Source organism: Microtus pennsylvanicus, chromosome 4 (assembly GCF_037038515.1).
Source record: "Microtus pennsylvanicus isolate mMicPen1 chromosome 4, mMicPen1.hap1, whole genome shotgun sequence".
NCBI classification, from domain to species: domain Eukaryota; kingdom Metazoa; phylum Chordata; class Mammalia; order Rodentia; family Cricetidae; genus Microtus; species Microtus pennsylvanicus.
In genome coordinates, this window is record NC_134582.1 from 81,875,077 (window position 1) to 82,162,263 (window position 287,187).

The window sequence follows — 287,187 nt, forward strand, 5'->3', positions numbered from 1 at the left end:
AGTTATCCTCAGTGCTCCCACTCACTCATCCATCCTCTCCCAAGTCTTTCTGGTTATTTCCAAAAAAAATGTTGCCCCAAGAGCTGCTGATGGAGGAACGGGCTTTGTCCGCAACCTATGACTAAGATAATTTTTTTCAAAAGAAATGAAATCTTTAAGCAAGGTTAAACCTCAGCAGTAGCAGCATCCTGGCATTTAAAGGGTCCATCAGCCTGTCCCATTCCTGCCCCACGCTGGGAGTCACAATCCACCCCCTCCCCGGGGTGAAATGCAGATCTACAGGTGGGAGCATTTCACCAGACAGCTGAGACAGGAAACAGGAAGCAGAGAGGGAAGCCCTTACACAGCTAGCCGGACATCCGTGATGAGAGCTTTCTGGAAGGCACAATTATTCTTCGCAGCGCACTTGCAGAGCAAGGGGGTGACAGGAGCCAGGCAGAGCCTTGGCTGTCACACGAGGTTTGCAAATCAGTCCTGAATTCCTACTTCCCTCTCAATAGTAGGAAAGGCTTGAGGGCAGCAGTCAGCCACAGTCCTAAGCAGGACAGCAGAACAGTGCACCCTAGCTGAAACACCCTGACCCCAAGCCTTCCCATCTAGACCAAGTGCCGGAACCTGTGAACCCCAGGCTCCCCATCTCAGAACTGAACTTCCCATGGTGCGCGCCTCACACTTCTGTCCTTGTGCACCCAGGGGGATTTTCTTTTGCTTTCTTTTTCTTTTTTTTGGGGGGGGGGAGGTGGTGGGGGTGGGGGTGGGAGTGAGGGATTGTTTCTGTTGTTAAATTTGATTTGGGGAGAAAAAAAAAACCATGAGAGGCAAGCTAGAAATCCTGGCAGCTGCAAGGAAGAGGGAGGTGGAGAAGGGGGTGGGGAGGACAAAGGTGGAAAGGAGGGAGGTGAAGAGGAGGAAGAGAGCTATTCTTCTTCTATTAGAGACCAGGAAAGAAGACAGGCTCAGCTGCTGTGAAAAAGCCGGAGCAGCTGCATAGGGCAGGAGAGAGACAGAGACAGAGAGACAGACAAAGAGACAGACAGAGAGACAGAGACAGAGAGACAGAATATGCCTGGAGCTCGAGTGTGGTGCAAGCCTGAAGTTTGGAGCTTGTGTCCGGCAAAACAAGGGGAAGGAAGCAGTCAGCCTTTACACAGAAAAGCTCTGCTCCTGGGGGTCTTCGAAGGTGGCTCCGGGAACCCCGTGCAGCCTGGAACCAAGTTTATTTCACAATCGGCGGGCATCCAGCACTCACTGCTCACACCGTCAGCTGACTCGCTGGGAGGTGTGGGGAGAATGGGTGGCGGGCATCTCTGTGCCTTACTAGTCACACTATACATGCCACGTCAGGCCTGAAGGCACATGTCACCCCGCCAGACCTCATGGACATTTGAGTTCTGGCTAAGCAGCAGCAGGTGTGCCGGCACACGGTGACTGCCGCTCTGGAAACTAACGCGTTGCACGCACGTAAAGGTGACAGGGCCTCAGCGAGCCCCAGACTGCGAGCCTGCCTTCTGCTCTGGAAGATACGCTAATAAAACCATGTGAGCCCTCCCGTCACACCAGCAAAACCTGAGGGTTCAGGGGCTGCAAAGATAGCCCGGTGAGCAAAGTGCTCACTGCACAAGCTCCAGGACTAGAGTTCAAGCCCCGGAAGCCATGCAGAAAAAGTGGGCAGTGGCAGCCAGTGCTTTTAATCCCAGCAGTGGCGGGAGGGGAGAGGCACTCCCTGGCCAGCCGGCCCTGCTTTATTGCTGAGTTCTAGACCAGTGAAAGACTGTCTCAGTAAACAAGGTGGATGAGCTTCTAAGGAATGACTCCTGACACTGATCTTTGCTTGCACATGCAAACACATGCTCTGCACACTCAAAACACACACACACATGCATATACACATACACAGACAACCAAGGCCCAAAACTGTGTTCGGTACTATTCACTCTGACATTGCGTGAAAACCGAGTGCCTGGTTTTGGAGTTTGGGGCTAAGCTTATTTTTCTGTTTTGTTCATTGCCGTGCTATGAATTCACCAAAGGTCTCTTGCATGCTAGGTGAGCACTCCACTACTGAGCTACACCCCAGGCTGGGGCCTGACTGAGAGTGTTCTTGTTTGTCGACCTACTAAGTCCACTTTCTTGAAGCTCTCCCAGAGGAGGGCTTTCGGAAAATGTGCCTGGCAATAAAATGCAGAGACCAAAAGAGGTACTAGAGGAAGCTCAGGGCTTAGAGTAGCCATGCCGGTGCTTCCAGGGCATTCCACGGCCTGATCCCACCTCACAACGTGCTACTAAAGCAGCTGTGGGATTCTGATTTTGTAAAATCTTGAATGCGTGTGGTTGCTACTGCACAAACTGTAAAAATAGGAACAGTAACCGTTTCCCAGGGTGAGATGATTCACCCGGCTTGTTTTCCTTGGCTCCGCTGCAGCTGAGCACCCTGCAGCTCGATTCCCTGTTATCCAAAGAGAAGCCTGATAACCTCAGGACCAGACGTCAGCCTCCCCCCCATTCAGGCCATTGTGCCTGGTGATGATGGTCCATATGGAAACAGATCAAGAAGCCAGACATCTGTGGGGTTTGGCTTCTAGGGAGGACACTGAGGAGTGGGACCCCTGCTTCCTATACTGTGTGATGGCCATTTGGCACTACTGTATGTCCCCTGGCTGAGGGAAGTCTGTCCTACACAATGGAAGATTGACTTGAGAGGCTCCTCTGAGCTCACAAATGTGCAGGGCCCGCAGCCAAGAGCCGAGACCCTGGGATATATCTTGCTGTCAGAACAGAAGTTCAACAGGACTTCAGGCAAAATACTGCACACCACAGCCAAGGGCGGAGGACAGAAATGTAATGAAAACTTTACAGACATCAAGAGGACTGTCTGAAAACCTGGTGAGGTGGTGCACACCTGGGATTTCAGGACTTGGGAGGCAGAGGCAGGCGTTCAAGGCCATCCTACATAGCTAGATCTAAACCCAAAGGGGCTACGTGACACCACCTCTCAAACAAACAGAAACTCGGTTCCTGGTTCCTACTGTCTGCATAATAAGCAGGCGGATTCTAAGACTGTACGACCTAAATATAGTCAACCTATTTTTGAGATTTATGAGCGCCTCTTAATTGTTGGATTTTTATTTGTTTGGCACAAAAATCGATAGCTTTTGAGCAAATTATTATCACTATTACTATTTTATTTCGTAGACTTTCATAGGGCTCTCTGCGCACCAGACACTAGTGTAAGCATCATTTAAACCTCATCATGACCCCGAGGTGTCAGTACTGACGTCGGCATTCTGCAGATGAGTAAACAGACACGGAGTGGTTAGTCAACGCCACAGTGCTCAGCCAGCCATGGGTTAACAAGCCATGTTCTGAATGCCCCTCCTCTGCCTGTGTTTCCACTCATTATTCATAAGGAAGAGATGGAATTCTCCGTAAAGCATTTCCAAAGACCCTTTAGGTTTAGAACAAACTGTTTGATTCACCAAGGACAAGATCATCATGTACCTGAAATTTTTGAAAATATCATCATCTCTCCTTAATTGCCTCGTATCTAGGGTGCTTGTCCAGGATGTAGCTACAGGGTGACCTCTTGTGGTCAATATGGGTATTACATCCATAGAGTGCAGCCCCTCTGAAATTTCCTGTGCACAGCTCCTGACCTTCAGTGACTAATAGGACCTGCCATTTTCTGCTGTAACCAGTGACCCTGAGAGGGTAGGGAGATGGCTCTGTGGGTAGAAGCTCTTGCCATGTATGCATGAGGACCTGAGCTTAAATCCCTATCCAGGCATGGCTGTCTGTGCCAGTAACTACAGCACGAAGGTGGCAGATTCTGGAAGTACACCGAGCAGCCACTCCAGCTGAAACAACAAGCTTCAGGTTCAGTGAGAGGCCTTGTCTCAAGGGGATAAAGTAGAGAGTGAAGGAACAGGACCCTAAACTCTCTCTGGCCTCTTCAAGCACAGGTATAAACAGGCACACGTGTGCACAGGCAAACATCACAAACACAAACATTTTATTTTTAAGGTCAAACATACTGGGCCTGAAGGATGCTTTTTCAGGATTCTATGCAACAGAGGAGTGCCCAAGGCCGTACAGCTAAGGATGGAGATGGGATTCTAGCTGCTTGCCCTTAGGCTACCCCGGGCACAGTGCCTACAGCTACCCCGGGCACAGTGCCTACAGCTACCCCGGGCACAGTGCCTACAGCTACCCTGGGCACAGTGCACACAGCTACCCTGGGCACAGTACATATAGCCAGCCTGGGCACAGTGCACACAGCCACCCTGGGCACAGTGCACACAGCTACCCTGGGCACAGTGCACACAGCCACCCTGGGCACAGTGCACACAGCCACCCTGGGCACAGTGCACACAGCCACCCTGGGCACAGTGCACACAGCCACCCTGGGCACAGTGCACACAGCCACCCTGGGCACAGTGCACACAGCCACCCTGGGCACAGTGCACACAGCCACCCTGGGCACAGTGCACACAGCCACCCTGGGCACAGTGCACACAGCCACCCTGGGCACAGTGCACACAGCCACCCTGGGCACAGTGCACACAGCCACCCTGGGCACAGTACATATAGCCAGCCTGGGCACAGTGCACACAGCCACCCTGGGCACAGTACATATAGCCAGCCTGGGCACAGTGCACACAGCCACCCTGGGCACAGTGCACACAGCCACCCTGGGCACAGTACATATAGCCAGCCTGGGCACAGTGCACACAGCCACCCTGGGCACAGTACATATAGCCAGCCTGGGCACAGTGCACACAGCCACCCTGGGCACAGTACATATAGCCAGCCTGGGCACAGTGCACACAGCCACCCTGGGCACAGTACATATAGCCAGCCTGGGCACAGTGCACACAGCCACCCTGGGCACAGTGCACACAGCCACCCTGGGCACAGTGCACACAGCCACCCTGGGCACAGTGCACACAGCCACCCTGGGCACAGTGCACACAGCCACCCTGGGCACAGTGCACACAGCAGTCCTGGGCACAGTGCACACAGCCACCCTGGGCACAGTGCACACAGCAGTCCTGGGCACAGTGCACACAGCCACCCTGGGCACAGTACATACAGCCACCCTGGATACAGTTCACACAGCAGTCCTGCTAGAGAACCCAGATGGTCTGTACATTCTGTTCTCCTGACAAGACTAGCAAAGCTCTGGGCCTCCAGTGGACTTTAGCTGACACTCATTACCTACAAATTCCCAGAAAATTCACACAGGACATTCCTACAAGGCATTGTCCTCAGAAACAATCCCAGTCTGCAACCTTGGAGAACCTCCCATACATAGCCTGGCCTAGGAGGTGTCCAGCTGGAACAGGACATCCATCCTGGTGGAGCTGATAGGTTGATGTGTCCCTGCTCACCCAACCCCACCCCTCCTCCTCCCACCTCTCCCGTGGGTCCCTCTCCCCCACATAGTCTTCCTTCTGTCATCGTTCATGGTGGTAAGAGCTCTTTAGCTATGATGATCTTTACCTACAAAGGACTTCTCCCGCTATAGTGATGCCTGTGAACCTCTGCTGCTAGTGCGACCCAGAGTTCAGTAACCTCAGTTTCCCTTTGGAGCTCAGTGGAAAGGCAGAAGGACCTCAGCCCTGTTCACCCTGTGGAATCAACATCTACACTTTTGAAAAAAATAGTTTATTTTAGTTTTACAGAATAATAGGTTTCATTGTAATATTTTCTTTTTAAATTATGTGTGTACATGCTATGACATGTGTGTGAGCACATATGTATTATGAGTACAGGCATCGTGTGCCATCGTGGATAAGCAGAGGTCGGGAGACAACCTTGGGCCGCTATCCTTGCCTTCTGCTTTGACAGGGTCTCTTGCTTGCCACTGCATACACCAGGCTAGCAGGCCTCCCAGTCTCTGGAGATTCTCTTGTTTCTGTCCTCTATCTCACTGTGAGTCCTGGGGCTAGACACACACACACACACACAAAACCAAGACCAGCTTTGTGGATTCTGGGGTCCAAACTCAGGTTCTTACACTTACGTGGCTAGAATTTACCCACTGAACAGTCTCTTTAGTCCTCACTGTGACTGTGACATTCTCACACATGTGTGCGAACACAGTCTCTCCCTAACATCCTGACATTCCCATATATGTGCAACCACCATCCCCCCAACATCCTGCCTTGTCTTCCTACCTCTCCTCTCGGGGGTCCCTCCCCCATATAATCTTCCTTAAATTAGCATACAAAGTACTGGGTTTTCTTTTGACATTTTCTTTTTTAAAGATTTATTTATTTATTATTTATTTATTTATTTATTATATAAACAGTGTTCTGCCTTCACACCAGAAGAGGGCACCAGATCTCATTATAGAGGGTTTGTGAGTCACCATGTGGTGGCTGGGAATTGAACTTAGGACCTCTGGAAGAGCAGCCAGTGCTCTTAACCTCTGAGTCATCTCTCCAGCCCTTCTTATGAAATTTTCAAACATAATCTGTTTTTATTGATCCTCCCCAAACTTCTCCCTTGCCTCAGATAACAAAATGGTGGCACATATAGATAATGAAATTTTATCAAGCCATAAAGAAAAAGAAAATTTTCAGGAAAGGAGTAAGATCTGGAAATTATTATATTAATAAGGGTTGAGCCAACCTTGCCTCGCTGTCATGGAGTAGCCATCAGCGAAGATTCGGGTTTAAGCCAGTAGAAGCTCTGCTGGATTAGCCAGCTGAAGACTACACTGGATGTTCTGGACCTGAGCGCAGTCCCCCGTCTTTCTCAGGTTGGGCTTTTATGAACCAAAATCACATCCTGGGTTAGACATACTTCATTCAACAAAAACAGTTAGCCAAAACTTGACTACAGAAGCAAAAAAAAAAAAAGCATGTAAGGACTTTCCCAAAACTACGGACTCCGACGGATTAGTTCTTTGTTCTGGTTTTGGCAGGTGGTGCTGCCTACACGTTGGGTTTTAAGGCCTGAATGGTTCTTCCATCACGGCATCAGCTCTGCTAAGGTCTGGGGTGGGGGGATGTTATACACCAAGCAGAAATATCTCCATAAGGCATGTGAATACAAAGGCAGATGTGAGAATAGAGAAAGGACCTACGGCTGAGTGTGAAGCCCCAGCTGGTCTGACTGGGTAACACAAGTCACAGGTGGCAGGCACAAGGTGACATGAGGAGCTGTGTTAGTATGTAGCAGGTTTAGGATGCTGCGAGGCACTCAGGGAATGTCACCACTGGGCATTAACGCCATGGCCACCTCTGAATTCAAGAAGACACAAGGGGGCAGACTGCTAGCAAGCCCTTCGGTGTGCCTGCCCTGTCTGACCCATGGTGACAACAGGGTTTGGGGTCGTTTAGATTTGGAGGTGCTGGGGGTCAAATGCAGGGCCTCACGCGAGCTGGCCACACACTCTATGCCTGAACTGCACCTCCAGACTGAATTAACACCTGAACTCACTTGGCCCTGACCTCCATGAGGATACAACATTCATAGTCTCTAATGGGACTAACAATGGCTGCAGAACACAGACCGTGTCTCAGGACACTGGACAGTGAAGTGTGAGACCCAGCAACACCTCAAACACACATCACACACCAGGCAGTTTCCATGTATGGCCCGCCACCATGTCACCCAGGGAAGGAGGGGGTCCCACAGGACTGTGAGCAGTAAGATGGTCCTCGGACCCTCATCCAGATTCCCCTGTTTTATGGTTGTTTTATCCTGGACCACATCTTCAAATATAGATACCTTTTTGCTGTCTACCTATCCAAAAAATGTAGCCATGACTTCTGCTTCTCAATCACAGGGCATCCTGTGAAGTCTACACGCCATCATGAAATGAGCACACTCGGGAAATTCCCATCAGAATGCGCTTGTGCCCAGTCTTATTTGATTGCCACACATTGGAGATGCTGTGAACATCTCAAGGACTCCCAGGTTCAGAGCCACAGGGCACACTCAGGAACTGCGCATTTTTTTCCTCCTCAAATCTGAAATCATTCTTGGGGGTCCTCTGGGAACACTGCCATTTTTTTGAAATCGATATCTTTGCCAGGGTCCAGGACCTACTGTGCAGCAGAGTATATCTCTGCGGGGCCTTTGATGCCCTCCAAAGGCTCACAGTTGAAGACTTTACCACAAGCTTGGTGTGTTTTCTGGAAATAGTAGACTGTGGGATGTAGGACCTGGTGGGAGGAAGTCAGGTCATTGCACATGCCCTGGGAGGGACTAATGGGACCCCTACACCTCTCCTGTCTGTCCTTTTGCTTCCCAACTTCCAGCCCTTAAGTGGCTCTGTTCCACCAGCTGCTACAGCCATCAAGTCCTGCCTCGCCATAGAGTAGAGCTGAAACCTGAGCCCAGAGGCTGAAATGAGGCTTTCCGGCCTTGCAGTGGATTTTTTTCCAGGAATCTTGTCACTGACAGAAAGCTGAGTAATAACTTTGTCCCTCTAGGGGACGTCCTGTACCCCTCCCGTTTGACTCGGGCACACATTGGGTGTGGGTGTTTCTGCCCCCCCCCCACATAAACTCAGCAGCCAGATCAGCTGGGACCGCCACACTATGATGTCTTTGGTGCCTCCCATCTCTCAGACACTCCCTCCAACTGAAAAGCTCTGGTCCAGGTGGTCTGCCAGGGCTCTCTGATGTCAAGCTGCTCTCTGCCCTTTGTGGTGCAAGGCGTTTTGCCCGGCAGAGGACGGGTGCAGCTCTTCACCCAGACAGGAGCTAGCTAGAGGTCTCCTCTCACAGATTCACTTACGCTTATACTACAACAGAATCTAGCTAGAATCTGCAGGGAGAGTTCGGTGTGCCGCCGCAATGAACCTGCCTCCCTGTGAGCCTTGGCTACAGATCCTAGGTCCTGATCCCTGTGCGGACTTGAGTTTTTGGGGGAGCGGTGACACAGCCATGTTCTCCAGCACTCTGCCCTCTTTCCCCTTCTCACCCAGTGAGATTATTGCTGTTCACTGCCAGCTCAACTCTGCCCTGGCTAGGGAAGCTTCTGTCCATGATGCCCCTCCTCACTTTCTGGCACTCTTTGCAGGAACCTAACATCACCCTCAGCTGGCACTGGCTGCATCTCTGATAGAGCAGGGTGAAGTCCTCAGTCCCTGACTCCGGGCACATCAAGAAGCCCCCACGTGCAGCTGAGCCATCAGCAGAGAGGCTGTTTCTACTTTCCAGTCTTCTGCCTGGGCCCATGTGTGCATAGTTGCCAAGGGCAGGGGTGAGAGCCCAGAGGGGTATGATGCTCCCTCCAAGGGAGAAACCCGGAGACACGCTAAAAGAGATGTACTGGAGGGAAGGGGAGTGTGTAAGGAACTTCAAGTTCAAGGGGCTGGGGAAGGTGACCCAGCTGGGCACTGGCCTTCCAAGCATGAAGTCCTGGTCTCCAAATCCCCAGAACGTATGTAAAAGCTGGGCACAATGGCGGCCACTTACAATCCCAATTCTGCAGGCACCAGAACCAGAAGGATCCCTGGGAGGAGGAAGAGGAAGCACAGCACACCTGAGGGACATACACTAAATTTTCCCTCTAGTTTCCAGAGGCACGCATGCACCCATGCACACACACATGCACCCATACGCACAGAAACACACACACACAGAATGCAAGCTTAGAGCATGCTGCCCATGTCATAAGCTGAGTCCTTACCTAACACTGGAGGGAACAGACATGCATAGTTGGGAGGTGGCAGATTACTTCTGAGACAAAGACACAAGGTCACTCACTCAGGGGCAAGTACCATGACTACCTTATGGAACATTCTCTCACAACCACATAAAGCAGACAGGATTTCAGAAGTGACTGCCTGCGTTCTGACCCAACCAGATTCAGGTGGGTACCCAAGGAGGGTCACAGACAAGCTTGTGTGGCGAGTAACTGTATGTCTCCTATGCTGGGCTCTTTTCTGCTTCCTTCTTCCCTTGTGCCTGTCTGTCACCCTCAGGAGGGCCCCACACACAGTGTGAGGCATACAAGGACTGTGTTGGGGTCAGGGTCACAAAATCAGTATGAGCAGATGGGCCCCGGCCAGCCAGGCAGGCAGCCAGCACACAGCAGGGCCTGAATGGAAGTGAGGCACAGGCTTGTGTGGGGCCAGGGGGAGGAGCAAGCCTGCAGGGCACGCAGATGGCCCCAGCCACACGCCCTTCCTAGGACGCATGCTCTCAGGGAACTTTTCTTTCTGGAAGTGGGTTGAACTATGCAAAATCAATGTGATGACCCCTGGCCAGCTGCTTTTGTGGCAGCCACTGGGGTCACACAGAGGCAACAATCTAAGGCTGAGGCCAGCTGGCGGCTCCACAGTTGCCTAAACTCACCCTGGGGCTGACTGAGGAACACCCCAACCCCGCCCTGCCCAGATCTACTTGTTGGGGGTGGGTATCACAGGAACCACACGTGTTAAAGACAAAGGCCCTCTTGTATATCCTTGGTAGTTTCTTAAATCTACAAGGTTTCTTTAATCTACACGGTTTCGATAAGAGGAAGGGGTTCCTGCCCCTTAGAAGCAGATGGCCCCTTTTGGAGATGTGGGATTTGGGGGTCCTCCGTGAGCTTGGTCTGAAAGGGGTGATACCAGCTGCATGGGACTGGCCCAACTGCTGGGGAGTGGCACACACTCCCAGTGTGCCACACCATATTCTGTTCCTCTAGTGGCTAAAGAGCCATGCCTGCACCCCTTCAGACAAAGTCCAGACAAAGCTGGAGGAGGGATATCAGGGGTACATCTCTGCAGCTGGGGTGAGCGCACTTAATTCTCTGGTTATGTGGCACCTCTACTGATTCCATTTTTGACTCACGGAGAAACAAAGTCTCACACAGTTAGGAACTGGTCAGTAGATCCTAACGATCTGACCGTAGAGTCTAGCAGAATCCCATGGGTGTATTGCCGACCCTTCCCATCCCCAAGTTAGAGAAACTGTAGAGCTGGGGAGGTGGCCCAGTGGGTGAATTGCTTGTCACCAAAACATGAGGTCAGGGCTTGTCCTCAAAACCCATGCGAAAGGTCAGGCATGGTGGCGTGTGTTGGGGAAGACACAGAAGGCTCCTGGCCAGCTAACTTAGCTAAAGCAGCAAGCACCAGTTCCGTGAGAGAAGATTGCTTCTCTGGCCTCTGCTTTCGTGCATGGATGAGCACTGCAGGAGGAAGTGGAGAAGAGGAGGGAAGAGAAGAGAGGAGGGAGGAAGATGGGGTTCCAGAGAGACAGAGAAGAGGGGTGACATAACAGGTGTGATGTGACAGTACCTAGACTTCAGTGACTCTTTCGTATCAAATTGTCAAAAACTTTTTTCCTTCAAACCAAATGAAGAAAACAAAATTTTAGACGTATTCCTAGGTTAGGGCTACTCACTGACAGTTTGAATGGGGGAAAAACACTTTGGATTTGAAGGGGGAAGCCTGCTTAATGCTGTCAAAATGGAACAACTGTGGGGTCACAGTACCCTCTAGTGGTCGCATTAAGCAATTACAGCTTTATTTTAGCTCACCACAGCCAAGCAAGACTCACTCAAAGGTCGCCCAAGCTTCCTAACTATGTAAAAATGTTAAAGGTGTACCTTAACATAAACCGGTTCAATAAACTTGCACCAAAATTTCAAGCTTGGTGTGATTACCCTTGCGATCCCAGTACTCTGCATGCTGACACAGGAGAATTGATACAAGTCTGAAGCCAGCCTGGGCTGTTGAGAAACCCTACACACACACACACACACACACACACACACACACACACACACACACAAAATCACCTGAGGCTCCAAAGTAACTTTGTAACATTTACTATCTATTGTTCTATTGTTAATAAAAAGCCGGGACAGCAAGGAGAGCATTGTCTGCCTCTGAGCAACATCCATATTTAAAGATATCCTCCTAAGTTATTTAGTGTACATGTGAGCATGTGTGTTGACACGGGGTGTGGGTGTGCGCATGCGCAGGCACATGCAGGTGTTCACAGAGCACAGAGGAGAATTCTCAGGGGTCAGTTCTTTCCTGTTGTCTTGCTGGTTCCAGGAATGAAACTCAGGTGGTCAGGCCTACATACAAGTGTTCTACCAGCTCAACCGTCTCACGGTGCCATATCCTCATCTTAATTAAGTAAAAATAAAGAATATAGTGGTGTGATATGTTTTTAAAAGTACTGAAGAGGAGGATGGAGAGATGGCTCAGAAGTTAAGAGCACTGGCTGCTCTTCCAGAGGACCCAGGTTCAATTTCCAGCACCCACATGGCAGCTCACAATTGTCTGTAACTCCAGTTCCAGGGGATCAGACACCCTCACACAGACATACAAGCAGGCAAAACACCAATATACATAAAATTTTAAAAATAGTAATATTTCTTAAGGGTACTGAAGAATCGCCTTAAAATTCTTCTAATAGGGCTGGTGAGATGGTTCAGTGGGTAAAGGCACCTGCTGTTGAGGCTGACAGGGCAAGTTCTGTCCCTGAAACCCACGTGATGAAAAAAGAGAAGTGACTCCAGCCAACTGTCCTCTGACTTCAGCATGGCACAGGTGCTCCCATACAGAGGCTAATAAATAAAATGCAATGTTTTTGAAAACATTGAAATGTGATAGGAAAAATTCTACTCCGAACAGCAGCAACAAGAACGCACTCAAACTCAAGCCCTACCTAAAAGCAGGAGGAAAATCATCAAAAGGTTCTGAGTGAGGTCCAGAAGAAAGTATGGGGAGAGGCAAAGCGGAGCGGCTCCCAGGCACTGCGCTTCTGCAGCTGGTCTTACGTGGTTAGCCCAGTCACAACCACTCAGGGTTGCCTTTGGAATTCCCTACGGCCGTGTTCCTGCGCATCACCACGGCGCCCCACGGTGCTGTGTGGTTCACTGCGCTCTGCACCTTACAGAGCACATTGCTTTGCTACTCGCTTTCTCGTGCACAAAATTTCCATTCTGAGGCACAATCATGTGACTGTGTGTGGGATTCTGCAGTGATTATTCAGCCTGGTTTATTCATTTGATCCCCGGGATGCGTGTGGAACCCAGACGTGGCAGCGCACCCTAATAATACTAAGGAGATGGAGAGGAGGGTCCTGGTGCTCCGTGGTCAGCCAGTCTAGCTCAATGAGTGAGCCTCAGATCCTATAAGAGACACTGTCTCAAAAACTAAGGTTTGTTTTTCTCAAGACAAGGTCTCATTCTGTGGCCCAGGCTGGTCTCAAACTCATAGGGATCCTCCTGCCTTAGCCTTCCAAGTGCTGGGATTGCAGGGGTGTGCCATCATGGCAGAGGAGTGGCAGTGGGACCGTGAAGATGGGGTCCACCTTAGGACCCTGGTCAGGAAGCAGAGAGAAGACAGGAACTGGGACCAGGCTAGAAAACCTCAAGCCAGCCCCCAGTGACCCATTTCCTCCAGCAAGGCTCCAACCCTCTAAAGCAGGGTTTCTCAAACTGTGAGTCTCAACCCCTTTCCCAGGGGTCGCCTAAGGCATCCGCATATCACATATTTACATCACAATTCATAACAGAAGCAAAATTACAGCTATGAAGTGTCAACAAAATAATTTGATGTTTGGGGTCACCACAGCATGAGGAACTGTGTTAAAGGGTCACAACACGAGGAAGGGGGAGAACCACAACCTTCCAAAATAGCACCATCAGCTCAGGGCAGAGTAAGTGATAAACACACAAGCGGGGGGGGGGGGGTCACCTTCAAACCACAAGTTTATTTTGTTTTGTTTTGAGGAAAAAAAAAAGGAGAGGTTCTACTTAATTAATGAAATTCTTCCTTCAGATCCCATCCGCACCCACAGGAGGGCCCAGAAGAAAGCATCCCTCTCTCAGCTGGCCCACTGCACCGCGCCAAGTCAATGGGATGCCTGTTGTCAACAGCCCATATGCCTGTCTGTCTGGGTCTGCAGGATCATCAGCCAGCACACCTCCTTTGCTGAATCACGGGCCTTGTGACTGCCCCTCCCACAGTCTGCAGCCTACAGTGAGACTGGAATGTCGTGAGGAGTAATGACCAGAGACCGTACAGAGCTAAAACTCCAAGGACACTCGCCTGACCCGGGGAGCTCCAGAGCCTCGCATCAGAGTCTTGCAATCAGGTGGAGAATCATCTGGGACAGAGGAACAACATAGGAGCAGAATGAAAAATTCCATTCCTCACTGAGGCAAAAGCCTGTGTTTCAAGGACACTGAGAACAAAGGAGCCTAAGGGCTCTGGGCAGAAGGGGAAGGGTTGGCTGGTGCACCTTCAGACACTGTGCCTCTGCATCTAGAGCTGCCTCCGGGACAGACAGATGCCCCACCGACCAACTCCAGCCCCCAATTAACTCTGAAGCTAAGGTCGTGGTCACAGAGCAAAGCACTGACAGAAAATGCCTTGAGTGGCTGACAGGGAGAGGCCTGGTTCGGCTCACGTCCAGTAGGTTAGCTGATGTTGAAAAACGCAGCTTCTTTCATTCTACAAACTAATTTAAAATGTTTTTCATGTATGCATGAGGGGTCTATGTTCATGTAAGTGTACATCCACATGTGTGTTTTACATCCATGTGTTTATTTACATCTGGAGCCCGTGGAGGCCAGAAAACGGTGTTGGAGTTGCAGGAGTTTGTGAGCCACCTGATATGGGAGCTGGGATCCGAACTCAGGTCTCAGTGACTGAGCAGCCAGCTCTCATAACTACAGAACCACCTCTCCAGACCAGGTTCTTTCACTGTGCTCTTAATTACTAACATGAACTCCCAGATCACACGTTACAATCACACCATAAATACATTTATATGTGCATATGTATCTATATGCATATGTGTGGTCTAGAAAGGCTTCAAAGGGGCTAAAGAGGCCCCAACAGAGCTTAAGGATTTCAAAGAAGCCTAGCTGGAGGCTGAGGCCAAGAGTTGATTGCCTGCCAAGTTAGGTAATGGGTAATGGAGAGTAGCTAGAGGCACAGCTTGGCTGTAGAGTTGAGGGTCTGATGGGATCCAGCCTCAAATGGCGCTGCAGATGTGGGTAGTGGGACCGTGGAGGCCGTGGAGGCCATCTGCAGGACCATAGGATCACAAAGGCGAGGTGTGGGAGCAGGTCTAGGTGAATAAATGGATGGACAGGATTTGAAAATACCGTACCGCAAGTACAGACCATGCTCTGCTAAAAGCCCAAAGACAGTCGGGAGGGGCGGGGGGGTTACCCCTGCAGTGTTAGGGGTCCTCCTCTATTTGGAATCCCAGTGAGGGTTTTGTATTTAGTAGGGCTGGTGTGTGTGATACATTCCTAGGGTTATCTAGGTTATATGGGCTTGTGGCGTGTGTGTGTGTGTGTGTGTGTGTGTGTGTGTGTGTGTGTGTGTGTGTGTGAGTGATAAATTCCTAGGGTTATCTAGGTTATATGGACTTGTGGCATGTGTGTGTGATACATCCCTAGGGTTATCTAGGTTATATGGGCTTGTAGCGTGTGTGTGTGTGTGTGTGTGTGTGTGTGTGTAGTGGGGGAGGGGCGGTGGGATATGTGCATGTCCAGAAAAGGGCATCTGATCTCCTGAGCTGGAGTTCCAGGCAAGCATGAGCCTCCTAGCCCTAAGAATGCCCTGCTTTTGCTCAGGCATCAGTACCTCCGGCAGCCCTTCCCCCTCACAGACCTCCACAGGGACCCTGCTAAAAACATTGAGTCTCTAACTGACAGACCTCTAAGTATCAGGGTCTCACTCCTGGGAGACATCAAAGCGGGTGTTTGTGGCCTGCTCCCCACCCATCCCTGCCTTCTGCCTGGGAATCAAAGAGTCTGGGTGCAGGCTTGTGCTGCGGAACCGCCCCCACCCTCAGAAGGCTGGAAGACCATCCCCCACCTCTGCCATGCGGGCCTTGAGTCCTCCCTTCAGACCCTCCGCCATGCTGTGTGCTTCTGAGGTGGGACTTGAACTCTCCTCGAGCCACCCACCCTATGCTGCTGTCTGGCCACAGCGCTAATGGTTCTTGGAATACACTTTCCTCCTCCAGAACAATAGAAGCAAAGGTCAAAGGTCATAGTGGCCAAAGGAGAACCAAGTGTTTCCTGGGAAAAGCTTCCCCAAATGAGTGTTTCCCTGAGGTCCCCTTGCTTTGCGCACTGAGAGTAATGTTTTTATTGGGAACTTTATCTAATAGTTGTTTCTCTGAACAGCTCATATCTCCCCAGGAAATAACAGTTCCCAAACTGAACTTTCCTCAGAATTTTTCCATCTTTGCCTTGCCCTGTTTCCAACTCCTAACTCAGGGGGGAAGCCAGAAAGGTACACTTCTCCCAGAGTGGGGAGGGGCGTGTAAACTTCCTCCCAGCTGAAAATCCCCTCAAGGGTGAAGCAGGGAGCTCTTGAGATCCAGAAAGTAAACAGATTTCAGACATCTGCTCCGCGCCACCCCAGAGTCAGAAGAGCCCTTCATCCCAGTCATAGAAGCAGTAAGCAGTTGGCTGGGGATTGGGGGAGGGCTGGAGACTCTGCCTGGGCTCAGAGACGCAGTCCTTCCTGTTCCTGTAAGCAACCCCTGACACACACTGCTCTTATTAACCCCAGTGAGGCTAACTGCTTCACCAACTTGGATGTTGGTCTGTCCTGGGTTCCCTTTTTGGATGAGTAAATGTGTGTGTCATGTCTCCCTAGGGAAGTGTCACGTGGGGTGTCATTCTTGCTGGTCTGGAACCTACAGAAGACTCTACTCTCTAAGGATGCCCTCTTTTCCAGCTGGTGGACTGAAAATGCTCCAGGTGCAATAGGATTTCCCTAAAGTCCCAAATGCCCCTAAACATCTCATTAAAATCATAAAACAAAGCTGTCAGCTCCTCGGTTTTAAGCACCTTAAGCAGCAGGTGAGCTGCCACCCCCCAGACGGCTTTCACCAGACCACAGCGGCTTCCCCATGTGCCAAGCAAATGTTTACTCATGCAGTGATGCTGGATCTTAATTGGTTTTTCTGGATCTCTACCCCAATTCTGATTTCTGTTTTAATCCGTTTTGTTTTCCTTTCCTCCCCTACCCAGAGAAACTGATGCAGTTTCTGAGACCAAAAGAGACAGAGGTTGCAATTAATGCCGGGAGCTCGGTAACTCTAAAAGACAGGCGACCCTGCTTACCTGTGCCTTCCCAGACGAAGATCCATGAGGTATGCTGTCCAGATAGACAACTCTGTGTGCACACGCGTGTATGTGTTTGTTCATGTGTATGTTTCTATGCATTTTGTGTGTATGAATATACGCATGTGTTTATGTATGTGCATGCGTGCGCACCCACATACATATGTATATGCACAGGTTTTTGGTATATGTGTGCATATGTATGTGTGAGTAGACATGTGTTTGTATGAGTGCATGGAGCATATATATGGTTGCCAGTGTGGGCACATAAGAAGACCAAAGATCTTCATCAGGTGTCTTCTATCAATCTTATTTTTTAATTCATTTTAGTTATGTATATAGATGCTTTGTGTGCATATATGTCTGGGTACCACTGGTGTACAGTGCCCACAGAGGCCAGGAGAGGGTGTCAGATACCTGAAACTAGAGTTACTGATGAGCCATGTGGGTGCTGGCAATCAAACCGAGGTTGTCTAGAAGAGCAATCAGCTTATTTAACTGATCTCCCAGTCTCTCTGCCTTGTCTTTTTTGAGACAAGGTCTCTCACTGAACCTAGATCTCATCAATTCTCTAGACTTCCAGCCCCTTGAATTCTCCTGCCTCTACCTTCCCATTTCTGGGGTTATACACGAGTGCCACTCTGCCAGGCTTTTATAGGGGTGCTGGAGATCCAACCTCAGGTCCTCATACATGCCTGAAAAGCATTTTGCCAGGTGAACTATCTCACCAGTGCCCCCACCAGTTGAATTTCATGTATTGCAGCAGAATTTATTCTGATCATGAACTGAGAAATCTAAGGGTGGAGCATTCAATGATGGGTTTATACCTACTGTCCTGTCTGCATCTGATTCTACCGGGTATTGGAGCCAGCACGTACCAGTGATCCAATTATCAAACAATTAGAAATTTCACATGATTAGTACCAAAAATCAAATTGTGTAAACTTAGAATGAAATAAATCATAGGTAAACAAATGTGAGTTAGGGCTAGAGAAATAGCTTAGCAGTTAAAAGCACTTGCTGCTCTTTCAGAGGGCCCAGGTTCAATACCCAGAACCCACATGGCAGCTCAGATGATAATCATCTGTAACTTCAGCTCCAATACCCTCTCTCGTCTCCTGGGGCACGAGGCACACAAGTAGCTCATGGACATGCATTCAGGCAAAACACTCATACACATAAAATAAATTAATTTTAAAAAGAGAACAAATGTGGGGGCTACAGAGATGGCTCAGTGGGTAAAGGTGCTTGCTGACAAAACTGAGAACCTGAGTTTGATCCCAGGGACCCACAGTGTAGAAGAAGAGAATCTGCTCCTACGAATTGTCATTGACTTCCACACATGTGCTGTGGCATGTGTGCACTACCCTACATATACAAATTAATAAATATATATAATAAAAATTAAAGAACAAAGGTAATAGACAGGTATGGTAGCACACCAAGGTTTCTTCCTACATATTACTTAACAGCACTCATCTTCAAAAGGGAAGAGGACCCCTTCCTCAGTGCCCCAAGGGAATCGAGGAATATGTCAATTATAAGACGCTATTAAAGCAGCCCTCAGCTGTCTAACATCTGATGTTAGTGAGACTTTACAGAAATGAAAGAGAAGATGCCCAGATGCCAAAAGAAACTCTGATGAAGCAGGAAGTGCCCGTTAGCAGGCAGCAGAATCATACAGGCATCCCAGAAATCAGACTTGTGACGTCAGGCAGGAAAGGGGTGAAAATAGCCAGGTGACTGTCTGTCTGTCTGTGGGTGAGGGACCTGACCTAGGATCCCCGCAAATGCTCTGGAACTTGTCTGGCCCCTGATGGTAAGGAATATTCTCTGCTGAGACTAAAAAGAAGACAATGTGAGAAAGGAAAGGGGAGGGAGGGAGGGAGGGAGGGAGGGAGGGAGGGAGGGAGGGAGGGAGGGAGGGAGGAGAAGGAAGGAGAAAAGACCAGGGAGAGAGAGAAGGAGGAAGAGAGGAAGAAAGGGAGAGGGGAAGGAGGGAGGAAAAATGAACCGAGGGATGGAGGGAGAAGGGAGGGGGAAGAGAACCAGGAAAGAGGGAAAGAATCAGGAAAGAGAGAGGGAGGGAAGTGATGTGGGATGTCCTTCTCTGTATGTGTTGCTTTTACTCGACAATGAGTAAAGCTGTTTAGGCCAGTGGCTTATCAGAGCAGAGCCAGGCAAGAAATCCAGAGATATATAGAGAGTAGGCAGAGTCAAGGAGATGCCATGTAGCTGCCGAGGAGAAAGATACCCATAACCTTTACCAGTACTCTCTGGTTACAGGGAAGGAGGGAGGGAAAGACAGGAGGAAGAGGAAAAGAAAGAGAGAAAATGGAGAGGGGGAGAAGAGGAGGAAAAGGAAGGAAGAGAGAGGAGGGAAGGGCAGAGAAGAAGGGAAGGGAAGGGAGAAAAGGAGAGGATAGGAGGGAAGGTAAGGAAGAAAGGAAGGAGAGGTGAGTTTGAATGTAATTGGCCCCCATAAGCTCATAGGGAGTGACACTATTAGGAACTGTGGCCTTGGTGGAGGAAGTGTGTTACTGTGGGGGTGGACTTTGAGGTCTCATATATGCTCAAGACCACTGTCTCAGTCCACTTTCTGTTGCCTCTGATCGAGATATAGCTAGTACTATGTCTGCCTGCACGCTGCTGTGCTCCCCGCCATGGTGATAATAGACCGAACCTCTGAAAGTGTAAGCAAGCCAGCACACTTAAATGTTTTCTTTATAAGAGTTGTGGTCCTGGTGTCTCTTTATGCAACAGAAATCCTAACTAAGAAGGAGGGAAAGCAGACCAAAGAAAACAGGAAGAAAAAGAAAGGGAGGAGAAAAACAAGACAAAGTAAAGGAAAAGTCTCACACAGTAATCAAAGAGCAAGTAGAAAATGATAAATAAGCCCTCTACTGACCTTTGTAAGTTCGAGGCCAACCTGGTCTACATAGCAAGTTCCAGGACAACTAGGACCACCCAGAGAGACCCTGTCTAAAAAAACAAAAAACAAAAACAAAAGCAACCAAAAACCACACCCAATCCCTGCAAAAATCACAAACAAACAGCCCTCTACCAAAGCCACCTAAAGGTGAGCAGGCTAATGGAGCCCGCCATGGAGCTTCCTGCAGGTCATGCATCCCGGCGAACTGCTAGCTTGCAGTGCAAATCACAGGCCTGGAACTCGGAACACCTCACAGGGACAGGAAGGGGCTGCACCTGTGGAGGAGTTACTTGACTCCTTGGGGTGGACCTTGCAGGGTCCTTGGTTATAATATCCTCATTCAGGGGGTCGTTAGAACCCTAGAAGATCAGTAGTTGTCAAGACTTCCCAGGCCCACTGGGCTCTGACCATTTTCTGACCTTGGCCATGTGAGTCTTCATCTGTCAGCTTTATGATGTTCTTGATAATTATATTTTTAATTTTTAAGCTCTGCCAATTTTTCTGTCCAGACAGGTGTCATATCAGTACCCTACCCTCCACCATTAGAATCAGAGCCTTTTATTTTTTGAGACAAGGTTAGCTTCATACTAGCTATGTAGTAGCCAAGTATGACCTTAGACTTCTGATCCTTCTGCATCCATTATGCCCAGTTTCTATAGTGCTGGGGATCAAACCCAGGGGTTGTGCATGCTAGGAGAGCACTCTACCACCAGCCCCAGAAGCTATTTGTTTTAAATATAGTACAAATAATAAACAATGAGTCATTCCCTCAAGCTTATACTTTGTCTAAGCAATGGCTGTGGTGCAGGCTTTCAGAGCCTGGCTGGCTGCACACACAAGCCTGGTACTTTATGCTTCAGCAGCAACTCCTCCACACCGCGAGAGGCCTGAGCTCCCTACGACTCCCTGTTAGAGCTCATCATGTCCCCGAGGGCTGAAGACTGCCAGCTTCCTGCTGAAGTGTGCTGTGTGCTTCCCGGTCCCCAGTCCCTGTGGGTCATGTCCCCCACCCCCGTGTCCACTCCTCCTCTAGGGCTTGAACCTGTATCTAGGATCAGTTATTGCCTGCTGTAGAGAAGAGAGACAGTCTGATCCACACTACAGTCAACGGTCCCCTTCCCATGAGAGTCTGGAAGGCAGGCAGACATACTGCATTTGTAGGACTGAGGGCAATGGGGAGTGGACTGATGGCTCCCAGCCTCCGTGCTCGCCTGAACCAGGCGGAGGCATTCTTCAGGAATAAGAGCTTTACAGACCATCTGGACACAAGCAAGAGCTGCTTCTCTGGACACAGCCTTCTATGGCCTCTGCTGTTAGCCTCTTGCCTGTCCCCATTTTGATCCATCTAGACTGCTGCCTCAGAGGCTGGCAGAAAGTTCACTGCTGCCCAGAAAGTTCCCATCTGGGCAATGTGGCCAACCATCATCTGGCTCAACAGTTGTCACGTGGATCTCGGGGCTTGGTGGGCACAGTGTTGCAGCTACTGCCTGTGAGGCCTACACTAGCAGTAGAGAGGGTAATGCAGGGATTCCTGGGGAGGAGTCCCTCCTCCTCATGGAACAAAAAGGAGCTCATCCATCCTTCTGGCCCAGCCACATCTTCTGCCTGATCTCAGCTTTAGGGAGCCTCTTGGATGAATTGTTTCTATTGTATACAATGGTGTGTACATGCCTACAGGTCCTACAGACACTGGGGCAGCAATGGCCATACAGAGAAATAATCTGAAGGAAGGGTACCAGAACTCACATCTGGGGTGTTCTCCATATGGCCTCATGGTCAAGTAAACACTGCACAGGTGATTTTTGCTAACGACTTAATTCCTTTCAAAGGAAACAGGTTCTGTGTTCAGAAAATGGTACCAAATGGGGCTGGAGAGACCACTCAGTCAGTCAGTAAAGTACTTGCCTTGCAAATGTGAGGACCTGAGTTCAGGGCCAGAAGCTACGGGGGGGGGGGGGGGGGGCTGGAGCTGCTTGCTAGACTACCCTAATCTAATCAGAAATCTGTCTCACTGAATGAAGTAGATGGCTCCCGAGATGTTCTCCAACACATACAGAGACACACACCAGTATATAGTCTCAAAGTTGGAAAGGAGAAGAAAGGAGAGAAGAGAAAAGAGGAGGGGAGGGGAGGAGAGGAGAGGGGAGGAGAGGAGAGGAGAGGAGAGGAGAGGAGAGGAGAGGAGAGGAGAGGAGAGGAGAGGAGGACAAATGGTCCCATAAAATGGGACGGGGAGGCCTGAGACCCTGCTGCTGTGGATTGTCAAGTCCAGAGTTGCTGAGCCCTGAGACGACAGCACATGCAGCATCTTGCAGTCCATGGCTTTCTGAAGACAGAGTCCAGTGAGGCAAGTGGCTGTTCCTGTCAAGTCCCTGTGGCTGTCTGTGAGAGGCCCTGTGCTCACACTGGGCTGAAATTCACCAAGCAAGCCCCATGGTGTTCCCAAAATTACTCCCATGGTTTCCATAGCCAGAGTATTCTGAGGCTTTCCTGTCAATCAAGGACCTTGAAGTTCAAGTGCAAAAATAGGCAGCCTACAGCATGCTCTTAGCAGTTGGCTTGAGAGCCTGTTTTCATCTCACGCTTGGCTTGCTGCTACTTCAAGGACCAGGTAGGAATGTGCGCCGGAATTAACTTTCCTCTAGTCGTGTAAATGACATCATGCACAGAAACTTGTGTTCTTTTAGAAAGAGCAGGAATTGTATGCCCACCCCCTCAGCATGATGAATGCCATCTTGGGGAACTCTAGCCCAGAGCGGCCATCTGGAAAGACTTATTATTATGCATGGCCCAAGCGCATGCATGCTTTCCTGGGTGTGAGCACACATGGTGTGTGTTTATGGCAGGAGCCCCTGCCCTGCACACCTGCCCTGAAGACAAGAGACAAAAGACTGGATCTGAATCCCAGCTCTGTCCCACTGTGTGCAGAGCAGGATCTCCCAACAGCATGTCCCTAGCGGTGGTGTCACAAATCACAGTCTCCAAACATGTTGCACAGAGCCCAGTAAGACCATGAGGTGGCCCTCTCTGCTGTGTAAGATGGCTGTCCCCACCAGGCCTGCGCTGCCTCCTGACCAGCAACCTGTCTGTGATGGTTGGCATCTCTTCAGACATCTGAGCCCTTCCTTGATGCCTGTAGGCTCAGGCTCAGAACCGCCAGTGGACCTAAGATGACTTTTCCTTGACCTATTCTTCTGGAAGCATGTTTCCAAAAAGACCTATCCGTTAGCCCCTGGGATTCCTTGACTCCTTGCCTCGAGTTCTACATCTGGGTACCATCCTCCTACCACTGCCATATCAGGCATCTCTTGACATAGGACTGAGAACCTCCTCCCGTCCCATGAGAACAGGAGGCAATGTTGTGTCAGGGTCTCCCATTCAAGCTGGATGGGGCTCCTGAGGGGCTGCGATCATTTTCTGGAAGTTTATTTTCTAGCTGATGGAAGACAAGCATCTACTGAGAATAAGGCAAGGAAAGGAACTAGAAGGCTGGGAATTATTAAATAACGGAGCTAAAACCAAAACAGATACAACTGTAAGACCAAAAAGAAAAAAACAGAAATTGAAGACAGTGAGTATGTACCCTGTAGTCCCAGCTACCTTGGAGGCTGAGGCAGGAGGAGCTCTTGAGCCAGGGTGTTTAAGACTAGCCTCAGCAACACAATAATGTCAACTCAAAATAATAATAATAATGAAAAGAAAGAGGCTGGGGAGACCGTGCAGCAGTCAAGGCACTTGCTTGCTCTTCCAGAGGACCTGAGGTCAGTCCCAGCATCTATGTGGGGTGGCCCACAGTCTCCTGTAACACAAGCTCCAGGATTTAAATGCCCTTCTGTCAGCTGCAGGCACCTGCACACAAGTGGTACACACACACAAACACACACATACACACACATATCTATCTATCTATCTATCTATCTATATACAATAAGTCTCTTTTAAAAGAAGTACATTAAAAGAGAGGCTAGGGAGATGGTTCATTTGTTAAAGAGCTTGCTACTTAAGTGTGAATATCAGGGTTCAGATGTCCAGAATTCTCATAAATGTCAAACGGGCGTGGTAACCCACCTTCAATTCTAACCTCAACAAGTGGAGACAGGAGACCCCAGAATTACCTGGCCATTAAGACAAGCCACATACCGGTGAGCTTGAACAGGAAACCCTGCCCCAAAGAATTAGATGAAAAGAGTGATGGATAATTGCTGACCTCACCTTGCTCCTCCATACCTGTGCACACAGAAAGAATGCCAGGAGGAAGCCCAGATCCAGTCGGCTTAGAGGCTGCATATTATATAGGTAGATCCAAAATGATAAAGCAAGGGTGGGTGCAGGAAGCTGTTAGGATCCTCCCGCTGAGTCATTTCCAAGGCCAGCTCTGCCCTCTGAGGCAATTTCTCAATTTCCTCTCCTTCGTAGGCTGCAAGGATTTCTCATTAAGTCAGGCTGCCTTTCACGTATGGTGTATTACAAGCCCTGATAACACCAGCTCCATCTCTCACCTAGCAACCTGCCTCATGGCAGTCTCGTCGTCAGCTGGCTGACACCACTCCAGTGCAGGGGGCACTGAGACCCTTTCCCATCCCCAGGGTAAGATCCAGCAGTCTTTCATCACTATGACCAAACACACCTGAGAAAAATTTCATTTAAAGATGCATCTGAGCCCATAGTTTTGGATGATCTATTCTAGGATCGGCAGACACTACTGCTTTGGGCCTGAGGTAGGCAACAGGTCACAGTGATAGACCTGTGATACAGAAAAGCTACCCACCTCACCGTCTGGAAGCAATAAGGAAGCGAAAGACTGAACCCCTCAGTCCTTCGTAAGGGAATACTTCCAAAGGCCCGAAGACTTCCCACTAAGCCTCTCCTCGTAAATGTTCTACCATGGGGGAATTTCTGCCACCCTGAAATGCAAGCCTTTAACACGTGAGCCTTTGAGAGACACCCAAATAATAGCAATGGCCTTCTCAAATCCACGCTCTGAGAATTATGCCACAACCACAAACACACCAATTAGAAAGAAACCAGCCGGGGGCTTGCCCTGCCTTGGACAGCATCCTGTCATTACTGTTTTGACAACTGTCATGGCAACTGGGAAATTAAAGTGTATTTCCACGTTCAGAGCAGCAGCAACGCTTCCTACCAACCTGTCAGGCTGGGTTGTTGGGGACAGACTCCAGGATGCTGATGAGAGGCTCTTCGGCCTTTGCCATGAGAGAAAGGGCAGAGTTGTCTGGCTCTGTGGGGGTCCTGGAAACGAAGGTCAGCTGATGTCCCCTAAGTAATGAGCGAGGATGGTGCTCGGGACACGCAAGGATGACTCTGGCAAGTGTCTGTGCTGCGCTGGTAGAATACTAGCCACGAAGGGACAATTAGCCCAACACAGTGTAACTCCGTTCTACCCACGTGCACACGATGAGAGACAGTCACCTCCTATGGATGATAAAGCCTCTCTGGCCTGACCAGACCACTGACTAAGTGGCACTCTCAGGAGGTGGGGGGACATGGCCTGGAGGTGAACTGGGTTAAACTTGGCTCTGCATAGTCATCCTTTGTATCCCTGGTGGTGGGAGGGGCTTCCCTCTGCACATGCTCAAGTTCCTTAAATAAAATAGCATGAAGTTTGCACAGAACTTACACATGCCCTCCTGTGTACTTTAAAGCATCTCTCTGCTACTTATAATACCAATGAGCATTGCTATGTGCATAGTTCTTTAACTGCATTAATTAGGGAGCGAGGGGAAGGGTCTGGACGTGTTCAGTGTAAACCCCTAGAAACTGTATAGACAGACCACGTAAACAAAGCTATTTAGTTGTTGAATCTGGAAGAGGCCACCTGTCCATCCACAGTGACCTTTCTCGCTCTGGCAGTAGAAGCAGCCTGGATTCCCGGGGTGAAGATGACTCCCAGCTATGGTCTGAGATGGCAAGGAGCTCCCAGTACTATTCTTTGTCCCAGAGACTCCTGGCTCAATTCTGTTCTCTGCAGAAGAAATTTGTTGAGAGTCATTTGCCACGAGGCAATTCTTTTGTTGTTGCTTGGCTTTTTGAGATAGACTCCTACTGTTTAGCTTTGTCTGGCTCAGAACTCACTGTGTAAATCAGACTAGACTGAAATTTGAGGAGATCCTCTTGTCTTGGCTACAGGCATACGTCATTGTGCCCACCTTACAGGAAGTATTGTTTGGTTGGTTTGATTTTTTTTTCATATGTGAATATGTCCTAGTTAGCTTTAACTGTCAACTTGACACAGCCTAGAGCTGTCTGAGAAAGCTGTCTCAATTGAGGGCTTGAACAAGTCAGATTGACCTGTAGGCATGTCTGGGGGAATTACCTTGATTGCTAATTGATACAGGAGATTCAGCCCACTGTGGATCTCCTTCTTTAGGAATGTGGTATCATTCTTTTGGCAGATAATACTGAACTTGTAAGAAAGCTAACTGAGTATAACTCAATCAAAGAGCCAGCAAGTAAGAGCCAGTTCTGTAGGGCTGTGTTCCTTGGCCATGATGTGAGTTCCTGGTCAGAGATCGTGCTATGAAGAATAGAAAGCTAGCCTGCCTTCAAGTTCCTGTTTGAGTTCCTTCAATGCTTGACAATGGGCTGGAACTGTAAGCCAATTAAAACCTTTCTTCCTCCATGATGCTTTTGGGCAGTGTTTTACCATAGCAACAGAAGAAAAGTTATAAATATGTGTGTGTAGCAGGGTGGTGGAGGCACACGCCTTTAATCCCAGCACTCAGGAGGCAGAGGCAGGCAGATCTCTGTGAGTTTGAGGCCAGCCTGGTCTAGAAGAGCTAGTTCCAGGACAGGAACCAAAAAGCTATGGAGAAACGCTGTCTCGAAAATCAAAAAAAAAAAAAAAGAAAAGAAATGTGTGTGTGTATGTGTGTGTGAAATCCACAGCCCTGCCTCCCTCCCTCTTTTCCTATCCCTCCTGTTGATTGCCCCTTTTCCCCCTAGACAATTTGACTATGTTTCTTGACAGTGAAGGACTTCCATCCCATGGGGAACCCAACCAAAAAGATGAACAACCCAGCCAAGCTCTCTCGGTCAACCTCTACAGCAAAGCAGGCTCCCAGGTCCCCCTCATAGCCTCATTGGCTATATTTCAAGATCTATGGTGCCCCAGCTGCCCTTAACCTGCGATCTGGAGGTAGCCACTAAGGGACTTGCTTCTGAGGAGTAATAGGAAGCTACACAATGACCCACCTGGTTGCTTAGAAACGGAATAATTGCCCCAGTGGGGCAGCTTGCTTTCTAGACATGCCATTATGAAAAGCTTTCAAAGTCCATACATTTGCATGAATATATTTACATATTCTCCTTCACTCCCCATGGTTGTGCCCTAGTAAACTCAGTGCACAAAAGCCTTATATGTTGGAAATAAAGTTTCTACCCCGGCCCTACTGGGTATCACTGCCTTCTTTCTTCTCTTTTTTTGTTTTATTTTTCGGGGGGTGGGGGTAATTTTGTTTTATTTTATTTACTTGTTGAGACAGGGTTTTTCCGTGTATCCTTGGCTGTCCTGGAACTCACTCTGTAGACCAAGGCTGGCTTTGAACTCACTGCATCTGCCTCCTGAGGGCTGGGACTAAAGGCATATACCACCACATCCAGCTTCTTTCTTTAATGTGGTGCTGTAGATTAAGAACCTTAAGCATGCCGGTGTGAAAGAACACTCCTGGGAAGAACAGTATCTTCTACTGAGTCTTCCACAAGGATGAGTAGCAGATGGGAACACCAGTGATTGTGGAGAGTTTGGAATGTGACAAGCCCAAGCCAAATTATCTGGAGCCATGTTTAGCTCCCTTGATAGCCGTGTATTGCCCTGCTCTGTATGAGTTAGCATCTTTGTGACCATCGGTATGACAGGTGAAATAGACGGCTGGCTTTTACATGAACATGTGCCTATGCACACATACTTCCGCATATGTGAACATGTACCTATGCACATATACTTCCGCATACATGAACATGCACACCCATACATACACATCATCATCATCACCAACAATCATCAGGCATCAATGCCTGTTCTGTCACTATAAGAAAATACCTGGGGCTGGAAAGAGCTCAGAGGTTAAGAGCATTGGCTGCTCTTGCAAAGAACCCCACCCAGTTCAGTTCTCAGTACCCACATGGAAACTCTGGTCCCCGGGGAATTCAGGCCCCTCTTCTGGGCCCTACAGGTACCAGGTACACTTGCAGTACACTTACACATATGCAGGCAAAATACTCATCCACATATAATGTAGATTAATAAATCTAAAAAAGAAAGTGCCAAGGCTAGGTTGCGCATAAAGAAAGAAGTTTACTTAGTCCCCGACTTTGCACTTTTGGCTGTGAGCCCAGCATCTAATGGCTGGGCCATCTCTCCAGTCACTTCGCCCCTGATTTTGAATGCTCAGAGTCTGATATTAGCAGTCCCAGCTGCTCAGCCTCTGCTGCGAATCTTCTAGCTTCAGCACGCTGTGGTGGATGGTGGGGTGGAGTGATGAGGCCACAGACTTGCTGCTTATGTAACTACTGATTCTCAGGGGAACTATCTGGGGTCCCAAGAGATTAACAAAGATCTCCAGGTGAGCGGCCTGGTGAGACCCAGTGACCAGCCAGGCTCCACCTCTTAAGGTACAGCTGCTTCTTAAATTACCACGGAGGACCAAATTTCCAACACGTGAACTCTTGGGAAACAAAGCAGAGCCTCTTTCTCCTGAGGACTGAGGACTGCTCCTGCCCTCTGTTCTCTGGCGGGAGGTGGGGGTGGGGGAGGGGTGCAGCGTACCTGTCCTTTCTTTGGTGACATGAACAAAGTGCCTACCCTCTCACACTAGTCCTTCCTTTCCCGGGCTTCCCTCCTGGCTCCTTCCCATAGGCAGTAAGGCTGATGGTCTTTTGTGGACCTCAGCAAGTCTTCGACATCTTGAGCAGTGCCTGTCACCATGGTGATAGGTCTGCACTGTGAGGGATACACAGATGCTCTTGTATGTGTAGGAAGAAAATACTGGCTAAAAGAGTCGAAAATAAGGACCCAAGAAAAAAAAGGCATGCGTGCAAGCAGGGCCTTCAGGGAGGTGCAGTTCCTCCCAAGGCCTCAAGGAGTCAGCATTTTAGGTACTCAGGGCCCTGAAAGGTCTTTGAGGACAAAAACCCAAACCATAGCAGGGTCCTTCATTCGCTCAGTTATTTTATGAACATCTCAGTCTGTTCCCTTGGTGGTCCCTAAGGGGTCAGAGACAGGAAGAAGAAAAGAACACAGCCTTCCACAGACTGACAACAGTCCCACACCCAAGAAAAGCAAGAAGAAGGAAATGGAAATGCAGGCAACAGAGTAAAAAAATGAAACTGCGACACACCTGAGTTAGCCCCCAAACAGGGCCAGCGAGATGGCTCAGGGACCAAAGCTGCCTGCTGCCTGCTGCCAATGCCGACGACCTGAGTTCAAGCCCCAGGCCTCACAGGGTGGAGTCCCACACCCCCAAGTTCTAAGTTACACGTGTGTGCTGTGGCATGCATGTGAGAGCATGCATGTGTACACACACATACTAAACAAATAAATAAATGTAACCTAAACATTGAAGAAACAAACATGATGCTTCACAATCTACTGCTGAAAGTTAAAACATTAAAGTTACAGTGCACTTGTGAGGAGGACCTGTACCCCTGTACCCCATGCAATAGCATCAAAGAGACCCTCCGGGCCTTGAGGACAGGAGCCAACATAAGGGCATGGCACGTGGATGGGACTCCCAGATGGGGCAGTAAGTAACTTAGCCCATGATGAAGGCCCGCTCTGTCTTTCCTGGGAAATACTTTTAAGCAAGGGCCCCTGTCCTCCTTCCCATATGGCTTCCTTCCAGTGCAGCTTTTTGCTGCCTTCTATATTTGGTGGATGGAGCTATATCTGTAAAAACAAAAACAAAAACAGTTTAGGCCGAGCATGGTGGCTCACACTTGCAATCTAAGCACTCAGGAGGCTCAGCAGGAGAATTGAGCTGGAGGCCTGCTCAGACAGTAGAGCAAGACCCTGTCTCAAAAAGCCCTCTGGCCCTCCATAGATATATTACAAGGTAGGGTCACTATCATCAAGGATGAATTTAATATTTCTAAACAGAAGAGAATTTTAAAATACTTATTGTATTTCTTTACTCGTGTGTGTGTGTGTGTGTGTGTGTGTGTGTGTGTGCCCTAGGAGGGCAAAGGTGTCAGATCTCCAAAGCCAAATTTTCCAGCAGTTGTGAGCCACATGGCCACACAATGAAAATGTTGGGAACTAAACTAGAAATATCCACAAGGGCAGTGTATGCTCTTAACTCCTGAGACATTTTCCATCCCTCGAAACAGAAGATATTTTAATGTTTCTGTCACAAAGAAATAATAAATGCGTAAGGTAATAAATATGCTGTAGACCCTGGTTTGATTATTGTGCAATGTATGTCATGAATCAATATATCACATAATACCCTGTAATTAGGCACAATTGTACGTCAATCACTCCTCCACCAAACCAAACAAACAAACCAAGATAGCTAATACCATATTATATTACATTACATTAACGTTTTGGGGCTGGGGAGATAGCTCAGCCAGTGAAGGGCTCACCTGAAGGGCTCACCTCACAGACATGAGTACCTGAGTTTGGTGGCCAGATCCCTTATAGAAAGTTAGTGGTCATGGCACACACTTGTAATATCGGCACTAGGCAGGTAGAGATAGACTTCCTGGGCTTTGCTTAGCAGCCTAGCCAAACAGACAAGCTCCAGGGCAATGAGAAAAACACTGTCTCAAAAAAACAGGTGCACAGCACCTGAGGTTGATCAAGTGTGTGGCATGCGCACGCACGCGCGCGCGCGCACACACACACACACACACTTGAAGTTTTACCAGGGTCGCTTACCCACTGACTCTGCTTCAGTCTCCTGGTTATGTGCCAAGGAGCTGCCTGCGTGGCAGCCGCTCAGCCCCAATGCCATTAGCACCTGGCTGCGGGGCTCTTCATCCTCTTTCTTTAATGAAGAAGGAACACAGCTTTCTGCACTTAGGAAGGGCTCCTAATGGGAGCCACTCTGCCCACATCAAATGCCTTCGAGAACAGAGCCTTTTCCTTCCACTGCTGGCGAGTGGCGTGTGCAGCCCTTCAATCTGAGCTAAGAGTATTTGCGGTTGAAAAGAAAGGGCTGGGGCTGGAGGGCCTTTATTAAATATTGCTGTGCTGTGGAAAAAACGTTTTGAGGGTGTCAGAATTTAGTGCCCACTCCCCACACCCCATGTCTCACCATTCTTTCTGTGTAACCAAGCACGGGCGCTGGAGAAAAACAAACATTTTTCTTCTGAATTCATTATTATATAAGAAGATTCCCCTACAGAATCCTGCAGAGCAAAAGCCTGGCCACACTGAGCGTGGCTACAGCACTTTCATCCTCTCTTTAGATGAGACAATTTCCTCCGAGCTCTTTCAAGTGATGGATTGAACAGATTGTGGCAACAGATGGGGAAAAATAACCATCTGATTGTGACACAATGCCAAGAAATAGACCCGATGAACAATAATTAGAAGAAGCCATACTCAGCCAGAGCAGACAATACCAAAGCAGCAAGCCTGGGGGCCGGGCTCAGTGTAGAGCTTGCTATGTAAGCATGAGGATAAGAGCTCAGGTTCCCAGCGCCCATGCAAAAAGTGATTCTTAGAGTAATTCCAGCACTGGGGGCAGGGGATGCCAAGGCAGGAGGATCCCTGGAGCTTGGTGAGCAGCCAGTCAGCTAAATCACCGAGTTCCAAGTCCAGTGTGAGGGTCCATGAAAAAAAAAATAGCTAGGTTTGAGAGATGGGTAAGGTGCTTGATGGACAAGCATGAGGCCTGAGTGTAGATTGCCAGCACCTATGTAAAAGGGCACGTGGTGGCACGTGCCCTGGGAGGTCAGAGGCAGAAACAGGGGGAACCTGGAGGCTTGCTGACTAGCCTCAAAAAATAAGGGGAGAAAGACACTCAACGTTGACCTCTGACCTCTACATGTGCCTACATGGGTACTGGCTTGGAGTTTCTATTGCTGTGATGATACACCATGACCAAAAGCAAGCTGGGGAGAAAAGGATTTATTTGGCTTACTCTTCCACGTCATAGTCCGTCACTGAAGGAAGGCAGGACAAGAACTCAAACAGGGCAGGAACCTGAAGGCAGGAGCTGACACAGAGGCTGTGGACGGGTGCTGCTTACTGGCTTGCTCATCATGGCTTGTTCAGCCTGCTTTCTTGTAGAACCAGGATCATTAGCCCAGGAATGGCACCACCCACAATGGGCTGGGCCCTCCCCCATTAATTACTAATTAAGAAAATGCCCCATTGGCTTGCCTACAGCCCTATCCTATAGAGGTTTCTCCCTTAATTGAGGTTCCCTCCTCTCAGATGACTTTAGCTTGTGTCAAACTGACATAAAACTATCCAGCACAAGTGCCCACATAGAGAAAACACAGACACACACACACAGTCACAGAGACAGAAATGAGCAGATGAGAAATGCCTGGCTTTGCTGCCATGATGGGGGTCAGGCAGCAGCAGGGGCACCAGAGGAGTCTGTCTGTGCTGGAAACCTCTGTCCCTCAGAGGTTGTTTGCTCTATTTCCTGTCCAGTCAGTGTGGTGACCTTTAAGTCACGAAATAACAGTATTTAACCTGCATAGCCCCTGGTAGGGGCTCACGTGGGAAACAATATCCGTGGTCACCATGAGGAGGATGAAGTGAGGTGACTGTCCTGGTGGCCTGTGAATGACTCCTTATAGTTTGGGTTTTAACTGTTCCCTGAAAGGCTGGGTTTTGAAGACTTGGCTCCTATGATACTCCTGGTGATGGTGGGATCCTTAGGAGAGGGGGTCTAGTGAGAGGGAGTTAGGTTCTTAGGTGTGGTGGTTTGAATTAGGATGGACTCTAGAGGCTCAGACAGTTTCCTACCTGGTCCTCAGATGGTGGAGTTGTTTGGGAAGGATTAGGAGGTGTAGCCTTATAGGAAGGGGTGTGTCGGTGTGTCACTGGGGGTGGGCTTTGAGGTTTCAAAAAGCCCACACCATTCCTAGTTAGTGCTCTCTCTCTCTCCCTCCCTCCCTTCCTCCCTCTCCTCTCTCTTTCTCTCTGCCCCTACTTACAAGCTCCCAAGCTCTCAGTTACTGCTCCAGTACCATGTCTATCTGCTTGCTGCCGTGCTTCCCCACCATAATAATGGACGTGGATTCATTCTCTGAACTGTAAACCCCAAAGAAACTCCTTCTTTTATAAGTTGCCTTGGTCATGTTGTCTCATCACAGCAGCAATAGAAAAGTCATGAAGACACATAGGGGGTGTGGCCTGAAAACCACTTCCTGCCTCTCTCTGCATCTGGCTTCTGTGACGAGCAGGCCTCCTGCACCTCGCGCTGCCACTGTGAGGTACTCTGCTACCCCAGCGCTGAACGACTGTGAACTAAGATCTCTGAAACCATGAACCAACAGCGAAACCTTCCATCCTTAGAGACTGACTATCTCGAGTGTCTCATTGCAGCAACGGAATGCTGACGAACACCTTCTAAGCTCTCAAAGATGAGCAGGAAAGTCTTTGGTTGAAGTTCGTGTGGCCCTAAGAGTGAGCTGGGGAGGAGGGAGTGGCTGAGATCACCCACTCAGGGCTGTGACATGGGAACACAAGGGACAGACAGAGGGTGCCTTTCTTGGCTTGTCCAAGCTTGGAGCCTGAGACACAGCTTGCTACAGTATGATTGAGGTTTACAATCAAATAAACAGACCTCCAGTTTCACCTGGCAGGTACACACCTTGAGTCATTAAGTAATATTAGGAGTGTTTAATTAATATAATTATAAACACGGGAACAAGGTCATCTATGTCATGTCTAAGGAACACACAGAAACCAAGCAAACAAACTAAGGAATTCTTATTTTAAAATCTCTGAACTCGGAGAGATACTTGCAGTGCACGCATGAGGACCTGACTTCAGTCCCCAGAAACCATGTGGAAAAAAATCTGGGGACAGCAGTGCACTTCAGTTCCCAGAACAGTGGAGGAAGGCAGATCCCCAGGGCTCGCTAGCCAGTCATACTCGGCTACTTGGTGAGCTCCAGGCCACTGGGAGACCCTGATTCAAAAAACGAAGGTGCCTGAGAATCAAGGCCCTAGGTTGACCTCTTGTCTTCAGACACATGCAGACACCCCCTCCATTCATTCTTAGCTTTGAAGCTTCCTGTAGGCCCAGCTGTTCCAGTTGGTTCCATCAGAACCCAGAATCATCCCCATTCTTTTGAGACACGGTCTCTCGCTGACCCTATATTGACAGACTAGATGTGTCCCAGGGAGCTGCCTGTCTCTGATATCCCAGGACTGAGATTATAAGCTCATGGGATGGCTATGATTATTGTCAACTTGACTACATCTGGAATTAACTAAAGCCTGTGCGGGATTTTCTTAATGAGCTCATTTGAAGTGGGAAGACCCACCTTTAATCAGGATCTTTTGAAGTGGGGAGGGCCACCTTTAATCTGGGCCACAACTTCTTGTGAAGCCTCTATAAAGGACACGGAGGAAAGAAGCTTTTGCTCCTTTCCTGCTTGTCCTTGTTGGCAAACCCATCCCTTCCCCGGCATTAGAGCCTACTTCTTTGGGATTCTGGTGTATACTGAAGACCAGATAAGACATCCAGACTCATTCACTGAACAATTACTGGGTTCTTGGACTTTCTGTTGGTAGACAGCCATTGTTAGACTAGCTAGACCATAGCCTTTAAGTCATTCTAGTAAATTCTGTCTGTCCATCCATACATACATATATACGTACACACATATATTCGTTCCATCAGTCCTGTTTTGTTCCTCTAATACACTGTGCATCACCACTCTTGGGTTTTATGTAGATTCTGAGACTTGAACTTGGGCCCTTATGCTTGCAAGGCATACTGACTGAACCATCTCCCCAGCCTGGTAAGTGGGGTTTTCATTGGAAACATACCATTTTCTATACTGTACCAAGGAAGATAAAACCTGGTCTTGCTCAAATGCCTCTGGTCACATGCGTGAAAGGTCTTGATTGAAGAGAGGCTGGCTCAGAGACCCTCCAGCACAGAGGGCAGAAAGAGCTTGCGAATCCTGGCACGACAGATTACCAGGCCCCCTTGTGAGTCTCAGCTAGAAGAGAAACCATAGGATGTTATTTGTCTTCTTTAAAAGGTACTGAAACCACGGGATTCAGAATCACAGCACACACACACGCACGCACGCACGCACGCACGCACGCACGTGCGCATACACACACACCCTTCCAAAGGCTGCTGAATCCATCCACTGAAATCAGCCTGTGCTCCTAGAGAGGGACTTAGCACATAACTACTCAGCCTCATTGGTTGCATTTGCCCAGAGCTTCCAAAGCAAATATACCACACTGGTGGGTACTGCCCGCTGCATGCTGGGAATTTAGAAAAATATCAACATGCTTGTTGAAAGCCTGTATAGAAGCTCAAACAGTTAGGTCCAAACCCTTTCTCGAAGTAGCCAGGCAGTGCAGGAGAAGATTAACTGTCATAGGCCCCCTTCTTAAAAAAAAAAAATGAGGGCAGCGCAATCGTGCACGTGGTGTTTCTCCTGGACAACTGCAACCTTTGTGTTGCTGGGGGCAGAGGTCAGCCTGGGGGCAGCATCTTCCCACCAGAAACGGGTGTGTGTGTGTGTGTGTGTGTGTGTGTGTGTGTGTGTGTGTGTGTGTGTGTATGTACACATAGCCTGTGCAGGCCAGGAGGACAACTTTTGGTTTCATTCATCAGGTACCAGCTGCCTCATTTTTTAAGACAGGGTCTCTTACAGGCCTGGAACTTTCCAAGTAGACTAGGTTGACCGGATCAAAGCCTCAAACACCTTTATTGCCCTAGGATTACAAGCCTATTTTCTTTTTCTTTTTTTTTTTAACATGGGTTTTGAGGGATTGAACTCCCACTTTCCTGACTGAACTATCACCCAACTCTCAGCAGGATATTTTTTCAAAGATTTATTTCATTATTTTACTGTGTGGGAGTGGGGGAGGCTGCGCATGTTCTTGGAGTTGGAGTTCAGAAGAGGGTGTCCTATCTCTGGAGCTGAAGCTACAGAGGGTGGTGACCACTGGACATGGGTGCTGGGGACTGAACTGGGGTCCTCTGAAGAGCAGGGAGGACTCTCAACTGTCAAGACGTCTCTCCCCCTCTGCAGATTTTTGTTATTTTCTATAATAATCAAAATCTGAAGTAAGGGACAGGTACTTCAGATACTGAGGGTCATACATGCTGTCCCTGCTACTTTATTTCAGATGTTTTGTTAAGTCTGCTTTCCTGTGCCCTCTTCACCGCAACTTTTCTGGTTATGTTAGACGGCAGATTGCAGCAAACCCTAGACACATGACTGCCGGCTTCCCAGAGTGCTTGCTCTGTTTCCCACTCACGTGAAGATGGGTCTCGGCTGCTCCACGTCCTTGCCGATGCTGGGGGTTTAAATTTTAATTTAATATAGTTTTTGAGGCTTAGTCTCAATCTGTAGCCCAGGCCAGCCTTGAACTTGTGGTTCTTCTCCTCCCTCAGGCTCCCAAGTGCTGGGATTACAGGCATGAGCTGCTAAGTTTCAGATATTCTGATCTGTGAGAATACTTCTGCTTCTTCTGTAACAGCAAGGGTGATGCTACAGTGTAGTTAGAAGTTTTCTGATCATTTACTGACATCTATTTTCCCATCCTCAATAGAAATGACTTTTATCTGCTCACATACTCACTCAGCAAGTGATAGAGTCGCCAGAGTTTGCTCACACCCAGAGTCTTGCAACACAGAGAGAGCCTGAGTGGTCAACGCTTTGGGTCTTGAGCAGGGCAGAATGGAAGATAGGTCTGAACAGAACCGGAGCCAATTAGAGGAAGAGGGGACAGAGTCAACAAGTAGGGAAGAGTCCCTAACTGTGTGACCTGACAGAACCTGGGGAACCGTTGGGTGTCAGTGAACCAGTAGACTGGGCACTGTGACCATTGCCTATGGCCAGGATTCCTGCTTGAGGGAAAAGTCACACAAGTATTATGTGTGACTTTAGCAAAAAGTAACAAGGAGTTGGGTATGGCTCTGTGTCTGCACTTTGTCTAGAGTGCATACGGCCCTTGGGTCCTCCCCCAACAGGGTCCACCCCCAGAAAGCCAATGTCATCCTTGATCAGATCATCTTGGCAGGATTCATCTACAATGGATGGTTGCGTGGGAAAGTTATAGAAAGCAAATACCTTCCCCCAAAGCTGAGGAACTTGGCAGGAGAGGGTGCCGAAAGAACGTTAAAGATGGAGGATAGGGAAGATGTTCCCTGGCCATGACATGGCCATTGCACAATGACATCATTGTAGCCATGGTTGTCTGCACGTGACCTGCACAAACTAAGCTACCAAGGTCAGTCAACATTCTGGCTGGTAGCACCAACTGGACTCGGTGGGTTTTAAAAAAGAGAGAGAGAAAGAGCCAGAGGTGGCATATGTCTTTAATCCCAGCACTCAGGAGGCAAAGACAGGCAGATCTCTGTGAACTTGAGGCCAGCCTGGTCTACAAGGTGAGTTCCAGGACAGCTGGGGCTACACAGAGAAACCCTGTCTCAAACACACACACACACACACACACACACACACACACACACACAGAAAGAGAGAGAGAGAGAGAGAGAGAGAGAGAGAGAGGATAGGAAGATGGGAGCTATCTAGGAGCAGTGGGAGGCAGAAGGAGGTAGTGGTGTATGATTAAGATTGTATATGAAATTGCCAAAGAATAAACACATATTTTGTAAGTTGAATATCGTCTCTCTACCTTTTAACTGAGAGGAAGGGTTTCTTTCTAGGAGCCCGTGCAGACACAAAATCATGGAGTCACATCTGTCATATGGTTAATGTTTAATGTTAACCAGTGCAAATCACAGTAGTTTCCATACATCAGTTGCCACCAGGCACAGAATAGTGGGTAGTTTATTGTGACCTCAGAACAGTGACTTTCTGGTCCCATTGCTTCTGAGGAAGTGAAGAGACCACACTTTGCAACATTTGGATAACTGGTTTCCCATGAGCCTTGAGATGTCTGTAGGTTTTACCAGACTAGAGATCGCCAAATATAGCTCAGAGAAGAAAGAAAAACTCCCAGAAACCATTTTAGTCGAAGCCGACATAAACTCCAACTTGTGGTGAGAGACGCTGGAGTGACATTCTAGCTGCTGGGTAGAGTGGGGAACACTTAATTCTGCTGGGATGTGTTGGAAGTGACATCAGACAATAGGCAAATGCAAAAAACAAACAACGAAAAAAACAAAGGTGCCCGGAGGTCCGGGGCCCCATGGCTCTGGCAGCTAGTAGGTTGCCCTGAAGGTCAAAAGAGGTGATGGTAAGGATGAGGTGGTCTCCTGTCTTGCGTCCCCCCCCCCCCCCGCCTTCGCAGCCACTCACTAAGTTCTCCTGCTTTAGGACTGGAGCAAAGCACAGCCCCTTTGGAAGATGACAAAGGACAGCTTTGTAACTGTGCTGTGTGCGCAGGGAGGTGGGAAGTACTGCAGAGAGTGCTGAGGGCTAGATTACAGCCCTGGAGCCCATTTAGTTAGTGCTTGGCCTGACGGCTGAGATGCAGGGAGCAGAAAAGAGCAGCACTAGCAGCAGCAGCTCAGCAGGTCCCCATTTATACCCTGCTGCAGGGTTGGCTCTAAGATTCCCAGCACACACTTTAGGGAAAGCATCCTTCATGGCTTGGGGGAGGGGAGAGGAGAGGCACCGGAAAGCACTAGGGGCATCTGGAGGCCTCAGAGGCTCCCCAGGGGTGATGGATACTTTGTTTGGAGAGGCTGTCCTGGAAAGGCTGATTCTGGGGGTGTATGGGGAAAGAGGCAGGGACAGGATGGGGGTGGCAGTCACCTTGGAGGTAAAATAATTGAGGTGCCGTCCCATATTGCTGATCACATTCAAAAGACCTCTCTTCAGGCACTGGGGAGACACAATGCTTGCCTTAGGAGAAGAGAAATTGGGGCTCCATCCCCAGAACCCATGCTAAAACTAATAATAAATCTAGTGTGGTTGTATGCGCTCATAATCCCATGCTGGGGAAGCAGAGATAAATGGATCCCTTGGGGCTCTTTGGGACTCATCAGCCAGCCAGCCAGCCTGGACAACTCTGAAAGCTGCAAGCCTGTAAGAGACCCGTCTCAAACAACAACAAAATAAACAAGGATGGTGTCTGAAGAATGACACTCAAGATTGTCCTGTCCTCCATATACAGGCATGCTCACATGCTCCCACATCCATGTGACCCTTCCTACCCCGCACGCACACCTATAAGGAGATGTCCTTATATTTCCCGAGGATGTCAACCACTGTGTGCAGAGGGTGGGGTGCGGGGGTGGGGAAGCATTTCTCTGTTCAGTGTGAGAACCTTGATAACCGTGCTGACCTGCTCTCCTGGGGTGGAAATCCCCCACTTGGATGGCTGGACAAAGCCTCCAGCCAGCCTTGGGTACCTCCTGCTTCCTACTGTGAGGCAGAAGCCTGGAAGCCCAGGGCTCTGCCCAGCTGCCCTGAGAATGGTCCGAGCAAGTCTGTGTGCGCCACTGAAGCTACCGCACTTGAGAGTCTTTCTCGTGTGAGGTTTGAATCTTATCCCTGGGGTTAGCTTTCTCCTCTGGATATAGAGGATATCAATATTCTCACAGAAAGATGCAGAAAAATATTTTGTAACCCAGGTATGTGTCTAAGTGCTCAATGTTTCTGGACAATCTGCTTGAAGTCAGTTAGAGGGAGGGGAAGCTGGCTAGAGCAGATGCAGGCTGGGGTTAGTTTTCTGATTGCATATATATATTCAAATGATGCAAAGATAACATGTTTGGTTGGAGAGTTCACTCAGCAGAGATCACTTGCTGGTCTTGCGCAGGGTTTGGTTCTCAGCACCCATGTGGGGCAGTTCACAAGCACCTGTCACTCTAGCTTCAGGAAGTCTGATAGTGTTTTAGGGTCTCTGCAGATACTGCATGAATGTGATGGATATAAATACATGCAGGCAAAACACGCATACCCATCATAACATAAAAGCAAACCTTAAAAAACCAAAATGCTAACAGCAATAAAAGAAAGACAGACTAGAATGAGGGGCGGGGTCCTAGGCCATCAAATGGACCAGAGAATGCAATTCTAACTGCAGGCTGGGCTTGCTGGAGAGCAATTAGAGGTTTTTTTTTTTCTTACCCATTTCCACTGGACTTGCTAAGAAATAACTGGAAGTTCCATGAGGCTAGAGCTGTGGACTCCAGGACAGCTACAGCATGGTCTGTGCTGAGCTCCACGCTGCCCTCTCTCCTCCAGCTGCAGTGCCCTCTAGCAGGTCCCCTCCTGTCCAGACAGTGTGTCTGAGGGCAGGTTCCCATGGGGGCAGTCAACTCAGAGATCCCTCAGAACCTCTCTCAGGGGTCACGAAGCCACTGTCTCATGTAATTTGCACCCCGGTATCCAGATCTTCTGTTTGTGATCCTGCAGGGTCCTCCTTCTCTAGGCAATTTACAGCTCTGTGGATCCCACTGATTGGGCTGCACACAGTAATTTTCCAAGCTGGAGGTTTCTAGTGTGTCGCCTGCCCTCACCTCTACCCCTAAGATGCTGCTGGCTACCCAAGCAAGGGAGCCACATTCTAGCTGCGCATCTGTAAAGAACAAAGGAGAGTCCCTTCCATCTCTGTAGCACTTGCATTTACGTATCCATTGACATTCTATGAGCATCTTCCTTCCTGGGATACAGGATGCTGTTAAATAGGCCTTGGACTAACCTGTTCCTGCTGTGCTGTGATTCAGTCAGAACAAAGACAGGGGTGCACCAACACTCAGAACAGGAAGCAACTGGAGAAGCCTCCTCCTTCCTTCTTCCATGTCATAGTCACATGAACTCTATAAGCCTTGTCCACTGTTCTCTGGCCATGTTCCTGCAGCATCCCCCAAGGCTGCTTGCCTGTTTCTCTCAAGGAGCAGCAGAGAATGGGGGCCCAAGGTCAACTTGGAAGCAAAGGAACCAAGAATCAAATTGAGTTTTGCCGGATTCCAGGCCCAATGCAAGTCATGACCCCTACAGCAAAGACAACCCACACTGCCCTGGTTGTTTCTACTGACTTCACCTTTAGTGGGTCTATTCTGCTCTAGTTAGTCAGGCACAGACAGGTAGAATGATCCCAGAGGAGCTTCCTGACCCTCACTCAGACCTAACCTTAGGGGTGTTGAGTTTGATTGTTGTCAGCTCCCACCATCCCAACAGTCCCAATCCCAAGTTGTAATTCAGGAAGCCATGACCCTGAGGTGGAGACTGGTCCTGACTCCTTTCTGGAGTACCTAGGACGGGTTCATTTAGGAACTGGGTATCCTTTTGTGGGGACTGTGTCTCTGAACAGGACTTTCCCACCTTGGCCTGTTACTGTTTGAACAACTTTCACAGGTAGAAAAGGACATAGCCTGTGTATATAGTGTGTGTGTGTGTGTGCACGTGTGTACGCGCCGGTGTCATGGGATCAAAACTTGCTGTTGCTCCTCAGGTGTTGTCCACTTTGTTTAGGGGACAGGATCTCTTACTGGAATCTGGGACAGGCTGAAGTAGGTGAGACAGGCACTCTGGGCAGCAAGCTCCATCCAGAGGTCCCCCAGTGTTCTCTGCCTCAGCACTGGGATCACAAGAAAGCACCACTGTTTGGAGCTTCTTAATGTAGGTTCTGGAGTATCAATCTCAGCAAACAGGTTAAGGATCTAGTTATGTCCCTAGCCTCTGTACCAACTACAGGAGGCCCAGAATTAGTGAGAAATGCATCTCACTGGGAGCTACATACAGGAACCCTTTCATCCACAGGAAGCTGAGAAACCTTTAGCGAAGTCAATGTACCACAGGAGGAATGGTACCTTGTACTGAGAACCCCAAAGGGTCTGCCATAGATCACAGAGTCAAGAGCCCAGGATCTCTGGGCCAACCCTGGTGGACCAGAGTCTGAGGTGCAGGAGACTGTGGGGACCTAGAGGGACAAACTGGATCATTAAGAGACTGAAAGGAAGGAAAAGTCTCCTTTGCTGGGAATCTCTTTTTTTTTTTTTTTTTCAAGAGACCGGGCTAAGGTAGGAAAAAGCCTCTGGGCCAGGACCTCCAGGACTGGGAGTGGGGCGAGGTGAGGGGGTGGAAGGAAAAGAGATAGAGAGGAAAAGGAGGAAGAGGGTGTTGGGGGGAAAGAAGAGGTGGTGGAAGGTGGATGGGAAAGGAAAGGAAGGGAGGGAGGGAAGGGAGAAGAGGGGGGGCAGGAGAGAGAGTGGGGAAGGTGAAAACAGGGGCGGAGCGCGAGAGGGCAAGGAGGAAGGGAGAGAGGTTAAGGAGGAAGGGAGAGAGGTTGGGGGTGAGAGGAGGGAGGAGGAGGAAGGGGGAGGGGCGAGGGGAGGGAAGAGACGGGAGGGGGAGGGGAGGAGGCGGGAAGGGAGGGAGAGGGGGTGGGGCCTAAGCGCTCGCCCCGCGCCCTCGGTCCCCACGCTGGCTTCCGCGCCCTCGCGTGCCGCAGCATCTCCGCGCTGCCCGGCCTTCCCGCCGCAACCTCCCCTTGCCGTTTGCCTCTGTCGTTGCTGCCGCCATTCTTGGCGCGGAGCTGGCCCGGCCGAGCCCCGCCGAGAGCCGCCGCGGGTCGGACGCGCGCTTCAGGTAAACCACTGGGCCGGCGCGGGAGGAGCGCGCACGGGGCTGGGCAGGTGCGCGGGGCGCTGGGAGCCCCTCTCGAGAAACCGAGGGAACCCAGTTAGAACCCCTCCTGCGTTCTCGCTGGGCCCCCAGGAACCCTCCGAGCTTCCTCCCCAGAGCCTCCCACACCGCACAGACCCGGTCTGCATTCCCACCTGGATGCCTCCAGACTCCCTCTGCATTCGCACCCGGATCCTCCGGTTCCCCTCTGTTTCCCACCCGGATCCCTCAGAGCCCCTCTCCATTTCCGCCGCGTCCCCCAGACCCTCTCTGCAGTCTCATCCCAGCCCGGATCCCTCCCCGGCCTTCTCTCCCTGGCTCCCGCCGGGCCCTGGCAGGCAGGTGGCTGCTCTGGAGCAGGGACGCTGGACGCGCGCAGCCAATCGCGACTTGGCCTGGCCAGGCCCTGCGCGCTGGGACCCCTGGGTGCTTACCCCTTTGGGCCGAGCCTGCCAGCCAGGTCAGGCCCGGTACCCCTAGCCGGGCTGCCAGCCCCGGCCTAACCGGCTTCTATTTCGGTCTCCCAGGCCTTGGCTTGGGTGCACCGGATGTGGCGCGGTGCGCTCAGACAGGTGCGGCTCACAGGGCTGCCGCTGTAGGGTCGCCACCACCGGGCAGTGGGCGCTACAAGGCTCTGGCTTCCTGGAAGATTCGGGCTGCGTTATTCTAGAACCGCCCGGCACCACAAGCTTTAGCTTGGGCTGCACCTGTTGCTGGCGCCCGGTGATTCGCAGGGGGCTGGTTCTGTTGGGGCTTTGCCAGTCATGGCGTGAAAAACAGAGCCGAGCACGTAGCTGTCCTTTTTATTTATTCGGTTTCGTCTCTCTGTGGGCGAACTGGGAGTCTTGCTTCAAATGAAGCATGTGGTGGAAAGGCCTGTCCCTACGTTCTGGGGCGTTTGCCACATGAACTTGCGCTGCTTTTGTTTTGAAAACCTCACTGTTTTGAGCACAGCCCAGGCCCGTGGGTGGCCAGCCTCTCACTGGACCAGGGCCTGTAGCCAGCCATCTGACCCTGCTGTAGGTCTACCAGGCGCTACCCAACGGAAGTTTCTTTCCCAGGGGGGTGAAGTGACACCAGCGGCCTGTCACATCATCTGTGCCCCTGGCGTCCAACTTGTCTCCTGGCTGCCTAGGCAGGGTTATTTGGGAATGTTTACAATGTCCCAGAAGCAGGCAGCCTTGGGCAGTGGTGGGGGAAGATCCCCGTAGTGACTATAATGGCCTGATTGTCACTTTGACCGTTGCTGTCTGTGCACATCATGTCAGAACGATTATCCGTAGAGAAGTAGGAAGTATAGAATGATGAACGATGCTTGTATGGGTAAGGACTGTCCTTCCAGACCTTAAGACTTAGGTGTCTGGCTGGTCGACACAGCAAGTAAAACAAAGAAACAAAAGCATGCTGCCTGTACCAATTGCAACTCTGCCCAAGATCCCTTTCTTGCATGATGTTGTGAGACCCGGATCCAGGGCAAGAGTCAGAGGCTGTCTTCCTGTAATGGGCTTGCTTCAGTCTGTCTATCCTCTGAAATGGAGCCACGGCGTCCCTCTGTCTATGGACTCCAGAGACTCCTGACTGTCACATAGCCTGCCTTACAAACTCCTCCCTGGTGGCTGGAGTCAAGTGATAGCCTGTCCTGGACTGCGGGTGGAGGTGCATGGTACATGGACCATGCTGCCTCCGGGGTCCGGTGGGTCTGGGACCAGGGCAGTGTTTCGGGTGACATCATCCACTTGTAGACAGTTGCTCCTCTATAGGTTGCTCTTTATGGATGGTGTCCAAAGAGGCCTACCGCACCCCAGGCATGGTTGGTGTGTGGCACAGGTCAGTGCTGTGGGAATGTGTGCTAATGGACGGCCCAATCAATAATGCATCTCAGAGATCAATGGTTTTCTCAAGCCATTTGAGGTGCTTCTGGAAGGAGCCTGCCCTGGGAGGGCCGGGGACCCGGTTTCTTTTATCTTGATTCTTTTGTTATACGGGGTGAACCTGGAGCCAGTGCTCTTGGCCTGGGACCTTCGTTACCTACTCCAGGGCATCCCCGTTATACCTGAGTTAACTGTGCAGTGTCTTAGAAGGGAATTTGCAATTTGCTTCTTGATTATTGTCCTTTAAAACAAACTGCTCCCATGTGTTTAGAATTTGCTGGGTTCAGAGGACTTGGAAAAGATGCCCCCTCTGCTTCCTTCAGGCTCCCTGTCCCCTTGTCTCCCAGCTCCTAGAAAGCCTTAGCATGAACATGCTGATTGCCCAAGGTGGTCTTGGGGAAAAGCAGCTGTTAGCGGTTGCCGGCAGGGGGCAGTTCCCCCTCCCTTGCTTCCTCCCTTCCTGCCTCCCTCCTACTTAGGGTCTCACTGTGTATCCTAGGTTGGTCTATGACCTGGACTCCCTTTTCAGCCTCCTGAGTGCTGGGGTTACAGGTGTGGGCCACCACACCGTCTATTTCTCTCCGATGGTGACAGTTCCAGAAGGACCACTAGATGGTGGACGTACTGGTGAGATTGGCTGAAGCTGAGACTGAGGGGAGGGTCCCTTTTGTTCCCTTGGCTAAGAGCCATCCTGAGCTTTGCAGCTGCAGTCTGGGCAGCCTGTCTCTGCCATCCTAGCTGAAGACGTGGCTGTCCCTGGGTGACTCAGGGTGTGGCCCAAAGCTAGGCAGGTCAGGCAAGGGAGAGAGGTTTGCTAGACCTCAGTGTAACTCTTGCCCGGAGGAGATGTAGAAAGAAGTGGCAGTCTGTTAGGAGATAACCTGGTCTGTTATGGGGTGAGCTGCTGGTTCTCCAGAGCAGACACCAAGGACGGAGCTTTTTGGGAAGAGCCCATGGCTGTTTTGCTCTTGGGAGCTTGCTTTGCAGCCGTGCCCCTCCCTGAGTCACTTTGCACTTACCTGTGCTACACCATTGCACATCTGTTGCTGACCCTGGCTTGGTCAGCAGCCCCACCCTATTTTAGGTTCCTGTCATTTGGGCTAAACTCTCATATACTGCCCATGTGAACCCTGATCGCACTTCTCCTCTGAACGGCTTCTAGGGGGCACTTGGAGATTTCAGGCCCCCCAAAGCCTCTCACAGGAGTCCCTGTCAGAGCTAGGCGGTGAGACAGACATTTTCTGAGTGACAGTGGTATGGGGGCCGTCTTTATGACCACAGTGTAGTTATTACCATGAGAGCACAGGACACTAAAGGGTGCTTGGGATCTGCCGCAGGGCAGGGGAGGAGTTAGGGTGTCTGCTGGGGACAGTTAGGGTCTGGGTGAGGGTCCTGGGCTCCCTACCCTATTCTGGCCTCCATAATTAGACGTTAATAGTCGCCGAGGGCCGTGTTGATTGCTTGTGTGAAGAAGCTGCTCAAGGGTTTACTTGAAACTTCAGCCTTCAGTGCAGTGCATCGAACGATCCTGTTTACACAAGCAGGCACTTCGCACGGAAGTTTTCTCCTATGTGTATACAAACAGCACATGTGTGTCTGTGAGGATGCTTCCCATATGTCGCATCTGTAATGGTGCAGCATCTCATGGACCGCTGCCCTCAACTAGGGGACACAGTCCTAAGTGCAGGCGGGAAGCTGTGGATAGAGGGAGTGTGAGGGTAGGGCCTGCCCGCATGCACGAATGTACCAATGTGCGAGTGAGTGGCAGAGTCAGCGTGGAAGTCTGTGGTATGTGTGTAAGGATAGCAGGTTGATAGGGTAAAAGTGGAAGCCTGTGAAGGGTGTGTGTGGAGGGTATGTGAAATGTGAGGGTGTAAGAGTATGCGTGCGGGTGTGTGCAGTGGAAGGGTGAGCATGTGTGCAAACTCGTAGTGCAACCGTGAATGAACACTTGTCAGGTGGAAGCTTCTTCCATCTTTTCTGTGGACCCTTTGCATTGCCAGCGTCATTGCTCTGCCTCTTGGGGCCATTTTTTTTTAACTGAAGTGAGGGGGAGCTGAGCAGGCCTGTGGTGTGGAGTCGATCTGGTAACTGATGCTGTTAAGTATCCAGGAGGCAAGGAGGAAACGCCGTGTGGATGCTCTGGAGAAAAGGAAGGCAGACTGCACCAGTGGGGTGGAATTGGTAGTGACAGTTCTTTGGGATGCTTAGAATTGTAATTTAAGCCTTATGAATTATTTATTTCTGGAACTTTCCATTCAGTATTTTTGGACTGTGATTGACTGGATAACCGAGCCTTCAGAAAGAAAAAGGTGCAGGAAGAGCTGCCCTGTTGTACTCGATGTGTCTCTGCTTTAACTCTGCACTGTGGCTCTGAGATCCATGCGTGATTCTTGCTGAAGAGCACTTCACTGGCCAGTTGTCCTGTGGTTGGTCTGCTCATCTCTTGGTGGATGTTTGGCTTGTTTCCTATTGAAAAGTTAGGGGCTAAGACTTCACAGTGGAAGGGCTGATAACCAGCAAAGCACAAGCATTGCTTGATCCCATTCACAGATGGCAGAAGCACATGGAAAGACACCTGGCGTCATTAGTCAGAGGAAGATACAAGCTAAGACCACAGTCCACCTCATACTGCCCTGGGGTGGCTTTGATCAAAGGGGTTAGCAGATAGCAACTGTTGGTAAGGACGCGGAAAAAGTGAGACCCTGGGACATGGTTGGTCGTGGGTAAGATGGTGCTGCTGTCTGAGAAAGCAGTGCGGAGGTCTTTGGAAAGTTAAACACAGAACCAAACTCCCTGTGATCCAGCAATTCCACTTGGATCACAATTGGAAATAGGGACTAAGCAAAAACTGCGCACAGTTTATAGCATTGTTCCCAAGATGCCAGAGGTGGAAACAGCCCACCTGTCCCTCTGTGGATGAAGTGGGTAAGCCAGATGTGGTGTGTGCACACATGGAGAGATTGGACCACCTCTGTGTGTTGTAATTGAGTTGAACCTTGAAGCACTCTAAGTGAAAGTAGGCATAGTTAAGGCAGTGTGAGTCACGATTCTTGTTTATAAAATGTCAGTACAGGCCGAGTCATAGGATCAGAAACACAGCATCAGTCCCCCAGGCTGGGGAGTGGAAGTAACTGCCTGATGTTTCGGGCTTCTAGTTTTCTTTTGTATTTTTAAGTGCTGTGGATTGACTCCCCTCCACTTCCCTTTTCATGCTAGGCAAGCACTTTGACTACATCCCGTCTGAAGCTTTCCTTTGGAGGTAATAAACACATAATAGTTGATGATAGTTGTGTGATATTGTGAATGTATTTCAAGATCCTTTTAAGCCTGGAGGTGGTGCATGCCTTAATCCCAGCACCCAAGAGGCAGAGTCAGGCAGATCTCTGTGAGTTCTAGGCCAGCCTCATCTACAGAGTGAGTTCTAGGACGGGACAAGTAGGACTATCTCAAAAAACAAAAACAAAACAAAACCAAAGAAAGACACGGAGGCAGGGAGATTGCTGTGAGCTTTGACACACCGCTGCTGCTGAGGTCCATTCCTGAATGAGATCACTGGGAACTGGAATAGTTGATTGACAGCTCAGGCAACTACAAAGTGTCTATAAGGAGGGTAGTGTATACAGTGTGGATACACTGGACAAAGGGATATGCCCCTGCCCTGATCAGCCAGAACAGCATACAGTATAACCTTGATGAGTCATTTGTTCTGGAATTTCCCATTTAGTATTTATAGACTCTGGTTGAAGGTGGGTAACTGAAATTGTGGTAAGCCACAGTTAAAGAGAGAGTTCTATATTGCTTGGTTTAGGATTTGTAGCACTCTTCATGGGGCAAATGTTTTTGTGGACTACAATATCAATTTTTTCTTCAAAGTTTAGATTTATTAGTGAGGCCATCAGAGCCTGAGGTTTTCTTCTTGGTGAGGCTTTTAATTATGAAATTGATTTCTTACTAAGACTTTTAAGATTGTCTGTTTCTGCTAGGTTGGGTTCTGATAGTTTGAATGACTTATTATGGTAAACACAGTACAGTACAGTCCACCCCGTAAAATGTTCCATCCTGGAAATTTCCATAAATGCTTCTGTGTGGTTGGAAAGAAAATGGCCCCCAAAGGGAGTGGCACTATTAGAAGGTTGGAGGAAATGTGTCACTGTGGAAGCGGACTTGAGGTTTCCTTTGCTCAAGCTACACTGAGTGTGGCATACAGTTCACTTCCTGTTGCCCATGGATCAAGATGTAGGACTCTAGCCCCTCCAGCACCATGTCTGTCTGCACGCTGCCGTGTCCCACCATGATGAGAACAGACTAAACTTCTGAAACTGTAAGCCACCCCAATTGAATGTTTTTCTTCATAAAGAACTATGTGGTCATGGTGTCTCTTCACGGCAGTAGAAACCCTAACCAAAATAGCCTGTCATGGAGTCATTGCCTGAGTTCCAGAATTCCATAAGCTGTCTTGGGCATCTTTGAAGTCAGATCACACGAGTGTTGGCAGCCAGGGTTTGTTTTCCAGGGTGTCAGGTGAGCATAACTGACAGTTGGTGGTGTGCAATCTGTCTTTCGTCACTCCTGCACTGACCTTAGCACTGACTAGGCCTATCAGTAAAAAGGACCAGCGGGATGGCTCACTGAGTAAAAGCACTCGCCAAGCAAGCTCAATGACCTGAGTTCCATCCCTGGGACCCAAGGGGGAAGGAGAATTGACTCCTGCTCTTCCTTGACCTCCACATGTTCACCATAGCACGTGCACACAGACACAAACACACACAGACACATACACTCATAGATATACAGATAACACACAGACACACACAGAGATATACAGATAAACACAGACATACACAGACACAATACACACACAGACATAGACATACATACACATGCAGACACATACACATACACACAGAGATATACAGATACACAGACACATACACACAGAGATATACAGATATACACAGACATACGCAGACACACATACACACACAGACATAGACATATATACACACGCAGACACACACACATATACAGATACACACAGACATACACACACACACAGATATACAGATACACACAGACATACACACACACACAGATATACAGATACACACAGACATACACATACACAGAGATATACAGATACACACAGACACATACACACAGATATAAAGACACACGCAGACACACACAAATACACAGAAATAAATAAATAGGGTTTTTTTGTGTGTTTCCTAGCATTGACTTGTAAAGGTGGGATCAATGCAAGAATAATTCATGGTGGCTTTTGTGAGTAACGCATCCTGTGCTTTTTTGGCCCATTATATGGGGTCCCCAACTCACCTCTAGCACCCTTTACAGCTGAAGGCATTGGAAACAGACACCATAGGAAACTTACTCTTGGGGGGGTCTCTCAGCCAGGAAGTAGAGAAACTGAGATTTTGGCTGGGACGTGTGACTTGAGGCCCTGTGTGCAAACATCCATGTGTAGTTGCCATACACCTTTGTTTTGAGACAGGGTTTCTCGCTGACCACGGGCCATGCCAATTTAGACCAGGTTGACGGCCAGCAAGCCTGAGGGGTCCATCTGGTTCCACCTCCCCAGGGCTGGGTTTATAAGCACTTGCCATGCCCAGCTTTTTACATGGATTCTGGGGGCTGAACTCCGGTGTTTGTGTTCACAAGGTAAACACTTTCCCAACCATCTCCCCAGCCCTCTCCGTTACATTTTATTAAAAAAAAAAATGAAAAACACTGCCTTCATGTGACTTGTGGGCAGGTTCTGTATAGAGTCAGCATGCACACTCTGGGTACACTGCTCTCAGCACGCGTACACTGGGTACAGTTCTCTGATTTCTCCAGTGACCATGACCAATCAAGCTCCTTCATCCTCGTTTTCTCCATGTCTGCCTCATCTTTGGGCTCTCAGGTGCCTCAGACACCCGGAGCCTCCAGCAGTGTCTGAGCTTTGCAGACTTGGGCTTGGACCGCACTCCAGAAACTGGGTCACAGCAAAGCAGGCGGAATCAGATCTCTGCTTGTGTTTGAAAACCCAGGGCAGCCAGCGGCTTGGGTTTCAAGTGCGGAATCTGGAGAAATCACCAACTCCCTCCTGCTGCCCCATGAGCCCCTAGCTTTGTCTGTCGTGTCTGGCAAGGAAAAGATCATCCATCCCCAGGGTGCTGTGAGGCTGGCTTGCTTTCCCCCAGCTGGGCCCAACCAGGGAGGTGGTCAGAGCCAATCTTTAAAGTAGATACCCATCTCGGAAGAGCCAGTGGGGAGCCACAGATTCCCATTTATATACAAGCAACCACTCGTGACTCCGTGAGCTGGCGGGCATGGATTGGATTTCAGCCGGAAGAAACTGTCGTGTAAGATGAGCAGAGTCATTTCTGCCCAGAGCTTGGGAGGCGCGGCACAGACTTCGCACTGTGAAAATGATAGGGACTCAGGCTGGGGAGATAGCTCAGTTAGCAGAAAGACTTGAGTTTGATCCCCGGAACCTACGTTAAAAAAAAGAAATTCCCTGGAGGAGGTGTGGGTGCAGGTGGCCCTGGGGCTTGCTAGCCAGCCAGCTTAGCCTGATAGAAAAGTCCCTGATCCCAGGGAGATGCTTTGTTTCAAGAAACAGTCTGAACAGTCTGGTCGTTGAGACAGCTCAGCAGGTAAAGTACTTACTACCAAGTCCCGAATTCCATCCCTAGGATCCACATGATGGAAGGAGAGAACCAACTTCCAAAAGATATCCTCTCACTTCTATACGGTGAAACATAAATAAGTTGTAGTATAAATTTATCATTAAAAGATGGATAGAGACTGAGGAATGACACCCAAGGTTGACCTTTAAACCCCTTCTCTGCCCCAGCGCATGCACATGCGCATGCGCGTGCACACACACACTCACACACACATACACACACACACACACATGAAAATGTTGGGGCACAGAGGACTTGGGTGTATGCGCTCCCTTGTTTCAGGGGGAGCCAACAGAAATTCTCTTTCCTTCTCCAGAGTAAATGCTGATATCACCAGGTTATTTCTGCCTCGGTCTTGTGTCTGGAAGACTCTTCTGAAGCATTTTGTCACACTTACGTTATAGCTGCTAAAGCTGGAGAGAGGTTCTCCGTTCTCCAGCCTGGGGGCTGTGCTCCCTGGTGTCACCCTCACTCCTGCAGTGGGCCAAGGACTTCTCTGTTGCTCCAGGACACAGGGCATGACTGCTGCCATACAAGGCATTTCGTAGTGGCTTTTACCGTGGGTCCTGAGTGGAGGGGGAACCGCGTCACAGGTGAGCAGCGATACTGGGGATCAGGTCTTCCAGGGGCAGAGGGGTGACAGGCATTTGCTCTTGCATCTGGTTTTTCACATGGCTTCTGGGAGCTGAACTAGGTCCTCAGGCTTAGGTTTCAAGCCCTTTACCAAACGAGCCGTCTCTCCAGCCCCTTTGCGGTTTGCCACATAAAAGAAACTGCTTGTTCAGAGCTGCCGTGGGGGGCAAATTTCATGGTCAAGACCTTGGCCCTATGGTTGTCCTCTGCCTGCAGAGTCACTGGGTGTGGCCGGTCCTCAGTTCTCCTTTGTATACTTGTCCCAGGGGAACAGCAAGCACCAGGCACATATCGCCTGCAAGCAGTGATGCTTGCTGATCACTGTGACTGTCAAACTCATGGGAGATGTGGTCCCTGACCTGGGAGGGGTCACGTGATTCTTGCTGATTCCTCAAGCATGATGAAGCTGCCACTGAACCTTTAGGTTCTTGTAGCTTTACGAGCCCCTAAATCTGTATCAGAGTGATGCCTGTCCTACTCCCTGTCCCATCTCCCCAAGCAAGAGAGAGCCCCTTGCTGCTCTTGCCAAGGACCAGAGTCCTGTTCCTTACACCCCCACACTGGGTGGCTCACACCCACCTGTAACTCCAGCTTGTAACTCTAACTCCTTGGAAGACACCCACACTCGATGTGCACGTACCCACACAATACACATAATTAATTAAAAACTAAAAATAAAATCTTAGGGAAAAAAGGAACAGGACAGCAGGAGGAAGTGGAAACTCTTTTGCTGATGTCTGCCTCACCCTCTGCTCATCGTCCCATCTCCTCCTCGACACCCAGATGTTTGTAGAATTTACTCCCAGAGTGCAGCCACTACCACTGGGCCAATATTGCTGTGCACGAACACAGCCTGATGTGAGGTAATCAGATCCCAGGTGAGTACTGCCAGCCCCTGGACCCTTCTAATAGCTGGGTTCGTTTGGGCTAGCATCACTATATACAGTTTTGGAGGTTAGGCCTTCCTGTGTAATCCAAACTAGCCTTGAATGCAGAGTCTCCTGTTTCTGCCTCCAGAGCGCTGGGATCACCGGTGTGTGTCACCGTGCCTTACTGTGTATTTCAGATCCTGTGGTGTTGCTCTCAAATGTGTCCGTCCGCAGGGCATCTGTCTGTCTGTGTCGTTTAGCTGAATACACAGAGAGCTTTCTCTCACCTTGCTATCTCATATAAGTTGGGATCCCTAACCCCAAAATCTAAAGTACCCCAACTTCTGAAACTTAGTGTCAGCATGACAGCACAGGCAGAACATTCCACAGAGTGTAAAACCCAAGATGTGATGGGGTTCAGCTGCGTTGTGGAAGTCACCCTCAGGCTGTGTGCTTAGAGTGCGGTTTTGTGTTAAGATGTGGTTCCATCTTGGTTCCATCCGCAAGATAATCTCATTAAGGACATGCAGTGTTTCACAGTAGAAAGACTATCTCAAACTTGAAGCAAGCCCCAAACGTGCACACGTGTGTGCGTGCATGTGTTTGCATGTGTGCGTGTGTGTGTGTGTGTGTGTAAGCCCAAGTCAGCCTCAGTTTTCTCTCCTCATCCACCTTGAGTTTTGAGCTTCACGAGTCTTTGTAGTCCTCTCCCCTAGGGAAAGACCTTTTCAGTCGGTGAGGGTGACCACACGGCACAGCTGCTGCCACGTACGTCCATCTCTGGCCTGGCCTTGCCCGGTATCTTAGTCTCTTCCTGTTGGGTTAAAATGCTCCAGCAAAAGCAACTTAAAAGAGAATGGGTTTATTTTAGCTCAGAGATCAAGGTATAGTTCATTATGGCGATTTGAAAGTCAAGGCGGGAGAGCTTCAGGCAGCTGGTCACACCGTATCCCAAGTCAGAACAGGGAGTGACAACTCTTGACCGTGGCTTCACTCACTGCCTCCCTCTTATACAGTGCAGGGAATGCCCCCCCACCCCCCCGCCATCCCTATAGAGGTGGTCTTTCCTACCTCAGTTAATGTAATCCAGACATCCCCCACCGTCATGCCCAGAGGTCTGTCTTCTCTGTCTGGGCAAGCTATCAGCACTGTGACCATCTCACTTCAGGGTTCTTGATTCTGGAGCAGTTTCTGCTCTTTCACACAGTGGCCAGTGTGGTGGCGTGGGATGGAGGTGCAAGAGGAGCCTTCGTGACTGAGACCAAAGTAGAGGCAGCGGCTCCCCAGGGAGAGGAAAAGGTGTCACGGTGGGTGGCAGGTGCTGTGATATCGAGGCTGGGTGGGTGCATGGGGTGTGAACACACGGAAGACCCTCCACAGGCAGCGGGGAAAGTGACTAATTTTGCATCGTGCTGCATGTTGTTTTGGCCTGTGTACTGGGACCTCTCTGGACACTGACCTCAAAGGCCGTGTGCTCTTTCCGTTAAGAGTCTCTTGTGACCATTGTGACAGAATATTCCAGCTGAAGGGTTGTAATATTGGTTTTTGCTTTTCCTAGTTCTGCAGGCAAGGGCAAGGTGTGAGCAGGGCAGCCAGCTGTCCTGTCTGCCATTGTCGTGTGGCCTCAGACAGCACTGGCTGATGAGTAAGTCACTGCAGTCTGTTCCTTGTCACGTGGCCACCTCTGCTGTGTCTCTTTTTTTGTATAATAAGGATACTTGGCTGGCCCTAAGAGACCATTTAAGATCTTTGCAAACTGAGGAGCATCTGCAAAGACCCTTTGGACAAGTAAAGTCACACCCATGTGGCATGGTGAGCCTGTCCGCCTCCTGCAGCAGGAGAAAAGGCGAGTGGCTCACTCGCTGGGACTGGATGTAAGGCGAGTGACCCGGGAGGTGGGGACAGGGGCTTGGCACAGGCACTGGCGGGCAGTCACCCACCCTGGGATTCCTTCCAGTGGAGCTTTATCTGCAGGAAAATGGAAACCACAGCTCCTCTTGCACGAGTGGGAAACTGTGGAAACAAAGAATGGCGGAGCCTCGAAGTTGGGGGAAACAGGAAGGGAGTCTTCTGTCTGCTGGGTCAGCTCCTCTCGCTGTCGAGGGGGTCTCTGCAGAAGTCCTCGTGGAATCGCCAGTGTGAACAGGAAGCCAGGGGTGCTGACTCACTTTTCCTTTATTTTAATGGCCTTTTTATTGTTTCGAAAAGGGAGAAAGAAAGCAAAGAGTTTCCTCCCCGATCTGGGTCCTTGCCATTAACAGCTTGCTTTTCTGACATTTTTCCCCTTTTGCTACCGTTCTCAGGCATGAGCGTGTGCTCCGGATGCACGCGCGCGCACACACACATCCCCGACCGACCCTCTGGTCAAAGTGTAGCCGTTTCTGCTCTCTTTGCTCACTGCTATGCTGTAGATGTGCGTGTTCTGTGCCATGCTGGGCAGCTGCATCCAGTCCTTGGAGAGCCACGGGCTCCTGTGTTGCATGCACCCCTCATCTTTTGGCTCTTGGTGGGGGTGTCTGTCCAATCTGCTACCTCCTTGACTTCTTGGTGCGTTTTGCTTTTTAGGCATTGCTCAGCTTGGGTGGCTGCCCGCATGGTATGGAGTGGCTCCTGATAGTGGTAGAGCCCCCTAAGGTGGCTTCTGTGGTGTGTGGGGGGCATTCATGGGCCTGCCTGTTTGTGAGCATGAGTATGCATGCGTGTGTATCCCTATGTGCATGAGTATGCATGTGTGTGTGTGCATGTGGGTGCCTGCTTCCGTGTGTGTGAACATGTGCACGTTTGTGGACCAGTGTGTGCATGTGCATGCGAGTATGTGGGCATCCATGTGAACACCAGTTTGCACATGTACACCCTTGTATGTGAATGCATGTGGGTGCACAGAAGGCTGAAGTCTGCATTCTGGAAGCTTTCCTATATTTAACAGACTGTTGTGAGGCTCACAGAAGTCATTTTTCTATAAGTCTGTTGTTGGCCTGGAGCTAAAATCCACCCTCCCTGTTCTCTGGGGCCACTGGCCTATCTAGAGTGATGGAGGATGCAGGAGCATTCCGCAGGATACCACAGACTGATGTGAGCTTCTCTTGGATCAGCTATTCAGCTCTCTCATCCCTGGTTCCATTGGCTGAGTGTCCGGCCAGATGCGGTGGATGTAGATTGCTCCCAACCATTTCCTCTCCTCCGGGACTGTCCTCTCTGCTCATGGGGACTTCCCTATATAGTCAAGTTCTGCTCTAAAGTGGGCCCACAGTCTTGGGGGCCTGGGGCCTGGGGCCTGGGCCCTGGACCTGGGTAGGCCTTAGGGGACAGGTGAATATCCTGCTCCGTCATGTAGGGAGCTTGCTCAGGGTGAACAAGAAGAGGGAATTGGCCTGTCTCAGGAGCAGACAGAGCTCCACATTCATCTTGTAAGTCACCAGACCACTAAGGCATGGACGAAGGTTGCTGTCTGCTGGCAGGGTCACCTTCTGGAATCCTGTAGGCTGAGCCTCACACTTTGACTGTTTGCTTTGCTGGGACAGTCTCTTCATTCCTGTCACTTTAGCCTCATGTTTAGGGGCCCACAACTGCTTCCAGTAACCAGTAACTCCTTCTGTGCCACTTTAAGGGACATTTGGTCCTTCCCCAGATGCGGCTTTGTTTTCCTGACCCCATGCTACAGCTTCAAGGCCCCAGGAGCATTCATCAGAAAGCCACTGAACTTGGCTATTTTGTTTCCTTTTTCTGGGGAAAATGTTTATGTAGGTTGCGGTTCTTCCTCCCTCTTGGGAGCTGCTGAAGTTCGCCTCCCTGCTCCCTGGCATGCTGGTATCTGACCTTTGTACTGGATGGTTCATCCAACCATAAGTAATCCCTTCTGAACAGAGAGAGCCTGGTGTGCTGGCATCTGCAGAGGCTTGGAGAGGAGCTGCCAGGAGAACAGCGGGGCTGGGAGCAGAGTGGTGCGTGGAGGGTGCCAGGACTGACTGGTGGGGGAGGGGCTCTGCCTTCTTTCCCAGCAGGCCTGGCTCAGGGGAAGAGTAGTTAGCTGATAATGAATGAGCCAACGAGTGGGTGGAGCCAGCCGTGAGGGCTGGCCACGGAGGGCCCTGTGTTATCAGAGTGGAGAGGGGGCTCCTGGGCCTCAGTAGCAGGGCTGTGAACAGGTGGCTCACAACACCAGGCTTTTGCTCATAGACTGGAGTCAGTGTGTGTCCCCGTGTCCTTCCCAAGCCAGGCTCACAGACAGTGTCACAAGAACCTTGGGGTCTAGAAGGCCTGTCTTCCTCAGGCATCTTAGGGTACAGGCCTCATGGTTGCCTGCTTCCCAGTCTCTGGGGTTTCCTGCCAAGCCTCAATTTAGCTGTTTCTAGGAAGCCAGGGCTTTCCGGGTAGCCTGGGGTTGAGGTTTGTGGCTAGCCTGAAGTTCTGAGAAGCTGGCAGGACCATTGGGGACATCCTGCATCTTATCCAAGGATTTCTGTGGGTGCACCTAGTGACAGTGGGGTGTTAGTGTGACAGAATCAGTCACTGCCCACAGTGTGCCACCCTCAGGTCCTGAAGCAAGGGCTACCGTTTTGGACCTGCTGACTGGTCCTTTGAACTGCAGGACCCCACCTTTGACTCGCAACCAGAATTCCCAGCTTTAACCCAGGCTTAGCTTCTCACTGGGGGAAGATTAATTTACCCACAAGCATGGACAATCCCATCCCACCATTGTCAAGGGTCAGGAGAGGCCGGAGAGCCATGACTTGACCATATACATGGCTGAGCCTTTGCTCTAGGAATCGTCCAACTCAAAGATACCAAGTGTGGCCACTTAAGGAAGCCGTGTAGGGTTTCTGAAGCTCCTTGGCTTCCATGGACAGCTTGAGTGTGTCTGATCTTGAAAAAAGAAAAGCTGTTTGAAATGTGGTTTATGGAGCTCATTTACTAGATTGTTCCATTCCTGTCTACAGAGGAAGATGGCTGGTGACCAGGGCCATGGAAGAACAGGTCTGTTTATGTTTATGCGTCCTGTGTAATCTCGCAGATGCTCTTGTTTGGATTAAGATGCAAGTGATTTCCTAACCCAACCTCAGACACTCATCTGAAGCGAAGGTTCTTCAGGCTGACGTGCCTGCCAGTGCAGAGTGGCTATGCTTAAGGCTGAGTTAATCCCCAAGGTTTATTGGTTCCAGGTGTCTAGAAGCTGCACTTTGCAGCTGGACTTTGTTGAAGTGAGCTTTCTTAGCAGTGGGGGTGGGAGGAAGGAAGTGACTTGTGTATAGGACCTGATGCCCATGTATCAATAGTGTGGCTGGAGCCATTGGGACAGAGGCCATCTTCCCATCCCTGTGAAGTCATAAGTAATCACTGTGGGTATAAGGACCTGTCTTTTGTCTCTCTTCTCTGGGCGGTTTCCAGAATGACCTGAGTGAGAGGATCCGGATCTGGCTTTTTCCTCCTCCTCCTCCTCCTCCTCCTCCTCCTCCTCCTCCTCCTCCTCCTCCTCCTCCTCCTCCTCCTCCTCCTCCTCCTCCTCCTCCGTGTGTGTATATCTGTGTATGTTGTGCATGTGTGTATATGTGTGTGTTCATGTGCATGTGTGTGTGTGTTTGTGTGCGTGCGCGCATGTGGAGGCCTGAGGTTGATTGAGGCATCATTCTGGATTGCTCTTCCACCTTCCTTGTTGAGGCAAGGTCTCTCAACCAGACTCTTGTTTCTGGGGATCCCATCTCTGCCTTCTGAAGCTGGAATTATGAGTGGGCTTCCATGCCCACCCAGAATTTACATGGCTCTGGGGATCCAAACTCCAGGCTTCATGCATATACAGCAAGCTTTAGTCCCTCTGTTGGCCCTTGGGTCTGCCTTGTGTAACCAGAAGGTGGGCTTATGCTCTCTGTGTTCATTTCTTTATAAGATCACGGTCAGCTCAAGATGGATTACCATTGGCCCCACTTCCTGCAGGGCATCTGAGGAAGAGTCCCCTGGTGGGTGGCCGAACCCATGGCAGTACTGAACTGTATACATACAGACCTACAGCAGAGTTTAAGTATAAGTTAGGCACAGTAAGAGTTGAACAGCAAGCTTGTCTGGGGTGCACATCTACAGTGCCAGCTACCACGGAGGATGAGAGGGGAGGATTGCAGTTCCGAGACCTGCCTAGGCAACTTGATGACTCTCTATAAAAATGTAAAAGGGCTCTGATATGAATGCATGTGTACCACACTAGCTCACACTCTCTCTTAGACACACACACGTGTGCACACACTCACGGAAAAATCTCACTGTACCGTAGATCTGAGCAATCTCAGTCTGTCTTATTTCTTTCCTTAGGTTGAAAACACGCAGCCTTTCTCTTAAAAGAAGCACTTCCTGGGGCTTCTCTTTGCAGATTCAAATCCCCACAGCCCCCTCCTCTTGTGCGCAAGAGTCATTAGTAAATCAGATAAAGGTTACTGGAATTCAAGCCCTGTGCCGCTGAGGCAGCCAGCCTGGTGACCGAGACAGCTGTTGAGTGACGCATGCGTGGATAACATCCCCACGGTGGATACACTGGGCAAGAGGATGGCTTAGCCCATCAGCATGGGGCAAGGTCACGAAAGACTTCGCTCATGCTACAAAGAGCAGCATGCAGTTACAAACTTAGAACAAGTCCTGTGGATATTTTTGGACCATGATTGATAGTAGGTAACTGAAACTGGAAGATTAAGCTTTGGGTGACAGGGCTATTGTGTGGCCAAGAATGTGAGCTGCACACCCAGGCCCAGAATGTGTTCTGTTACACTCTTGGTTGCCTTTTGCTCTGGAAAGTAAAGGATATGATTTCTTGAAATTCTAAAGGAGTAGATGGGTTGTCCTGAGGTCTCCATTTCATCAGTAATTACAGGATTCAAAATCTGCAAGTCTGGGAATCTGAGTTCAATTCTCAGAACACACACATCTGTAATCCCAGCACTTCTATGACAAGATGAACCGTGGAGACAAGGGAATTGTTTTGTCCTAGTGATATTCACAGCACCAAAAATAAATAAAATTTTAAGACATGTCAATCAAATAAGTGCAGTCATTTTGTTCTTTTTCGTTGTTTTCCTTTCTTTTTGAGATGATTAAACAGGAATTGATTGTTTTGCTCTCAAGGCAGTGTCAGCCTTGTCGTTTTTCTCCCTATTTCTAGAAGAGGTGATATAGACTGTTGTTAGTTCCTTCTTTCTTTTATGTTAGATAGACGTTTTCAGTGTCTGTTTCTGAGTGTTTTAATTATGTTCACTTTCCTTCATGTTTACAGTGTTGATGAGACTGTATCTTGGGTGAGTTTGGGTTGTTTGTAGGTATTAAAGAATTGGATGTGTTCTTCCAAGCCAGGCATTTCTTGTTTATAGCGCTGGCGTCTGTGGGGTCTGTGGCGGTGACTCCTCTTTTGGCTGACGGTGAGCACTGCGCAGTTGTTCACACATTGTAGACTCGATCTAGTGCAGTTATCACTTGCCTCATGCCCAGGGGCCCATCTCCTTGGTCTCCTCAGGGACTCAGTGGTGTGTGCTAGGACGAACACCAAGGCTCTGCAGCCCTGGTGGCAGGTGGTGCCAGAACTAACCAATTAATGCACCGTACCCCAGTGACCTGTGTGTCTTCATTGTCTCCAGAAGGGCCAGCCTGCTACCTGGAAGCAGTCCCCCAGGGGACTTCATATACAGCAAGAGGAAATTTGTAGGCGAGAATGAGGATGAGATTGTCCCTCCTCTGTGAGCACTCTCCAGGTGACTGTTCCAACATACCGACTCGAATTATGCTTTGTCTGTTCCACAAAGGCTGCTTGTTAGCCCGCTCAGAAGCCCAGACAAGCCTGCCAAGCGGAGTGAGGCAGGAGAGGAAGTCGGGAGAATCGTAGGGCTGGGACTTACACTCTGAGTCAAACTGAAAAAGAAAAGTCAAAACTGCTTACAGAAATAGTGCTTGCCCTCCTATGGACATCTCAAACAAGGATATTAAAAACAGCAAGAGGGGCTGGAGGTGTGGCTCAGGTGGTAGTGTTTGACTCTTTAATCCCCAGCACTGTGTGGAATGGGTGTGTGGTGCACACCTGTCTGTCATCCCAGTACTCTGGAGGTGAAGGCCTGAAGACTGAAGTTCACAGTCACCTTCCACTGTGTAGTGAGTGTGAGACCATTCTGTCTTAAACAACGAGAACAAAACAAGCAGCTGTACTTCCTCAGAAAGCTTGCAGCCTTGCATGTGCCCGTGTCAGCACGCTTCTGTCACTCTGCACATAAGCAGCACACATGACAGTTTTATTCACAAAAGAAAATCCCTGACGTTTCTGAAATAAGTAAACTAGCTCATACACTTAACGTTTGAAACTTAGCGTAGGAACTAGAGCGATGGCTCAGCAGTTAAGAGCACTGGCTGTTTTTTCAGAGGACCCAAGTTCTATTCCCAACACCCACACGGTTCACAACTTTCTGTAACTCCAGTTCCAGTGGATCCAGTGCCCTCTTCTGGCTTTCCCAGGTACTAGGCTTGCACATGGCATACACACACACACAAAGTAATAAAATAATTTTTAAAAATCTAGCTTAAACTTCAAATCTTGTTGTAAGTTATATTCTTTGAGCAGTGCAACTTAGCTACGAAATTGGTATATATGTGTTATATGCATATGTACACCATACATACATATATATTATGTATACATACATACATGCATACATGTATATATTATGTCTAGACATTGCAAAGATACTTGTGTGGCTCCAAGTACCAGCTCAACTCTGGCTCATATGCTATGCCTTATCTCTAGTTAATACATTTGTGGACTTTCTTTTTTTAATTTAATTTATTATTTTTTCTTTTTTTAATTTATTTATTTATTAAGGATTTCTGCCTCCTCCCCGCCACCGCCTCCCATTTCCCTCCCCCTCCCCCGACCAAGTCCCCCTCCTTCATCTGCTCGAAGAGCAATCAGGGTTCCCTGACCTGTGGTAAGCCCAAGGACCGCCCACCTCTATCCAGGTCTAGTAAGGTGAGCATCCAAACTGCCTAGGCTCCCCCAAAGCCAGTACGTGCAGTAGGATCAAAAACCCACTGCGATTGTTCTTGAGTTCTCAGTATTCCTCATTGTCCGCTATGTTCAGCTAGTCCGGATTTATCCCATGCTTTTTCAGACCCAGGCCAGCTGGCCTTGGTGAGTTCCCGATAGAACATCCCCATTGTCTCAGTGTGTGGGTGTACCCCTCGCGGTCCTGAGTTCCTTGCTCGTGCTCCCTCTCCTTCTGCTCCTGATTTGGACCTTGAGATTTCTGTCTGGTGCTCCAATGTGGGTCTCTTTCTTTGTCTCCTTTCATCGCCTGATGAAGGTTAATATTCAGGAGGATGCCTATGTGTTTGTCTTTGGATTCACCTTCTTATTTAGCTTCTCTAGTAACATGCATTATAAGCTCAATGTCCTTTATTTATGGCTAGAAACCAAATATGAGTGAGTACATCCCATGTTCCTCTTTTTGGGTCTGGCTTACCTCACTCAGGATAGTGTTTTCTATTTCCATCCATTTGTATGCAAAACTCAAGAAGTCCTTGTTTTTTACTGCTGAGTAATACTCTAATATGTATATATTCCATACTTTCTTCATTCATTCTTCCGTTGAAGGGCATCTAGGTTGTTTCCAGGTTCTGGCTATTACAAACAATGCTGCTATGAACATAGTTGAGCATATACTTTTGTTGTATGATAGGGCCTCTCTTGGGTATATTCCCAAGAGTGGTATTGCTGGGTCCAGGGGTAGGTTGATCCCGAATTTCCTGAGAAACCGCCACACTGCTTTCCAGAGTGGTTGCACAAGTTTGCATTCCCACCAGCAATGGGTGAGTGTACCCCTTTCTCATTTGTGGACTCTCTGAACATATGACTCACCCTGAGATTCTTTTTTGTGGTGTTAGTCCAGGAGGTCCCGAGGGTGAGCCTCAGGTTCCTCAGGCAGCCCGGCCTGTGTCTCCACAGCACCACTGTCTTTTGTTTCTGCTGAGTGAAGATGATTGACTGTGTCCTTCCCTTCTGAAGGGCACATTGTTCCCATTTGCCTTGTTTGGATGATGGAAGCTGTAGATTGTGGTTTTTACCCTGTCCTGATATATTGGAGCATCTTAGGTGAGGGAAAAGGTTCCTCCCTACCCCCTTTTTAGTAATTCCTCAGGCAAGTCATTTTGCTTCATTTAATTAGACAAATCTGTGTCATGCTGGGCTTTCGAATGCGAGAATGATTTTTAAGGAATAAAAAGAGAGAAGGTTGGGGCTAGAAAGACGGCTCCATGATTAAGTGCACTGGCTGCTCTTGCAGAGGGCTGGGGTTAGGTCTCCAGCACCCACATGGCAGTTCCCAGAGATCCGATTCCTCGTGACCACTATGGACTCCTGCATGCACATAGTGCACAGACATGCACATAAAATAAGTATCTTTAAAAGAGAGAGAAAGGAAGTTTTTGAAAATGGAGAGGGCTTAGAAGTCCCCACCACAAAAGGACACATAGGACTGTGAGGACCCCTGGCTATGACAGGGCACCGAATGGAAGTAATGCTGGGTTATGGGACAAGTAGGCCAAACACAGTGGCTGTCCTGGCCTGTGTTGTACCAAGAGTGGTCTCTGTAGCTGCTGTGCTTTGCTGTTCAGTCTCAGGCTGTCATCGGCCTTCCACAGCTGTCTGCTGCCCCTTCAAATTGTGGCTTTGCAGGTGTGTGACATGGCGTCCACCTGCTGACAGCTCACGCCTGCTAGAAGACTAACCTCCACTGTGATCGCGTCTAGAGTAGGTTCTCTAAGGACCGTGCCTTCCCTTCTTTCATAAGAAACCCGTGGTTTTTGTTTGTGGAGACAGAATCCAGAGTAGTCCCAAAACGTAGCCACGTATACAGATATATCGTGTACGGACATTTTATGTTAAAATAGCAGTGGCCCAGATTCTGAAGAGATGTCTGAGTTACAGGTTAAAGATCTTGCTGTGTCAGTGTGAGAACCTGGGTTCGGGTCCCCAGGACCCAAGTAATACCCATTGAGCTGGTGGCCTCACTGCTCTACCCATGGAAGGTAGAGATGGGATCCACCTACCCCTACCTAGGCAGTAAGCTGCCTAGGGAGTGCTATATTGATGAGTTCTGGGTTTGAGAGGCCTTGCCTCCGTGAGAGCGATTGAGGATGATTTCCAACCTAAACCTTTGGCTTCCACATGCATAAGCACACGCTTGCAAAGTGCATACACACACACACACACACACACACACACACACACACACACACGGAAAACGAAGGAGTAAAGGACATGAAAGTCAGTATCTCCACCGGGTGACTTGCACCAGTGTGCACAGTTATCCATCTGTATCTGAGGGGATGAAATGGGTCCTAGAACCATCCACAGAATTCAAAGATGCCCCGATCTTTTCATACGATGGTGTGTGTGGTGCTTACACACAACAATCGGCATCCGTCCATACACCAGTCCCCTAAATTCCTCACCATTCCGAGATCATCTATGCGCCACGTCAGTGGGAGTATGGAAGGAAAAAATGACAAGGGGCAAAGTCTGTGTCTGTAGAGCTTCAGTTTCTGAACATTTGTAAAACCCATGTGTTAAGAGGTCTACGTGAGTCTGAACTGTAGGCTGAGCCATCTAGTAGATAGCACATTGCTTCTTGTCTTTTTGGGTTCTGGGCTATCTCTGAGTCACCTTGATTCTGCAGAGTTGGGCAGTTAGGGTATGGTGATGCTAGAGCAGGGTGTGGTACTGGGGACGTGTACTCGGGTCTCCCCATGGTGGCCAGGAAGGAGGCAGAGGTGGTGCTGTTCCAAATGCTGCTGGGGTTCCGCTTATGGAAACTTCAGCCCCCGCAACCCGGGGAACCCCAGCTAACCTTCATGTGCAGGCTAAGAGCTGGGAAGATTAATTCACTTTCCATCCAGGAGTCTGCTGACCTTTTTATATTCTGCTCTGACGGCTTGTAAAAGAGTAACAAAGCCTGTCCCCTGGAGCTTTGGACTTCAAAACCTCAGGTTATACAGTAACAGGAGTGCTTGGAAGGGAGCTGTATCCTCTTAGAAGGTTCTGTAACCCATGTCTACTTCACATTTGTGCTCAGGATGTGACTGCACATGTGGATGCCCAGCCCTCATGTTCACCATGTTTACAGGCATTGCATGCTGGGTCCTGACGGCAGACAAAGAGGGCAGTGGGAGGGGCCTTGGGGATGTCCATGCTGACAAGACATCTCAAGCACAGCTGGTGCTGCCAGGTTGGGTCCCGCCGTACTAGCACATTCTCTGGGCAGTCGTGACCCTCGCTGAGGTACTGAGTGGGCTCACGGGTACTTGCATACCTGGGAGGCCTTACTGTGCATGTGCTCGCGTGATCTTTCGAGTGTTAGTGTGTCTGAACATTTGCACATCTTTAGCAGAAGCTGTTATAGGTGTGATGCCAGGGCATCAGCTTGTGACTTCCTGCAGCCCTGTGGTAGCTCGGGGAAGGGAAGGCCCTGGGTGGCCCTGACCTGTTTCCCCACCCCAGGCCTTTAGAGTTGTTTTGTCAGCCCTAAAGAGAATCTAGATTGGCAGAAATGAAAATAATCTCTTTATCAGTGAGGTGAACTCAGCTGTTTTTCCTAGTTTTTGTTGTTTGGATTAGGAAGTGTGTGTTTGTGCACGCGCACACACTGACATGTGCAGGTACATGTGTGCCCGTGCACACAAAGGGCAGACCAGAACCATGACTTATTCTTCAGGTGTCTCCTACTTTTTTTAAAGGCCTCTCACTGGCCTGCTCTTGCTGGTTCATCAGTGAGACGGCAGGGTTCTCCTGACTCTGGCCGTCCCTCCAGTGCTGGCTTTGAAAGCATGCATGACTAGCCCAGCTTTTTTCACATGGGTTCTGGGGGGTTGGACTCAGGTCCTCAAGCTTGCAAGACAAGCGCTTTACCAGCTGAGCCATCTCCTCAACCCCTGAATCAGGAAGTGGTTTTGAACTTCCTGTTCACCCACTGGCACATGTCCCTGATGCTGTGACACAGGCCGGGGAGCCACACAGCTGTATGGGGGCACTGTTAAAAGTCAGGCTCATGGCCTCCTAGAAGAGCTCCACTCTGGTGTGATTCTCAGGTCTTTGGTTCTTGCTGTCATGGGCCTGGTTGGTTCCTCACTCCTGTTTTCCCTGCGCACCCACTTCCTCTGCCTCCCCAGAAATGCAGAGGCCACTCGTAACTGTCCGTTCATTCATAGATTCCCCCCAAACTATCCCCTGTACCTCCAGAACCCCAGTATCGTGTTCCCTCTTTTCTTCTAGCCTCAGGCTTTGGAATAAGTAATGTTTAAGTGGATGTGAGATCGAGGGGCTCCTGACTGTGTGCAGAACCGTAAGTCAGAGACCACTGACGCCAACACAGACATCTGTGGATGCACAAATGGCTCCTGCATAGTGGAGAGGCAACCGATGCCCTCCCATGGGAAGAGCCCATCTGTGTCCATCGGGGAATTCATCCCAACATCCCTTGACTTCCTATAGCTTTTTGTTGTTGAGATGAAATTCATATAAAGGGATGATGTACAGAGACATTCTGGCATCGTGTTCTGTAGCTTGGGAATTATTGAAGCCCCCAGAACTTCCCCTCCTAACCAAACCGGTTTAATGAACTGCTAGAAAGAGTTACTACACTTCATCTCAGCCTTCTGGAATTTGTTTAGTAGTTCCCTTGTCATTCAGGAAATAGTTTGGCTCCAGGACCATCTTGTGATACTTATGATGTCTAGGACACCCCAGTTTTCACCACTAGGCTATTCTGCCAGGGGTGAATAAAACCTATTGGAAATTTATTCTGGCACTCTTGGTATGACGGCAAGCTATTCTCAAGGGTGTTAGATCATTCTTGCCTCTGCTTAGTTGTGTGATAGTATTGCTATATAACACCTTTTGGGGACTGGGGGCCCCAGTATTTTTTGATTTGTACAAATTCAAATAAAAAAAAAAACAAGGCTCTGAAGTATGAAGCTTGGCGGCAGATGGCTTAGCGTGCTGAAGAGACCGGGAATCATCTCCTGCAGTGTAAGGAAGGTAAACAAAAACCAAAACCAAACAGAGGCTTAGTGAGCAGTCGGAGAGGGTGGAGGTCCTGAAGGGGTGTAGGCTCTGCAGGGAAGAGCCAGGCGTAGGTAGGGATGAACGTGTACCGGGTGTGGCTTGAGAACCATGGGCTTTTGGTAGCGGAGGGAAACTGGTCCAAGGTTTGGTCCCCAGAGTCTGTTGTGACTGACTGCTCACCTGGGATACCAAATCAGACCTGAAGGCCTGTGCGTGGCCTTGTCTGTTTAGAATGGCGCTGTGAATCTGAGTGTCAGGAAGGGGTTTCCTTGCAGTGGTCTTTCTAGAAGCCAGCATAGGGTCCCGCCTGTCACTGACATTGTTTTGCAGGCACTTGGGCGCTCAGGTGACACCAGGATGGTCACACTTGTCACTTTGTGTTCTTTAGACTCATGTACAGTGTTGGAGGCTTATTGGCCTAGACTGTCCATTCGCCCAGATGGTCCTGATACACTTTGCCAGATGTCCCTACTAGGGAACCCCGTCCCTGCTTCTAGGGGTAACCTCTGAGCTGGCCAGCAACCAAGAGTGTCCTGCCAGAGAGAGTGCTTCAAGCCACAGGAGGCTGGGGATGGAGCACCCATGGGTGCCAGGGCCTCTTGGGGGTATTAGTAGTAGGGACTCCTCACTGACACTCTTGAGCTGCTAATAGTACCTCTCTCCTGGAATTACCTTCTTCGTTTTGGTTCTGCATCTTCTCATAGTGTGTTGGGACCACTTGGATGTAGGCTGATCCCTGTAAGAAACAGTGGAGTTGCTGAATTTTCCCATGCTGGTCCCTGAAAGAGCAGCTTCCAGCTGTGGCCCCAGAGGCCTTCAGCAGCACAGGCCTGGAATCCATTAGGAATGCACTTTCCTGTGCTCCCCTCTGCGCTGCAGGACCACTGGGGCCCAAGGGTCTGGTTTTCATTCATCCATGGCAGTATTCCTATGTCAAAACCACTGACTGAGGCTCCTAGAAGAGGCCGTGGCTAAGAATGCATATCTCAGAGTTGGTGGGTGAGTGGGTAGGGCTTCTGGGAGAAGGAGAAAGGCCTCTTCCAGCATATATGGGTGTGTGCATTTGGAGCATATGTGTGTGTGTGTATGTGTGTATGTATGTATACGTGTGTGTGTATATATATATGTGTGTGTGTGTGTGTGCTCTCATTTAGAGGACTGTGGCATGTGTCTACTGGAGTATGCAAGGTCACTAACAGAGAAGGACCAAGTTGTCTTGACTCCCAGATCTAACCCATAGTGTGAGAACCGTGACTGTCTCCTGACACTCGTTCACACACTCGAGTGAGGCACACCTGAAAGCCAGAGCCACAGTCCCATTCTGGCCATCTCTGTCCAGCCCTATTCTGCCTTGGGCCATTCCAGGTCCACACATACAGCTGTCTAGCATTCGGATATTTGGACAAACTGTAACTCACTCTCTGATCACCTGCTGGTGGTCCTTGAGGCTGTATCCATGGCTTTGCTGCACTGCCGAGAATGTCCTTTGACACATCTTTGTGTCTGAGTGGGAACAGGTCTTGGTCCCTTTTCTGTTGCTCTAATTGGGCCACTTATAAAGCAGGGAACTTTATCCAGCTTACAGTTTGAAGTTATGATGTCCAGGGGCAGGGTGCTAGTGTCTGTCTAGCACCTTCTGATGCAGGATATCATGGTAAGGGCATCACTCAGTGAGACAGATCGCATGTCAGCATGGGTTTCTTCCTCTTCTTTAAAGCCACTAATGTCACCATGGAGGCCATACCCTCATGATCTCATCGTAATACCTTGCAGAAGCCACATCTCCAAATGCCAGTGATGTAGGAGTATAGAGATGGAGTTTCGCCCTCCTCCTAATGGCACAGTGGCAGCCAGATTTCAACCCATGGATTTGGCAGGCCCTCTTCCAACAGCAGCTGGATGGATGTCAGGAAATTTCCAACGTCAGGCCAGGCGGCTGTTGTTTCTTGTCCCTGCTGGGTTGGGAGTTCCCTGAGCCATCCCCATCACTGGCTGGGTCACTTAGCTCCCACCTGGAAGAGGCAATGACATCTTGTTTACTCTTTGTGTAGTTAATGGTACCAAACCCCCACCATCTCTGATTTGTCCTCTGCAGTTTCCTGCTCTGGTTGGGGACACTGGGGCTCTCAGGAGCCCCTAGGGAAGGTGGCCTTAGCATTTTCTGCCTGCTGTTTCTATACCCCCTTTTTGTGTGTTACATAGTCCAACCCTTTCTGCTTTGCTTATTTAAAAAAAAACAAACCATCAATTCTGGTATTCTGGTTTCTTCTCTATTTTCTCTTTAAAATGGTTGACTGTGTGCTAACACTGATATTTCTTAGTGTTTAGTTCTAGTTCAGGGGCCGGATTGAAAGGGTTGTGCTAAAAGGTCAGTCTTTTAAAAAGCTTTGAAGGCGTTTGTGTGTGTTCTGTGTGCACTGCAGCGCACGTGTGGAAGACAGAGGACAGCTTGTGAGAGTCAGTTCTCTTTCTGTTATGTGGGTACCAGGAATCAAACTCAGCTCGTCGTGTGTGGGGGCAAGCGCTTTACCTACCAAGCCATCTCATTTGCTCTGGAGTGTCATGTTTTATGATGACTGGATTATCTTTCCCCGCCCATGATCTCCTGCCCTCCTCCACACACCAGTTTTTAGTTTGTGCTGCGGAGACTGCTGCTGTGGCTCCTGGCTAGCAGAGAAGGAATAAGTCAGGGAGAGGCAGACACCGCCTCCACCCTCCCTGCTCCTGTGGGGCTTGTCCTTAGAGCTCACCTGGCGGGAGTGCTGCTCTCCCTGACAGACTCCTCTCTTGGGCAGTGCTCTTGAAGAGTCTTGTGTGTGTCTGTGACTGTGTGTCTGTGACTCTGTGTGTGTGTGTCTGTCTGTCTGTCTGTCTGTGTTGTATGTGTTCTGTCTTGCTAACTAGCTGACTCACCTTGGTTCTGCTAAGATACCTCCTTTTCCAATTCTTGTTTCAGATTCTGTTAACACCACTGGAACACAGCCAGGTCCTGAATGCCGACATGTCTGACAATCCTGGTCCCTAGGTGAGTAACAAAACCCACCTGCCAAGGAAGTGTCCCCTTGGGAGGTGACCCCATGAGTCAGCAGTTGGTTCTGTTACATACATGAAAACTGAGGCTTTCCTGCCAAAGGGGTCGCTGTCTGGATGAGGCATTGAAGGCCCCGTGTGGATGGAGGGGGACAGGCTGCCAGCAAGGGACTCTGGGAGAAACCCATTTGGATGATGGATTTCTCATTTTTCCTGTTGTGACATAATACTGAACCAAAGTGGCGTAAGGAAGGAAGGGTTTGTTTGGCTCAGTTTATGGATAGACTATTATGTCAGGTAAGGAGTGGCGCGGGAGCTTGAGGCAGCCAGGTTTCATCCGCAGTCTGGAAGCAGAGGGAATCATGGGCTGGTGCTCACCTTTCTTTCTTTTTGTTCAGTCTGGTGCCCCAGCCCTAGCATAGAACAACCCACATTTAGGGCAGGTCTTCCGCCCTCAGTTAAAGCTCTCTGGAAACACCCTCACAGTCACGTGTGTTCCCGTGTGACTCCAAATCCAGTCAGTTGACAATGAAGATTCACCTGGGTCAGCACCAACTTCCGACTTTCAGCAAGACAGGAGGGAGCTGGAGTTGAGTCCTGGCATGGCTTACCCTTACTTATTCCTCCCTCTAAAAAAAATCCCCTGGGGATTTTGTGTTCAGGAGTAAGCACCAAGTCTTTGAAGGTGGCCTCCCTCCCTCCCTCCCTCCCTCCCTCCCTTGGGAGCTTCAAGAGCTGCTGGCCCTGCCTCTTTTCTGCCCTCCCAACCACTGCTTGACGCTGGGGTGGGGAAGTCTGTGGAGGTGGGAGCTCACCTGCGGGCTGGGGGGTGATGTGCCAGCTCTTTGTGGTCACTGCCCTTGTGTGTTCGGGGTGGTGGACAGAAGAGGCTTTCTGGGTTTGCCTAGGACTCAGAGGGCCTGGGATGCATGAACCCTGCTGCACATGCTTGTGTGGTAGTGATGCCAACCTGTCTGAGCAGCTTCAGCAGGGAGTTGGTACCTTTTCGTCACAGGTGATTGTCAGGCACAGTGTGGTGAAGGTAAAGTATCTAGCCATTTTCTCAGGGGCATCTCCAGCCTTATCTCTAACCTCCAACCACCGTAACGGCACCCACCTCCCAGTGCTGCTTGGCCTTATTGTGCCAACCTCATCCCAATCCCCCAAGCGCCTGCCACTTCCAGAACTGAAGGGAGAGGCAGCCACAAGGACCCCATACCTTCCACGGCTGGCCAGAGTTTCTGACTAAAGGTGTGTGTGAACACACCTGCACTTAGTAGACTTTCCAGACTAGGCTTTTGCCATCCTAGCCTTCCCAGCTCAACTGTCAGAGTCTTCGCTGGAAGCCCAGTTGGTTGGCCGGCTGTGAGCACAGCACTCTAGCTGGCAGCTCAGAGATTTTCCAAGCCTCGGCTTTCACATCACGGATACAGTAGTCCCCTTATCTGCGGTTTCACTGTGCGCATGTTTTGTCCCCTGAAATCAACAAGGAGGGAGAGCAGTGCTGGAAGCATTCGGAGAGCAAGAGGAGCGGGCTCACACTTGTACAGCTCTCTTCTCTTCAGTCCCCTTGCTAGCTGCTCTTGATACCTCGCTGTGTCTAATTTTAAAAAGAAACTCTGCCTGAGGTTTCTGTGTCCCTCAAAAAGCCTGGTGCATGCTCAACAGTGTCAGTCACCCAGCGAGTGACAAGTCACCAGTCTTGGAGGGTGGCGTTGTCTCTCCCCCACCCCCAGGATAAGGGGAACACAGTAGTTTGCATATAAAAGGCTGCCTAGAAAGGAAATACTTAGGAATATTAAGCTGTATATTGTAGGATTTGCGTTGAGGTGGAAACTATAATAACTTTTCAGGATCTTTCTCAGTGTGAAGTGGCCCATACAAGCAGCTTTGCCTTTGGTGGGTCCTCTGAGTGGGGACAAAGCAGGCATTGTCCTTACTGTTGCCCCTGGGGGCCCGTCTCTATGACGCCATAGTGGAAATCTAGCCAAGAATCCAAGAGTGGCCTCTGGGAGAAACTGGTGTGTCCAGGCATGGAAGGCGGCAGCCAAGAGGTTCTGTGAGGTCTGGCTAACTAGCATGGTTTGGTGGTGCTTGGGTGCCCCTCGGGTCTGTTGGGAATACCGAGCCTATGACAGGGCAGATGTCAGGATTAGGGACAGACCTTGCTTAGTGGCAGGTTACAAGGCTCTATGCTCACCTGCAGTTCTGGTCTTAGACCCACACTCTACTTGCATGTGTTAGGGGACACATAGTATGGGAAGGAAAGTGCTTTAGGTTTTGTTACACTTTTGAGCTGTCCGTGCTTTCAAAGTTCTGGTTTCCCACAATTTTGTAGTCTTTGTGTTTTGTTTTCTTGGTTGGTTTCGTTTTGTTGTTTGAGACAGGGTCTCACTATGTAGCCCTGGTTGTCCTGGAAGTCACTCTGGAGACCTGGCTGGCCTTGAACTCATGGAGCTCTGCCTGCGTCTGCTTCCTAAATTCTGGGATTCAAGGTGTGTGCCGCTGTACTCAGCTTCATATTTCTTGGTTTTTACAGTTGTTTAATTATTATATTTATGTATTTTTGTTTGTTTGGGTGTATGCCACTTGTGTGCAGGACCTGGCTTCATCTTTCTTGTGTGTTTTAATTATAGTTATGTGTTTGTGTTTGTATGGGTGTATCCCACATGCTTGCAAGGAGGCCAGAAGAGGGCATGGATCCCCTGGACCTAGATTTACAGGTGGCTGTGAACATCCCGCTGTGGGTGTTGGGAAATGGATTCTGGTTCTCTGCAAAAACCGAAAAGTATTTGTAACCCTCAGCCATCCATAATCTCTCCATCCGCAGCCCTGAGGTCTTACCAGGCCCATTGTGTGCATGTTCTTGCACTGCTCAAGTGTGCCCAGCCTTGGAGTGGGCTCAGCTGACTAAGTATGCTTACTCCTGAGTGTGCCCAGTACCCCTGAGTGTGTGCATCTGCCTTGGGACCAACAACTTTTGTATAGGAAGGTGGCCTTATTTTCAGTATCTAAAGCACAAGCTTTGAAGAGAGCCACCACAGATTTAATTAAATGATACTAAAATAGGAGATAGTTACTCCTGTGAGTTTCATGGAGCCTGGGAAGGTTTCTCTGGTCCTGTGGGTGCAGTCCTGGGAAGCTATGACCTGGAATAATGCCCAGGCCCTTTCCCTTTGGGCATCTGGGGTCTAAGGTGCCGACCCTAAAGCTCAGAGACACTAAGTATACAGAACTCCTGACTGTGTGGCATCAGCCAGACATTAGGTCCACAGTGTAGATCTCCAGCAGGCATTGCGTGAGTAGTATACAGATGGCAGGTCCTCAGTGGCTCCAGTGTGGCAGGAGATGTGGTAGTGTGGTACTGTCCAGCCACTCAAACCCAAAGGGACCAGCCCTAGGCTGGGGCTCTGCCATTGGCACGGCAAAGGGTCCATTTATAGCGACAGGAAGCATGGACACCCCTAGCGCCCTTGGAACCAAACATTTATATTAGCAGCCATGTGTGGGCCTTATTGCTGTCCTGTGCTTTAGATCCACATGGCCCAGTCCCATAAGTGAGCGCTATACCTGGCCCAGGTGCTGGAGCGTGACTGTTCAAAGCCAAAGCCTGCTTTGAAGATTCAGTACCCAGAAGGGATTATGTATGCCTCTTTTGAAGTGTGTTAAGTGCACATTAGAAGGCTGTATTATGCATGTTTGTGTACTGAATTACATGAAATAGATTATTAGAAAGGTATGTGGCCATCCATGCAATTGCAGCGGCATGTGCCATCAGCCTTGCGCCCTTAGCAGTACGGATCTAGAGTGTGCTGTGGCTGCCCTGGCTTTGACTTTGCTCTGATCCCCTGGGTCTGGGCCACTGGTAAGTGCTGCAGTTTCTGGGTTTCTAAGAAAAGCTCCTAAGCAGCCTCCTGGGGGGGCTCAAGAGGGTCTCCACATTGACCGTATTTCTCTTGAGGCACTAACCCTGCCTTAGCCTGAGGTGAGCCCGCACGTTGAAGGCGCAGCATCAGGCTTCCTTTGCCCTTGTTTTCTGTTGGGAGCAAAGATGCAGTGTACATGTTTGTAGTTGATTTTCCACGTAATGGCCATGTCCTGAATGCATTGGTGGCCTGCTCAGTCTGCATGTCGTGTTTATGATGAGGAGAGCTATCTTGTAAATACTTGCCCTGCCCCCATACCATGTGACTCGCTTTGGCAGCTTGAGTGGAGGGGCTGATGCCTGCCTGTGCAGCTGTGGGGAGCCAGCACAGTCCTAGGGAAATACCCCAGGCATGCCCACATCTGGCGAGGCTATTAATATCCCACAAAGGACTCTTTTTTTTCCCTGTGGAGAGCCCGCATGTGGTGATGCTGTCGTGCACATGACCAGAGCCCAAGACACGAGCCTTGCAGTGAGCGGCTTTCTGGATGCATCATTGAGTTCTTGTTGACAAGCCTGGGCCTCATAGTTTTCTGCCTGCCATTCTGTATGTGGATGCTGGTTCCCAGAGGGCAGGTGGAACTGTCAGCCCCCAGGGGGCCTGTTGCAGAGAGGCTGGTCCTTCTCAGCGGTTTCTATTCACACCGTGTTGGAAGAGTTCTCTGTAGCCAACTGTGTCCAGGCAACCAGACCTCGGTAGACTGTAAATGTTAAGCTGCCCAGGAAGACAGACCCCAGGTGGGATCACTAAGGTCAAGTGGGAGAAGAGATGGTGCCTGGATCCATGGAGAGATCTGACATGTTGAAAAGGAGCTGCCAGGACGTAGACATGTGTCTCATCTTTTCGTGTGCAGAGCTGGTCCCACCGGGATACCCCTTAGCTGAGCCTTTCTGGTCCTCTGAACCGGACATAGAGGTTTGGAATTGGATAAAGATAGCCTGTGTCTTCCTCCTCCTGCAGCCTTGTGTTTAGAAGTCACGGCCACCATGGTCCTAGAGGGTGTGTGTTTGACTGAACCAGTGGGACTGCTCACTTGTGCAGGAAATGCAGAGCCCTGAGAACACTGTAGAGTGCCGTACTCTCCTCCCCGGGCAGGCCTGGGTGTGCAGGCAGCGGTCCCTATGGCAGCATGCCCCACTCAGAGACCCACACTAGGCATTGTGCTCTCTGCTCTTATGACTTTCTACAGATTGTGTAACTTCCCTAGGGCTGTCAGACTCTGACCCTAGTGCCTCGTTCATGTGGTCTTGTGTGAATAGCTCCTGTGGCTGTGGGCAGGTTGAAGGTCTTCCTCAGGGAGAGGTTATTTGAGCTTATCTGGGAGAACCTGGCTGCAGTCACAGGTGCCCTCATAGGAGGAGGGTGGAGGAGTCAAGATGCTGTGCAGAGCTGGCTCTGTGGAGATGAGGTGGACCCTGGAGCAGTGACTGCCAAGATGGATTTTACCCCAACCCGCCTGGGCCCCTGGTGCCTAATGTTCTGTCAGACATTGCTCTGGGTGTCTGGAGGGCATTGTGATGTTTTTTCTTAAGTGTGTGTGTGTGTGTGTGTGTGTGTGTGTGTGTGTAAATGCGAGCACATATATGTCAGGACATAATGCCATACATGCTTGTGGAGTTCAGAGGACGGCCTCACGTGTGGGTGTTTTTGCCTTCCACTTTATTTGAAACAGGCTCTACTTCTTCTTCTTCTTCTTCTTCTTCTTCTTCTTCTTCTTATTATTATTATTATTATTATTATTATTATTATTATTATTATTATTGCCTTTGTGTGCCCCAGACTCATTGACCCATGGTCCAGGGCTTCTCCTGTATCACCTTCCAGCTTCCTGTAGGACAATGGTTCTCAACCTGTGGGTCATGACCCCTTTGGAGGTTGAATGACCTTTTCACAGGGGCTGCATGTCGGATGTTTACATTATGATTCTTAACAGTAATAAAATTATACTTAGGAAGTAGCAAGGAAATAATTTTATGGTTGGGGGGGTCAGCACAGCATGAGGAGCTCTATTAAAGCGTTGCAGCACCCCTGCAGTAGGTGAAACGGGGTTGTGGCTAGATGCTACTTTACTTAGCTTTCTGTGGGTTCTGGAGGCCCAGACCCACCCAGGTCCTCATGCTGGTACAGCAAGCTCTTTCCCCACTGAGTCATCTCCCCGGCCCTAGATGGGGCTCTGATGAGATTACTGTGTTAATCCAAGGACTTGGTAAATCAGAAGGCCTTCCCCATGTGTGTGGTCCTTAGGAGGGATCAAATGCCTGCAGATTGCCTGGGAGCTCAGGGGTCTCCATTTAGCAATTGCATCCTCTTTAGTTGCCTGTCAGACCGTCCCCATGAATGTCTTTCTCTGTATACCTGGGGGTACCAAGAACTCCACAAGCAAGGACCCTTTGCAGCCACCAGACACAGGAAGAGCCTTGATGTAATTCTTGGGGGTCTAACATGGTCCTTGACTTTGGCCCAATGCCACTGACTTAAGGCTTCCAGCCTCCAGAGACAAGGGAGGGTTAATGCCTGTTGTTTTAAGCTTCTGGGATTTAGTAATTGGTAAGGGCAGCCACGGGGAAACAGGAAGTCAGGATAAACAGTACCTCCACAGATACCCTCAGCTATGGCAGAGCTGTCATTCCGAGGCTGTGACCTCCGGGTGGGGCACTGCTGGGTCACGGTGTGTGGCTCTTGGCTTTGGTAGAACTTGCCGGCCTACTCTGTGAAAGGATCTGACTGTTGCTCTTAGTGGTGGACCCTGTTCCCAGTTCCCTCCCTCTACATGACAAGTGTCTGCTGGAGAGCGGTGTTGTGGTCACACCGCCTGTCCCTGAACCCTGGTGAGTGGTTCCAGCCTCGGGTCCTGCTACCGCTTTTGCTGGGTCGCCTGCTCCTCAGCAGGGGCTGGGTGTTCTAGATGCTTTTGCTTTGAAACACTGACTCCCTGTTCTTAAGAAAAATTTGAAACACTAATTCCTAATTTTTATCTCATTTATTTATTCTCTGTGTGTGTGGAAGCAGGGAGTAGGGGTACATGCTTACCAAGGCGTATTTGTGGAGAGCAGAGGACAACGTGAGAGACCCAGATCTCTCCTACGTGTGGCTTCTGGAGATGGAACTCCTGTTAGGCTCGCCAACAAGCACCTCTACCAGCTGAGCCATCTTGCTTATTCCCAACTCTGTCTTCTGCTGGCCGCTTTTATGAGTGTCTCATTTGCCAGTCAGGTGAAACCCATAATGCTCAGGTCTTTTTCTTCATTTTTAAGGTTTGTAGTGGTGTTAAACTAGAATGGCTATGCAGGAACTTTATTTTGTGAGTTTGAATTGTATAGCATGAATTCGGATGTTTGAGGGAGGGCTTCAGGAAAGAGTGTGTGTGTGTGTGTGTGTGTATACATACACACGAGTGTACCCATAGCTTGGGTGGAAGTCAGAGGCCACTTGCTGGACTCAGTTCACTGCTTCTATTGTGTGGGATTAAACTCAGGTTGTCAGGGTTGGTGATGGTGTTTCTGGGGAAGAAGGGGCCCAGTTTTGGGTCCTTACAGTGTACCGGCACCCGGCAACAACCATTCTTTTCTTTCTTTGGTTCATGAGTTGAACTTCAGCTCAGTGGTTTCTTAATGTTCTTCATAAGAGGACATGCCACCGCTCCCCAGTGACCTGTTTGCCTTTTCACATCCGAGTCACTTTGGTCACAGTTCTATGGAGTATGCTGACAACAGTGAAGGCGTTCCACCTCTGTGTCCTGCACATGCTATGTTAGCATCGTGATGAGAGAAGATTCCTCTAATGCGTGGTGGACACATGCTCCCTCTGCAGAGGACGGTCAGGGTGCACGGTCGCCATGCTGAAGGGGCTGTGGAGGAGAGCGGGGAAAAACAGGGAGAAAGGCAAGCACACATTCCCAGCACCCTCTATGTGCTTGCAGTAACGTCTAGAAGCCGGTGAAGCTAGAACGGAGGATGTACCTCAGTTGGACGAATGCTTGCCTAGCGTGTGTGAAGCCCTCGGTAGCTTTGCTCTCCTGCACTACATAAAACTAGGCGTGATGGTGCACCTCTGTAATCTCAGAAGGCTTGGTAGTTCAGGGCCATCTTTGTTACATATTAGTTTGGGGCCAGGCTGGGCTCAATGAGATCCTGTTTTAAAGTCAGACATGGACAGCAAAAACCCAAATGTGAAATTAGTGAAGCCAGAATGTAAGGCAATGAGCGCCAACTGGAAAACAGCTTGTGGTGGGTCTGGCTATAGAAGGTGGCCTCTCTGTTGGGGACCTGCTTTCCTCCTAGGTTTCCTTTAGGTGTCTGTGGTCTGACCCTGTCCAGGATGGGTGAGGGCATACATGGGGTAGTCTGTGCACCAACAGTCGGCGGGTATGTGAGGGTTGTTCTGTGCCCACATTTGTGTGTGTGTGTGTGTCTGTGTGTGTCACATCTGTGGTCCAGGATTGTGTGCCTGACCTTGAACTGCCAGGCCTGGGTCTTCTTCTGAGTATTGTCCCTAGACACTGCCTGCCCCTCTGGTGGCTGGTGCTCCATGGCTTCTGAAAACTCTCTGTGTTGCTGAGCTGGCTCAGTCCCACCCTTGCTGGGAGCATGATGAGGTCAAACCTGCATTTGCCTGTGTGTGACCCAGCCGCACCCGAGCTGTGGGTGGAGGTGTCGAGAGTTGCAGGTGCTTGACCCCACACAGGACTGACAGCCTGGGCCCCCAGCTCCGAGGTAGGCGTGGGATGAGGTTGGACCAGGTGTCACTGGGCCGGGTCTGCCTGACTTTGCTGGTCCTGGGCAGGCAGGCCCTTCTGTCCGTGGCTGCTTTATGGTAGCAGTGATGTTGCTGGAGCGTGGCTCTGCTGTGTAGGGATGAATGCTACGTTCCTGGCGTCCAGCTTGCTGCAGCAACAGCAGCCGTGACATTTCTTCAAGGTCAGTGAGATGGGATAATTAGGTGACAGCTAGGTCTAAGTTAAAGGTGGACAGAGGGGCAGGACTTGGGGGCAGGTGGGTGGAGTGATAGGTCTTGGAGGAGGGGTCTAGATGTGCTAACAAGACCCTGTGGGTCTAGTGGGTATCAGGGCATCCCTCCTTACATGTTTCTTTCAGCCCCTCCACAGCCTGGGACGCAAACACCCATCTCTTTCCGGGGATTCTCATTTTATGGGCTCTGCCCTGGGGCAGGAGAGGGGTCATGCTCCAGCTGTTGCCTTGCAAGTCTCACCAGGAAGTGGTTTTGGAGTTTCCCAGGGGGAGCCCAGTGGGGTCCAGGTGGGCCTTCTAGACTGAGTCATGGTCTAGGGAGAAGCAGCTTCCTGGGGGTGGAGGAAGTGGCAGGGCAGGAGACTTACAGCTGCCTACCTGCTCTTCTGTGTCCTGGGTGCTTGTGGGGTTGAGCCTCCTCTATTGGAAAGCTGTCTTTTCAAAGCCTCCCATGAACAGCAGCAGGGGAAGCTGGCCCCAGCCGGACATGTTTTATTTCTGTTTGGAGCTTTCTGATCCCCTCCCTTTCTCCTCAGCATCTCAGCTCTGGCACACTTGGCAGTCTCCTGGTTTCCTCATTCTTTTTGTCCTCTTGTGACACAAGAGGCCAGCTCCACACTGTCGTCCCAGAGGTGCTTGGGTTGAGATCAGGCAGGAAGGCCAGCGAGGTCAGGCTAGGGTACTGCAGCCCCCTTTCTTGGCCTTCATGGTCGTTCTACCCACTGGCCTTACCTCCAGCATCTGGACAGCAACGTTTCTTGGGTGTGAGAGTGTGGCTTGGCCCCTGGGAAGGGAGGAGCCCAGCCGCAGGTCATTGGGTATCATGGCTAGGAGGGAGACACAGCCTCCTTCATAGACTTGCTGGGTGTTAATCCACACACCATGTTCTGTGTGGGATCCTGGTGTGGTCAATAGTAATGGCATCTGGAGAAGCCCTTTCAAGGTTGCTGGGGGCGGGGCTGAGAGGGCTGAGAGCTTTGTCACAGACATTCCTGTGCCTAGGCTGTGACTCACCAGGTCACTCTAGAGGAGGTGGGCACAGTCCTCATCCTGCAGTTGCCAGTCCCTCATCCACAGTGACTGCTCCCTCTTGCTTTCGACTGAGGCTGACATGTAATAGATCAGAGGCAAGGCGACTGAGCTGTTGGGAGGAGACGGAAGAGGTGAGGGGCAGAGTAGCCAGGCAGCTTCCATCAGAGAGGAAGGCAGCACTCAGCTAGGGGCCCCCGAGGCAGGGGGATCGGCCCTCTGCCCTTTCTCTTTCCTGTTCTTGGGATCATCCTGATATTCTGACGTACACTGCCACATGCCTTAGCTGAGGCCTGGCTTTTACAGTCATCCATCGTGCCCAGAGGCCAGGCCCTGCAGAGCCACCACCGATGTTGTTAGCTGTCAGAGGTGCAGCACACGCATGTGCGTGCGTGTGTGTGTGTGTGTGTGTGTGTGTGTGTGTGTGTGTGTGTATGTGTGTGTAGAAAGAGGGGCCTATTGGTGAGGCTGATTTGGTTTAAGGCATTTCTTTCAGTATGGTGGCATGTGGGGTTGGTTGGGCCACATGCATGAGATGAGGGTTGAGGAAGCCATTAGTTATATTGTTCTGTTATTAAATACAAAAGTCAGATATTGGAGTAAAAACCTGATTGATCAGAGAAGTGATGGAGAAGTGGCCAGCGACCTCCTCTCTCTCCTTCCTCAATCCTAAAGAGCTGTGAATCTCTCTAAGTCCCTCCTTACTATTTCCTGTGTCTCTCTATATATCCCGGATCCTCCAAAATCTCTGTGGCTAACAATGGTCAGCTAGCAGCTAGCTCCACCCTCTGACTCGATGTAAACTTTATTGACAGTCTAGGGAGTGTCAGAGGCGATCAAAATATGCCACGACAGGTTGAGGCTTGATTCGCGCTGACTGGGTGCTGAGGAAGCAGTTGCCATGGGAAGAGGCTGTTGTTCTTAGAAGGCCTTGCTCTTGTGAGTGGTTAGGAAAGCAGGCTGCTGAGCAGGCCAGTTTGGGAGCTTGCACTTGGCAAATCTCCACTTTACTTTGTCATTTTGGGGAAACACTACCAGAGCAGAGAAGTCATAGATAGGGTAATTAAGGGCTGGGCTGACCCCTGCTGGCCCAGCTCCTCTCCAGTCGACTGGCCAAGCTAGCTCATCTTCAGCACTCAAGTAGGACTGACTACCACGTGGCACACCAGGTACACATCTTACACACACCCCAAGGCATGTTCCCGTGTTTCTCCCCCTGCCTGATTCCATGAGAGTAACTCTGGTCCCCTGCTGACAGTCGGTGCTAGGGAGTGTGTGCAGGTGGGTGTGAGCTGGAGGGAGTGTGTGCAGGTGGGTGTGAGCTGGAGGGAGTGTGTGCAGGTGGGTGTGAGCTGGAGGGAGTGTGTGCAGGTGTGTGTAAGTAGGAAGGTGCACATGATACTGGGGAGGAAGACTCCTTCTTTTCAGATCGGGGACATTTACATTTCTCCAGAAGGCCTGGCTGCTGTACAGGCAGAAGGTGAAGTATAGAGAAGCAGCCAGTAGCTGGGGTGCTGGTGAGAAGCGGATCAGGCAGCCAACTATTATTTTGCGGTACAGAGCTGAGATTTTAATCTGAAGGAAGCTGAGAGCTCTTGATATTCTGTTTGTTCTTTTTATTGCATTTGTGTACGGTGTGTGCATGCCTGCCTGCCTGTGTGCATGCATGTGTGGGTGGATGTGCGCGTGCATGTGTGTGGAGGCTAGAGGCTGCTTCTGGCTAGACTGGCTGGCCAGTGAATTCCTGAGATCTACCTATCTCCATCCCCCAACTTCCGGGACTATATGCATTGCCACCTGCTTGACTCTTTTACATGGGAGCTTGGGACCCCAACTTGGGACCTCTTGGTTGTGTAGCAAGCACTGAGACACCTCCCGAGTCCCTGGAGGTACCCCCCCTTTTTTTTTCTTCTCCTCCTCTTTTTAAATAACCATTAGTCAGAGCTGGAGTTTAGGGATAGTTGTGTAGCTATACTGTGGAAGAGTGGAGAGACAGCTGCAGAGAGGGTTTTCGGGGCTTTGTGCTCTTTTCCTAAATGCTTAGTAACTGTTGGATTGACAGCCCAAGCCTTCCAGCATGAAGGCGTAGATATGGGCAGACTCCGATGCTGAGTCCTGAGAGCTAGGGGCAGTTTGCTCCTGACACTTGAGGCCAGAGGTGTTTGGTTGCAAGTGCCCAGGTTGGAAGCTTCTTTCTCTGGGCTTTAGCTGGCAGTGGCTGGCACTGGGCCAGTAGTGTATTCCTTGGCTCTTAGCAATGGTTGGCAGCAGCAGTTATTGAAGTCTAGTGCTACGGCTCCCATGTCTTGGGGACCTGTGGCTCCCACCAACAGCTCGTGTCGTAACTCTGAAACCTACAGTGAATCTAAGACGTGCTAGCTCTCGAAACCTTGTGACCAAGGCCTGCAGTCCCTCATCTTTGGCTCTCTGCAATTCTCTCTGGGCTGGATGTGGTGGCACATGCTTTATCCCAGCACACATGCAGGAGGCTGAGGCAGGCAGAACTCTGAGTTTGAGGCTAGCCTGATCTACGCTGAGTTCCTTGTCAGGCAGAACTAAACAGTAACATCCTGTCTCAAAACAACAACAACAACAAAAAACCCTTTCTGTATTTTATTATCTTTGGTCTTCTCTGTTGCTGGCCTCTCAATTCTTCAGCCAGTGTGTGTGTGTGTGTGTGTGTGTGTGTGTGTGTGTGTGTGTGCGTTGTCTACAAATGGAGGCGCATGTGTAGTTTTTTTTCTCCTTGCTCTTAGGGTTCCCACCACCCAGCTCCCAAATAAATACACAGAGACTATTCCTGTGAATGCCTGACCTTAGCTTGGCTTGTTTCTTGCCAGTTTATCTTAAATTATTCCTTGTCTCTTTTTTTTTTATATCTCCAGCTTCCTATTTATTTTTATTTTTATTTTTTTATTTTTTTTTAATTTATTTATTTATTAAAGATTTCTGTCTCTTCCCCGCCACCGCCTCCCATTTCCCTCCCCCTCCCCCAATTAAGTCTCCCCCCAGCCCGAAAAGCAATCAGGGTTCCCTGTCCTGTGGGAAGTCCAAGGAACCCCCACCTCCATCCAGGTCTAGTAAGTTGAGCATCCAACCTGCCTAGGCTCCCACAAAGCCAGTGCGTGCAGTAGGATCAGAAACCCATTGCCATTGTTCTTGAGTTCTCAGTAGTCCTCATTGTCCTCTATGTTCAGAGAGTCCGGTTTTATCCCAGGCTTTTCCAGACCCAGGCCCAAGGACATTGAGCTTATAATTAGTGATCCTAGAGAAGCTAAATAAGGAGAACCCAAAAAAAAAACCATATAGGCATCCTCCTGAATATTAACCTTCAGCAAGCGATGAAAGGAGACAGAGACAGAGACCCAAATTGGAGCACAGGACTGAAATCTCAAGGTCCAAATCAGGAGCAGAAGGAGAGAGAGCACGAGCATGGAACTCAGGACCGCGAGGGGTGCACCCACACACTGAAACAATGGGGATGTTCTATTGGGTATTCCTTGTCTCTTTAACTATGTTTTGCCTCTGGGCTTTTTACCTTTCTTTATTCTATATATCTTACTTTTCTTCTTACTCTGTCACTGGCTGTGTGGCTGAGTGGCTGGGCTCTGGTGTCCTCTCCTTCTCCCTCTCTCACTCCTTCCTCCCTCCCTTCCTCCTCCTCCTCCTCCTCCTCCTCCTCCTCCTCCTCCTCCTCCTCCTCCTCCTCTTCTCCTTCTCCCACTCCCTCTCCCCCCCCTCTCTCTTATTCTCTCTGCCTGCCAGCCCCACCTGTTTCTCTCTTCTGCCTAGCTATTGGCCATTGAGCTCTTTATTAGACCAATCAGGTGTTTTAGACAGGCAAAGTAACACAGCTTCACAGAGTTAAACAAATGCAACATAAAAGAATGCAACACATCTTTGCACCATTAAACAAATGTTCCACACAAAAGAACAAGCTCTATTCCACAAAAGCATGTATGCATGTCATGCACACAGAGGCCAAAGTGTAGCCTGATGTGTTGGTCCTCACCTTCCGCCTTGTTTGAGACAGGGTCTCCTTATTGTTTGCTTCTGTGTACACTGAGCTAGCTGACCAGTGACTTCTAGGGATCAGCCTGTCTCTGCCCCCCCCCCCACACTGTAGGAGTGCTGGGATCACAGCCACACACCGCTGTGTCCAGATGGACGCGGGTTCTGAAAATCTAAATGCAAGTGTTCATATTTTACACATGGATCCATCTCCCCAGCCCCCTCAGCCACCATCTTGCTGCTATGACTTCTGCTGGTAGCACCGCCACCGCCACAGCTGTTGCTGCCCCATTGTCTCTTCTTGGTGCTGCCAGCTCAGCCCACTTAACTTATGATAAAAATCTGAAGTAGGCAAAGACCATTGGAAGAGGCCTCTCATTGGGCCTAAGCCTTTCATTGCGACATCAGAGGACAACACAGGGAAGAGTCTCCTGACTAACTTGAAAAGGGAACCGAACAGTCTGGTTACATGGCCAGGAGCAGTGTGTGGCAAGGGTGTTTGCGCCAACTTTGGTGCAACCCTTCATACAAATAAAAGATCATGTTTGCTCCAGCCACAGGCCCTCCGCTGGGCCCTCTGGAAAGGTGTGCCCTCTCTGGTCCAAGTGAGAATATCTGTTTGATAAGATGGAGATTGCTCAGACTTGTGCAGTTCTGGAGTGCTACATTCCCATCAAGCTCTGTCTGAGTGGTTATGACGGGAGCATGACGTCAGCCATGGTTGTAGCGATCCTCTGTAACTGCTGGAGTATCCTCAGGGTGACCAGGGAGTGTCCAGAATGACCTGGCTGACATGAGGACACCCAAGCTTTTTTGGGGGGCCCGTGGTTCCCTGTTCAAGGCTTCTCATGTGCCTACTCGTGGCCATTTTAATCACTTACAGACAGCGTTGGAGGTATGTTTACAGTAAAGTTTTAGGGAAAGCCCAACACAGAACTCAAAACTTTAACAGTGTTTAGCAGTACTTAATTGCATATTCAGTTATACATAATCTGCTTAACTTTTCTTCCCTAGTTCATCAGGGAGAGAGATGAGGGTCGGGGGTGAGAAACCAACATAACAGTGGGTTTGTGTGGGGATAGAGGTGCCACGACCTGGTAGCTCCCAGGACGTGGTGGGTTCAGAGGGAGGACGCTGACATGCTTGTTAGTTATGTTGGCCCATTCCGGGTGAGCCAGGTCAGGTTGGCCTCAGATGTCCCATGCCTGCCACTTCCTCAGCGCAGCCCCTGGCAGCCTGATGAGGGTGACCCACGGAGCCCCACACTGATGTAGACGTATTATGTGGCATGCTCTTGGACCAAACAGGATGAGTTAATGCCTGTGAGTGGCGCCGAAATGTGGTTGAGCTTGGTCACGGGCCAGCCGGTTTTCATTTGGCTGCAGCGTGTACAGTAAATTCTTCGCTGGCTGTTTCCTTTTCTTCTTCTTCTTCTTCTTCTTCTTCTTCTTCTTCTTCTTCTTCTTCTTCTTCTTCTTCTTCTTCTTCTTCTTCTTCTTCTCCTCCTCCTCCTCCTCCTCCTCCTCCTCCTCCTCCTCCTCCTCCTCCTCCTTCTTCCTTCTTCCTCTTCTTCTTCTGGTTTTGTTTTGTTCTAAGGAAAACACACGATTTTGAAAATAGACACCCACTCTTGCGTTCTATCGTAAACAGATTGAGGCGTTGTATTATGGGGTCTGGGTCAGCTGCCGAGGTCTTTGCTGTTTGCTGAGCTAGTGCCTCTGAGACAAGTCAAACTGAGTCCTGCATCTTCAGGGATGTGGGCGGTGCTTGCAGGTGTGGGGAAGGGTGTGCCAATTAAAAGCCTTTGTATGTTGTCACTAAGGGCAGGAGGATGAGCTATACTCTGAACGTTACTGCCGAGGGGACTGGGTCACCCTTGCATTCAGGTCTGGCCCAGGGTCTTACAGAACCAGGTAACGGCCGCGTGTCTAAGGGATCCAGCATGTCTGTTCCTCTGGAAGGTCTCATCCCCACACTCTAATGGCTAGGGGCGGGGAAAACCTTGAAGATGTGGGTGATTGTTTAAAAATAAAGTGTTTTCTTTAGGTCAAGAAGGTGGCCCTTGGCTGTGCCTGGCAGGCAGGAGCCAGCATAGTGAGGGTGCTGGGCAGGGTTAGTTCCCCCTCCTCAGGTCTCACCCCCAGTCTGTAAGGCAGCCTTTCTCCTTCTTTAGCTTGTCCCATGCCCCGAATCAGCCCATGTAGGAAAACAATCAGGCCCACATTGTAGAACAGCCCCGCTATTTACAGGGCAGAGAATGGGGACAGGCTTGTCCCACGACCTGCAGAGAGAGCTCACCACGGAGCCTTGTCCCACTGCTGAAGGGTGCCTTGTCGTAACAAGAGTGGACCCAGCCGCCTGCAGCACGTCCCCCTCACCCCATCCCAGACTGTAACCCCAACTCTCAAGACAGACGTCTCAGGCAGGCAGAGGTCCCACACGAGGGTCCTGAGTGGTCCAGAGGAGTCCTGACAGTGGCCAAAGCAGGGCAGGGAGCCCAGCTGCAGAAAGGTATGCAGGGTTAGTAATGGGGCTTAGCCTTCCCTTTGGCTTTGCAAATGGCTCGGGTCTAAGTGGGGTATCCTGAGTGTGTACCTACCTTCCAGAAGCCCAAATGGTTGGTGCCCGGGAATGGAGGAAAAAGGGTACTTAGGCGGAGGGTGGATGCTTAGTCTGAGCATGTGACTGTCCTATACCTTGAAGGCAGTGGGCATGGCCTGGCGACAGAGCCAGTCTATCATTCAATGGTTGCTTGGTGCTTTCTAGCCTGGAGCTACCCCTGGGTCCTTCTTGGAAGTAGCCTGTTGTCACCCGCATCTGCTGATGCTGTCTTGGGCCACACTCCTTTTGTTGTTTGAATTTATTTATCTCAGGTTTCTGTCTTTTATACTCTGTGGGGAAGGAGTGGTGGCCTAGGGCCACTGGCTTGCTGCCTGTGGGCGTGGCCCTGGCAGGGACTTGGCTGGCCCCAGAGCCCAGGGAAGGAAACCCTCTATACCAGCTTCAGCAGAGCCCAGATGTGGCTGCTGTGTAGGACAGTGGCACAGCCGGAGGACCCTCATCTCGTGCCGCTGGGGTCTGTAAATCAACGGTTTTGATGCCCCCCGTGTGTGGAAGTCAGAGGACTAGGGGGTGTGTTGACCTAAGGATGGGGACACGGAGTGGCCAAAAAATTACAGGCCAGGACCAAATGGCAGTGCCTGCCCTGGAGTTCCTGGGACTGAAGCCGTGGAACCAGAGCTCAGAGATTGGGAGCTTCCGGTGGTGTAGTGACTTCTAAAGTCAGAGACTTTTGGTCTGTGTAGTCTTGCAACTTCCCATGTTCTCCAGGGTCTTGAGACTCTTCCCCCATCCATAGTTGTTGCTCATCCCTCTGGACCGGCCCCTTCTCTACCTGACCCTCTGGCGTCCCTGTGGAGCACGCGCTATGGCAGGTATGCTGGGAAGTGCCCTTCAGTGACCCTGGTGAACACAGCTTGCTCAAGCAGCTGACTCAGGCACTATGGACTTCCCCTTGTTAAAATGCCAGTCTGTTGCTTCCCGGCAGAAACAGGCTTTACCTGAAACAGCAGCAAACAAGTGTCCACTGTGGGCATCTTCCCGAAGGCTGGCGGCTGCCTGCGAGACAGGATCCCAGCCCTCTCCTTTCCATCCTCCCTCACTGGGTCCCAGCAATTCCATGTTTGTATGGAAGGACACTCAGGGCCTTAATCAACCAACAGCCTCAGTTTCCTTGAATTCCAAAAGAAATCAGGAAACAGACATAGGCAAAGGGAAAAGGATTAATTTACAGTTTGGCTTAACTGGAGAGGGAAAGAGGCTATGGCCATCTCATAACTTCTAGAAACCACGAGACAAAGGCCAGAAGATCTGCAGACTGAGCCTTGAGCGAGCTTTAGGGGGCTATCCTACAATGGGGTCTGGGGCGGTTGGCACAGGCTCCTTCCAGTGAGCAAACCTCTGTCTGTGTCTCAGCTGGGGGGCTGCTATTTATATATTCTCTTTACAAGTTAGGCTGCTGACAGACACTTCTGTTTACTTATTTGTCTTGTTAATGAGTTTATAAAGTAACACGTTCCCTTATGGCATTGGCATATGTCCTTAGTTTTGGTTGATTTCCCCCATCTTATCCCCCCCCCCCAATATTCCCCTTTCTGCTTCCAAATGACATAGTCCCATTCCCCTCCTCTCCGTTCTCATTTGAAGCCTTTTAACCCATCTCATGGGCGCTCTCTACTTTCCTGGTCTCTCCCCGCACCCACTTCAGTTAAATATTTAACAATTAGAAGTTAGGATCTGCATGCAAGAGAGGTAAGGAGAGGGTTTTGCTTATTTGTTTTTGGGTTGTTTTTTTTTTTTTGCTTGTTTTTAAGTCTGGCCCAGGGAAAAGGGGTAGACATTCCGTCTCAGTGATTTTCATTTCTGAAAGAAAAGTGTCTCGGTCATGCGTCTTATGGGATGGCAAGTGGAAATTCCTACCTGTTCTGGGCCCACAGAGTTCCTTCCTGGGTCCATTCCTTTGTTGGATGTTGGGTAAAGGTTTTTCTTTGGAGGTCAGCTTCAGCTGACTTGTGCTGGACTGCGAAACATACTAATTTTGCTAATGAAAAGAAATCATCTTTGTGGGGTGCAAGTGTCTTTTGCCAGGGCTCTAGTCCCTTCTCAGTTTTGGATTTTAGTGACAGATGTGCTAATCAGGGGATCTGCAGGGGGCTGAATAAACGTCCTTCAAGACATCCACGCCCATATCAGGTGACCGTGGCAACGGGGCCTCATGGAAGCTATCATGATCTGGTGTGGAGCCTTGAGGTGAGGAGACTATCCTTGATAATTCAGGTGACCCAGAATGTAATCATCAGGGTGCTGCTGGGGGGCTCCACTGCTTCAGAGGGGAGGGGACCCCACTTTCCAGGCCCTGCTCTGGTGCCTGTGAAGTAAAGTAGTAAAGACTGACCAGGGGGAGACAGGCCAGCTGACTTTAACATCCTCGTGTGTATTGGTGCCTCTCACAAAAGAACTCAGACTCCAAAGAAGCAGACCCGGGCTTCAGAGCCATTTAAATAAAAGGTGATAAATCCCAGAGAAGGGATTAGACAAAAGAGGGTTAGCGTGGGAGTTTTGCCACAGTGACCTAGAAATGCCGAAGAGGAGGGTCCGTTTCTACCTGCCTCGTCTCCTTCCTTCTGGTGTGTGATAGATAGTACCTGTGCAAATGAAAATTGATGTCATGTCTCTTGGCCCAGCTTTTGTTACTGGAGCAATTAGAGCTTGGGGCCTAGCAGCCCCAACAAGCCAGGCTACCTGTCCTCAGTAAGCCAATTAAAAAAATAATTAATAGCTAGTAGCAGAAAAGGGAGATTTATTCAGTGTGATCGCATTGGGAAGAGGAACAAAGTGGTCCAGCGGGAACACCCCCACCACGTATATCAGGACCGTCTTCGGGGTCCTGAGAGGTCTGTATCACTAGGCAGTCCTGGTCATATGTGGTCCCAGCCATCAGTGAACAACCGTTGTTTCAGCTCTAGTCCCTCTTGCAAGGTGTTCTGACAAGTTACCTGTACGAATGAACTCTTCCTGGGAGATGATCTCAGCAGTGCTGGTGACAGAGTCCTAGTTGGCCTGGAACACTGGGATCCCATTTGATGGCTGTGGCAATGGAGGAAGGTCTCTGGTGCGGGCAGCCTACAGAGCTGGGAGAAGCCCAATGTACAGGCAACCCTGAGATTGGAGCCAGCCCTCTGCATGTCTGCCCTCTAGAGCTGTTCTGTGATGTATCTGTGTTGTTTCAAAGCAGTGAGTTTGGAGTCTTTCAATAGCGGTCCCAGGGAGGCATCTGTGCCCCCTAAGATGCAGTGCTCAGGGGGAGGAGCATCTTCACCTTTGAGAGGCCGATGAGGTCAGTGATGGAGCACTGAGCAGGAATGCAGGAACTCTGTCTGTGCCAACATTGGTGTTCAGAGGCCATGAGCGTGCCCACCTACTGCCACTGACCCAGTAGGAGCTTGCAATGGCACTGTGGACCACAGGTGCTGCAGTCCTTAGATAGAGGCAGCACAGAGGTGCTACAGGTGCGATTTAAGGTCCAGTGAAGGTGGCTCATGTGTCCTTACTCCTGGGAAGGGTCAGCAAGGTGGGGAGTGTGGTAGGCATCACCAGGCCTCAGTATCCCCAAAGGGAGGTTCTTTTGAGGGATGGGCACAGCAAAGTGTGAAAGAATCCAGCACTGCCGTGTGTATCAGGATTCTCAGCTACTCAGGAAGCTAAGGCAGGGGAATCATTTGAAATCAGTAGTTCAGGGCCATCTTGGGCAACAGAGCAAAACCTTCACCCCCTCCTCCATGTCATACTAGACAAAACAAACCAAAAAGACCATATTGGTCAGCCGAGGAAGGGCCACAGAATAGGCTCTTTTTTGTTCAGCGTGGCCTCAACCCCAGGGACCTGCTGGGATGTGCCCATTGTGTGAGTCTACTATATGTTTAGAACTAGACAGGCAGCCACAGACTCTGGGCCGGCAGAGCAGAGAGAAAGGTCAGCATGCACAAGGCTAAAAACAAAACATTTTCCCGGTGCTTCTGTTGGGTGTGCCCAGGAAGCGGAGCCAGCCAGCAAGGTGAACCTGTAGAGGCTTAGAGGCCTGGCTGCCCTTCTGTGTTCTCTGGGTGGCAGTGGTTTCGGGTACAAGGTGCTTAAGGTGCCGTGAACACCCAGCACAAGCAGGAGGAATTCCCTTCTTCTCTTCACGTAGTGTCGTGGCTGCACATGCCGGGCTGGTGAGCATGGATCCTGTGGACGGGACCCAAGCCTGAAGTGACGCCACTGCTGCCATTGCTGGCCACTCTGTCTCTGTGTCCCCCCAGCCTCTCCAGGCCACCTCTGTGTCTGTTCTCTGCCCCCAGGCTGGCTCTGGAAACCCCTCTCTAGTGCTTGGAGAAGATTCTGTCTTAGCTGCTTTTTTATTGCTGTGGAGAGACACTGTGACCAAGGACAGTTATAAAAGAGCACTTAATGGGATGCTTGCAGTTACAGAGGGTTAGAGTCTGTGACTGTCGTGGCAGGGAGCATGGCAGCAGGTAGGCACACGTGGCACTGGGACAGTTATCTAAGAGCTCACGCCTTATCTGAAAGCTGGTGGCCGAGAGAGTAAGCCTGGGCCTCGAGTGGGCTTTTGAAACCTCGGAGCCCACCCCAATGACACACCTCCACCAAGGCCGTACTTCACAATCCTTCCCAAAGCAGTGCCACCAATTAGGGAACAAGCATTTAAATATATGAGCCTGTGGGGGCCATTCTCATTCAAACCGCCATAGCTTGGCTGCTACTCAGGGCTTGGAGCCTCTTTTCTGTTTACATGCTTGAAGAGACTGAGCACTGTGGCCCATGCAATAATGTGGGCTTTCAGGTCCACTTGTGCGCACACTCTGTCTCACGTGCTCGCGCTCGCTCGCTCTCTCTCTCTCTCTCTCTCTCTCTCTCTCTCTCTCCCTCTCCCCGTCCCTCCCTCCCTCTCTTCCTCTGTCTCTCCCTCTGTCCCTCCTCCCTCTCCCCACCCCGTGTGTGTGTGTGTGTGTGTGTGTGTGTGTGTGTGTGTGTGTGTGAAAGAGAAAGAGAGACTGTGGGCCGTGTGCATGCGGGTGCCTATGGAGACTGGAACTTGTTGGCTCCCCACGGTGCTGCAGTTATAGGCAGTTGATTTGCACAACATGGGTGCCTGGAACTGGGTCGCCTGCAAGAGGAGCAGGTGCTTTGAGCTACTGAGCCGTCTTTGCCAGATGGAGAGTTGGTTTTTAGGTTGATTTCTCCTTCAGGCATGTCTAGATTTTTGACATCATATACAATGTTGTCATATGTAGAATCTGCACCCAAGAACCATATGACCTAGTAAACTAAGTAAAATCATACCATGCTTTAAGTGAGCTTACAAGTTTTTTGTTTGTTTTAAAGTAGGGTCTCAGCCTTAGCTGGTCTAGAAATCACTTTATAAATGACGCGGGTCTTGCACTCAGAGAGATTTGCCTGTCTCTGCCTCTCAAGTGCTAGGGAGCTTACGGATTTTTATTGAACCACATCTCCTGTGGCTCAGGAGATGAATCGAGCCACAACCAGTAGTCTATTTCAGTAACCTTACTGCAGCCCAGGCACCTTTGGAGGCCAGCTTTACCAGGTAATGGACGCTAAACTGGGCCCAGGTTACAGCTGGTGCTGGTAGTCTCAATGTGGCTCTGGCTCAGAGTGTGGGTGTGGCAGGAAGAGGGTGGACCGTCCACAGGTGTGAAGATGATGGAGGCACAGGTCACAGCCGAACAGCATAGCTGTGAAGGTAACCGAGGCACAGGCCTGAGGTGATAGGTACCTGGGAGGTAACCCTGAGTGTGCACCAGGCTTTGGTGTTTTGAGGATACGGATCTCAGTGTGGATGAGGCTGTAGATGTCAGGAATGCCTGGTGGGGATACCAAGGCAAGATGCGTCGGAAGAGAGGATGCCGAGGTGGGAAACAGCTGTGGTTGGAAGCAGTGCATGTGGTACTATGGCTAATACTGACAGAAGACCCCAGCCATAGACGTAGAAGACCCGGAAGAGTGCAAAGAGGATGCCTACAGTGCCTCTAAAACTACCAAATGCAGGTAGTTCCGTTTGTGTGCAGGTGACAACTTCCAGGTCAGCCTAGGTGCTACCTATGTGAGACCCATGCACCTCAAATGCAGGAGCTGCTGCCCCTCCACACGTGGGTCTGGGTGGAGCTGCCTGGCCCAGCCTCCAGACGCCATCCTTGGGACTGATTTACGTGTTTTGCATGCAATACTGTATTGTGCTTTACTTGCTGAGAACCGCTGACACGCCTGGCGTGTGCTGCCTGTGTTGCACACCCTGCTGTTATTATTTACTTAACCCTTCCTAATGGGTGAGCGTATGTTAGGAGGATAGTTTTTGTTCAGAAACCACCTTGGAGATAAATACCTTGAACGTGTGGGATGGCACAGCCAAGGAAGTAAGCGTGGCAGAACTGTCAGGTCCCAGCTCACTGCCCTCATATGAGGCCCTCTGCACAGGGGACTGTGTAGAGCTGGGTCCAGAGGGTTTGCAGACCCTCTGCTTGTTGGTGGAGGTAAGATAAGGCTGGGTGTGTCTAATGGGTGCGTTGGGTAGAGCTGGACAGGCCTTGCTGATTGGGGCAATGTTGCTAAAAACTTCCTCTCCTTGCGAAATTTTGTGATACACTCACTCCCTGTGCTGAAATCCCCTTCCCATGACTGAACTGTTCCCTGAACCCCGTGTTTACCCCCATCCCCTCCCTGAAGGCTGTCTGACTCACAGCTTGTGATTTTCTCACCTTTTGTTTGTGGAGATCAGTTCTATTTCACCTCAAGACAGACAGATCCACCATGATGGAGCTACTTATGGAACATTCACTATCTGTGTGGAACCTGTATACTCCCACACGGCCTTTATCTTCTTGGGGTTGCTAATGTGAATATAGGTACACACTACAAGTAGTGTAAGGAATAAGGACAAGTGTGTGTACGTTCAGCCAAGCTCCAATGTTTTTTGCATGTGTATTTGTGTGAGTACAAGTACGGTGTGCAAGTATAGAAGCCTGAGGCCCATACCTCAAGTCTACTTCCTTTGGACCAGCACGTGTAGTTTTTCATATGGGCTCTATGAATTGAACTGAAGTCCCCAGGTTTGCAATGCAAACATTTTACCCACCTAGCTATCTCCCTGAGCCCCAACTTTCTGTGCCTCTAAATGCATGGATGCCTGACAGCCCTGGAACAAGGGCAGCCCCTGGTGGCTCTGCTCTGCATCTGGTACCCTAAGGTCACTGTCACCTGCATTCCTCTGCCTGCGGACACAAGGAGAAGATGGAATGGACTTGGTGGATGCATGTGAGGGGTCTTCCTTTACAAGGGATCTCTTCATATTCATTGGCATGGAAAGGCCTGGAATGTTCTGGGCCTTCTGAGTGGGCAGTGAGCTTAGTTAAGGACAAATTATTGTCTTGAGGCAGGGATAAGGCTCTAGGGCCACCTGTCGTTTGTATACGCAGCCTAGCTTATCTTGGTGAAAGAGTGTTCTGGAATTGGCTTTTCTAAGAAGCTGCTGGGATTTCTAAGGTTTGATGCTCCAGTCTTAACTGAGAGGCAGTTCTGCATATCACCCCAGCATTTTCCCCTCGTACTTAGGGATAAGTCCATCTCCTTCCTGTGCCCCCAAAGAGGTGCAGCTGTGCCGGTGGAAGACCATGGTACATTGGTGTCTGGTGCCGGTGACTCACCAGCTTTCCATGTCCCTGTGAGTGACCCACAGTGCTTCACCATCTGATTCATCTAGGAACTGGCACAGCACAGAACAGGAGACCTGCTCTGGCATCCCTGGCCTGTTACTGTTGTAAGACTCACCAGACCAGAGACACTCAGGGCCAGGGTCTCAAATTCACCCCAGAGTTCCAGGCCCTAGTGCCCTATATAGGGATCTAGGCTGCCAGGAGCAGAGGAGGTCTCGTTAGAGGGACAGTGAGGCTGCTCAGGTTCTCCTTTTCCTGCTTGGAGTATGCAGAACGATCTCTGATTTCTGGGTCTAATGATAGTGAGTCCCTCCTGGGCCCTGCTAGCTGCCTCGGGGACACTGTGAGTGCAGTTCTGATGGGGCCATCTTTCTGGATAGGTTTCTACCTCCAGTGACCTCTAGTGTCTGTAACAGATGCAAGGACTCTTGTAGGTTATGGCCTTATTTAAAGTTGTTTCTTGATGCTGGTGGTTCCCTACAGCCACTGTTCTTAATGGGAGTCAAGAAGAAATAGCTCCTGTGAGTGGCTTGAGAGAATGCGTAAAGTGAGTTTGAGGATCATTTGTAATCTATGGATCACATCATACCAACCTCCAGAGTGTTCGTATGTGTGTGTGTGTGTGTGTGTGTGTGTGTGTGTGTGTGTGTGTGTGTGTGCGCGCACGCGCACGCACGCTATGCCAAGCCAATGCGTACCACAGCACATGTGTCAGAAGACTTGACTCAGGCACCCTTCCTTGCTCAGTCTTCTGCTAGCCTTTTACATCTTGCCTGAGGGCCATTGGTATTTAGGGTCTGGAGAGTCTGGCTATAAACATGCGACAGTTGCACCATACCTGTCTTGGGAGCACGGGGAACCCTGGCACCCTCAGCTTGAGAAAAGCACTGCAGGACTTCGCAACACTTGCTTCTTCCTGTCACAGGCATGCGGTGTGTAAAGTTGTCATGTCTCACAAGATGTCCACAGTGACCACATGCTGAGCGTCAATAAAAATGCTGGCTCCTTTGGTTCCACTGTGGTTAAGAAGCAGGGACATTCAGCTGGGCATAGTGGCACAAGCCTTAAATCTAGCATTAGAGAGGCAGAGGCAGGTGGATCTCTGAGTCTGAGGTTAGCCTGGTCTACAGAGTGAGTTAGTTCCAAGACAGCCAGGGTTACACAGAGAAAGCTTATCTCAAAAAACAAAAACAAATTTAAAAAAAAAAAGATGAAGAAGAAGCAGAGGTATGCTGTTCTGATGCTCAGCAGGAAGGAAGACGACTTGAGGCCAGGTCTGATGACACAGTAAAAACCCATCTCAAAAAAAAAAAAAAAAGACAAAAAGTTAACAGAACCTTAAGATGTGGTGAAATTGCTGAGGTATGGTTTGGGATCTCCGGGGGGAGGCAGTGTGACAGTTGGCAGTTAGACTGGAAACCCTGATCAGGCAAACTAGGGGAACTTGACCGTGCTGGGGGGCTATAAAGAACAGAAAGCCCCTCCCATGGGTGTGCCACATCCAAAGGAGTCAGGAGATAACCGCCCACTGACCTAGGCCTCCCTGTCGTGAGAATCTTGATTATGACCCTTGTCGAGCTGGCCTGACCTTTTGTTGTGTCTTTCCGAGGAATTGCTGGAGATGAAAGCAGTTTGCTAGGGTAGCATTTAGTGGCTGAGGACTTAGAAGACAAATCCCAGTTGGCCATGGCCCTGTCTGCTCGTGCTGTGTGTTCATCCTTCACCTCTGCATGGAATGGGGCTGAGAACAACAGGGATGGGGGGGGGCACAGTCCATGGCCCTGGACAAGGCCAGGGGTCTGGGGTCCTGCTACATACCACGTCTCATTGTGCTCTTGCCAACCTGTGCTTGCCACTGAGACTGGTGGGGGTTCTGGAGTTCAGGATACGCCATCCAGGCCTGTGCAGGACAATTGCCTCAAAACCCTTGTTGCATATGGGGAAGGGAACTGAGGCAGGGTCTCACGTCGCCCAGGTTGGCCTTGAACTTGCTATGTAGCTGAGGATATCCTTGAACTTCCGATCTGCTTGCCTTTGCCTCCACAGCTAGGATTATAGCCAGGCACCCACCACCAAACCCAGTTTTGAACGGTGCCGGGTGTCACACCTTAGACTTGGCACGTGCTAGGCAAGCGTTCCACCTCCTGAGCTGTACCCAGCCTCAGCCCAGACTCTTAAAATGCTTCTGGTACACTTGAAGCAGATGCAGCTACACTCTGCTCTTTTGTGTGTGGCTGGGCCATCTCAGGGAGGCCTTTTTGACAGGCTGCATGAGTGCCACCCAGGTAACTCAGCAGCTCCATCTTCAGTGGGTGCCATGCTCAGGATGAAGCTCCTCACATAGATCAACCTCAGATCCTCAAACCTCCAGGTGAGGCAATGACTGTCCGAGGCAGCTGCTGTTTGGGTCACCGCTATTTGTTAGCTTGTCTTCTGAAGGGAGAAACAGGCCCAAAGAGCCCCAGCAACTTCCTTAAGGCCAGCTTGAAGGAGCCAGACTTTGGTAGTTTCGACTTTAGGGCCTGTTGATCCAATTACTTCTGCTGGGAATGTGGGGCCACCCTAGCTTCTGTCCTAGAGGCGAGAGAAAGGCAGGCTTCTCTGGCTTCTGAAAATGAAAAGGAAGCCTTTCACTCCTCGTCCTTCATCCTGCAAGCCACCAGTAGGTGCTGTGTTGAGGAGGCTAAGGTGCCATCGTATACCCACGCAGGGGGAGTCCATGGCAGGCTGACTGGAGTGCGAGAACTAATTATAGCTTGTGTGGTTTTGTTTTGAGGAAGCAGAAGAAAACGGTCTGAGTGAACGGTGAGCACACACTGGAGGCCCGGCGTCTGAGCTGTTGCTGCTGCAGCCAGAGCAGCTGTGACTTGAGTTTGGGGTCTGGCTGGGGTCAGAGACCAGATAGGGACTTGGGAACCTTGGTGGGCAGGAAATGGGCACAAACAGTGGGTCCAGCTGTCAGAGGCCATGTATTAGAGGGACACAGAAACCGCTAGGGATAAGGGTCAACACTGCCATCCCTGCCCTGCAACAGAGGTGATGAGCTCTGATCAGGCCGTATGGAGCAGCCCTGGCTGTTCCCTCATTCACGAAATGACAAGGTTCCTCCATTCATGAAGTGGCAAACATACAGAAGGCCTCCCCAAAGGGACTCTTTCCATTTCATAATTCTAGGCCTTCACGTTGCTCTCTAAGCCTTCCTCTCCTGTGTAAATCACTTCCTTTGTCTCCCTAAACTGTTCTCTGTCCTGACCCCGGGAGACTGCCCCCTCTTGCTACTCCTGTGACAGGAGAGGACCATTTGAGTGGGTCACCTTGTGTCACTGGCAAAATCCCACTGGGAGTGGCTTAGGATTCAGCAGGCTAGGGAAGCCCCTGGACTGGGCTCAGCCTGGCCCACTCCTGAGCCCTGCAGGTTCCTCCAACACTCGGCCTCCAGCCGTCCACAGCGTGGATGTTGTCCCTCTGCGACTGCAGGCACGGAGTCACTAGGTTCAGGGAACCTGTTTGGAGGGCTCTGTCGCTGATGCTTATGGATGTACTAAAGAAGCCAGTCCTCACTCTACAGAGGCTGCTTGTTTCTGGTTAGCTTTAAAACTACCACGAAAGAAAAGAGAGGGGCTGAGGTGCGGCTCAGAGGTGGACTGTTGACCTCTTGTGAACCGGACTCTGGGTTCTGTCCCAGCAACCCCTGAAACCAACCAACCAGACAGGGGGCGAGCACCCATTTAAATCTTGTGACTATGTCATCTGTAGTTTCTTTTTGTTGTTGTTGTTTCCTTGGGAAGATGAGAAAGATACAAATTTGAAATAAAGTTGCTTGCCACCTACCTCAGTTACCAGAATTGGATCCCTGGGTCCCACATGGTAGACAGAGAACGCCAACTCCTACAAGTTGTCCTTGAACTTCCACACTTGCTGTGGGCGAGTGTGCCCCCACATACACACACGCAACAAATAAAGTATAATTGGAGTTTTTAAAAATCTGAAAAGAATAAAGCGATTACATTATTTTTGTTTTTGAGCCTGGGTCTCACGCAGTCCAGGCTGGCCTTGAATTCCCTCTGCAGCCAAAGATGACTTTGAATTCCTGATCATCCCGTCTCTGCCTTGCGGGTGATTACGGACTTGTACCACCATGCCCAGTTTATACAGTGTTAGGGACAGGGCCCAGGGCCATTTGCATGCTAGGTAAGCTTGCTAACTGAGCCTGGTGATTCTTTCTCCAGTGAACGGACTCTGCTCTCTGTGACAGGCGGTGTGCACATACATGGCTTCTGTTACTCAAAAGTGGCTGAGGCGCCAGGGTGTAGTGACATACCCCTGAAGTCTCCACAGTGGGGAGGCTGAGACAAGAAAACACTGAATTTGAAGCTAGTCTGGGCAACAGAGCAGGAACCTGGTGAACATTAATCTATTAAAATTTATTTATTCTTATTTTTGTGCATTGGTGGTTTGCCTGCATATATGTCTGTGTGAGGGTGTCAGATCCCCTGGAACTTGAGCCACAGACAGTTGTGAGCGGCCATGTGAGTGCTGGGAATTGAACCCCGGTCCTCTGGAAGAGCAGCCAATGCTCTAAACCTCTGAGCCATCGCTCCGATTTTTTTTTTTTGAGAAGGAAAAAGAAAGAAAGGAGAAGTGGTAGTGTGTGGTGGTGAGGCCAGCGCCAGCCGACCCAGACTGCACTTCCCCTTTGCTGGCTACCCAGCACCTCACTTCCTTTGAAGTGTACAAGTCGCGTAGGTCCTGGGGAGAAAGGTCATCTGCCTGGGGCCCTAAGTTGAAGCAGAAATTTGTATCAGTACCTGGAAGCCAAGCTGAGCATGAGGGTGGAGGACCTGGGGACTTGACTCTTGGTTTCTCAATACTTTCAGAGCAATCTTCCTGAAGCTTCCGTTCTGTAAGTGCCAAGACTGACCCCAGAGACCCACGCACGGTACAGGTAAATCATTTTGTGTTTGATTTGTATGCCCAGGTTAGCAACTGATACGGTCTAGAAGCCTCCCTTGGCTCTAATGGACAGTTAGATACCTTGTTGCTATGTGTACATTGGAGCCAAGGCTGAGACATGGCTGCCATCCCTCAGGGCAGCATGGGGCTTTGATGCTGGCCACTGATGCCCCAGATGGCCTTCCCTTCCCTTTCTCATGTGTCCTCCAACTCCCATCCCTTCTGGGTTGTGACTGCTAATGGCATGATGCCCCTGTGTGCTTTCTCTTCTTTTCTGGGGTGTAGAAAAGACACGTGGCCATGTCCTTGTGTCCATGACCCTGTGTGTTTACGGCTCCACATCTGTGTGCCTGTGTCTCCCATATGGCGGTGCTTGCCTGTGTATTTGTGAGTGTGGGTCCTGTGTCAGTTGTCTCTGTGTGTCTGTCTCTGTATGTTGACCAGCACTTCCTCTCCACATGGTATGGGCTACAGCACCCACACTGGCCTTCGCCTTCCTGCCGTGGGAAGGCACAGCACCGGAAGAGGGCTCCTGATGGCACTCGACCCAGGATTTGCGATGCATTTTAGCTGGACAAAGCTAAGAGAAATAACCAGAAAGTGTGTAAAACCCATCGTCCCTCATCCTTCTCCTCTTCCTCAGTGCACGGTAACATAAGTTACAGCTTTGCTTCTTCCTCAGAAACAGCCTGGCCGGGCTGTGGTGAGGAGGGAAGCCCTCACTGGGGGTGTGGACACTGGTTATACACACGTATATAGCATGGATATCTGGGTGCATTGGGGCAGAGACTACTTACGTGAGTCTAGGCACGTGCATGCATGCCATGGCTTGCCAGTGGAGGTCAGAGGATAACTTTCACAGTTGGTTTTCTCTTTCCACCGTGGGTACCAGGGATTGTACTCGGGTCGTCAGGCTTGCATGGCAAGCATCTTTACTCACTGAGCTGCCTCACTGGCCCGAGACCTCATTATTCCTCAGGAAGTCTAAGTTTGCACTGGGCTCCAAGCATTGTCTTGCTGCTTCTCCTTCTTCTTCTCCTCCTCCTTCTCTTCCTCCTTTTGACTGACCATTTGTCTTTGAATTTTGTTGGTCTCTGAAATGTTTCTCGGGTTCTTTAGTTATGAGGAATTTGAAAGTATGGGCAATTTCGTGCACTGAGTGCCACATTAAATAGTAAGAGCCCCAGTCCCAATGAGTACCAGCCCCAGAGGAAAGTGTCTGTCTCCGTGCAGACCAACACTTCCTCTCAACAGTATGGGTCACTCCCATGCCGACCTACACCTTCCTCAGAATGCAGTGGAGGTATGCAGCAGACACAGTATGACCCAGGCACACCCACCCTGGTCTCTGACTGTGCACTGTCTTCCTAGGTGCACCTGCTGGCCTGTTCCAGTCAAGGAACCAGTGACAGTTTCTGCAGTCCAAATAATGTAGTAGGTTCTTGTTCTCACTGTTCATAATGCTGCATCCCAAAGCCCCCAGGGGGGTAGAATGTTGCCATGGCTTAATTTCTATTGTCCCTTCCCCCAAAATATCCTTTGTCCTCCAACGCCAGCAGCACTGGCTGGAGGACTCGGGGACACATTGTGGCATTTCAGTTTACATTTCTTTAGAGGGGTCAGACACCGTGGTGCCATTCATGCAGCTAGAGAACATTCTATAAGAAAGGAGCCTTAAAAAGGCAAACGAGGTGCTCTGTAGCATCGTTGACGGAAGTTTCCTTTCTCTCACCACTGTCTTTGACCTCCTGAGTAAGTACTCTCTGCTAGTATATCTGGTACTGGCCTCTCCAGGCTGGGTTTTACTATTAATTGGCTCTCCGTTGTAAGCAGCATGGCAGTCTCAGTTCTGTGGGCTGCTGCCCAGGATCGAGCCACTGTCGATTCAGTGTCTGGCGAGGGCTCCTGACTGTCCATCATGCCTGGTGGAAAGGGAGAGGGAGATAGTTCTGTGGAGCATCCTCAGGAGGGCCATCCTCATGACCTCATAACCTCGAAAAGACCTCACCCGCCTCAGTCACCGTCACTCTGGGAGTTGGGACTCCACACAGGAATTTAGGATGTCACAGTAACATTCACCGTGGCAGCTGAAGGTTACCCAGGGCCAGAGGCTGGGACTGACCAGCCACTGCAGAGACCTGTACTGTCTCTGGGATCCAGGACCAATACCTGGAGTCCTGAGGGATTGTGAGGCCAGGCTTGTACTTCTTGGGCCTGAGGAGGTGACAGAATGCCACCCTCATGCCACAAAACCTGTAGGAAGAGATGGTGTCAGGATCTGTCAGAAGTTTAAGCCACATTGTACTAATAGCATGCCATCCTTCAAGTCTCTGCAGGTGGCCGCTAGTCCCCCATGGAACCCCACTTCACTCCTGGCTCTACCTCCTCCTTAGTTTGCGCCCCGTCACCACTGCTGGTCGGTAGGCGCCATGGCCATCACGCTCCACGCTCTGCTTTGCATGCTGGCTTCCCATCCAGCACAGCACCCACCCACTTAGTGCTCAGGTTTGGGGCGTGAGCTGGGAGGGGTAAGAGCCCATTTGAGGCATTATCTGAGCCTTGCCTGCTCACGTGGCTTGAGACTGAGTGTTGACCTAGATGGTGAGGCCCAGCTGCTCCCACTAGCTGTGCCTTGCCAGGTTACTACAGTAGAGCATACCCCTGCCAGCTGGAGATCTTGGCTCTGGGGATATGCCCCAGGGCCTGGGAACACCAAAGCTGGGACAACAGCTTTGTGTTAGACAGCTATTCAGGAGCTCCTGAACCCCTCCTGGAACTCTCAAGGGACAGGTCCTCTGTAATTCAGTGTTCGGACTAGTGACATCAGCATCTCTGGGGTGCCAGCATTGTGGGGGTGGAGTGCCTGACGAGTGGCTGGCAGGGAGTGGTTGGAGGGCCGCACCCAGCGGGGGTGGGGTGGGGGGAGGTGTGACTAGGTTCTCCTCCTCCTGTGGCAGCCAGTTTCACCTTCTTGTCTAAGCACATGAGCAGGTAGGAAGTAGACAGAGCAGGCTCCTGTGGCCAGTGTCTCCGTGGGGTTGGAGTTCAGGGGACAGTTTACTTTACCACAGCCATTTAGGATCCCCTGTTGTGTTTGCTGTGGTGCCCAGGAGGATGCTTAAAAGTCTTTGTGCCGGGCTGGAAAGATGGCTCAGCGGTTAAGAGCACTGACTCTTCTTCCAGAGGACCTGAGTTCAATTCCCAGCACCTACATGGTGGCTCACAACCATCTGTAATGAGATCTGGCGTCCTCTGGCCTGCAGGCATACATGGAGGCAGACTTTCTATACATAATAAATAAATAAAATCTTTAAAAAAAGTCTTTGTGCCATCTTGTCACTATTGGTATCTCCTAAGATGCAGTGTATACACACACACACACACACCTAGGTGCATATCTGCAGATGCATGCACACACAGACATATAGTCATACATGTTTACACGCATGTGCAGATATAGATATGTGTGCACATGTGTATGCATGCACTTGTGTGCGTGTTACGTACAGAGATACACATTTAACTTGGCATTTGCAGGTGTGGCCATGTACACGAGTGTGTACATGATGTACACAGATTTGCATGCACAGTGTATGCACTTGGGCACAAACACGTACACACAGTGTTCTCACGGTTATATTAATGGTCCCAGACCTGAACTGTGTGCTCACCACTCTTTAATCTTGCTCTGAGGGTTGTTCCTATTTTCAGTTGCAGCCCCTGCTGAGATTTTCAGGGTTCCCTGGAGGTGGAGAGCTGCCTTCTGACAGCCCAGGCAGGCTGCTGGAGAGACTGCAGCTCTTTCTCCTGGATTTCCAGTAGGCAGGTCTTCCTTCTCAGTGTGGTAAATGGGCTCCTCGTGACCCTGTCTTTACTGGGATGTCAGGCCCTCTTCTGAGACAATTCACTGTCACTGCCTAAAGCAGAAGGGCCTCAGCCGTCAGTGGGAGACCTCAGCTTCCCCTGAGGGAAAGGTGTTACATCCGTTTGTTTAAATTTAAACTCAGAGAGCAAGGTCCTGAACTTGGCATTCAAGGATGACTGGAGCTTTCCTGAAAGGCACCAAGGCGGCCTGTCTGTGTGGGAGTGGCAGTCGCTTTGTTTAAAGTGAGTTTTAAATTACACCAAACAGTGAGTGGTGTAGAGGGGGAAAAAGGAAAGGGGGGGGGGGAGTCAGACCCAACAGCCCTCCTCCTCCCCTTCCTTTTCCACTTCTCTGTCCCCCATCCCCCTAGGCTCTGGCTGGTCCCTGGGGTGTGTTTTAATTTAAGAGCATCAGGGTTTCGACAAGGCTGTGGCCCTCTAGTGTCTGCCCATAGAATAACTGTGCTCCGCATTGTGGGGTTGGGTCTACAGGGCAGGAGCTGCTGCCACGGTGGGCTTGGCTGAGCATGTCCTGTGCTTCTGTAAGCAGTGTCAGGATCAGCCCAGGGTGGAGATGTTTGAGGACCATGGTGAGCCCCACACCTCCTACTGTCTTTACAGTTAGTCAGGGTTGCCAGAGGAGTTGCTTCTGGCTGCCACTGAAGGCCAGAATGGTAGTGTCAGATCCCCTGGAACTGGCTTTCAGGTGGTTGTGAGATGCCATGTAGGTCCTGGGATTGAAACCCAGGTTCTCTATCTAAGAGCGGCAACTGCTCTTGACGGCTGAACCGCCTCTCGAGTCCTAGCTGATGTGTGTTGTAAAGCTTATATCCAAGCGCAGCCCTGTCAGGCTGATTACCCTGGAGCAGTGAGGAGCTTCCGTTATTCCAGCCACTTGGTATTTTCCTTCAAATTTGTGTTAGCTTGTGTCCTGTCTTTCCCATTCCAGGGACTGTACTGGGGCACAAACTGAGGCTCCTGCTCTCTGCCCCTTGTCTTGCACGTCTGCCCCTCTCCCACCCTCCCAATGAGTTCCTCCCCTGCCCCAACACTCCCCTTTAGCGACTGAGACTGCACATGAGGCCATGGTAGGGTATACTGATTACATTTTCACTGTAGACAAATCTCTCTTCCCCTGGAGCTCTAATTGTTCCATTTCAAATGTGTTTGGTAATAATTCATTCTTAGACTGTAGGAAGATGCAGGCGCAGAGCCTTAGCTGTGGCGTTAGGGACCAGCCTCCTTGATGTCACTCTGCAGGTCATGGAGTGTGAACCTTATTTGTTTGTTTATTTATTTATTTGTTCATTCATTTGTTTGTTCATTTATTCATTTATTTTGGGGGTGTTGAGACAGTTTTGCTATAGCAGGCAGGAAGTGTAGGTGGGGCAATCAGACTAGGAGAATTCTGGAAAGAAGAAAGACAGAGACGCCATCACCAGCCAGACACAGAGGAAGCAAGATGAGAATGCGTACTGAGAAAAGGTACCAAGCCATGTGGCTCAACATAGATGAAAATTATGGGTTAATTTAAGTTGTAAGAGCTAGTTAATAATAAGCCTGAGCTAAAGGACCAAACAGTTTATAATTAATATAAGCCTATGTATGTTTCTTTGGGACTGAATGGCTGTGGCATCAGGTGTGAAAGAAACTTCTGTCTACAGGGTTTTTCTGTGTAATAGCCTTAGCTGTCCTGGAACTAGCTTTTGTAGACCAGGCTGGCCTTGAACTCACAGAGATCCTCCTGTCTCTGCCTCCTGAGTGGTGGGATTAAAGGCATGCACTACCACCACCCAGCTCTGAGATCCTTATTTTTATGTTTATAGAATGGCTGTTAGAGCTCCAGACATCAACTCTGAGTTCCAGGTAGGAGCATGAAAATGAGCTTAGGGTCAGAAATGCTATTGTTAGCCAATTTTGTAGAATTGTTTCTAGTAATTTCCACTTATATATCTTTGGTAGAACCAGGGCCACTTAGAAATGTGTTGAACTGGGCGTTCTGCCCACCTAGGAACATTTAGGATCCTGTTACCTAGAATGAAGCAGGAAGCATCAGAGGCAGGGCGCGTGAGCATGCTGAGAGGAAGGGAAGGGGAAAACTGCTGAGCTTGAGGAGGGCAGATGGACTGGGAAGGAGGTGCACCCAAGACAGGCTTACAGGTTGGGTGGCCGTCATCTCCATGGATCCAGACAGTGGATGGGGCTGGAGGTGGGTGAGCATGCTGTAGTGGCCAGTGCCTTCCTGGGTCTCCCATCCCTTGTGTCTTACTTAGGTGAGGGTTTCATCTTGGAGCTCAGGGATATGTGTGTCCTGTGATACTCACAGCTCTGGGAAGGGGGAAGTTGGGGTTTTGAAGTCCTGTGCTGCTTCTGAAGGTAAACTTTAGGGGGGCCTCTTCATCACCCTACACAACATGCACATCTATGTGTCTCCCAGTTAGGGGTCTGTCTCTTTGTAGTGTCTGAATTATCTCCTGTCCTTTGGGTCATAGTGAAGCGTCCTTACAAACAGCATGCGTGTTTATCAGCTACCAGGTTGAGGGCACTGTGCTGTGTCTGGTGTGGACCCAAGCGCTCCTCTTTACCCCTTGTTTTGGGCTCTGCACAGGATCTGTGTTTCACAGTTCGCAGCTGGACAACTTTCTCTGTGTCTGGTCCCCTGCACCCCACTCCTTCCTCCAGGATTTTATATAAACTTAAGCAAGTACTCTGCTACTAAACATTTGATTAACTAGTTCAATTAATTAAATTCTGAGCCAGGGCCTCCCTGTGCAATCTTGGCAGTCCTGAAACTCACCATGTAGACAGAGACCTGCCTGCCTCTTCCCCCAGAGTGCTGGGATTAAAGGTGTGTGCCACCACATCCAATACTCCTTTTCGTTTGTCTATTTGAGACAGGGTTTCACTTGTAGCCCTGGCTGACCTGGAACTCACTATGTAGACTGAACTGGCCATGAACTCACCGAGCAACCCCTGTCTCTGCATTATGATTTAAGGCCTGTGTACTTTTTTTACTTTTGTGTTCAACTTTTACTTTTGGAAGAACTGCCTTCTTTCCTTTCTTCTTTCTGTTTGTATTTTTAAATTTTATTTCAGTCCAGGTCTTATGTAGCACAGGCTGGCCTCAAGCTATGTAGCTAAGGATGGCCCTGAACTTTCCTTTCTTCTGCCTCCACCTGCTGCTGCATCAACATGCCTGGATTTATGAAGTGCTGGGGCTTGAACTCAGAAGTTTGCGCATGATAGGCAAACACTCTAACAATGGAAATACACACCCAGCCCTTGAAGGAAGGCAGGCAGCAGAGTGGCCTGTGACCCCTACCTTCATGACCTTGGCTGATGACCTCATAGGATGTCACCTGGGACCCTCACAGCTGGAACCATGTGCACACAGAGCAGAGGACCTCCTGGCTGTCACGGCTCCCTTGCCCTGGCCATCTCTAGTTTCTGCAAAGCACAGGGCCTTCTGGGCTTAGACCCTTATGCTGCAGCAGCTCTGGACCCAGAGGGTGTTCAGGATCAGGGTGTGTGGCTGTCCTGGCTTTCAGCCCTTTCATCAGCATTGTGGGTGCTCAGCATTGGAGGGAACTGGCCCTGCTTTAGAGTGTTCGTGACTTGTACCCCAGCAACTCACATCTCCATTCCTTATTCTTGCAGGAGAATGGGCTCTTGCAAGGCAGGGTGCACTGTGGACTTGCTCAGCAGAACCCAGATTTCATAATTGTGTTTCCCAGCTGCTGCCTCAGTTCTTGGCTTTCTGCTCCTCTGGTTGGATGAGGATAGGAGTCACCCCCTTGATGCTGAGCTGCTGTGAATCTGTAGGGTAGGGCTAGGTCTGGGCCGACCCCTGTTCTGTGACACCACACCCTATAACTGGAGTCTTTTGTGTGTCTCCTATAATTGCTTTTGAGCTATAGCAACCAGTCACTTGAGGAAAAGATCAGCTGCGGTGGCCTAGAATATTCCACTCCTTGGAGGAAGGAGGGGTCCAGGCTATTCTGGCTTGAGGACGCTTATAAATGTGTTGGGATGGAGGCCAGACAGCCTCTCCGGGCTGCACTTGAGGACAGGACAGAGGGCTGGATTGAGATGTAGGAGCAGCTGGCCCTACCCTCTGTGGGAGGCAGGGGAGGCCTGGGGCAGGCAGGTAGATGCTGTGCCAGCCTTGAGTCCACGTCTGGGAACTGTTGTGCCCTGTCATCTCCTGCTGGCCACACTCAAAGGTGCGCCCTCCCTGTGTAGCAGGGCAGCCGGTGTGACACAGTTTGGTGTGTTGGGCTCTGGTGGGCAGGGCCAACAGGCTCAGAAACGGATCCTGATGTGTGCTGGGCCTCAGGCCTGGCTGGGGTAGGTGAGGACAGGGTCAGGCTCAAGAGCCTCATGGCCACAATTCCACCAAACACCAAAACCTGTTTTTCTTTTCCTTGTTTGGACAAATCAGAGTTAATTGCTGCTGTTTCCATGGTAATTAACTTCTTCCCAGTGAGGCTGGAAGAGCTCTGTTAGCCTCCTGGGCTGGCTGTGTGTCCTCTGTGGAAGCCAGCTACTCCTGCAAAATGAGGCCCTGAGGCCATGTTTTCGTAGGTATAAAGGTTAGTATGTGTGCTCACATACTGTGTGTATCTGGGCACATGTGTTTGTGTGTATTTACGGCTACATGCACATTTGTGCATCTGCCCCCACGTGTGCACTCTTGCATGTGTTCTCAGGCATGCACCTTGACACCGCAGACTTGTGATGTCTGATAATTTTTCTGGGTTAGCATGTCAGAAATTGGGAAGTGAGCCTCCCAGGGAACTGAAACTCAACTTGTTCCTTTCATTTGTGGCTTATCGCCACACGACTGGCTTTCCCTCTAGCTGCGTATCTCAGATCACAACCCACCTTGGTAGGTCCATCTTGGTGTGCTTAGCCTTGTGTCTATGCAAGGTCTGCCTGTCTGGCGGCACCACAGATCCTGAATGCCCTCATGTCCCTCAGCAGACAGATTCAGACAGGATAGGCAGTGGGAAGGGATGGGAGGGGGATGACCGAGAACCTGCTGGAGCTGCTGTGACCTGTAGCCTTTCTTTCCTTCTTTTGCAGGTTGGAAGGGAACACCAGTAACCTTTGGCATGAGGTGGTGACGGTAGCCACCGCTAACCTGGCATGTGGGGACTCGGGAACCCTACCACTCATGGACTTCAGTCTGTGCTGCTGGCCCCAGCCCTGGGGCTCTGAGAAGTCCCTGCTGCCACACCACAGCTGCCTGCTGCCATCTCTGTGTGTCCACTGCTGAAGGACTCGGTGGCCCCTGCCCATGAGGATGTGCGCACTCATTAGGGGGCTATTCCTGGCCCTGATGGTAGTGTTGGGGGCAGTGGTGGCGTATGCGCCTGTGCCTCGGATCACCTGGGAGCATGGAGGTGAGTTCTAAAGCTGTGAGGGCTAATGGCTCTGGAGGACTTGGAGATGCATGCTTTGGATGCTTGGTGGAGTCTGTCAGAGCAGGCTTAAGTCACTGGGATGTCTGAAGGATGCTGTGCTAGCAGGAGGCCCTGCTGGCTGCTTCAGGCCCCGCAGCAGGTGCCAAGCTTTAGTCAAGAGTGCGTGTGTGACCTCGGCAGCTCACAGTTTAATGCCTGCTGACTAGAGGCACCTGAGCTGCGCTGCTGAGATTAGCTAAGCCTCAGAGGTCTTCAGGTTAGACTTCCAGGACAGGGCACAGGCTGACAGCATTCCAGGGAGGGATCAGAGGGCTGGGAAGCAAAGTGCAATAAGAGTGCCCAACTTGCTGGGCAGTGATGGCACACGTCTTTAATCCCAGCACTCAGGAGGCAGAAGCAGGCAGATTTCTGTGAGTTAGGGGCCAGCCTGGTCTGCAGAGCGAGTTCCAAGACAGGTTCCAAAGGCTACATAGAGAAACCCTGTCTCTACACCACCACCACCACCACCACCACCACCACCACCACCACCACCACCACCCCCGAAAAAAAAGAATGCTCAACTCTGAAGCCACCTGGACATGTGGAATACTTCCTTATAGGCAAGTTAATGCCAGCTCATAATGTCAAACTAAGTAACACAATACATACTGAGAGTCCCCACTCTCAGGAGGCAGAAGCAGGAGGACTGCTTGTGTCCTTCCTGTGTTACCATGTTCCTAAAACTGCTTCAGGAACAAAAAGAATGTCCCTTGTCTCTGCAAGTTATGGGCATGACTGAAAATTGTTGAGAGACCTGTGTCTGCCCATCTTGACTTTTTTTGAGGGGGTGGTGGGGAAAGAATATGGGTCCTATTCTTTCCAAATGCTCTACCATTGAGCTACGTCCTCAGCCCTAGTACTGAATTTTTGTTGTTGAGGGTTTCAAGTAAGTAAGTTTCCTGAGTGGGAAAAATCCTGAACCATTATGTTTTTTTCTAAACCCAAAGTGGATGGTTAAAGACACGCTAAAGAGGTAGAGGGTAGACCAAGTATCTGGTGTGTGGTGTGCTGGACACCCCCGGTATGAGGGATTTGGAACTCAGCAGGACTAGGGGACAAAGAGGGCGCTCAGGGGTATAGCCTAGGGATGCATCCAGCCATGGGCCAGCCCCTCTCACATTTGGGGGATGCATTGAGGTTATCTGGGGTCCTGAGGACTACTCCATAGTGTAGCAGTGTGACACAGTTGGCTATGTGACCAGGTTGCTGCTGACCCCGAGGGGTGAGACCAGAGTGCGTGCAGGCCAAGCAGTGATTCCTTGACTTTTGTTTCCCTTCCCTTCTCTGCTGCCCACAGAGGTAGGCCTGGTGCAGTTTCATGAGCCAGGCATCTTTAACTACTCGGCCTTGCTGATGAGTGAGGACAAAGACACTCTGTACGTGGGCGCCCGGGAAGCTGTCTTCGCACTGAACGCACTGGACGTCTCTGAGAAGCGACATGAGGTAGGTCCAGCGCCCTCCCTGCCTGCCCCAGGGGCTCCCTTCTGCCCATTCCTCTATACAGATCTGGCTCAGGACTCTACCAGCAAGGTCACCCAAGAAAAATCTAGGCTGTTTCTGTGTCTGATTTTGTTGTATATACATGGTCACCCTTAAAAGGATGAGAGAGTAACGGGGGCTGAAAATGACTGAAATTCATTATATAGATGTATAAAACTGTCAAAGGAAAAAGTCAGGTTGAGAAGGGGCCGAAGGGATGGCTCAGCAGGTAAGGCACATGCTGCCAAGCCAGGTGACTTGAGTTCAAACCCCTGGACATGTGTGGTAGACAGACAAGCAGTCCTCTGACCACCACATATGTGCTGTGGCACATGCATAGCCATACCTACATGTAATTAAAATGTAATAAGCATGTTTAGGGTTTAAAAAAAAGAACCTGTGTGTGTGTGTGTGTGTGTGTGTGCGCGCATGTGCACTGGAGGAATGACTCAGTCATTAAGAGCGCTCGTTGCTCTTCCACAGGACCCAGGCTTAATTCCCAGCACCCAACCAACAACTGTCCATAACTCCAAGGTCTGCCATCCTCACATAGACACACATGCAGACAAAACACCAAGGCAAATAAAAAAAAAAGTTTAATAAAAAAGAAGAAGAAGCCAGACAGTGGTGGCGCACACCTTTAATCCCAGCACTTGGGAGGCAGAGGCAGAAGTATCTCTGTGAGTTTGAGGCCAGGCTGGTCTACAAAGCAAGTTCCAGGACAGTCAGGGCTGTTATACAGAGAAACCCTGTCTCCAAAACAAAACACAAAAGAACAAATGAAAGCCCAGCTTTGGGGTGTAACTGAATCGGTTACTGTTTTGTTCTGAGTGTGTGTCGCGGTGAGTCATAGGACATCCTTAGGTGTCTTTCCTCAGGTGCCGTCTGTAACGGCGTAAACGAATGCAGACAGATTGTAAAAATATATATACAGCTTTTCAAATTTTGTTATGTTGAGACATGGTCCTGCAACTGGTCTGGAGCTTGTCAAGTAGACTGGCAGCCAGCAAGCCACAGGGACACTCCTGTCTCTGCCTTCCCAGAGTTGGGATTACCTGTGTAGGGCCCCACAATGGGACTGCCAGTGTATGACCCCACCCACACCTGGGATACCAGTGTACATTGCCACACTTGGCCTTTTCACATGGATTCTAGGCATCAAATTCACATCCTTATGCATCACTGCAAACACTTCCCGCATGGAGCCATCTCTCCAGCACTCTGCTGTTCCTCTGGAGCAACTCTGAAGGCTGTGTTATCCTGCTAGTTTGCGGATGATGGTCACAGAGCATCAGGAAGCCCTGGGGATGACTCTGGCCTCAGCATCTGCCTGATTTTTGACCCTCTTCTCGGTCTGACTTTATTCTGGCTGCAAACCTCTGTGCTGAATTGTGTTGTGTGCTTTTTGTTGCTGTCTGTTTTGTCCCAGCGGTTCCTTCTCAGGGGAGGCTGCAGTGAACGGGGCTCTCATGCATCCTTGCAAGTTGTGTTGTGTGCTTTTTGTTGCTGTCTGTTTTGTCCCAGCGGTTCCTTCTCAGGGGAGGCTGCAGTGAATGGGGCTCTCATGCATCCTTGCATTCCTCCCTCACAGGTGTATTGGAAGGTCTCTGAAGACAAAAAAGCAAAGTGCGCAGAGAAGGGGAAATCAAAGCAGGTAATTGTGGGTCACAAAGAACCCGCGTGCACATTTCTTAGGACTTGTATCCTTTCAAGGACCACGGCTTCTCTCTACATGCCCGCCGGGTAGCATGTGATTCTGCTGGGCTCAGTCCTCTTGTCTCAACACATCTGCCCCCCTCTGCCCCCACCCCAACCCCTGTCAGGATTAGTGCTCTCGGGGCAGGCACTGGAGAGGCTTTTTCAAGTGGCCTGGCCTTGTGAGTACCTGCCCACTAGTACCTAATGTAAAATTGGCTACCCCTTTCCACCCCCCATGTTTCTGGGTTCCCCTGCACCCACTGAGGTCTGAGAAGTGACAGGGGTTTGGTTGGCTGTTTTGTTTGGTTGGTTTTGGGGTTTTTTGTTTTTATATATCAGTGTGGTGCCCATTCAGGGAGACTGGGCCTTGGATCCCTTTTCTCAGGCGCTCTGGGTACCCACCTGTGCCCACCCTGGTGCCCTGCAGATACTTCAGATGTTCTTAGACCACAAGAGCCAGGTTGTCCCTGATGGTGGTCATGATGGCTGAGTGATGGCAGAGCTTATCAGTTGTGGACTGATTTCAAAACAAAGATTAAAAGAAAAAAATAACCCTCTAATTTTTTTTTTTAAATTAAACTTCCTTGGTTAAATGTGAACTGAACACTTACACTGCCGTACTGGTCTCTAACTGCTTTGTTAACTCAGGAACTAAGAGGCGGGCAGGCATTATGATGGGCTCGCTGTCGTGCAGGCAATCTGTGTAGCCGAGTGAGCTGCCTTGTACTGCTACATGTAGGGACCCACAATGAACTTGGTAGGGAGCCCTCCTCTGAATGATTCCCCATCCATTTGAAAACGGTTATTGTAAAAAAGAAAGAAAGAACAACTTTCCCTCTTTGACATAATTTCAGGCTATAGCCCATATAATCTGAGCGCTGTTCTGCTAAAATAGCACATGGGTTGCAAACCGTCATCTTTGTTTTCCCACTGGGCCCTCAGGGATGCGCAGCTGGCCGTACCCTCGGGTTTAGCCTTTTTTTCTGACTTCTACTAGTCGCTATTTCTAGTTCTGTGCTGGCGGGAGTGTAGGGTGGGGTCCCCAAAAGAGAAGAAGGAGTCTGTACAGTGTCTGCTTCGGTGATATGGGCACCAAAATGAATGGTGTGCTTAGCAAGGGTAAATACATTGCCGTCTGTCGTGGGCACCCTGGTACAATTTGAGGTCAGCTCTTGTTTGGTGTTGGCTTTGTTTGGTCAACAGATACTGACTGAGCATCTTATTAGGGACAGAGCTAAAGTCATGCCTGGCACTTGAACTGCCTGTGGAGAGTTCTCATTGAAGAGCCTGGCTCACTGTGCAGTGTGCCCCATCTATGGGCACAGACAGAGCAGCCTGAGTAGAGAAGAGGGCAGGGCAGTGGGTGACTGGCCTTCACCATGGGGACATGCAGGTTCTTTGGTGGCTGCCTGTTGATTGTGTGTGTGTTTCCCTTGCAGACAGAATGCCTCAACTACATCCGGGTGTTGCAGCCACTCAGCACCACCTCCCTCTATGTGTGTGGGACCAATGCGTTCCAACCCACCTGTGACCACCTGGTAAGGCCCCAACACGTCCCTCTTATCATGTGCTCACACACCAGCCTGGCCAGGGATGAAAGGAGAGCCAGACTCTCCTGTTCTCTCTGCAAGCCGTATGGACCAAGAACACACAGTCAGACTTCCTACAGCAAGCAGCCCTCAGCCCTGTTCCCCCTGACCAGGGGCTGTGTGCTCCACAGGCTAATCTACAGTAGCCATACTTGCAGTGTGGGATAAATGAATTTATTAAGTACATGGCAAGACAGCATAAAAAGATAATTACCAAGAGATAGATAGATACAAAAATATCAAATTGAATGATATCAAGGAGGTCTCATTAAGGCAGCCTGTTGGAGCTCCCAGCAGACAGAGCCCTGGTCACAGCAAAGGTTCGCTTGGGCGAGGCTTCTAAATAAAAGAACAAATAGCAGCAGAGAGACTACGTCATCAGATAAAGAGCTTACAAACCGAGGGAGTTGGCAGTCACTTCTGCCCGCCCCGCACTGTAGGCACTTTTACATCATGAGATAAATAATAGTAAAACCTCTTTTGTAAACGATTCACCTTCTAGTGCTCTCAAGGGCTTAGTGTTCTTGGGGGTTCTTCATAGTGTTCTTACTCTTAGGTTCTTTGCTGTTCTCTCCCCTCTGTCACAGGGTTGAGGAACAGCCCATCTCCAGACAAAAGCGAAAAGCCTGCTTGGGTCTGCAAGGGGGAGGTACAGCCCTGCTTCCAGAGACAGCTGCTCTGTGTGCTCGAGCAGCCTATGGGAGTTTACAAATACACTGTATATTACAAATCCCTCACCTTTGCCCTTGCCGTGACCATATATTCGACAAAAGACAACTTAAGGGAAGAAGGCTTTACCTTGGCTCACACTTTAAGGGAATAGACAGCATCTCAGAAAAACAGAAGGCAGACAGGGATAAGAAGTAGGGGTGCCCCCCCCCAGAAACTGACTTCCTCTGGTAGGTATCACTTCTACAACCTCCCCCACCATAGTACCACCTGGAAACAAACCCATGAGCCCGTGGGAGACATTTTACAAATAAACCATAACAAATATGAATGAAACATACTATATGGTTTTCCTCTCTTTGCTGGGCATAGCTCCAAAAATCTCCACTGAATGACAAAACCTTGGCTCTTACTAAACCTTAGTCTGTGTTCTGATGACCATGAAGCTCGGCATTTGAGGAACGGTAGCACGTACCATGAGGGTCTGCTGAACATGGGGGAGTGACCACCCTGGAGGGACAGGGCAAGGAAAGGAGGCAGGAGACTTAGTTCATTGCTCTGCTGCAGTTGGCTGCAGATGACTGGAACCACAGACGGGGGAAGAATCCAAAATGAAAAGCTTCATTCACCTAAACCCTCAATTAGCTGAAATTCAAAACCTGTTCCCAGTTATAGTTCAGCTAGAGGCTAGGCATCCTAGCATGCAAGAGATATTGGATTTTGATCCCCAGCACCAAACATATACTTATATAAACATAGACCATATACATATCCACCATACATACAGAACACACATACACACACACACACACACACACACACAGAGTCAGACATATAACCAGACAAAACACAGACTCATTAAGCATTCACTTAGGCAGCTAGGGGTGGTGAGGCAAACCAGAAATCTCCAGCGCTTTTGGGAAACTCCTGAGTATGAGGTCAGCCTGGGTTATAAGATAAAGCTCAAAAGATTCTCTCCAAAGGAAAAAAAATATCAAGAGAGAATTAAGAAACTGAATACTGTATAGCTGTCTGGGGGAGAGAGCCACTGCACAGGTTTACCCGACTGACTGTATTCTCTGATGCAAAAAATATTAGCACTGTGTGTGTCTGTGTGTCTGTGTGTTCTGTGTATATGGTGTATGTGTATGTTCTGGGATGTAAAGGCCCTTGGTCCTCAAATATAGACATCTTAAGTAGAAAACAAGGAAAGCAGACAGAGAGGTGTAGTAGAGATGTCTTCACATTGGCACCTCCTGACTAAACCCTCATTGGTCTAGTTGGAAGTGTCAGCACTATGGTTTACACGCCAAAACAATACCTGGGTATGGGGTAAGGGAATAGAATGCTTGGCTTAAAACTAGACTAGGAAATTCTAACTTAAAAAAGAAAAGAAAAAGAGAAAAGCTCCAACCTCCAGCACAGCCCACCCCTGTGGCTTTTTGTGCGCCTGGACCACACTGTACCATGTGCCATTTTTTGCATGTGTGTAGCTATTCATATTTGTAATTGTGTGAGTGTGTGTACACTTGATAAAGTGTGAGCCGTGGTTCCCATAGGCCTTTGCAAGAATCTCTTAAGAATGGGGGCATCTGGTCAGATGGTACTGGTGCACACCTTTAATCCCAGCACTAGGGAGGCAGAGGCAGGAGAATCTCTGAGTTTGAAGCCAACCTGGACTACACAGAGTCCAGGACAGCCAGGGCTACACAGAGAAACTCTAACTTGGAAGAAACAAAATAAAATAAACAAAAATTGGGGACATTTTCCTGCACAACTGAATTCATTATTGTAGCTAAGAAAGCACAGTGGTTGTTAGTCCCCTCCGTCTTTCTCCCCTGTGCAATAGCTCAGAGCGGGCATAGCCCAATAGCCTCCAGGCATCCCTGTGAGGTTTGATGACAGATGTGTATTATTATCTGGGCCACACTGTCACCCCAGCTCATACTTCCTAACCTGATTGGTGACCTTTACTGCTTTTACTGGACCATTGGGCATGGCAGCCATTCTTACCTGTGAGGTTCTGTGTGCTTGTTGGCCTGTGGCTTCCAGCCAGCTGTTTCTGGCAGGGCTGGTAGCTCCTGACTGGTGGACAACACTGCTCCTCAACCTCTCCAGTCTGTTAGGTGTACAGTGCCTGCCCCCTGTGAGCTTCCTAACACTCCTGAAGTGCTGGCAGGTTGCCCTGTGAAGTGGCTCGTGTCTCTTCTGTTTTTCATCCGCTATACTCTTCTGTAATCAGAAGTGGAAATACCTTATCACTTGTGGGCATTTCCCCCAGTTTGTCACGTTTTCCCTGTATGAGAACATTCTGATTCATTTGTATTAATGTTTGGATGTATCTGTTTTTTTCCTTGTATGTGTCCTGTTTCTTGTTTTATATTTGCCAACTTGTCAGAAGTTAGAGTTATCTGAGAAGAAGGAACCAAGGTTGAGAAGATACCTCCCTCAGGTTGGCCTATAGGCAAGCCTCGAGAGTATTTTATTAGTGATTGATATGGGAGGCCCAGACCACTGTGGTGTATGAGAAAGCCCGCTGAGCAAGTCACAAGGAGCAAGCAGTATTCCTCCATGGCCTCTGCTGTGTCTTTCCTCCAGCCAGAATTTAAGGGTTCATGCTTTTAGTAACACCAGTTTGCTGTATAATCCCACCTGCCTTGGTGATCTGGCTGAGGCAAACACAGACTCTTCTATTCCTGTCTTTTGTTTGTTTATTTATTTGTTTGACACAGGGTTTCTCTATGTAGCCCTGGCTACCCTGGAACTTTCTTTGTAAACCAGGCTGACCTCTGACTCAAGGGATCCACTTGCCTCTGCCTCCCGAGTGCGGGGATTAAAGGTGTGTCCACCCACTCCCTGCTTTTATTTGAATCTTAACTAGTAATGAATATCACACAGCATATGACAACTATAAGTGTATGCATATGTATGGCTATAGCATAAATACAGCTTAAAGAGGCTGAGGTTTCAGAACTGGGCTTGGAGAGTCTGTGTTGATTTCACATGAGACCAGTGCTGGGAAGGAGCTGCTGCAGTCAAGTGTTTGAGAGCAAAGTAGGAGAGACCGGCTCCGGTACATACCAGGTGATAGTTTGGTGTGGAGGGCCAACCATCACAGTGTTAGATGCCCATTGCTTCCTGGGGCCAGATGGGGAGGTTACACCTTCTCCTGGGGTCTGCTTTCCCAGGCGTTCTTAATGCAAATGTATGCCCTGACTCTCAACTTCCTCCCGATGGGGTCACAGGGTGGCTCCCTTTTCTCTTCCCAGGAATAAGTTGCTTATCAGTTTGTTTTGGGTGGATGCTGTGGTGTGCAGGTCCAGCCTTGTAAATGGAATCTCCTAGGGCAAGACGCAGCCTGGAAACCGTTGTTTTATAGGATATGATGGGGCAGCTTAGAGCACGGCGTGGCCTATGTTGTAGCGAACTTGGTTTTGCCTTTAGTAATCAGAATGGATCCTGATGCTGCTGGGAGTGGATGAACAGAGGTGAGGATTCCATGGTTTTTGTCTGGTTTGTGTTGCCCATTTAGTAGTGTGGTTGAGCAAGCTGAGACTCTGTGATGCGGCCCAGGTTCTCTCATATGCTTGAGATGTATTTCAGGCGTCACTGCTCCCAGTGCTGGACCCACATGGTCAGGGTGCATTTGCTCCCCACTTTTGGACTTCATGGTGTAAGCACATGTCCTCAGCATCCAAAGGTCAGATGTTTTCTTTTTCTTCCACTGTAGAACTTGACGTCCTTCAAGTTTCTGGGAAAAAATGAAGACGGCAAAGGAAGATGCCCTTTCGACCCTGCCCACAGCTACACGTCAGTCATGGTTGGTGAGTCCTGCCTTTGGGGCTCCTGCGCTTTCTGAGTTTGTGGTGGCCCACCTGGGACACTCACTAGCTCCTCTCACAGAAGGTGAGCGTCCCACTGCACAGGCCCCTCAGTATGAGCTTTGGAGCTCATCATTCAGGCTCCTCTGCAGTATCCCATGTGCACAGCACCTAGATGCTCCTGGGGCCGTGGCGCCTCCTGCTGTGGTCTCGCACTTCAGAGGCGGGTGGGTATGTGCTGTTGTATGGGACAGTTCCCCTGGGATCTGACAGCCAGCTTCAATCTTCACCATCAGTGTACAACAGCCAGGGAACTTTGTAAGACATCCAGTACTGTATTATAAAACGGGCATCGTGTGAGGTGGCGCACAGTCGTGCTCAGAGTGTGTTTAAAGTAGGGTAGGCTGGCCCATGCTGCCTGGCGGTGTGGGTGCCTCGGCATCTCTTTGGACTTAAAGTGCTTTCTACTTAGGATGGCTTTCCAAGGTGTCGAATGCTGAGGAGTGTCCTTTTCAGCTGTGGGAATTCTCATTGGTGGTTAGCTATCCTATGACCCTTTAACCTAGAAAAACTTAATTAAATGTGACGACTGTGGTTGTCCTGGTAAAAGAAAAAATGTTGATGTAGGAAGCAGAAAGGCATCACAGGAGTCAGGGAGGCCTCTTTCTCCGAGGGATTAATGAGGGTATAAATAGATCATGGTAGCCTGGTGAGGTATGATACCTGGTGGAGGTGGGAGCATAAGGCTTGCTTATAGGCCAGCCTGGGCTAATGTCGAGATCTTATGCTAAACAGCCTCCTCCACAGGCAGAAGGACTGACTGGGTTTCCCCGCTCTACTCCCTTTTCTCCACTGCAGGGGGAGAGCTCTACTCTGGGACATCGTATAATTTCTTGGGCAGCGAACCCATCATTTCTAGAAACTCCTCCCATAGCCCCCTGAGGACAGAATATGCCATCCCGTGGCTCAATGGTAAGAAATGTGTGCTGCTAGCCTCATGGGTGTGCCATTTCATTGTTCCTCTGCCTGTCCCCACACCATGGGGAGCGGGGTGGGTGGGGTTGGGGACTGTGGCTCATGTCGGATCCTAGGCAGTAGAAACTCTGTGGAACTGCTCAGGACCCTTAAAACAATCTGCTAGATTTGTTTTAAATCTGTTTTCTGTCGCACCCCTACGCTTCACACACACACCCCCAAATCAATTTGGGAATCTTTAATGAAGCTCTGATGGGAAGAAAGCAGACATAGGGTTTAGGGTGTGGTCAGTTTCCAGTGTGATGTGAAAGGGGGAGCCTCTGGGGTCAGGGCAGGTGTATTTAGATGTTATATTACTGAGAGACAAGCATGTCTGCTGTCTGACTTTAGGGTGTAGATGATGGGGGTGGCTACTTGTGGGTCTTTTCTTGGGGATGCTGGCCAGTGAGATCATGGTCTTTTTGAATGCGGCCCCTTGATCTGGAGTCAGACCCTGGGGTCTGAATATGTAGGAGACAACCAGTTCCTCCTTGGAGTAGGACGTCCCCAGGACTTGGAGTCTTGGTATCCCTCCAGTGGCTGACATTGCCTGATCTGGCTCTTGTGTAAGTCAGCAGATTCTCGCTGGCTCTGCAGCCCAGCTCAGTAGGAGGCCCCCCTGGCTTCCTCTGTAGCACCCTCCGTGCACCACGCTGAAGCGGAGGAGGGAGGCGGGCAGCTTCCAGGTCTGGAGTTTACTAGTTTGACATGTGCACCGTATAGATATCCTAGAATGGACGCCTCCAGCCCCTAAGGCTGCACTGGCCAGCCTGGGACATCGTGGGGAGCAGGTAGAGAGGTGGCAAGGTGGCTTTGTGTACAGGGCCGATCCTGTGATACTGCTCTGCAGAGCCTAGCTTCGTTTTTGCGGACGTGATCCAGAAAAGCCCAGATGGTGCGGAGGGTGACGATGAGAAGGTCTACTTCTTCTTCACGGAGGTGTCTGTGGAGTACGAGTTCGTTTTCAAGTTGATGATCCCGCGAGTCGCCAGGGTGTGCAAGGTGAGTGCTTTGCCCTCTCCCCAGGCCCAGTTCCCACCCATAGTCCCAGACAGGTCCCAGACAGGTCCATAGTCCCAGACAGGTCCTATTCCAAGATTCCTGTCTCTGGGAATCGAGGCTCAGTGGGAGATGGAACAATGACTGGTGATTAAAGTGGCAGAGCCATATGGATGCTTACTCTCTTAAGACTAAGGAGGATTGGGAAGGTGGGGTAGTGGTTAAAATTCTTGCCACAAAGGCAAAAGGACCAGAGTTCTGATCTCCAGAATCCATGTAAATGGATTGCAGGTGGACCCCTGTAATGCCAGCCTGGAACAGGTCTGATAGAGGGACTCCCCTCATCAGCAAGCTCTGAGTTTGATTGAGAGGCCTTGTCTCAAAGAATGAGGTGGAAGATTTCTGTTACCAACCTCAGGCCTTCAAATGCACCCACACGTGAATCCATATGGAGGCGCACCACACGTGCATATACATGAAAGGAAAAAAAATTGAAGGGGGAGAAGAAAGCATTAATCCTTTCCATGTGTGTGACTAATCACGGGTAATTGAAATTACAGGAGACAAGGCCAGGAAGGGAGCAAGTGGTTCTCTCCAGCCCTGAGTCGTCTGCAGTTCATGAACTGCCTCTTAGTCATTGGCTCACTCAAAATGAAAAACATCTAGAACTTTGTCTAGAATCAGGCAGGCGGAGGGGACGTGAAAGGGTCTCTCAGTGGTGCGCTCACATGCCCCCATGGTCTGCCTGGGTCAGGGTCTGTGATGGGAAGGAGGCCACCCATCACTTGCCCAGCTCTTATATGCTCCTTTGTGGGTCACAGCTCAGAAAGCTGCGGGAGCCAAGTCCAGTAGCACTTGTGTGACACTTGGGGTGACAGATGTGGTTGTTTTGGTTGTCATTGAACGTGTCTCTTTTGTGTTCTGTGATCCCAGCCCACGTGGCAGTAGCAGTGCGCTTACGTCTGCAGCAGACTTGGGCTAGCCTGGTGGGTGGGGCATATGAACTGGCTGTTTGTGTGGCTGGTCATCTGTGCTGCCCCTACCACGCACTGTCTCTGGCATTCTAGGGAGACCAGGGCGGCCTTCGGACTTTGCAGAAGAAATGGACCTCCTTCCTAAAGGCCAGGCTGATCTGCTCCAGGCCAGACAGTGGCCTGGTCTTCAACGTACTGCAAGATGTCTTTGTGCTGCGGGCCCCAGGCCTCAAGGAGCCTGTGATCTATGCCGTCTTCACCCCACAGTTGTAAGTTAGTTCCCTTGGCAGTTGGGGGCTTCCCCCCTCCCCGTGATGACCTGCTACCCTCCTGACACGGTTTCCCCATCACAGGAACAATGTAGGTCTGTCAGCGGTTTGTGCCTATTCACTGGCCACGGTGGAGGCAGTCTTCTCCCGTGGAAAATACATGCAGAGTGCCACGGTGGAGCAATCTCACACCAAATGGGTGCGCTACAATGGCCCGGTGCCCACTCCCCGGCCTGGAGCGGTAAGCAGGGTTCCCGGCTCCAGGGAGGGCTTATCTTCCCTTTGGGTCTCCAGCCCCAAGTGTGTGACTGCAGATTCCCGAGCTTCCTTGCAGCCGGTTGCATGGCAACAGGAGTCTCTGCACTGGGCCTGGGGTTGAAGAGTGAGGCTTGTTCTTTTCTGATCTCTTCCACGTGAACAGGGCTCACTGCATGCTGCCCAAATGAGAGAGTACCACTGGCCTGGGTTCTTTTGAGAAACTGACATTGCGCAATGGCAGGTTCACTCAATTTCCCGATTTCTACAAAGAAACCTCGCTTGTCAGCAGAGCCTATGCTGTCTCCTGAGGCAACCTGTTCGTTAAACAACAGGCGTCACGTTCTGGCCTCCTAAATATAGTAAATTTAAAGCAAAGGAAATTCTAGGGTTGCCTGCATATTGTCGCCATGTGGTGAATGGGTGTGTGGGGGTGGCTTTTAGATAGTGCCCTATCTGGCTCTTGATGCTCTCCCCAGGGCCAGCTTCTCTGTGGGTGGCTCCCCCCGGTTAATCTGGTGGGGTGCAGTGTTCACTGAAACATGGCTAAGGAGCTGGGACAAAGAAAAAAAATTCCAGCCCCTTTTCCTTTTGTCCTACTTAGAATTTGGTTTCCCCTTCCTCCCCCCCCCCCCACCTCTCCCCGTGTGCATGTACGTGTTAAACAATATTTAGCATGTTCTCTTCTCGCAAGTGTTTTTTTTTTTTTTTTTTTGGTTTTTCAAGACAGGGTTTCTCTGTGGCTTTGGAGCCTGTCCTGGAACTAGCTCTGTAGACCAGGCTGGTCTCGAACTCACAGAGATCCGCCTGCCTCTGCCTCCCGAGTGCTGGGATTAAAGGCGTGCGCCACCATCGCCCGGCTTCGCAAGTGTTTTGAATTGGAGAGGTTTGCTGAGTGTTTTCATTGACACCTTATTCCTCTGTTGCTCTAAGACAGTTATGTCATGTGGCTGTGCCTTAAAACCACTGCTCCTGTCCCCGGAGGTCACCTCAGCCCTGTTCCTCTTTGGAGAAGTGTGACTGTGGCCCTCCAGGGCTGCTGATGCAGCCTCTCTTCTGTGCTCAGTTGGAGCTAAGAGGGCGTGTTATCACGCTGCTTTTTCCCCCACAGTGCATCGACAGTGAGGCTCGGGCAGCCAACTACACCAGCTCTCTGAATCTCCCAGACAAAACACTGCAGTTTGTAAAAGACCACCCTCTGATGGACGACTCGGTGACCCCGATAGACAACAGACCCAAGCTAATAAAAACAGATGTAAACTACACCCAGATAGTGGTAGACAGGACCCAGGCCTTGGATGGGACCTTCTACGATGTCATGTTTATCAGCACAGGTGGGTTTCTTGGTAAGACTGGGAAATTCACGAGGTCATTTATGGGCAGATCTGGTAGATCCAGGTGCTGGAAAGGTTTGGGACAGCATGAAGGGATTTCTGAGACATCCCTGCACCTGGGATTCTGAGTTTCTGTGACTATCAGCAGGCACCTGGGGCACTTGTTACATATGCAAGTCCTGGCCTGTGGGACAAAGTAGTTCCCGTTGTCATGGAACCAGGGATTAGCCTGGTATTTCCTCATTGGTAGTGGGAGACCCTGCCCCCGTCTAGTCTAGGAGGAGCCAGGCTCCATTCTGCCCTGATTAGCCTTAGGAGGCGGCACAACTCCAGACAAGTCTTCGGGGATGGCGGTGAAGAGTTGGAGCTTAGCAGCTGGCAGCGCCCCAGGACCCACTGCCCAGATGACTTGAGCATTTTGCTTTCGCCTGCCTGTCTGGGCCCAGTCTCGCCAGGTGGAGTGCAACAGCAGCCACCTTACAGCGAATGTGACTCAGGTGTCAGGATGTGACCTTACAGGTGAAGGTCTGTGGCATCCACCCTGGGGCAAGGGTGATGCTTTGTGGGAAAACTGGAGTTCTTGTAACTTGAGCTCCTGATTATTTATTTTGCCAAGTGCTGCTCTCCACTTCTAAAGCAAAGGCCTTGTTGAGGGAATGACTTGAGCCTGCGGGAGTGTGAGTGGTCGCCATCAAGGTTGGCGTCTCCTCTCCTCTGCTCTGGCTGAAAGCAACTTAAAGGAAGGGGGTGTGTTTAGTTACAGTCCATCATTTCGGGCAGTCAACCGGGAAATTCAGCAGCGAGTCACATTGCACTTACAGTTAAGACCACAGAAATGAATGCACCCATGCGGCCAGCTTGCTGGGTTGCCCTATGCTTACCTAGCTAGCTTCCCTCACTTATATAGTCCAGGACTACCTGTTGTGGGGGCAGTGCAGTCACAGTGGGTGGGGTCTCCCCATGTTAGTCAACAATCGAGACAGCCCTCCACAGACAATGCTACAGGCCAGCCTGATCTAGGCAGTTCCTCTGCTGAGGCTCTTTCCAGGTGATTCTAGGTTGCAGTAAGGTGAGCCTTAAAACAAGCGTTTCCCTCCTTGCTAACCTGGGTTTCGACCTTGCAGACCGGGGAGCTCTACATAAAGCTGTCATCCTTGGGAAAGAGGTGCATGTTGTCGAGGAGACCCAGCTCTTCCAGGACTATGAGCCGGTCCAGACTCTGCTGCTGTCGTCAAAGAAGGTAATGTGAGCTGGGGCGGACCCGGCTGCTTGTCTTCATGGTGAGGACTGGCTGGGATGGCGTCTCAAGGTTTGGCAACCTCTGGCCTAGATGAGCCGGCCTTTGGACTCTTGACAGCATTCTTCCATAGGATCTATAGCTTGGGAAGGAGTCATGGCAGAGCCGAGGAGGTTGAATATACTAAGCCACTAGAGCCGGTAGCTGGCACTTTTGGGTCATCTCTAACCTGGGGAAACATGTCCTTGTGCCTCGAGCCTGAGAGAATGTGGACTGTGCTGTGGGACATGGTACATGTGCTGATTTGTAATAGCTCACCCTGCGGAGCTCCCAGCACATTCACTGACAGGCTTGGTAGGCTTGGCAGCCAGAGTCTCAGTCCCAGGTGCCCAGCTTGGTACTCTGGCTCCTATGAGCCATCGAAACACAACGATGGTCAAATCAGCCTGTGGAAGCCACACTATGTGTTGCCTAAAGTTTTCATAGATCATAAAATACTCATTTTTAAAATGTATTCTCAAGCAATTAAAAATGTAAACCTCTACCAGTTATGGTAGTGCATGCCTTTAATCCCAGCACTCTGGAGGCAGAGAGACAGGTGGATTTCTATGAGTTCAAGGCCAGTCTGGTATGCATGGTGTTTTTCAAGACAGCCAGGGCTGTGGAGAGAGGGGGAGCTGTGAAGAGACAAATAATATATATATAAATAATACATAAATAAGTTACATATAAATTATTTATTTATTTAGAGCCCCTGAATGGGACATAGTGCTTCACACCTGTAGTCCCAGGCCTTGGCAGGTGGAGGCAGGAGGATCAGGAGTCAAGGCTGGCCTGAGCCAAGTGAGACCCCACTGCAAAAATAAAAGAAGGTATAAAGTCCTTTAGTTGGTGGATTGTATAGAAATGGCCTGGGAACTTGCTGTCCCTTGTCCACTGGCCTTGGGAAGAGGTGGCCACCACATATTATAGCTAGGATAGGGCAGTAAGGTACAGAATGTGGGCTCTCCCAGATCTCGGCTGTTCTGCGTGTTGCCATGTGTTTCTGGGCCTCACTGTATGGTCCTCATAAGGTGATCTCTGTATTTGTAAGCTTTCCATGAATGTGACTGTTAAGAGGACATGAGCCTCGTAGGTGTGGAGGACTGGGTTTGAGAAGCACAAGACCCAGAGAAAACCAGGAGCAGGGCCAGCACCTCCCTGCTGACAGATGCCACCTGCCTTGCTCCATGCCTACCTGCCAAGGTGCTCCCTGTCCTTGCCAGGACTCTGATGTGATCCACTGAGAGACAGGTCCTGGGTCACCCTTTTGGCTTCAGATGCCAGTGCTAGCTTCATGCCCGTACCCTTGTCTTTGATGCCTGGCTGGTTTTGAACTCTGGCCTGGCATTGCCTTTCCCTATGGACTGCATATCCATGGGCCCCCATGTTTGTGATTTAGTTCCCTTTAGGGAGATAGCCACCACAGATAGCAAGGGGCCATCAGTCACTTACCTGTGTGCTGCACTTCTGCCAGCACAGGTGGGTAGCTGGACCTGGCCTGCAGCCAGTGCCGTGACATGTCGCTGTCCTGGACGTCAGTGCCTGGCAGGGACTGAGCTCTGTGTGGCTACAGTGCAGCACCATGACTGGTTTTGGTGACTCTTCCCTCACAAATACAGGCAAGCAGAGAGCACATGACAGTGTCTCTTGCTGGGTGGAATTTGCCTGCTTTCTGTTTCTTCTTTGCACGACGTCGATGGGTGTGGTCACACTGGCGTTCTGGATTCAGAGATGAGTGATCAGGACTCGTCCTTATCACAGGTGTGTACTTTCACACCTGTGAGACAGGACTGGCCTTTGAAGGCTGTGCCTTTCGGCTTCTAGCTGCAGTGCAGTGTCCTCTACTGTAAGTCCAGGAGAGCAGTACTGGTATCAGATTGGGAGTGGGAGGAAGCTGAAGAGGGCTGTTGTGAGCTTCTCAAGACACAGAAGTCTCTTTACCCCAGGGAGGGCACCACGGATGGACCAATCTAGCTCAGTGACCCAGTGAGTTTGGGGGAGTTACCTACAGGGTATGAACGAGGGATTATTTACAAGAGTGTGGGTGGCTCAGAAGAAGTAGCTGCGTCAACAGACAACCTACTTTAGCACAAGTAGCATTCCAGAAGCTGCATCCGTAGAGCTATCTACACAGCTAGCAGGCAGCTCGACAGGTCTTTCCTCTCGCCAGACCAGCGGTTGCTTAGTGCTCACGTAACCTTGGGGAAGAGGGACTTGTGAATCTTACAACTTTCCAGCTTCTGAAGTTTCCTTTAGTTTTTGAATCTTGTGAACCTCCCTCTGACCTCTAGGAGGGAGTGTTTCAGTCAGGGGAAATAGGGATAGAATTGTCTTTTCTCGGAAGAGAGGCTGGTGCAGAAATCCAGTGCCCTCAGCCCGAGCCAGCCCAGATGTGGAAGGGTGATGTCAGATCCCAGGCCCTACGGATCCTCGGGTGCTCTTTGAGTCCTCCCGGGACACTGCACCGGCCTGTGTGTTTTTATACAAGATTTCTCTCTCAGTTTGCTTTTCTGTTGCTGTAATAATCAACCCTGACCAGAAACAGCCTGGGGAGGACAAGGTTTGTTTCAGCTTACCCTTTCTAGGTCCATCAGTAAGGGAAGCCGGGACAGGAACTGAAGCAAACACGCGGAGGAAGCTGCTTACGGACTGGCCCTGTGGCTTCTGCTTCGCTACTGTCGTATAAAGCCCAGGACTACCTGCCCAACGGTGGCACCACCCACAGCAGGCTGAACCCACCTGCATTAATTAGCAGATATGAAAATGGCCCATAGACATGTCCACAGGCCAATCTGATATAGGCAATTTCTCAACTCCAGTTCCCTCTGCCCAGGTGTGTCAAGTTGACAATGAAACTAATCAGGAAACTGTCCTTTAGGACATGGTGGTGAGGCCTTGTGACCTGTTCTGAGCCAGGGAGCCCTTCCCTCCTGCAGTGTTTGAGTGCACCGTGCTTTCCCCGGGGTTGGTAGAGAAGCTGGCAACCCCACCAGTACCTAGTCCTCCTTACACCTGCTGTTTGTCTCCCACACACAGGGGAAGAGTTTTGTCTATGCTGGCTCCAACTCGGGAGTGGTCCAGGCTCCCCTGGCCTTCTGCGGAAAGCACGGTAGCTGTGAGGATTGTGTGCTGGCGCGGGACCCCTACTGTGCCTGGAGCCCAGCCGCCAGGGCCTGTGTTACCCTGCACCAGGCCGTGGGCTCCAACAGGTATGAGTACAGACGGGACTATGTGTATGTGCCCCGTAGACAGGCTGGAGAATAATGGGTGCCTATTGTCTTCCAGGGCCTGGATTCAGGAGATGAGTGGTGACACGTCCTCGTGCCTGGGTGAGTGGCCCTCCTTTGCCTTGCTGCTCAGGATGTCAAAGTTCCTGGTCTTTCCATTCCACGCCGCTCGTGTGCATTTGTTTTCCATTCTCCTCCCTGAACAGAGGTCAGGCGGCATGCAGCAGACCTGTGACCTCTCCTTGTGGTGGACCTGTGGTCTTTCTCTGTCCCTGTGATTCCAGCAAGAGTGCTCCAAGCCACACAGGGTGTATCGGGTCACTGGAAGGCATGTCCTGCCCCACACCAAGCTCCTCTGCTTAGCTGGGCTCCTTAGGCAAAACCTGAGATTAAGAATGAGAAGGAAGGAGCCCTTGGGTATGGCCAAACAGCCCAAATTGAAAACCAGTGATTCGGGAACATTTGGTGCAGGGTCATACTTCAAGGAGAAAATCTTACACTAGAATGGTAGTTTCATGTGTAAAATGTCATTTAAAGTAATTTAAGGCTGGAGAGATGACTGTTTGTAGAACCTGACTTCAATCCCAGAACTCATGTAAAACAGCTGGCCATGGTGGTTTGTGCCTGTGAGCCCAAACCTGAGGAGGGCAGGACAGGTGGATCCCTGGAACTTGCTGGCCCCAGACAGCCTAGCTGACTTAGCAAGTACCAGACAAATGATGGATCCTGGCTCAAAAAAGGGAAAAAAAAAGATAACTGTTACCTGATAGACTTCTGGCCTCTATATATGAACACACACTCGCGCACAGAAAATTGTACAAAATTCCCTCCAGGCTACGTGTATAAGGTGTCACTATATTACAAATGAAATTTCATATTTAGATTTTGGTCCCCTTCCAAAGATAGCGGTGTCATTTTATATATGCAAATATCCCCTACCCCAAACTTTTTCCCGTCTCTGTTATTTCCAACAAAAGACACACTTATAATTAGTTCCTGTCCTCTTGGGGGTCCCACTACTGATGGCTGGCCATTGGGGAATAGCCGTGACCAGAGGTAGACATAGTATCTCGCAAGGCTTCTGCTAATCTGCCTTCCCAGCACATGAGGTCAGATGGGCCCAAGCCCTGTGCCCCCTTCCCTCACCAGCCATGTCACAGACATGTAAGAAGAGGGTCCCTGGTTGCTGGCTGGCCTACCTCAGCCATTAGCAGATCATTTGGCAGCTGACCCTGGGTACTACTGCAGATGGAGGAGCTGACCAGTGCACAGCCCTCCAGCCTGCTGAGCTTTCTGCAGGGACAGAGTGAGAATAGGGACTTCTCAGAGCTGTCACCGAATTCTTCATTTCTGGGGGCTGCTGCCGGGTCTCGGATATCTTTATCTTGGTCCTGAAGATTCCATCTGGCTCCAGAGGGTGAAACTCTCTGTCGTCCTGTGGGTATTAACCTGTTTTTGAGAGCAATTGAGTCGTCAGATGGAGTTGTTGATGCTGAGCACATTTATTTTGATGTTCCAGATAAGAGTAAAGAAAGTTCCCATCAGCATTTTTTCAAGCACGGTGGCATAGCCGAACTCAAATGCTTCCAAAAGTCCAACCTGGCTCGGGTCGTGTGGAAGTTCCAGAATGGCGAGTTGCAGGCTGTGAGTCCCAAGTATGGCTTTGTGGGCAGGAAACACCTGCTCATCTTCAACCTGTCAGAGGGAGACAGTGGCGTGTATCAGTGCCTATCGGAGGAAAGGGTGAAGAATAACACAGTCTCTCGGCTGCTTGCCAAGCACATCCTGGAAGTAAAGGTGGTTTCTCAGACCCCCACGTCGCCTGCCTCCCAGGCCGTTCAGACAGAAGGTAGTAGGATCACTTCCAAAGTGCCAGTGGCATCTACCCAGGGGTCCTCTCCCTCTACCCCGGCTCTGTGGGCAACCTCCCCCAGGGCTGCTACCCTACCTCCCAAGTCCTCCTCCACCGGTACATCCTGTGAACCGAAAATGGTCATCAACACGGTCCCCCAGCTTCACTCAGAGAAGACGGTGTATCTTAAGTCCAGTGACAACCGCCTGCTCATGTCCCTCCTACTCTTCATCTTTGTCCTCTTCCTCTGCCTCTTTTTCTACAACTGTTACAAGGGCTACCTGCCCGGACAGTGCTTAAAATTCCGCTCAGCCGTGCTGCTTGGGAAGAAGAAGCCCAAGTCAGATTTCTCTGACCTGGAGCAGAGTGTGAAGGAGACACTGGTGGAGCCTGCGAGCTTCTCACAGCAGAACGGCGACCAGCCCAAGCCAGCCCTGGACACTGGCTATGAAACCGAGCAGGACACCATCACCAGCAAAGTGCCCACAGACCGTGAGGACTCCCAGCGGATCGATGACCTCTCCGCCAGGGACAAACCGTTCGATGTCAAATGTGAACTGAAGTTTGCAGATTCGGATGCTGATGGGGACTGACACCGGGGCGCCCCAGGCCGTGCCCCGCAGTCTTCGTGGAGAGTGTCGTGTTGAGCCCATTCAGTAGCCGAGTCTTGTCATTGTGCGCCAGCCTCAGTCCTTTGTCTCTGTTCTCTTGGGTTGAGTCTGTGACTTGTCCCTCTTTGTCCTTTTGGGAAACAAATATCTATTCCAGTCTCAAGTCCTGCAGTTGTCGGAGCGCTTATTTAAGATGAACCTGAGCCCTTTGTGTGCTGGGGAGCGATGGCCGCCTCTGTGGGCCGAGAAGAGTAAACCTTCCTCTTCCCTACTCATAGCAGCCACTAAAAGATAATTTAATTCCAGATTGGAAATGACCTTTTAGTTTATCAGATTGGTAACGTATTACCTGCTGTCCAGATTGGCACGGACTCTTTCTTTCACTTAATTATTTTTTAGGATTTTTTGTTCTGATTTTGTTGATGTCTTAGGTCATTTTTTTTAATTACTGAAGGAGATGTTTTAATATTCATGAGAAGATGAGCATTTTCTAGATTTTTGTTATATATGGAGATAAAATATGGCTTATGTCGCTTAAGATTCTCAGGGATAGACTTATTTTTGCTAAATGCATTCTTTCCTGCTGTTAGGAATGTAGGCCTGAAACTGTCTCTCGGACCCACTCACCCTTCATTTTGGTGGGTTTTTGTTTTGTTTTTGTCTTTTAATCTTACACATTTTGAAGGAAGTACCATTTTCCAAGATTGTCTTTCTGTGCTTTTTTTTTTTTCCTGCCGTACATCTGCAAGGTGGGTATTGAGTAAGGGCAGGTGGCCCAGTGGCTCTGGGTGGCGATTGAGCTGGTCCTGTATGGGGAGGAGGGTTAGTACCCCGATGGCCCTGCTGCTGTTTGAGATCTGCTGCCTGATGGATGGAGCCTTCATGAGGACAACCTTAGTTCTTGATCACTTCCTGTCTCTCCTCCATTACATCTCACATCACTGCCCTTGGACTTCCGCCTTGACTGTCCACGCAAGACAAGACAGAAATGGATGAGGTAGTTGAGCCCCCAGCCCTGGGACAGTGACCACAGCATCCCGTGTGGCGGCCGCTGCTGCAGCGTGACTTCTGCCAGTGTCTTTCAGGATGTGACTGGGCGGTACGAGCCTAGCATTTGTTTCTCACTCAGTGTGTGTGGAACACTCATTCCATGTAGAGAGTGGTGAACTCTGGATTGCCTGTGCCGGGTAGACGCTCATCTTCAGCATGCCATGGTCTCATCATTCGGTGTAAACATTTGTGTTTATAAGATTTACTTTGTTTTTATTTTTCTACTTTGAACTGTATACATTTGAAAAGTACCCAAATAAACCAGAAGCTTTATCGTTGACTGGGCCAGCCTCTCCTTAGTGGAGGCTGTGTGGGCCTCCTGTCCCAGGGTGATGGCTCTGGGTGGGGGTCGGCCCTCGTTGCTTTTCTTTTCTCATCCCTAAGTGTCTGTTTCTTGCTTTACCTTCTCTGGCATGGGACTTGTTCTGATGACTTCTTCCTCATTCCTCAGTGCCTTCTTTTCTGTCCTCACAGCCTCATCTCCTAAGTCCTTTCCTCCTCCTGGCTCCTCCTCTCTATCCTGTCTGGGCCCTGACTCGTCTTCTCCCAGAAGTCCTTGGCCAGCCTTGGACTCAGGGCCCAGCAGCCGTAAGCGGGTTACCTTGCTGCCACCCTTCCTGAGTGACCAGGCACAGCAGGTGCAGGCGCTGGGAACCTTCTACCTCTTCTGCCAAGCCACAGGTGAGTTGAGGGCCCAATTGTCCATGGCTGTCCCTTACTGCTCACCACTTAGCCTTACCTTGGCTTGGTTCAGCATCTGTACTTTCAGCCCTATTGATATTTGTAGATGGAAGTTTCTGTCCTGCCCCGTCCAGTAGCCGTTCAGTCCCAAAAAGACACACAGAGGCTTATATTAATTATAAACTGTTTGACCTATTAGCTCAGGCTTATTATTAACTATCTCTTACAACTTAAGTTAACCCATAATTCTTATTTGTGCTTAGCCACATGATTTGGTACCTTTTCTTAGTGCAGCTGTCGGAAGCCACCAGTTTGTGGCAGTAGGACAGCGCAACTGAAGGAATTCACCAACCTGAGCAGCAGGACAGTGGAACTGTGTTAACTCACATGGCCAGGCCTCTGTGTTGGTGGAGTTTTCCATTAGACTGTCAATCAGCTTCGTCCTGCCAACCTGCCAGCCGCTGCCCAAGTAACCACACAGAGACTTAACTGATTTTAGCTAGCTCTTACTGCTTAAATTAACCCATTCTTTTAATCTGTGTGCTGCCTGGGGCTCGTTTACCTCATCTCCATACTTCCCATCTTGTGTGCTCTGCTTCTCATGGCCTCTCTTTTCGACCCCCGAGACTCTGCCCCTCTTCTTCCCAACATTCTCTCTGCCCCCAAAATCCATCGGCCAATCAGCTTTTTATTAACAATGAGAACAGCATATCTTTTTTTAAAGGTTTATTTATTATATATACAGTGTTCTGTATATATAATACAGAATATATGCATGTGTGTCTGCAGGCCTGAAGAGGCCAGTTCTCATCATAGATGGTTGTAAGCCACCATGTGGTTGCTGGGAATTGAACTCAGGACCTCTGGAAGAGCAGCCTGTGGCTTTAACCTCCAAGCCATGTCTCCAGCTCTGAGAGCAGCATATTTACAGTATATAGAAGGATCATTGCACAGTACCGCTGAGGCTGGGCCTACACGACCTCCATCTACTCCTGCCAGCAACACCGCTGCCCTCACCATTTCAGAGCTACCGTGAGAGGCTGGAGATGTGTTCTTCATACACTTCCATCAGCCTTCTCATGGCCAGACTTAGGGAACAACAGAGACTAGGAACCATAGCTGGGGACTGTGGGGACCAGAAGAACTGGTACCTGAGTACTTCTGGCAGAGTGTACCTGAGAACTGAATTGGGAAAGAGCGTGCTCCTTTTCCAACCCCTCAGAATGGACTGAGCACGTGCTGGGGAGATGGCTCAGTGGTTAAAGTACTCGCAGTGAAATCGTAAGGACCAGAGTTCTCATCCCCAGAACGCACCTCGGAATTCCAACCTCGGAAAGTGGAGATGGGATCCCCAGAGCATCCTGCCTGGCAAGACTAGCCAGGTAGCTGTGCTCTGGGTTTGATTGAGAGACCTCGTCTGTGATTCAGGTGGAGAAGTGAGGATGATTCCTGATAACTCAGGCCTCCAGATGCACATACACACACGTGCACTCATACACATGCATACAATGTGTGTGTGTGTGTGTGTGTGTGTGTGTGTGTGTGTGTGTCTTGAGCAGATACAGGAACAAATTCCCTCCCTTGCCCTCTTTCTCTTGTCCTTTCCACAAACTGGCCACCTCTGGGGCCTTTCTTTCCTGCCCTGTCCTCTGCCGAGGCCAGGCAGCTCACGGGAAGGCATTGTAAGCTTTGGTGCTGTGCTTGGCTGGTTATGGCCAGGTGGGCTTTGGCGGTGTGAACGCGCAGGGGCCTCTGCTGTCCCTGTGCAGGTGGCAGGCTTGGGCCTGGGTCTGCAGACAGATCTGTCTGAAGCAGAGGCTCATGGGGCTTCAGACTGAACTTGCTGCAACTTTTCTCCAAGAAGCAGTGTGTGTTTGGGTTCTGTCTCTGGTGTCTGCTGAGGAAGCAAAGGCAGCTGTGCCAGGTGAGACTGCCGTTGCCTCTCCCAGCGCAACCACAGCCTCATCCTATAGCCCAGGGCAGGGCAGGTCGGGAGCCGTGACCTGGGTTTTTCTCCTTCCTAAAGCAGCTGCTTGCCTGATGGTTGCTCTAAATGGCTTGGGGCTGGCTGATTAAAGACCTGGCAAGCTGTTTTTAGAACACGAGACTTAAAGAGAGGGTGGATAGGGAATCTTCAGGTCCTTGGCTTGTGTCCTGGTGCTCACACTGGCTCTGCTGGTTACCCTGAGCTATCTTGGGGAGCCTCTCCCCTCCAGAGGGTTGATCGGGGTCAGATAGTTAGACTTGCACTCGGGGCTAGTCTCCTGCCCTTGCTCCCACCCAGGGCCTCTGTGTCATCTGGATTGGATGAGTATGCCCCAGGGTCTGAGAGGCTTTGAGACACCCCTGCTGTGGTGAGATGACCAGGGTAGGCTGCCGGGGAGGCCAAGCTGCCCACAGCCTAGAGCTCGCTGGACCTGGCACTGCCTTCCCGGTGCCTTTAGAAAGTCTGAGTCTGTGTGGGCCAGCACAGCACCGAGGTCCCTGTGCAGACGCAGCCGGGTTCCTGAGGGACTGGAGCTACTGTATTGCCCCAGTTGTACTGCAATTGCTTCCCAGGTGTCTTGATGTAACTGCTAGGTTCATGTTTATTCTGTCCTGCTGCCGGCTGCCATAGGGTTGGCACATGTACACCATCTACCACACCACACACATCCCATACACACACCACATATGCCATGCCACAACACACTCCCACACTCCACACACATCACCAATACTGTGTTACATCATATATACTCATATATACCGTATATAGAATACACACCACATATACCACACTACATAGACCACATCCCATCTACTACACCACACCACACCACAAGTACCAAACCACACCACACACCACGTATACCACATCACATATGCCATACATCCTACTTAACTATGCCATACATACAATACACATACTCCAAACTACATACCATGTTACACATACATGTACATAGTATTTACTCAGTCCATAAACACCACATACATCACACAAAGACCACATACACACAGACACACCACATAGCATATAGCAACATAAAACACCAACACCACAAATCACCCACAATGGAAAGCACCAGTCAATGTTGAAAGAGGGCCACTTGTTCGTTTCCTGGCCATCTGGCGGCTCAGACCCAAAATAATCACACAGAAATCACTGCTTGGCCCATTAGCTCTAGCTTCTTCTTATTGGCTAACTCTTATATCTTAATTTAACCCATTTTTAGTAATCTATGTATCACCATGTGGCTGTGGCTTACCAGATAAAGTTCCCAGCATCTGTCTCCATCGGGCTATATGGCTTCTTCTGACTCTACTTTCTTCCTCCCAGCATTCAGTTTAGTTTTTCCTGCCTAACTAAGGTCTGCCTTGCTATAGGCCAAAGCAGTTTCTTTATTCATTAAATGTAATCACAACATACAGAGAAGAATCCCACATCAAGTCAACACTATGTGCACACCCCTACACAGCCACTAAAATAGACACTCACAAACAGCGGTAATACCATACACATGACAGCCACTATAGACACAAACAGCATACCACAGGGCACATACCTTTGCCCACCCTGGTAATCTAAGATACTAACTTTAGGTCTTTTACTAATGGCATAAGCAAATCCTTTTACCCTTTTACCAAGCAAGGCTCCAGGCCGAGCACCAGCATGTCTGGGGTCCCTTCAGCTGGCCCTTTAGCTTCACTGGGAGCTTTGGTATGGGTTTGGGGCCTTCTAAGAGAGCTAAGGAATTGGGTGGTAGGGACTACCAAAGCTTCTTCCTCTCTGGGCCTCCTGTGGTCACTACCCAGCGCCAGATGGCACAGCACTGGTGGGGATGTACTACCCACTTTTAATGCTCCTTCTTCCTCTCTTTAATTTCTGCACTCAAAAGGAATTGGATAGTAAAAGAACGAACGAGAGTAAGTACCACTTCATCATCTTTCATGTCTGACAGTTATGCAGGATTTAAGTTTATAGGTGCTTAAGTCTGTCCTCATGGGGTCTGTGGCCAGTACATCCTGCATGCTCTCATTTCACAAGAACTTGGTCTTTGAGGAGCCTTGCAGTCGGACGTTCCTGTTCTTGGGGTTTGGTGGTTAGTTCCAATTCGGGCTACCTGGATTCTTTGCCTGGGGGTTTGGTTGTGAGAATACTCCTGTCTTCTATGTTAGGGCAGAGCTGGTGGATGTGGGGAGGCTGGGCTTTAAACACACACACACACAGTGTCTCATGGTCATCCCTTGGTTATAACAAGAATTAGGTCAAGTTGGATTTTAGATTGATGCTCATCTGCAGAGGAATGACTAATCCAACATGGTTTCATGAAAGGCTTTGAGTGGCTACATAGAAGGGAGCCCTTGGCCCTGAGATCTGCAGGTGCACACCCAGGATTCTAGCAGCTGTGGATCCGGGTCCACAGCTGCACCTGTCCTGGACAGGTAGAGGCTGTATCATGCCACTGTTCCCTAAACAGACCGGTCCACCGCTATTTAAGTGGTGTTTGTATAGTAGTAGGCACTGTAAATCTAGAGACAACTCAAAGTCTTCAGGATGAGGTATGTGTAGGTCTTCTGCAAACATCTTTTGAAGTCCTCAGGGATCTGGAACTGATGCCCTGCAGGTACTAAGAGAAGTTGATTTTTTTTAAAAAGTGAAATGACTATATAGGGACCTTGGTTTAAATCCAAGTAATGGCACCATTTGTATGGTGCAAGAGGGATCTTTGTTGCAGGTCCCATGGTGGGTGAGGTCCAAACCATGGTGGGTGACAAAATACTCCATGGAGACAGAGTTTGGGTATAGAATTTATTGAGACAAAGGGAAGAGGGGACAGGAAGGAGAGAGAGAGGAAAGAGAGGGAGGGAGGGAGGGAGAGAGAGAGAGAGAGAGAGAGAGAGAGAGAGAGAGAGAGAGGCAGAGACCTTACCTTAGCTCCAGGGGACCACAGCTAGTCTGGAGCAGGGAAGCTGAAGGGAGTGTAGGCATTGTCGAGAATCAGGGTCCCCAGCAAAAGGTGCCCTTGTTCGTGCCGGTGAGGTGCTTAGCCCAATCCAGGCAGACCTGCCTGTGGGGTGTGTGTGTGCATCAGGAGATGACACAAAAGTGGGGCCTGGCTGAAGGGTCCTGGCCTGACACAGCACATACCCAGCGACAGGAGCAGACAAAGTGCAACATCACTAGGCTGGTTTGAACTGTCAGGCCATCTTCAGCCCAGTCCAGGGCAGGGCCAGTGAGTGAACCATGTATGAGTGCCTTCTCCTCCATGGTGGATGGAGTGGAGCCTGTTCCAGCACAGCCAGAGCTTTGGTGCTCTAGGATGCAGTCAGGACCAACAGAGAGGTTACCTGTTGCCATCACAAATGTTTTAGCCCTGGGGCCAGAGCTCAGCCCCAGTTCATGATTCCCCAGACATGACAACCCCCAGTCACCCTATAATATAATTCGGGGTCTGAGGGAAGTCAAGCTTCTGCCTGCTTGGGGGTCTTCTGTTTGGGCTCACAGAGCCTCTCCCCCTCCCCGCTTTACTGGATGTCCCTGCCTTGCCCACTTTCCAGGACGTTGTCTGTCAGACAAGTTGAAGCTACCCACAATGCCCCCTTGAATGGGCAAGTATGGTGGAAATAGGTGACCTTTGTTAGATTTGATTTTTTTTTTCTTTTTGAGACAGGGTCTAACTATGTAACGAGGCTGCCCTTGAACTCACAGAAATTCTCCTGCCTTTGCCTCCTGAGTGCTGGGATTAAGTATGTGTGCCACCAGACATAACCTTAGACTTCATTTAGTGTTTGAGATGGTCTCACCATATAGCCCTAGGTGGCTTGAACCTCACTGTGTAAACTCATGTCGGTCCTCCTCCTACAGCCGGCTCCCGTGCTGTGAGTGTAGATGTGCGCCACCACGCTCGCTAGTCTTTCCTGTCTTTTTCTTTTTTTTCCCTTAAGATTTATTTATTTATTATATATACAGTGTTCTGGCAGAAGAGGGCACTAAATCTCAGTACAGATGGTTGTGAGCCACTGTGTGGCTGCTGGAAATTGAACTCAAGACCTCTGGAAGAGCAACCAGTGCTCTTAACCTCTGAGCCATCTCTCTAGCCCCTTGGCTCATCTTTTCAATAGTTAGTATAAAAACCCAAAGGACCAGCCATGGTGAGGCGATCCACACGTGTAATCCTGATACCTGGAGGGCGGAGCCAGGTCTATCAGGAGTTCAAGGTCATGTGGAATTAGGGTTCAAATACCTGCAAAACAGGTACCACACCTCCAGACACTGTCACCAGGTACTTCACTGGGGTGGGGTAGGGGTGTAGAGCAACCAGAAGCGGGAAGGTGCAGGTCATGCAAGTGTGCCCTGAGTAAAGGCACCCGAGGTCAGAATAGGAAGCCCACAGGAAGCCACAGAAGCCTAGGGGTAGGTGTGGAGCTTTGTGGCTCAGCTCCTCCAGGACAGACAGGTACAGAGCTGGAAGCTGCCCCAAGTCATTGCCAGTCCATTTGGGACTAAGATGGTCTTTCATTTGGGCAGTGATGGAGGAGGGTCATCTGTCTATGTGGAGATGCAGAGAGAGGCTATGTGCCCACAGGTCCGGCAGATGTCCACTTCATCTGGGAGAAGAACAGACACGCCCTGGAGACATGTGTACCTGTGCAGACTCACATGCTGCCTGACGGCAGGGCCCATGCGCTCAGCTGGCTTCGTGATGCTGTCCAAGAAACCACCGAATACAGCTGCTCTGTCCTCTCCTCAGCAGGGAACCAGACCTCAAAGGTTCAAATTACTGTGATGAGAAATGGTAAGTTTCTGGCCACTCAGGCAGCAACACTTCTAGGGGCTCTGTCACTGTGTGGTCCGTCTAAAGACACTCGTGCAGCTTCAGTCTGAGGGCTAACCTACTTGCCTTCTGCTGGCTAAGAGGAAGATTTAGCTTTTCACTGCCTTATGGTGAACTGAGACACACAAGCACTATACGTGTACGTACATGTCATATACATGTATGCCTGCACATACATGCATGTATACCAGACACAAATGCACATGCTACACAGACAGTACACATGCAGAGCCACGTCCATAACACACACACTATACACTTCCTGCCTCCCACTTTCCCATAAGGGAAGTTGAGTTCAGGTTACTAAGACAGTGGAGGCTGGGGAGATGAGGCTCTTGATGAAGTGCCTGGTATGCAAACATCAGGACCCAAGTAAAAAACCGAGTGTGGGGTTTGTGAGGCTAAAAGGGTACAAGTGCTTGCTGGATGACCTAGTCTGATCCCTGGACCCGTGTAGTGCAAACAGAGAAATGACTCCAAGTTGTTCTCTGACTTCCACACACAGGCGAACATGTGTGTATGCTCCCCCTCTCTCAACAGAAGAATGTAACAGAAAATCTGGGTGTGGTGGTAGGCACTTGTTACCCCATTGCTGGGGAGGCACAGGAAGGCAGATCCCTGGGGCTCACTGGCCTATCATCCTGGCCAAGTCAGTAAGCCCCAAGACCAGGGGAGCCTAGGGTCGATCTCTCTCTCTCTCTCTGAAGCCTAGGGTTGATCTATTTCACACACACACACACACACACACACACACACACACACACACACACACACACACACACACACACACACACTGTCTTAGTCTCACACACACAGAGCCCCTCCTTCCTGTGCCATTTCTCATGTGGTCTGCTGATTTCCATTTGCAGGCTACTTAGTTACCATAAACTCAACACCAGGCGCTCATTTGAGCATTAAACACACTGGCTTGTTTCGAACCTACAACCTTCCATCATCTGCTTCCCAGAAGAGCCAAGGTGTCACTTTTTGAGACAATCCCTCACTCTGTAGCCCAAATAAGCTTTCCTGTGATCCTCTTGCCTCAGCTTCCTGAGTGCTGGAATTACAGGTTTGTACCACACCTGGTTTGGGATTGCATCACTTTGAAGCCAGTGTCTTTATGTTGGATCAAGGGTCTGATTTTCATGAGTTCCATGTGTTCTACTGAGCTGTTTTATGCATTGTCTTGTGGCACACCACACAACAGATGTGGAGGTAAACACCTTCAAAGCTTGATCCCTGTGTGCTAGTTTAGCTGGGTACTCAGGCAGTCCAGACACACATCCTGGCATCTGAGGTCACTGTCTGGTGGTGCTGGGCACGTCACCTGATTCCCCCCCCCCCCCCCTTTTTGAGACAATCTGACTGTATATCTGTCAACGGAGACCTCTTTAATCTCTGGAAGCTTATTTTCTCAAACAGTTACAATTTAAAATGGCTTGACCTTTTCACACTTTTCTAGAGCCCATTAGTTAGGGAGCCCTTGCCCCCAGTTCTGGGGCATTTTCTTGACCATGTTTACTATTTTCCATCTACTGTTCAGAATTTTTCCAAGATGTGAGAGCTGGACCTCTCCTCGAGGGAGCTACCTTGTTCTTTCCTGTCATCTTTTGACTTTTCTACTTCCTCATACGTTGTCTCAGCTTCACCTTCTAAAGCCTAAGGGGCCTTTTAGAAATGAAGGCTTTGGCTTTGTTGCATTCTGCTGGTTCACAGCTGGCCATCTTCTGCCTTCCACAATATGGACAGACTTCATTCTCCCCAGTTTTCTTCTCTCCATGTTGTCTTTTTCAAAGCATGTGATGTGGATCAAGTAGCATCTGCAAGGCCTGGGGCTCACTAGGAAGCCAGGGTCAGAACTGCAGGGTGTGGAGTTCAAAAGCCCCCTGCAGGTGATATTGTGCACGGTGCTGAGGAACAGGTTCTCCTCCCACTGAGCACAATACAATCTCCTCCTCCCCTGGCTCTTACAGAATGAGTCTTCTGTTTCAGCCGAAGTGGGGCTCAGCATTAAAACCCAGCAGCAGCCCAGACCTAGAACAAATATCGGGCATAACAAGGCTTAGCTGGGTTGGAGATCTAGAGATTTAATCGGGGAAAGGGCAGGGCTTCCTCCTTCAGTGTTGAATGTCCCCTCAATCTGCTTGTTATGTACCCAACCCAGAGACCTTTTGTGTGCTAGGGCAGAGGGAGGGTGGCCCCTGATTGGGCAGTCTTTTAAGCCATAGCATGCTACCTCTCCCTTATCTCGACGATCCAGCACTGATTGCCCCTTGGCTCTGCTGTGAAGCAAGCTGTCCTGGGACAGCAGCTGTCTCGCAACTGCTCACTTTCCAGGTTTCCTGCAGCTTCTGAAAGAAAAGATCCTCTGCTGTCCTTCAGTGGGGTCTAGAGAAAACTCCAACTCACTGTCCACATCTGAGCAATGGCCTGATGCCTGGTCATCAGGATGAACCAGAATCAGCAGAGGGGGGCCTGTGACTTTCAAATTCTCACGGGGAGTTAGGGCAGCATTAGCAAGCACCTACAGTCACCAGAGAGGCACCAGGCAGTGGGAAGCCAATTTACAAGGATGAAGAAATAACCGATGCTGAGACAGAAGCCCACAAAGGCAAATGATTTGCCCAAGGTGAGCAGCTAACGAAGATGCAGGATGGCAATGCCATACCCAAGCTACTACACGCATACACATGTGTGCGCACACACACATACACTTCAGCATCAAGGATGATAGGATACAATCATGCTAGGACAGGTCAGTATTAATCTGTGCCACCCAGTGTTTCCAGGTCCCGCAAAGCTGCAGCAGAGTGAAGTGATTCTAATAGTTGGAGGGGCCGTGCTGCTCATTACGCTGTCAGAATCCGTTTGCAGGGCCCCAAGCAAGGCTGGGAAGAACTAGCTACCTCTCCCCCATTGTGGCCAGTAGTCTGAGCTTCAAGTTAGGGCTCCCATGGCATTCTGAAGGACCACTGGGCATTAGTAGTTGTTCTTCATGTTGGATGGGCTCATGTCCATGAAATTCCTTCTGACATTGGTGCCTTTTTACATGCTGTTGGCTTTGTTTTCAGAATCCAGAAAGCACACTTAGGGGACCATGGAGAGAGAGGCAAGGGAAATCTCCCCAAAGCCCTGAACCCACAGTCATGCTGGCTTCCCAAGATTCTACCAACTTTGGGGAGAACTAAGCTAGATTCTGAGCAGGGGCACCTGTTCTTACTGAAGGGGTCTACAGGCTCACCTGCAATGTGGGGCCTCTGCCACCCAGGAAATGACAATGGGATGTAGAGGCCAGGTCCACTGGAGCCTTGGAGAGCATCTGTGACTGGGAAGAGGGCGTAAGTGGAGACACTGACTGTGAGGTGGCACACACTTGGAATTGCAGAACTAGAAAGGCTGAAGCAGGAGGATTTCAAGTTTAGATCCAGCCTGGGCTACAGGGTGAATTCAAGGCAACTAGGTCAAAAAAGCAAAACTGAAAAACCAAGCAACCAGTAATGAAATGCAAAACCCACTGGCTCCCCAGATCTCTACTGTGACCCCCTCAGGCCAGTGAGGGGATTCTCCATTGGGTCAGATCACTAGAGCAGATCAGAACGTCAGCCTAGGGCGTGGTCTTGACGGACAGTATGTACCTATAGCACTCCAGAGGTCTCCAAAGCTGTGACCTTGACTCTGCTTGTCTTGCAGAGGCATTCCAGCAAGAAAAGTGGAGCCAGGAGCTTGCTGCGTGGCGAGCTGTCACTGGGGAGCACGACCGGCTGATGCAGGGCTGGAGGAAGGCATGGGTACGTACCTGGCCACCAGGGAGACTTTGCAAGGGATCCCTATTTTGCCAGTGGCTCCTGTGGCTTCCTCTCAGTTCTTAGAGAAGTTCTGCTTCTCGATTGCTCTGGGGAAACTCTGGGCTGTCACTGAGGCTAACAGAAGCAAGATGGTAGAGGAGACCAAAATAGGATTTGTAGGTCATGCACAAGTCAGTAGCTATCCGCTGTCCAGGGCTATCCTAGCTTCTGGGCAGGTCTCTTGGAGCACACTGCTTTCACGAGAGCAGAATAGCTGCTGACGCATGACATGGAGAGGGCCCTGGCGCAGCCCTGGTGGGGTTCTTACTACCCACGAGCCTGCAGAAGAGAGGGCATCCACAGGCAGGATGCCCTCAGATAGGCTCAAGTTCCTGTGCTGCACTCTGGCCAGGACTTCCTTTGGGATGAGCTACCACACAAATGGGGAGCTCTGTCCTCAAGAGGCCTGAGTGTGTGGTTAGATGAGTGCCAGCTGTCAACAGTGTTGTCAAGTCTTCTCTCATCAGAGCCTATGCAGGTCCCCCTCCAAGGTCTTCTGTGACACTAGGAGATGCTCTACTGATGTCATGGTGCCACAGGACAACAGTCCCTTTCTGAAGGCAGGATGCTTGGCTCACCTGTCTGGAGCAGGAGCAGGAACTTGAGCACACAGGCCTCTGAGTCCTTGGGGAAACCACCTGAGTACTTATCCTTAAACTCTGGGTGTGTGGGCTCTGCCCCAGGACAAGAAGGATCTATTCTGTTAGGCCACAAAGTCAACATTTTTATTTATTTATTTTTTTTAGGAGAGCTGCAGCAAGGACAACTTCTAGCTACCTGAGGCAGTCCTCAACAGAACCCAACTGACCTTGTTGACATCAGCTGCAGACACACCTGATGAAGGCACCAGCACCTACCGCACCAAGCTGTTTTGGTTTTGGTTGGCTCCACACACACTCACTGGCCACTGCCTGAGTGGCCCCTCCTAGAGGCTGGGAATTTCTAGGTCAGAACTTCCGTGGGCATGAGACAGACCAGGACTCTTTTACATTAGCTGTTTACATAACAGAAGGGTCAGCTGCCGGAGGAAACAAGTAGCTGACCTGTTTGAAACTCCACATCCAAGCAGCTGATGGAGCAGCGTGTGACAGCTAACCTGATGGCCATCCCTGCATTATCCCTAGGACTTCACTGCACACTCATGCCCCTCCCCCAGGGTCAGCACAGCTAATCTCCGCTCCGGTTTTGTGGCTCTAAGTCAAATCTGTTGATGTGGCCACCTAGTAAACAGGTCATTGATTTTGTTCCAGGATCCGCCCTGGGACAGGAGAGGTGAGACTTCATGTGAGAATATTTTGCCTTAAACCTTGAGTGAGGATGAGGAAGTTGCTCTTTGCTAATCTCAGAACACAAGGCTGTTTTCCAAAGCACAGTGGTTCCCACCCACGTTTACCCTGTCAGCGCTCCGCTTCTGAGGTAGAAAAGCCAAACAGGTCAATTATGCAAACCTTCTGGTGCCGTATTAAACTGTTTTGCCAGTGCTGAATAAGCGTGTCTTGTAGGTGCTTCCAAGTCTCCATATTACAGTCTTTGAAGCTTGTGGGTGTGTGGGACCTGGGTAGGCGTGGCCCAAGAGATGCTCAGCCTTTAATCTTGGTAGACATGTCTCTTCTTGTCGATTATAAAACCTAAAACTCTCTTTCAAACAAAGCCATGCCTCTCTATGATCCCTGGAGACTCTGGCTTGCTCAGCCCGCTCAATGTCCCTTCTTTCTGGGACAAATGAGTCAGGTAACCATCCAGGTGTGAGGTTAGCTGGTCCCTCCGCAGCCCAGTGTGAAAAGGGACCCTGAGGCAGAGACACTCTGGAGGTCATGTGTACTGTCCCCTCCTCTAGGTGTACTGCCTGCCACCTACTCACCTATCTGGCCGGTGCACAGTAACCATACCTGCAGCAGCCCCCTCATACCTTTGCAAAGGAATTTTTTATAAACTATTTTCACTGGTTCTATTTGAGGTGTGGCTTTAGCCATGAGAAACTGCCCAGTCCCTTTCCTTATTGTTGCTTCCTGCATCTTCCCTGAAGTCTGAACTGGTCAGGACCTGTCTATGCCCCAAAGCAGCCACACACTTGAGGTTGCAGAGAGCATGATTATTAAGGCTCCTTGCTCAGCTGGGTGGGGTGGGGCAGGCCTTTAATTCCAGCACTTGGGAGGCAGAGGCAGGCGGATCTTTCTTCTAGGCTAGCCTGGTCTATCTACAGAGCAGCCAGGGCTATACAGAAAAACCCTGCCTCAAAAAAAACACACCTTTAATCCCAGCACTCAGGAGGCAGAGGCAGGCAGATCTCTGTGAGTTCGAGGCCAGCCTGGTCTACAAGAGCTAGCTCCAGGACAAGCTCCAAAGCTACAGAGAAACCCTGTTTCGAAAAAAAAAAAAATCCCTGTTTGGTGCACCAAGAGTGGGCGCCACACTGCTTGGTGTTCGTGCCTGTGACCCTCATTCCCCGCACACCCTGGCACAGTGGAGGCCAGGGGAGACTAGCTGACTTCATCTAAAGCACTGGCTTCAGCAGGAATCCCCTACTGCTAGCCAAGTGATGACACAACCATGGCACCACAGGAGGGACCTGGTGAAGGACGTCTAGAAACAGAAGGAGGAGTCAGAAACCTACTCATGGGCGCCTGCATGGGCCAGGAGCCTAGACTAGCAGACACCACGGACAAGGCAATCTCAGGGCAGAAGGCCCTCAATCAGGAGACATTGCAGATCAATTTTTTTGTCTTATCAAATTTCAGAATTCTACTGCTGAGTATAGCTGACATGGTACTTTAAAAAATTTATGAAGATAAATTAATTTCATAGCTTTCCCCCTCAAATAATCTATTTCCAGACTTCCTCCAATCCACTTGCTACCCTCTAACAGGGATGGGAGAAGACAGAGTACCCCGTCCTGCTGACATGGACACCAAACTCATTACAGTGACAACACGGGACCAAACCGACCACAAGCTCCAGACAGCAGGCGGTGCTTGCCGCAGCAAGCTCAGGCCACACGGCCAGCCCTGCATTAAGCGTGCCATTTCTGACTCGGTCTACTTTCACTTCTCAGAGACAATGCTGAGCACAACCGAATTCAGTGAATAGAATTCCCAAAGCCAGGCCATGTTTACTTGGCAGGCAGAGAGTAAAACTCTTTCCTGACACAGGGTAGACCTGGCAAAAGAGATGCAAGCGCAAGGCGAGGATTCAGAGGTCCCTGGTTCTGTGGCTGCGCATGGTGGCCGTATTAGCAGTGTGAAAGAGGAACAAGTCAGTAAGGAATCCCAGTGGGAATAACCAGTAAGACTGACACCACCAGAGTCTGAGATGAAATTAAATAATCACTCTTTATTCAAAATAAATAGCCCTCTCACTTGCAGAGAAAATATGCAAGCAAGCTCTGTCCTTTAAGACAGAAACCACATTCATCGTACGGTCATTAAAAAGATCTGTAGAATCCACACTGAAATCTACAAATTTGATATATACTGCTTCTTTGGAAAATAAAAACTAAAAGGATTAATTTATGTCAAAAAGTCATGTTAGAAACTAATTTTCTTCTGAGGCTCATTTTAGCAAATCCTTGGCAGCACAAAGTGGCAGGGCTCCAACCCCTGAGAAGGGGCCCTCCATAGTCCCCACAGGAGCACAGCCCCTGTTCCGCCTCCCCGTCACTGGTTCAGTGGCTCTGTAATAGAGTGTTTCCTAGGCAGCCACAGTACCCAGGACCACGGTCTCCAGCACTTTCCAGGTCCAGTGTGCAGAGGGAACCAAAGCTGAATCACCAGCTCTTAGGCAAGGCTCTCACGAGTATATCTGTGTCCACCTGCTGGACTCTAACAGCTACACCAGCTGCTCCCTTTGCCCTCAGGCCAGTGAATTTCCAACTCTACAGTTACATAAACTACATCGGCTCAGTAAAGAATCGAGAAGGAAGTCTTTCTCCTGCCTCCCCCATCCTTACCCAATACACAGACACACAGGCAAGAACTCTTCTTATAAATTCAAGTTCATCATCTGAGAGGTTGAGGTCTCCAGGGAGTCTTCCAGCTCCAGGGCACGCTGACTGCATGCTTCCAGATGCTTTCTCCAAATCTCAACTGCAACAGGAAAACAGCCCAAGTGACAGACACTGACAGGTCACAAAACTCCACAGAGGCTTGATGAGATGTTGCTAACTGTGCACGGTCAGCTCTACTCACTCTTCCACACTTGCTAGGCTGGATCTCCCTTAGTGAGCAGCATCAATCACAGCCCCCAAAAGCATCAGTCAACAACCTGGCAACTTGCCTTCCCAAGTTGGTCTTAGGTATAACTGCCCTTAAGCCACCTCTATTTAGGTGATATTTAGCTCAAATGTTAAGATCATCAAATATAAGACCTTGCAGCTTCTGACGTCTGAGGACTAAGATCTCAGAAGCAATGGGCAAGAGATGGATTCAGGACTGCCTGGACCTACCACAGTCCACTGTGGCAGCTAGTCTTAAGGATTTGGTGCCAAGCTGTTCTCAAACCTCCTGAGGTTCTGACTAACACTGAACGCAGAGGTCCCCTCCCCACAGCACTTACTATAGTATGGTTCTTTTCCAGTGGAGGCGAGGGCGCCTTCATCAGTGGACTGGATGGGGTCCTGTATGGGTGGGTTAGGAGGAGTCTGGGGCCCAGGCTGTCCTGCCAGTTCCTGCCGCACCGTCTCCAACATGGTCTTGTATGCCTGCCGGGCAGCCATGGTCAGCTCAACCATCTTGTGGAACTGGTCCTGAGCACAAGAGAGCACATTGCAGGACAGCAAGGTAGGGGTAACAAGGGTTGTGGAGTCTCTGCCATGGAGTGCTGCCAGGAGATGAGGAGACTAGCCAAATTTTTTGTTTTGTTTTTGTTTTTGAGACAGGGTTTCTTTGTGTAGTTTTGGTGCCTGTCCTGGAACTCACTTTGTAGACCAGGCTGGCCTCGAACTCACAGAAATCCACCTGCCTCTGCCTCCTGAGTGCTGGGAGTAAAGGCATGCACCACCACTGGCCAAATTTTTAGGCACATGGTACCTCTCGGTTGGTAATAAACCTAGAGTTAAATTCAGGACCTTCACTCGGTGCTATTATGGAGACAAAGGCTACTGCTTTCTGAGAAGATTCTGTTTTGGGATAAATTCTCTGTAGGGTCAACACAACAGAGGCTATGGTTTGCCTGTTGGTAGGCTTACATTATAGGTCACGACCCCAACTTCTTTCCATGGACAAGGAGCCAGAAGGCTGGGGCTCAACTCACCTGGGCCCCATCGTAGCTGAAGATCCCCACGATGCTGACAGGAACAGCTTTGTTCAGACTACGTCCTAGAGCCTTGCGGTTAAGTGCAAACACGAAGGGGATGTTTTGCTCACAGGCGCAATCGATGATAGTGTGCAGTGTGTCGTCCAGGCCACCTGGTCAAATAAGCACAGGTCCACAGGACATGGGGTTGACGCTGACTCTGTAGATAACGAGGTACCCCGCCAGCCCATGCCAACGCCACCCGGAGAGAGCGAGTCCCAACTACAAGGAAGAATCAGTTCTCAGACAGACACCTCCAAAATGTAAGCTGCACAATTCCCATCGTGCTCAGGGAAACTAAGAATCAGCTAACAGTACTCTGACAGGTCACTGACCAACTGCCCCACACGTCCCATTCGCAGGCTGAAAACCAGAGGCGCAGAGGGGCTGGGGGCCTAGCACACTGTGTAGGCCAAGGTGTCTGGTGTGCATGGGCTCCTGACTCCTTACTACCTTGGGCCTGCTTCTGATGAGGTACCATCAAGGCCAACACAGGAAGATGAAGGAGCACTTTACACAGGTGACATACCTTGTCACTGGGTGCCCAACAGCACCGAGGATCACCCCAACAGAAGGGAGATCTGTCAGGGTGCTGGCGGCACACACCGCTATGTTCCAACATTTCACAAGAAGAAATGAAGAAATGACCTATTTACCTCAGAAATAGAAGACCACAGGGGTAGACTCACAAAGCCCAAGAACAATTTTCAGAACATACTAAGAGAGTGGAACACCTTGACCCCTGCCCTTCCCATGCGTATCTAAAGTGGCTGTCAACCCCACTTGAACCCGACCTCTGTTCCTGGTACCTGATGATCTGAAGAGATCAAATGTTCACTCTACATTAGCCCTGAATTTTAAAAAATCATGGCTTCCTACAACTGGGATATGAGAAATTTTTAAAATAGTTTGGGGAAGGGAAGGGATGCGGGAGACACGCTGCACGTCCTGCATTCTGCAGCTCTACCCTGACAGCTGCAAGTGTGGTCCTGGGCCCGCAGGCTCCCCACATGCCTGTTCTCACACTGCCATTGCTCTCCAGCCTTTACCGCAGGAAACTAGAGAAGCACAGAGACACCCGGCTCTCACTACAGCCCTCTGCGAAGGCAGGGCCAGGCATGCAGGACCCCCATGCTAGACCCCTGACAGCAGCGTAAGAAAGGGTTGAGAGGGAGAGCAGGAGGCAGAAAGCTTTCCAGGGGTGTATGATTAGTATCTACTGGGAAGCGGAGGTGTTAGGAAGCTAAAAACACACCAGGTAGTGGTACCCAAACCACTTACTTGGAGCTGTGGAAGGAAATACTCCAAGGTTTGCCTAAGGGTCAACTGAGGTTGCCAGGGCAGGAAGCCCAGGCTTGCCTTTTCCATTAGCAGGCTTTATGGGACCACTTCAGTTTGCTGTGTATAGATGTACACTGCAGACAAGAGCAGAAAACAGTCTGCTCCTTCTCTCCCATGATCTAGCGCTACCAGACACACTGCCAGCCAGACAAGTCACAAAGCCCTGCCATGTTCTGGCTGGTGGTAATGGTGGGGGCAGTGCTGAGTCAGCACAGAGGGGAGCTGCTGGGGTGCACATGTAGGTGTCTAGCTGTTGCTGCTCCAAGGCCTGGGGTGTAAAATGGTGACCTGAGACCATGGCTCAGAACTTGGCACCAGATCTGCACCTGTTACTTCAGTGTGACTCTGGCTGAGTTAAAGGTTACAAGAGAAAGGAATGGGACAGGGAGACAGTTCATGTGTTCTAAGACGTTCCCTCCACTTCCTATGAGTGAGCAGCGATGCTAAATACAGACAGAACAAATGCAAGCAGGACCAAAGCCCCTCCAAGGTCTCCAGCAACCCCACTGAGCTCTGGAGCAGCAGCTGGCATGGCAGAGGCACACTCTACCCTGCTGGCTGGCCTCAGAGGAAGGCCCGTGGCCAGGGAGGACTAGAACCAGTGCTGGACAGGGGCTCAGTTCACAGTACACTGGGACTGACTGCAAGCAAGCTGCCAGTGTGCCCACCGACTTTGTGGGACTGTGAGCCCAGAACACTGGGCATTGGCACAGGAGCCTGTGGGGGTGCTGTCACCTTTGGACTGTGTCTTCTCACAGTTGGGAGAGATGATGATGCACTTCAGCTTCCTGAGCTTCAGGTGCTTCAGGACTTCCCTCAGCCCCAACACGAGCCGGCGTTTTGTCTTGGCCTTGACAGGATCCTTCTGGTACATCCGGTCTTGGAAGCGCACCAGTTCCTTGAGCAGCCCCGTGACACAAGCATCTACTTCTTTACTAAGCATCTGGCTGCAGTAGCTTAAAGGAGCAGAAGCACAGGAGATGCAGACAGCATCAGACAGAAGCCATGGAGACAGCAGTACTCACCAGGAACATGCAACTCCTGATAAGCCTGCGACACAAAGGCTGGATGCAGCCTTCTACTACAGGGAGAGATGCTATGGAGGCCCAGCCCTGCATGCCTTATGCAAGCCCTATCTGGCTTCTCTTCTGTGTCACCCTACTCCGAACACTCATCTAGAGAGATGAGGAACTCCGTGAAAGAGGAGGTATGAGCAATGCTGAATGCATCATACCCTAGGGAATTAAACTGAAGCCAGGCGTGGTGGCCATACTTGCAACCCTAGTATTCAGAGGCTGCAGAAGCAAGAATGTGAGTTCAAGGTCAAGACTAGCCTGGGCCACACAGTAAGTCCATCACACACACAAAGTAAATACATAAGGAAGAAAGAAAGGAAAAAGAAAAGAATGAAGGGAAATAGAGAGGGAAAGAAACTTCCGTGAAAGTGAAACATGGAAGGCCCAGTTACTGTCACTGCTACCCACTCCAGCTTCAAAAACAGACTAGGGACACTCTCCAACCATTAGCAGAAACACACAGGAAGAGGATGCCTATATCCCACCCCGACTGCAGAACTAGTTCTGTAGCCGATTTCAAGCACAGGATTACAACATACTGTGGCAGACACTGCAGCTTGTGCTCCTACACCAGCAGGCGGGAGAAGTCAGAGTCAGCCCCAACCCAAGCCCAGCAGCCAATGCTCACTCACTCCCGGAACCTCCGGCTGTGGATCTTGGGGAAGGTGGCACTGCCAGGGGCGGGCTGGCAGACCTCTGGGTCCCTCTGGAACTCCGTGGCAGTTGGCTCTTCTGACTCACCCTCAATCACAGGTGTAGAAGATACTGATTCTTCTGTTTTCTCTGAACCTTCAGAGAGGGAAAAAGAAAAAAAGAGCAATCACTGTGCACTACTTCAGGGCCTTGCACACAGAGAGCAGCCTGCAGGGCAGAAGGCTCTTGGTGTCAGTAACACAGCAACAATCCATCATCCTGCAGAGCCAGCCAGGAAGAACAACCCAGCCTTGGTAGAGGCCGGAAGATGTGTGGACTGCCAGAGCAGCTTTCTGTTCTTTCCTATGCCCCTTCCCAAGTCTGTCCACTCACTCATTTTCCTTTAGTCACACATGTTTGCACTATGTACACTCCCTGAACGTACAACTCCATAGAAAGTCTCTGGAAAATCATACACATGAATTTTTTATGACACCAGGTTTCAAATAGTTGGTAAATATAAATAACCTTGGAGCTCCCAGCATCACACAAGACCAAACCTCAGGAAGAGGCTCCTCTGCCTGTAGAACTAGGTTGTGGAAACCACATCCTCCTGGTTCCATGGTAACGTGCATTTTACCACAAGGCCCACATGAGGCTGGCAGCGTCACAATTTCTGCCACAGATCACTATTCTCATGGGAGCTCCCACTTGAAGGACTATTCGGATGCACACACAGAAACTGGTACCTGCAGGGTGAAGCTGCTTGGCAGCTTGGTCACTGGCGCCATTCTCTACCTTCTGTGCATCATCACTGGCCACAGCCAGGCTCACCGCACTTTCCTGGAGTCTCTGCTGCAGTCTCTCTTGCCGTTCTTTTAGAATTATCTTAAAATTTAAAAACAAATTTAAAAAGATTATTAAAACACCTAAATACCTATAGCTAAAAGATAAGCTCTTCTGCCCAAGAAAGGCCCAAGTTCAGCTTGCTGAATACATCTGGTCATGGCTTTGGAGTGATGACGACTCCTTCATACCACATCTGGCATGGGCAATGCACAGTTCTCTCTGGAGACACAAGGCTCTGATGCCAGTTGTGTGGCACAAGAGCCATCCAGCAGACATTTTTCTTTTCAAGACAGGGTTTCTCTGGGTAGCCCTGGCTTGTCCTGGAACTTGCTCCGTAGACCAGGCTGGCCTGAATTTGCAGTGATTCACCAGCCTCTGTTTCCCAAGTGCTGGGATTAAAGGCGTGCAGAACCACTGCCCAGTCACCACGAACATTTAAATGGACCCCGAGCACACAGCACAGGGTCAGCTGGTGGACAAAAGGCCTGCAGAGAAGTCTCCACAGTCTGGAGAGCACCAGGGGAGAAGCAGAGTGTGAGGAAGGAAATATGACACCCACGCCCACCCCGTCTAGGTTTCTGTACTGCCACAAAGGAGTAATAAGAGATTTTCTTTGCCCGTACTCTCCGTCTTGTTACAAGGAGAGGGTGAAGGGTCGTTTGCTAGAGAAAATTGACAGTTTGGTCTAACATTAGTCTATAATGTAAGCCTTAAAAGCCAAAGATGTGGGCTCTGCTTATGGCTCAGTGGTGGAATGCTTGCCTATGTAAGCAGTGCTCTGGGTTCAATCCCCAGAACAACCGAAAAGCAGAAGGGCTGAGTCCTTCATACAGTGCAGAGTCCATCCATCTTCCAGCGCTTTGCTTCCATGGAAACAGTCCACATACCTTCTTCAGCGAGGTGGGCTTCTTGGCCTTAGGGATTTCCCTCTGCTTCCCCTTCTTCATCAGGGGGGCACTGGAATCCAAGGGGTTGTGTGGGGTCTTCACCTGATTGGAGCGGCGGCCCCTCTCACCAGAGGAGGCGTCCTTGGAAAGGACCGGCACTGCTCCAACTGCAACAGAGTGGGGATGCCAGATGGTCCTGCTGGAGCCCCGCCCACACACCCTCTGATACACAGCCTTTCTGGCCTCTGTCAAATCACCTTTTACTCCTTCTCACTGGCATGGGTTCTAAACAGTATTTACTCTTTACCTGGGATCACGTCGGGAAGGTCTGTCTAAAACTACAAGGATCACACTACTGACTTGGGCTATTTGAGGTAGTTTGCGTTTACTACCGGTGGATCCTGGGAAACTGCTCATCACCACACTCTCAGGTGGCACTGCCTCCTGTACAAGTTGCTTACTGGCATCTTAGTGACACCATTTGTCTAGCAATATTACATGGCTCTTATAAAATTCTAGTCATGCTTCTAGTTGGTTCTTGAGATTCTTGGACATAAACACACTCCAAGTTCTACCACGGGCAGTTGATCTCTGCAATCAATACTTCTGATAACTACTCAACCCTGGAGTTGAACTCTCCCCGTCTACCCCACTTTTGGGTGCAGCGCTGTTCAATACTCTACTCCCCCCATGAAAGCCTCCTAACTTGGCTGATCTCACGTTGAGCGTGCCTCTCCTCACCACACCCTTTTCCTGTCTCTCCCTGCTCCTGCCAGTTCCTTTGCTCCCCCTAGATGAATTTATGATTTCTAAAATACCAAAGAAAAAGGGATGGTAACCAATAAACTGCCATGTGCCTACCGCCTTGTTCCAAGAAGTCACGGAATTTGTCCCAGCATGTTCTGGGCACTCCTTTCTGGAGCATCATCTTAAAATAACTGGCATTGCATCCATCCGACCTCACTCACACAATTCCTGAGTCACCCACAACTTGTCCAGACAGCCGGCACTATCTTTCTAGATTGCTTCTCATTCTGCAGCACAGCAGCTTGCATCGACAGAGCCTTATTCTCACGTGGTCTCTGGGGCAGATATGTGGCTAGGTGGCCCCTATTTATGCCTACTTGCTCGCCTGGCACCCAATGGTACAGCTGAATCCAGCCCCTTATCTGGCCTCCTAAGTTGTACAGTTGAAGAAGTTTAACTTACATAAACTTCATAGCAACAAACCAAAGGGGCTGGAGACGGCTCAGCATTTGAGTGCTTGCTCTGTAATCATGAGGACTGCAGTTTGGATCCTAGCACCCATGTACCAAGTCAGGCATCCTGTGCACACCTGTAATCCCAGCTCCAAGGGGATCAGAGAGGAAGAGAGCTGGGGCTCGACAGCTTCCAGCCTAGCTGAGAAGGAAAGGTTCAGGGAGAAACCCTGACTCAGAAGGAATGGACAGAGTGACAGGTAATACCCACTGTCCTCTAGCCTCCCTGCACATGTATGTACACCTGCACATCCACAGAAGGAATGGACAGAGTGACAGGTAATACCCACTGTCCTCTAGCCTCCCTGCACATGTGTGTACACCTGCACATCCACAGAAGGAATGGACAGAGTGACAGGTAATACCCACTGTCCTCTAGCCTCCCTGCACATGTGTGTACACCTGCACATCCACAGAAGGAATGGACAGAGTGACAGGTAATACCCACTGTCCTCTAGCCTCCCTGCACATGTGTGTACACCTGCACATCCACAGAAGGAATGGACAGAGTGACAGGTAATACCCACTGTCCTCTAGCCTCCCTGCACATGTGTGTACACCTGCACATCCACAGAAGGAATGGACAGAGTGACAGGTAATACCCACTGTCCTCTAGCCTCCCTGCACATGTGTGTACACCTGCACATCCACAGAAGGAATGGACAGAGTGACAGGTAATACCCACTGTCCTCTAGCCCCCCTGCACATGTGTGTACACCTGCACATCCACAGAAGGAATGGACAGAGTGACAGGTAATACCCACTGTCCTCTAGCCTCCCTGCACATGTGTGTACACCTGCACATCCACAGAAGGAATGGACAGAGTGACAGGTAATACCCACTGTCCTCTAGCCTCCCTGCACATGTGTGTACACCTGCACATCCAAGGCCTGTCAGGAAGGCCCCAATGAAATACCTTCATAAGAGTTGCCCTAGACAAAGTGTCTCATCAGAGCATAGAAGAGTAACTAAGACAGTAGCCTCCTTACCCCCACAGGGTGGGGTGGGGTCCCCCATGCATACAGAATACAGTGAAGGCCCTGGGAACATAGTCTTGTCATATAAAGGGAAACTGGGCCAGGAAATGGCTCAGCCAGTAGGAGCACCTGCTCTGCAAGCCTGACAAAATGAGTTCTATCCCTGGAACCCATGATAGAATAAGAGGGACGCATCTTTAACTTTAAATTGAAGGTTCTTGATTCTTCTTCTTTTTTATTTATTTATTTATTGAGACAGGGTTTCTTTGTGTAACAGCCCTGGCTGTCCTGGAACTTGTGCTATAGATCAGGCTGGCCTCAAACTCACAGAGATCCACCTGCCTCTGCCTCCCCAGTGCTAGGATTAAGGGCGTGCACCACCACCGCCCAGCTGGGTTCTTGATTCTTAAAGATCATATTTAACTGTAACTGGGATTTTTTGAGATGCTCTCACCGTGTAGCCCTGGCTAACCTAGCACTCCCTACGTAGAGCACACTAGTCCATTAGAACTTGTTTCCATCTGTGGGTGAGTAAACTATTCTGTGCCACATTATCTCAGCATCTTTCTGAAGAGATGTCCCAGTGGACTCGGCACACTTGGTAACCAACTGGCATAGACGTTCAGGTTCGTTAGGATTCTACTCTCCTTCACTGTCCATGTCCATGGCTATCCCAGCACCCTCTGCGGTGGTGATAAGAACTTCCATGAGGAAGGAAATACTTACTGAACAGCCTCGGGAAGCAGCTTTGAGCCCTTGCTGAGGTGCAAAGGTGCCTACCTGAAAACACCACTGGTCTGGAGGACGGCTTGGCATGCGGGGCATGCTGCTGCTTCTCCAGCGCTGCCAGCATGCCCCCCAGGTCCAGCTGCACTGGAATCTGGCTCTTCTTTCCACCAGTTTTGAAATCATTCTACAAAGCACAAATTTACAAGTTTACTCCTAATACTGGATTTTGCACACCATGATTTACACTTTGCAAAAATAAAAAGATAAAACAAAGAGATTAAAAGATTGTAAAATTCACATTACCTGCTATCATTAATAGCATATACTGAAAGCTTATGTGAAATCTTTGGCTACAGGAGTCTGTGAAGATGGGAATGGAGGCATATCCCTGTAACCCCAGCCCTCGAGAGGCTGAGGCAGAAGGACTGCTTTAAGTTCAAGGCCAGCCTGAGTTCTCATGTGACACCTTGTCTCAAAAAGACTCAAATAAAAACTCTAAAAGTTTTTGTCTGAGGCTACCTGGTTGGAACTATGACTTCCCCAGCTCAGAACTGACTGGATAGGGTAAAAGAAGGAATGACCCCCTTTGGCTCAGTATGGACTGGGCTGGATAGAAAAGTGTTCCCCCCGGGCGACGGTGGCGCACGCCTTTAATCCCAGCACTCGGGAGGCAGAGGCAGGCGGATCTCTGTGAGTTCGAGACCAGCCTGGTCTACCGAGCTAGCTCCAGGACAGGCTCCAAAGCCACAGAGCAACCCTGTCTCAAAAAAAAAAAAAAAAAAGAAAAGTGTTCCCTCTTCAGTTTCTAGGCAGTGTGTCCCCCCAGTCTAACAGCAACTGTAGTCACCAAATCTTACTACAAAAAGGGCAGTCTGCTTCAGTTTCACAGTGGTCCCGTTGTTTTCCTTGGAGATCCATCAGAAGGCAGGCCTCTGTGAGGACATTCAGCGAGCAGGTTCTCCTAACAGTTCCCGTAGCAGGACAGTTACATCGGAAGGAAGCGACAGCGTCTGCAATCTAACACTCACCTGCGCCTGCTGTTTGCTCTGAAGTTTCGGGGACTCTACTCTGTGTCTTCTCTCAGACGCAGCTGACAGGTTGGGGAATTCCTCGGCATCCTGGGGAAAGCACACCATCAGCTTCCTACACGGGGGTGAGCAGCTGCACACAAGCTCTCCCTGACTCCCAACAGTTCCCAAAGGTGATTACACACATCTCCACGTCGCTACCATGGAAGTTTCAACTTTATCTTACTCTTAGAACACAGCTCTAACACTCTTGCCCTGGTCCAGAGGGATTGCTGCCCAGGACCTAGGTACTGCAGGAGTCCCCAGAACTGACCATACTGCCTTAACATGAGTCTATCAAAACACCTGTTCTTTAAAAGACTCATGTTTTTCAGCAGAGAAACTCAGAAATCCAAAATCAGCAGATTTAAATATTTTGAGGCTTATGCCAAACAAGGCAATAAGCTTTCTAAGAACAACTAAAAATCATATTTTGCTGCAATTCTGTCAGCATTTTGGTTGCTCTGGGATAAAGTCATGTGGGAATTAAAAGGAAGAAGCATGCCCAGTTGACTGGCCTAAACACAACTCTCTGCCCTACACCTAACTACTATTCTGGAATGTTCCAAGACTTCTGTGAATGACCTTTCCAGTTCGGTGGGAATGTCCTGGGCAGCAGCCCTGGGAGATCCTGTGCCTACACACAAACAGCAAGGACCCAAGTCTGGTAGCGGAATGTGAAAAAGACAAACAGGCCAGAGTGAAATGCCGTGAGAACTGAGCTGGCTCTTTAGTGTGTGCGAACATGAATACAGGGATCCTGGGACAACAATTAATATTCCTGTAAGCAATTTCATGGGATTCTCCTGACCGGGGTCTACGAGGAACGTATGGCGTTCTACACTTCCCTTCAATAGTGAGGCACTTCACAAGATAGATACATGACAGAAAAGGAAGCCTATAAAAGCTGGCTCTGCAAGGGACGAGAATGGAGGGGAAGATGAGCAGCACTGGACAGCAGCTACTAAAGCTCCAGCCAGGTCTCTCAGCCATGTGAGGAGACAGCCTGGAATAGGCAGAAACGGTGGCAGACAGCGAACACTACTCTTTTCTCAAGTAGCCCTGGCTATCCTCTCTCCTCGAACTCTGTGTGTAGCTGAGGATGACTTTCAACCCCGATCCTCCTGTCTCTGCCTTCCAATAGCTGGAATTATGGGCATACACTACCATCCTGGAAGACTGTTAAATTCTTTCGAAGCAGGAAAAGAACTGCTAACAGAGGCAGCAGAGATCCTGAAGCCAGTGTGAGCCCGTGTCTGAGAAAACCACACCCGCACCACACCAAGCTTGGAGCAAACACATACTTCAATACGTGGGGGCTCCTGAACTGCCAGGACTTCATAGTTCGATTTAGACTTGTCTTTCTTTTTCTTATTCTTTCTTGAGGTTTCATTTTGTTCGAGTTCCCCTCCTTGTGATGCTTTGGCCTAGAAAAAAAATACAAAAAAAAAAAACAACTGTGGAATATAAGGGTATTTAATAGAATCTTTGACCTGTTCCAGAACAAAATTAAAACACAGGGTACCGCTTTTCTGGAGACTTGCAGCCCTGGACATGACAGACTGCTGACCTTGAAGTCAGGCTGTTCGAGAGCTGCTCACATTAAGGTGTGTCATTCCCGCCAGCAAGGCAGGTTTCTGTCCTCTGCATGGGTGTCTGATTCCTACGAGTCTCTGAACACAGCAAAGCCTGGCCCCATGCCTGTTAGGCTGACCCCCACTTCGACAGGACCAAGAACCTGTTGCTCCTGCCTGAGGCTGCTGTGCCCTGGCTTTGGGGGGCCTTATACTTCCTGCCCATGCTTGGATTGGTATCTGTGTCTGACCCAGCTCATTTCTTTCTCCATCTGTCTGGTGACTTGCTGGGTTTTCTCTTGAGAGCACTAACCCTACTGCTGAGTTCTGTATCTGCAAACTTTCATCCTTTTCCATGAGACTGAACTCATCAGCACAGCGATGTTTTTAGAACTCCTCTAACCCAGGAGCATTCACCCATTCAGGAGAAAAGGCTCAGCAGAAAGAATGAGCACTCTTACCAACCCAGCCTGTTATGTTTAAAAGACCACTTTTAAGGGATTGTAAAATTGCCAATTATGTTTTGTTTTTAAATTAGATACAAGTTTGGGATGTAGCTTCATGGGAGTACATATGCTAAGCGCTGGGATTGATTTCCAGTTCCCAAAGAAAGGAGGATACAAATATAAAATGAAACTCAGGAAAACAGAATCCCCTCTTAACATGTTTATGTTTTGATGCCTGCAGCGGGATCTACAATAACCTACTAGTGTGGGCTTCCCTGGGGGGCAGAAATTAAGAACCACAGACCAGGGCCTGGACACAGGGTTCAATCCCAGAACCAAACTGAAAAGTCATATGCACTTTTAAAAAATTCAAAGAGGTATGGAAGAGAACAATGTTCAGATGACTAAACTCTTGTAGGAACCATTGGCATTTACATAGAAGAACTCTTAACAAAGAAGGTTCCAGAGGAAAAAAGTTTATCATCCAAATCACTATTTTCCACTCCTTAAAATACAAAGTCCCTCCGTGTTCCCCAACCCCTAGACAGGGCCTAGCTCCACACTCTGTGGCCCACCCTGACCTGAAACTAGGTATATACCCCATTGACTTCAAACCTGTGACAATCCTCCTGCCTCTGCCTCCCAAGTGTTGAGATTATAAGTGTCAGCTGTCATGTTTTGTCAAACAAGATCTTAACTCTCTCTCTCTTTTTTTAAAGATTTATTTATTTTCTGTTTATGAGAGCTCTACTTGCACATATGCCTGCAAGCCAGAAGAGGGCATTAGATCTAACTACAGATGGCTGTGAGCCACCATGCTGCTGGGAATTAACTCAGGATCTTTGGAAGAGCAGCTGGTGCTCTTAACAGCAGAATTTTCTGTTTGGTTTCTTTTTAATTTTAGACTTTTGAGGCAGGGTCTCACTATGTAACTCTTGGCTATCCTGGAACTTACTTTGTAGACCAGGCTGGCCTCAAACTCACAGAGATCCGACTACCTCTGTCCTAAGTGTTGGGATTAAAGACTTGCACAATGATGCAAAAACCAATTATTTAAAAAAATTCTGAAACAGATTCATTCCTCTCTATTTCCTCACTGAGTGCACCATGACCGGTTGCCTAATCACTCCCGCCACCATGCCCTTCCTGCCATGATACCCTCAAACTCTGAGCCAAGCAGACTCTTCTTCTAAAACAAAAACCTCAATAAAAACCTGTTAACCAATAAGGCCCAGATCCCTCACTATGTATTAGAAAGCTGGCTTGGATGGCAATCTGGAAGCTACAACCAATAACCAGACAGAAGGCTGCTGTGCACCTGTACTCGGTCACTGGAGAATGAAAAAAAAAAGGGGGGGGGGCAAAGGGCTCACACTTGCAAACCCAGCTCTTGGAGACCCAGATCTATGCCAGCCTGGGCTACCATGTGGGACCCCACTTCAAAACAAAAGACTCTTTAAAAAGAAATGCATGAGTTTAAGTGGGAGGAGGGGGAACATATTCTATCTATTCTGAAATCTTATAATAGGTAAAGTGAAATGCAAAATGAAAAAATTCTTTAAATGCAAATGAAAAGAACTAAAGGAAAAAGCTGCATCAACACACACACACACACACACAGGAGCATGAACTTATGGCAGCGTCATTTTTTTATAGAATTCAAGAGCTGTAAACATGGCTGTGGTAGAGAGCTAGCATGTTTAAGGTACACACAGTCTCTCCCTCTCTCTCAACAAATAAAAATATAGCCGGGCGATGGTGGCGCACGCCTTTAATCCCAGCACTCGGGAGGCAGAGGCAGGTGGATCTCTGTAAGTTCGAGACCAGCCTGGTCTACAGAGCGAGTTCCAGGACAGGCTCCAAAGCCACAGAGAAACCCTGTCTCGAAAAACAACAAAAAAAAAACAAAAACAAAAACAAAAAAACAAATAAAAATATAAACACTCCACATGGTTGCAGTCATTTTTTATTAAATTCTATTAATTTTACATACCAACCACAGTTTCCCTTCTCCTTCCTCCTGACCCCTCTCCCCAGCTCCTTCTTACCCTCCCCTCATCCAGTCCTCAGAAAGAGTAAGGCCTCCCATGAGAGTCAACACAGCATGGCTTATCAAGGTGAGGCAGGACCAAGCTCATCCCCCTGCATCAAGGCTGGGCAAGGCATCCCCCCACTTCCCTAGGGAATAGGTTCCAAAAAGTCAACTCATGCACCAGGGACAGATCCTGGTCCCACAGCTAAGGGCCCCACAAACAGATCAAGTTATACAACTGTCACTCAAATGCAGAGGGCCTAGGTCGGTCTCATGTGGTTGCAGTGTTTTAAGACGCCTCCTCTCACATAGAAAAGCTCTCTTATTTCCTGACAAATATCCCATTCTCTTGTCAAGGTTCAAGTACAAGAAGCTCATGCTGGCCAGTGAGGAATCGGGAAGGAAGGCACCTAGCTGGGGCCACAGCAGACCCACAGAATCTGCCATGAGACTCGCCTCGTTGTCCCTTTTTCCTGCTGTGTACTACGTAAACACTACCACCCAACCAGGCTTCAGTACACAGGTCAGTGGCACTACATCCATGTACACATTACTGTAAGCAGGCAACTCCAGAGCTTTCTCCAAGTCTGTCACCAATAAGCACTAACTGCCCACTCTTTTCCCAGCCCATGACTCTTAACCATCTTAATTGGTTTTTTTGGAGACAAGGATTTGCTATATAGCCTAGATTGCCCTTGAATTTACAATTCTCCGGCCTCAGCCTCCCAAGTGCCACCACCACAGCCCCACCCTGTCTCTAGTGATGCGTACCTCTGCGGTAGGATGAACACACTTCTCCCTGCTGTAGGAAGGATCTGATAAAGCCTCAGATGTCACACTGACGTGCTTAGCATCCGCTGATGAAGCAGTCTTCTTCAGGCTTATTAAGGAAGCAATGTTTCCAGTTGCTGCTGCTGATCCTGAAGACACTGTCTGCCGAACAATATAACCCATTGGTGTCCAAGATAACTCTGCTTAAAGATAACCGCAATTACTAAACATTTCAACGGTAAACAGGAGTTTCTTGATTATTCAAAAATGCATTGTGTGATAATCAGTTATCCACAACATAACAAAAAGGATAGAGTCTAGAATACCATCCTGCAAGACTGCAGTATTTACCAACTAGCTGTCCAGAATACCCTAGAACCATAGCACTTGCTGACTGTCCAGAATACTACCTTAGAACTACAGTACCCACTGACTGTCCAGAACACCCTAGGACTACAGTATCCACTGACTGTCTAGAACATCCTAGGACTACAGTATCCACCGACTGTCCAGAACACCCTAGGACTACAGTACCCACTGACTGTCCAGAACACCCTAGGACTGCAGTACCCACTGACTGTCCAGAACACCCTAGATCTACAGTATCCACTGACTGTCCAGAACACTATCTGAGAACTACGGTATCCACTCTACTGGTTTTTCTTCTAGAAGAATGCATGCATGCTTAGTCTCTTCCCCTACAACTTATAAATTATTTGCCTAGATTTATTAACTTGAAGACCACAGATTGGTAGGCAAATAAGTTTTGGTTAAATAACAACTCACAAAATACTCGTGTGGCAAACACAGAATTAGAGAGTGCAGATCCACTTTGGGCCTACTAATCTTGCTCTGTGCCTGTAAGAGCAAGTCAAGGATCTGTCACAGGGACTGGCAACTAACTGCATTACAAATGTGAGCACACCAAAGCTACCCTCAGCTGCCCATGAAGCTCTACATAGACACCAAACAAAAGACATCCCTCACCAAGGGATGACAAATGCCTGTCAGTCACATGACCCACATTACAGAGCAACTGAGACAGCCTTGGCAGTGAAGAACTGTCCTGGGATGTACCATACTGAACCCAAGAACACAAGAGCCCATGTACCGAGGAATGGTTTGGACTATTTTTCTAGGACAAGTTTCTTTCTTTCTTTCTTTCCTTTCTTTCTTTCTTTCTTTCTTTTCTTTCTTTTTTTTAACATTATTTATTATGTATACAGTATTCTGTTTTCATGCCAGAAGAGGGAACCTAATCAAATTATAGATGGTTGTGAGCTACCATATGGTTGCTGGGAACTGAATTCAGGACCTCTGGAAGAGCAGCCAGTGCTCGAAACCTCTGAGCCATCTCTCCAGCCCCTAGGGCAAGTTTCTATAACCATCTCAGAAGTATGATTTCCTCAATGCTTTCTAAACACCTGGCTTCCTGGACAGGCTGCTGAAAGCACACAAAGTTACAATCAACTTCCTGGCAGGAGAAATGCCCAGTAGCCTTCCTCATTCCTCGCTCTAAGGAGTGTGGTGCGCCGAAGGCAGAAGAACCAAACACCAAACTGGACCACGGAGTTACATGATAAGAAAGTACAAAACAAGGCTAATCTAGCCACAGTCTTTTAATTATAGGAAAGGTTATTTTTTATAAAAACAAACTGTCTATTACTTTTAAGTGGAGAGTCTGTTGTTTCATGAAACAGAGTCTTACGGTGAAGACTAAGTTATCCCAGAACTACTGAAGACCAGGGTTGCCTTTGAATTTGTGGAATCGTGTCTTGCTGTAGTCTCCCAAAAGCTGGGGTTACAGGCCTGGCCATAAAGTAGTATTTGTTTTAAAATCTGATTTAGGGCTGGAGAGATGGCTCAGAGGTTAGGAGCACTGCCTGCTCTTCCAAAGGTCCTGAGTTCAATTCCCAGCAACCACATGGTGGCTCACAACCATCTGTAATGGGGTCTGGTGCCCTCTTCTGGCCTGCAGGCATACACACAGACAGAATATTGTATACATAATAAATAAATAAATATTTAAAAAATAAAATAAAATCTGATTTAACTTTGAATAATGCCAATATTAACAGTTATCACTTAAATATATTGATGCCCTGGGACTCTGACATTTTAAAGGTATACTGTATCCTACAGTACTGAAAGTCCTCATTCTTGGGTTCATAAAATTCCCATTTACCAAGACTTCTGTTCATTTAGAGTATGGCCTCTCATTTTACACTGATTGTCATGAATATGGGCGCCAATATTCTCAACTAACACTGATGCTAGTTTTCAAAAACTCCTTAGCTGTCTTAGAGCTTCAAAACTAACAACATTTAATGACAGTGGCATTAAATGTGCTTATAAAACAGCCATTGTGTGGTCCCTCTTACCTCGTGTACATGGGGAATTGGCGGCAGCATTGTCAGCTACAGCTCCATCTGTGGGATTGGTCTTCACCATCTCACCCTACAAAAAGCCCAGCCAGTATTAAGTGAGTCATTCACAACAATACAGAATTGCATACCTTGTAGAATGGCCAGGTTACACAACAGTGACACTCTGGGGTGGGAATGCAGGCTGCTCACTCACTGCTGGGGAGGCTCCCCATGAGGCCACTGGGGAAAGAAGGCAATGGCCCACATCTGAGCTGACAACGCAGACCAGTGTATATTATCAAGGGAAAGCAGCTACAGAATGTGTGATCCCAACTCCTCAATGTTCCAGAAAAGACAGATGATCAGAGGCTGCAGGGCTTGGGAGAGACTAACAGGTGGAACATCATCTTCAGGGCAGAGAATACTCTGCCTGATACAATGATGGACACATGTCATTCCAGGTCTGTCCACCTTCAGTGACCCAGATGTCAGCTGGGAGGCCCAGGTTAGTGGCATGCCCATGAAGCTGCATAACTGTAACACACAAGGGTGGGCTGACATGGAAGCTGGGGATGAATGGGGCAGGCAGCATATGAAAAAGTCTGTCCCTACCTCTCTATTTGCTGTGATCCTAAACCTGCTCTAAATAGTCTCATTAAAAATATACAGCCTGAGCCAGGCGATGGTGGCGCACGCCTTTAATCCCAGCACTCGGGAGGCAGAGGTAGGCGGATCTCTGCGAGTTCGAGACCAGCCTGGTCTACAGAGCTAGTTCCAGGACAGGCTCCAAAGCCACAGAGAAACCCTGTCTCGAAAAACCAAAAAAAAAAAAATAATAATAATAATAATATACAGCCTGATCTACTTCCAGTATAGCCAGGGTTACACAGAGAAATCCTATCTTGATTAATAAACAAAAAAGTCCAAATATCTAAGTAAATAATAGGGAAAGTTAACCACTTTTTTCCAGCAAACTTTCCCAAGTCTACAGCTTAGGTAATACCTTCAACTTCTCTGCCTACAATGTAAACATTGTATATTGTTTTCATATAGGTCCCAATAACTATATCATAGTACTTTAAATAACATGCAACTTTTATATACCATCAAGAATGAGTAAGAGTCGCACGTGGTGGTGTATGCCCACATGCACTTACAAACACAAACAAATGTAAAAACCAAATAAACAAATTATGCATCCGCATACCCCATAAACAGCTTTTCAGGACAGTACCCCAATATTTCTCTAATTCTTAAAATTCAACGGTACAGCTGGGTTTGGTGGCAAAGGGCTTAAATCCCAGCACTTGGGAGGCAGAGACAGATGGATCGTTCTAGGACAGTCAGAGCTAGATAATAGACTTTCTCTCAAAAAACAAATAATACCTGCTCCCCCAAAACTCAATGGTCCTAAAATGAATGTTCACATATCAAATATAAAAAAGTCCATCAAGCCGGGCGATGGTGGCGCACGCCTTTAATCCCAGCACTCGGGAGGCAGAGGTAGGCGGATCTCTGTGAGTTCGAGACCAGCCTGGTCTACAGAGCTAGTTCCAGGACAGGCTCCAAAGCCACAGAGAAACCCTGTCTCGAAAAACCAAAAAAAAAAAAAAATAATAAAAAAAAAATAAAAAATAAAAAAGTCCATCAAATCAAAATAAAACATCCACAAAGCCAAAAAAGCCTGTGCCCTCTCAGGAAGCAGGCTGCCTCCTTTACTGATGTTAGGGCATGTGATGATGTTTGGTGCAGGATGCAAGGACATCACAACGCACCCCAGAGTAACTGCAACCCCTGCATAAGCAGATAGATTCACTGTAAATGTGCATGGAAATGAGCTGCCATGTGGGTATTGACCTCAGGTCCTCTGAAAGAGCAGCCAATGCTGATAATCACTGAGCCATTGCTCTAATCCTTAAAGTTTAGATGATTTTTAGGATCATATACTTTACAAATTTATCCATTTGCCGTTTTATTATTTCAGTATGGTCAGTAACCTAAATTACAATTATTAAAACATAGCCTAGGTTCGGGACATCGCTCAGCAAGTGAGCATTTGCCTATCACTTGTCAGCACCTGCGCTTATCCTCAGCAACACACACACACAAAACAAAAACATCTGTGCTTTTCATAAATACCACTGGCAGCTCACAAAGACCAATGGAAACTATAAACAATTTACTTAATCAAGATGGTTTAAGTGAATTGTAACTAGTAACAGGATAAATCCAAAAGAAACAGTTGTTGTCAAATACTTAATAAAATGTGAAAAAAAACTCCAAAAGATTTTATTTATTTAATTAAATTTATTTATCTATCTTTGGTTTTTCAAGATGGGAATAGATACATGGTTTTATCTTTCTTCTTTGTTTCCATACTGTCTAGTACCCTTCTCTCTCTTGGGTAGGAATCTGCCACAAGTTAACTTATGGATGGAATCTTGAATGTCATCCCAGAGGTGTGCTGGAGCACTGTCCCCTGAGCTGGCGGCTTTGTTTTAGGAGACTGTGGAACCTTCAGGACACAGAAACTGAAGGCTGGAAGTAGGGTCACCTTTTCTGAAGGTTAAAACCTGCTCTGGTTCAGATGCGCAGGTTCCTGTCCATATAATGAGAACAAGTCACCTCCTCACATGACCACCACACTTTCTCATTATGATGCATTGTACCCTCTGAAGCCATGAACCAAACTCATCTTCCGTCACTTTCTATGTTGGGTATCTTGGTCATAGCAACTAAAAGTAACTAACAAAATAATCCACCACTTTTCAGTTCCTAGAATTATGAGTCAGTCTTTGGAAAACAAAATGGTTTAATTTGGTGGACTAAAACTTTGAGACCATTGCAGTAACCACTGCTGAACTTACTGTTATTAATGAGACTGAGTTAGAGGTAAAAAGCCTAGCCACTTCAGAAGCTGTCTCAGCTAAGTTATAAACTTAAGTATTTCAGTTTTTAATTTCCGTATTTTTACTTCTTTGTGTGTCGGGAGATGGTTTTCAAGGGCCACGGGGCATGCCTGGAGGTCAGTGGGTAACATCTGAGTCACCACACTTGATCATCTCTTCAAAGGCTGTGAGGCTGTGGTGCTAGGAGGGGTGCTTTAAATGGACTCGACCAGAACCTCCCCCTTCTGAGGTGCCACGCTTTGCTCTGCCTACCAGGTTTCAAGGGCGCACATCAGGTGATCCTTTTGGAGATCAGCTCCAGATGTTACAATCTTGTTATTATCAGGCTGGCCAAGTGCAAATCCAAGGCCTCTCCCTAGTACCTTTCCCTAGCAATCTGGTGTAATTTAACATACAAAGTGTTTCAAGTGACAGAACACAAGGGCGTTTGCAGAAGACAAAGAAAACAGACAGACAAGCCCTTCCACTCACCTCTACCATCGCTGCAGCTGGCTTGCCTACTTCTCCCAGGAGAGGCATGTTACTGGCAGCTGAGCCAAGAGGCCCCCACCTGGGCTGCTTCTGTGTCTCTGGCATGTTACTGTTCTTTGGACTCTGCAGTTCAGGAAAGTCCAACCTGCTAAATTCAAATTCAAGTTTGGAGGTAGATGTAGTTTTTTCAAGGACTCTGGACTTCCGGTCTGTTCGTTTGTGACAACCGTCTGTAATTAGAGGACGAAAAGCTGGGATAAAAGTCAGGATACAGCCTGCTCATTAGCACTCAAGCCTGAACTTCAGAGAACGAGTGGATACAGCAGGCTGACGTGAACACACAGCTCGCTCTACTGCTAACCCTCTTTACATCAGCGCTGGATACAGATGACAAAAGCCATCCACCAGACTGCACATTTCTGGACTAACTCTAAAGCTGGTGAGACAGTCAAGCTGACTGCACAGCTGAGCATCTTAATTCCTCATGTTCCGGAGATGGGCAAACTTAGGGATGCCTCACCAATTTCCTGTAAGTAACCAACGTCCCCCTTCCCATCTGCTGGAGTAATGTGGATGGGGACTGCTGTATGGAGCTGTGAGCCTCTTCCCATACTTCAGTGCCAGGATAGTGAGACGGCTACAGCTTATGAAGCCCCTCAGCAAATTATAAGCCCAACGTTAGTACATTTAACACTGACATTTCCACACTTTCATAAATAGAGTTGATGAGAATAGAAAAACTTATTAAACCAAGTGCTAGAATTACACATGGAAGTTCATAGCCCTGGTTAAGTATACAAAAAAAAAAAAAAAAAAAAGCTAGGGGGTGCAGAGATGGCTCAGAGGTTAACAGCACCAGCTGGTCTTCTGAGTTCAATTCCCAGCAACCACGTGGTGGCTCCACAACCGTCTGGTGTCCTTTTCTGGCCTGCAGGCATACACACGTACAGGCAGTGTGTACTGTGTACATAATAAACAAATAAATCTTTAAAAAAACAAAACAAACAAAAGGAAACAACAACAATAAAAAAGCTATAAGCCAGGTGAAGTGGTACACACCTTTAATCCATTTGGGAGGCAGAGGCAGACGTTCGAGGCCAGACTGGTCTATATAGTGAGTTGCAGGACAAGAGCTACACAGTAAGACCCTGTCTCAAAACAAATCGAAACCAAATGAAAAACCAACCAAACAACAACAACAAATCAAAAGCTGTAAATCATCATAGAAATAATTGTGGGGGGCCAGGAGGTGGTGGCACACGCCTTTAATCCCAGCACTTGGGAGGCAGAGGCAGGCGGATCTCTGTGAGTTCGAGTCCAGCCTGGTCTACAAAGGGAGTTCCAGGACAGGCTCCAAAGCCACAGAGAAACCCTGTCTAGAAAAACCAAAAGAAAAAAAGAAAAAGAAGAAATAATTGTGGGGGCTGGAGATCTGGCTCAGCAGCTGAGAGCACTGACTGCTCTTCCAGGGGGCCTGGGTTCAATTCCCAGCACTCACACAGCAGCTTGCCACTGCCTGTGACTCTAGCTCCAGAAAGTCTTCTGACACCTTCACACAGACAGTGCACATCAAATAAAAGTAAGTTGGGGATTTAGCTCAGTGGTAGAGTGATTTCCTAGCAAGCACAAGGCCCTGGGTTCAGTCCTTAGCTCTGAAGAAGAAGAAAAAAAATCTTAGCTCTTCGCTAGGCTGTCTCGAAAAACCAAAGGAAACAAACAACAAATAATTCTAAGAAATGAAAAAGGAAAATTGTTGTGTCTATGGTCAAACAGTACTAGTAGATGACTTCTAGGAAGAACAGATGCAGCTGGGAATACTCTAAAGACTCGGGCATAAGAGATCTTAAAAATAGCTTTTCCTAAGCATAGTGGTCCACATTAATAATCCCACCACTTAGGAGGCTGAGGTAGGAGGATCGAGAAAGTTCAAGGTCAGTGTGATCTATACAGTAAGGCCTGGTCTTGAAACTAAAAACAACATATGTTATCAGGTAGACTCCCTAGTTTTCAGCCAGGTGCGAACAGAAATTTTCCAGCGTGTAATCTCCAGTAACCAGAGTGCCCAGGTTTGGTACTATTTAGCATGGCATTTTAACTATGGTCAAGTCCTATGGTCAAGTCACTTAAAGTGAGCCTTCAGAATGGAGATGCAGTTTAGGAGTGAGCACGGACACACACAGTGTAAAGACTACGGTTGTGATTTGAAATAAGGGCATGTTCTGACCTTGGGGTCATTACCTGCAAGCTATGTGGTGGTCCTAACAGGCTACGGAACCTCTGAGTATACAATGCAACACATCCCACGCTGTATTGACCCCTTCCAGCCCTACTATTGCTTGAGAGAAGCAATGTCTAGAAACCACGGTAGGTGTTTTTGGCCTCAGCTAGGCCAGGCTCCAGGGCACATTTCTTGGAGCAGTCATGATAAGCAACCCACAGGGATAGTACTGTTTCAGGAAGGTGTCAGATTGGCACTAGATAAGGTCGTTAGTTTTACCTGATTTCAAACTACCCTCGGCGCGAGTGGACAGGTGACAGGAACCTCTAGCTGGTCTCATCTCGGATGGCACCGTGCCGTCAGCCCTTCTGCTGTTTGACTTTTGCGCGTCACACGTTCTTCTCTCATCAGAGTATTTTTTCTGCAGAAGAGATTTTAAGAAAATAGTATGAAATAAAAAACCTACTACCACACTGAGAAAGAAACTTTAGTCCAGCAAACCAGTAAGCATTCACATTTTAAGCATTTAAGGAACGAATACATCAAACCATTGGTAAAAAAGGCTGCTTATCACAAAAAGGTAAGCAACACTTAAATGTCACTCAACACACTAATTTCTTACATTTTAAACACTCAAATGATCAGGGTCAGGACACTACAAAGCACAGCATTTCCTCACCTTCAATACACCTTTTGCGTCCTGAGGAGGGCACATGTGCTCATTTCGGGGCTTTGCTGTCCGAAAGCCCGGGTGACACTGTGCTTGGCTGTAATCACACTGCAGGGCTGGCACTGAGCAAGCACTCTGTGCAGACTCAAGGGCATAAGTGGAACGGGCAAACGGATGCGGGGAGAGCTCAGAAGATACGTACTGCGCTGGAAATGCAGGGGCTTTTCTAAAGGCCATGTCTTCAGGATAAACTTTTTGTCTAAAAAGTGTAAATTTCAGTTGCAGATTTCATAACACAAACCAAGGACATTAATTTTTTTGTAAGACAATAGTTTAAACCTTTTATTTTTTTAGGGTCATTTACTCTAGCACTGGAAAGTCCCCTACCAACAACGGAATGTGAGCTAGAGAAATGGCTCAGTCAGTAAAATGCCTGCAGCAGAAGCCAACGACCTGAGCTTGGGCTTCAGAGCCTGGGAAAGCAGTGTGCAGCAGTGTCTGGAACTCCAGCCCCGAGTGGGGAAGAGCAGACCCTTGGGCTCACGGTCCAGCCGACTGACGAGCTCAGTGAGGCTCTTTCTCAAAAAAAAAATGGAAGAAGAGAACAACCAGGGATCAACATCAACTGCGGGCTTCCACATGCATGTGCACACATGTGCACATTCACTCACATGCACAACACATGTGCATGTACATACATACAATCAAACAGACCCTCTTTTTCTTCCTACAAAGGCTGTTGCAGACCTTCTGTTTAAAACTAATGAACTAGGCAACTGGGCAATAGAGCTCAATGGCACACAGCTTTCGTAAAATGCTCAAGGCCATGGGTTTAATCCATATCACCACAAAACAAGTGGTAAAGTTAAAAAAGAAGTTCAGGCGGATGTCAGCACAGTAAGTACCTGTCACGGCCTCGGCGGCCCTGGACTCAATAGCTTTTGGCCATTCCCTTTGCTGAGGAGTTGCCCTACTGCCTGCTCAGCCTCTTTCCAGGACCTCAGGATCCTTCCTGCTTCAACCCCTACACCAAATCCTGCACTGTGCTGTGACCTCCTTTCCTCCCCTGCAATAGGTTGGTATCAGTGTTTCAGAATATGTGGAGGTATGTGATTACCAGTGTCTCCAGGAAATAATCCTTTTACGTAAGGCAAGGCTTTTAGAAAATACATACTCAGTCGCCGGTGATTCCTGCACAAATGGGTAGTAAGTGGCTGAGCAGCCAGGGAAGACACACGCTTCTGAGGACTCTGACCACGCCACATTGAGCCCAGCAAACTTAGGGACAAATGGTTTGACATCAGCTGACAACTTGATGCTATCCTGAGGAAGAAAGGGTGGGTTGGGCTATAACACGCTGAGATTTGCCAAACGCAGACAAACAAAAATCCAAAGAAAGCTGCTCTATTCTTCTAACAGGTCCAACGCTGACTAAAAGGTGCACAGCAAAGACAGAGATTCCTTTAGCATCAATATCTCCTTAATGATTTATTAGGAAAAGACATTTACTGGATTTTAAAAGTGAAATTCTGACCCTGAATTAAAGTTGAAGCAAATCCAACATTGTTATGTAATAAGAACCATAACTTAGGACGATTCTGAGGATTTAAACTCGGAGACCGTTATTTTTACCTTTCTCATCTTTATGTATGAGATACACAAGAATCCTGGAACTACTGTAGCCAAATACACCCAGGGAATGATCAAAACTCTAGTTTATAAAACACACTGCTGAAATTTATTGCCACTGAATATTTCAACAAAAAGCACCAAATATTTGATTTGTACTTAGTAAACCACATAGAACCTTTGCGAAAAAAATTCATCTCACGGCCATGAGTCCCTGGAATTCAAAACTGAGCTTTGTCTTGCAGTTACGACGCAGTTATTCTGACAACTTCATCACCGTACTGGGCCGATTTAGAGTGGGTTTCTGAGCGCGCCGGTGCGCCATCTAGCGGTCATGCAGGGTGCGGACGCGGGTCTGCGGAGCCGCGGGCCGTAGGCGGCCTCTGTGGCATCACTCGCGGGTCGAGCCGTGGGAGGGCCAAGCCGCCCCGCCCCAGACCTCAGCCCTGGCGGCCCCGCGCGTGTACTTGTGGCCGCAGCCAGCCCCTTACCTCGCCTTCGGGCTCCCGCGGCCGCTCCGACGCCATAGCGGCCACGGAATAGCCCGCGCCGTGAACCGAGCGGCGGGGCCAACCAACGACTCGACGTTTCCGCCTACCAGAGCTACAGCGACAGGATGTACGTCACCGAAAGGCGACGGAAGCCTTTTTATGGCGGAAGTGCTTGGCGTGCGGATGTGCGGGCAGCACGTGGGAACAGACACGGGGCAGCTGCTTTTGGAGGTGGCTTCTGGCAGCCTCTAAGATGCGGCTGAGCTCTGCTTATGAGGGCTGGGCGGGAGGCCTGGCTCTGAGTGCCCTAGCTAGACCCTCACCGCGGTGATGCAGGCTCATGGAGGAGGGGGGCCAGGAACAATGGCAGTGTGGACTTTATAGGGCAAGATAGGGTGGTCAAAGTGTGGTGGTGGAGCACTCCTTTAATCCCAGCCCCGGAAGGCAGAGGCAGGCTGATCTCCGAGTTTGAGGCCAACATGGTCTAAGAAGCGAGTTCCAGACAGCCAGAGCTGTTGTCCCACAGGGTTACCTTACAGCACACACCAAAGGCTGTGGCTCAGTGACTGTGAAGTCACCCTTGTCAATATAACCAAAGTTTTATGGCAACCCACTAATGTGTCTGTAATCTTGCCTGACAAAAAGACAACCCAAACACATAAATATGTATGGTGTTTCAATGCTTCTTAACCGTTTTCTCTGCCAGGCAGTGGTGGTGCACGCCTTTAATCCCAGCATTTGGGAGGCAGAGGCAGGCGGATCTCCATAAGTTCAAGGCCAGCCTGGTCTACAAGAGCTACAGGCTCCAAAGGACAGAAAAACCCTGTCTCGAAAAACCAAGTTTTCTCTGAAACCACTATTGCTTTGTAGTCATTGTGGACACAATAAAGTAGTATTGTAGTATCAAGTAGGGGTTTTCTGTTCACTTGAAGAATCCAGACAATTGTCTGGGAAAAATAGAATACCAATAAAGCTGAAAATCTACTTTGACGCTAGATTAAATATTGCCAGTAATCCCATCATTTGGAGCTTAATATTTCTTTTAAGTAAGTTTATTTCTTCCTGGGGTGAAATTATTGAAAAGTTAAGTCAAATTAATTTCAACAAGTGGTAAATGCAACATACAAACTTTATTTAACAAAGTAACAGATAAAGTAAAACAGGCGCTACTTATATTAAGAAAAAAACTACAAGAAAATTTATCTTTAACAACTTAAAATAACCTACTACTTGCAGTTGCATTTAACTGAGCTCTGTTGCTGTGAAGAATACAGCTCATGCGCAGGTATGGATGAGAGATTTGTACATTTTCAAGTATTCACTGAATACTACCCTTATATACACATATACATTTAATTTCAAGAAGATTAGGTGATCCCAGCTGTACTTCATTTTTGTTGTTCTTTTGGAAGAGGTCGTCTAAAGAGAAGAATATGCGGTTCTGTGGAAAGGAAATATTTATCATTAAGTTGCATGCCAACAACCAGTCACTATTTAAAATGAATTATATTATTAATAAACACAGGCAAACTATCTTATACTAGCATTGTTCCACTATTTTAATCTTTAGCCCACTCCGGGGAGAATGGTTTCTACCTGTAAAATGTCATTTCCAGCGAAGAGAAATGTTATCTCTCTGGGAAAAGGACATCTCATTCAAACTGACTACTGGATCTTGTGCTAATGTAATTAAGTACAAAGATCCAATCTCATCACACAAAACAAACCACCAGAAAGCAAGGTATGGTGGGGCAGTGGTAGTGCACGCCCTTAATCCCAGCACTTGGGAGGCAGAGAGGCTGGCCTGGTCTACAAGAGCTAGTTCCAGGTCAGGCTCCAAAACTACAGAGGCCCTGTCTTGAAAAATAAAACAAAAACCCAAAAACAACAAAATCAAGGTGTGGTAGTATATACCCGCAATCCCTGCATTTAGCTTGGAAAGGCTGGAGAGTTCCAGTCCAAGCTTGAACTTATGTAGGAAACTAATCTCCAAAGATAATTAAACCAGGAGAGCCCACACACTTCCCATTTCAGTATGAGGAAGGTCAGGAGTCTATAGTTAAGTCCTTCCACTGCTTTCGTCAGTCTAGTTTACTACTTAATGCCTAGAAAACTTTTAGTTAATACCATATACTGGAATAAGATGCTTTTATGTACGATACAGGGAGAATGTGTTTATATGTCTATCTTATTTAAATTTAATATTGTAGACAATTTCTTTAAAAGGGCTACAAATCCCATGTAATTGCATCAATTTCTGTATGTGCACAGAAGTTAAACATTTGTTTTATGCCGAATAAGTCACTTTTACAGGTAGACAAAACATTAACCAGGGAATAAGGAAGCAGTCATTCATAAAAAGAGTTGAGCTTCTCAGTTACTTTTGGCTAACGAAGAATGTTTGAGTTTAAAGTTGACCCTCGCTCGACACGAGTTGTCTTTAGCTGGTACTTTAGAGCAAAGCTTACCTGGCTCATGGATCATGTAATGCACCCAACCGAGACTCTGTTGGACACCAAGTCTCCTCCACTCCTCTTCAGACATCAGGTGAGTTTTTGGTACTTGTTTGGAGAGTTCTCTAGGTAACATGACATGCCTGTTAAAAACAATTCAGCCAAAGATTAGTGCTGTATTTCCTTCCATTATTACTTTATACCTTTTGAGATACTTAAAATTTAGGGTTTGTCCTCAAAACAAACTTATTTCTCTAAAGCAACTCTAAATATTTGGTATCAATCTTGGGTATTCTCTATAATCTGTACTTCTGGCTTTTGAGGGGATTACGTTAAAGGCTAATAGTAAGCTGCACAGAAATGAAAGGTGTTTTATTCTTTAGGGCTAACAGCGTATTTGCTATTGAGTCATCTTCCAGGAATAGATTCACTCTCCTACAGCTTCTTTTAGGTCATGAAACAATTCTTGGTCTAAAAAATATAGGCAGAAAATACGCAAGTACTGAAAAGTATACTCAAAGAGAAAGATCATACCAATGTAAAGAATATACCCACTCTCCTGTTTGCTATAGACTGATGGTAAAGATAGAGGCAAAGTTGCACAGGAATGAGTGAGGAAGGAGCCTAGGACCTGGATTAGTTGCCACCTCAACCTGGGATTACTAAACTTTTAATACTCCTTTTTATAAATATAAAAAATAAAACTCCTTTTTAATAAAGGAGAAGAATGTACAAACTAAGATTTAGTGAATGTGTTTGTGTTACTCAATACTAGATCTGCAGTAGATACAAATTCTTGTATATATATTTCATAGTTTGCTTTATGCTTCAGAATTAAAAGCAAAAATTCTAACTGCAAATATTCATGACAGTAGAACTTCATATAGACCTTTAGTTTCCCAGTAAATTAATGAAGCATTTCTAGAACATTTGGTAGGCATGTAAGTCTTTAATACCAAACCATTATGAACACAGCAATTTTTCCTTATGTGGAAAACCCACAATCTTTTTTTTCTTGTTACTAGATTTAACATATAATTTAATGAACAATAAGTTAAATTTTTTTTTTTTTTGATTTGGGTTTCTCCGTAGCTTTTGGTTCCTGTCCTGGAACTCACTCTGTAGACCAGACTGGCCTTGAACTAGCAGAGATCTGCCTGCCTCTGGGATTAAAGGCGTGCCCCACTACCATCGAGCAAAGTTAAATCTTAATCAGTAATGTAAAAGTATTATACTTGGAATGATTAAGACTTATCAGTCACCACATGAATTACCAGCTATTTCATGGGGGTGGAGAGTGGGTTTGCATTCTACTATTGAGCAGGTTGGCCTCCAAAACCCCCCCATCTTTTTCCTTAGGCTTCCAAGTACTCCAATTACAGAACTACATACAACATCTAGCCAGTTTGTTTCTAATGAATTGACCATTAGATTTCCAAATTTCTGAAATGGCCAACAGACCATAGAAAGACATTTCTTTAGGCTCCTGCTTGAAACCACCAGTTCCAGCAAACTGATGGCCTTGATTCAGGGCCAAAACAAATGCAACTTTAACAAATATACGTACAAACAAATCTGCACCTTTGCCTGAAAAGAGCATTTAATTATCACAAAGCATCTCTTTCTAAAACCCTAAGAGCCTCATTTTACCCTTTCGTGTAGTAAATTTACACAAAGTTAGCAATTAGTAATTCTTTGACCAATGTAAGTCTGTGAGATGATGGAGATACAAGAAGTGCAAATTCAGTTCTGTATTTTTGGACATGAGACAGCACAATTCATAACTCTTTCTAAGCACCAAATTGTCCACAACATAGATTTTAGGCCGTGGCTTATTATTTGAATGTAAATAATCCCGAAAACCACTTTGACATAAATGATTACAAAATTATGCTTCTGCACACTCCCCCAAACATTTCCAGGCAACTTCGTAAATATTCTTAAGTCATACCAGTTACCACTCACTCTTGAAATATTGCTTAATATTTGTTATTAGATGCTATAGGTCATAGTGGAAGCAAGGATTGCCAAATTTCAGAGCACCTTGTAGTAGCTATTTTTAAGACTGTACAAAATACTACATGACCTTATATTTCCATTGGTAGTTTCAAAAGGCCAATGTGATGCTTGTCAATTGTTTCACAAGCTCTACAGTAATGTACTTCACAACTCCTACGTCATGCACTTCAACCAGGGGTCACTGTAATGTAAATTTTTCCGATTTTTTTTTTGTTTGTTTTTGAAGAGAGCTGTGTAGCTTTGGAGGCTGTCCGGTTTTGTAAGCCAGGCTAACCTTGAATACAGATCCACCTGCCTCTGGAATGCTGGGATAAAAGGCGTGTACTACCACCTGGCATATACATTTTTGTAGTGTCAAACCCACGTGATGACTGACTCTACCTGTATTTCATTACTGACATGTAGGGCAAACTACTTCCAAAACCCAGTTTTAGTTTGAATACAAAGGTGTCACATACTACCACTTTATAAGGAGTACCCAGAGAAATCCTCAATTTTATTTCTGTAAAGACAGACTCCTATGCTGGGCATAGTGGTATACACCTTTACTCTTAGGACTTGGGAGGCAGATGTAGGCAGATCTGTCTACACAGCGATTTCCAGGACAACTGAGGCTTTAGAGACCATCTTTGGGGAGGGGGGGATAGCTCCCAGATATTAGGGAAGGAGGTGCAGCCTACTGTTCTTTGTAATCATCCATGACAAAAACAAGTTTCTACTCGACACAGTCCTCTACACCAGCTGCCCTAGACTCACACCTCTAATCCCCCCTGCTCTGTAAGAGTGGGGAACTAAGCTCAGCTAAGGTGTGGCGACACACCCACAATCCAGCTACTGGGAAGGCTGAGGCAGAATGGCAAGCTTGAAAAGCCCCTTAATGAGGACCTGGTTTCTGAGCTCTCCATCCCATTTCTAATAGCAGTGGATAGCAGACTAGCTCATTTATGCGGTAACAAATTACTTCAGACAAGCCTGCAGCTGCTTCCAAACACAACACAGACAACTGATTGCCTAAGTTTAAAAACTATCTCGCTCTGGCAATATGTCCTAAAGAAATGTACACAAGTTCATAAATATTTATGCTAAACACTTGGAATTATTTGCAAATTACTAGAAAGGCAGCACAATCATTTTCTGCTGATTGTTGGATATCCTCAAGCTGGATTCGGTGTTATTAATTTTATAGTTAAAGAAAACCCTACAAGGTTTCCTAGTTAAAAACATTCAAGTTCAAGCATTACTAAATTGTAAAACAGACTAGAGAAAGATTTCCGGCTGTCAAGATTTCTACACTACAGGCGTGAGGAGAAAGGGGGGGGGGGGCGGGATCCACTCTCTAAAAAGGTGTCTTATTCCTCAAACAGCATGCAGGAGACTAACCGAAAAGGGAAGCAAACAGAAAACATGGTCACTGTTTGGCCAGGGGCGACAGAGGCTTTTCCGTCTTGGATAGCTAGACCGTGTCCCAGAATGCAATGCTCCAGTCCCAACCCCGGAGCCGGCGGCGGAAAGGCCTTCTAAACCACACCCCAGGGCACGAACACAATAACGCTAACTGTAGCCATCCTGCTTTCCATAACCCATTTGCTTACTGCACTAACGCAGGCACTACTTCCTAGAGCACCTCAGGGTTCAAACCCTAAAAACCCCCTCAAAAGTCCCACACCTGGCTAAAGTACACTAGCTGTTGAGCATAAGTGAAGGGAGGAAAAAAAAAAACCCAACACCTCCCCAGGGCAACCTCGAGTTTTCTCAACTTAACCCGAAGCTCTTTGATAACGCCCCGAGCGTCACCCCAACAGACCCTAGTAAATTCCCAGCGGGGCACCTCCCGGGCTCCCATCCGGGCCCCGGGCCGGGAGGGCGCCGTGTGCGGTCGTCAGCTCCCGGTTGAGGCGCTGCCGAGACATCCGACTGCCCAGCTCCTGCGAACCCCGAAGAACGAGACACAAAGAGCGGCTTGCCCGGACGGACGGAGGCCTCTACGGGAGCCCAAGTCCCGACCACCGGGTCTGACCTCCCAGCCGGCCCTCCTCCGCAGGCGCTGCTCACCGGTACTCGTAGTGCTCGTCGAAGTACTTATCCGAATAGTAGATCTGCTTGTGGGCCATCCTGCCGGCGCGCGGAGAGGAGAAGGGGAGCAGGAAACGGGGCGCAAGGAGCTCCACGTCCGCCTACGGCCGGCGAAACGACTCGAATGAGGCCAACGACCGCAGGCCCAACGCTCTAGATTTGAATCCGACAGCCCGCCGCCGATTGGACGGAGTCACCGACCAATCACGCTCCACGCAGGCCGCGAGGACACGCAGCCAATCAGAGACCTGCTCGGGGCTTACAGGGGCGGGAGTAGGATTTCACGGCGCTGTGGTGACGAGCCCGGGCGAGCTCTAGAGGTACGGAAAGAAGGGCGGAGCCGAGTCGTTAGGGCCCGCACGGCGCGTGCGCAGAGGTTTAGACAAGGCCGTTGGGCGGGGGGTGAGGGGTGGGCGGTGAGGCTCCGCGGGTTTGGGGCTCGAGGTGGGGCTGGAGCACCACCCGCGCGGTGGCCCGGGACTGCGGCTCCTGGGGTCGCCGGGCCGGGAGGAAGGTGTCGCCGAAGAGTCCACCCTGCTCGCCCTGCCTCGCGCGCGGAAGTGAGCGGGCACGCTCGCCCCCGCCTCGGCCCACTCGGTCCCCGCCTCGGCCGCTGCCCCAAGCAGGGAGAGCCCAGGTGTGGAGGGTTCTGGGCTGAAGGCGTCCTCCGCCGCCCCTCGTAGCGACGCTAATTACTGGCGGGTGCTAGCTAGTCCCAGTTTGAAAATACGTGTTCATGTAAAAGAAAGTAACCTGGAGAAGACGAGCCAAGATGTACGGAGAGATTTATTTGACGAAGCAGGTTACGAATAAACCATTTTCTGCAACGAGCACGTGTCGATTTTTCTGTTCAGTTTTATGCGAATTGTTGCAGCACCACGCGGGGCGTCCCGAGCCCCCTGACCTCTCCGAGTTGCCGTGGTGGGGCTGCGGGTGAACAATCTTGTCCTTGGCGGCTGGGCGTGGTGGTCCACGCCTTTAATCCCTGCTATCTCCAAGGCCAACCCAACGTCTTTAACGGGTTCTAGGGCTACAAAGTGCGACCCTGTCAAAAAAAAAAAAAAACCCGGAAGTCAACCTAGCATAAGTAGCCTTGTCTTGTGATTGCAAATTGATTACGGTGTTGAAGGATGTTCAGGTGCCTTCATAGCCGTTGTAACTCAGTTTTCCTTACTTCACTTGGCCCCCACTTAAAAACACAAGGGCTTCTGACTTCTTACACTACTTAGAAGTTACTGTTGGGCCGGGTGGTGGAGTCTTTAGTCCCAACACTCGGGAGATAGAGGCAGGAGGATATCCGTGAGTTTAAAGCCAAAACAAACAAAGTTACTGTTGGCACTATAATAATAAAGGTGCTAATTGTTTCCCTACGCTATCACGTGGGATGACAGGCGGGATTAAAATTTCAACGCGGGGGCCGGGCGGTGGAGGCGCACGTCTTTAATCCCCAGCATTCGGGAGGCAGAGGCTGGCGGACCTCTGTGAGTTCAAGGCCAGCCTGGTCTACAAGAGCTAGTTTCCGGATAGACTCTAAAGCTACAAAGAAAACCCCAATAAATAAATAAATTTAAAACAGAAAAGAAAAAGATGAGGAGGATGTAAACATACACTTCGTTGTAAGGCAAATATCCTTGAGGTCTGAGTGTCTTATTCTGAGAGGTCTTGATTACTACCTAAAGGTCCTAATTACTATCTGGAAGTAACCTGCTTTCCCAACTAGTCTCTGTTGACTGAATCCTTTAGGTTTCCTGCCCAGCATGTACTGCACATTTGCCTACTTATTTCCCTGTCATGCAACGAAAGTAGATAGCTTATTTATTGTATTCATTACCCATGTCTAGAGCATAACAGACATAACATAACATAGAGCCTAACATAAAACCTTGTGCATGGTGAATATGCAATGATGAACTATTAAAAAATAAAGTCGGGCGGCAGAGGCAGGTGGATCTCTTTGAGTTTGAGACCAGCCTGGTCTACAAAGTGAGTTCCAGGACAGTCAGGACTGTTACACAGAGAAACCCTGGCTCAAAAAAGAGAGAGGAAAAAAAAAAAAGAATACACTTTAAATAAACCGTCAGCATAGGAATATATTCCTAAGTAGTCATAATAATGTACCCTGATGATAAAGATGTGAACAAACTATTCAAGGCGATAAAGTCAATAGAATCTGGGAAAGAGAAGCTTTATAAGGGATGTATGTAGAAGGAAAGTAGCTAGGCATGGTGGCTCACCCTGTATTCCAGAGCTCAGGAGACTGAGGCAAAGCGATTGTTGAGAGTTCAAGTCTCCCTGGGTTACATAGTACAAGTCAGCCGTGATTACTTAATGAGATTGTGTTCTCAAGAAACAAATGAGGTATTTTTCAAATACAGAGTAGTGCGATCCACTTCTCTATACCATTGACTCAGGTTTAGCAATTAATATTTTACTAATGTTTCATCTGTCCCCTCCCTCCTAGTCCCCACTATCTCCCCCAACCACCCCTTTTGGAACTGAGTTTAACTATGTAGTCTAGGTTGGCCTTGAACTCATGTTTTTTCCTGACCAGTTCTGGAATTAAAGTCAAGTTCCACTATGCCCGCTTCAAGAAACACACACACACACACACCATTATCACTTAAGAGATTTGGAATGTTTAAGTACTATATGCTAAAAATCAGGGACAGCAAATATATTTTAACAATATCACCATGCAATTTACCACATAAATACTATAAAACAAAAAGGAAATATCTTTTTTTTTTTTTTTTTTTGGTTTTTCGAGACAGGGTTTCTCTGTGGCTTTGGAGCCTGTCCTGGAACTCGCTCTGTAGACCAGGCTGGTCTCGAACTCATAGAGATCCGCCTACCTCTGCCTCCCGAGTGCTGGGAAGGAAATATCTTAATAGGTGCAAAAAGTAATAAAACTCACATACTTATAATTTGGACAATAAGTCTGCAAGGCACTGATTAATACTATTCAGAAATTTGAAGAAGGGGGAAAACTTGTTAACTGCCAAGAGTATCCATAAAAATATTAACATAATTCTTATGGAGAAACATTAGAAGTATTCCCTTAATTGTTTTTATTAGTGTTGTTAGCAGCAGGAAGTGCAGCTGGACACTGTAGACGGCGTATTCCCAGTCCCTTTCAGAGCAATCATGGTGGTGGCGGGGGAGGCTCTTTCTGTGTCCTTGAGATCCACCACAGTGACAAATTTCAGGAGGAGAACATGCACCTGAGGAGAGTCACACGTGGGTGTTGCTGCCTTTACCCAGTGGAGTGGTCTAAAATAACACTTGACTTCTGAGGCCAGTCCTTAGAGGTATGCCAGCTTCTATCTTTTTCCTCGTGGAGGGCTTTCGTCAGGAAGGCACACAGGGAACTAGTTTGACTGCCTTTGATAGGTACACAGCACAAACCAAGAGAGATGAAGCAGTGGCCCAAGTCTGTGAGAGCCTGAGTTCAAATCTCCACCCAGGAAAAAGCCAGGTGTGGCCGCGCAACAACTGTGGCCCAGCACTGTAGGAGGAAGGGAGGAGTGGAGACAGGAGGATTGCTGAGGCTTGCTTGCCTCCAGTCTAGTACCAGGTTCATAGAGAGACCTTGTCTCAAAGGAATAAGGTCAAGAATAATTGAGCTATACACTCAGCATTCTCCTTTGGTCCCCATGCAAACACTACCCCCCCCCAGACACACATACACACGCAGGCACACACACACACACATTTTTAAGGCTGGAAAGACGGCCCCCGGGGTTAAGTTGTGTGCCCCTAAGCCCCACAACCTGAGTTCAGACCAAAGAACCCAAATGGTGGAAGGAGATGACCAACTCCACAAAGGTGTTGTCTGCCCTTTCCTTAGGCCACAGCACATAGCCCCTTCCCATAGACAAATGTAAATGAATAAAAACCTTTAAAGCTCTGTGTGCACAGTCACTGAGTTCTCTGACCTTCAGATCATCAGTGTGACAGCTGACTCGGTCCGTGGAGTTGACTGCTGTTGTTTAGTTTGTGGGTTGTTAGTTACACAAAGTGACAGAGTGACGGCTTTGTCATCTTTTCCTACCTGTGCCTCGCGCCTGCTGCTTGGCTTGCATTCACGTCGCCTATGCTTGTGAGACCCAGCCTCCTTAGCAAGACATAATTTTAAGATACATGGTAGGTTTAACTTGGATAAATTCATACCATTTAACTTCAAACGGACTTCCGTTTGCTTTTTTGTATTTCCCTCTTCTCTAACTCTGGCATAAGTCTACGCTGGCCTCATAAAATGAATTACACTGTTTTTCCTCCTTTTTTAGTATTTAGACCAACTTGCTTAGAATGTGATTTACTTTAGTTTTATGTTAATATGTAGTTCAATTTTTTTTTTCTTTTTTGAATTTTTTTGAGACAGGATCTCTCTATGTAGCCGTTGCCTTCCTGGAACTTTGTAAATGAATCTCCTAAGTGTTTGAATTAAAGGTGCGTGCTGCCACACCCAGCTACATTGAGAGTCTCATCCCTATGAGAAAAAGCCAAAATAATAAACGCCAGCCAAATGGGGGCATGGCTTGCCAGGGTTATATACACAGATGCTAGTAATATAAATTAGTGAGTCTCTGTGGAAATCAATATGGTAGTTCCTCAAAAAACTAAAATTAGAACTGGTCTATGATGCAGTTGAATCCTGCTGGCTAGACACCTGATAGACTAATTTAGCACATGGCAGAAGCACCTCACATTCTGTGGCACCATTCACAATAACCTAGGTGTGGAATCAGTCTAGGTGTCCAAAGTGTGTGTGTGTGTGTGTGTGTGTGTGTGTGTGTGTAATAAATTTTACTCACTATAAGCAATGAAACTATGTCATTTGGCAGGAAATGGATGGAACTTGAGACCACAATAATCAAAATGAGGCAGAGCCAGAGAGATGCAAGCCCATTATTTTCTCTAATCTAAATGTCTTTAAAAGATATGAACACACATGTGTATAATATGAAAGTAGAAGAGAAACTGCTTGGGAGGAAGAGGAGGACTTAGGGGCACAAGAAAAGTAATGAGGAATTGAAAGGAACAAATTATACTCTACACATTGTAAAAATATCAAAACGATACCATTATTTTGTATGCTAAATTAAAAAATGAAAATCATTTCTCAAAGGGTTATGGAGGCACATGCTTGTAATCCCAGCACCCCAGAAGCTGATGAAGAAAGTAGGTAGGCAATGAATATCCATCAAGGGGACTAAAGATATCCCAAAATAATTTGGCCCTGGATCAGCAACACTACAGCCCTGTACAATCACAAAATTCTAATCAGTTAGCCTTGTAGAATCTTCAATGTAGGCATCATTTTTTTTTTCTGTCTCAGGGTTTGAGTAAGTTAGTGTGTGTGTGTGTGTGTGTGTGTGTGTGTGTGTGTATGGGGGGAAATCTGAATACTGAACCTAGGGCCTGGTACATGCTACCCAGGCCCACTATCACTAAGCTGAGTTCCTTGTCCTGATACTGTTAGGTATGTAGGGGGCATAGTTTTTGTACACTACTCACCCCCAACCATGGTTTCATAGGGGTTTTCTGGAACTCACCTCATTGACCTAAACAGGTGTGTCTGGAAAAGTTTGTCATCATGACCTTCACTTTGTTCTGGGGTCTCCGAAGGAGGCAGAGGCCAATGCCTAAACTAACAAAGCTTATCCTTCTCATTCTGGTCAGTTGGAAGTCAGATGCCAGGAACTGTGGTTGCAAAGCAGAAATCATCCATCAAATTATAACTCTTCGGCTCATATGACCATTAGGGTACCACACCTTCCAGTGGCAGCCCTGAACAGAGGCAATGGAGGGAGGAAACTGCTTCTTTCCTGCTTGTCTTCACTCTCATTGCCTTGTTCGTCAGTCCTGGTGCTGAGACATTCCTTTGCTGATATTAGAACCTACTTGTTCAGGATCTCAACGTAGGCTGAAGACCGGCAGCTCTCTAGGGATTCCTCAGGACTCTAGAGCCAGGTCAGTGCTCTGAGACGTGCAGTCTTGTGGACTGAGCACCTACTGGCTCCTTGGCCTTTCCATCATTAGACAGCCATTGTTGGACTATGCAGACCACAGCCTGTAAGCCACTCTGAGAAATCCCATCTACACGAAAATAAATTAAAAGTTGTAAAATGGTTTGGGGCAAGATGACTTGGTGTTTAAGAGCTCTTGCAGAGGATCCAGGCTTGATTTTTAGTACCCACGTGGTGGTTCACAGCCACTCATAGCTCCAGTTTTAGAGGATCTTTCTGCTGCTCTTTCTACAGGCAGCAAACATGTGTGCGCGTGTGTGTGTGCACACGCACACACACACACACACACACACACACATACACTTCAGGTAAAACCCACCACTGGCTAGGAGGCAAAGAGTATTTGTTATACCAGTGTGCATGTGGGGTTGTTCACCTGCACAAAATGGCCGTGACCCCGAGAGAAGCATGCAGGCTCCTTTTAAGCATAGTTAGGGGTGTTTCAGTGGCAGTTAAGTCATCTAGACTGCAAATGGTGAAGCCAGGAGCATTTTGCTCACTCAGGTGTATTTCTAATTGACTGAGGTTTAGTCTTATCATTTTTGGGCACATCTGCACAACCTTGGACGTGGCTAAGAAGGGGACTGTTGGGTTTGTCCTTGAGAGGCTGACTTAGGCCCTCTGTGTTTGTTCTCTCCCTCCACCCTGGATGTAAAGGCCTTGTAGATAAATGACCCTGTGCCAGAAAAGACTCCTGTGTGTCCTTCTCAGAGAATTGAAACTTAAATTCAGTTGTAGCAAGTGGGAGAGTTTAACCCCTTCATCTATTTCTGCCCCTGCTTCGGGCTGTCAGGAGAAAAAAGGCTCCCGTGTCCTGCAGCCCCGATCCATCAGTGACACATTTAGGTGGTGGTTTATTAAAATCTTTGGAACCCAGAAGTGTTGTCTCTGTCCTTCCTCATGGTGCACAGAAGAGTGGCTTTTACAGTGTCTCTGTCACCTGATGTCTTCTCAGAGTTTCCTTAAGACTCACTGTCTTAGGATTTCTATTGCTGAATGGAAACACCATGACCAAACAGCAAGCAAGATGGGGAGGAAAGGGTTAACTTGGCTTACACTTCCACAACACTGTTCATCATTGAAGGAGTCAGGACAGGAGCTCAAACATGGCCATAGCTGCCCTTCTGTGTGCTGCCAGATGGGTAGCATCCGTGTTTGGGGAGCTACTCCCAGGGATCATAACTCGTAGCCCCAGCATGCGTCTGGCCAGTGCTGTGGCAAATTAGATGTCAGGGACACAATAAACCCTGGAGGCAAAAGGAAGGGAGACACATCCATCCGAATCAGTGCTGACAGATGTTGTCAGGGCTCTCCTCCCAACAGAGCTCCAGGAGGAGAACCCCATGATCAACTGAATGTTTAAAAAGAAAAACAAAGGTGCCTGGGTGAATATAGAGTCATTTTAAAGACATAAACAGCTGAGGTAGCCCATCCGTCTTAGGTGGCTCTGATGGGTATGGTGGTCTGAATAGGAATGCCCCCCCCCCCCGCCCCATAGACTCGTGCGATTGAATGCTTGATCCATAGGGAGTGACACTATGAGGAGGTGTGGCTTTGTTGGAGGAAGTGTGCCACTGTTGGGCAGGCTTTGAGGTCTCAGAGCTCAAGCCAATTCTTTCCTTGCTGCCTGGGGATCAAGATGCAGCACTTTCAGCTGCCTCCTCAGCACCATGTCTGCCCGCATGCCACCTTGTTTTCTGCCTTGACAATGATGGACTAAACCTCTGAAACGCTGTCAGCCCCAATGAAATGTTTTCCGTCATAAGAGTGGCCGTGGTCATGGTGTCTCTTCACAGCAACAAAACCCTAAGTAAGACAATGAATAGTATAGAAGGTGAAAATATCTTCAAATAAGACTGATTTGAATGGAATTTCTCAGACTGAAAACCATGATGGCCAGATTTTCAGACCTAGGCTCATTCCTTATATGAAAAGAAAATGAATCAAGGGAGGAAGAAAGGCAGCAAAATTGATTGTCATCACTGTCCTTGGCCTCAGGGTCTTTTGTCAAGCAGGTCAGAAATGATTGGTGCCAGAAGCAAAGACCTGTATTTTGAGACCTGCATTTTGCCATCTTAAGTTCACAGGTTAAGTAAGATAGCCACCTTTGCAGGGCAAGTTCGGGACCTAGGAAATTAACCTGGTATCTTATCTCCAAGTGAGACCTGCAGGCCCCAGGCCTTAGAAGCAATTAGCATTTCCTTTGTTAGTTAACAGTCTCAGACCTCAGTATTTCCTTAGCAGCTAGGGACTTCTCCAGACCTAACACTGCAGTTAAATCAATGATATCCAGCAGACATGACTTTCCAGTATCCTGCCTTTCCCCTGCCCTTGTGCTATAAAATGCTCCTGAAAAAAATAAAGTTCGCAGCTTGATCAGAAAGCCTGAGTTGCTGTCATTTCTCGTGTCTCTTGCCCCTCCATTCCTCTTCCTCCTGCAGGTTTATCAGGGACCCTCTGTTCACGTTGCGCTGGTCGGGACAGGTTGGCTGGCCTCCAACACATCTTCAGCAACACTTAGAGAATACAAGCGCTCCTCGCTGGAGTGTGATTTCCAACAACTTGTGGTTGCATTTGACTTCACTGAATAGGGATTTAAAATATATCTTTTAAAATGTTGAATCCCTTGCATCCTCATTCTGATAAATGCAGGCTAGTGACTACTTACGTAGTCTCTCTTTCTAATTTGGAAATTTTTGGTCCAGAGAATGATCTTCAATAGCCAAATTTCTGGTTTTGAATCAGTGAGTTTATTAAGTATATAGCAAGTATATAAAATAATAAACAGCAAGTGATTGACAGACAGACAGACAGGTAGATAAATCATTATCAACTCAGGCATTCAAAATGACCCACAGAAACCACCTGGGGCCCTTAAGGCAGCTGACTGGAGTTCCCAACAGAGTACCAGAGCAGAGTGATTTTTAGGGAAAGGCTTCCAAGTAAAAGAACAAATAGCAGCTGGTAAGGATAACATCGTCAGAACATCTAGTCAACACTGCGTGACACTGGGTGAGGGGTCTGAGGCCATTTCTTGGAATTCCCAATTGAGCTTTTACTCCATGGTTGAACTTCCAGTTTCTATTCTGCTGTAGGCACTTTTGGAATAATCCTTTTGTACACTGTACAGGTTTGTCACTCAGATTGGTTTAATAAACGCTGATTGGCCGGTAGCCAGGCAGAAATTATAGGCGGGACAACCAAACTAGGAGGATGATGGGAAGAAAGAGGGCAGGGTCAGGGAGATGCCAGTGGTCAGGGAGGTGCCAGCTAGATGCCAAGGAAGCCAGACTAGTAGAAAATAAGGTAACAAGCCATGGGATTTTATTAATACAAAATTTATAGTCACTTAGAGTTATTGATATTAATTTTTAAAGTTTTAAACCATTTTAAATTTAAATATATCCTAATTATTCTTCCTATCCCCTAAGACCTCCCAGATCCTCTTCTCCTCCCTACCCACCCAACTTTAAGTTCATTCTCAGAAAACAAAAACCCAATACAACAATCAAACCCCCCAAACCAAGAAAACAAACTAAAACCACACCCAACAAGGAAGAGGAAAGCAACAACGGCAAACAAACAACCAAACTGTAATCAAATAAAAACACACACATAAAATCTTGAGTCCATTAAACTACTCAGTAGTCTTGGTCAACTACTCCTGAGCGTGAGGGCTGTCCTGGAGTGGATTATATATCCAGTATACTCTGATGGAGAAAACTGATTATCCCTCTCCCAACAGGTATTAGTGACAGTCCAGTTGTTAGCCTGTATATTAGTGGCCAGGTTTTCATTCATTCATTTCTGAAAATTATAAAAACATAAAAAGACCTTAAAACAACCTTTATTCATATGATAGAGGTCCTTAAAGAGGAAATGAATAAATATCTTAAAGAAATCTATGAAAACACAAACAGTGGAAGGAAATAAATAAAACCATTCAAGACCTGAAAGTGGAAATATAATCGATAAAGAAAATCCAAACTGAGGGAAATCTGGGAAGAAAAATATAGGAACTCGAATAGGACCACAGAGGCAAGCTTTACCAACAGAATACAAGAGATAGAAGAGAAAATTTTAGGTATTGAAGAAATGATAAAAAAAAAAAAGATTCCTTAGCAAAGAAAGAAATGTTAACTCTAAAAACTCCTAGCACAAAACAATCAGGAAATCTAGGATACTATAAAAAGACCAAGTCTAAGAATAATTGGGATATAGGGATACAGGAAGAAGAAGAAACACAGGTTAAAGGTATAGAAAACACTTTGAACAAAATCATACAAGAAGCTGGGTGGTGGTGGTGCATGCCTTTGATCCTAGCACTCAGGAGGCAGAGGCAGGCAGAGCTCTATAGTTCAAGACCAGCCTGGTCTACAGAGCAATTTCCAAGGCAGCCAGGAATACAAAGATAAGCACTGTCTCAAAAAACAAACAAATTATAGAAGAAACTTTTCCTAACCTAAAGAAGGAGATGCCTATTAAAATATAAGAAGCATGCAGAAGACCAAATAGACTGGACCAGAAAAGAAAATACCGTTGGCAAATAATAATCAAAACACTAAACATATAGAACAAAGAAAGAATATTAAAAGCTGCAAGTGAAAAAGAACAAGTATTATATAGAAGCAAATCTATTAAAATTGTACCTGACTTCTCAATGGAGGCCCTAAAAGCCAGAAGGACCTGGACAGATATACTACAGACTCTGAGACCATAAATTCCAGCCCAGACTACTTAACAATACCCAGTAAAACTTTCAATAACCATAGATGGAGAAAATAAGACATTCCATAATTAAACCAAATTTAAACAGTATCTATACAAATTCAGCCCTATAGAAGGTACTAGAAGATAAATGCCAACCTAAAGAGGTTAACTACATCCAAGAAAATACAGGGAATAAATAATTTCACGCTATCAAAGTAAAAAAAAAGGAGGGGATGCATACCCACCCACCAACAACAAAGAACAACAGGAATAAAAATCATTGGTCATTGGTATTATTCAATATCAGCAGTCTCAATTTACAAATATAGTGATACAGACTAACAGAATGGATGTGGAAACAGAATCCTTCCTTCTGCTGCATCCGTCAAACCTTAATGGATGCTAAACATCAAGGATAGACATCACCTCAGGTTAAAGCGTTGAAAAAAAAATCCCAAACAAATGGACCTAAGAAATAAGCTGGTGTAGCCATTTTCATATCTGTCCAAATAGACTTTAAACTAAAACTAATCAGAAAAGACAGCAAAGGAAAGAAAAAAATCACCAAGAAGACATTGTAATTACTAACATCTATACCCCAAACACAAGGGCACCAATGTTTGTAAAATAAACACTTCTACAGCTTAAACCACACAGTGACCCTTACACAGTGGTAGTGGGAAACATCAATACCCCACTCCTGCCAAGAGACAGGCCATCCAGGCAAAAACTAGGCAGCGAAATGCTGGATAACTGACTTTATAAACCAAATAGACCCAACATTTGCAGAGCTAGCTTCTCAATGAGCCCAGATAGCACGTGGCAAACCAGCCATACGCTTAGCCAGTGTTACTGCAGTGACTTGTGAATGGTTTTCCTCCAACTCAAGGAGAAATAAAAATGCTAAAAAAAATTCTTTTGAAAATAGAGCAAGAAAAGTTCAATTTTATTTTATTTTTTTTAATTAGGAAGATGTAAAAGAAACAAACTTATTTTTAGGAATTCAAGTGACTTCACGTAGGAAGTTTCTAACCCTACCATCAATGAATCATGAGTGTGGTATTTGTAACACATTATTTCTGTAATGACATTTAGAATTGAAACATTACTGGTGAAGCAGTACAATCTTTCTTTCTTTAAAAATGTTTTAGATAATGAAGGGGACACCCACACTGTGGGGAGGGGTCCCTCCTGGACGGGGTGGAGGGGTTAGGCACAAACCACACCCAAACACCTGTTTTCACGGGGAGATCCTTTATTTAGCAGGGAAGAAAAGTTAAAGTGGCTGCTTTCTGACTCGGGCAGAAAAACAGCAGATACTGACCTCACAGGTGTAATTTTTAAGAGGAGGAAAAGGGGAGGATTGCGTTAGAATGGACTAGGATGTAAAGGAGATAGGGATGGAGGGGACAGGAGCAAAGGAAAAGGGAAGTGGCATTTGTCTGGGAGGGACCAAGGACTGTTTTTGGATAGAGGGGAGACAGATGTGGTACGTAGGCAAATGGCTGTTAATAGAAGTGAAATGGGAAACCCCGTGTTAGGATGAGGTGTTTAGTAATTGGGGATGCTACCACGGGAATGGTTTCTGATGGCTGAACTTCAATGCTTCTACAGCTGGACCCTGGTAGTCAGCCCCAGGAGGAGGAAGTGGCCGAATGATGAAACAGACCTTGGTGGCTAGCTTCAGGAATGCAATCTAACGGTTTTTAGCCAGGCAGAGCGGAAGAGGGGAGAAGGGCAAGGCCTGCCGGTATCATGTTTGCCAAGCTCAAGCTGGCCAGAGTCCCTTCAGATAAGGTCTCTCTGTGTAGCTCTGCTAGCCTTGAACTCACAGAGATCCATCTGCCTCTTGAGTGCTGGAATTCAAGGCATAATCCTTTCTTTTAAACAATGTGTTGCAAATACCAATGTATGCGCTATGATAGGTCTATTCTGTGAGTTCTAATTATTTTTTCTTCAGAAAGACAAAGGACAGCTGGGCGGTGCTGGCGCACGACTTTAATCCCAGCACTCGGGAGGCAGAGGCAGGCGGATCTCTGTGAGTTCGAGACCAGCCTGGTCTACAAGAGCTAGTTCCAGGACAGGCTCCAAAGCCACAGAGAAACCCTGTCTTGAAAAACCAAAAACCCAAAAAAAAAAAAAAAGAAAGAAAGAAAGAAAGAAAGAAAGACAAAAACAATTTTCAAGTTTTAATTACCCGCTTCACAATTATCCCATAAGGTAATTCTAGATAATGTATAAAAGTTAATGGCAATTTGACCGACTGCCTTGATTTAAGTCCTGTTGAGGGTGAGGCCTAGTAAGAGAAATTTGAGTTTAGGGGGTTGAATTAGTTACTTGTTTGTTTTGTTTTTCAAGACAGTGTTTCTCTGTGTAGCCCTAGCTGTCCTGGAACTCGCTCTGTAGACCAGGCTGACCTGGAACTCACAGAGATCCACCTGCCTCTGCCTCTCAAGAGCTGGGATTAAAGGCATGCACCACCACCACCCAGTTAGTTAATTTTCTTCTGGCTGTGACCAGATACCAGACATGAAGCAACTTGAGGGAGGAAGGAAAGATTCTTTTTTTGGAGAGAAGGATCATGATCCTTAGTTCAGTTTTTCTTCCTTCTTTTATTCCATCTATGGCTCCAGCCTTGGGTCCCACACGGGGTAGTGTGGGCCTTTCCCCACAGTTAGTACTCTCTGAAGCCCCCTTCACAGGCCCATTGAGAGCCGTGGTTTCAGTTTCCTAGGTGACTCTAAATCCAGTCACGTGGACAGTGACGATCACCCCTCTGTGTAATTGGAGTCTGTGCTTTCATTTCCCAGCCACCTGGACCAAATAATCACACAAAAACTATATTAATTACAACACTGTCTGGCCAACGGCTCAGGCATATTCCTAGCTAGCTTGTACATCTTAAATTAATCCATCTCTATTATTTTATATTTTACCATGAGACTCATGGTTTGTTACCTCTTGCTTCTTGGGCAACTACATGGTGTCTGCCTTACTCTGCCTTCTTTCTTCCTGCATTCAGTTTAGCTTTCCCACCTACCTATATTCTGCCCTGCCATAGGCCAAAGCAACTTGTTCATTAACCAATGGTAATAAAGCATGCTCATAGCATACAGAGGGGAATCCCACATCACCTCCATCACAGGGTGAACAGATTAATGCACTTCTTGCTTTCCTTCCTCTATGTCTCTTTCTCTTCTTCCTCATTCTTTAAAAAAACCTTTTATTTTTAATCATATATGAATGTGGGGGGGGCGGGGAGGTGGGTACATACCAGTTCAGGTCCTGGTAGAGGCTAAAAAGAGGGTGTCAGAGTCCTCAGAGCTTGCATTGTCAGCTGTCTGATGTGGGTCCAGGAAACTGAACTCAGGTACTCTGCCAGACCAGTCTGTGCTCTTAACTACCGAGCCATCTCTCCAGCCCAGTGGATGCCTTCCTGTGTGAGTCCTTGCTCTTCTGGGACTGGATAGTTTCCCACAGGATGTGTTGTTCTGAATTTTCTGCTCCTCTCTGCATGTGGCCAATGGGCAGGTGTGTGGCTGAGCACTGGTTAGAGCAGCTGCCTAGTGTGATCATTGCTTTACTTCTCTTGATGCTATGACAAAATGCCTGACACAAGCAGTTAAGGAAAGAAGGTTTATTTGGTTCACAGGAGTACAGTGGGGAGGCTGCCATGGGAGGAGTGTGAAGTGGCTGGTCACATTGTAGCCACAGTCAGGAAGCAGAGAGCAGAAGAAAGGCTGGTGCTCAGTTCATGTTCTTTTTATTCAGTCCAAGGCCTCAGCCCGTGTGTGTGTGTGTGTGTGTGTGTGTGTGTGTGTGTGTGTGTGTGTGTGGTGTTGCCCATGTTTCCATCAGGGTTTCCCACCTCAGCTAACCCAGTCTAGAAACTCGCCTCCAGATGTTTCCTTAGTGATTCTGGGTCCTGTCAACTTGATAAGATTAACCTTCTCATGAAGCAGAGGCTCTGCTGCTGTGTGGCATTTGAACTGCCACCCATGTACCAGCAGGGAACATCCAGGAATGAAGAACAGGAGGCTGGTTACCAGGCCCGGGGTGTTCTGGGAAGGATTTGAGTTCTGAAACAGTAAGAAGCTGTCTCGGGTGTGAAACAGACGGGTGGCTTAATGTCAATGCCCTTTAATGTACAGAGCCGAGTGGCTTTGGTTTCTCTGTGGCACCACTATATACATGAGGGCACACAGATGACATTGGGTCATACTTTGGCCTTTGACATGCCATAACAAAGCACTGAAAATCCACAATCTGAAAAATAGATATCAGTCTTTACCAGAAAAACAAAATATGGAGGAGGGATGATGGAGGTATGGGAACATGAGGAACCAGGTTGGGCAGGTTGGGTGCGGGATGGACGATGGGGTGGGTAATGAAAGAGATATTTTTATGGGGGGCATTTTGGGGTTAGAGAGAAACTTGGTGCTAGGAAAACTCCCAGGAATCCACAAGGATGGCCCCAGCTCAGACTCCTAGCAATAGTGGAGAGAATACAGGCCATCTCCTATAATCAGATTGGTGACTATCCTAAACCGTCATCAGAGGCATTCATCTAGTAGCTGATGGAAGCAGGTGCAGCGATCCCTAGCCAAGCACTGAGGCTGACTCTGGGAGGCCTGCTGAAGAGACAGAGAAAGTATTGTATAAGCGGGGGATGGGGGGTGAGGGCTGCAGAGGTCAAGGTCATCATAACAGGGGAACCCACAGAGACAGCTGAGCTGAGCTTGTGGGAGCTCACCAACTCTGGACCAACAGCTAGGGAGCCCGCGTGGAACCAACCTAGAACCTAGATCCCTTGCGTATGTGTGACAGTTGTGTAGCTTGGTCTGTTTGTGGGATTCCTAGCAATGGGATCAGGATCTGTCCTTGGTGCTTCAGCTGGCTTTTGGAAACCCAATCCCCAAGCAGGGTTGCCTTGCCCAACCTTGATGCAGGGGGAGGACCTTGGTCCTGCTTCTACTTGTACCGTGCTTTGTTGACTCCCATGAGAGGCCTGCCCCTTTCTGAATGGAGATGGAGGAGTGGATGGGGGGAGGGTTAGAAAAGAGGAGGGGGGAGAGAATGGGAGAAGAGGAAGAGGAAGGAGGGAAAACTGGTCGGTCTGGAAAATAAATGAAAAAAGTTATTAATAAAAAAGAAAAAACAAAATTTACTAATGGATGTTTACAATTTTTGGTAATAGCATTTAAATCATGTTCCTTCGCTCCTTTGAGAAAAGCCTAGTCAGAGTCAGGTGACATTTAACGACAAAAGCAGCAGCACTGTCCTAACGCCTTACATAAAGTGTGTTTGGGATGAAATATTGATCTTTAGCCACCCATCTTGGGCAAGCCTGAAAATAGCCACAAGAGGGTGTAGTGCTCCTAATGTTTGTCAGCAGCCAACTTCAGAAATAGCACAACCCTGCCTCTCTCCCCCTCCTCCCTCTCCCTCCCTTCTCTCTCCCCCTCCCTTCTCTCCTTTTTCTGAAGCAAGGATTAACCCCTAGTAACATTTTCTCTCTGCATCAGGTTCCAACCTCCCACATGCATAGCGATAAACTCACAAGATTCCTAATGGCTTAGCCACGAGGAAAACCTGCTGACCCGAGCCAGCTCTGGCGTCACAGGCTAAGGATGGTGGCTGGTAGAAGATAACCAGATTCTGCCAGGCAGGCAGCAGAGGATCATAGGGAGTTGCCCTGTGCGTTGGCTTGTCTCTCTAACAGCCTTTAAAGTAGCAAATAAAATACTGAACACATAGCCAACAGGCAGAAGAGTAAGAAGGTATGTTTTCTTACACAGCATTAGCAATATGAGGGAATTGTGTGTTTTTCCTCAGAATAAATGCCATTAAAACATTGAATTATGTGCATTTAATATCAATATCTAACAAAGTTTAACATAGTTTTGACTTGTTAATACATCATAATTAGATGTGTTCCAGATTTTTAGTGGCTTAGTAAGCAGCTAATCTACGGGGCTTCAGCTAATGATGCGTGAGTGTGTGTGTGTGTGTGTGTGTACACATGTGTGTTCATGCTTGTGATTGCAGAATAAGTATAAAGTCTTTAGTTTCCTAGGCAAAAGAAAAGGAATCATTTTGTTTCATTTTGTTGGAGATTCAGTCTTGCTCTAACCCCAACTAGTTTGGAACTGTGTGGTCCAGACTGGTATTGAACTCATGATCCTCCTGCCTTAGCTGCCGAAGTGCTGGCCTTGTAGGCATGTACCTCCACTTCTCACTAAGAAAAATCTCCCTGTTTGATTTTTTTAAAAAAATTTTATGTAAAAGTTTCTTTTTTCATTTTACATACTAACCACAGTTCCCCCTCCCTCCCCTCCTCCTGTTCCTCCCTCCTTACTCCCCTCCAACCCCCATCCACTCCTCATAAAGGGTAAGGCTTCCCATGGGGAGTCAGCAAAGTCTCACATACCAAGTTGAGGCAGGACCAAGCCCCTCCCCCCTGTATCAAGGCTGAGTAAGGTATCCCTCCATAGGGAGTGGGCTCCAAAGCCAGTTCATGCACTAGGAATAAATCCTGGTCCCACTGCCAGTGGAACCACAGACTGCTCAAGGCACAGAACTGTCACCCACTTTCTTAGGGCCTAGTTTGGTTCTATGCATGCTCCCCAACTATTAGTCCAGCGTCCATGGGCTCACGCTAGCTTGGGTCAACCGTTTCTATGGGTTTCCCTATCATGATCTTGACCCCTTTGCTCATATAATCTCTCCTCCCTGTCTTCAACTGGACTCCGGGAGCTTGATCCAGTGCTTAGCTGTAGATCTCTCTGCACCTGCTTCCATCAGTTACTGACTAAACGTTTTATGATGACAATTAGAATAGTCATCCATCTGACTACAGGGGAAGGCTATCTCTACTGTTGCTAGGGGTCATCCTTGTGGATTCCTGGGAGTTTCCTTAGCACCAAATTTCTCCCTAACCCCACCCTGCCACCCTCTCTCAAGATACCTCTTTCCCTACTTTCCTACTCTTCTGTCCCTCCCCCAACTCAACCATCCCATTCCCTCTTGTTCTCCTTCACCCTCCCCTTCACCCCCGCCCCCCTCCCCCGTGCTCCCAGTTTACTCAGGAGACTGATTTTATTTTTTAACAATTGGATCCTATAAATTATGGATGTGTGAAATTTAAAACAAAAACAATGAGAGTTAGGAAGACTATCAAGGCAAAAGTAAACCGCTGTCATTCACTTCGTGACTCGCAAACCAACACGGGGCTAAGTAGTGCCAGCGTGGGCAGAGCAGGCCCTTAGCATCCCACAGACACACTGCTTTTGGCAACCACCCATGGGTATGGGTGCCTTTGTGGGAGGCTGGGAGTTCAGCAGAGAGGCTCCACCTCCTCATCAGAGTAAGAAAAAAACAGGATCACGCATATCAAAGGGAGTAAAACAAGCAGGTTCACTGTCTCCTAGGCCTGCCCCCAGCTGCACAGCTCAGTGAGAAGAGCCTCCTCCAGTCATGACTTCTCCCACAAGGAAAACAAGAGCACAATGAGTGCCTGGTTTCCCAACCACGTGGGAGTCCAAGAGACCCAGTTCTTTTTTTGCCTATTCAAACACTGAGGGTTTGTCATGAATAACTAGTCTGGGATTAGCTAGGCACAGGGAAAAGGGGTGGGGTTCATAGCAACTGGGGCCTGGAGCTCAACAGAAGATGATGGGACTTACCGTGGAAGCTCTGCCAAGAGACCCAGGCACGCACATCCTAGAATGCATCACCCGCAGGGGCTCCTGCTCAAAGCCTGTGTGGGCTCTGGCAGCTCAGCGTGCACCCCAATAGCTGCTGTTCTCTGTACTCTCGTAAACTAAGACTGAGAGTCAACTTGACGGGCCCTAGCATCACCTAGAAGGTGAGCTCCTGGCATGCCTATGAGGTGCTATGTGCATTAGGTTATCCTCTGGGTGTGTCTTTGAGGAGTTACCTAGATTAGGTTAACAGAGGTAAGAAGACCCAGCCTGAATGTGACATCATCCCACGGGCCAGGATTCTAGCCTTGAAGAAGAAACAGTGAGGAGAGACCAGCATTCCTCTCTCTTTGCTTCCTGATAGTGGCTGTTGTGTGGCCAGCTGCCTCACACTCCGGCCTCTATGCTTTCTGCACCATGATGGACCAAACTGTGAGTCAGAGTAAACCCTTCCTTGATGTTTTTCTGCCAGCTTTGTGGCTGCACATGAATCTGCCCATAGTCTAATTGTTGTCTGTGGCCTCACAGCCCACAGTCAGTGCCCTGCTGGCCACCCAGGCTACAGAATGACAGGGCTTCTGTCAAAGGCTGAGGTGAAAAATCTTGTCTCAGAGAGGTTGAGGAGCAACTAGCTGGCCTTGGTTTTGGTAGGAGACACTGCAAGAGATGAGTCTCTTCTCTTGTTCCAGAAACAAGAAAAAAAAAAGCCAAATTTGAGACCCTGTCCTTTCCTTCCTGTGCATCTTCTCTATCCAAATTGCTGACTTCTCTCTGGCCAATTCCAACCAGTTAGTCACTGGCTCCACCCCCTGATTCAAGGTTTAGCTTTATTGGCAAGTCTTGGGAGTGTGATCAAAATCTCCCACACTTCCTCTTTCCATTGCTTTTGCCAGGTATTGTATCCCATCAATGAGCTAGGTACCCAGTGCAGTGTGTGTAGCTTCTGTGTATTAGGTACCCAGTGCAGTGTGCATGGCTTCTGTGTATTGTGCACAACGCCTGCAGGTAACTGCTCAACTCTGCAGAACTGGGAGTAGGCAGCTAACCTTGAACAGTCAGGGCACTGAGGTAGAGAAAAGAAACAGTTCGGAACTTGACTTAGCTTTGTGAGCCTCAGAAAGGCATACATTCCCAAGACACTTCCCAGTCATGAATACAAGGGGTAAAATGGATAAATCCACAGAAAAGACCAGAGAAACTCCCAGAATCCCTAGCTTAGGAAAGTCTGTCTCTTCCAAGGCCTGTCAGTAATGACTGGAGATGCCTGCTTTTCCAGATGTGAAGGTAGCAACACAAGGTTTTAAGAACATGGAAAGGCTGGAGAGATGGCTCAGTGGTTAAGAGTATTGCCTGCTTGCTGAGTTCAATTCCCAGCAACCATATGGTGGCTCACAACCATCTGTAATGAGGTCTGGTGCCATCTTCTGACCTGCAGACATACGCACAGACAGAATATTGTATACATAATAAATAAATATTTTTTAAAAAAAGAACATGGAAAATAGGAAACATTAGTGACCTGAAAGGGACTTGAGGGGGTTTGAATAAAAATGGCTCCCATAGGCCCAAAGGGAGTGGCACTATTAAGTGGTGTGGCCTTGTTGGAGTAGGTGTGGCTCTGTTGAAGGAAGTGTGTCACTAGGGGTTGGTCTTTGAGGTCTCAGAAGCTCAAGCCTGTCCAGCCTGTTACTGCCACTTCCTGCTGCCTGCAGATCCAGATGTAGAACTCTCGGCTAACTCTCCAGCACCATGTCTGCCTGCATGCCACCACGCTTCCTGCTATGATAATAATGTAGTAAACCTTGGAACTTAAAGCCAGTTCCACTTAAATGTTTTCATTTGTAAGAGCTGCCATGGTCATGGTGCCTTTTTGCAACAATAGAACCTTAACTAAGACAGGGATGCACAGAAAACATGACGAAATCAGTCCCTGCACAAAACGAGAAGTTCAGCAAGGAGAAAAAATTCTTCAAAAAAAGAACTAGCTAGACTTTGTGGAGCTGAAGAAGACAAGAAACTTAGAAATGTAGTGGAGAGTTCTACAGCAGGCTTGATTAAACAGGAGAGTGACTCTAATCTTGAAAACGGCCACTTGACGTTATCCCTTCAGTCAGAGAGAGAAAAACAAGCAGAACCAAAAAGAGTGCAGAGAGTTTATAGGATTTTTGAGACATCCCTGTGTCAGCCAGTATGTGTGTTCTGGGAGCTCCACAAGGAAAAGAGAAAGAAAAGTCAGAAGAAAGCATGTTTGAACAGATAATAGCCCCAAACTGATAAATCCTTAAATCTTGAAGACAGTCTTGGGCATCCAGGCTCATGAATACAAATCTCTTAAAATAAGATTACACACACACACACACACACACACACACACACACACACAGTTATTAAAAGTTAGAGACAGAATTTAGATATTACCAAATAAATAAATAAATAAATAAACGAACCCTGCCGGGTGGTGGTAGTACACACCTTTAATCCCAGCACTAGAGAGACAGAGGTACACAGATCTCTGTGAGTTCGAGGCTAGCCTGGTCTACAAGAGCTAGTTCTAGGACAGGCTCCAGTGCTACAGAGAAACCTTGTCTCGAAAAACCAGGGGAAAAAAAAGGAAAAAAAACCAGCTATAGGCAGGTGAACATAATGGCCACCCACCCCAGTACCTGGTAGCTGAGATAAGAGTATCTTGAATTTGAAACCAACATATACTGAATATCATAATCTTGTCTCAACAAAAAAACCTTAATTATAAAGATATGAAAAATACTAACAGAACAAAATGAATAAAGAGATTGAATTACTAATTAAAAACTCCTTAACAAAGAGTGACCCAGGACAAGAACTTCACTGGTCAAACTAACAAATGTTTAAAGAGATAATTTTAATTCTTCCTAAACTCTTCAAAAGCTTGAAGGACAGAAGCATTTCTAAACTTTATAAGGCCGGCATTATCCTGATACTAAAGTAGACAAAGACATCACAAGGAAAGAAAGCTAAAGGCCTATCTCTTTGATGAGCACGGATGCAAAAGTCTACAACAAAATACTAGCAAACAGAATTCAATAGCGAATTAAAAGGGTCCTTGTCATGACTGAATGGAACTTGTCCCTGGAATACAAAGACAGTCAACATACACCAATCAAGAAACACAATGCACCACATAGAATAAATAACACTGGTCATCCTAATACAAGTAGAAATAAGATGTCTAATAAGATTTCTTTCTTTCTTTTTTCTTTTTTGATGCAAGGTCCCTCTTTGTAGCCCAGATAGACCTCAAACTCACTATACAGTTACTCAGCTTTCTAAGTGCTGGAGTTATAGGCACATGCCACCATGCCCAACTAAAATACAACATTTTAAAAAATATATAAAATAATAAAATAAAATTAAAAGATAAAAATTCAACGAACTAGCCCATTATGGTGCATCATGCCTGGGGTCCCACCTCCTAGGGAGGCAGAGATAGGAGAATTTTTCGAACCCATAAATTCAAGGCTAGACTACACAATGTAGAGAGACTTACTAAAAAGATAAACAAATAAATGGAGAGAGAGAGAGACAGAGAGAGGAGATACAGTGAGAGAGAAATGTATTTTAGCATGGATCTTGAATCCTAACTCACAGCTAATACTGTGCTCCATGATAAAGATCTGAAAGTCTTTCTTTCCCCTGTGATCTGACATAAGATAAGAGCATCTCCTTAGCTTTGTATTCAACATGGCACAAGAAGTTCTAGCTAGAGCAATTATGTAATGAAATAAAAGACATCCCCATTAGAAAGAAGTAAAATTCTTTTTCAGAACACCTGAATTGTAACATTAAAGACACCACAGGAAAAATACATAGAACCAATAAGAGAATTCAGTAAAGTTGTATGACAAAAAAAATCAAAATACAGAAACTAGTTGTATTTCCATACAGTAGCAATGAACTATTCAAAAAAAGAAAATTTAAAAATTGCATTTGCAATAACATCAAAAAGAACAAGACACCTAGGAATGGACCTACCTGGGGGAGGGGAGATATTTGCTCTCTGGAAACTAGAAGACATTTCAGTGAGAGTCACTGAAGACTCACCTATGGGAAAGACAGCTTGCGCTTACAGATTGACGGGATTAATATTATTAGAACATCAATACTGTCCAAAGGGCTAGCTAACATTTGTGTTAACCAGTGCTGGCATTGGCTCTGGTCAACACAACACGCCAACATTCCAAAGACATTTCTCACAGAAATAAAAGCAAATAATCATCCTAAAGTTGCCACACAGCCGTAAAATACTCTGTGTGGTCATAGAAATCTCAAGTAAGAATAAGGTATTTCTGCTTAGAAATAAGTCACAGTAATAGGAACAGTTAACTGGGAGAGCCAGATGGAAATGCTCGCACTAACAGTCAAGGGATTCTCAATAGCAGTGGCAAGACCATGCACAGAGAAAGCAGAGTCTGCAGTGAATGGTGTGGGCAAAGTGGAGAACCCCAATTCCTGGGTGAAGCTAACCTCACATCAATGCAAAAAAAAAAAAAAAACAAGACATGGATTAATAAAAATAAGACTCAAAACTGTAAAACTAGTCAAAGAAAGCAGAGAAAATGTCTCATGCCATTGGCCTGGGCAATATTTTAAAAATATAATTCCCAAGCTGCAGGCAGTAAAAACAAAAATGACAAATGGGATTGCGTTATACTAAAAATTCACTGTGTGGCGAAGGAAAAATAAAACAGAAGACAACCCACGGAAAGAGAAAAACACAAGCTAGACACCCGAACAGTGGGTAATGTCTAAATACGGTAAGAACTCAGCTTGATCTCAAACCCCACACAAAGTAACTAAAAGGGGACAGAATCTGACATTTCCCCCAAGACATGCATCTGGAAAGGTCATCAAAAGCACCAACCAGAGAATGCACAGCAAAACTGCACATAGTAGAACAACATTGACCAATAAGACGAAGCATAATAGTTATCAAGTAAATATAAAGAAAGAGGCTTTAACTTACAGCTATGGCGGTTCAAGAACATGATGCTGACATCTGCCTGACCTGAAATGTCATCCTGGGAGGTGGCCCTCTAATGGTGAAAGCAAGGTAGGGAGCAATGGGCTAGGGCAAGGCCGGGCTTCCACTTTTAAGGAAAAGCCCCTCCTGGGAGACTTCGCCAGCTCTGTGAGTCCAGATCCATCATTACAAGGGTAGAATTCCAGTAATCTACTCACTTCCCCCTCTGCCCACTGCTTTCTTAGAGTTTCTGCCTCCTTGTAGCCACAGAGGAACTAAACCTGATGGGGACAAACCACAGCAGATGCCAAGTGTTGGTGAGGAAACTGACTTTTGTGCCCAGTTGATGGGAAGGTATATACTATTGTAGAAAACAGTATGAAGTGTCCTTAAAAAGTTAAAAAAGAAATTGCTTTGTGACCCAGAGAACTTCAAGAGAATGAAATTTGGGATTGGATCCCTGCAACCTGTGTTCACTGCAGGGCTATTCACGGTAGCTGTGCCATGGGCTTGTGTGGCAATGTATGAATAGATGACTGTATGAGAAAATACTCTGTGGAATATTATGCAGCCTTGAAAATGGAGGCGATATTCCATGTATGAAGGCACGACCGAATGTGGAGGGCATTGTGCTAAGTAAAAGAAGCCAAACACAGAAAAGGCTCATGACCTTGGTTGTATGTGGAATTAAATATATTAGGCTCAAGAAAGCGGAGAGTAGAGTGGTAGCTGCCAGGGACTGGAGGAGGAGGATACGGTTGGCACTGAAGGCAATCCAGTTTCAGGTGTGCAAGATGAACGCATTCTGAACACCGAACGTCCAAATGGCTATCTGTAGCTGGTGCTGCTGGACTGTGCACTTGAACTTGACTGAGGGGGGATATCTCAGGCGTTCTTACCACATACAAAGAAACGGCGGCTGTGTGAAGCAATGGATGTGTTAATGGCTTCACTGTGGCAATTATTTCAAAAATGTACATATACCCATCGAAATACGACACCGTACAGCTTAAATATATACATATCTATCAGTTACAGTTACATGAACCTCAAAAGCACACTGTCTTGGAAAATAGAGGCTAGCCCGCTGCGGTGTCTACTCAATGTGACCTTGCAATGAAAGAGCAGAGCAAATAAAGATGGCAGAGACAATGCCAGTCATAATGAACAGCTCAGAGCACAGGCTCCCGAGGTATGTTCTCAGAGCAGCAGCAGCATCGCGAAGTCACGAGGTTCTCAAGACGCAGGAACTCCATGGCAACACCCTGCAAGCCTCCACAGGAGCAGGAGTGGTCTGAGCATCATCGCTAAGAACACGACAGAACCTCTTTCCTGCTCTGTCGTCCTAAGCTCATTCCTTGTGTTTGGAACGGGGAAATATGTGTTCTTTTTAAATAGAATTTCATCAGGGATAAACCTCAGTTACAAAAGGGATTTAATGTAGATACACAATTAAAGGGGGAAGATCGACAAGTGCTCCCTGCACCCAGCTTAGGAATCCGGACGGTTCTGGGTGTCAGAGCTGCCTATTACATCTAAAAGGAATTGCTTTTTTGGGATAGAGGCCACTGGGCAGTGAGATATTTTACAAAATATCCGTTCTGGGTGAAAGGGCTCAGCAGTTAAGAGCACTAGTTGCTCTTGCAGGGGGTCGGGCACACACGTGATGGCTCACAACCCCCTGCAACTCCAGCCTCAGGGGAATATCCTCGCTGGCCCCCTCAGGCACTGCATGCGTGTGGCGCACAGACATATATGCAGACAAAATACCCATACACATAAAAAAGTCTTGCTTTATAAATAAGAGCCCACAGTATCGTTAGAATTAAACCATCTCCAGGTTGAAGCATAGCTTTGACCTGTCTCAAGTGTTCTTGCATCCTCGTCTTCATCTGTGTGGAACACAGATCAAACTTCCCTAAAATCTTTAGATGCCACACTACCGGTGGTTTTAAGGTTGAAGCAGATTAGTTCCGGTTATCCAGAACTTCCGTGTTTTTCCCCTGATAGGGTCCTTATTTAAATTCTTCAATTCATGTCTTTCTTTATTTTTTTTCCTTTTTGCAGAAATGTCTGGGCTCAGGCAAAGACTGATTAAACTAGCTTATACAAGCATTAAAAGTTAATGCCTTTGTTTCATTTTTACCCACATACCAGTGGTTACCATGGTTACCAAGAAAGGTTCAGGTGGTGCCAACTTGCAGATGTGCTAAAATGTTTTTCTGTCTCTGTCTCTTAGTTACTACAACATTATAAACGACAGTTTTCAGGGAAAACAGTTTTTTAAGAAATATTCCATGCTAATTTGTGGGAGGTGTTTTTTGTTTGTTTGTTCTTTGCTGTTGTTATTTTTTTCAGGATAGCATAAGCATTTCTGTATAGTCCTGGCAGTTCTGGAACTTGCTTTGTAGATCAGGCTGGCCTTGAACTCAGAGATCCACCTTCCTCCGCCTCCAGAGTGCTGGGACTAAAGGCACTCACCACCACCGCTGGACTACCCATTAAGGCTGACTAACCTAACATTCTGTTTTGTGAAGATGCCTCATCTTGTTGGTTTATTTCTTCTGTCAGTGAACACTGGGGTATGTCCATCCGTAGGTAGTTGCAGACAACGTGGCTGTGGACATGAATGTGAGAATCTTTTTAGATCCCTGCTTTCAGTAGTCCTGGGTATATACCCAGAAGTAGAATTAAATTAATTGTAATAAGTAATTTTGTTTGATGTGTGTGTGTTAGTGTGTGTGGTTGTTTTTCCAACAGGAATTCTCTATATATCCCTGACTGTCCTGGAATTCGATCTGTGTAAGATCAGGCTCTTTCGCTGTTATGCTGGTCTTGACCATTCTCGTGGCTATGAAGTATTACCTTACGTGGTTTTGATAGACAAACTCCTGTTAGTGATGCTGAATTTATTTCCAGGTACTTATTGCTTTTGTGGAGACGTCTGCCAAGACCTTCCCAGTTTTAATTGTGTTGTGTTGCTGAGTTGTGGGAGTGCTTTGCAAAAGTTTCTACGTGTCCTTCATCAGACACACAAGTGACGGATGCTTTTTCACTTTTTGAGATATGCTTTCACTTCGTTCATTGTGTCATTTAGTAAGGATCAGCTTTTAATTCTGATGAAATTCAATTCACCTATTTTCTTTTTGCATGTTGCATTTTTCTTTCATTGTTAGGAGAGCACTGCTAAATTCAATGTTATACGCCCTCCCATTTTCTTCTAAAGTATTTATTATTGTTATTATTATCATTATAATTAGATTTATTTTTATTTTATGTGTATGGATGTTTTGATTCCATGTATGTCTGTGCATCATGTATGTGCTTTTCCCATGGAAGGCATAAGAGGGCATCAGACCCTCTGGAACTGGAGTTAGAGATGGTTGTAAGCTACGGTGTGGATGCTGGGAACCTAACTCCAGTTCTCTGCAAGAACAACAAGTGCTCTAAACTACTGAGCTATTTTCCAGCTATTGTTACTGCCATTGTTATTGTTATTTGTGTGTGTGTGTGTACGCATGCCTGCATGCGTGAGAGAGAGAAAGAGAGAGAGAGAGACAGACAGAGAGAGAGAGAGAGAGAGAGAGAGAGAGAGAGAGAGAGAGAGAGAAACACTAGATGATATCTTCCTTGATTGTTTTCCACTTATTGAGACAAGGTCTCTCATTGAACCTGGAGCTCACCAGTTCATCTAGTCTATCTAGCCACTTTACCTTGGGGGATTCCTTTTCTCTGCCTCCAAAATGCTGGAATAACAGGCATGCTGTCACACACTCCTGGCTTTTATGTGGGCTTTGAGGATCTGAACTCTGGTCCTTACGCTTGCTATCTGAGCTGCCTACTTGGAAAAAAATATTTTTTTTTTCACAGTCCTGGGGTTTGGACCTGATGTGTGTGAGATGTGTATGAGGCAAATGCTCTAACATAGCTACACCCCAGCCTGAAACTGCTGTCTTAAAGAAGTGCTTATAGACTCTGTGGCCAAGGGTTAAGGCCACTGGATTATTGGACTCCTTACTAAAAATAATTTTATAATAATTCTGTTATTATTGTTGTTGTTTTGAGACAGTCTTGTTATGTACCTCAGTTGGCCTCAAACTAGTAATCCTCCTGCTTCAGCCTCTTGAGTGCTGGAATTATAGGCATGCTGCATCACTTTCCTTTATGGTCTTCTGAGAGAGGGTCTTGCTCCACAGCCATGGCTGTCCTGGAGCCTGCCACACAGATCAGTCTTAAACTTGCAGGAGGCATTTCTCTTTTTGCTTCAGAAATGGCAACCGTGTTATGCTCCCAGGTACGGCATTGGGCAGAGCTCAACCGCCTCTGTTTTCTGTCTCCTGTGAAGCTGACTGGACTTCTTCAGTGTGTTCACCTGGCCGGTCATGCTGCTGCTGTGCTGCTGGTCTTCTTGGAGCTGGTATCGGGTCTCCATGGTGCCTCTTGGACTTTCCTATATCATGGGCCCCCAAAGCATGGTCTCAAGCAAGGGTAACTGTGATTCCTCTAATTTCAAGCCGCCCTTTCCCCATCTTATACCCTTCCAGCCCTGAGCATAGCACCTACCTTGTCAGAGCTCACAATGACTTGGATTTTCTGGACACTTTCTGTCCCCTCTGATGCCTTCTCTGGCCTTAACCTGTCCTCAGCTTTCTGCTCTGACTGACATCTTTCTTGACGCCGGCAGCACAGATTCCCGGTGTTTGACTTTGGCTCATAACCATTGTTAGCTTTCACAGGTCAGGCAACACTTTGAGTCCCATCACACCTGTGATTTCTTTACCCTTTGAGGCAATGCTCTCTTCCTTCCAGCTGATGCTGTTTCTGCCTGTCTTCATCTTGCATGCTTCCATCTCGCATCTTTTACATGATGCAGGAATTTGTAAACAATGATGCAACAGTAGGACCATTGTCTATAACTAATTGAAAACATGTGAGTTTGGAGCCTTAGGGTTCCCTTGATAATGTGTCAAGCAAGAAATTTACCAGCTCTTCTCTTGGATCTTTGACGAACGTCATTAAACTGGAGGGCTTAAAATGCCCCATGCTCTTAGAACCCTGACCGTGTGCACAACAAAAGGTGACATTCCTACCATGTCCCTTCCCATACGAACCCCACATACTCTCACACTCTACACATCCATACCCTGCATCCCAGGCTCACAATCCCATACTCACCCCGCTCACACCTTCGTACTCATACACACCGCACACTTACCTCTCATCCTCATACATACCGCCCACATACACTCCTGTATATCCATACTCACACACTCCACATGCTCACACACACTTACGTATTAATACAACCTACATACTCATATCCCGCACACTCACCCACACACTCACAGCCTGACCCATACATGTCACAGGCCATGAGAAGCAGGTGGCAACTAGTGTTCAGATGTCAACCCACCAGGGGATGGTTAGCTGATGGAGGATTAATCCTGTCCAGACAAGGTCTGTGGGGCCATCAACTCTGGAAACTGTTGCTCACTTTTGCTGAAGCAGCTTGGTGTCTCCCCTATACACGCATTGTAATGTGCAATCTTATGTGGTGTGTATATGTAATCTTATGGGCACATATATCCAGGAAGATGACTTTTCATTTAGCTTTATAATTCTGATATATAGAATATATGCTGGGACATGCCTCATAACTAGATCTATTTGTCCCACAAGGACTGTGGACATTTAAAAGCCTGCCTCCTTCTTTTATTTACAATCACCCAGAAACCCTCTTGACTAGGTATGTGCTGAAATTTAGGGGGGGGGGGGAGCTGAATACATAGAACCTGGCTGGCTGCACCCATGCCTTTCTGAGGTCACCACCTCCTCACTCCATCCGTGGGCCTCCGTCCTATGGATTCTCCCTATGGGAATGGGAAACAAGGGAGAGGACCCAGCTGCCGCAGAGCGATCCTTCCTAAGACTCTTCCCCTTGCATAAGGGTCCAGGGCTGTCACAGTGGCCATGCCACCGGCCCCAGAGCACTGTGCCAGCTTCTGCGGTCACCAGGCCATCCCTTTCAGAATCTCTGTTTTAAACTCCTCTAGTCGCTGCAGTGGAAGATCTATCTTATCCTCCTTCTTCTAGAGCTCTGACCAGCAGGCCAGCTGAAGGGAAGGTGACCTTTTTCTCTGAGACCCACAGACTGAGGAAATATTGTTATGGTGTTGCTATGTGGTGGGGAGTTGAGATGGCCCATGTATTGACATTAGTGCAGATGGGTAATTAGAATGAGATGGTGCAGGACTTGGGGACATGGTTCGCTGGGGAAATCGCTTGCTGTATAAGCTGGAGGACTAGAGATTGGGTGCTAGTCCACATCAGCACTACAGTGGTCCATCTGCAAATCCTAGCACTCATAGTGCAGAGACAGGACATCCCTGGGACGAGATGGATGGCTAAATTAGCCAAATTGGTGATTTGGGAGTTAAGTGGTTGGACCATGACTCAATATATAAAGTGCAGAGTGACTGAAGAAGATGTTAGATATCAATCTTCATCTTCCACATATAGGCACTAATGCACAACCACACTTACGAACACTTGTGCCTCACACACGCGGAAACACCATATGCACCCCTTGCACACACAAAAGGACAAAAGGAGAACATTTTGGCATCAGCCTCTGACTTTCACACACATTTGTATGGATGAGCACACCTGTATACATATGTTCACACATGCATACACCACACACACAGAGAAATATATATATATATATATATATATATATATATATATATATATATATATATATATGAAGGGAGAGAGGGAGAGAGAGAAAGAATAGGATGATCATGTTCTGTAACACATGGGCAGTACCAAAAACATACACTCAAAGAAGAAAGAAGAGAACTGTTATATCAATGAACATGACTACACACGTGGGTTTCTACATATGAGCACACACATGACAACACTTCAACAGAGCAGGCACTTCTAAGCCTGTCGTACCCCCTGTGGAGGGACCTGAGGTAGATAAGGGAGGAGGGGATAGAGAGGCAGGTGGCTCTGAAGGGTAATAGCAACATAAGACAGGCACTGCTTCCTCCCAGACGGACTCTAATTATACCCCGACACCGGAGAGTGCAGAGAACTGAACTCACTTCTGGAAACTCAAAATGCACGCTTTATAAAGACCCGCTAGGTGTTGTTTGAAGTAGCTCATCAATCCCAAAATGTCTGTGATTTTCTTACAATGTACTTCTTCCAGTAATTTTACTGCTTTTGTGTTTTGCAGAAGGCTTTATTCTGCCCAGAGAAACTGGAATGGATTCGTTCACTCTGTGTTATGGCAAAACACGTGTTACCATGGTTTCTGAAAACAAAATTCCAATGAGCAGATGGAGTGGCTGAGGGGAGAGCGTCTCATTGGTGTAGAAATAGGGAGCAGAACTCAAGCTAAAATAGATGCATTTCAAGAAGTCCTGCCATGCAGAATTACACAGAATTGCTGCCAACAGTATGGCGGTGTGCTAATTATTGTGTTAAACATTCTTAATTGATATATATCTCATAAAAATTAGCAAATTCAGTACCAACGTTTAGTGTACAATATGCTTTATTTTAGTCAGTAATATTTTTAAACTCAGTGAATGTTGGATAGGCATAGATGGAACGAGGGGATCAATTTAGACTTCACTGTGAATGCTGATGAACTAGGGAAGCGTTCTGAAATGTTGAAATAAATCGATGGAGACTGTCTAAGTCACCAGTAGCATCTGAATTGTTACTTTGGGAAAGAATTTGGAATATTCAGAAGTCACGAAGTGAGAAAGAAAGCCCATTATCACCCACACTGTCTGCTTCCGTGTGGTTTACTTCCAGTGACCCATGTGGAGGGAGGATAGGATGGTGGGGTGGAGAGATAGGCCAGGGTTACCTTCCAGCAGTCATGGTTGTTATAATTCAAGACGACTTGGTCAAGCTGGATCTTTGAGTTCATTAACATGAATGCTGTTCTCTGGCTGTTTCAGACAAGCACTAGGATGGGAAGAATGAACTGTGGATCATAGGACAGAGCTGTGCAGGAAGCAATTAGCTCCCGCCTTGGGAAGGATTCTCTCACGGTGCCAGAGTCCTCTGATATCCCTCTCCTGTTAATTAGCAGAGTCTTCACTTGGCTGCAGCGCCCCAGCTAGGGCTTCCGACACCCTCAGTCCAAGGCATCCCTCTTCTCCGAGAGCCCTCGCCAGTGTCCTCCAGCCAGCGGCAGTGCGGACGCCCAGGCGTCACCCACAAACGACTCCCCAGAGCCTACGCTCCTCTGCCTTCTGACAGGCTCCTTGGACTCACTCTTGTCCATCTCTGACCTGTCACAAGGCACAGTGACTTAGCTGCTTGCTGTTCAGAAGGTTCCCACTCACCGTCAAGTCCTAAACTCCTCGGTGTTCAAGAGTTCTTGCATGGCTTGTTCTTCTGACCTCCCTGGAGCTCCTCAGCTCTCTTCTCCTGGTCTGCTCTTCAGTCACTCTGACCTTTTCTGTTCCTTCTATATCAGGGCCTTTGTACATTCCGCTCCGTCATCCAGAGACATTGATTTCCTCCTTCCTTAGTTTCAGCACTTACAGGATTCAGTTCCCACATCTCAGGGAGTCTGCCCAGTCCCTTCTAGTGGGGTCTGGTTTCACTGTGAAGCTTTCAGAGAGGTGTATATTGTAGTTGATTGTGATGTCAACCTGCCTTCTCTTCCTCCCTCTGCTTCTTAGCATGGTGCACTTTTCTTAGCTGATGTCCTTGGGCACCAGACTTCCAGGTTCTGCTGCCTTTGGACCCCAAGACTCTCAAGGGGCTCAAGCACCAGCCTCTGTCTTGGAGCTGTGTTTGAGGCTGCCGGCTTTTTGGACTGAGCTGATATTGTCATCTCTAGTTCCCCAGCCTGCAGGTGTTCAGTGTGGAACCTCAGCCTCTGGGACTCTGCAGACTGTTCTAGTAAACCCTACTGTTTATTATTATTAGGAGTTATTAACTTTCCTACAGTGAGCTCTAGTCATTGTTCCTCTGGCAAGCTTTGACTATCACAGGCTGGGGTCATTTTTGCTCTTTCTCTTCTTGGAACCCAGTCTGAGCCAGGTTTATTTTTTTTTCTCTTGGTTTTTGAGACAGGGTTTCTTTGTGTAACTTATTCTGGAACTTGCTCTGTAGACCAGGCTGGCCTCAAACTCACAGATAACTGCCTTGCTCTATCTGCTGAGTGCTGGGATTAAAGGTGTGCAGTACCACCTCCCAGTCCAGAGCCAGGCTCTTAACTCATGCTGAGGGATCCATTTGGAAAGGCTAGGGTGATACCAACATTAGAACCCAATCACCTTCATCATGTATGATTCCGAGGAGCTACACAGGAATAATGTGCTCAGCCGTCGTGCTAGGCTTTAACTCCCCCTGCACTGGGTGGGAACAGAGCTAGGCGACATCACACACCGTTCCTCACCTCAGCATCCGATACACACGGATACCAGGAGGAGTCTTTGGAGATGTGGATCACCAGTGAATGTGGCTTCAAAATACTGCCCAGCCCCCATTTCTGTGGAACAGATGTCTCTGTAATTGCTAAGCCCGGTGGTGTCATTGAACACAAGGCACACACTGATCTAATGAAGGACAGCTCCCGAACCAAGAACTGAGAAGCTGACTGCTCCGTTTCCCCTTTGGTTTCTAGGCAGCGTGGTATTGGCTCCATTAGACACACAACAGATACATGTTAATCAATTTAATGATTGAAAGAACACGGCTGCAAAATAGTCTATCTAATCTATCATCTCTCACTGACCTATATTAGTCATCTGTGATCTACCTATTATTTATTTCTCTCTCATCTACCTATAAATTACCTAGATTGTATTTTATCATCTATCCATTATCCTCTATATCATCTATTAATCCATCTACTATCCACCTATGCATTTATTATTGGTCTTTCTATCCTTCCTGTCTGTCTGTCTGTCTGTCTGTCTGTCTGTCTATCTATCTGTCTATCTATCTGCCTATCCTCTATCTCTCATCTGTCATTCATCAATTATCGGTCATTTCTTGTCTAGCTATCCGTCCTAGTGTGCTTTCTACAGCTGTGACTTAAGTCATTGGCTTTAATCAAACACCCACTGGACTTAAGCTGGAAGCAGCTGTTTCTATTTGCATGGACTGAGGGCTGCCTGGCACCTGGGGTGATCTTGGCAAATGACACTAAAAAGTCACCTTAGACCTCCATGTGTTTGATGACTGTGATGGTTTAAATGCAGGTTGGCCCCTGTAGGCTCATGGATTTGAGCACTTGCTGTCTAGTTGACAGTGCTATTTGGGAAGTTGTGGAACCTCTGTATGATGGAGCCTCGCTAGAGGAGGTTATAAGACTGGGGACAGGCTTTAAGGGTTTATGGTTTCTTGTCACTTCCCGTTCACTCTTTCTCTGCTTCCTGTGTGTGGAAAGGCATGTGGTCAGCCAGCTTCTTACTCCTGCCACCTGCTGCCGTGCCTTCCTGCCATTACAGACTTGCCCTCTGGAACTGGGAGCCAAAGTGAACTTTCTTATCTAAGTCTCTTGATCATGGTGTTTATCACAGCAACAAAAAGTAGTAGTTTTCCAACATGAGAGAAGAAGGGCCATCAGAGTTACGGTGAGCTGGTAGGGACATGCTGCCATCAGAGTCACAGGTGAGCTGGTAGAGACACGTGGCCATCAGAGTCACAGGTGAGCTGGTAGAGACACGTGGCCATCAGAGTCACAGGTGAGCTGGTAGAGACACGTGGCCATCAGAGTCACAGGTGAGCTGGTAGGGACACGTGGCCATCAGAGTCACAGGTGAGCTGGTAGAGACACGTGGCCATCAGAGTCACAGGTGAGCTGTAGGGACACGTGGCCATCAGAGTCACAGGTGAGCTGGTAGGGACATGCTGCCATCAGAGTCACAGGTGAGCTGGTAGGGACACGTGGCCATCAGAGTCACAGGTGAGCTGGTAGGGACACGTGGCCATCAGAGTCACAGGTGAGCTGGTAGGGACATGTGGCCATCAGAGTCACAGGTAGCTGGTAGGGACACGTGGCCATCAGAGTCACAGGTGAGCTGGTAGGGACATGCGGTCATCAGAGTCACAGGTGAGCCAGTAGGAACACCCCAGAAGCTGTCCACACTTGTTCTATCAGATGTTCAGATGTCTGAGAATAAGCTGATTGACTACAGGTGTCTCCTCAGAACTCAGGGCCTGGTGAAAAGAAATTCAGGCTTGGCTTACGCAGTGAGGATTGTCTGCCTCCAAGTCCAGAGATCCAGGGGGTCCCAGCTGCCTATAGTGGTATTTCATTTGTGTTTCAATAAATAAAGCTTTTTAATCCCAGCATTCGGGAGGCAGAGGCAGGCGGATCTCTGTGAGTTCGAGACCAGCCTAGTCTACAAAGCTAGTTCCAGGACAGACTCCAAAGCCACAGAGAAACCCTGTCTCGAAAAACCAAAAATAAACAAACAAACAAACAAACAAACAAACAAATAAATAAATAAAGCTTGCCTGAAGATCAGAGAGTAAAACAGCCACACTGGTCAGCCTTACAGACACAGGCAGTGATGACACACACTTTTATTCCTAGTAGCCATACTAGTTTGTCACAGAAACCGGGTAGTGCATGCCTTTAATCCCAGCCCTAGACAGGAATATAAAACGGGAAAAGACAGCTCTCAGTCATAGTCTCATTACGAGATTCCTGGAGGCAGGATGGTCATTTTTGGACTGAGATTGAGGTAAGAGCCAGTGGCTGACTACTTTGCTTTTCTGGTCTTCAGGTTGAACCCAGATTTCTGTCTCCAGGTTTTTATTAATTGTGCTTCAGCTGTCTTCACCCTACATGCTTTCTTGCCAGGCTATGTCAGGACAGACTCAATTCAGATCCTGTCCCCTTCTTTGCCAGTCATGTTGCCTGTGTGTGCATTCGGAGGCTAGTGGTCAGTCTCCAGTGTTATTTCTTGGGAGCCTCCAGTCTTGTTTTTTAAGGCAGGATCTCTCACTGTGACCTGGAACTCCCCCAATGGCTAGGCTAACTGGCCAGTGACCCCTAGGTATCCTAGGTCTGCCTGCCTTGCCAGGATCCCAAGCACATGCTATCACACCTGCTTTCTTCAACATAGGTTATGGGGCTTGAACTCTGTTCCTGGTGCTTGCATGTCCCCGTCCCTGCCTGCAGTGTTTCTCTGAAGACATCTGTGTGATTGAGGCCCCTGATTAGAGGCTTCATTGTTTTACAGACACCCTTTCCCTTCCTCCTTAATTCTGAAAACAGGAAGCAAATTTAGAATAGGTCTAATCTGGGAGAACAAGGAACAGAACTCAATGGCATGAATGGTGTGAAGTAGCTTCCAAATGAGGAGCGTTTAAAGCAGTGTTTAAAATAGAGGTAACTGGTCACACAGAGTGAAGGCTAAAGAGGGATTTCTTTTCTTTCTTTCTTTCTCTTTTTCTGATGGAATCTGTCAAACCCAACTTGTTTCCAAGCGTTCCTTTGCTGCATCACAGAGAAGTGATCACGTCTATTTTGAGAGAAGGTTGGGGTGTGTTAGAACGCCAGTGCCTTGGTGTGTGTGCACATTCTGGGGTCTAGATCTCTTCTGGAAAGAAACTTGTCCTCTGTCAAAAGCCCTGGGCCTTTGATCCAAGGAGCCCTGGACTGGGAAAATTAAGAGCCGTGGACATGAGCTAGCACAGCTTTGAGAAGTAGACCCCACTCCTGCAGTGTGAGGACTGTGGCTGTGCTCAGGGCCACAGATTTGTGGTTGAGCTGCTCTCACACAGTCTGGCTAAGCACCAGGGAGACTCTGATGATGCCTTCTGATTTCCCCAAGCAGGAAGGCCAGCCAGTCCTGGGGGAAGGCGTCCAATGAGGTGACCTATTTATGTAGCATCTGGACATTTAGGAAATTGAAAAGAAAATCTCCTTTTCCAAGACTTATCTTGCGTTAGAGTCACACGCTGGCCACCCTAGCCTGGTTCTTGAGGGGCCTCATTCCATCAAGGCTTTGATTTCTTGGTTTCTCTGGAACACATGTGCAGCTTTAGCATCTGAGAGACAGCCTCACTCTCTACGCCTCACCCCCAAGGTAATGCCCAGTCACCCTGACCTGCCTTCAGCAAGAATCTTGTTAGTGGGTTTAGCCAGAACCCAGTTCCCTGGTGTTTCCTCTTATAAATGTTATATTCACTAGCACCCCACCCCCAACCCTGCACCCCACTACCTGCTCTGTGCAACAAATTTTCATCTTCACTATCAGCGTTTGAAGCTTCAGTCTGGAGTCCGGTCTTTCTCACCCTGTACTCCTTTGAAATGGTTCCTTCATCTTGCCCCGCCACCTCCCCTAAGTGTCCTTGACCAGTGGATTCACACGTGTGCTGTTTTGGTTCCTCCACAGGGTACTGCACTAGAAGTGTGGTCCTTAGTGTGCTGAGGGGTGGTGCTGAGACTTGCAGGAGGTGGGGCCTGATAGCAGATGATTCTATCATTAGGGGTGTTACTCTCCCAAGAATTAGTGGGATTTTTGTGGGACCTGGATTAGTTCTCTGGCGAGAGCTATAAAAGAACAAGGCTGGCCTTTTCTTGGTCACATGGGAATCACATCTAATCACATGATCTCACTGTCTTGTGAGCACTCCTGTCACGCTCCAATGAGACTGGATCCTTTGCCAAAGTCAGTACTGTTCTCTTTGGATTTGTGGCCTCCCAAAGTGTCCTGCCCTGGCTTCCCTCGGTGACAGAGTGTGACCTGAGAGTTGTAAGCTGAAATAGGCTCTCTCCCCACCAAGTGCGGCTTTTGGTTATGGTGTTCATTACAGCAATAGGAACTCTGACTAATAATTTTCTGCCGTGTTGGACCCGATGCCCTGAGACTGTGAGCCAATATTGTTCCTCCCTTAAGTTGCCTTGTCAGGTACCAGGCCACAGGGAGGAGATAAATACCTAACCCATGGAAGCAGTGTGCAGGATGAGGGTTCAGATTCCTCCCCCAACCTGGCACCCTCCCTCATCTTGCTTTAATGTGTTATTCAATCCTTGCGCTTGACAAAAGCCACCTAGCTGCCCAGAGAAGCAGGAGAATGTCTTGGCAAGCATGAGTCTTCAGGGGCTGGAGCACACATTGCTCTTGCAGACCTGAAATCAATTCCTTGCACCCACACTGGGCAGCTTTCACAACTGTCTGCAACTCCAACTCTAGAGGATCTGACACCTTTGGCCTCTGAGGGCACCTACAACACATAAAACATTCTTCTCTGGATCCCACACGAGTTCAGGGACTACATCTAAACCCAGCCCCTTCAGTCCCATAAGCCCCTGCAGCAGTGACATTGAAACTTTGCAACAATGTCCCAGGAATCTCTGTATTGGTGAATTTCTTTTTGCTGCTTTTGTTGTTTTGGTTGGCTATTTTTTTTTTAAGATGATGGGATAGTGGTGGTTAGGCAGGGTCTCAAACCAGGTTAGCCTCTAATTTACTACATAACCAAAGCTAGCCTTCAACGCCTATTCATCTTAGGCACCTCAGGCACCTGACAGACAATCTCAGACAGACAGAAGCACAGCCTTTCCAGCAGCATTACATCACAAAATCGCGAGCATGGAGACTGAGGAAAAAGCTTTCTTCTGGGACTAGGTGTACCTCTAGGTAGTGAGCTGCTGTGTTGGGCAAGTTTTACTCCGGTAACTGCAGTTCATTTAAGGCACATTTGCATAAACACAAAACATAATCGAGGATGCTGAAAAGAACCATGACCGGGTCCAACCTCAGCAGTGGACGCATGGATTGTCCTCACCTTTCACTTCTTAGAGAAAGTCCAGTTGTCTTTTTCCTTGGGTGAAGGTGATAGGAACTGAGGACAGGAACTACAGGGAGCTTTGATGGTAGGGTAGGGGACTCGCTGAATGGGCCTGGGGCCTCTGTGGAGAGGCACTGGGCGTTTTCCAACGCTGCAGTTCTTGCTTAGGGGCTTCAGTAGCAATCCTTTTCCTGTTTGACTCCCGAACCTCACAGGCAGTACTCGGAATGTTTCCTGGGGCTACAGGGGTTTCTGTGCTTTGGGGACAGGAAGCATACTGCCTCCTTCTCTTATGTTGGGACTCTTGATCTGCCGGTGTCTGCATCCAACACCCACGCACCTACGCAGCCATTCTCCTGCATTAGCGATAAAAGCCTGTAACACCCACGCCCTGCAACACCTACGCCCCTACAGTAGCCATATGCCAGCAGTCCCCATGCCTCATACACCAGCCACTCACCAGGAACACCCACGGGCACCTGCAGCACCCACTCACCGGCAGCACCCACCTAACATGAGCCCAGCCTTGTTACTGCCGTACCACCTCAAAGCGCACGGAGAGGATGCCATAGTCTGCAATACTCATGATGCAGGAGGTTTAGCATTTCCTAAACTGTGGGGTGGGTGGGGGGCTGCGGGGGGCGGAGCCTATGTCTCTCAACACCAAGCCAGAGGCAGCCAGGTCAGAGCCCTTACGCTTATCTCAAGGAATTACAAAAGAATCTTTGGCTTCTGCTGATGAGGAATTGGAGGGTAGGGTTGGAGCAACCAAAAATTGGCCCCTGTGGTGACTGGAGCCTCACATTGCTAGAATTTAAAGCAGGAGAGAAGGGGGAATGAGTCAGACTTGTGGGCTTCGGCCTGAACGGAGAAAGAGCTCAGTGTAGAAACGAAAACAATCTCTGCCTTTCACAAACTGAAGCCACAGCACTGTTATTGTCAGGAGAGAAGAGTCCAAATGTCTTGTGACAATATACACTGTTTTGCATTCTCAAGTTTATTATTTCTTCTTTCTTTTAATGAGGTGGCTGGTGAAACCCTTTTCAACAATTTAAAAATAGACTAACTTTCAAAACGTATTTTAAATTGTTTGCCTAATGTAAACAGTGTTAGAATTTAGTACTATAAATAGCTTTTTGAATTATTTATACTTTCAAATTTTTTTTCATTGTGATCTTGAGGTTAGTCTGTTGGTTTGGGTAAGAAGAAAATGAGTAAAACACAGATAATTCTACTTAAAATTGAATATACAACATTAAAACCCAAATAACATATTAAGAGGTGTAGTCTACCTGCATGTTACAATATCAACCTGCTCTGCAAGATGTGTTCATTGATAAAATAGTGGCACTAAGGTTAAGGAGGTAGCCAACTACTTTCTGACTGGATTTGAGGCCTATGTCACAGGCCACGTTCAAGGCTGGTCCTGTAAGCCTGACCAAAAGCCCATGGCTCAGGAGGTTGCAGGTTCTAGGCAGGAACCTACTGCCGAGGTCTTGCTAAACAACGTGTTGTCAAACCATCCATATACTAGTACACATACATAGACATGGACACACAGAGACTCACACATACATAGACACACACACAGAGACACACACAAAGCACACACAGACACACATACAGACACACACAAAGCACACACAGACACACATAGACACAACATACAGAGACACACACATAGGCACATCCTTCACAGAGACACGCAGACACACACACAGACACATAGAGACACACAGACACAGACATATGGACACACACACACAGACACACAGAGACACACAGACACAGACAAACACACACACACAGACACACAGATATACACACCCAGAAACACATACAGACACACACACACAGACACACACACACATAGACACACACCATGTAGTTTCAGTGTTCCTGGGGGAATAGGAAGAGAAAGTTCTAGGTAGATAAGATCAAGACGCATTATTTGCGTGTATAGAACTGTTAAAGAACAAATAAAAGACATTACTGACAAGCGCGAGGTTTAATCCACATGTTTTCTCCTGCAGCCTATTGATACAGTGGGCTAAATTGCTTTTTCAAACACTGATTCAGCCTTACATCCCTGTGATAGATCCCACTCAGTAGTATTCCACAGTTCTTTTGACACATTGCTGGAGCCAATGGACTAGTTTATTAAGGGGCTATACTCATGAGGTGCTCATAAGATGAGAAAAACTGGGTGTAGCTTTTCGCTTCTGCTTTGGTCTAGTTTTTGTCTCAAGGTGAAAGAATTCAACTTGATTACATCTGGAGTTAACTAGAACCCAAGTGACTGGGCACACCTGTGAGAGATAGTTTTCTTAATTGAATCATTTGAGGTAGGGAGACCCACTTCTAATTCGGATCACTGAGGTGGGGAGATCCACCTTGACTGTGAACCACACCTTCTCTGGGCAGCCTATATAAAGGACGTGGAAGAAGGAAGCTTGCTCTTTTTTTACCTTGCTTGCTCTCGCTAGAGAGTCCACTCCTTCATTGGCATTAGAGTCCATTTCTTTGGGATTCTGGAGTCCACTGAAGACCAGCTGAGACATCCAGCCACTTGGCACTGAACTACTGGGTTCTTGACCCTTCTACTGGTGGACAGTCATTGTGGGAATAGCTGGACCACAGCTTGTGTGTGAGTCTGTGCAGGTGTGTGCAGATGTCTGGAGGCCAGAAGAGGGTACAGATCCTCTGGAGCTGGAGTTACAGCTGCCAAATGTGAGTCATGGGACCTGACCTCCGGTCCTCTGCAAGATCAGCAAGTGCCCTTAAACCACTGAGCCTTATTTCTAGCCCCTATATTTTTTAAACACTAGATTTTAAAAAATAATTTATCAAATTCGGATTTTAGCTTCTTCTCCTGAGCTCAGGAACCTGGGCATTAATTCTTTGCATATCATTTCAACCCTCTTCCCACGTGACCCCAGCAGTGCTGATGCTAGAATTTTTGTTGCTGCCTCACAGATGCCCGAAGCTCTTTCCATTTCTCAGTCTGTTTTTATCTCTGCCATTCAGGCTGACCACATTTTGTTAATCTGTCTTCATGTTCATTGATTTTTATCTTGTTATCACTATTCTATTTATTACTGAGATCCTACTGGTGAGTTAACATTGTTTCAGTGAGTCATAGTTTTCTTGAGTCATGTTTTTTATATAAGTACCTTTGACTCTTTGTATAGCTTTTATTTCTTGGTTGAGATTTTCTATGGCAAAATTAAGCTTCAAGATAATTTGCCTTGGTTGATATTGGCTCTTGGTTTACCCAATGGTTTTCATTTTTGTATTGTGTGGAGACATGTTCAGTCTTATCTTTCTCCTGATCCTTGCCAAGCTCTCCTTTCACTGGATAGCCATCTTGTTTAGGTCTGATCAGCTTTTGTGGGCTGCAGTTCCTAGTTCTGTTTTTGGAAACTTGAAGTGATAGTCTGGTTTTTGGGCTTCCACCATGGCCTCCATTCATGCCATCTGTAGGAGAAGAAGCCTCCTTTGCAACAACTTGGGGATTCTCGGGCCAGAGTGGATGTCTCTGAGTCCATGTCATTTCTAACTCTGGCTGGAAAGGAAGGAGATGTAGGCTTCACCATTTTTGGCCCTGTGAGTGTATTATCCCACTTGCTTGTGTTCTGGCTGTGGAACTGGTCTGAACACTCCCTGAGGGCTCTGAAGCTGCCTGTGTGAATAGATTAGCCATTAGGTACTACCAGAGTATATGTAATATGTGTGTGTTGTATGTATGTATGTGTGGGGTATATATGGGCATATGTGGTATGTGGCTATATATCTGTGTATATACATGTGGAGTGTACACATGTGAGTATTACATGTAAAGTACGTAGTATATGTAATATGCATAAATGTATAAATATGTATGGAATGTATATAGGTATATGTTGTGTGTGTGATGCGTTTGATATGAGGTCTGTGTGTAGTATAGGTGATGTGAGATTCCCCTCTGTATGCTGTGAATACCATTGGTTAATTAAGAAACTGTCTTGTGCCTATAGCAGAGCAGGGCAGAAAGAGCTAGGAGGGGAAAACTAAACTGAATGCTGGTAGACAAAAGGGCGGAGTCAGGGAGAAGTTATGAGCCTCTGCCGGAGACAGATACACCGTAACCTTGCCTGTAGGCCACAAGGTTCGTGGTAAAATATAAAATAATGGAGATGGGTTAATTCTAGATGTAAGAGCTAGCTAGCAATACGATTAAATAATTGGCCAAGCAGTGATTTAATTAATACAGTTTCTGTGTGGTTATTTTGGGGGTCTGAGCAGTTGGGAACAAACTAGCGGCTTCCCTATAACATATAGGTAGGTGTGATGTGTGCACGCATATGTGAGATGTATATGTGATGTGTATGCAGTTGTGTAAGTGTGTATAGGGTATATGGGTGTGATACAGGCTTTGTGTGCAGTATATGTGCTTGTGCTGTTTGTGTATGGGGTGTATGTGGATTGTGTGTGTGTATATGTAGGGAGTGTAGGAGTACGTGGTGTGTGTGCACTGTGTATGTATGTAGAGGGTGTGTGCTGTGTATGTGTGTGGAGTATATAGGAGTGTAGGTGGGTGTATGTGGCATGTATACGTGAATGTGATGGTCACCGTACACTCTCTCTGCACGCAGGAAGGTGGCAGTGGCTCTGGACTGACTGTTTCTTCTTAGTTATTTGAACTTGGATTCTAATAACTTAGTTATTAGAAAAGCTGTGTGAGCTTTTCTATCATTTACATGTCTCTTGCATGGGCCAGGTACCCTGACTTCCCCAGCACCGCACCTCTGTAGTGCGGACCATTGACTAGGAAATCATCTTACTCTGAGGTAGAGCTAAAACAAAGGTTGGCACTGGGCATGGTGGCATGTGCTTGTAGTTCCAGTTCTTAGGAGGCTAAGGCAGAAGATCCCGAGTTTGAGGCAGTCTGGGATATGTAGAGAGCACAGGGTATGACTTTATGTTTAAAAGGGGGCCACGGTAAGCCCTTGGATTTTAAGCTAGAATCAGGGCCATAGGGACCTGAGACAAACTCCCAGCCCTTTAGCAATAGATGGTTTGCATCTTGGTAGCTTTCTAGCCCAGTGAGCCGCAGTCCGATGGGCTCTCAGCTCTGTCTCAGAGAATCCTGTGGGGCGAGCATGGGGGCTCACAGATCACCTGCTGTAAAGTCCGCTCATCAAGGGGCCACTGTTCTTACTTTTATTTAGGGTTGGTGACAAAGTCATAAAGGAAGTGGGCTCCTAAATCCATGCAGGTGTGGCAAAAGGCCCACCATATACCCCCTTTACTCCCTCAGTCTCCACACTCCCTTAGAAAGTGGTCAGTTGCAGCCCAGTCCTGAGGAAGCACTGGGAAGGCGACCCTGTCCTTCCTTCCTTAAGGTCAGCAGCACTGGCCTGAGCTCAAGGGCTGGCAACCAGTGCTGGCCACTGAAGTGTGACCAGGTATGGTGCACAGCGCAGGGGCTGTCCCACAGGACGGGCTTCCTACAGTGGCACACCGAATACATTCTTCTGGGAACACAGCAGAGCAAGGTGGTTAAAAGAGCTTCCAAGTAGACTCTTTCGCCCTGTTCTTCTTCACTTTGCAGTCGCGTGGGTGACATGGAGGAGAAACAACACAGGAATAGCCAAGACTTAGCCAGAAAGAAAGGCCATGGCCCATGAAATCCTACCAAGTACAGATTCAATTTCCAGTGTGATACTCAGAGGCTCTTTCAGAATTCTGGGAGTCTCTGGAGTGAAGTTTGAAGCTTTCTTGGATGGTTGGTGTCCACAAGAACAAAGAGCCTGCCATGTTAGCTCACTGTTCTATTTTCACGGGTATCCCAGAGTCCTGGTAGTTTGGGGGTGAAGTTACAGTTCCCCAGAGCAACAGAGAAGGAGGCGGGAGAAGCAAGGCCCCAAGAGCCAGTGCTCTTCTCCTTTTCCCCCCACCCGAGACAGGTGCAGCTTTGGAGCCTGCCCTGGAAACTAGCTTTTGTAGATCAGGCTGGTCTCGAACTCACAGAGATCCAACTGCCTCTGCCTCTTGAGTTTTGGGATTAAAGCCACCACAGCCCGGCTGAGCCACTGTTCTTTCTGGGCCAAATGAGGGCTAATCTTGGCACCTACCTTGACAAACTCAGAGTGCCTGGGCTTGCCTCAGAGGCTTTAACCCTGTATGGTCATATACAACCTATTTTCTCAAGTTGCACCACGGGTCACAAAGCAGGGTCTATAGGGGAGGTGTACTCTGGTGCTGGATACTATAGTCACTTCCTGTTACTGAAGGGGTGGCCAGAAATGTGAGGGTAGGGCTAGCATCATGTTCAAGGGCAATGTGATTCCAAGACAGACAGCGCTCCTCCATCTGGGCTGTGATGAGCCTGTGTAGGAGGGGTTTTAGGGGTCTGTCTGTCTTCCCCATGCTGAGGTTATGGTGGCCTGTACTACCACACCTGGTTTTTACAGGGGTGCTGGGGATCTAAACTCAGGTACTTCGCTCCCTGAGCACTCCCTGCTCTCGCCTCTCTTCTCCTCCTTTCTCTCCCTGCCCGACAGCCGCCCTCTCCCACCCTGGCCAAGGACAGCTGCCTTGGCACTGTCAGGAGGGCCCTTTTTCTTTATGTGGCACCAAGAGCTGAAGAAAAGGAATCTGGACACAGACCACTTAAAGGAATTACCAACAACAAATCAAACAGTGAAAGTTGGCTTGGTGGAAGGTTCTGGACTGCAATCAGGATTTCTGATGGAATGTTACAATCTGCCTGCCAGGATATGATTTCAGAGACATTGAAAGGGAGACTTCAAAAATATTTTGATTTGCTTCATTTGGGGCTTTCTAAACATTTACTATTTAAAATCTTTCAGATTAATGATTCAAAATGCCGTTTGTTGCAACGACTTATGTTTGGTGTCTCCTTGCCATTTATAAATGTTCAACAAAACGGGTCTCATGTGGCATTTTGGTGATGTTTGTAATTGCAGTTGTTGGTTTGTCTCGGGATTCTAGTGTCTAAGACGTAAGAGGATGATGAAGGACCTTGAAAGGAAAGTTAATGCCATTGCCAGGGGACAAAACCCAATGGTTAATGGGGGACAGTTCTCTCGCTGGTCCGTCGAGGGATGGGATGGAGGAAAGGGGCTTAAATGAAACATAAATATGTCTGCCAACACGGCCTCTCAGGCTAACACGCTCTCCAGGCTGCAGACACCACACTGATGTACTTATGGGGTCCCCCCTTAGCAACAGAGTTTCCATGGAAACGCATTGTGGCTTGCTGAGAGGAAGCAGGCAGGAGGAGTCTGCAGGAATTTCTCATTGAAATAATTACGGTCGCACTCCGTGTGCTGGGGAGATGAATGCACCATGACTCGTTTCCCAAATTCCCTTTCAATGCATGTTTGTGACAGCCCCACGCCCGAAGGCTGGCCATGAATGCTTGCTATTCTAAACCGAGAGATTATATTGTATTTTTTGAAAAAAGCACATCACGAGAACTTGGTGGCCAATTAGCATTTTTTTCCCTAGTATGGAGGCAGTCATGTGAATTTAAACATTTGTCCAGTGAAGAAAATCCTGCAGAGTGTTGAGAGAGAGAGACACAGAGAGAGAGAGAGAGACAGAGAGAGAGAGAGACAAAGAGAGAGAGAGAGAGAGAGAGAGAGAGAGAGAGAGAGAATGTGTATGTATGCAACCCTAAAGAATTTGATAGAGTTTTGTGCTTTGGTTCAAATTCCATGTATAATGATAATAATAATTTTAAAAAAACTTTATATATCACAGCAAAGTAGATCATATTTGTGCTATAACTTTTAAATATTTAGTAATTTAGGATATTTGGGGCTACTGTAAAAGGTTTTGTTTGTGTACTTAGACAATGTCTGAAGAGGGATTGAAAAGAGAAAATGGCATTTAGTGGATTCCCCCAGATCTTTGCAGTGAGAACTAGATTGTTATCTATGCATTTATTTTTGTTCTCTCTCTCTCTCTCTCTCTCTCTCTCTCTCTCTCTCTCTTTCTTTGGGTATTCATGCATGGACGTGCACATCCCTATGTACACATGTGTGTGCTGGAGCATTTGTATTCATGGATGAACTTGCATTTGGAAGTCAGAGGTGATGGTCTTCAGCCGCCAAATGGCTCATACTGGCTTACCAGCTTCAAGAGCCGCTTTATCCATCTCCCCAGCACTGGGGCTACTCGTGTGCACCACCGTACCTGACTCACTCTCATAGACTTTGGGCATCTACCTCAGGTCCCCAGGCTTGCAGGACAAGCAGTTTACCAAAAAGAGATGCCTCTCCAGTCTACTGATAGTTACTTAACATTGTTTGAGTATTCATTTTAAGATATATTTGTGTGAGCTTGTATGGGTTTGTGTGTACTGCATGTGTACAAGAGCCTGTGGAGGCCAGAAATGGAGTTACACAGCCAATTGCGGGTTAATAGGTGGATCCTTGGCACTGAGTTCAGGTCCTTTGCAAGAGCCGAACACACTGGTAACCGCTGAACCATCTCTCCAGATTAGATTGTTATTTTGGAAGAAGTTGTATATGAAAGGTGAAAATGTAGATGCCTTCCTGGTGGAACTTGCTGCCGTTATGTACAGTCAGCAGACACAGAAATAGTGCTGGAGAGTAGCGTTCTTTAGTGTCCCCACACCCTTGCTTCAACTCCCATTTTAGGCTCTCGTGTTGCTCTTTGGGAGTTCTGTGTGGTTCTTGCAGGACCACCATCACTTGGCAGACTTTAGCACAGCTTCCATATCAGCCTGACCACGTGGTATCCCCAACCTAAGGTCTCAGGAGGGCTCTGATACCAATGTCACTCCTTCTCGTCCTTCTTCCTGAGCCTACGCTCTCACTGCATGGACCACTGTCCACTAGGCACTCTCAACAGACATCCCCTCCCTGGTCTAGTCTCATTTCTGTTGCTACAAAAAAAAATATCCTGACAAAACACAGTATTGACTTTAGAGGCTTTTAGAATGCAAGAGCAAAGGGGTTGGCTGCTAAGGCCTTGCATGGGTTTGTGTGCACCACATATGTGAGGCAGGGGAGTCCCTACGTGACTATGAGAGGCCCCTTTACTGAGGCTGTGAAAGTGAAGCCGGGGTTGCAGCGAGGCCTCAAGCTGTTAGACAATAAAAAATAAAAAGACCAGGTTAAGATTGAACGGAATGGAGACTAGTGAATAATACACAGAATCAGTCAGGGAGCTGATTTCTCAGAAAAAGAGAGGAGATTAATGAATGCCAAGTTAACCAAAAGAAAGAGAGAAGACCCAGGCTAATTATTTATAGGTGAAATGGGGGGGGGGGAATGTTACAACAGATTCCAATGGAGTTCAGAAGATTGTCAGCAAAGACTTCGAAAACTTAGAATCTAAAAACCCAAGAGACCTATAAGAAATGAATAATTCCCACATGCAGCCTACAAAAATTAAATTAAAATGAAGGTAACTTAAACTGATCTTTAGCAAGAAACAAGACTGAAGCAGTAATCAATAATCTTCTGACAAAGAAGAGCCCAGGCCAATTTAGATTCAGTGAATTCCACTGAGCCTTTAATGAGGGTCTAGGAGCAATGCTCCATAAAATAGGAATAGAGGATCACAACCAATCCCACTTCATGAAGTCTGCAGTACCCTGATATCATGGCAGGATAAGAACAGAGAAAAACAGAAAACTATGGGGACCAGAGAAGTGGCTCAGGAGGAAAATGAACTTGCCACCATGCCTGAGGACTATCCCCAGAACACATGCGGTTGAAAGACAGGACTGACTTCCTTAAGTTGCCCACTGACCTTCATGTGTGTGCTTCTATGACATGCATATGTATGTGCACACTCAAATGCACGTGCACACACACACACATAAGTAAATACAAACAAAGAGAAAACTGTATGTCAGCTTCTCTAATAAATAAATTTTATTTTATTCCCAATAAAATACTTGGAAACCAAATTTTAGAGCACACTGAGGGTCTGAAGAGATGGCTCAGTGGTTACAAGCACTTATCGCTCTTTCAGAGGACACCAGTTCAGTTCCCAGCACCCATGGGGAGTAGCTCATAGCCACCCAGAACTCCAGGGAATCTGACATATTCCTTAAGAGTTTGGGTACCTGTACACATCACACACACAGATGGTGAGATTAAAATATACTCTTTGAAAGAACACATTTAAAAGAACATACATTATGACCAAGTTGGTTTCATTCCAGAGATAGTTCAACATAAGCAAATCAATCAATATACTACAGCACAGAAACTTAAGAACAGAGATTACATGATCACCCAAAAGACACAGAAAGGTTCTCGGCAGTATAATATCCAGTAATGATAAAAGTCCTGGTGGAATTGGAAATAGAAGAACTATATCTCAATATATTAAAGACTTCAGACCTATTTACAGCATACTCAGTGGGGAGGAACTGAAAGCCTTTTCTCTGAAGTCTGGGATGAAACAACTCAGTTCTAAGCAGAAAGAGCAAAGCTGTGAGCACTGCAATACCTCATCTCAAACTATGTTTCAGAGCTACAGTAACAAAACAGTGTGGTACTGGTGCAAAAATAGACATAGAACAGAGGAACCAAAAATAAATGAACACGGCTATGCCACCTAGTGTTTGGCAAAGGTGTCCAAAAAAATATACATTGCAGAAAGGTCAGCTTCTTCAACAAATGGTACTGGAAAAACAAAACAGGTTATCTACATATAAAAGAACGAAACTGGATCCATACCTCTTATCCCATAATCAATAAAAATGGATTAAAGACCTTAATATAAGATCTCAGCTCTGGAACTGATAGGGTGAAACATGTTGATAGATAGACCCAGGCAAAGGAGTCCCGAAAAGGGCTTCCGCAACACAAGAACTCAATCCATGAGTGGGGATAATTAGCAGAGTGAAAAGAGCCCACAGAATGGGAGAAAATTCTTGCTAACTGTTCATCCAAAGGAGCTTGATATCTAGAATATATTAAGAACTCTAAAAATTAAATACCCCAAACTCCACAAATCTAATCAAATATGGGCTATTGAATAGAATATTCTTGAAGGAAAGAATAAAAATAGCCAATAAGCATTTGAAAAGGTGCTCAACAACCTTAGTCATCAGAGAAATGCAAATTAAAGTCGATTTGAATTTCCATCTCATTCCATTCAGAATGGGGCTATCATCACAAAATCAAGTGACAGCAATGCTAGCAAGGATTTGGGGGAAGAGAAACCCTTAGACTTGGCTGCTGAACGTAATATATGAGTTTCCTAAATGCTACCTTATGGTCCAGTTGTTCGCACACCAATGTTTATTCTTGCTATCTGTAGTCATCAAGACATGGAACCAACCTGGATGTCCATCAATATCTGAAAGGATAAAGGATGGGTGGTACTCAATGGAATGCCACTCATCTGTGAAGAAGTAAGAAGCTGTGGCATTTACCAGACAGATGGAGCTGAGGCCATTACATTAAACATAGAAATCCAGACTCAAAGAGTCAAGTATTCCACCATTTTCTCTTGCACACAGAACTCAGGTGTAGGTGTGCATTTACACATATATAGATGGCGAAGGCTGAAAAGGGACAAGAGAGGGAAGCGGAATATATCACATGAAAACTGGGGGGTGGTATTTAGAAAGAGAAAGCAGACCAGCAGAGTGGAGATATGGGGGACAAGGATGAGGATAAAGTATAATGATATGTACATACGCGTATATATATATGTATGTAAAGGTCAAAATCAAACTCATTTTTAAAAGAAAATTTCTAGCTGAAGTTGCTGAAAAACAGCGAGTCTATTCAAGTTTATACTACTAACTTAGTCAAACTGGAAGAATTTAGACTTCCATCCAATTTGGATGCTTTATTTCCACAGGAAAATGGAAAAGTTCTTGGGAATAGTTCTGAGCTCACTGCAGAAATTCAAATACAAAATGTTAAGTCCAATTTTTGTTGCTATAACGGCATACTGGGAACTTTGTAACGAAAGTAAGTTTATTTGGTTCATAGTTTTGGAGGATGAAACTACAAGATTGGGCTCCCTGTCTTTCTTCTGTGAGGGCACAGACATCTTTGGGGGTTGTATACAAGAAGTGGGGTTGGAAAAAACACTGTTAAGGTGGAAGGTTTAATTATAGGGACATGGAGCCGGGCGGTGGTGGCGCACGCCTTTAATCCCAGCACTTGGGAGGCAGAGGCAGGCGGATCTCTGTGAGTTCGAGACCAGCCTGGTCTACAAGAGCTAGTTCCAGGACAGGCTCCAAAGCCACAGCGAAACTCTGTCTCGAAAAACCAAAAAAAAAAAAAAAAAAAAAATTATAGGGACATGGGGGTCCTGCAGTTTTGCGTGTCTGAAAGCTTTTCTGACAGTGAATTAATAAGCAAAGGCCACATGTAACAGAACACCACTGTAGAGTCCAACTTACAGGGTTATTTTGTTTTTGACACGTGTACTTGAAGCTGTCTATGTAACTACAGCAGTGGTTCTCAACCTGTGGGTCTTGACCCCTTTGACAAGCCTCTAGCTCCAAAAATATTTACATTATGATTCATAACAGCAGCAAAATTACAGTTAAGAAGTAGTAACAAAAACAACTTTATGGTTGGGGGGTCACCACAACATGAGGAACAGTTAAAAGGGTCGCAGCATTAGGAAGGGGAGGAGAACCGTTGAACTGGAGGATGTGTAGGGCTTATTCACTTACTGACAGTTCTCTCCCCTAGTACCGATTATCCACAAATATATTTTGAGAGTCTATTTCTGTTGTGTGTCCGAGTCTCCGTCTGTGCCCTTGAGTGCACAGACAGGGGCCAATCTCTCTGGATTTGGGTCTGCATGCTCACAGTTGGGGACTTTCAGACTCAAATAAACGGGTTTGCTTTCATGCTTCTAACTCGGGTGCAGTGTTCTCTGTAGCATTAGGGAGAAGTCCTGAGATGGCTATTTTGTTGTCCAGAAGCAACACTTGCAGGTATGTCGACTGTCACCAGGAAGCCGTATCCTGGGATCAGGTTAACTGGAAGTGCGCCCTGTTAGGAATGCCAGTGCACTTCCTAAAACAGCAGAGGTGGGCCTGGGCGTGACTTTGTGGGGGCAGAATCTGGTTTGAAGGCCAAAGCCCTGAACAACCCTGGACAGGGTCAGAGTCTGGTAAAATGCAGTTCCATCTCGACAGTGCCTCAGGGTCACCATGGGCACGTCAGCTGGCCATTTACCTCTCACGCCATCCTGGCAGAGCCTTGCTGACCACAGGATGTGCGACCATCCACAGATCACATGATTCCGTAGGAAGCCTCCCACGGACTCCACTCAATTGGCTGTTTCCTAGCAACACACCCACCACCCTGTCCACAAGCCCAGAGATGGCCCAGCAACAGCTCAGTATAGACAAAAACCTGCCACCAGCATCTCATAAGGGGCCTAACAACCTTCTACAAAGGTGGCTCATTCCTGGCACTTCCTGCACTTCCTGGTGGAGACTTGCAGCGCTGTAAAAGCAATGCTAGGGCTCTTCTTGTCTGAATACCAGTGTCTCAGACGGAGGCTTCTCTGCCTGTCACATTCCCCAGAGCAGACAGCAGGACATCAGAGCCCCGTGTGTGTGTGTGTGTGTGTGTGTGTGTGTGTGTGTGTGTGTGTGTGTAAGAGCAGCCAATGAGCCATGCAGATGTTGTCCCAGTTAACCTAGTCTGTCCTAAATACCACCCCAGGCACCTACATCTATAGAGCAAATGCTTCTGTCTGTTTACATGGTGTGGATGTGAGGCAACACCGTGTAGTGGTTGTCTTCTCCAGGGTCACCACCCAAGAGTGACTGTCTGATTCAGGGAGGGAATGGAGGGTAAAGCCAGCCTATAAGCGCAGCTAGGTTTATTAACTGGCAGCTGTAGGTCCCAGGTGGGGAGGTGTGTGCACACTGGAGGCTACTGTACCTCAGTCACTCTGGCATCACTGGGTTTGCTCATGCGGCCTCACAGATTATTGTTAGCTGCTCCTCCGACACTGAGCGCCTGAGAGGAACACTCAGGTGACACTAAGGACGGTATTCCCCCCACCCACGTTTAGAAATCCATCCAAACTCCTCAACCCACCATTTTTTGCCCCCCCTCCCCACCATTTTTTTCTGGTCTGATAGAAATCTACCAGGAAATCCAACCTAAAGTACTGAAGCCTGCAATTCCTGGAGGGTCTCACTGTTGTGTGCTGTCCCCCCTTTCTCCCTCCCTCCCTCCCTCCCTCCCTCCCTCCCTCCCTCCCTCCCTCCCTCCCTCCTTCCCTTCCTCCCATTCTATACTACCCCTTTATTCTATTACATATACTGACTTCTTTCTGTTGTATGCTATTATATCTTAACATTTGTGTTTATGTCTTTATAATGTGTATGTGTTCATGTGTGTGTGTGTACACGTGCATGTGTGTGTGCATGTGAAGGCAGGGGACTGTCTATCACTCTTCACTGTACTTATTTTTATTTTACGTGTATTGATGCTTTGTCTGCATTTATATTTGTATACCATGTGTGAGCCTAGTGCTCGAGGAACCCAGAAATGGGCATCAACTTCCCTGGAACTGGCTTTACGGACAGTTGTGAGCCACCATGTGGGTGTTGGTGATCAAACTACGGTCCTCTGGAAGAGAGCAGCCGGTGCTCTTAATCCCTGAGCCATCTCTCCAGCTCCCCACCTTAATTTCTGAGACCGAGTCTTTCACTGAATTAGGAGCTCCCTAACTGGATAGGACTGAATTAGGAGCTCATTAACTGAACAGGTCATGGAGCTTCTGGGGTCTTCCTGTCTCTTTGTTCCCAGCAGTAGGATTTCAGGTGCGCACTGCCATTCTGGACTTTTTATGTGCGTTCTGAGCTCAAGCTGTGCTTGTGTGTAAGACGTTTCACTGACTGGCCATCCCCCTAGCCCCTCTTTTTAACAGGAATCTTAAAAAATTCTATTCTATCTTCCGAAAAGTCTGAACTTTCCATTCCTTTTTCTGTCTCTCATGCCATTGGCACCTCTGTTCTCTGCTAGCTAATGACAGGTAACCAGTACCCACAGGGAGAAGGCTCACTGGACAGCAGACAGCACACCTCTTTTAGGTACACCTTTTTGTGTGGCCATGAAGACAGAAGCTGTGGTTTGGCACATTGTGTAGCCCCAATGATCCTTGACTTCCATTTGTGCAAAATGGGCTGTAAACAGCATTTGCAATGGGCATGCATTGCTCATTGGTGAGGACATTTCCTTAAGGCTGTGATGGTATTCATCACTGCACCCATTCGTCCATGGCATCCTTCAAACTGGGTTTTACGCTTATCCTACAATTTCTGACTATTTCATTTGTTCTTGAGACAGGATCTCACCATGCAGCCCCGGCTGTCCCACTAGAGGCCACAACCATCCAAATGCCGGGATGATAAACACGCACGGCCGAGCCAATATCTGACCCACCTGTTTTATATCTCATTAGAGAATTTGAAATTCCCCGGTTTCAACCTCTGCACTGGATGTCTCTACATGGAAGACTCCTAATCTCCCATGCATTTATTATTTCACCTGACTGGACTCTTCATCCTGAAGAACAGAGAATCCTGCAAGTAGGAAGTGTGCCTTCCTTTCATTGGAGGACACTGGGTTGCAGAGGAGTAAGGACAAGCAGCCTTCACTATCCGCTGTTCTGGCAGGGTGCTTTCTTTGTGCTGTTATGGTGTTTTAATCCATCTCCCTTGTTAATAACAGTCCCCAAATTAGGTGAATTATGAACAAAGATATTTACTTTGGTTCCAGGGTCTGGTACAGTTGAGAAACCAGAATGGGCCTTCTTGTCAGCAGAGTCTAAAGTGGCTCAGGCATTCACATGGTGAGAGAAAGGGAACATGCATGTGTGGGTGGGTGCATGTCCATGCACGTGCATGTGTGTGTGTGTGTGTGTGTGTGTTTGTATTTGTGTGCGTGCACGATGTACACACTTTGGTCTTTCCCGTTTGTGTGAGCATGTGTGTGCGGTTGTCTGTGTGTGCTGGTGTGCTTGTGTGCTAGGGTGCATGCATGTCGAGGACAGAGAAGAGCTTCTGCTTTCATTCCTTAGAGGACAGTCATATTTCCTTTAAAAACAACTTTTCATTAGATTGCTGGGGGGGGGGATGCATGTTACAGCATGTGTGCGGAGGTCAGAGGACAACTTTAAGAGTCTCTTTCCACCATGTGGGTCCTGGGGATTGAACTCAGGTCATTAAGGTAGACAATAACCTTTCTGGCCCCATCTTGGTTTTTGAGATAGGGTCTCATCTTGGCCTAGGACTGGTTGAGTAGAGAATGCTGGCTGGCTTCAGTGCTCCAGGAATCTGCCTGTTTTGGCTTATGCAACACCGGATCACCAGCCCAAGATCTTTTTTTGTTTGTTCATTTTTGTTTTTTGATATGAGTTTTTGAGGATTGGATTCAGGTCCTCATGCTTACAAGATAAGCCCTTGACTGACTGGGCTGTCACTTGAGCCTCCTCTGTTTCCACAAAGCCACCAGTATTCAGCCACCGAGGCTCTACTCTGACCACCCAATCCCAGTCGCGTCCCAGTAGCCCTTCCACTAAATGATACAGATTAAGCTTTCACCTCGGAATGGTTGCCAGGGTTAGACGTCAACAGGAGCATTCAGATAACACGTGATATTCAAAGCACGGCGCAGACTACGAACATGGCATCTAGATTTATCTATCCAGGCGCCCCCCTTTCTCATCACTGTCGGTGGGTTGCAGGTTGGTAGCCCAGATGCTTGGGTTTTGGAGAATAGTGCTTAAAATAAGCAAGGCAGGGCTCCCCAGGGGGAACAAAGGGCTCTCCTGGGCTCAGCACGTGAGCGGAGCTCCCCTGCAGGGGCTGTGGAACTCCATCTGACGCATTTGGGCTTTTTAAATTTTTTTCTTTCTTTCTTGCATACCAAAACATTTATACCATTTTCCAGTTAACTGCAGTCTTACTGTATTGTATTATATTCTTGAAATATTAACAGCACACAGCAACGAGCATATTTTTGTATGGAATTTTACACTGCCATTCATATTTTCTCACTCATTTCCCTCCGTTGGCCTCATAATAGAATTGAAAGTCTCCTGTTGGCTAAAGGGTTAATGATGCAGCTTTGGGATCCCCCTCCACCTCTCTGGAGGCTTAGCTGGCATAGATGTTTGATTTCTTTATTAGGAAAGACTTCAGGGGGAAGAGGCTAGCCTTTGACTGTGCCTTCTGTGTGCATTCATAATAAAAGCTGGTACATTCATGGCTGCTCCATGATGTAGAAGAACCAGTGAATGAAAGTTTGGGTACAGCTCACCTCCAAGAGAGTGGTCCTGCTTCACCGGGACCTGACCCGACTGGTCTCCAACATCCTTATAAAGCTAATTTCTCGCCTCTCTCTACACAGGCTTGTCTCTTCCTCCCGGCATTTTTGTAATCAATCTGGGTGGTGTTATTTTTTTTCTTTCTCTCTTTTTTTTCCCACATTGCTGTTGGATAAAAGATCCCGCCCTTGATTGAAATGGAATCTTCCACTATTGAGCGAGCCTTTGTTGAATGAGTCATCGGCGCAGCCGCTCATTGGCTGAGGCCGCCTGAGCCCAGGGGATTGCCTGGCACCGGCTGCAAGGCCCCGCTCCATTCACAGAAACGCTGGTTCGCTCGCTGGCCCTTTCATTCACACAAACAGCATCTCATTCACATTCTGTCGTTTTTTGTCTGCTTCTAATGAAGACCACGGTTTGGGAATGGTGGGGCTGACTTGCTTCAGATTGGAGGGGGACTCTAATCACCATCGAAATCGTCCGTGGGGTGCGCATCTGCTGTTGCTATGCAAGCTAGGGGAAGGGAAAAAAGAGAGTGCGGGGTGGCTTCTGGGCTAGGGCTGCCGCGCGGTTGGAGAGCGGTGGGGACGCGTTTGCTGCGACAGGGCGGGCCTGGCTGCTCAGCGCTCCTTCGTCCTCTGGAGCCGGCCTCACCCGTGCGCCCGCCATGGGTGACACTCCCTAAACTCCGTTCCTGGGGCTCCCAGAAAGCCTGGGAACCTCGCAGCCACCTGAGATCAGCCCTGGGCGTGAGAAGACTCAGGGTGACCTGCTAGTGTGCTAGAAGGCAAAAGCATTCGCTGGCACAGAAGTTACCGGGAAACTTTGACAGCGGTTGACTTCCCTGTGATGCAGGTTATTCATCTTAATGCATGAGGCCACCTGGCAGAGGCCACCGAGGAAGGGGTCAGTGGGTCTCAGAATCTTGGACAGACCTTCGGGGAGACTGTCCATGTCCTGCTCTCCTAAACGCCAGGAAGAAGGCCTGTGTGTGTCATTGCAAGCCTGAGCCTGACTCCCAAGGATGAGGCCGCTCTTCCTGTGGATTTGATGGGCAGTTAGAGCAGCCACATTTTTTTTCCTGCCTGACTGCAGGGCTGCAAAGCAGCAGCTGAAGGGACATTGACATGGATTGGTGGTGTTACTAAGGAGTGCTTCCAGGGCTTAAACACATTCAGTTGGAATAAAGCTCAGAGCTCAACCCTCTTTTTTCCCTTTTTCTTTCTTGGCATGGATTTCTGGAGCCTGTTGCCGCTCATCAGAGAAGCACCATTCTTTTTTGGAAGTAGATTTTCAACTTAATCCTGACTGAGAAAGGCTGCTGGCTGCTGTAAATGATCAGGCAAGACCCCCTGAGCTGTACTGAGAAGAAGTTCATGTGCAGATTTGTTTTTTTCCCATGTGTTGTCTGAGGAATTGCATCGACACAGACATTCGCCAGCAGACACACATGGCTGCTCTGTGGATGTGAACAAGAAAAGCAAACCACAGGAAACCGACGCCTTTTATTTATTTATTTTTTTACATTTTCACCTGATGGTGAAGGGTCCCCTCTTTTCCTTTTTCTTTCCTTTTTTTTTTTTTTGCTGAAAAATTGTTGCTGCTTCCTAAATCAAGATTCATCAGGATTTGCCTGAAGACTTCTTAAAAAGCCTTCGTCACATTTTAACGCATCGCTCGCTGTCAGACACTTCTGGGGCTCATCCTCATGAGCTTGGCAGGGGAAGAACGAACCCTAGCATGGAATAATGGGTTTTGGAAAGTTCAAGAGATCATTTGAAGGAACTGGATTTAACTTTGGCACAAATGCAGGATGGGGCAGGGGTAGATGAAAAAGCAAAGATTGGAAGGAAATATCTGCGAAGGTAGAAAAAGGAAATTTGAGAACTGATTGGCTGTAGTTGCTGTCAGCGGGTGGATGTCGTTTTCTTCTCTCCCTCTCTCTCTCTTTTTGCTACAGGAAGTGGTTTGCGGAGCTCACCGAGCCTTTGTTGAGAAGGGTCTCCTCAGAGTGAGTCACGCTTTTGCTGGGAGCAGCCCCGTGCAGCTGGGCGCTCCATCAGCGGCAACTATGACTTTTGCAAGGCAAGCGTTCCACCCCAACCCGTGGTCTCCCGGGCCCGCGCTGCGTGTCGGTTGCTCTGCTGCCTTGTAACGGTGTGAGGGCTCGGTCGTCGGCCTCGGCTGTCCCTCTCCGGAAAGGTTGTCCCGGGACCCCAGCTCCTTGTCCCGCTCCGGGGCCCGCGGCTCGTGTGCTATGCGCGGCAGCCCGCGCCGGGGCCGGCACCAGCAGCGCCCGGGCGGATGCGGCGAGCTCACGGAGGGGCATGCTTCCACGCACCAAGTACAACCGCTTCAGGAATGACTCGGTGACATCGGTCGATGACCTTCTCCACAATCTGTCGGTGAGCGGCAGCGGCGGCAAGGTCTCGGCGGCGGCGCCCGCGGCGACCCCCTACCTGGTGTCGGGCGAGGCGCTGCGCAAGGCGCCGGACGATGGGCCCGGCAGCCTGGGCCACCTGCTCCACAAGGTGTCCCACCTGAAACTCTCCAGCTCCGGCCTGCGCGGCCTGTCGTCCGCTGCCCGGGAGCGGGCGGGCGCGCGGCTTTCGGGCAGCTGCAGCGCGCCCAGCCTGGCGGCCCCGGACGGTGGCAGCGCGACCCCCGGGGCTCGCGCCCAGGCCGCCAGCATGAGCGCCACCAGGAAGAGCCGGGCCGGCGACGAGCCGCTGCCCAGGCCCCCGCGGGGCGCTCCTCACGCCAGCGAGCAGGTGTTGGGGCCGGGAGTCACCTATGTGGTCAAGGTGGGTAACCCACACAGCTGGGCGAAGGTCCTGGGCCAGGGTGCGTGGGGGAGTCGGGACGCCTTGGGACAAATGTCCTCTGAAGCCCCAAGGTGCGGGGAACACAGACGACTGTTGGATGTGAGGAAATGCGCCCTCCTTAGCCATCCTCTTGCTCGACAGGGCAAGGAGTGAACTACAAATGTGCCTTTTGCTGGTACGTAGGGTTAAGGTTGAACTGTCTGGTCACCTCGCATGGGGCCTGCTTTCCCCAGAGCACTGGTGTTGAGGCATACTCCTGCCACCTGACTTCACCAGGAGTCCTGCCAATGTCCCCTCTCGCTCTAGGCGTCCATCCTGAGATCATGGTCTGGCCTACCAGAAGTACACTAGTCAGACGTGGCAGCCACCTCCCCCAAGCCCCAATGAGGGATGTACACCAATGCCACAACTTCTGTGTCCTTCTGTGGCGGCGGGGTGGGCCACATTTCCCCTCCAGAGCAAGAACGCCCAACTTCTGGATGTCAGGGCAGAGGCAGCCTTGCTTCCTGTAAGAGGGGTTCTAGTGTTTTACCTGAAAAGATACTCTTCGGCCTTGAACTGTCTTGGTTCAAGGAGTAGTTGGGTAATAGTAGTCTTTCCTTCAAATGAGCTAAGAGGGGGATGAGGCTGGGGCTCTTGCTCCCCCAGGCTGGAAAGGAGTTTTTCTTGCAACACAAATAATGTTAATCGTTTTTCAAAAATTCACAATGTAACTGGCAGAATTCCTGCAGTTCACAAGCATGGTGTTTAAGGTACTCATTACAGCTCAGGTAATCTACCAACCCATTTCCTCCAGTCTGACCAGCTGAAGCAGCCACGGCCATGCTTCTCCCAGGTGAGGGCCAGGAGAGAGGCCAGGGGCTTACCTCAGGTGTGGCTTTTCTGATGAGACAGAAGCTCTCCCCACCACCTGCATTGACAAACCTGTAGAACAGTCTGGTCTGTAAGCACTAGTTACAGATCCAATTAAAAAAAAAAACCCACATGGTGCATCTTCAGGTAAATATGCTGTATCTTGGCAGGTTGGAACCAAATCCCCAAAGGAATGCATGCTATCTTTGACTGTATAAAACACATAAAGAGAATGTGGCCACCGGAACCTCCCCCCTCCCTCCAGTCTGCACTTGAATTTGACCTCTCAGCTACTGAACGCAGATCATACTTTAGCATCATGTTTTAGCAAAAGGGACACAGCTCAGCATCAAACAAACACATTTGGTTGAGTTTAATCTTTAAAGGGATGAATATTGCTTATTTAAATGATATGTCCAGGGTCTAAAGAGTAAAACTAACGAAGCAAGAAACCAAACAGAAACCAAACCACGGCTACCTGGAGGCTAAACCATGACTAGAACATGTTTGTTATCTCTGTTAGCTTCATAATGGCATCTTATGCTTCTGTTTGTGAAGCATTTAAGACAAGCACGTGGAGCTGGGCAAAGCTGCTGTTGTGTGCTAGCCAGAACACAGAGGCTGTTTTCAAAATGAGGGGCAATTCTCAAACTCACGCTTTGAAAGAACCACTTTGCTTGACGTCGGCTGTATCCCTTCCCAAGGAGCGCGTCATTGAATCTGGAATTTGAATATTCAGCCAGACAAATTAAGATGGTATTTTAGGTAGAAAAACCACTTTACCTAAGGTCTGGGCCAAATGAGGAACATAGGAAGATAGTGGTTTAGCCTAAACTCTTTCTGTGGGGACAGGTTTGCGTTATCTCAGAGCCAGTGGCAGTGCATTGAGGGTCAGAAAGCTTATTGGGCCTACTCTGAGGCTACCTGTGTCCCCAAGGGAGAGGACACAGCAGTGCCCCAGGGATCCTGGCACATGGAGGTGCATGGTACCAGTCATTAGTGGCCTGTACTGTCCTCTATTGTCCCTGTTGTTTAGCATCTGTGAACAGTGGTGTCATGTGAACGTAAGCCCAGAGGTGGTCCCTGCATCCCTGCAGAAGTCCGAGTTCACACAGAAAGAAGCCCAGACATTAAAGGAAAAATGTAGTCTTGTGTGCATGTCGCCTTCAGCTGATCAAATGACCCTCTGTGGGCACACGCGAGCAGATTCCCCACGTTGGCATGCTGAATTTTAAAATGACTTGTTTTATTGAAAAACTGAAAATCTTTTAATTTAGTGTTACTGAGGAGTGAAGGATTCTTCTGATGCTTTTAAAAGCCTGCATTTTATAACAGGAACTCAGTTCTAAAATCTGAAGGTTTGTAGTTCGCAAAGCTCCTTAATTCCATTTGATAAAATTCTGTTTTCCAAGTTCAAGGCAGTCCCAGATGCTTTCCAGCTCTCTGGAAGATTTCTACATGGCATCATCACAGGTTTTCTGCAAGAAGTACCTAGGGGTAGGTGGTCACGGGATGCTGTACGCTGCAGTGATAAGACTCAGATACTTCAGCTACAGGACAGGGGTACTGTACACACCGCAGCCTGATGGGTGTTGGCTGTTGACACAACATCAAAGCATTTCTTCAGCAGCTGCTGACATTTCCAGTGAAGGATGGAAAAATGAAACTGAGAAAATTCTCAACCAGCGGAATTCCAAGCTAATAGCATATGTAACCTGTATTTTCAACTATCCCTGCCTGCTATTAGTTTACCCTCCTTTTTTTAAAAAAAAAAAGTTTTTTTTTCCTTTCTTGAGATAAGGTCTTAGCATTCCAGCCTAGATTTGAACTTATTATATAGTCAATGATGACCTTAAACTTCTGACCCTCCTACCTAATTCTGTGTGGAAGTTGCAGGTGTATATAGGCCTCTCAAGTTCATGGAGATCCCCTGGGGCTGGGGATCAAACTTGGGGCTTCCAGCATCTTAGGTAAGCACTCTGTTAACTTAGTCACAGCCCCCCAAGCCTGCTATTAAATAAGGGCAGAGGCTTATGTACTCAGGAGGGCTCAAGTTTAGACTAGTGACAGCCGGGCCTCACTGGCAACACTGTAGCCCTCGAAGTAGCCCGGGCACTTGATCAATTGTGGTAGCATAAAAGAGAAAGAAGAAGAAACCATACCCCAGATAGACATAGCAGAACATCCTAACAGCAAAGAACCATGAATAGTGTCATTACATGTCTGTCTAAAGTTTGCTTTCTGTTTGGATGTGAAGTTTGCTTTCTGTTTGTTTGGATGTGATGGTCTGTAACACGCTGGGGATGAAGGAGGGTTGCTTGGCAGTGGTTCACCTGCGTGTGGTGTGACTGCCCTGTGGATCACTCAGGCTGCTCCTCCTTCTCCTCTCTGGTTCTAGGAAGACTTTAGGAAGGAAAGTCAGTCTGAGCCTGGCCCTGAAGAACCTCTGAGGACACGCAGGCCTCAGGTCCGGTTTTGGAACTGCTTGGCAGAAGCTGAGACTACAGTTGTTGGGTGTGAGACTGTGGTGTGCCCCAGGCCAGCCTTCGGCTCCAGTGTGATCCTCACATGAAGGGCTGTTTAGAATGCAGACTTTAAAAGGCCAAGAGGGGTTGATATGCTGAGCAGTGAACACATTTAGGGCAGGTTCAAGTGCCAACGGTCAAAATAAGACAATCCAAATGATGGACTAAGGCTCAAGGCTCCTGTGCAGAGCTGGGCATGCCGTGATTGCCACTCAGGGAGCTGGCAGCTTAGGCTATTCATAGGTCCTGCTGATAGCTGTATTTCAGCTTGTGAGTATTACCCTTTTACTGGAATGAAGATGACGAGCTTCCTGGAAATTTCTCCCCCAGTATTAGACATTGAACCCAGGGCCCAACACATGCTCAGCTAGAGTTCTACCATGGAATCCCCAGGGCTAGAGGAGGTTTTACCAACCGAGAAGGAGTTGTTATTCCCTGGTATTTGGGACTGGTTTTCTTCTGGAAAAAGGACTTGTTTTTTTATTTTATAAACTCTTTTAAAACAATTTTATTTTCTCTGATTAATGAATCTGATGACATCTGGGGTGTGTGAGCCATCTGCTTTATTCATTAATCTTCTATTTATCTTTATGGATATTTTTTAAACTAATTTTATCCTGAAATTTGTTCTTAAATTTTGATTGGACTCATCTATAAAGACATCCTTTCTTCCAGCTCCTCTTTAGTAACTGTGACTGAAGTTCATAGCAAACAGTCACTACAAGTCCGTTTTAGTGTGTCCATGATGCCTTAGGCAGTGGAATAAATCAAATTTTGTTTTAGTTCTAGAGGAGTTGAACTTTAAAAGTTGTTTTCCCTTAAAGTCTCTTAATAACCTTGTAATGTATAGCTTGCACGAAAACATTGCCTAAAACATTCGAACGATATCTTTAGAAATTCTCATGGCATTCCTGGTTAATTTCATCTGGAAAGTGTGTCCTCTCTCATGTGACGTAAGTGTCGGTGTAGAAACTGAACACACCCTGCCACACATCCATATCTTACTCCCCACTGCACAGATATATACACATGCCATACACCACACAGATCACATACGTATATACTTTACATCTTACACACACACACACACTACATAGATATATACCCATACCACAATACTCATACACACAACACCACACATACAAAGTTCAACCCCACGCCCCATGTAATTACAAACACGCACGTTATTATAACCAATTACCATATACACACATACACACCACATACCATATATAAAACATCTGTACATCTTACATACACAATGCACAGGTGTACACAGATGCCACATACCACTTTATGTCCACATATCTCCATTCTCTCATACACTGCAGAGCTATACATACGTGCCACAAGTACACACCACACACACCATATTCCATAATACTCTCACACACACATTGCAGAGATATACACACACACTTCACTACACACATATATACACCACATACATAAATACACATCTCACACACCACACACACCATATAAATATACACACATGTCATGCACTACATACAGGCTCATATCTCACATCACTATGCCACGCCCCTCCCATTGAATAGATATATACATGCTGCACATTGCACACATACACACATAGCACATTTCATATACACACACTGCATATACACAAATTCCACATCTTAATCATATACAAATAAACACAGCACATGTCACAAACATATAATCCTCATCCTGCATAGATACATGCATGCTATATACCACACACACACAGAGACACATGACACCCTCCATATATACACAAATACACTGACTGCACAATGCAACACATCGCACATCATATACTCAGACGCATATCCCCACTCACAGACATCACATACATACATACCCCTACCTCCACGTATCATATACTCACACATATACATACCCCTTTCTGCCTCTGCAACCCATAGCCGAGCAACCAATGGTGTTTGAATTGGTGCTATTTTCATTCTCGTTAGAAAGTAGCAAATGTCTCATTTCTAGAAATGCCCAATGACCTCATATGTTTCATTTGTATTCACGCTTAAGAACAAAGTCACCCTGAACAATAAGCTATCAGCAAGACTTTGTCCTGTACAAGGCAGTCCTCTGCACCGGGTTTTACCTTTACACAGATGCCTAGTTTTGAAAGGTTCTATGTTAAATACCCTTTAAGCAAAGCCCTGGTGACAGGGAAGTTGGGTTGTCTCACAGGCTTGGGTTATAGTGCATCAGAGTCTGAGGCTGGCTGGTGAGAGGCAGTGCTACTTGGTGTGGGCTTGCATGGTAGTTCATCTCTCTGGATATTACCGTGCCTGCTTTGGAAGTTATATCATTGGTGGTCTTTAAAGCCAGGAGGCTGGACTGGTAGAAACGTTGACGTCATGTTTGGGAGGGTTCTGGCTCTGATATCTAGCCTAATTGGAAAGATGGCTTTGGGGGAGCCTAGGCAGTTTGGATGCTCACCTTAGGAGACCTGGATAGAGGTGGGCGGTCCTTGGGCTTCCCACAGGTCAGGGAACCCTGATTGCTCTTCGAGCAGATGAGGGAGGGGGACTTGATCGAGGGAGGGGAGGGAAATGGGAGGCGGTTGCGCGGAGGAGGCAGAAATCCTTAATAAATAAATAAATTTAAAAAAAAGAAAGATGGATCTGTGACAGGCACTGTACCTTCAGAAGGGCACTTGCCTGGGAGGAAGAGGGCTGGACTGCTGTGCCAGAGCAGACACCAGTGCCAGCTTGGATGAAAAAGTATGGTAGGGATGAGAGGGGAAAGGAGGAGCCAGCACACTCATGACAATGGATAAGGAAAATGTGGAATCATTTAATTCATAATGAAATGGCCGGGTGTACATACTATCTGGAGAGGAGGAGAAAGCGTATTACCACATAAAACCTTTGACATGTGCTGGATAAAAACTACTGGTCAGGTAGGAGACATTGAACACAGGACTACAGAGTGGGAGGATGTTGCCCACAGTGTGTGTGTGTGTGTGTGTGTGTGTGTGTGTGCACTAAATGGATGTTGACCATGGGGTGTGTGTAACTGTGTACTAGAATGAATGTTGACCACAGTGTTTGTTACTCTACTAAAGGCTGGATGCTGTGTGTGTGTGTGTGTGTGTGTGTGTGTGTGTGTGTGTGAGAGAGAGAGAGAGAGAGAGAGAGAGAAAGAGAGAGAGAGAGAGAGAGAGAGAGATTGCACTTTAGGGTAGATAATGACCCTGGAGTATGTATGGCTGTACTTTAGGGTAGATAAAGACCCTAGAGTGTGTATGACTGTATTCTAAGGATAGATGCTGACCATGAAATATGACTAACTGCTTGCTAATATGTTTGGCATTTGTACATGTGTAGTGAATACACATGACTTCCCATGTGATTCTGGTAATTACTGGTTCCAGGTTGTAATTATTGCTTTCCTATAGTGGCAGAAAACAACTCATTTTGTTCTACTTTGATTTCTTATCACCTTCTCCCCACCAAAGCAACGACACCAACAAAGACCCCTGTTAGGTACATCTACCTGTGTTCACATTTTCTCCCAAGTTTTGGAATAATTTTTTTTTTGGAATAATTATGAATGGTGCTAATCAAGCCAGAGTGGGGGAACTAAGGATCTCCTTTGGATCACTTGACGGCAAGCAGTTTTTCAAGGACTGAGATCTGACTTTCTGCATAGCGTATCTTCATGCTTACTAGGGGGATCTGGGGGCTTCTTGACTCTCCTGTCCACCCGCAGGAGATGGCTGCTGCTGTTCTCTGGAAGCTCACATCTTCCTGGTTCCGAGCTGGTTCCTCTTCAAGGGATCAATATTCAGAACTTGCTGTGTTGAAAGCAGCAGCTTGTCAGATTCATCGGTACATCGATCCCAGGATTCCAGGCGTAGGGATGTATTATGCTGCTTTGGGGTGGGGTGCCATAGGTACTGAGGTTTGGGTTTCTAGCTGTGACTTGCAGATCTTATGAGAAACTGCCCACACAGCCCAAACCTTCAGAAGAGGCATTTTGAAGAGCTAGCTTGAGAAGGGGCCCTGCAGTATTCAAGAGAGCTTCTGGGTTTCTGATCACCTGGTAGCCACGTGAATACATTGGAAACCACTCAAAGCCAAGATGTTTTGAGGGGAAAAAAAGTTTAGATAACTCATTGTTCTTGTGCTGAGGCTTCAGATGTGAAGTCACACAAAGGTCTCTTCTGAAGTGTGTTCTTGTTCCAAAGAGGAAACCTACACCACAGAGTCTATGTTCTCTTCTTCTGTTAAGGTGGTAGAAAAGAAGCAAAGAATCCATTCAAAATTCTGTGTGTGTGTGTGAGAGAGAGAGAGACAAAGACACAAACACACACAGAGAGACAGAGAGAGAGAGAGAGAGAGAGAGAGAGAGAGAGAGAGAGAGAGAGAGAGAGAGAAATGGATGTCTTCCTCAGTTGCTCTCTACTTTAGTGTCTGAGATAGGGTCTCTCCGTGAACTTGGAGATCATTGACACCACTAGACCAGCTGGCCAGTGAGCCCCACATCCACCTGTGTCTGTCTCTCTAGCCCCAGAGATTACAGGTATATGCTGCCTTTAATGGTTTTTATTTTACTGTGTGTGCTGGAATCAACTTCTGGTCTTTGTGCTTGTGAGCAAGCGCTTTACCATCTGAGCAGCGTCCTGGTCACCATCCCAGGTGTGAAGTTTATTCTGCCCCAGGTTTTCACAGTCCCTGAAGTTTGGCCTTCATCTGGCCTCACATCAGCCACACTCGGCTGGGGTCATTCGGTGGAGCTCCGTAGGCACAAAGCCGGTAGTTGCTTGACAGTCTAGAGGTACCTACTGAGAATAAATTTAATACTATTGCCTTTTACCTTGCAAATATTAAACATTTCTACTGCCACTATCCCAAATAGAGGACTCCTATTAAAGAAAATATGTTTAAAATCAGAATAACTCTGATGTGTTTGTTGTCTCACAGTAAATTCACAGTGACCATGAATGGAAAAGCTGCTGAGGCTGTGAGTGACATCTTTCTTTTCAGCAGGGTATCTTAGGTATTCTGTCATAGTAAGGGAAAACTGGCTAACATGCAAAGGAAACTGTGAATAGGTGTGTGTGTGTGTGTGTGTGTGTGTGTGTGTACGTGCATGAGTGTGTATGTGCATATTTGCACATACGCATGGAGACCGGAAGTTAATGTCAGATATTTTCTTCAATTGCTCTCCACTTTAGTTTTTGAGACAGGATTTCTCAATGAACCTGGAGCTTGCCAATTCTTCAGGAAAGCCCTAGGGGTTCTCCTGAGTCCACACCCACAATGATAGAATTACAGGTACATTCTCCTGTACCCACTCTTTATGTGGATCTGGGGTATCGGCCTCAGGTCTTCATTCCTCATGCTTGCATGGCCAACACTTTATCAAGTATTGTCTCCTCAGGCCGGTGTTCCAAGGTCTTTACAGAACCAGAAGCCTGGGTCCTCAGATCCTGAATGTGTCAAGGTTCAGATGCCTATTGGCACCTGGAGCAGCCTGCATGCCCCGCCTGGCATCGCCACACAAGGAGTAGCAAGTGTAGCAGCAGGATACATGACATCACATGTGTCAGAGGGACAGGGTTTCCCTAGGCACCCAAGAAAGAAGAATGTTTCTCTGCCAAGGTGTGTGACCATGGCCTTTCCCTCTAATTTCAAATATTCATAAGAGCGATACTGTATGGATGAAGTTGCATTTTAAGATTTGCGCTAGTGGCACTCTGGAGACGACTCAGTTGCTAAAGTATCTCTCCTGGTAAGCATGGAGACCTGAATTTGACCAAATTCACTAAAAATGCCAAGCATGGGGGCATGTGCTTGTAATCTCCAGTGCAAGGGAGGCAGAGATAGAGGGATCCTTGAGGCTTGCTGACCATACAATCTAGGTTTTTCAGTGATTTCCCAGCCAGTGGATCTAAAACAAACAAACAAATAAACAAACAACACCAGAAACAGGGCTGGATGGTGCCTGAGGAAGGACACCCAAGTGTGTCTTATACACCTCCCTACCATGCTCCTGCAAACACATAAGCACTCTTACACATGCATGCGCGCGCGCACACACACACACACACACACACACACACACACACACACACACACACGATGTGCTCTTATGGAATGTTCAATAAAGTTTTTGATGGGTGTTTTTTTTTTTTTTTACTTTAACCAAATTAAACAACGGACAGTAAGCACTAGCAGAAAGTGGGATTAGTCAGAGGTGGGCCAGAGTCCTGGATGCTGAAATGTCTACCTACCTCCCACTGTCTATGCCCATCAGTAGGAGAGAAGTTGGTGGCCCATTGCCTGCTCTGCCCTCTCCACCCTCTCCTAAGGCCAGGGGATTTGGGTCCTCACGGGTCTCAGAGGTGGAAGGACTGCTTTGGTTAAGGACTTCACTGTACGAGAAGGTGCTGGCGGCTCTCTCTGAAGAACCGAGCTATGGTTCTTTTCATCGGAAGTCACACCTCCTGTAATGAGTGTAACCTTTTCTGCACTGTGACGTATTAATTCAGGTGGGAGGATTGTTTTCCTTATGGATACGGGTCAGTTGCTGGAGCCAGGGCAGTGTAAGAGAAGTGAAGAAAATGACTACCGTTTCCCAGTGAGGCAAACTGCCAGGAGTCCCTCGGGGAGGGCTGGAGCCACACACACCTCCCCTATTCACACCGGGATGTTGATGCATTGGGGTGCAGAGCAGCAGGGCTGCTGTGGGTTGTGACTACCATGACCACATCCAGAGGACAGCGTTCACAACACTGCTCCCCATCTTCTGGCGTTTACAAAGATTTCTTCCCCGTCTTCTGTAACATTCCAGGGACCTTGGATGGAGTGATACAAATGTCCCACTCATGTCCAAGAACTTGACTGGCATTTATTCTCAAAACCTTATCCTAGCTATGAGTCTCTGTATCAACTGTTGCCCCGTGTAAAAAGAAGTTTCTCTGGCCAAGGCTGAGAGCACTGTTCTAGGAGTATAGACGTAAATATTTAAACGGGAGTTTGGCAAGATGACCACTTAGCAAAACAGTAGGAGTAGGTTCCCTCAGGAGCCTAGAGCCTCCTGAACCATGAACTTTTGACCAGAGTATTAGTAGTCAGGGTTCTTTAGAGAAATAGAACTGATAAAATGACTATCTATCTATCTGTCTGTCTGTCTGTCTGTCTGTCTATCTATCTATCCAACTATCTATGGATTTATTAGAGGATCTTACAGGCTCTGGTTCAGCTAATCCAACAATGGTTATCTCCATATGGAAAGTCCAAGAATGAAATAGTTGCTCAGTCCATGAGGCTGGATGTGTCAGCTGGTCTTCAGTATGCCCCAAAATCCTGAAGAAGTAGATTCTAGTGGCAGTGAAGGAATAGACTTGCCAGTGAAAGCTGGGGCAAGGAGTCAAAGAGCAAGCACTTCCTTCTTCCGTGTCCTTTATATAGGCTGTGGCCCAGATGTAAAGTAGGTCTTCAGATGATCCAGTCAACAAAAATCCCTCGCAGGTGTGCACAGTAGCTTGGGTCGTAGCCCATTCTGGAAGTTATCCAGTTGAAAAAAGAGCCGTCACAGTCAGATTTATGGTGCTAGGCCTGAATCTCTCCTGTGGAACTGGCCCATCTGGGAGAATTCTGATGTCCCTTTGTAGATCACAGAACCCCTTGCTGTCCTGTTCAGCCTCCTGCTGTCTCTGGTTAGGAGTCTAGAGACAAGAAGAACAAAGCTGCCGTGGTTGACTTCTGTTTCTGTTGGGTGAGCAGCTGTGTGGAGAGATGGGAAGAGCCAGCCATGATAGGTTCACCCCAAGGTGCAGATGGCAGAAGGATGCACTGCAGTGGCCGAGAAATGATGGGTGTCCACTGTCAATTGCTTTTGCTTTTTATAGTACCATACAGATGTGCTGGTTTCCTCCTTCAGTCTCTGTGCTAAACACCCTGTCCTTCCTCTAGTCCCTTTAAGCCCTTTCTCCCTTTCAGCCACCGTTTTTATTTGTATTTTCCCTATTCATGTGTGTGTGTGTGTGTGTGCGTGCGTGGTGTGCTTTGTGTAGCTTGTACTGTGTGTTGTGTGTAGTCTATGTATGTGTATTCATGTATGTGCTTGTGTATGTTTGTATTGTTTGTTGTGTAATGGTGTATGTGTGTATACATGTGTGTGTTTGTATATGCTTGTATCATGTATTGTGTGTATTGAATATGCTTGTATTATGTGTTGTGTGCATTGTATGTACTTGTATATGCTTGTATTGTGTGTTGTATGTATTGTATGTGTGTATGCATGTATGTGCTTGTGTATGCTCTATTGTGTGTTGTGTATATTGGTGTATTGTATGTGTGTGTATGCATGTGTGTGTTTGTGTATGTTTGTATTCTGTGTGGTGTGCATGTGTGTATGGGCTTGTATATGTTTGCTGTTGTGTGTGGTTGTGTGTATTGTGTATGGCATACGTGAGTGTATATGTATGTATGGGCTTGAGTATGTTTGTATTGTGTGCCGTATGTATGTGGTACATGCATGTATTAAGCAAGGATCCTTAAAAATAAATGTATATTAAAAGGACACTTTAAGGATCAGCTTATATGGTGTTGTCCAAGTCATCCAGTAATGGCTGTTTTCACTCTGGAAAGGCTGAGAACATGGTAGCTGTTCGGTCCATGATGCTGGGTGCTTTCGTAGTCCTAATCTGGCGCTGAAGTCCGGGAACATTCCTGGAGGGTTGCTGGGAGATGGAGGAAGCCGGGTTCTGATATGGGTGAAGGAAAGCGGCAGCATCAGTGGCAGCGGCGGTGGTGGCGGCACGGGCAAGGTAGATCATGAGCAGGGTAGCTGAACCGGCAGGTAGACGAGAAGCAAAGCTTCCTTCTTCTACACCTTTCTATCTGACTGCCACCAGGCTGTGACCTCATTTATGGAGATTCTTCCCACTTCAAACAACCTTATCAAAAAAATTTCTCACGAGAGTGTCCAACAGCTTATCCCTTAGTGGAGTCCAGATCTGGTCAGGTCGACAACCAAGCTCAGTGATCCCAGCGCATTGGGATGTGAGCGTGCACACTCCTGGGCAGGATAGCAGATGTCTTCTCCATTACTCTCTATGGCCCTGAGACAGGGTCTCTCACTGGACTGGAAGTTTGCTCTTTGAGCTAGGCTCACTGTGAGTTCTTGGGATTCACTCGTCTCTGCCCCTTTCGATGCTCATGTTATAGGCATAGGCATCCATACCTGGCTTTTTGTGTGGGTGCTGTGGATTTGAACTCAGGTCCTCAGGCTTGTAGAGTAGGAGTCCTGTGCCGATCCACCTTCCCGGTCCCTTACCCCTACCTCTTCTCTCGTTTACATCCATGTGCAGTGGTTGGCTTCCCTTCTGTTTCATTTTTGGGTTGTAGTTTTCCTTTAGCGGTTTTCCCTTTCTACCCATCACTGTGTTGCTTTGTCAATGTATAAATTAGTTTTTCAGTTCAGTGGATACTCAAACAGCTCCTGCTCTGTGGGGAGGCAGTGCTAGGAGTTAGGTATAAGCTGATGAATTAGAGTCGCTCTCTGTTCTGTCATATCAAGTGAAGAGAGGAAATGAAATGCCAGGGGCCTATACTGGGCCAGAAATGCTGAGATCAAGAAGGGTTCTCCTGTTTGGGGCATGATGGTGCACACCTTTAATCCCAGCACTTAGGAGGCAGAGGCTGGCAGATCTCTGTGAGTTCGAAGCCAGCCTAGTCTACAAAGCAAGTTCCAGTACAGCCACGGCCGTTACACAGAGAAACTCTGCCTTAAAAAAAAAAACAGAATGGTTCTTCTGAGGGATGGTGTAGAAACAGTCTAGAAGATGATGGGGTATGTATGCATAGGAGCCAGTGCATGGGAGTGGAGAGGGAAGAGGAGGAAGAGAGGGGAGTAGAAGAAAGAGTGCACGTGCAATACAAAGAAGGAGACAGAATCAGAGCATGCTCTCCTGGCTGTGGCATGTAGGGGAGTGAGGGGCTGATGGGGCTGAGCCAGGCCTGGAACTCTCTAGGCCTCGGTAAGTGTAACACAAAACCACTGGAGACCGAAAGTCAATTCCATCCTGTGCATGGAGAACTGATTGGAAAGGTGGGAATGAAAGAAGAGGCAGGTGGAGAGGTAGCTGGGGAGGACCGGGGGATGGATGTGATGACAAATTACTTGCTGCATAAGCCTAAGGACCTAAGTTGAATCTCTAGCATGCACAGAAAAGGCTGTTTGTGGCAGCGTGCTCTTGTGATGGCAGAACTGGAGAGAGAGAGAGACAGAGGGAGAGAGAGAGAGAGAGAGAGAGAGAGACAGAGGGAGAGAGACACAGAGAGAGAGAGACAGAGAGAGAGAGAGAGACAGACAGACAGAGACAGAGAGAGAGAGAGAGAGAGAGAGAGATCCCCTGGTGCTTGTTGGTGGGCCAGGCTAGTTCACTTGTGCTCCAAGTCAGTAAGTGACCTTGAACAATGAAAACACTTGTCTAAAATAATAAGGTGAATGGCTTTTGAGGAATAACATTGAGACTGACCTCTGGCTTCCACAAGCATGTGCAGACATGTGTACATGCACCCCACCCCATCCTCAAGAAAGCTGGTGGCAGCTTGGACCATAGGCTAAAGGTGAAGGCGCAGCCTTGGTGTGTGTTGGGCACTGTGGGGGCAGTATGCCAACTGCTGCTATCTCATGGGCTTCTTAAGAGCAGCAGCATTTCAGACTGAATGACAGCCTTTCCCTCCAGTTCTATTCTTTGTCAGTGTGCCAACCATAACCCCACTTCCAAATCAGAAACTTCCGAGTCATCCCCAAATACTTCCTGCCCCAAGCTCACGACATCTGTTCAGGCACAAGGCTGTTATTTCTGCCTAACGACGCTTCAAATGTTCTTCCTGTCCTTTGCTTTCATCCTGATTCATGTGCTCATCATGCCTTGGTTATTGCAAACACTCCTGGGCGTGGCTAACAATTGCTCTGGGAGCCATTATCCTCATTAGAGGAAAGTGTGACTGTTTCCCAGTGTGCACAGCAGCCAGATCCACGGAGCAAAAAGTCCAAGTTTCCCTGCCCTGCCTGGCTGATCTGATATATAGTCTCTCTCTCTCTCTCTCTCTCTCTCTCTCTCTCTCTCTCTCTCTCTCTCTCTCGTGAGTGTGTGTGTGTGTGTGTGTGTGTGTGCACTTGCCGCCTGTGCAGACACACGTGGAGGCCAGAGATGCTGACTTTTGGTACCTTTCTCCAACTGTAGTTTGGCTAAGTTGACTGTCCGGCAAGCTCTATGATCTTCCTGCTCAGCTTCCCGAGTGCTGGGGTTACAGGTAGGCACCTCTGAGGCGTGAACTCAGGTCCTCAAGCTTGAGTGGCAGACACTTTACCTGCGGAATCATCTCCCCACCCCTGCCCAGCCCTCGGAAGCATTTTGCCCATGTGTGTGGCAGTTCTTTCCTGTTCTCAACACTGCGGGGGGTTTTGGCTGTGGTCATCAGATGGAGGCCACAGCCTACACCACGAATCTGGCTGTGTTCCACTGCGAGAGGCCACTTTCACGAGTGTGGGAATTTCCCTAGTTGTCTGTTCACAAACACGATTTGGGACGGTTCTTGAGTTTCATCTGTGCGTTCCCCCTCAGCATCTAATAAGGTAAAACACAAGTTTTAAAAATCACTTTCAGCTAATGCGACACATCATTCATCTTTCTGAAACTCCTGCCTATCTTCTCATCGCCCTAATTAAAACAAAAGCTCTTTATTTTCCCCTTGGTTACAGAATTCAATTAAAATTCCTTATATGAGAACAAAAAAATCTCAGTTTGGCTGGGTTTAGCCTGAGCCCTACCTCCTATCCCCTGCCTCCCTGAACTCCGTCTACTCAGAACAACCTCCTTTCCCTTGGTCTCTCTGGGCTGATCTCAGACTACTCCCCTCTGAGGGCCTCCACTCCGTCTCATCTCAACCTTAAAGCTTCCAAGACTCAGCTCAAATTAACGAGCACTCTCCTTGGCTTCTTGTGCCAGCAGTTGGCACTCATTGTCTGGGTGTCTACAGCTCTAAGTCTTTGTCCTTGCACCTGCCATTTCAGACCATATGGGGACTGTACCCAGTGCTTAGCCCAGGGTCCCTGAGAATCCTCAGTGGACTAAACAATGACAACTTCTAAAGAAATGGTAATCTAGAGAGGACTGTTCCATGCATGATATGAGGTCATGGCTTGGATGATGTGCTAGAGTTATGTGCTTGTGTTCTCTAAAATTTCTATGTAGAAATCTTAGGACAATGGCTTAAGGAGGCAGGGGCTTTCAGAGGTAATTAGATCCTGAGTGTGTAAAAGGCACTGGTGCCTTCCTGAAAGGACCCCAGAGAGTTCCTTGACATTCTCTATACCTTATATCACAGTCATTTCTACACCAGACACAGGCTCTACTGACACTTTACTCTGGGCTACCAGCCTATATAGCTATGAGAAATACATTTGCTGTTTAAGACACCAGGCTGTAGTCTGGGGTGTGTTTGTCCTAGCTACCTTGGCTAGGTAAGGTTAGAAGTCATGGATTGTGGGAAAGGGGTCAGCCAGGTGCCGTTGTCTCTGTTTTGAACAGCAGAGACGGGGTAATTTACAAATGAAAGTTTATCTTTGCTCACAGTCTGGAGACTTGAGAGACTGAGCTGGGATGACCGAAAGCAGCAGGGTAAGTGGGCATGCTCAAAAGAAGCAAAATGCAATGCCATCGTTCTCCAGAGTAATGCAATCTCTCGACATCACAGCAGTCCTGGGGCAGTGAGGATGTTCTCCTTATTGTTGGCTGGTTCTGCTCCATTCCCGAGGGCTCTCTCCCTTGGCCCACCATGCCTCTTAACAGGGCCATCACTAAAGAGCACCTGATCTGAGTTTCGGAGGGGACAATTCATACACAAACTGCAACATCCATCGCCTCCCAAGCCTCTCACAGGCAAAGGGCGGCTAACATGAAAGGACAGAATGACAGAGGTTGCAGTAGTGTGTGTGAGAGAGGGCAAAAGCAATTGGTTGAGAGGTTGATGGAGGAGGGCATTAGGAAGGTAATGCCAGGGGCTAGAGAGATGGCCCTGGTTCACAGTGCATATGAGGACCTGAGTTCCGTTGCCAACACTCGTGCTGGGTGGCTTAAAATTTGGTAATTTCACCTCCAGGGGATGTAATACCCCATTCTAGCCTCCATGGGCATTCACACTTACATGTGTATACACATGCATACATACAGAGATAATGCAGACACCGCCCTCCATATACACATTCTACACAATTACTAAAATATTTAAAAAATAAAGTAAAAAAAAGAAGTAACTCCGAGGGTTGGGGAGATGGTTCAGTGGCCAAGAGCAGTTGTTTAAGCATGAGGATCCACGTTTGAAACCCAGAACTCACATAAAAAGCTGAGCATGGCCATGGGCACCTACAGCCCTGATGCTGCTGGGCACAGAGACAGGAAGATCGCTGGATTTTGTTGTCCGATGACCTAACTATAGGTTCAGTGAGGGACCTTGTCTCAAAGCCATAGGGCAAAGAAACACAGCAGAATATCTGACATCATCCCCTGGTCCTCATGACTCAGATACAGTCATCTACCCACCCATTTGTGCATGTACCACACAGACAGACAGACAGACAGACACACACACACAGAGACTACACTCACACACAAACACCTCACAATTATAAAGGTAATTCCAAAGAGCACACTTTGAACTTGGTTCTATTTGGTCTCCTCCACTGGTGTTCCCTCTCTGAGTTGGAAGGCATGCATGTCACAGTCTGCCCCACGCCTCCATTGGGCGCTCCATAGATGTGAAACATATGAGCAGAGCCATGAATTCCATTTCTCTTCTTTCTTGCTGCGAGCCACAGGAGGGCTTCAGTGTAAGGAGAGCTTTAAGGAGAGCCTCATGAGACCATTATTAAGTGAAAATGTTGCACAGACAGAATGTTTCCCAAACAGAAAGCTAAACCCTCTAACGCTTCTGTGTGCACCCACTTCTGATTAAAACACACGGATTCACGAAAAGGAAAAGGGGAGGACAGTGAATGGATCAACAAGTATTTTTTTTTTTTTATTTTTGATGGCTCAGTTATGCTTAGGGTCCTGTGGAGGATGTAGCAGGTGGCAAAGCTGGCACAGGGTGACTTTCTAAGGGGCTAACTGCAGGAACCAATTATTTTCACTTTATATTGAAAGTGCTGGAGAGTCAGAATAGTGAAAGTGAAGCAGCTGACTTCACCAACTTGCAAAGTTGGGCATCAACCCAGAGAAAAAACAAAGATGGCTGGCATGCTCAATTTTGTTCAAGACTGTGGTTTTTATATTCCGAGTTTATTGCCCTGCCTCCTGGATTTCTCACTTTCTCAGTTCTGCGGGAAGTACAATATTTTCAGTAGCCTAACTCTCCTAACTCCCCATCCTCCTTGGGGTTTGGGCTCAGTTATGTAGCAGACTGCCTATAACTTTTAAATTCTAAGACAAACAGCAACAATAAAAATGTCCAGGCAAGCAGGTGCCAGCTGCTAGCCAGGGAAGACAGGAGCCTCGTGTTGCCTGTCATCTGTGATTCTTATATGAGCTCTAAGTGTACCTCATACTGCAAACAGACCACAGTGGTATAGTTCTTATACATATGATACTTTTGAATAAGGTAAGCACCTCAGTTTTAACAAGGAAAAGCTGTTGCAAAATACATTGGTAAGAGGTCTGTGGAGAGCTGGGATTATCGGGAGAGGCCTCCCATTAGTTACTTTTCTCTTTGTTGTGACCAAACACCCCCCAAGAGAAGCAGCTTAAAGGAAGAAGGATGATCTTTGGCTCACAGTTTGAGGAAATACAGTCCACAAGGGGTATGGGAGTCAGGGGAGGCATGGGGGCAGGAACAGGAGGCTGGCTGGTCACATTGTATCTACAGTCAGGAAGCAGAGAGAGGCTGAACATTAAGATATAAATGATACAATCATCTAGTAGAAAATTCTAGAGACTCTGTAGAAAATTATTAGAATAAATAAGTTAGTTCAGCTAGGTTATAGGACAAAACAAATGTACACAAAAGCGAATCTAACTTCTAAAGACTAAAAGTAACATATAGAAACTGAAATTATCACATACCAATTGCAATTCCACCAGGGAAATAAAGTCTTTAGGTATGAACCCGCCACAACATGAGTAATGTGTGTTTGCTGAGAATTTTAAAATGTTGATGAAATAAATAAAAGAAGACCCAAATAAACATGTAAGACCGAGACACGATATAGGGGTTGGAGAGACAGAGACGTGGTTAAGAGCATTTGCTACTCTTGCAGAGGCCCTGAGTTCAGTTCTTACAACTGATATTGGGCAGCTCATAACTGTCTCTCACTCCAGTTCCAAGGGATCCAAAATTCTCTTCTGGCTTCAGTGGGCAATTGCATTAATGTCATTCATACCCCTCTCTCACATGATTAAAAATAAAATAAATATTTTTAAAAAATTTGATGAAATATAGAAAAAAGATTCAGGTAAGTGAAGATGCCCATCATGTTCCAAGAATAAGACTTAATATAGTAACTTTTAAAATTCTTTTGAAATTAAGCAGTTGTTTTAATGCAGTCACATTGAAACTCCCATGAAGCCTCAAATAGGCACAGCCCATCTATGACAACATATATACAGAAGACACAGACCCCAAAATACCCAAGATATATTTAAAATAAAGAACCAAAGTGAAAGGAGTAGATTTGCTGGATACTATGATCTATTCTAAAGCTAGAGGGCAGGCAATATGGCTCAGTGAGTAAAGGTGCTTGCCACCGAATCTGACGTCCTGAGTTCAATCCACATGGTAACTGTGCATGGGTGCATATACACAAAACATAATTTAAAACTTGAAAAACTAAAGCTAGCTTGTGTGGTAAGGCAAGGATGGGAAACACAGAACAATCAGACATTGAAGGAACCTCCATTGAATTTTTTGATAAAGACATCAAAGCCGTTCAAAGAATGAAGGGGAGCATCATCAATGAGTGTCCCAGGAACAACTGGACATCTGTAACTAAAACCATAAGTTTTGACCTGAACCTCCTTCCTACACAAAAAGTAACTCAAAAATAAACCATAGACTTGAGTAGAAATGTAAATTATAAAACAGAAAAAAAGAGGTGTTAACAGGTTTTCTTTTGGGCCACCAATCAGTTCCCACATCATTACATAGAGACTTATTGTTAGTTATGAATGCTCAGCCCTATCTTAGCTCTTATTTTAATCTATTTCTTTTTATCAACATTTTGACTCAGGGCTTTTTACTTTTCTTTCTTTCTATATATCTTACTTTCCTGATGTCTCTCTGGCAGCTTCCTGGCTTCTGGTCCCAGGTGTGTCCTTCTCTTTCTCCCCCATTCTCTCCTTCTCTCTCAAACCTAGACTTCTCCTACTTATTCTCTCTGCTGACGAGCCTTGCCTATCCTTCTCCTGCCTAGCTATTGGCTGTTTGAATTTTTATTAGACCAATCAGGTGCCTCAGGCAGGCAAGGTGATACAAATGCTACCCATCTTTGCATAATTAAACAAAAGCAGCAGAAACAAACGTAACACATCTTTGCCTCGTTAAAATAATAATCCACAACAAAGAGGATATATTTGAGACTCGGGTCAGCCATAGAATCATTTGACTTGATACCAATGTACACTCTATGAAAGAAAAATGTAATAAATTGGATTGCATCAAATTAAAGACATGTTCTTCAGGGACCTGTTATGTGGCTAGGAAGACAACTTTAAAGTCATAAGCTGTCAAATAACAAGTAATAAGAACTAAGCAGAAAAAGAATAATAAGAGAAAAAAGTCTAGTCAGGAAATAAACAAAAGCATTCAAAAAAGATATTTCATCAAAAGGCAGACAAAGCCACGAGATTGTTAACGTCGTTAATCATAGGGGAAGTAAGAGTTGATGACACAATGGTCCATTGGTCCAGGCCTGGGTATTTCTAAATGTCTACTTGCCACAACCTAGAATACCTGTGTTCAACTGAGGGATTATTTAGATCATTCTGGTCTATGAGAATGCCTGTTGGGGACTGTCTTGATTGTTAATTGATGTAGGTTGACCCAGCCCATGGTGAGCAGCACCATTCCCTAGGCAAGAGGTCCTGAACTACACAGGATAGGAGAAAGCTAGATGAGAATAATCTAGCAAGCTGGTAGAATGGGCATGTTCATTTCCCTTTGCTGTAGCTGTGGATATGATGTGACTAGTTGCTTGAGTTCCTGCCTTGGCCGCACTGAAATGGTGGGTTATAATATGGAATTGTAATTCGAATAAACTCTTTTATTTCTGTAGTGGTTTGTTTGAGAATATTCCTCATAGACTCTTGTATTTGAACACCGGAGCCCTAGTTGACAGCACTGTTTGAGGAGGTTGAGGAAATGTGGTTTTGCTAGAGGAAATAGCTCACTGGGGGCAGGCTTTGAGAGATTCTAACTTTGCCGAAATTCCAGTTTGCTTTCTCTGCTTTGTGCTTGTGTTGGAAGATGTGAGCGTTTAGCTTCCTATTGCTGCCTTCATGTTTGTTGCTTGCTCTCATGCCTCCCCACTAGATGAACTCTTCTTGCTCTGGACCCATAAGCCCCCAAATCTCTTCTATAAGTTGCCTTGGCTGTGGGGTTTTATGATAACAACAGAAAATTAATAAATACACTTCCTTAAGTTGCTTATCAGAATAGGATAAGTCTTAATAGAAAGCTAAAAATCATAACCACAGTAGATATTGGCAGAGTCTTGAGGACTCCACAGTTTTAGCAGACAGAGCTACACTGGAAACAGTACAGATATTTAGGGTGGCATTACTGGGCTCCATGACACCCCAGAAAAAAACACAGTGTGAAGTTCATCTTAATTGCCAACTTGACATGATTTAGAATCGCCATGGAAACAAGCTTCTGAGCATGTCTGTAAGGCAGTTTCTAGACTGGATTAATTGATGTGGGAAAACCCACCATAAATGGAGGTGGCACCATTTCATGAACCGGACACCATGCTAGACTAAATAAGAGGGAAAAGATGAGCCAAATACCAGCGTGCTCCTCTTTGCTTCCCAAATGTAGATGTCATGTGACTTTCTGCTCCTGCAACCATGACTGCCCCCCTCCACCCCTATTCCCCATGCTGGGCTGTATCTTCTGGCACTGTGAGCCCAAGTAAGCTCTCATTCTATTAGACTGCTTCTTCTCAGGTATTTTGTTACAGCAAAGAGATGGGTAGCTAATACAAGACGTTTTGGAGGAAAAACAGACATACTCTTTAGGCACCTATGGCTGAGGTGTAAGGTCACATGTGAAGGCTTACAACTTTGATCCTCCCCTCCAGGAATGGCTTGGCTTAGTTCCAGTCTGGGGTGTCTCAAGAGATTACTAGATGCTAGGTTGCCTAAGATTGGAAGAGCCATTCTATTTTTGTTTTTAATTATGTGTGTGTGTGTGTGCGCGCACGCACGAGTGTGCGCACGTGTGTGCATGTGAATGTGGTTGCCCATAGAGGCCATAAAACGGCACCTCCCTGAAGTAGATCCTCTACAGCTGGAATTCCAAGTGGTTATGAACCACCCGGTGTGGGTGCTGGACCGAACTTGGGTCCTCTGGAAGAGCCATAATCACTCTTAACTTCTCAGCCATCTCTCCAGTCCCTGAAGGATCCACTTTTAGGCTAGCATTCACAGGGCAATGACACTGGCTGCAGACAGGAAGTCCCCCGTGGGCTCCTTGCCATCAAAGCAGTGTTATCTTTGTTGTCTTACCTCTGGAAGTCACATGTTATTCCCCCTCATATTCTGTTAGTCATATGTGTCAGCCAGGGAAGGATTCTGTAAGTGCAGGACTGTCAGGAAACCTCAGATACATACATGCTGCCATAGGCTGTAGGCTGGGAAGGACCAGACCCTGAAAGAGAGTCACATTTCCACTGAGCAGAGAAGATGGAATGCAGAGTTTTATGACAATGGAGCATGGGCTGCCTGAGCCAGGTTGAACATTTTGTACAGCCACAGAGGACAAGTCTCATTCAGATGCCAGGTCAAGTTACCCGGAGCTGGCTCTATTCAAGAGAGACTGGGTGGTGTGTATGCATGTGTGTGTACATGTGAGCTTGGGGAAGAACAGGTAGATGGTTTGGAAGCCTGTTGTGGTTCAGGGTCCACACTGTAGACCTGAGTCAGCAACTTGTATCTCTTTCCCAATGTGGCTATCTGGTGTGGCCCTGTTGGACTCAGCTGCAGTTCAGACACAGTGGCTGGTGGCAGTAAGGCCACTATGACATTCCCAGAGGAGAGTTACTGAGCAGTTCCATGAGGTTTGGGTGTCAGGTGGGGTTTTTCTTTTCTTTTCTTACTTTTCTTCCCTCTTTCACTCCCTCTCCACCCCTGCTCTCTTTCTTTTTTTCGAGACAGAGCTGCCCTGGAACTCACTTTGTAGACCAGGCTGGTTCCAAACTCACAGAGATCTGCCTGCCTCTGCCTCCCCAGTCCTGGGATTTAAGGCATGCGCTGCCACCACCCAGCCGAGGTGAGGTTTTTAAAAATCATGACCTGCGGGGGGGGGGGTGTCACAGGCCAGACTGAGAACAGTGAGAGAACCAGGTCAGTACTGTGGGTCTTCAGAGGTAGCTGGTTCTGTTTTCTGTCACCACACCAGATCCTGTGTGAACGGTTGCCCCTCAGGAGCAAGGTGGGAGAAGATGGCTGAGGGCCCAAGGGCCATACCTCAAGATATAATGTGAGCCAGGCTTCAAAATGAGCCCAAACCAGTGTCCCAGGGATCAGTATTAAGAGAGTGGTCTCAGGGTAAGAGGCTCATTGAAAAGCCAAGGCAAGCTGTTTACTCTGACCAGAGAGAGGACTGAGGTGCTGACTGGGGTTTCTCCTCAGCTGTGGAGAGCAGCTGAACTGGTTATATTGGGACCCTCTCAGGCAGTAATCATACTTAGAGGAAGAACGGAGAAAAACACTATTCAGTAAGAGGATGGATTCTCTAATCTTAAGCCCCAGGTTAGTGAGAGGTCTAGGCTGGCCAATAGAAGATACTAGAACAAACTTGGCTGCTTAGAGCAAGTGTAGGTGCTTATCTCTCCTCCGTCACATCTAGGGTGGCCCCGGCTGGGCACCAGGATGCCCGTTGGAACCCTCTGCATCCCTGCCTTTGACTTGGGAGAGCAGATGTTCACTGCGTTAATTTTCAGATTAGGCTCGGCACAGCAGTTCCCTCTTAGCCAGTCATACTTCCTCCCCGTGACTCAGCTTCCTCACTGTAATGAGAATGACACACTCCCCCAGCTCGCATTCACAGAGGCTTCCAGTTCTTCCGACGGACACTGTCTTAGTCAGGGTGCCTAGCTGCGATGAAGCACCATGACCAACAGCAAGGTGGGGAGGAGGGGTTTATTCGGCTCACACTTCCACAGCAGTGTTCCTCATCAAAGGAAGTCAGGACAGGAGCTCAAACAGCTGGAACCTGAGACCAAGCTGATGCAGAGGCCATGGAGGAGTGCTGCTTACTGATTGCTCACCTGCTTTCTTAGAGAATGCAGGACCACCAGCCTGGGGTGGCCCCACCCACAATGGGCCGGACCCTTCCCCATCGATCACATGTAAGAAAATGCCCACCAGGTTTGTCTGCAGTCCGGTCTTATGGAGTCATTTTTCTTAATTGAGGTTCCCTCCTTTCAGATGATTCCAACTGTGTCAAGCTGACCTAAAATTAGCCAGTACAGCCTACCAAGGTGGACAGGAGGTTGAGATTCACTGGGAGGAGGCTGAAAGTCCCAGGCACTGTCTCTGGCCTGGAACTTCAGTTCCTTCCCTCACAGGTCCTAAAAATGAGTCAAAGCAGGGACAGCACATGATACCTATTACAGACAACAAAGGACAAGAAGGTAACCCAGTGTCGTTCTGGAGCTGTGGACACGGTGATGACCCAGTACAATTCTGCAGCTGTGGGGACACGGTGATGACCCAGTGCAGCTCTGCAGGTGTGGGGACATGGTGATGGCCCAGTGCAGTTCTGCAGCTGTGGGGACATGGTGATGGCCCAGTGCAGCTCTGCAGGTGTGGGGACATGGTGATGGCCCAGTGCAGTTCTGCAGCTGTGGGGACATGGTGATGGCCCAGTGCAGTTCTGATCTGTGGGGACATGGTGATGGCCCAGTGCAGTTCTGGATCTGTGGGGACATGGTGATGACCCAGTACAATTCTGCAGCTGTGGGGACATGGTGATGACCCAGTGCAGCTCTGCAGGTGTGGGGACATGGTGATGGCCCAGTGCAGTTCTGCAGCTGTGGGGACATGGTGATGGCCCAGTGCAGCTCTGCAGGTGTGGGGACATGGTGATGGCCCAGTGCAGTTCTGATCTGTGGGGACATGGTGATGGCCCAGTGCAGTTCTGATCTGTGGGGACATGGTGATGGCCCAGTGCAGTTCTGGATCTGTGGGGACATGGTGATGACCCAGTGCAGTTCTGCAGCTGTGGGGACATGGTGATGGCCCAGTGCAGTTCTGATCTGTGGGGACATGGTGATGGCCCAGTGCAGTTCTGGATCTGTGGGGACATGGTGATGACCCAGTGCAGTTCTGCAGCTGTGGGGACATGGTGATGGCCCAGTGCAGTTCTGATCTGTGGGGACATGGTGATGGCCCAGTGCAGTTCTGCAGCTGTGGGGACATGGTGATGGCCCAGTGCAGTTCTGATCTGTGGGTTCATGGTGATGGCCCAGTGCAGTTCTGCAGCTGTGGGGACATGGTGATGGCCCAGTGCAGTTCTGATCTGTGGGTTCATGGTGATGGCCCAGTGCAGTTCTGATCTGTGGGGACATGGTGATGGCCCAGTGCAGTTCTGCAGCTGTGGGGACATGGTGATGACCCAGTGCAGCTCTGCAGCTGCGGGGACATGGTGATGGCCCAGGGCAGTTCTGGATCTGTGGACATGGTGACTGTGGGTTGGTGTCTGGGAGCTGAAGCGTCTCATGTGAGTGTTGGGTTGAGGGTGAATGAAGAGCTTACCACACACACAGCCTTTTAAACAAGGCTTCACCCAACATGTATTACAAGACCAAGGTGTTCTCAGTAGCTTTCTTATAAATTATTTCCTCTTTAAAAAGTGTGCGTGTTTTTTCAACACAGGGGCTTCTGGAGGACACATTCAAACTACAGAATGCCTCAAAAGTTACAAATATGAACACACACACACACCAAAACAAATTATTCATTCTGAATTCTAGACACTGACTGTCCATATGCCATGCATGCTGTGGTATTTCCATTTGGAGTTTTGCTGTGGTCTTAATGTTTGTCTCTCCGTCTAAAATCTATCCTCTCAAATCTGCTACCAATGGTGTTAGCTGGTGTGGGCCTTGGGGGTGATGGATCATGGAAGCAGAGCCTTTATGATGGAGTTCGCATTCAGTTTAACAGTTTGCTTTGGTGTGAGTGTGTGTGTGTGTGTACATGGATGCCAGCACATGCACACGTGTATAGAGGCCAGAGGATGATATTGGGTGTCATTCTCCATCAGGTCTAACACCCCTTCTTTATAAATAGAGTCTCTCCCTGAACACAGAACTTACCCAGTAGGCTAGACTGACTAGCAAGCCCCAGGGACACCCCTTTCTCTGCCTCCCCCAGCATCAAGATTATAGGCACATAACCTGGCTTTTTTTAGGTGGGTTCTGAGGACCACACTTGGGTGTTTATGCCCGCATAGCCAGCAATTTACCAGCTCAGAGGCCTCCTGGGCCCCATAAGCTTTCCTCACACTCAGAGTAAGGTCCTGTGTCAGAAATTCACACCATCTCAGGAAATCCTCACTCCTCTGCATGCTGCAGAGGGAGAAGCAACAAGGTCAGTATTTACTAAAGCCCACACAGGTGTACCAGCTGTGGAGTGAATCTTTGATGGGGGGGAGAGTGGAGAGGCGGAATCCCTGCAGGATTCCAGAGTCCGCTCCTGTCTTACACAAAAAAGCCATGCAAATTCCATAGGGTTTCATCATTTGGTGGTCCAAGGGGAAAAGACACACACTTTGCATGTGAAGTTCCACACTTTAGAAAGAATAAAAAGCAGAGTGACATTTGATATCATTGTCTTTGTTCTTTTATCCTGTGTGTGTGTATGCACACATGTGTGCGTGCGTGTGTTTATGTATACAACATGTATGTAGAGGTCAGAAGTCAATGCCGGTGTCTTTCCAGATTGCTTCTCTACCTTGCATTTTGAGACAGGCTCTCTCCCTGAGCTGAAGCTCACAGGTAAACAAGTAAACCAGCAAGCACCAGTGCTTTCTCCTGTCTCTGCCTCCCCAGCACCGGGCTTACCAATACCTGCCTTTCACATGGCTGCTGGGGATCCTAGCTCAGACCTTCACTCTTGCACAGAAAACACTTCACTGACTCTCTCTCTCTTACACACACACACACACACACACACACGCACGCACACACGCACGCACGCACACGCATGCACCCCTTCTCTGCCCTCTTTTTTCCATTCCTGGGTGCTTAGGATATGGAAGTGTTTAACAGATATCAAGCAATATAACTGGCACACTCAGCTTGTGAGTTCACACGCCAGTAATGCACATACGTACCCAGAGATCTGTTGATTAGCTCAGAGGCTATAAATCCATCTTAGTATTATCATTAATCATTGGGAAACTCTAAGTATATGATTCAGTTTGGAAAATGTGGATTTATTGGTATTGCGGGAAGTGCACCTGCAGGCAAGGTTTAACGCCACCCACATTTGTTTTTAGGAGGCTGCGCTAGATGGGGATAAAGGGTCGCCTGGATGAGCTGAGGGAAATGCTGGTGTTCGTCACAATCGTGCTCTAGGCTACATGTCTTCTTCCTGTCTCCAAGGGGCTAAGGCTTATATGCAAGGTCTACTGCATGCTAGGGAAACACTTTATGCTGATCTACACCCCTAGTCCAGTTTTAACATACTTTCTAGTTCAAGATTATCACTGAGTCCCTGCAACTTACAAATATAAAGCCCGTTTCCATCTTCCTCTTCATCCTTTGCTAAACTCAGCCGCTCCCCTTCCCTTATTGCTCTGTAACCTCATCAACCTCAGACAGATGACAGACTACTTCAGTAGTGGAAGGGGAACCGCCTGTTGATTTAGTGACAACATGACCAGATCTCAGAATAACTTCAGGAAAACTAATACACATTGATGCTTTTAAGCGAACTACAAGGTTATGAAAAATTATGATTTGTGACTCTGCATTGCTGAAGGGCTGCCAGCAGCATCTTTAGGTTCACTTGTCTTGTCTGCTTTACATGGGGGTGGAGAGTCCTTAGGAATGAACTGAAGGGCCGAGACAAACTCTGCAGCAATTGTGATGAGATGCGTGCATGGGAAACAGTGGCCTTGGCTGGCTATTGCTGCTGAGGGTAGGCCTCTGGCTCTGCATCTGGGAGATGAGCTGGGCTGGCAGAGTACTGGCGAGCATAGAGAGAGAGTTTAATAATTCCTTTATTTTGAATGATGGCAATGTGACTGTCTTACATAGTCTGTGTCAAGTGCTATGGCATGATTAAAACAAATAGCAAGACCTCATGTGAGCTGCAGAGGGGACCAGGTTAATGGAACACTGAGGGTTGTATTCCCAGAAAGGGTAGGTAGGTGGGTAGTTCAGGGGCCAGGGATATTGTTGGCAACGTGATGTTCGATGTGGTTCTTAGGAATTACGGGAAGGATTTGAGAGATGGAGCGAGGAGGAGAAGACTCCAGGAGGAAAACTCAATATGCAGAAGAGAGGCCTGGGTCAGGACCGGCATGAGACATTCGGTTTGGCAGGAATACGGGCAGGGACTTGGTTCAAGAAGAACAAAAGGGTAGTGAAATCCAGCCCGACGTCTTGTTTTAACCTGTGACTGGCTTTCCTTACCAAACAGGCTCAGGATGTCCAGGGACTCACCTCTCAATCTGTCCCACTTAGCATTAAGAGAAGCATCTGGCCCAGAGGGGGGCTGAGGCAGCGTTCCCGGAATGAGGGAGTGATTGCAGGGCTTTGGCAGAGTTAGCGAGCACAAGCTGGTTAGCTCAGGTGTGAGACTGTAGTGGAAGGCTCACTGGCACAGGCTGGGCGGATACAGAGATAAGCTGTCATGTGTAGGTGAGGTCCTTCCGTCCGGTTGCTGTGTGATTGGGCTTCGCATGAATGTACCACAGTGTGCTTACTCAGACCCTGCTGACGGACGGTTTCTGGTTTCCAATTTGAGGCTTTGATGAGTTGTACTACTCTGAACATCTTTGTACGTTTCTTTCAGTGGACATTGGGTTCCTCGCTTCTGGATTGGAATTGCTGAGTCATGTCTGTGTTTCACTTTGGAAGAAAATGCCAAGCCATTTTCTAGAGCTTTTCTCATTTTGTATTCCTGCCGTCAATGAGTGAGATTTCACCATGCTCCATGCCCTTATCCTGTGCTTGGTGCTCTATTTCTCCTTTGCCATCTGCTGGGTGTGGAGTATGGTCTCTGTAGGAATTTTGTTTGCTGTTGTTGTTATTATCTATAGCTTCTTTTTTCTTTAATTTTTGTTACATATATAGGTGTATACACACACATACACACAGATTCTTAAATACATAAATACAACCCATTCTATCTCTATATTACTTGAATATATATTTTTTTACAGCTGACCATTTGATATTAGAAAACCACCTATTAACTCATGCTATGTTGTGCAGCCTGGCCTTGTGTTTGTGAAGTAGTCCAGCCAGGGCTTGAACTAGTGTTGAACTAGTGATCCTCCTGCCTCAGCCCTATCTGGGATTATAGGTATGCACCACTGTGCCCAGCTTTTTATTTTCCTTTCTTCCCTCTTTTTCTCTCCCTCTCTTTTATAGTTTGAATTTATATCAGTCTTTGCTTGCGTACAGACTGAGAGTTTGTTTGGGGAGAGCTCCTGGGTGGCATCTTTCCGAGTTTGCATCTGTAAAAACCTTGCCTAGTCTTCTCAACCATACAGCAGAGTTGAGAGCATTGAAGTCTAGATTCAAAGTCTGTTTTCCTTTGGGAATCACAAATTGTTGCTGTTTTCCTTTCAATCTGAAGTTGTTGTTATGTTTGTAAGCCAAATACTCATTCTTTTTTAAAAAATTAATACACACACGCACACATTCAGTGGTAAAATATACATTACTATTTAAACCATTTTTTTTTGTAGCTAGTTCACTCTTATTAAGTGATCCCCAAGTGGTCAATCACCCAGTTGCTTCTTATTCTTTCAAAAATAGTCTAATACCCGCTCTCCAAACTGCTCATGATTTTCTCTTTATGGTTTTTCTGATAGTGTGTCAAAACATAGGAGATTTTTGTTGTTCCTCCATTCTTTTAACTGTCCTTCTCATCTGGTGTAAATTTTCAAATGGAGGCTTGGTGTGCAAGAGTTTCTTTATTAATTTCATGGGCAGTCTGACTTCTGTAACCCATGTTTATTTGGGGGCAATAACTGGCTCTCTTCCATGTATCTTACATTTTCTTTTCCCATACTATCTTTTAACCCTCATTTTCCCCTTTCATTGAAAACAGATTCTTTTCTCATATGTTATAGCCTGATTGTAGTTTCCTCTCCCTCTTCTCCCAAGTTATCCCCACCCTTTCTCTTCTGTATCTACTCCCTTTCTGTCTCTCATTAGAAAAGAACAGGCTTCTAAGAGATAACAACCAAACAGGATGAAATAAAATATAACAAGAAGAAGCAAAACCTTCACAGTGAGGCTGGGCAAGGCAACCCAGCAGAAGGAAAAAAGCCCCAAGAGAAGGCAAAATAATCAGAGACCCACTCAACCATACACTCAAGAGTCCCATAAAAGTACTAAACTGAAAGTTATAATATATACGCAGAGGACTTGGTACAGAACTGGGTTGCTCCTGTGCTTGCTGCTTCATTCCGAGTTCATATGAGCCTTGCTCAGTTGATTCAGAGGACCTTGTTATCCTGGTGTCCTCCATCCCCTTTGGTTCTAATCCTGTTTCTACCTCCTCTTCCACGGGGCTCCCTGAGCTCTGAGAGAAGGGATTTGATGGCGACATCCCATTTAGAGCTGTGTGTTCCAAGGATTTTCTCTCTGTGAAGGCTGTGGGTCTCTGCATCTGTTCCTTTGGCTGCAGGGGGAAGCTTCTCTGGTGATGGCTGAAAAAGGCTCTGACCTATGAGTCTAGCAGAATATCATTAGGAATCATTTTATTGATTTTATTTTTTTAAACCAATAGTTTCTGGTTTTACCCTGTGTCTCTGGACTATCTAGTCTATGGTTCTTGGTTACCCAAGCAGTGTCCGGTATGGGCTTCTCATGGAGTGGACCTTAAGTCAAATGAGACATTGGTTAGCTGTTCCTGCAAGTTCTGTGCCACCATTGTCCTTGCATATCTTGCAGGCAGAACAGATTGTAAGTCAAAGGTTTTGGGGGCTGTGTTGGTGTTTATGTTTCTCTTTGGCAACCTGAGAAGTACCTTCCCGCACTGAAGACACTAGAATGTAGGGATGAAGGCTCCATGTAGTCATCGGTTCAGTGAGTCATGTGGGTGTTGTCTTTGTCAATGTCAGCTACTGTCCATTTGCAGAGAGGACCCCATTGTCTTGGCAACAGCCTGGGTTGTTTGTGGATTTTCATCGGACCCCCTTGACCAACAACTCAATTGCATACAACCCAGTCCTGCTGCTGGAAGTCTCGTTTGATGGCAAGAGATGGCCGGTTAAGACTCTGTCTTTCTCTTTATTAGGGGACCTCATTAGGATCACCTTCATACATTTAAGGGAGTTTCCACCACACTAGGTTTCCATATCACCACTCAGATACCCCTCAATTCCAGCTGTCTCAGCCCACATTCTCTCCCTCTACCCTATCTCTCCTCCTCTCCCCCTCCCTACCTGACTCTCCTATTCCCATCCCCACCCACACCCAGTCCACCTGTAAAATCTATTCAATTTCTCCCTCCCAGGGAGATCCATGTTCCTCCCAGGGGGAGCATAATTATAATTTGAGTGGTATGTTGTGGTTTACAGATCGGTTTGTCACACTAATGTAGAAGGGTCCTCCGTGACTTGGGTCTCTGGAGGTGCCAAGCAACAGGGAGAGTGAACTCAGTCTTAACCTTGAGATATTAGTTTTGGACATCAAAGCAAACTCTGAACTTTTGGCTCTGCCATAACTCATGAACACAAAAACCCTTTCTCTTGTTCTTAGACCCTGGTCCTTTCCTTTCTAACTTCTCAAGTCTGACAGTAGCTTCTATAATTCTCATCCTTGGGAGTTTTGGGGTGATAGGACAGACTTACTGTGGTAACCCTTACCATCAGGTTGCTCACAGTGACAGCTGACCTCTGGGTCAGCACAGGGCTACCCAGACCAGGCAAGAGTCCTCGGAGTCTGCAGACAGTGCCATAGTGAGTCATCCTTCCCAGCACTGGCTTGGCTCTCTGCCCTTCCCAGGCTCACAGCTGCAGCTGGAGGTCTAGAGTGGGACTCTCCCAAGCCCGTGTGTCTCAGTTCTCGGCTGTTAACCCTGCCTTCCGAGCAGTATTTCTTTTTCCTTCTCCTCTCGTTCCCCATAAATCGAGTTTTTCTTTTAGACTCTCTGCAAACTACAGCTTCCCCCCTCCTTGATGGCTCTCATTTTATTTTGCCTCCACACCCCCCTTGTTACTTTGTTGCTTTAGCAAGCTAGCTCGCTGTATTCTGTCAACCTGCTTTCTGCTGCAGGAACCGTCCCCACCTCTTTGTGTTCTTCCCTTTAATGGTTCTTATTCAGAAAGTCAATTTCATCTGGTGCCCTTGAATTGTTATTTTTAATAGCAGTGCCGTTTGCCCATATTCCTTCTATTTCCTAGCAAAAGCTCTCAGTAGCTGGATTGGGGGTGTAGCTGTGTGTGTTTGTGGAAGGGGGGGTGCAGCACCTGTGAAGCCGGAAGAGGGCATCAAATAGTCTTCCCTGTAGCTGGAGTTACTGGTTGTGAGCCACCTAACCTGAGTGTTGGGAACTGAACTCGGGTCCTCTGCAGGAGCACTATGTGCATTTAACCACAGAGCTCTCTCCAGTCCTTCAATTACTTTTTTCAAGAGAATTTTATTTTTATTTTAAATTATGTGTGTCTGTGTGTCTGTCTGTGTCTGTCTGTCTGAAGGTAGTTTGTGGACATGACCTTACAGGCCAGAAGAGGACATTGGATCTCCTGGAGCTGGAGTAACAGGTAGCTGTGAGCTTCTAGACAAGGGTACTGAGAACCAACTCAGGTCCTCTGTAAGAGCAGGATGTGCTCTTAACTGCTGAGCCATTTCTCTGACCCCCTCCTCCCTGGTTCTCATCTAACTAAACAGCATCTCAAAGAGGATAATGTGACAGGCATCCTAAAGGAGGAAAGGTTAAAACAATCACGTGGGAGGTGTCGACTTCTGTAGCCAGGGCATACCAAAGAGAAGAAAACTTGGGAGTTCAGCTTGGTCTCCACGTAGACAATTGTCAGATGTGAGTAATGACTGAACCCCTCTGGGCTTTGGAGGGCTTATAGGGGCTTGGAGCTCTTAAAAATCCCCACGAGAATGGGGAAGGTGGCTCAGCCAGTAAAGCAGCTGCCTTATCAACATGTGGACCTCACCCGTAGTCCCACAACCCACATAAAAAAGCAAGGTATGGTGATGTGCTAGGGAGGTGGGGACAGGAGGGTCCCTGAGACCTGCTGACCTTCCAGATTAGCCTAGTTGGTGAAACCTAGGTGTGTGAGAGACTTTGTCTTAGGCAAACTAAGGGTGACAGTGTTCTGAGGAAATACAAGGAGCTTTTCCTATGGCTGTTGTATGGATGTTCACACACACACACACACACACGCACACACACACACCAACTATGTGCTACTGAGGGTTCTGGCATTGGCTTCAATTTGGTCCTGACAGTTTCCAGCAACTTCTCTTCAGTCCTGACTTGTCAAGAGTTATGCTGCAGATCGAAGGTGAATCGTCATCTCCATAGGTTCATGAATTTCTCATGAGTTCGCGTACTTGGTCCCCAGCTTGTGGTGCTGTTTGTGTGTGTGTGTGTGTGTGTGTGTGTGTGTGTGTGTGTGTGTGCTGAAGCTTTAGGAGATGGAGCCTCACTGGAGGAAGTGCCCTAGCGGGAGCCAGAACAAACCTTTGTTCCTTAAGTTGTCTCTGTCAGGTGTTTCATCAGAACAGTCAGAGAAGCTAAGACGGCACAGGTGGGGGAATACTGTCAACTTGACAGGATCCAGAGTTGCCCTGAAGCAAGCCTCTGGGCGTGCTCTTGAGGAGTTATCTTGATTAGCTTACTTTAGGAAAGGTGGGAAGGTGGGCAGACGTGCCCTGTGTTTCCGGTCCCAGGCTGAGTAAAAACAAGGACGGGAGCTGATTTCTCCCGTTACCTGCCTCTGCTTCCTGGCTGTGGATACAGTGTGATCAGTTGCTGCAAATGCCTGCTGCCATGTCTTCTCCACCATGATGGACGGTACACTGAACCTATGAGTCAACAAAAGTCCTTCTCCCTTGAGTTGCTTCTGTGAGGGTTTTTTATCACAGAGATGAGACATAGAGCTAATGCAGCCCATTTGCTTTATTGTTCCATCGGTCAGCTTCCCCAGGCAGGGCTACTTAACTCTCAGGCTGGCGTGGTAAATTCTAATGAGAAGACAAGGATAGACAGTCTCCATTTCTCTGCATCGGAGCATCCTTGCGGATGTAGAAATATGCTTTTAAATTGATAACATGAGTGATGTAAACGTTCCTACATGTACTTATCAAATGGATACAGATATTGTCAGTAACTACAATTTCATGATTGCTTTGATATTTTCAATTCTTTCTTGGGTACAGAGACTGAGCTGGTGACCTCTCTAGCTCAGACTGGCCTGGCACTCACCGTGTGGCATTGGCTGGGTTCGAAACCCCAGTTCTCCCATACTGGATTGCATGTGCACACCTCCACGCCCAGCCTTTGATGGGGGCTTTGGGGATTAAGTCGCGTTCTTCTGCTTTCACGGACAGCATATTACTCACTGATTTTTCTTTCTGTCCCTAACCATATTGTTTATCCACAGTCTAGAAATGAGCACTTCCGGGCTGGCCTCCATAGAACATAGCCGTATCCTGAACACACCCATTCTGCACTATCCGCATCCATTTGATGATGATCAAAACTCATATTTAAAGTTGTGCGTAATTATGAAGGCACACGCTCTACCTGTGTTTCTGTCTCTTTTTCTTCTCCTCATCTTGTCCTGGCCCACACGTTCCTCTTCATTGTATTCATGAAGTTTCTGGACTCTTCCTTACAGCAAGTGTCTGTGGGTGGTTCTCTTGGAGTCTTCCCTTTCCCCCCTCCCACTTGAGTGGTAGCCTGGGCGGAAACCATGTTCTGGCTGGGTACTTCTCATCTTCAGACTTATGTTGCTGCTACGGTGTGTCTTCTTGTGTTTGGTGCTGGAAGAATTTCAACTCTGCCAGGCTTTATCTCTTTGTAAGTAACTTAGCTTTTTCCTCCTCCTCCTCACGAGATACCTTTTCAGAAGAAAACTATAGTTGATCCATAGAAACTGCATGTGTTGCGGGGGGCGTGAGAAGCACACAGTGTTGCAGTGCAGACAAATGCCTTCATTGCCTCCAATGGTTTTCTCAGTGGTGAAAGCATTCACAATTCTTTCTTCTAACTTCTTTGGCTTGGGTGTTTGTATTTTTTGACAGGATCTCCTGTATCCGAGGTCTTGTACTTGCTATGTACTTGACCTGGAGCTTCTGGTGTCCCTGCCTCTGCCTCCTGAGTGGTGGGATTTCAGGAGTGTGCCATCGTCACACCTGGCATATGGAACCCAGGCTTTGTGCATGCTGGGCGAGCCCTCTGCCAACTGATCCACAGGCCCTCATTAAGTCCAGGCTGACCTTAAACTCACTGTTCAAGGATAACCTTGAACATTTAACCCTTCCTCCTCCACCTCCCAAGTGCTGGGATTACAGGAGTGTACCGTCACCTCAACAGCTTCTTAAAACTTAGTACTTACCACGACTTCTCAAAGCAACACTGAGACTTATCCCTACTAAATATACCTTAGCACCCACAGACCATTCTTGTTTCACACCCTTTCCCACTGCTTTCCCCAGCCTTGGTAACTAGTTCTGCTCAGGACTTCCAAACCCGACATTTTCCGTCTCCATGAATGGATCCCGTGGCGCTGGCTGCTCTGCTTGTGGCTTATGTCATGTTACACAGCATCTCCAGGTCCAGGCTGCAAATCCCAGGCTTTCGTACTTTTTGTGGCAGAATAGTGCTTTATTATGTACACATCCCAGATTTTCTGCAACTGAGTATCACTTGACAGGCCTTTGGGCCGACATTCTATTCTGTGGCTACAGAGAATGGTGGCATAAGATCACGGGAGATGTCTCTTTGGCATATTGGTTTAATTTCATGTATATTTATAGGCCAGATTACTAGACCATATAGCAATTTTATTTTGGGGGAAATCTCCATGTAATTTTTAAAAACAACATCTAAATTCATTTAGATCCCACTAACTACACATAAGTGCTTCTCTTTTCTCTGCATCTTTCCCCACATTTGTTACTTTCCATTTTTGATAATAGTCACTGTAACTGGGACGAAGTGATATCTTGTTTGGCCTTTGATTTCCATTTTGATGATTCGTGAGGCTGAATATTTAAAAAAGATTTTATTTTTAAGTGTGTGTGTGTGTGTGTGTGTGTGCGCGCACACACAGAGTGCAATTTCCTGTGGAATCCAGAAAAGGGCATTGGATCTCCTGGAGCAGGAGTTACACATGTTTGTGAGATATTAGATGTAGGTGCTTGGAACTGAACTCAAATCCTTTATAACAGCCGTCATTCAGATGAAACTCCATGACTAAAAGCAATAAAAGCAACCTGGGGAAGATAGGATTTATTTTACCTTACTGCTTTTAAGTCCATCACAAGGGAAGTCAGGTCAGGAACTCAGGGCAGGAACTTGGAGGCAGAAACTGAAGTAGAGGCCAGGGAGGGTGCTGCTTATTGACCTGTCCCTCATGGTTTGCTCAGCCTGGTTTCTTCCAGGACCACTAGCCCAGGGGTGGTACTGCCCACAGTGAGCAGGGACGTCCTACATCAATCATCGATCAAGAAAATGAACTGTAGGCTTTTCCGCAAGCCAATCTGGTGGGGCCATTTGGTTCTAGCTTGTGTCAGGTTGACACGAAACTAGCCCCGATATTGTTTCTCCAATGGTAAAATGATCTCACTGGGGTCTGCATCTCTCTGATGATTACTCACATTGGACATTTGCTTATATACCCGTGGACTATGTGCATGCTTTTGAGAAATGCCTGTGTAGGTACATTGCCCATTTTAAAATCAGATTTTTTTAAAATTGACTTCCTGTTCATTAAATTGTTTGAGTTCCCATGTGTTTTAGATTATCAGCTCTCATCAGATGTACAGTCTCCAGATGTTTTCTCCCATTTGGTGGGCTGTCTCCTCTTTCTGCTGAGTGTTCCTTTTTCTTTGTAAAAGCCTTTCAGTTTGAAATAATCCCAGTTCTGAGGCGTACCTTTAATCCCAGCACTTGAGAGGCAGAGGCAGGCGGATCTCTGTGAGTTTGATGCTAGCCTGGTCTACAAAGCGAGTTTCAGGACAGCCAAAGCTGTTACACAGAGAAACACTGTCCCAAGAAACAAAAGCCAGAAAAAAAAAATGGAAAGAATCCCATTCCTATGTTTTGCGTCTGTGTCCTGTAGTTTGTGTCTTATCAAAACCCCACCACTGAGAAACAAAGCATTCTACGCCTGGGTTTTTAAATACTAGCCTCATAGTTTCAAGTTTAATTATTTTGAGTTGGTTTTTGTATATGGCGGGAGATGGGGTTCTGGTTTCATTCTGCAGTTTGCCCTCACCATTTATTGAGGAAAGTTCTCCTCTCCCATGTGTGTTTCGCATCTTTGTTGAAGATTGGGATGCTGTAGGCGTGTGGGTTTTGTTCCACTGTCTCTGATCTGTTCCTCTGTCTACTGTTTTGATGACTGTTGTCTTCGTTAGGGCTACTATTCCCGTGGTGAAACACAAACAGGGTCTTTTGGGGTACCCACCCCTTAGGCCCCTTCAGGGTCCAGCTAAGGTGTCATAGCCGGTGAGGGAAAAATTCTAAGGGTAAAGAAACAAATCTACTCACACACGGTTTCTCCTCAGCACGCCTCTTTTTCTCTCTCTTTTCTTCTGCCTCTATTCTAATTCTTCTGTCCTAACTGTCTAATTTATTAGCTCTAATTCTCGGCCTCAGTTCTAATTTGGATTCTGTTACCACCACCTTCTTCTTCCTCTTCTTCTTTTTTCTACTTCTGCTCATTTCTGCCAGCTTCTCCTTACTCTCTTTGTTCTATTCAGCTATTCAGACCCACAGAACCTTGCAGGCATTCACCTAAAGGTCACATATCATGTCTTAAGTAAATGATAAGAAACCGTGTCTTTCCAGCAACTCACAGCACAGTAAACCCAGATAGGGAGGAAAGAGCAGTTGGCTCCGAACTCGTGGGCTGCAAACCGCGCTATGAAAAGAGAAGTCTTCTTTGTCACCTCATCCGTAGAGGGAGCCTTATGGAACTAAACTAATAAGAGAAATAAGGAGATTGTGTGTTACAGCCTATACTTTTGAGGGCATAAAACATCTTTAACATTTTGTGGATAGTGGATGTAAAGGCCACGTTTTCTCAACTGGAGACTGGTTGGTTTACAAATGTGTCCCCAGAGAGAGTGCAGCAGCAGCTGGAGCTGCAGGGGCGCGAGGGGCAGAGGAGCTGAGGAGCCCATACAGCATGCGCCAAGGCACAGTGACATTAAAAGCATCTCAAATCTTAAGATATCTTTTCCTGTCCAGTGTGTAACCCTACCACAGAAAGAGAAGCTTGTAATGCCTTTTGTGGGGGCTATAACGTTAGTTTTTATTTTGTGGGCAATCCTAGCCAGTCAGAGAACTTATCCCATGGTGTCTGAACAAAGGCCATAACACTGAGGTTAGGAATCTGCGCCGAGTTAATTATTGTCCCTGCTACTGCAGCTTGGTTACTTTGCACTGTTTACCTTGGCTCAACAAATCCTACAGCTGGCTACAGGTCCTAGTAAATAAGGTTGTATTCTTTTGGTGATAGTTTATCTTAAAATCCAATTAGCAAGGCACCTGGCTGTGGGAAACAGGTTTTTTTTTTGACTGTGTGACTGTTCTTACACATACCTAGGAGATGTTATCAATATATCCCAAATGCATAGGGGAAATCGTGTCCAATGAATGATCAAATAGTGTTGAACCGTGGGAGATATATCCCAAATTTCTAGCAGATGGGAGTAAGCTATGGGAGAAATCTGCAGTCAGAAACAGCCAGTTCATTCATAAGGCAATAACTGCAATACACCTTACGTCTTGTTTTAATCCTCCAAGAGAATCCTTGATTCTGATGGGTTGACCTCATGAATGATGCCTGAGTGATCCTGCAGCTGTAGCAAAACACCATGGCCAAAGTGACTTGAGAAGGAAAGAGTTTACCTCACTCACAGTTCCATATAGCAGCTTATTATCAAAAGCAGTGAGGCCAGGCACTCAATCAGGGAAGGAACCTGGAGGCAGGAGTTGAAGCAGAGGCCATGGAGGGGTGCTGCTTACTGGCTTGCTTCACGAGGCTTGCTCAGCCTGTTTATTTATTTATTTGTTTGTTTGTTTGTTTATGTTTTATAAAACCAAGGACCGTCAGCCTAGGGATGGCACCACCCACAACGGACCTTCCCTCATCCATTACTAATTAAGAAAATGCCTTGCAAGCTTGCCTACAGCCTGATCTTGGGAAGGCACTTTCTTAATTGAGGTTCCCTCTTAACTGATGACGCTAGCTTGTATCAAGTTGACATAAAACTAGCCAGTACAGCTATAACCTCGTAGTATACTTTGAAATAGTCCAATATGGTGATGTTTACAGCTGTTTTCTTTTCACTGATGATGACGTTGCTGTCTGGGTTTATTTATTTATTTATTTTGATAGTTTCCTATGAATTTTAGGATGATGTTCCGTGGAAATGTGACTGGTTTCATATGGACTTCATTGAAAGTGAAGATTGCTGTGGACAGAATAGACATTTAGTAGTTTTCTCTCCTGTCTACAGACAGGGGCTGGCTTTCAGCCTTTCTATATCTTCTTCCCTTTCTTTTGTAAGCATTTTATCCTTTTCAGTGTAGCCATTTTTTTTATCTCTTTAACATTTTTTTGAATTTTATTTTTGGTAACTTATAAATGTATTTGCTTTCTTGATTTATTTTTCAGGTAATTTGTTATTGGCGTGTAGAAAAGATACTGATTTTATTACATTGATTTTGCATCCTGCCGCTTTGCTGATTTTGTTATCAATATTAATTATTCTTAATTTGTTATTCTAATCGGTGTGCACACGCGCACACGCAGACATGGCAATTTGATTTCCTCCTTTCTAACCCCAGTGTGTTGTATTTCTTTGTCTTGCTGGTTGCCCTGACTGAGACTTCTACCTCTCTGTTGGACAGCAGTGGTTAAAGTGCACATCTTCACCTTGCTCCAGACCTTAGTGGGATGTGTTCACCCCTGACACTCCACATGATGCTGTCCACAAGCTCTTAGGATGCTAGTACCACATACTTGTGAACGAATGTTTCTTCATATTTCCTTTGAGGAAATACCAACATCACGGTCTGTCTCTATCACCAAACATTTTATCTCATTAATTAATAAATTAATTTTTTATGGTGCTGGAGGTTGAGCCTAGGCCTTACTCACACATACTAGGCAGGTGTTCTGTCTGTGAGCTACATCCCCAGCCCCCTTTCAACCGTTCTTTTGAGGGAGGCTTTCACTGTGACACAGTCTGGCCAGGCATAGGCTGTGCTACTGGGCAGGCCTGTGACTCCCCTGCCTAAGCGTCTGGACTAGGTGGGATTCCCAGTGTAACAGAAGTGACAGTGTTCTGTACCTGTGCTGCATGGTTTCCTGTGATATTCTCACAGCTCCTCTGTGTTAGACCTGGTATTAACATCACCACAATGGTGGTCACTATGTTCCCCCAGTCTCAGGGCATCCGTAAACTTGGCATTCACAGTGGCCCTGGATAGTGGACTGTGTTCATCTAACTTTTAGATACTGGACATGCTTTCCACAGAACTCTGCAATGCAGTGTGCGATGTGTTGACTTTGATAATGGTGGTCATCACACAAGCGTGTGACATTTGGCCCATTTGTCACAGGAACATCGGATTCTGTAATTATATAATTCTGTGGTACTTTGGAAAATGTACATCTAAATAAAATGATGATGCTAATAGGTTTTAGGAAAGTCAAATGTGGTGCCAATCTAGGAATTCAGGATGCTTTACTCATGGGTGAGAGTTACGGTTGTGTGTGGAAGTAGGTGTGCAGATGTGTGCATATATATGTGTATACGTACTCTTGTTTATCTGCATGTGTCTGCAGGAACATGTACACATACATATGTGTGTACAGAAAAGTTGTTAATTTAGGGTGTCTTCCTCAGTCACTCTCTACCCCAGTTTTTGAGAGACTGTCTTTTTTTTTGTTGTTTATTTTTTTTATTGATAAAAGAAGAATAAAGAAAAAAAAAACAAATTTCCACCTCCTCCCAGCCTCCCCTTTCCCTCCCCCTCCTCCCACCCCTCTCCCCTTCCCCCCACTCCTCTCCCCCTCTCTCTCCAGTCCAAAGAGCAGTCAGGGTTCCCTGCCCTGTGGTAAGTCCTAGGTCCTCCCCCGTCCGTCCATATCTAGGAAGGTGAACATCCAAACTGGCTAGGCTCCCACCAAGCCAGCAGATTGCGTAGGATCAAAACTGCGTGCCATTGTCCTTGGCGTCTCATCAGCCCTCATTGTTCGTCAGATCAGAGAGTTCAGTTTTATCCCATGCTTTTTTTGGTAATAGTCCAGCTGGCCTTGGTGAGCTCCCAGTAGATCAGCTCCACTGTCTCAGTGGGTGGGTGCACCCCTCGTGGTCCCGACTTCTTTGCTCATGTTCTCCCTCCTTCTGCTCCTCATTGGGACCTTGGGAGCTCAGTCCAGTGCTCCAGTGTGGGTCTCTGTCTCTATCTCCATCCATCGCCAGATGAAAGTTCTAGGATGATATGCAAGATATTCGTCAGTATTGCACTAGGATGGGGTCATTTCAGGTTCCCTATCCTCAGCTGCCCAAGGAACTAACTGGGGACCTCAGCTTGGGCACCTGGGAGCCCCTCTAGGGTCAATTCTCCTGCCCACCCTAAAGTGGGTCCCTTAACTAAGAATTGTGGTTCCGTGCTCCCCTATCCAACCTTCCTTTATCCCGATCCTCCTATTTCCCCAAGTCCCCCCTCCTTCCCTTCTACCTTTTCTCTCCCCATCTCCCCTTACCCCCTTCCCACCCCACCCCCAAGATCCCACTTTTCTCCCCGGCAATTTTGTCTACTTCCCTTATCCAAGAGGAAAACGATATGTTTTTCCTTGGGTTCACCTTCTTACTTAGCTTCTTTAGGTTCGCCAATTGTAGATTCTGTGACCCCTATTTATGGCTAGAAACCAATTATGAGTGAGTACATCCCATGTTCTTCTTTTTGGGTCTGGGATACCTCACTCAGGATAGTGTTTTCTATTTCCATCCATTTGCATGCAAAATTCGAGAAGTCATTGTTTTTTACCGCAGCGTAGTACTCTAGTGTGTATATATTCCATACTTTCTTCATCCATTCTTCCATTGAAGGGCATCTAGGTTGTTTCCAGGTTCTGGCTATTACAAATAATACTGCTATGAACATAGTTGAACAAATGCTTTTGACATGTGATAGAGCATCTCTTGGGTAAATTCCCAAGAGTGGTATTGCTGGGTCCAGGGGTAGGTTGATCCCGAATTTCCTGAGAAACCGAAACACTGACTTCCACAGTGGTTGCACAAGATTGCATTCCCACCAGCAATGGATGAGGGTACCCCTTCCTCCACAGCCTCTCCAGCAAAGGCTATCTTTGGTGTTTTTGACTTTAGCCATTCTGACAGGTGTAAGATGGTATCTCTTATTGAACCTGGGGCTCACAAATTCAGCTGTGTTGGCTGTCCAGCAAGCCCAGGGATCCTGTGTCTCTGCATTTTCAGAACTGGGATTAAGTTTCATTCTGCCATGCTTGGCTTATGGTTTATTGTGCATGGACCAAACCCAGATCCTCATACTTAGAAGGTTTTCACTCTAACAACTGAGCCATCTCCCAGCCCAGAGAGTTGTGATTGTGGTGGAGACCAAATGATCCATCAGCAGGGTTGTCTAGCAGAATAGAGTTCTATCATTGCCCTTAGAACCCACAAGGCTCAGATGGGGCTAGTGGTATTCCGCCACCTTGACATTGACCTTGGTGCCGAGGAGGGAGGAACAACCACGTTTGTAGGTGCAGAGACTTTCAGTTTCGAGAAGTGGGTCAAGTGTTACATAAAGTTACATAACAATAGACGGCAAAGCCAGGCCCAGGCTTGGGTTTTCTGTACAATGCAAACAAACTGCTATTTGCACCACATTATGAGACTTCACGAGGCTCATGCAGTCTAGTTTGAAGGCGCCTGTGTCTTCTAGCCCTCCCAGGGCTTAGAGCAGACACTGCCTCCCTTGCCATGACTGTCCACCTGCACATCTTTATGAGCGGGACTGACCTAAGTTCCACACTGCAGTGTGTGCCCTTGAGCTTCTGGAGACGTGAGGTAAACAGTGAAGAAGGCTTTCTGCTAAACTGAAGTGCTCTGTAGCTTACGTATAACCCTGAAAATATATCTATTAGACAATGTAGGAGTTCTGGTTAGTTTTATGTCAACTTTACACAAGCTCGAGATGTTTGGGAAGAGGGACTCACAATTGTGAAAAAAATGCCTCTATGTGATTGGCTTGTGGGCAAGTCTGTAGGGCATTTTCTTAATTAGTGATTGATGAGTGAGAGGGCCCAACCCTGGGCAGGTGGTCCTTTGGTGTATAAGAAAACAGGCTGCACAAGCCATGAGGAACAACGCCATAAACAGCACACTCTCCCATGACCTCTGCATAAGCTCTTGACTCCAGGCTCTTGTCCTGTTTGGGTTCCTGCCCCGACTCCCTCAATGATGGCCTGTGCTATAGAACTGTCAGCTGAAGGAAACCCTTCCGTCCACAAGCTACTTGGTCATGGTGTTTTAATCACAGTAATAGAAACCTAAGACAGAGAGGTTTAGCATTAGTAAAAGTGTTGGTTGTATAGTGGCAAGTTCCCCTCCTCCTCCTTCCTCCTCCTCCTCCTTCTTCTTGTAAATTTAAGAGCCTAGCTGGGCAAGTGGTAGTGTATGCCTTTAATGCCAGCACTCAGAAGGCAGAGGCAGGTGGATCTTTGAGTTCAAGGCCAGCCTGGTCTATAGAGTTCCAGGACAGTCAAGGCTACATAGAGAAATCATGTCTCAAAAAAACAAAAATATTATTATTTAAGAACCTTTAGAAGTCTTGTTTAGATTCAGGAATATGATGTTTGGGTAGAGGGGAAGCATTATTATTGAAAGTATGCTTTAATAGCATTAACATAAACATTTAAGATTTTCACATCTCACACTATATAAGGTATTATTTAATAAAAATGTTGAAAAACATACCTCTAAAGAAAATGGCAATGCTCACAGGTTTTATAAAAGTCAAGGGTTCTGTCAATCTAGGCACTTGGGATATTTTCTGATAGATAAAAGTCTAGGTTTAGGGTTTTAATAAAAATACATCACACCTAGAATTTAAATCATTTTTATACTAAAAATTATTTATTCTCTGTCTCTGAGAAAAGAGATAGGGAGATAGATAGGTAGAGAGAGCAAGAGCTTAGCAGTGTGCATGTGAAGGTCAGAGGACAGCTTACAGGAGCTGTCTCTGCTTCTACATGGCTCCCCGGGGATTAAACTCAGGGCACAGGCTTGGCGGCAGACACCTCTAACCACTAAGCCATCTCACTGGCCCCCTTCCTTTCAATTTAAAGGTACAACGTGATGTAAGAATGTGTATGGCTTCCCCAACCTCCTGACATCATTAGTGCTTTTCCTATTGCTTTCGGCTCCCAGGACTCATGCACTGTCTTCTCTTTGTGCAGTACTTGGGATGCATTGAAGTTCTGCGCTCAATGAGGTCTCTGGACTTCAGTACAAGAACTCAGATTACCAGGTAAGCTCTTGAAAGTAGACTCCTGGGGTTGTACCTCTGAAAGGAAAGGGTCACGAAAGCTTATATCCTAGGAGTTTCTAGAAGAAAGCCTGGCCCTTCTGACACTGGAGGCTGGTAATGGAGGCAGGACTCACAGCGTGTTAAAATATAGTTGTACCTGTCTATGTGTGGAGAGATATGTCTCCCATCAGGAGCACCATGATGAACCCTTGACCCTTCTGGGGTCTTTTTATAACTAAGCTGCAAACATAATCATAATTAAGGGATAACTTGTGTGTTCATGTTTGTTTCCTCAATGTAGGAGCCCCTAATTCAAGATCAATACTAAAATTACCAAACTTTATTCTTTCTGAAAAACAAATATAGAGACATCTAAGTGAGTTTCCAATCGTGCATAGAGAGAACAAATGTCACAGGATTAGATGTAGAAATATTCATGGGGAAAATCATTTAGGAAGGAGGCTGATTTTTTAAAAAATATTTTATTTTCAATTAATATTTTAGGTAGTATTGGGTTTCATTATGACATCTGGTTTAATTTTATTAGTATTTTAGTATAAAATACTGGACTTCACTAGACTTTCACACGCATGCTAGTTTACGGTGTTCACATTCACCTCCTGCCATTCTTTTCTCCCTCTTTCCCTTTCCCCTTGTCCTTTTCTCTCTCCAAATAGTCTTTCTACTTTCATGTTGCATATATTTAGATCTTCATTCTACATGAGAGAAAGCATACAATTTTTGTTTTCTCCCCAACTGCCCTTTCTTGTTCCACTTACCCCCTCCCTGGTATAATACTCCCTTCCATTTTCATCATACACACTCACACACACACAGACACACACAGTCACACACACACTCACACACACTCTTCTGTTAGCCTGGCTTATTTCACTTAACACAATGGTCTCTGGTTCCATATTTTTCCCTACAAATGACATAATTTAAAATATTTTATATGTGTTTCCAACATTCTAAGTGTCTCAGGGGCCAGGACTGAAGAACTTTTCTATGAAACAGTGTAGCAAAATATAGTTCCTGGAAGAGTTGAGCTAAAATGCTGATTTCCAGTCGTGCTGCAGAGGAGGACAACAGAGGCTGTGACACAGTAGAGCTTCTGTAGCCGGGGGATGGGGGTGTGGGGGGGGGTTGTGGGGGGGAGTGGAGGTGGGGAGGGTATCTGTTGCACTGATAGTTGTGAAACTGCTCAAACACCCTCCTCAGAAAATGATGCCTGGTTGCTTCATCCAGATCACTGTGTTGTGCTTCTCGGAGTCAGGAAACCAAGTCTGAAGGCTTAAGTCCTCACATGGAGGTGTTAGCTGTCATGTCGGCATTGCTGTCCTAAGTTCTGTAGTGATGCCTTTTCCTCCTCCCCGAAGCCATCTGTGGTCAAGAGTTGGCATTTCTCTTCTCCCTAAAGCAACTCAAGACACGTGGTGGGAACACAGCTGCATTGGTGTTCTAAACCAAAGAAGGAGGGATTATGTTCTAAAGAGGGTGCTCATTTATTGAAGGAAAGCCTGTTTTCTGGTCACTCATTCGTTCACTGCTGACAAGTGCAAAAGCAATAGAAGGGTGAAGGGGCTTTGATCAGGGTGAGAGAGAAGGTGAGAGGCAGAATGAACTTCACTTACAGGCTACGGTTCTTGCTAGGGCTTCTGAGGGACTTGGTCATGGGGCTGGGGATTTTTCAGAAGTGTGGGTTAGGGTGGACAGCATCAATGGTTAAGCCAGGAGGGGCAGGAACAGTATTTGTGGTGACTTTGGGGAAACAATCAGAGGAAGGAGAAATCCATTCATGCTGGAGTGGGGCTGCCTTCAAGACAAAAGACACGGCGTCTTAGTCAATGTTCTATTGCCGTGAAGAGACACCACGGCTGTGGTAAGGCTCGTAAAGGAAGATACTTAATTGGGGCTGCCTTACAATTTCAGAGGTTAGTTCATTGTTGTCATGGCAGCTTGCAGGCTGGCATGCGCTGGAGGAGGAGCTGAGAATTCTACATCATGATCCACAGGCAGCAGGAAGAGAGAGACTGGGCCTGGCTTGAGCATTTGAAATCCCAGAGCCCACCTGAGTGACATACCTCCTCCAACAAGGCCACACCTCCTAATGACCAAGCATTCAAGTATATGAACCTATGGGGGCCATTCCTATGCAAATCACAATAGCCATGTTCACTTTCTCTCACTGACAAGGTATACACTGTCCCATCTCACTGTATAAAAATGCTTCAGTGTGATAGGGCAAGAGCACTGTCAATCCTGGACTCAGAAAAGGTGGTGCTACATTCTGATTGCAGCAGCATTGCCTAAGGTTTCATTAGACTCTTGAAAGTTACGTTGTTGCTCTCTGACATTCTCTATCCCTGCGTCATCTCTATTATGTGGTATGTTTCTTACTGAAGTTAGTTCCTGGAGCACACTCACAAGAAACAACTGGACACATCAACACTAAAAAGAAGCTGTGTGCGTCCAGAGGAATGCTCTGCCCTGCCTTGTAGATTCAGCACAGTGTGGGGCTTTAAAGGCCTCACTAGTAACTAGGTGTTAGCTGTGCCTGCCTCTCTAATGAAATACTTCCTCCAGAACTTATATAGCAAGGATATTCTTGGGAGGTTGCAGGGAAACATAGTATGGTCAGATTATGCAGATACTAGGTGAACTTGTTTCTAAAAGTATTTCAGTCATGATATTTAGTTAATTAATTACTTTTTTGTAAGCAATAACCTCTAAGCATTTGTTATTACTTTATTTTAAAATATAACTTAAAATTCTTACCCATACATTATTTGAAGGCACTGACGGTGGTATCACATGGCTTTTCAAGATAGGTTTAGTTTTGTTCTGTTTCATAGCAAGTGAGCTTGTTTATTGTTTTCTTTTCAGCAATAGTAGGCATGGATTGCCAACCAAAAGATGACTTTTAACTGTTTTCCAATTAAAACATAACTTTAAAAATGTACATGTAATTGCTTCTAGACTTAGTGGCCCAGTGACGGTCAAAAATCCTATACTCCTGATATCTTGGTTTAGGGGACTTGGTGATATGTTCAATCTAATCTCTGCCCACTGTGCTGAGAAGATGGCCTGGTTGCAGGGCCTATCTCTGCCAGGTGAAATAGTGAGCTTGTTTTGGATTTGGACACCAAGTAAGAAGGGGACTAAAATAATGTCTGTAGATTATACAGGACAAAGCCTGGTCATAGGGGCTCCTGTTGGAGTTTATTTAGTCAGATTGCCAAGGTTTTTTTCATCACAGTGGACAAAGGACTACAAGTGACCATCAACAGTGTGAGAGGCGGCAAGGCTGCGGGAGGTGTTGCTTCCCCCAGACCCCCTTGTGGATGGGAGCTAAGGACCTCAGGGCTTGTGGAAGTTTGTGGGAGATTCCGCTGAGGCCACTGCTTCCCACAGGGCTCCTTCTCAGCAGGCTCAGAGAGCACAAGCCCTGCACCCTCCTCTAAAAGTCACCATGTCCAGTGCAGCTTAGAAAGAGGCAGGTTCCCCCACTTACCGTATTTGCGGATGAGAGGTGCACTTTGCAGTGTCAAAGGGGCAACACAGAAGCTTCACTGTAGCGGGCAGTGAAACTAATTGTTCTAGGTTTATAAGAATAGCTCAGCAAGCGGATGACCTCACTTCCTTCCACTCCCAACAACTGTGATACGATGGATCTCTGCCTGCTCTGCAGGACCCTCAAAGGACTCAAGGACCGAGGATGGGAACCAGGACTGATCTCACCTGGTTCCTAACTGGAGGTCCATCAGAGGCCTCCACATTTATCTATGTGAGGCTGTTAGGTTTTTACACTGGCCACTGTGACCACAAAGATGGGGCACTGGCCCTGGCCTCAAGGCTGATGTCAAAGCTGTGATCCCTCACCTATACGACTGGAACTGCATAACAGTATTTCCTGGGTCAGGGGACCCTGACCTCGTGCTATGGAGACTGGGCTTGAGCTCATGCAGGATATGGCTGTGAGTCTTCTTAGATTAGCCCTGCTGGCTGAAATCTGTAAGGAGATAAGAAATGTCCTCAGTCACGATTGTGTTCAGCTCTGTCACTGGAAGTCCCCACCAAAGCCAATTTTTGGACAGTGGAAAGCTATGAATATCTACACTGTACAATTAAATTCAGAGTTCCCAGAGAGGCGACACTTTCCCAGCCAAAGCACAAAGTCCTAACGATGTTTAATCTTGATTGTCAGCTTCAATCGTTGCTCAAAAGTCATAGCCTAGATGCACAACATGCCAAGGGTGTCTGTATAGGCCCCAAGCCAGATACACAGGAGAGCCGATTGAGAAGTGGTCACTTGCCTAAAGCTAGTGCCTCCCTTCTTCCCTCATTCCTCACACACATCCGGAGTGTGATGGTTCATTTTCATTTTCAAATCGATGGGATTTAGAATCACCATGGAAACACATCTCTGGAGGAGACAATGAGAACATTTCCAGGTAGGTTTAACTGAGCAGGGAAGACCTACCCTGAACATGGGCAGTACTATTCCATGGCTTGTGGTCCCAGACTGAATGAAAACGAGATTGAGTTGATCGCCAGTGTTCTCTCTCTGCTTCTCGGCTGTGGCTGCAGTATGACCAGCTGTTGCACACGCCTGCCGCCATGCTCTCTTCACCACAGTGGACTGTGCTGTACCCCTTCCTAAACCACAAGCCCAAACAAATCCCGCCTCCTAAAATTGGTTCTAGTTAGGTGTTTGGTAAGAGCAAAGATAGTCTGTCTTCTCAAGAATAATCACAGAGGTCACACATGGCTTTCTGGTCACGAAGGACCCAGTCCACTCCCTGCAAGGCTGCGATGAATCTTAGCTGTCCAGTTTGCTTCCTTTCTGGACCCTGTGCACTTTTGCCCTCAGTCACGTGTAGCTTGTTGGGGTCTTAAATGAGTTGCAGGTGACTGGTGAAACGTTGTCCGGGGCCCAACATGAGCCTGCATCTCTGAACTCTGGAAAGGGAAACCATCTGATGCATTTTAGGTTCTTTGCATCCCTTATTTAAATGCACCCACAGACTCCTGTCAAGTCCAGAGTTTTGCATGTGGCTATCAACAGATACCACATGTGATGTAGGATGTCCTTCTGGATATGTGTTGTAGCTCCATGTTGGGTGCCAGATGTAGCTAGCTGTATCTCCATCTCATTGGTCCGTGGACTGGTTTTTCTCCACCCACCTGTTCCTGAAGCCACTTATGAAATAATCATTTGGAGTTAATATCAGTTACAATTGTTTGGCTAATCTGTTAGGCTTCTTACTGGCTAGCTCTAACTATTAAATTATCTTGTTTTTATTAATCTGTCTTTTGTCATGAGGCTGTGGCTTACAGGGGCAGCTCATTACCCCTTCAGCAGCTATATGGCATCTCCTTTGACTCCGCCTAGCCTCTCTCTCTGTCTCTGTTCAGATTTCCCACCTGACTTTACTTTGCTAAGCCATTGGCCAAAACAGCTTTATTAATTAAACAATAAAAGTAATAACAAATATTCAGAAGGACATCCTACATCACACACGGGCTTTGTGATGGCACAGTCCTGTGCTTACAGGAATTTTGCTTTGGAACCGGAAGATTCAGAGAATCTCCACTCTGGTAAAAACTGTAGAAACAAAGCATTTTTTTTTCTCTGTCCTTGCTCAGGGTACTGGCTGGGGTCTCAGAGACTTTCCTCTGGGTGTTAATGTATGTCTGCGGGTATTTGAAGTACTGTCCCTGGGTGTGGCACCAAAAACATGCAGTAAAGCCAGCCAAAGTTACACAGTCAGCCATGATTGACAGATCTGGTGACAAGGTGGGCCGTGGAGTCTTCTCATGTGAAGGTCATGGCTTAGAACACATGGTGTTGATCCGAGAGATACACCCTTGCTAGTTATAGGGATTTGAATGTGAGCAAAGAGCAAGGAAGCCATGGCCATGTGAAAAGGGAACAGAGGCCTGGATGGTGTTTCTGAGAATGGCAGTTCCCTGTGTGGCATAGCCACTTCTATCTGACCCTTTATGCTCTCTTCACACCCGCCCCTGTGTGGGCGTGGCTTCCTCAACCCACTCCTGTGTGGGTGTGGCTTCCTCACACTTGCTCCTATTTTGGGCGTGGCTTCCTCACATCCGCCCCTTTGTGGGTGTGGCTTCCTCA

The 287,187-nt window shown here is 47.8% G+C and overlaps 4 protein-coding genes and 1 non-coding gene across 23 annotated transcripts in view; 2 read left to right on the forward strand and 3 right to left on the reverse strand.

Annotated features, from left to right (window-relative positions):
• Positions 1-42,492: 42,492 nt before the first annotated feature.
• Positions 42,493-144,227, forward strand: Sema4d (semaphorin 4D). Of its 9 annotated transcripts, XM_075969641.1 has the most exons (21): positions 42,493-42,684; positions 69,819-69,887; positions 98,989-99,056; positions 108,014-108,333; positions 109,691-109,836; positions 111,464-111,526; positions 113,010-113,108; positions 117,559-117,652; positions 118,508-118,621; positions 119,514-119,665; positions 120,730-120,905; positions 120,990-121,146; positions 122,272-122,494; positions 123,619-123,734; positions 126,810-126,982; positions 127,059-127,102; positions 128,520-128,849; positions 130,988-131,194; positions 137,767-137,976; positions 141,706-141,803; positions 142,607-143,345. In XM_075969641.1, the coding sequence occupies exons 4-21, from the start codon at positions 108,228-108,230 to the stop codon at positions 142,631-142,633; spliced, it is 2,535 nt and encodes an 844-aa protein (XP_075825756.1). In that variant the 5' UTR covers positions 42,493-42,684; positions 69,819-69,887; positions 98,989-99,056; positions 108,014-108,227; the 3' UTR covers positions 142,634-143,345. The 9 variants fall into 9 exon arrangements, with proteins under 9 accessions (XP_075825756.1, XP_075825759.1, XP_075825761.1 ...); XM_075969644.1 differs by lacking the exon at positions 128,520-128,849 and having other exon boundaries at positions 142,607-144,227; XM_075969642.1 differs by lacking the exon at positions 98,989-99,056 and having other exon boundaries at positions 42,517-42,684.
• A 943-nt stretch (positions 144,228-145,170) lies between these two features.
• On the reverse strand, positions 145,171-171,661 carry Secisbp2 (SECIS binding protein 2). 6 transcript variants are annotated; one of them, XM_075969648.1, is made up of 17 exons: positions 171,546-171,661; positions 170,600-170,748; positions 169,435-169,684; positions 169,035-169,176; positions 166,538-166,767; positions 163,173-163,248; positions 160,792-160,991; positions 157,273-157,395; positions 155,930-156,019; positions 154,953-155,085; positions 151,936-152,102; positions 150,949-151,087; positions 150,199-150,355; positions 149,226-149,446; positions 147,108-147,262; positions 146,412-146,601; positions 145,171-145,942 (listed from the first exon to the last, which is right to left on the reverse strand). In XM_075969648.1, exons 1-17 carry the CDS (start codon positions 171,579-171,581, stop codon positions 145,839-145,841), a joined length of 2,562 nt encoding a protein of 853 aa, XP_075825763.1. In that variant the 5' UTR covers positions 171,582-171,661; the 3' UTR covers positions 145,171-145,838. The 6 variants fall into 6 exon arrangements, with proteins under 6 accessions (XP_075825763.1, XP_075825762.1, XP_075825767.1 ...); XM_075969647.1 differs by having other exon boundaries at positions 160,792-160,994; XM_075969652.1 differs by lacking the exon at positions 169,435-169,684 and having other exon boundaries at positions 171,546-171,646.
• Positions 171,662-172,656: 995 nt separating this feature from the next.
• On the reverse strand, positions 172,657-178,238 carry Cks2 (CDC28 protein kinase regulatory subunit 2). The gene is made up of 3 exons (XM_075969654.1): positions 178,070-178,238; positions 174,014-174,141; positions 172,657-172,986 (listed from the first exon to the last, which is right to left on the reverse strand). Exons 1-3 carry the CDS (start codon positions 178,126-178,128, stop codon positions 172,934-172,936), a joined length of 240 nt encoding a protein of 79 aa, XP_075825769.1. The 5' UTR covers positions 178,129-178,238; the 3' UTR covers positions 172,657-172,933.
• LOC142849119 (small nucleolar RNA SNORA2/SNORA34 family) lies at positions 175,399-175,535 on the reverse strand. Its single transcript, XR_012910521.1, has one exon. It is a non-coding gene; the product is annotated as a small nucleolar RNA SNORA2/SNORA34 family (small nucleolar RNA).
• Positions 178,239-233,956: 55,718 nt separating the features above from the next.
• The window catches only part of Shc3 (SHC adaptor protein 3), a 121,736-nt gene continuing 68,505 nt past the window's right edge, over positions 233,957-287,187 (forward strand). For 5 of the 6 annotated variants that reach the window (XR_012910362.1, XR_012910361.1, XR_012910364.1 and 2 more), the window contains exons 1-2: positions 233,957-236,447; positions 280,972-281,042. Coding sequence is in view for 2 of the 6 variants with exons in the window: in XM_075969656.1 (XP_075825771.1) it covers positions 235,971-236,447; positions 280,972-281,042 (548 nt within the window). In the remaining 4 variants the exon portion in view is untranslated. The remainder of the gene's footprint in view (positions 236,448-280,971; positions 281,043-287,187) is intronic. The other variant, XM_075969655.1, reaches the window with a different exon arrangement.

What these genes read in the sequence shown, in the direction of transcription:
- Cks2 (XM_075969654.1), bottom strand. Translation starts at nt 178,128, where the DNA reads ATGGCCCACAAGCAGATCTACTATTCGGATAAGTACTTCGACGAGCAC. An exon ending in GACGAGCACTACGAGTACCG is followed by an intron (nt 174,142 to 178,069) that starts GTGAGCAGCGCC and finishes TGTTTTTAACAG; the next exon opens with GCATGTCATGTTACCTAGAG. An exon ending in TTACATGATCCATGAGCCAG is followed by an intron (nt 172,987 to 174,013) that starts GTAAGCTTTGCT and finishes TCCTTTCCACAG; the next exon opens with AACCGCATATTCTTCTCTTT.
- Sema4d (XM_075969638.1), top strand. Translation starts at nt 108,228, where the DNA reads ATGAGGATGTGCGCACTCATTAGGGGGCTATTCCTGGCCCTGATGGTA. An exon ending in TGTCATGTTTATCAGCACAG is followed by an intron (nt 122,495 to 123,618) that starts GTGGGTTTCTTG and finishes TCGACCTTGCAG; the next exon opens with ACCGGGGAGCTCTACATAAA. An exon ending in TGCTGCTGTCGTCAAAGAAG is followed by an intron (nt 123,735 to 126,809) that starts GTAATGTGAGCT and finishes TCCCACACACAG; the next exon opens with GGGAAGAGTTTTGTCTATGC.
- Secisbp2 (XM_075969647.1), bottom strand. Translation starts at nt 171,581, where the DNA reads ATGGCGTCGGAGCGGCCGCGGGAGCCCGAAGGCGAG. An exon ending in AGAGCAAACAGCAGGCGCAG is followed by an intron (nt 155,086 to 155,929) that starts GTGAGTGTTAGA and finishes TGTGCTTTGTAG; the next exon opens with AATGATTTCAAAACTGGTGG. An exon ending in AGCCCACCTCGCTGAAGAAG is followed by an intron (nt 151,088 to 151,935) that starts GTATGTGGACTG and finishes TTAAATTTTAAG; the next exon opens with ATAATTCTAAAAGAACGGCA.